We start from the raw sequence: 245,289 nt of genomic DNA on the forward strand, positions 1-245,289 counted from the left end.
ACAGCAATGAACAGAGCATCTAATCAAAAAATCAATAAAAAAACAATGGCTTTGAGTGACACACTGGACCAGATGGACTTAACAGATATATTCAGAACATTTCATCCTAAAGCAGCAGAATATACATTCTTCTACAGTGCGCATGGAACATCCTCCAGAATAGACCACATACTGGGACACAAATCAGCCCTCAACAAGTACAAAAAGATCGAGATCATACCGTGCATATTTTCAGACCACAACACTATGAAACTCAAAATCAACCACAAGAAAAAATTTGGAAAGATAACAAATACTTGGAGAATAAAGAACATCCTACTAAAGAATGAATGGGCTAACAAAGAAGTTAAAGAGGAAATAAAAAGTCCATGGAAGCCAGTGAAAATGATAACACCACAACCCAAAACCTCTGGGATGCAGGAAAGGCGGTCATACTAGGAAAGTATATAGCAATCCAGGCCTTCCTAAAGAAGGAAGAAAGATCTCAGATACACAACCTAACCTTACACCTTAAAGAACTTGAAAAAGAACAGCAAATAAAACCCAAAACCAGCAGAAGACAGAAAATGATAAAGATTAGAAGAGAAATTAATGCTATCAAAACCAAACAAACAGTAGAACAGATCAATGAAACCAGAAGCTGGTTCTCTGAAAGAATTAACAAAATTGATAAACCACTAGCCAGTTTGATCAAAAAGGAAAAGAAAAGAACCCAAACAAATAAAATCAAGAATGAAAGAAAAGAGATCACAACCAACACAGCAGAAATAAAAACAATAAGAGAATATTACGAGCAATTATATGCCAATAAAATGGGCAATCTGGAAGAAATGGACAAATTCCTAGAGACATATACACTACTAAAACTGAAACAGGAAGAAATAGAAAATTTGAACAGACCCATAACCAGTAAAGAAATTGAATTAGTAATCAAAAATCTCCCAAAATACAAGAGTCCAGGGCCAGATGGCTTCCCAGGGGAATTCTACCAAACATTTAAGGAAGGGTTAACACCTATTCTCTTGAAGCTGTTCCAAAAAATAGAAATGGAAGGAAAACTTCCAAACTCTTTCTATGAGGCCAGCATTACCTTGATTCCAAAACCAGACTGAGGCCCCACTAAAAAGGAGAACTACAGACCAATTGCCCTGATGAACATGGATGCAAAAATCCTCAACAAGATATTAGCCAACCAGATCCAACAATACATTAAAAAAATTATTCACCATGACCAACTGGGATTTATATGTGGGATGCAGGGCTGGTTCAGTATCTGCAAAAACAATCAATGTGATTCATCACATCAATAAAAGAAAGGACAAGAACCATATGATCCTCTCAATAGATGCAGAGAAAGCATTTGACAAAATACAACATCCTTTCTTGATAAAAACCCTCAAGAAAGCAGGGATAGAAGCATCATACCTTGAGATCATAAAAGCCACATATGAACGACCCAAAGCTAATATCATCCTCAATGGGGAAAAACTGAGAACTTTCCCCCTAAGGTCAGGAACAAGACAGGGATGTCCACTCTTGCCACTGTTATTCAACATAGTATTGGAAGTCTTAGCCTCTGTAATCAGACAACACAAAGAAATAAAAGGCATCCAAATCAGCCAGGACGAGGTCAAACTTTCACTCTTTGCAGATGACATGATACTCTATATGGAAAACCCAAAAGATTCCACCAAAAAACTTCTAGAACTAATTCATGAATTCAGCAAAGTTTCAGGATATATAAAATCAATGCACAGAAATTGGTTGCATTCCTATTCACCAACAATGAAGCAGCAGAAAGAGAAATCAAGGAATCTATCCCATTTACAATTGCACCAAAATCCATAAAATACCTAGGAATAAGTCTAACCAAAGAGGTGAAAAATCTATACACTGAAAACTATAGAAATCTTATGAAAGAAACTGAAGAATATTCCATGCTCCTGGATAGGAAGAACAAATATTGTTAAAATGTTGGTACTACCCAAAGCAATCTACATATTCAATGCAATCCCTATCAAAATAACACCAGCATTCTTCACAGAGCTAGAACAAATAATCCTAAAATTTGTATGGAAGCAGAAAAGACCCCGCATAGCCAAAGCAATCTTGAAAAAGAAAACCAAAGCAGGAGGCATCACAGTCCTGGACTTCAAGCTACACTACAAAGCTGTAATCATCAAGACAGTATGGTACTGGCACAAGAACAGACACTCGGATCAATGGAACAGAATAGAGAACCCTGCAATTGACCCACAAACCTATGGCTAACTAATCTTTGACAAAGGAGGAAAGAACATCCAATGGAATAAAAAGACACCCTCTTCAGCAAGTGGTGTTGGGAAAACTGGACAGCGACATGCAGAAGAATGAACCTGGACCACTTTCTTACACCATACACAAAAATAAACTCAAAATGGATGAAAGACCTCAATGTAAGACAGGAAGCCATCAAAATCCTCAAGGAGAAAGCAGGCAAAAACCTCTTTGACCTTGGCCGCAGCAACTTCTTACTCAACATGTCTCCAGAGATAAGGAAAACAAAAGCAAAAATGAACTACTGGGACCTCATCAAAATAAAAAGGTTCTGCACAGTGAAGGAAACCATCAGCAAAACTAAAAGGCAACTGACCGAATGGGAGAAGATATTTGCAAATGACATATCAGATAAAGGGTTAGTATCCAAAATCTATAAAGAACTTATCAAACTCAACACCCAAAAAACAAATAATCCAGTGAAGAAATGGGCAAAAGACATGAACAGACACTTCTCCAAAGAAGACATCCAGATGGCCAACCGACACATGAAAAAATACTCAACATCACTCATCATCAGGGAAATACAAATCAAAACCACAATGAGATACCACCTCACACCTGTCAGAATGGCTAACATTAACAACTCAGGCATTGGTAAGGATGTGGAGAAAGAGCATCTCTTTTGCATTGCTGGTGGGAATGCAAACTGGTTCAGCCACTCTGGAAAACAGTATGGAGTTTTCTCAAAAATTTAAAAATAGAAGTACCCTACGACCCAGCAATTGCACTACTAGGTATTTATCCAAGGGATACAGGTATGCTGTTTCAAAGGGACACATGCACCCCCATGTTTATAGCAGCACTACCAACAATAGCCAAGGTATGGAAAGAGCCCAAATGTCCATCGGTGGATGAATGGATAAAGAAGATGTGATATAGATATACAATGGAGTATTACTCGGCAATCAAAAAGAATGAAATCTTGCCATTTGCAACTACGTGGATGGAACTATAGAGTATTATGCTAAGCAAAATTAGTCAGTCAGAGAAAGACAAATATCATATGACTTCACTCGTATGAAGACTTCAAGATACAAAACAAATGAACATAAGGGAAGGGAAGCAAAAATAATATAAAAACAGGGAGGGGGACAAAACATAAGAGATTCTTAAATATGGAGAACAAACTGAGGGTTGTTGGAGGGGTTGTGGGGGGGGGGCTAAATGGGTAAGAGGCGTTAAGGAATTTACTCCTGATATCATTGTTGCACTGTAATTCAGATGTAAATTAAAAAAATAAAATTAAAAAATATATATAAAAAAGAAAGGAAGGAAGGAAAGAAAGAAAAATAGAAAAAGAAAAAGAAACAAGAAAAGAAAACACAGACCTGGTCTCTAGAGGGTCAGCGCCTTGAGGCGTGAATCCCAGAGCCGACACTGCTTCTCCAGGGGGACCCACATTTTCACCCATTTCATCTTCCATCAAGTGACACGGCAGGACCTCTACCACATGGCAGCTCTGGAACTGTTTCAGGTCACCTGTGTCTGTCTGTTTTTAAAAGGAGAGGAAGAGGAGCAGCTGAGTGGCTCAGTCAGTTAACGACTGACTTTGGCTCCAGTCATGATCTCTCAGTTAGTGAGTTCAAGCCCCGCATCAGGCTCTGTGCTGACAGCTCAGAGCCTGGAGCGTGCTTCAGATTCCGTGACTCCCTCTCTCTCTGCCCCCTGCCCCGCTCATGCGCGCTCTCTCTCTCTCTCTCTCTCTCTCTCTCAAGAATAAATAAACATTTAAAACAATTTTAATTTAAAAAAAGGAGAAGAAGAGCTGTCTTTCCTGGGGACTCTTACTGAGACCAGGGCAAGGTGTTGTAGAAAGAATGTAACTTTGGCAACGCACAGGGGTTGGGTTCAACCTCTTCCACCACCACCTCACTGGGTGACCTCAAGCAGGTTTCAGAACCTCTCAGATTTTGATTTCTTTTTTTTTAAGTTTATTTATTTATTTTTGAAAGAAAGAGCGAAAGTGGGAGAGGGGCAGAGAGAGGGAGAGAGAGGGAGACAGAATCCGAAGCAGACTCCAAGCTCTGAGCTGTCAGCACAGAACCCAACGTGGGGCTCGAACTCACGAACCATGAGGTCATGACCTGAGCCAATGTTGGGTGTCTAACCAACTGAGCTACCCAGATGCCCCGTGATTTCCTAATCTTTAAATTGGGGATGATAGCATCTGCTTCGTCCAGTGTGTTGTGAGGATTAAAGACAATGTATATAAAACACTTAGTATCCAATAGGAGTGTAGTACATGGAAGGGGAGGAGAAAACTAATGGTCACCCACTGAGTAAGAAAACAATCTACTTGTGGTCTTTCCTCTGCTGCAGGGTAACCTTCACCAGGACCCTCCAGGAAGCAGAGATCAGACCAGTGTGCTTCTCTAAAGGATCATAGCCTTGGGATTGACCATGGAAAGGAAGAGTCAGGGTCATATGAAGTGGGAGCAGGTGATAAAGTTGTGTGGGGTAAGAATCAGAGGCCTGGGTTGAGGGAAAAAGGAGGAAAGCCGTATGCTAAGCATGCCCATCACACACCCCCAGCTAGAAAAGAGAGGAATTGATGGTGACCACCACGACAGATGGTATTGAGGCACCCAGGAGACTCAGAGGACAGAGCCCTCACCGGCAGGTCTCCATCCCTCAATCTTCACATGGTGGGCTTTCAGCAGCAGAAGTCACCAAGAGGGTGGGGACCAGCCCACACATACGCCCAGTCACCAAGAGGGTGGGAACCAGCCCTTTGCAAGTCTCCAGCAAGCTCCCCCTAAAGAACAAGTTCTTTAGACTTCTATAAGTATTTGTAGTATCTTCTATAAGTATCTTCTAAGACTACTATAAAACCAAAGGGGACCCCTGGACACCTAAGTATGGTCATAGGGAGGAGTCCCAACCCTGAGTGGGGACAAGCTTAGAAGACATTGGTGTCCCAAGGTGGAACATTCACATAGGCAGTTGGAAATGTTGACTATCATTATCAATCGTTCTGGTTCAGGAGGTCGGATTGAACGCACAATGGGGAAGTTGCCAGTAAGATTTCCAGAGCGGAAAAGAGAATTGAAAGTGACCTCTGGAAGCCACTTCAGGAATCTACATGATGTGATGGGAATATAGGACAAGAGGGAAATTTTTCACTTCAGATTTCCTCCTGGAGAAAAATTGTATCTATGTAAAGGAAATACTTGATAAGCTGCCTGTGGTTTGAGGGTAAAACTCCAGGAGCATTCTCAAGTAATAAAAATGGCAAGCAAACTGCCTATTAAGAGTATCTTGTTACCTGGAGGATGCTTTGTGTCATTGGATTTGGGTTAGGGACTTTGAGGGTAGCACTGAGAAAAGACCTGAGCAGTTTGGCATAGAGAGGAGGGAAATTTTGCATCCTGGCGCTATGAAGAGCCAGGTGGCTGGGCACTGCATAAAGGGAAGTTGCAAATGACCAGTAGTGGTCATTGGTAAGCAGAAATTCCTACTGAGGATGCTAGAAGGTCTTTGTGTTATGATCCTCTCTGCCATCCCAATGCTTATGCGTGCCTTCATGGGTGAAGATTTTGGAGTGTAAAGGCAATGCCTAAGTTGACTTGTAAGCAAAACGCATACAGCACGCCTAGACACAGGAGCCAGCGGATGAAGGCAGAGCTGATATCTGGGCTGGAGAAAGAGCACAGAGCAGGAGACAGAAGTTTGGGTGCAGGACAAGCTCTGCAACCAATGATTTTTGAGACCATGGAAAAACTCCCCACAGTGGGCTTCATTTACTCAATCTTAAAATGGGCTCATAGCCTTCCAACCCTAACATTCTACGACTCTGATTTTAGTTCCACACTTTCCACAACACAACGTGGGATAGTGGTGGTTATTAGCAGAGCATTTGTGCATTCATATGGAATGTGTTTGCTGCCACAACAGCATAATGAATTTTCTCACAAACTACATGTGCAAAGAACTGCTTAGATTGAACTGTAAGATCACTGCAGACGCACTATTGATTTTCATTATTTTCGTTTTCTCCATCCCTGAGTTCCCTGCAACCATCCCCCAACTTGATTTTACCCAGCAGAACAATGCGCCTCTTCTTCCTAGCACTCAGTTCATAAAATCTCAGAACTTTGGAGTCTGAGGAAGTAGACTGGTTTGGATAGAATTTTTTTTTCCTTCCAGAGAGATGATGGTTTCTGACCTCCAGGAGCCAATAGAAGTTTCTCCAGCTAGAGCATTAGGTGTCCAATGGCAATGTAAAGAACCAATCATGCATGAGTACTCACTGCTCTTACATACTAAGGAAAGTAACTTCTTTATGAAAAATTATCTTGCTAAAGCACGAATGCTTTTTGCCTCTACCATGGCTGCCCACTGGGGAGTGCTGAGCAGCCCTTCTCCATGGAGACTCTTCCAGTACCCACTATCTCACCAATTTTGCCCTTTTGACCATGTTTCTTTGCAGTAACTGGGATGTGCAATTTCTAGGTGGTACCAGTTCTCCAGAAGGGCAGACAAGGTGGTTTTCCAACAAAGGAGGCTTCTCTTGACTTTGCCAGGGCTGTCCAGGTGACCGAGATCCCTTTTCAGCATTTTGCTTCTGATTCATTATCATCCCTGGGCACATTAGCTCGAAATACAAACACTAGGAAATTAACATTGGGCACCACTCTGACTCTGACATTGGGGAACTGTTGCTGTGGCTTTGCATGGAATGACTTCCATGACAGAGCAAACAGGTGTACAACTCCAAGGCTGTTTTTTTATAGGAATGAAAAGTAAAACTGGAAGGACAGGCTCATCTAAAAACTTTCAAGAGAGCAAGAAATAAGTCCAGGAACCATAGTGGGGGTCCCTTGTTGGGGGGACACAAAGAAGATTCAACAGCTTGATATATTGGCATAGTGGTTTGGGATGACTCATTCATTGGTGGCACAAAGGCCTGGGAGCTGTCCTAGGTGCTGAATCCCCACATAACGGAGAAAGACCAACAAGGTCCCTGCTCCTCTGGCACTTTCTGGTAAGGGGAGACCAACAATTAAGGTGTCAACATATCACAGACATGACGACTCAGAAAACTGTAAGTACTATGAAGAAAATAAAACAGGATTGAGAGACATCAGTAGGGTTGGAAAGGCCTCTAGAATAGTCTGGGTGGTCAGAGAAGGCCTCAGGAGACTTATAAATGGAGATGTGCAGGCTTAGACAAAGCCAGCCATGCAAAGATCAAGGAAAGAGCATTCCAAGTATCCATCACAGCCCGTGCAAAGGCCCATCGGTGACTTCAAGTGCAGAAAAAATGTCCGTGTGGATAAAGCACAGGGGAGAAGGATACCAGATGAGATTAGTAAGAGGTAGGAGACTTGGCAAAAAGTTTGGATTTTATTCTAAGGGCATCAGGAAGCCCTGAGGTGTTTCAAGCACAACAGTGACATGATCTGACTTTATGCTTTTTAAAGATGGTTCTGGCCACTGTCTGAAGAGTGTTTGCAGGGGGCAGGTATGGCACCAGAGACACCAGGGAGGAGGTTCTCATGGGTGCTAGGTAACTGATGATGCTGGCCTGGGATGATGGCGGTGAATGTGGAAAGAAGTAACTGGACTTGGGTTTGTTTGCTTTTTGTTTTTGTTTTTTGTTTTTTGTTTTTTGTTTTTTGTTTTTTGTTTTTTGTTTTTAGATGGGAGCCAACATGTCCTGTTAATGGGTGAAGTGGGATGTCAAGAAAGAAATTCAGGGTGACTCCTGGAGTTTTTTTGCTTGACCAATTCTTTGATGGAATTTGAGTTATTAGTATGTCAGGATTAATGATAAACCCTTTCCCATATCCTTGGGAGGGAGACTGGGGGTTTGTTAGTTTGTTTGTTTTTGTTGTTTTAGGAAGTTAGGCGCTAACTCATAAGAAATATAAGTGTGGTTACATTCAGCTCTGCAACATGAGAAATGTTTTAGCTTTTGTTTGCATATGATGATTTTTCCCCTACTTCTTCAGAAAAACAAATGCTGAGCAGAGGTTAGGAACAAATCTTGGCATAAATGTAAACATCCACTCTGTGAAGACTCCACCAAAGGCAGGTCCTTTCTCTGCCAGAAAAGTGTTTGTTTCTAATCTGTAAAGTGCAGGAGAGGCCTCAAGTCAAGTCTTTGGGGGAGGGGAGAATTCAGACTTTACCCTTATCCTAGTGGGTCTGGAAGCCAACTTAATGGAGGATTTTAGTGTGTTCGGGGGAGGTAAGTGGGCAAAATCAAACTGAGGATGCAGGGGAGGGATGAGATTTTAGAAGAGGCAGAATATCAAAGAAGAGAAACTGCAAACAGATCCAAGAGGATCGATTGGCTGCCCAGCAGCAAATATCACTTCTGTGCTTCCTGTGACAGAATCACATGACTATTTCCAAGTGCATTTGCTTGCTGCGTGGATGGCCTCTAATGAGACACAGTTTCTAGCTAGTTGGATTTCACATTGCTCAGTGCCAGCGTGGCGATTTGTTTTGCATTAAGCACTGCAGCCTGTTAACCTGGTGAGTTATGGTTCTGGGTGGACAGCCAGAATCCCTTACAACACTTCAAACACTTTTTGCCTAAAATTAAAAGAAGGTGAAGGTGATGGTGATGGTGATGATGATGGTAGTGAAGATGATAAAGAAAGTGAGTTCGATCAGGTTACCGTCTTGAAATCTTGAACTCATCGAACTAAAATGACCCAGATAATAGGCCTTTTTTTAATCTTTTCTGGATCATTCCAGGCAAGAGCTCAATCTATTTTTCAACCTTTCTCTGCTCTCTGTTCTTGTTGGGAGAAGTAGACCTCTTCATTTCTTTCTTTTCGGGCTCAAGATCATTTAGAGCCCGAGAGTGAGGAGGACATGTGGGAGTCTGGCTTGGGGCACACTGAGCCAGAGACGGTGGTGTAGAGAGTAACGAGTAAAAATTCAGGAACAAAGACATCAGACTGCATTAATCCTGATTATAGAAGAAAAGTCATCCTGTGACTAGTGAAAGCACTAGGAAAGTAGGAATTTTCTTGTGTAGGAGACAGAGAAAGCGCCATCCCCAGCAGTAGTCTGCTCACAGACTCTCTCATGTTGGTCCGAACGAACTTAAAACCAAGCCAAGAGTGAGCCTGAGCGTGCTCCCTGAAGCTCCATCAGAGCATGCCACTTACCTTAAAAGGTCTGTGGTTTTCCTCCCCACATTCCTCCTACCCCTTTCCAAAAAAGGGAAAAGCGCACATTAGCTTTGATATCAACAAGTGCTCAGTAATGGGCGTCCCCACTCCTTTTGCAATGGGAAACTTAATGCATAAAATAGCTCACCTTCGAACCTCCTCGCCACAAGGTCAGGGCAAGGAAACGGGTGATCACAGTCTCTATGAAAGATGAATCTTGGTGTTCTGAGTGTCAGCTGCAATGCTACTTCAGTGAGAACTGCATAGAGCTAATCAGAACCACTGGGCTGCTCAGAGGAGATGATAAAAGCAACACTCCATCCATGGGTGAAATTCAGTGCCCATAATAAAAGGTTTGGGTGGCAATAACAAGTGTTTCTGGCTTATAATGCAAACTAAAGGCCTTCTTAGCTTGGAGAAGACAGGAAAAACGTGTGTGCACCCATAGACACATGTGTTTGAAAGGGTTATATGCGTAAGTGTACATGGGTGTGTGTGTGTGACACCCTCAAAGTATCAGAGGTCAAACCATCCGTTGATTTTCTGACAAGATGCATGGTCCCTTTCAACTACCAAAAACAGAAAGATGACCACGAGCTAGAAGATGTTGGCAGGAAGCTCAGGAAGTACACACCGGGCCCCCCCCCCCCAAGTGCCTGATTAAACTCACATTGGCAATTGATCACAGTGAAATTTCTGATCCCAGGACAGCAAGACAATCCTCCCAATCGCTGTGGCCCCTTAGGCCGAGCCCAGAAGTTGCAGAGCTCATTGGTTTTACACCAACATGTGCATATGGAAAAATTGTGCCCTGGAGAGCCGTGAATTGTTTTTACCTGTTTTGTGATCTAATATCTGTGGTCTAATATTTCAGGCAAACAAAGTCACTTTCCAAAAGACAATATTTCCCTTTTTCCCCTCTCAAAGAACCCAGTATTAGCAAGCCATTTGGGACTTATCTTTTGTTTGGTGATGTGTTTGTGAGATGGTTCCATAACATATAAAATAAACTTTATCAGGTCAATATGTGGCTTTGTGAAAATTGACAGACAAGGGCTGCCCTGGAGTCCAATACAAATAGGACTGGGTTATGGCCAGACTCCCAGCTCCCAGAGCATCCAGGGGGCAGGTCAATCCTGAAATTTATAAATACATACCACTGTCACTGCAATTCAAAGAACTTGTCTTGTTAGACCATTTCACACAAATATTTTCCAACATCTTCAATCAGCCCCCTCAAATTGATGCTGTCACCAAAATTAAATCGATACTTCTTGTGAAAGATGAATAAGTATCTTATCTAATAATCAACTTATTTGAGATTCACGATGCTGGTTGCCATTACCAAAAGGCATTTCTCAATTATTTACATTAACTATACATTACTTTGATCTTTGTCTCAGCTGCATTTGGATAAAATTTGAGCTTCTAATTTAATTTTGGTTTGGATTTCCTCTGACATATCTATTTATGCCAACTGCCCAAGAGGAAAAGACCATCAGTAATAACAATAGTTATGGAAAACACTTATTGAGCACTTGTAACATGCCAGACTCTGGGCTTGAGCCATCGCTAGGATTGTCCACTTTAATTTTCAGACAAGTCTACACGGAAGCCCTGATTGGTATCCCCATTGTAGGGATGATGAACTGGGTCCGAGACATTAAGTGACTTATCCCCAGGATTTGACCCAGCCAGTCTGACTTGCGAGCCCTGTTTCTAACCACTACTTGGCTCCACTTGTAAGCGACACGAGTAATTCCGAGCAGAGAGGTCTCTAAGCTTCCATTCCGCTCTGAGTTAGCCAATAACCAGAGGGTCATGCTAGAACGGACCTAACAGATGACCCAGTCCCCAGATAAGGCCAAAGTGACTCCTGTTTACTGTTCTCAGTGCTTCAGTTTCCCTCTGTCTAGGATTTGCCTCTTCTCTAGGAGTGCTGTATAATAAATGAGGCAGCCGTCCATCATATTCTTTAGACAAAGGGCATTTTCTGAGCAAGAATATAAGGGAAGGAACGTGCGCATGTGTATGGCACGTGGATGAGGAGTGCCTGTGTATAACCCCCAGCTCATCATTTATGCACTGTGTGTCCCTGATAAGGTTCAATCCTCTGTACCTCAGTTTTTTTCACCTGTAATATGAGGATGGTCATAATTCCTCTGCAACATGGGTAAGGGAGGGGGTTCTAAGAAATAACACATGTAAAGCACTCACCAAGCACCAGATATAGAGTACGTGCTCAGTTCTGTTGTATGAGCCATGATCACCCACTGAGACCCCCATCACCACACCCTGCATGACACCTGCTATGAGGCTTTGTTTATACACTTCGCTCCTCTACCCTCACAGCCTGGGTTGTGTCTCCTTCATCTCATGATCCACATCCCCCAACAATTCCCAACCCACCACTGGCACTCATGAGTGTCTGTTGAGCGAATGAATAGTTGCATATACGCGCTTATTCCAATGCCTGCTCACGATACAAACGAAGTAACTGAAGTTCAGAGAGGCCAAGCTACTAACTAAGGCTATGAAACAGGATGGTGCAGAGCTGGAAGGGGGAATCCAAGCCTCTGGACTTCCAGCCCAGGGTCTGCCCACTGCAGCAGAAGACCTCAACTTTGCCTTTGCTTAAAAAAAGGTTTAATCAAAGACCAAGACCAACATCATTAATGTTATCAACTAGGAACACATTCAGATGTTTCCAACTTCCTATAACTTATATGTCAGTAACCCATGGCATAAAATGCAAAACAAAAAGGAGGGGGGGAGAGAAAGAAAGAAAGAAAGAAAAAGAAGAAGTTGCAAAAACATAGGTCTAAACATTCTTAGTGCCTTGCATCTTCAGCAATTACACAGTAATACTATGATAATCTAATAGCAATTGACAAGACAAAAATGCATAGCAATCATGTATTGTACCTGATATAAGCAATAGTACATCACCTAATATCCTGCCTTTTACACAACTATTTCATTACTGGGAAGCTCCCTGGTAATGAATATGCTATTAAGCAGCTTTTTTTAATTTGCATGTTTCTCTTATAGTGATTCTTCAATAAATTTTTCCGACTTCCTTCATAAATAAGTTTCATTATTCCTCATTATTTAAAAAAACAACCACATTCTCCTCTCCTGAAAGGATACCATATATTAGATGACCTTCCTATATAAAATCATAAATGAAAAAGGGCCAGACAACCTGCAGGAAAATAAGTATTCAGACAATAGGGCACTAAATACAGCTGGGAAGACATAAGGCATCACGGTATAGTAAAAGCCTGAAAAAGAATATTTTACAATTCAAGGAATCAAGAGAGAATTTAGTTTACCAGAACAGGAGACAAATTCCAGCTTTTGCAGAATTTATCACCGATTTCTTCATTTTGTTGTTTTAAACATGCTTTTAAGACATACTGGATGACTAGTAAAAATTGTATACAATGCAAATGACATTTCAGATAAGTTTTATTGACTTAATGCTCCGATAATAAAATTATAACAATCAGTATTATTCTGATTTATTGCCATTTTTACTTTCACTTTGTAATGGACTTGGTGCATCACAGAATGGAATGGAATGTTGCTGCCACCTCAAGGTCACTCACTGAAAACGAGGTGGCTCGCTTCGTCTAATGCACTAATGCAAGTAAGTAACTGAGGGCTTTATGGAGGAAAATATCACATTGTGGTCACGTCACAGTAAATCTAAACTTTTATTTGCAATGAAACAATGGGTTTTATATGCAATTTGCAACGGAAACATCCTCCAGCCATGGGAGGATGGCATTGTGAGTACCAGGTCTGCGAGAGGGAAGGCTCTTCTATCACAGTCCAGGGGAAGAAATGTCAATTCATCAAACTGAAGAGCCATCTGTGCATAACTGGCATATTGACAGGGCATAATCTAGACACAGTGGTTTCTTTAGAAAAAAGAAACCGTCCTTGAGTTTATTTTTCTTCCATAAAGCTCACGTGGCTCTTTTCCGCTCCTTCTTAAATCTTTCCCAGTTGGTGACCTCTGTGAACCTGAGTCTCTTCCAAGTGGATTTATCAAAACTACCCTTAACATGAACAAACAGTTTACAGAGAAGGAAATGCCAATGAGCCGACTCACTCAGAGAGATACATGTTTTGCCTAACAGATTGTCAAAGATCAACTTTTGATCACACTGGTTTGGCAAGGTGGTATGTAAATTAGGAGAGGGAAATGTGGTGACATTTCCCAAATTTTAAAATGCATATACCCTCTGACCAGCAATCCCCTTTCTACAAATTTATTTTTCGTATATATACATACACGGACACAAAGATGTCTGTACGAGGGAATTTATTACAGCAGAAGATTGGAAACAAACTAAATGTCCATCAACAGAAGACTTGTAAAGTAAATTATAGTAAATCCATAAAATAGAATGCTGTGCAGTCTTTGAGATCAACAAGGCGCTCTATACATACCAATATGGCATGATTTCCAACATCATATGGTTGAGTAGGGGGAAAAAACCATGTGCAAAATTGTATGTACCGTATGCTTTGTGTGTGTGTGTGTATTTGCCTAGAATCTCTTTGTAAAAAATACAATAAACCATTAACAATGGTTCCCTCGTGGGAGAATTGGGGGGGGGGTGGCTAATAACAGGAGCAGGGGAGACAATTCTCACTTTGTACCCATTTTTGTCTTGTATTTTATACTGTATCCATGTATCAACTACTTGAAATGTGTAAATAGAAATAAAATGTTTTAAAAACTGCTTTAGACTGCACTTCAAAAGGAAAGCCAAAACTAGGAGGAAAAGACAAAGGAGGCCCCCAGGGCAAGGAGAGAGGGAGAAAGGGAACCAGAAGGAAAGGGCAGTTAAGGGAAGGTGCACTGGGGCCAGGGGCTTGCTGGAGGCACTGCTTCCCCCTTATTGATCCCTGCTCTGATCCAGCCCAAACCTGCCATCTTCCCTGGTCTCCTCATTCCTTTCATTCTCCTCTGACTCTTCTAGACAATTCTCATTTCAATTGCTCTGTGATTCCTGTCTCTTTCTAGGGATCCTCTCCCCCCCTTGGTCCCCCATGGTCCCCAACATGAGGAGGATGAGAGCCAGCCCTCTCCTTCCCGGTGCCAGTACATGACTGGGCTTGCCAGCTCCACGCTGTGTGCACTCAAGGTACACAGGGTGAAGAAGCAGCATCGCGGTGAATGGCTCCAGAGGCCATCTGCCCTCTACTGGAACTCAAAGTTCAGCAGAGAATTGTGGGCATTTAGCTCCTTCCCTACGCCCAGGTACCACAACAATGAACACTCTATCAGCCCATTAAACAGCCCTGGCCAGGATGCAGAGGAAACACATTTGGGACAGAGTCTGGAAACCTGGAGCTATTTCACAGCTTGGGAGAAGGCAATGGGGTGGGGCGTCCACCTGCTATCTCGCGGATACGGACTGGGGTTGCCCTGTGCTAATTGGCTGGCCGTGTCGATACCTCGGTTGATTGAGTGTGAAGCCCTCAGCTTAGAGAAAAGAGAGGCAAAGAAAGGAAGTGGGTGCCTCCAACGTTGAGCTTCATGGGTTTATTGGATTTAATTTGCCTTCCCTTTTCCTTCTTTTATGAAAACAAACCTCTTGCTATTTTTACAACTCCTTTCAATGACACATCATTAACAGGGAAGCCAGAATTCTATTTGACATTGTTTAATCACTCAAATTTCATCAAACATCCATCAAAACACTAAGCCACGAGTGGCAGCATTTTAAAAGCATGCACATTTCCCATCCAGAGCCACTTGTGGGCGGGTTAGCTTTCTTTTGGTAATAATTCGAAATGTTCAGGAGATTAGGGGTGTTCCTGCACGAACGCAGCAAGTCTTGCAAACATCACCCATTTTTAAAAGACACCATCGTTTTTATTATATTCGGAGGTTATGGAAAAGCTATAGGCCAAATGATAAGCAGGGGGTATATAAAAAGGGATGCCATATGGAAGTCCCTCTCCCTTGTCCTCACAGAGAGACACGGAGAGAGGGTGAACACGCTGAGCCTGCCGTGTGAGAGGGAGCCCCCCAGGAAGGAAGGCGGGGCAGGACCTGTGCAGAGCCTCACATCTGCTCTGTGAGCCCCCACGGCGGCCCCACCTCCCTGCCCTTCAGGTCTCTGAGGCCCTTCAGCTCTAAAAGTCTCTAGCATTCACTCTGAGATAAAATAGTGAAGGCAGGGGAAGAAGCAAACGTGGAAAGAAATGGAAACAAGAGTTTGGAAAGCTTAAGTCAAGCCTTGGGCCCAGCCAGAGTCAGGAAAGAAGGTTCCATTGTTTTCTCCCCCCCTTCCCCCGGGGGATTTTACACAGATATAAATGAAGCGAGACCCTTCTACGGAGTGTTTCTGTTTCCAGATCCCTTCTTGCATCTTCTATGTAATTACCTGCAATCAACTCAAATATATAAATAGGCACATTTAAAAATACCCCCACCGCATCAGGTGCTCCCAACTTGGTTTTGAGATGGCATTCTAGAAAGCCAAGATCTCCTGAGGACATGAGGTGTGTCACGAGTTGAGGAGGAAAAGGAGCAGATCTGGTTTCTGAAGTAACAGCTGGAGTCTCAGGAATCCGAGCCCTTAACCAATGAGCCAGCCTGGTGGCTGCAGAATAACAGCCCATGGGAGAAGTCAAAGGCTCCTGAAGACAGAACTTGGAGTTGGGGGAAAGAATGCTCTAGAAGGGAAGAAGTGAAGTCAAGGACTCCATGGTGAAGCACTGACCTCGTCAGCCAGGGAATCTGAGGTGAGGCCTGCCACAAATAACACCAGTGATCACAGATCTGACGTGTGGTCCCCCTGCTGACTACATCCCGTCATTGTACAGAAGTGGATTGGACAGGATTAATTACTACAACTGTTGACGGTATGGGGCTTCGAAGACTTTTATTCAGCATTTAAGAGATTTACAGGAAATCTCCAGGCAGTTAAGGCGAGGGGCTGAGCTTGTCTTTCAGCTGGCTCAAAGCCAATCATTTGGAGGGTAACTTTAATTCCTGGGATATGGAGTCATACAGTCAGGAAGCAGGCCTGACCCCAGTAAGGTCAGTGTCGTGGCCAACTACCCTGGGCTCAATTTAGAGACATAACTATGGCAACGACTGTGCCCAATCGGTTATTAGAGGAGATTTATTGACGGATATGCTTGAATAGCAGAACCATTAATTGCAATTACCAGACAAGACACTTTGTTCATCTTGGGGAACTGGATGCCAAAACGCCCTAACAACTTTAAAATCCCATTTGCTCCTGGGCTCTCGGCTGGCGTCACCGCACCTGCTTCAGCCTCCCACTACTGAGAGGGAGAAGAGCAGGGGTTTAGCTTGACATGGCACCGGCTGCAGAAAATGGCACGTGCCAGGGCATGAGCAGTAGACACCTTATGCAGTCCCCACCACGCCCTGCACGAAAGGGAGGGTGCACTCAATAAGCAGACCTGCTCCACCTGAAGGCCCCTCCTCTGGGTCCCACCCAGAGGGGAGTGAACGCCTTCCTCCTTCGCTCTGCCAGTCCATGCCCTTCATTTTCTCCCAGACTCTCTGGGTTGCCTCTCGGCCTTCCTGAGCTGGATGTAGCTCGGCCTGGGCTCTTTCACCTTGTGGTCCCCCAATTCCTGGATTTTATCCTTCTCGCCCTCCGCCAGGCAGCCTCTCCTAAATACCCCATTTCTCTAAAGCAGTGACTGACTCCCACCCTCCATACCTTCTGCCCACCGCCCCGCCCCCCTCACCGCTCTGGTTCCTTCCTAGCACGGCCATGCTACCTACCGGTCTGCCTGATTACCTGTCTGCTTCCGTCTCCCTCACTCAGTTCTGAGGTCCACAGGGCCAGAGACCTGGTCTACCCTTCCCACCGCCATATTCCTGGTGCCTAGCAGAGCAGGTGCCCAAGAAGTATTCGCTGAATGAATGAATCAAGTCGGTACATTCTGCAGTTGTGGTTAGAGGGCCCTCCTCTCCTCAACTAGATCATAACATCCCCAAATGCAGGGATGCTTCCCATGGCATCTTATTCAGCACTGAGTACACCTTAGGTGCTTTAGAACTTGCACAAGTGGATGAGAGAGGTTGCAAGCCACAAATCCAATCCCTGCCTTGGAAAAGGCAAAAGCACATCTCCTACCACTTTTCAAGGAATAATCATAGCTAGCATTGAAATAGTGCTTTCTGCAGGGGCACTATTCAAACGACCCTCCAGGGTATTCATCCATAAAACCCACACGACTGGCCTGTGGGTCTGGAACGTTATTCTTTGCCTGTTAGCGACCAAGAATTAGGACACAGAGAGGTAAAGTGATAAGCCCAAGGTCACACAGCTAAGTAAGTGAGGGAGCCAGGAAAGAGACACAGAGAGTCCAGCCCAGAATCTGTGCTCCATGTTCTGCTATTTCTCTTGACTTTGGAATCTAGGATAAGTACAAAAAATAATTCGAAAAATACCTCCAGAGAGGTCTCTGGGCACTAATGCTAGGTCTCCTTGAGTTGATTCCTATTTTTCATTCAAACTAGATTACAAATGACAAACCTCTGCTCCAGATCAAGATGTCACTTGATAATCTTTCCCTTATAGATTAAACATCAAGACTATACTTTACCTGAGGATAGTGAGGCAAATGATTCAGAAAATTCCTTCTGTGGGAGCGTGGAATACAGTTCCTGCCTAGAGGTGAGAAGGGCAACCCCATTCTAGGGCTCTGCCTGGGTTTGGATTATAAGAGCATACAGCTAACACAGACGAACTCCTCCATCAGTGCCAAATGGGCCCCACCAGGGGCCCTTTCATTCTACATCATTTCATTGTTAATGTGCAGGAGGACCTTTGGCTAATGAGACTACTCAAAGAACTGGAACTTTCTATACTCAACACTAGGGCCCAGTAATGTAACTGGAAGTATTCGTCTAAATCAAAATCTCCTCAGTAGGTCCTAGAACCCACAGAAATGTAACCCATGTTGTCTGTCATCTACACAGATGACACAGACACAATGCTACAAACCGAACGTCATGTTACCCCCCAAATTCATATGCTGAAACTTAGCCTCGAGATGATGGTATTAAGAGGTGGGATTTGGGGGAGGTCATGAGGTCATCAGGGTGGAGCCCTCGTGAATGAGATTAGTGCCCTTACAGAAGAGACGCCAGGGAGCTCCCTCGCCCCTTCTACCATGCGAAGACACAGCAAGAAGACAACTGTCTATGAACCAGGAAGCAGGCCCTCACCAGACACTGAATCCGCCAACGCCTTATCTGGAACGTCCCAGCCTCCAGACACGTGAGAAATAAACGTCTGATGCTTATAAGCCTCCTAGTCTATGGTTTCTGTTACAGCAGCCTGAACCACTAAGTCACAGAGTGATTTGATCTCAGTCACCTAAGACAAACCCCACTATATTCATCACTCACTCTCTCACTCATTCATCCATCCACTGTCTGTTTCCTCATCGGCATCTACCAGCACCAGGCACCTCGCTGACCCCACGCATCAGCTGACCTCACAGAATGTGCCATTCATGGAAGGGGGTTGGCGTTGATGCAATAACCACGCAGATACCCTGTAGCCATGGTAGGAGCTGTAGCCAGAGGGCACAAGTCAGCAAAGGGAGGGCAAAGGCATTTCACTTGGTCATGGAGGTCAGGGAAGGCTTGCCTGAGAAAATGGATCTCTGCAGAGACTAAGAGAGGCCTGGGAAGAGGGAGGAGGACACCAGGCTTGGTGCAACTGGGAAACCGAAAAGCACCCCCAGGAATGGGGGGGGAGGGGCTGAGGCTGGGGCTGCGACCAGGAATGCAGGAATGTCAGGCTGGACCACAGAGGCCGGTGATCTTTGCTAGAAGACATTGGAGACTTTGGACACCACCAGAAAGGGAAAGATCCAAGAACTGTTCAGAAGGTGACACTGACAGCCTGGCGACACATTATTTCTGTTCAGTCTGCTGGCTAAGGCAGGAAACTGGGCAGACATGCTAAGGAGAGAAAAGGAAAGGACAACAGCAGGGGTGGAAACTAAAAGGATATCCTGGCCCATCTTAAGATGATCAGAAAGTTAAATGGTGGGGCGTTTGTCCCCAGAGGGGTACAGTTAGGTCTCACTACCCTCAGGCCACTCTGTACAATCCTGCAAACCAGAAATGACCCTTACAGCTTGGTAACATTGAGGGTCAACTCGTACCCATGCAAGGAATGGGTTCTATTTGCATTACTTTCAGTCGAACATAAAAAAAAGAAAAAAAAAACTATAATTCTTGTGCTGACACCAACATTATTATGCATCAGTATAACAGGGTACTAATTTTGATCTGCACAAAAATCACAGAAATTTCATGCTGAAAGGAACTTTAAATATCATCTGAATATTTGTGAATTTTTCCAGTATGTTCATAGATGTTTTCATGTATAATTTATTTCCTATTAACATGTATGTTTGGTGTCCTCTAAATAAATTGCTTTTCATGGGCTTAAACCTATGTATATTGCCTTACAGTTCCCTCTCATTCCCACCTGAACCCCAGTGGGGCGCGCGCACACACACACACACGCGCGCGCACGTGCACACAAGACCGTACCCAGAAGGTGCTCAATCAACAGCATTAGTTTACTGACTGACTGACTGACTGGCTGACAACAGACAAAAGGCTGCCTCTGAATCTAACAGTCAAAGCCATAGTCAAGAGAATGATGTAGCCCTCATTTAAAAGAATCTGATAAAAACATAAGGTAGAGATGAGGTGAACTGTCAAAAATTCCTTCCACTGGCTCATCAACGAAAGGAAATGGAAAAAACTGGAAGGAGCTAGAACCTGAGACCCCAGCCCCTCTCCATGCAAGGAAGGCAATTCTGTCATCCACAGAAAGAGTGGAATATGGCATATTTCTGGTGAAAAGGTCGGGGGGGGGGAGGGTGGGGAGGGAAATGAATATATAGATGAGTATATTAAGCAAAATGAGAGGTTTTGCAATTTTAGAAGGAAAGTAGCTTTCTTAGATGACAGCAGAAACCACTTCCAGATTTTTCTTTTCTCTGATCCATCAATGTTGCCCTAGCCCTCAACCAAGTTCACACAGTCCAGACATTTTGGATTGAATCAACATGTTAGCACCCTTATTTTTTCAAAATGCAGAGGATAGATATCTAAGATTAAACCTGTAGAAACCAACCCCTAGATGTCATTGTTGCTGCTAAAATATCAAATCTTTGAGTCTTTGAAATTTTAAATCTGAAGAGATAGCAGTGTTAATCTGAATAAGCCATTTAAATAATGCAAATTCAATTCACTTTCAATTTTTCAAAGCCAAGTCCAAAGTCTTCTGGACTTCTTAACCAAAATGTAACTAAAACTTAGGGTGTTAGCACGCATTCAGTTGCCAAGAAAATCCGCGTTTAGGAAAAATAGGCTTAAAACCCACGTAGTCATATGTGACATGACTAACTGGGCTCACATCAACTTCCACAACTGATGAGCTGATTTTAGAGTAGCTGGATGATTCTGGCCTCATCTTTTCCGTGTGTCCCCTGACTTCTGTGCTTGCCTCTGTCATTGGTATTGGAGCCAAGAGCTGTCTGTGCCTCCCATCGAGGGCACACTGAATGAACAGAGATGCTCGCAGGCCCTCCACTTCGCACCCTGTTTCCAATTAGCCTCACAAGCTACATGTTCTTAGCTCAGTGTCCCTGTCTCCCTCTCTCCCTTCCATTTTGTACCATTCCAATCTGAACCTTTCCGATAATAATATTTCTCGCTGGGCGCCTGGATGGCTCAGTCGGTTGAGCATCCAACGTTGGCTCAGGTCATGATCTCACAGTTCGTGCGTTCGAGCCCCACATCAGGCTCTGTGCTGACAGCTCAGAGCCTGCAGCCTGCTTCAGATTCTGCGTGTGTTCTGATTGTGTGTGTATGTGTGTGTGTCTCAAAAGTAAATAAACATAAATAAATAAAAATAAAAATAAACTTAAAAAAATAATAAGTAAGCAAATAAGTAAATAATATGTATCGTCTGTTAATCATTTACTATGGGTCAAGTGTATCAGTGCTTCATATACATCATGCCCCTTAAACTTTTCAACAGCCCTAGGAGATCGGTGTCATTACCCCCATTTTACAGATGAAGTCACAGAGGCACAGAGAGGCTAAGTAACTTGCCTTAACACACACAGCTAGTGAACACTAACGGGTTTTGAAGCTTGGGGTGAAACCCAGGCTACAGCCTGGATTCCTAGGGCTTCTCTGAGGCCAGCTCTCAGGTCCTTAACTGGATGCCATCTTTCTTCTATCTCCTAGCCCTCAGTTCTCAATCTGATGTTGGATCTTCCCAAAAGACTGCTTTCAAGTAGCTCCTTAAATAAAGTCCACGCCTAGAAGTGTGTCTGCTGAGTGAAATCGCTTTTTCATCCCATCAAGGAATACTTATTCAGTGTACCTATATTCCCAGCCCTATTCTAGGCCAGGGGGGAATATCAGTGAACAAGACTCACAAGATCCCTGGGCTCTTGGAACTCATTCTCCACCAGCCTAGACAGATGGTGAGGCAGGGATTACATATGTAATTAATGACCAGAGAGCTAAGTCCACAAAGATGTGCGAAATAAGACAAGCAGAGTCCATAACACAGGGCCCTGCACCAGGAGGGCCCTCCATAGATGCCGGATGCCTGTCTCTGCCTGGGCAAGCCCTAGCCCGGCTCACACCACAGTCCCGGTCCAAACCCCACCCCCCAGTCCCACCCCCGCCCCACCCCCAGCCCCACCCCAGCCTCACCTCCACCATAGCCCCACCCCACCCCAGCCCCACCTCCACCCTAGCCCCAGCCCCACCCCCGACGCCAGCCCCAGTTCCAGCCCCACCCCCCCAGTCCCACCCCCGCCCCACCCCCAGCCCCACCCCAGCCTCACCTCCACCATAGCCCCAGCCCCACCCCAGCCCCACCTCCACCCTAGCCCCAGCCCCTACCCCAGCCCCAGTTCCAGCCCCACCCCCCCCAGCCCCACCCCAGCCCCACCTCCACCATAGCCGCAGCCCCACCCCCAGCCCCACCCCAGCCCCACCTCCACCCTAGCCCAGCCCCACCCCTACCCCAGCCCCAGTCCCAGCCCCACCCCCACCCCAGTCCCACCCTAGCCCCACCCCCACCCCAGCCCAGCCCAGTCCCACCCCAGCCCTAGCCCCAGCCCCAGCCCCAGCCCCAGCCCCAGCCCCAGCCCCAGCCTGCCTTTCTGGCCAAAGCTCTCCCTGCCCCTCAATGGCCAGGCCTCCATGCCAGGCAGGGTTGTCTCCATGACCCAGACAGACGCTTAGTGCCCACTCTCACTCCACACGTCCATCCATGTCGGTCCATCTCCTTCCACATACCAAGCTGATCCATTCATATAGACTTAGCTCAAGCTTCCACCCCACCCACCCCCCACCCCATTCAGGCAGTCGTTGGGATCTCCGTCCTTGTGTGGCCCAGACATGTGAGCTGAGGGAGAGGTGCCTGTGAGAGAGGGACGGAGCTGGCACGTGCACTGAAGCCCCACTCGTGCCTGATTCTGGATGTGTCGCTTCGAACTCACAACAGATTTCCACCGGGCCCTCCCAACCTTACGACTTGCTGGAGGTTCGTGGCCAGAAAGGGCATGAGAACTTCAGCGTAGACCATCCCCGGGTGCCACGTGCATCTTCGGTTTCCCGCTCATGTCGCTTCATCCATGAAAGAAACATCGCAGGAGATCAAAAACTAAACAATGTTTTTTATGCTTGGTTTTCCCCAGCACGTGAGGAGCTCAGAGCTGGAAGGGCCTAGAAGGTAGACTACTCGCTATCTATGGGCGTCCATGTACTGATGACTTAAGGAAGCAAGACGCGGAGCTCCCAGCCAGCTAATGACGATGCCAGTGGCCTCCCCCAGTCTATCACCTCAAGAGGAGCTGTCAAAGTAACAAACGACACATTTTTAGGTCACAGGATTACCCCTTAGCCAGGCCCTCTCGGTTTGATTAGCAGTTGCTTTTCCTCTTAGTGTCTTTCTTCATCTTCTTCCCCTTCTTTTCATTTTCTTCCTCTGCCCCTCTCATCAATAAAGGTCACCGCGTCAAGGAAACCGCTTCTCTGGGAAGAATTTAACAGTATCCTATTATAATCACATCGTCTTGTTCAGAAGCAGGTGGTATTACCTGTCAACAGGGTTTTGGACTTAGCAAATAACTGCCACCCACCTCAGCTGAGGCTCCCGGGCAGATAAAGTGACCAAAGGAGACAGCCCTCTGGAGGCCTCAAAATCTCATTTTCATTCCCCTTGTGGAAAAGAGACTGACTTTATTGACAAAGACGACTGAAAATTGCTTGAGCGTTCCAATACCCAGTCTGCGCTGAAGTAGAGAGACAGTGTGGCGGAGGCAAGCTCCCTGCTCCGCGGCAGCTCCATCGAGCCCCGCCGGGCCGCCTCACCAGCCTGTGCATATGCGGACCAGACTGGAAGGAGCCTCCAGCCGTCCTCAAACGCAGGCCCATCTCCACCTCCACTCCCAGCCGGCTGGGGCCTTTCCTGGATCCCAACCATAAATCAACATGAATTCAGGCAATCTCTGCCAGAAACCAAACTCACAGACCGATTCAGGGGCCTGGAGGTGGGACCTGGGCTAGCTCGACATTCCCACTGGAGTGCTCTGTGGCTTGACTGCACATTCCAGGTAAGCCACTAGATGTCACCACCGGTGATTCTTGTCCTTCTTCCCAGGTCCTGCATATAAGGCAGTCCCAGGGGCTAAGGGAAGTCTATACAGAATTCCACCACCACCACTGGGACCTCAGGGCTGCCTTAGATGCCGGGGCAGTCTGAAGCTCCTTCAGCGGGCCTCTCCGAAACCAGTTTGCGGCTCAGACCCCAAACAGCCGAGCCGAAAGCAAAGTGTGGACAACGTTAGCCAGAGCCACTCCTCAATCTCATGACAGATGCCCCCCCCCCCCCCCCCGCTCTACCTCCAATCCTTCCTAGCCACCATCGGTCACTGGGTACCCATCTGGCTTATTCAGGTCCTCAGGAAGAAATAAATTAATATGTGTGCCTCGTAGCACCAGAGATTTTAGATGTCAATGTGCTGCAGAAATAATGTAGGTCTGTTGGCTTTTAGCAGAGAATGAATGACAGATAGATAATTTATGATGATTCTTGAGATCTGAACTATAATTATGAAGTATTTCTAGGTGTATATTCAGGATGCAAAGTGTAAGGAACCTAGAGCTAATGTTAATTTATTACTGACAGCTGTATATATAATACTCTATCATGTCTTTTAATCTTACATTCCTTCTGACTTACATCAAGCAATCCTTTCATTCATTAATAAAATCAAGCCTTGCCATTATTCTTAATGATGAAGTCCCATTTTGAATCCAGAGGACTCCTATAATTAAACTCCATACTTCCATATACCAGACATCTGAAGCTCAAAAAAAAAAAAAAAAAAAAAGATAAATTGAACTTGTTTTACGGGCAGGATGAACACATCAGAAACATGGAGCCCACCTGCCCACGGTCCCAGTGGAGCTAAACAGAAAGTCAGGGGAAATGTTTGTGTTTATCTCAGTTCACGCCACCACTCTGATTTTTCCTCCTCTCAGCCCCCCCGCCACACCTCCACAATCTTTCCTTGTTTGAGGCAGTATATTCAAAGAATTTTTTTTAAGGTCATGATAAAAATTACAACTAAAAGAAATACAGGCTAACACGTCTCCTCCAATTTTCTATGCTGTGCCAAAGACTTACACGATTAATCCTGTCAAAAGGAATCTAATCTAATCTTATTACACCAAAGACAAGGTGTCCTTTGTAAATATCCTGGCTGGGAACAAGTTGGTCTTCTCAAGATTCTTTTTTTTTTTTTTTAAGTTTATTTATTTATTGTTGACAGAGACAGAGACAACGCGAGCAGGGGAGGAACGGAAAGAGAAGGGGAGAGAGAGAATCCCAAGCAGGCCCCGCACTGTCAGCACAGAGCCCAACGCGGGGCTCAAACTCACAAAACCGTGAGATCCTGACCTGAGCTGAAACCAAGAGTCAGATGCTTACCCGACTGAGCCACGCAGATGCCCCTGTCTCCTCAAGTTTCAACGGGTTCCGTGTCTCACTCAGTTTACAACCAGTCATCACCTCGGCAACTCACTACTGCGCTGCCCTTAGCTCTCCCAAAGTTTAAATGGTGCTCCAGTGTAAGTTGTCAAGCAGACTCCCTGGTCACTTCCCAGGCTACTTGTTAGAAGCGAAACCTTTAACCTCATCCACTAATTAACAATCGCAAAGTGGAATAATGAGATATGTAGAGATAAGATCCAGTTATCCGGGTCATCTCTCACCTGGAGACAGAATCCGATTCCAGTGAGTAGGCGCTGGAGAACTGAGTGAGCAAATTTCCTATCTGCAACACCAAATCTTACTAGGACTGGTTAATTAAATCATGATAAATAACATTCCGTGGCAAGTGGAAGGTGCTCAAAAGAGTTGGGTGGGATGACCACAAGTTCAATGGAACCACCTCTGAATGTCTTTGCAGTCCTCTGACTTAAAAACGTCCCCTGTAATTTTCTGGAGAGCTCTCGTACAGGAAAGAAAACTACTGAGGTTTTGCTCCACTGGCTTTTTGAAGTTGCCCACGTTTTCCTATTGGATTCTGCGTCTCATACCTTCTCTGTCTTCAGGAATGAAGGTTCTAATTCTTTCATCAGCATTGCCGTCTGACTGTAATGGTGTCTTTCTATTGGTTCTGCCTCTTCCTGCTACTTCGGTGTAGGGAGGAAGAATGCCAGTCAGCAGCGTGGCTACATCATGCTGCAGTAACAAACAGCTCCAAACCTCAGTGACCTCCTCACCCTACATATCCATTGCGGGGCGGCTGGGGGCTCAGCTCGTCATTGCTACTCTAGAATGTACAGTGATAGGGTGGCCACCATTGTGAACATTGCCAGTCATCAAGGCAGCAGGAACATGGTGCCCTGGATGTGAGTGCACTGGCAACTAAATGCTCCAGGATGGGGGTGACACATCCACCACACGCAATTCATTAGACGGCACCAGTCACTGGCCACACCTCTGAGCCAGGAAGTTCTATCGAACCTTGCTCTGCACGAGGGACATTGGGAAACAACTGGCGTATACTGGAAAAGAATACCACAGAAACTTCAGACAAACCAATTTATCTTCTTCCCCTTCTTTAGAAGTTCCTTATTTTCCCTAGATTACAATTCCTCCGCTTTGTGTTTAAACTCTTCCCCGATCAAATAATTCCCTGACTTGTGTCCACTTTCAGATTCATGGACATTACAGTTATTGCTGAAGAAAACGTCCTCTTCAGATGGTTATAAACTAAGATTATATGTATAGCTCAAGGAAAGGAAAGAAATTTGCACATTAATTGCTTGTTCTCGCTTTCCCCTTTTCATGTATTTCTGGTTTTCCTTGTTTTTTTTTTTTTCTTTCACCCTTCCATGGTAGTCTCCTATTCAATCTCTTTTATTGAAAAAAACAATTGCTCAACACTTTATTTTTTCTTCTCCTTAGCTCTTTGGCCCAATCAGCAAAGGAGTCTGTAGAATAGCAGAATGCTAACTTTGCTGGTTTCCCAACCCCCCAATTCAGGTGAATTTGAATCCTGAGACACAGTAAGGAGAATTACTGACCTGTCTCAACAGTAACTAAGTTTTGTTAGATATTTCTCCCACTTGATAAGTGAAAGCCCAGCCTGCTGCAAAAGCCTCTAAATGTATCTGGAAGTCCCCAAGGGCTATCTCAATGAACAATGAAGGGCTATCTCCATTGGGCTTGCTCCCTACCTACTGCTCCTGGACCACCTAGTGAGTCCAGACCCAAACTCCCTGCTGTGTAGTTCTTAATGTACCAAACAGTCCAGTGTTCTCTGTGAAGCTGGAGGAAATGCTTCCCTCCCTTTGTATTTTTTTCTGTTCACAGTGGAACTCAAACAAGGCTGCTTATAACCCTGGTGTGTATGCCACCCATAAAAACAAGAGCCAAACAACCAACACGATGTGCCCTCAGAAAGACTGAGCTTGTGTCAGGCCACAACCCCTAGGATGCGTCCTTTCCCTGAAAATCTTCTCGCTCTCAAGTAAACAGATGACCCAAGGCTAGCCCTGCCCCTCACCAGTCACACCTGAAGTCCAGTCACAAACCTAGCTAGGACCGCTACATTTTAGCCAAGAACACCACAAAAAACATACCCAACAAGCACAGTAACATATTCCTGAACATAAGGCTGAAAGAATGCCAGTGCTCTAGGTGAAAAGCCAGTTAGGGAGGGGATGGGGTAAAGAAGCTAGCCCACAGAAGATTTGGGCGACGTGGGGAGAGACACTGACTTCTAGGCCCAGGTGACCATTGAGAGGGCAACGCAGAGAGGCCTTGGGAGGTCGTCTACCCAGACCCGTACCCGCCCAAGACTGGCATAGCCCAGGCCGCTGGGGTACCTTCGTGCCCGCCCAGCCCGAGAGCCCCGGGATGCCCATGGGCGGGGCCTGAGCATCGCCCCGCCCCGCCGCCCGCCACTCGGGTCACCTGACCTGCCCGCGGCTCACGTGATCCGTTCCCAGCGCCGCCATTTTGGAGCTCCGGATGAGGAGGGGAAAAGCGGGGGAAAAGAGGGAAAAGAGCCGGGAGAGAGGTGGGAGAGGACGAGGGCGAGGGCACGGCCGGGCTCCTAGCCGGCCAAAGGAGGCTCGCGGAAGCAGCAGCCGCCGCCCGACCGCAGGTACAGCGCCCCGGGGCCGCCCCTCCGCCCGCAGGTAGCGCCGCCGCCGGCCATGTGCGTCCTCCCCTCAGGCCTCTACCGGCGCCTGCTTCCTCTTCAGCGGGCCGACACCGCCCGGGGCTCGCCACTTGCCCCAAGTTCCGCGTCCCTTTCCAGTGCTCTGCGCAGCCCACGCAGCCCACGGCGAGGCCTGCGGAGACCCCTGGCTTGCCCTGCCGCGGGGGGTGGGGGGAACCTGCCGCTCTCCGCATACTGTCACCAGCCTGGTCTGCAGGCGGGCCTGCCGAGGCGTTGCTTCCTTCTCCTCTGCAGTTGTGAAAGCGCTTAGGCCAACCGCTTAGGTCCTCACCGCATCTGTTGGTTACTTTTCTCAACCCCGATCGCCCCAGCCCTTTAACCAATTCTTGGTGTAGGAAAAGCTAGTACAGAAAATCCTAGCCTTCTGACCCTATTACGAACCTTTTCGATGAACCGGTCTCTCGATCACTGAGATCAGTGGGAAAATCTCCCACTCTTCAGACCTACGGGCATCCGGAGGGAATGGTTTGTGTGGAAGGCTTGGGTGATTAATTAGGCGGAGGCCGTCATCCCAACCCGTAGGCGATCTTTTTAGTTACTGTGGTGGGCTGTAATTTACTGTCAGTCTGCATCTCTTTTATCAGGCAGTTACTGGATTTATCACCTGCTTGAGCTTGTACTTTCTTCAGTACTCCGCTTTGACTCAGTGTTTGGATTGCGTTATTGATTAAAAGAGAGAGCCTGGCCCTTCATTCCTTTACCTTACCAACTCGTTTGAAATTAACTCGAAGGGGAGGACCGAAGACGTGCTTTCTGCCCTGGCAACGAACTGTTTACTTAACCGTAATCGATAAGATAGCTGCGTTCTAGGTGAAAGGAATAGGCTTTATTTGATCTTTTAGATTCATCCTAGCTAGTATAGGAAACTGCAAAGAAATGTAAGACCAGAGCAGGAAACTGCGTTGGAAGATATATAGGTCAAGCTACTGTGTCCTATTTTTTCATGCCCACTGTGCTTGCAAAATCATCCTTTAGATGGCATTTTGGGTTAAGATTAAAATGGCGATATGCAGTTTATTGTTCCTTATTCATTAGAAAGTGTTATCAGTAAACAGTAGTATTTTGAGTCAATTAAATTCTGAGCTAAAACAAAACACAATTATTGAGAGAAGTTTCCAGAGCAGTTTTTTTTTCTAACTTGTACAAAGTGGTAAAGTCTGCTTGCTAGATAAATTATGTAAAATTGCAACACATGATTGGGTTGCATGAACATTCCTCTGAATGTCTTTTTGACATAGAATATTGGGGAATTTTTCACTGCCAAAAGAAATCATTACTTTGTTTCACCAAGAAAGAGAAATGTTTGATACTATGTACTTTCATTCTTGGCCACAGCTGAATTCTGAAGATTGGTCCAAGGGACTGTGTTAATTTCAGGAATTGATTTGAAAGACATTGGCTCTGCCTCTTAACAGCCATGTAACCTTGGGTAAGTCACTGAAACCACACTGAGTGTTTCCTTATTTGTAAAATTGTGTAACACCCACCTGGCCTGTTCCAAAGAGTTATGAAGATCAAACAGGCTAATACGTTTGATATAGCCGGGCTGTAAGGGGCCAGTTCTTTTCAGTATTGATTTTATGTATTTGTCCTCATTGAGATATAAGAAAGAAATTGGTGTATTAAGAAAGGGGATTTAGAATCGGATAGTCCTGGATTCCAGTTCTTAAACCAGTTATTGCTTTACATCCGTGATCCTCAGGTTCCTTACCTGCAAAAAAGAGGCTAGTATTACCAGAAATTCATGAATAATACACACAGTCTACATAGGCACTGCCCCCTGGATGGTGAGCACTTCAAGGACAAGGATTCCTTCTTACTTGTGTAGTCTCCAGCACTGTGCTTGGCACATTATAGGTGCTCAATAAATGTTAAATCTTAATATTGGTTAATGTTAGTTAGACCTTATGTCTTCGTGGTCTGCCAAATTAGCTGCCAAATTAGAATATTCTCCCAGGCTAGATGCCAGCTAAGAAATTTTAGATTATAAAATTCATGTTCTTGCGATATTTACACTATATTTTTCTTAGTGGCAGTTAATCACATTAAGCTAAGGAGATTTTAATTCAAATGAATCATAGCTGACATTAATAAGATAAATCTATAAATAATGTGTAAGCAATCTCAAGGTGATTTTTTGTAGGCAGTTTACAATTCAGGGACATAACAGTTCATATCTTTGCCTAGTTGGGAAAGAACAAATTTTTAGTCTGAAAGAAAAGGTTTTTTATAACACTGAACTGCCTTTGCACATGCACAGAAAATTACAGCCTTTCTCCAGCCCTACTCAGGCTCACATGAATTGTTCAACTTGATTTTACTTATGATAACCATACTCTATAACTGAAAGGAACTAATTAGATATACAAAGAAACCTAGTAGTAATTATCAGGAAATAAAGACAACTGAAATAATTTGGTTCTTTTCTTGGGAAAGACATTAATTATAAGCTTTTGCCTTTGGAATACAGGTCTCCCCCACTTTTTACAGTTTGCCTTCTGCCACTTTGTGCTTTTTTGGGGCGGTGGGGGAGAGAGAGCACAAGAGGGGAAGTGGGGAAGAGAGAGAGAGAATCCATGCTGAACATGGAGCCTGACACAGGACCCAATCTCACAACCCTGGGATCATGACCTGAACCAAAATCAAGAGTCAGACGCTCAACCAACTGAGCCACCCAGGTAGCCCCTGCCACTTTGCTTTTATGAAAGACATACGTTAGAACCTGATTTCTCTAACTGAAAGAAATCTAAAGATTTCAGTCTTACACCAAAGGCAAAAATAGTTTCCAATGTTTGTTTTGCAGCGAGCCATTAATAGAGGCAGCACGTAACCCAAGCAGCAAGCGTGGCCCCACCAAGCTCCTTTCCTGCCCAGGAACTGTACTCGGAATCTCTGCACCAAGGCGCCAGAGCTTTGAACTGTGTCTGTGAGCATCTGTGCTTTATCTCATTTTATCGTGTGCGCTCATTATTAGCAAGATGTGTTCTAAAATATCAGAAAAGCCTAAGAAAGGTTATTTTGGGTTTTTTTTTTCCGTATAAATAAATGGTAATTCCTTTTTCACTTTATATCATTTCAGCTTCTGAAAGGTTCCATAGGAAGGTTCTACTTTCAGATGGCCAGAGAAACCTGTCCTGTTGTCTAGGAAAGAGTTAAGACTCAGTGGGAAAGATTCTAGAACTTTTCTGGTTTGGGATACAACTTATATTTATTTATTTGTAATAGTTTGATATATTTTGTGTAATGTGGTTATGTCTAAAGATTCCAAATAAGAAGCTTCCTACTTTGGTAATGCCTCTAGGCTTTACTCTTTCTGTAAACCTTCTTGTTCAGCCATGTTGATCTTTTCACTAACTGCTAGATGGAAGGTTTATTCTCACTTTTGGAAACGTGATAATGTTGTGGCTCTTTTCCTTGTCAGTCTTACCCTTGTGTTGACAGAATTCCAAAAGAGAAAACGATGCATTCTAATTAAGATAAGTCAAGGAGGACGTATTTACAAAAATACTCATAATAAAGGCGTTGGACTTGTATAGACAAACCACAAGGATAATGCAGTTATCTGGAGGTAGCAGCATCAGAAGGAAGAGAGGTATCAGAACCAGGAGAGTTTTGTAGGGCCCCCTGCCTGAAGAGAATGGTCTTCCATTGAGAAACATGGCCAGTCCAAGCTGACCTAGAGGGAGGGAATTAGGGGAATGAATATCCTGATTTCACTATGCTGCCTCCTTCTGATCTCCTCTCATGGCTCCCCATTGGCATAACGCAACCAGAAACCAGAGGGCATAGGAGCCTACTGATGTAATATACCTCCTGGGGCAGAGAGCAGAGTGGAGGAAAGGAGGCAGTGAGCCCAGAGGGACAAATGGTTGACATCTGGCGCGGCCGTCTTTTAGAATACAGTATACGTCTTACCTCTTCAAAAACCTTTTGCTTACTTTCCTAGACCAAAACTAGCTTTTCGGTTTGTTAGGATTTGGTCATTGACTGTTGCCTTCTGACTGTTTTACTTTGTGTACTGTTGTTACAGTATATAAAAGCTGTTACTTCTTTTTAACTTCTAAACGTGTTTGTCCTATCCATTCAACTCTGTTTTAAACCATTAGTACTGTGATTTTAAATTTTTTTCCATACTGTTTTTTTTAAAAATGTTTATTTTTGAGAGAGAGACAAAGCACAAGCAGGGGAAGGGCAGAGAGAGAGGGAGACACAGAATCCGAAGCAGACTCCAGGCTCTAAGCTGTCAGCACAGAGCCCGACTCAGGACTTGAACTCATGAGCTGTGAGATCACATCCTGAACCAAAGTCAGACAGTTAACTGGCTGAGCCACCCACGCACCCTGACACATAACCATTTTTTCTGTAACTTTTTAGTATGAAAAGTTGTAAATATTTACACAAGTAGAAGGAATAGTGTAAGGAACTCCTAGATACTTATTACTAAACTTTAATTACAAAATTTGCTATTCTTGCTTTATTCCTACCCTCTCCACCCACCCTGACCATGTACTTGTATTGATCACGTGAAGGCCATCGATAGTATGCCGATGATCATAATCTGTGTTGTCGTCATTATTGAGCCACTGGGATTGTGTTTGTACCCTTATTTTCATCTCTCTGTCTTTTTTTTTTTCCAAATAAATTTTACTTCACTTGACATAGGATCCCATATATATGCACATTGGTGGCCTAAGAGAAATTTTTGTGAAAATTTAAAGAGTTGGCCTTAAGGTCACAGGCCTTCCTCCCTGTGTATACTTTATTATGAACTGTTCATCTAACCCTTTCTAAGAGAGACTTTTGTTTTAATGAGATTTAACTCATATATCGATTCTGCCATGTGGACCCAAACTGGTTTTTCAGGTGTTTCTTGATGTATTTTATGTTGTCATATCTGTTTTATAGCTGCCATTTCTGTACTTATCCCCAAATGTATGCAGCCCCTAAAATGAGATACTTACATAAATGTTCAGGGAAAATTGGAGCATCTGCTGCAAATTTCCATTAGCTCTTAATGCCTGAGCAGACACAGCTTTTCAAATCTGAATGTTTTGTCAGTTTCTTTTGTATTAGTTTTTTTCTTGAGATGACTTGAACTCCTCCTCCTCTTCATTCCACACTCTTTTTAAGGTGCGCACTGGAATATCCACAGGGAGCAGTTGCACTGCTCTCTTTCCTGTTCTGTCATTAGGTAAAAGAGGGACCACGTGAGTCACTTTGTAACCCTGTGGGTACGTAAAGTCTGTTGAGCAAATCTTCACTCGTTAACCTGCGGACTATCAATCAGCCTATATGGATGTCATATTTCATGGAAGAGGAGACCTTAGATCTACAGTAGACCACCAAATCTTGGGCAAGAAATTGAATGTCAAGGATTTCTGTTATTAACAATGATTTAACTAATTCCCATTTAACAATTGAACTGAAAGAAATAAAGCCTTAAGTGAATGGTCCTAAAGTGAAATCATTAGTCACAGAAACAGCTACAGCTCCCCTTGGCCGAAAAATTGTGGAATTCTCAGGCAATAAGGTGACTTAAGACGTCACAAAGGATTTTCCTAAAGAAACAAGTTGTTCCCACACTGGTCCCTCTTTAGTGATTTAAGATTGAGTATAGAGATTTAAAAATACTGTTTTTTCTGCTTGAGAAAGATGGAGAGGAACTACATAATCTTTTGAGAGGTAATGACCTCAGGTTGTTTAGAGAAGAGAGCGGCTAAAGGGCCGCAGTCACCCAGACTTCTAGGTCTGTGGGAGCTGGGGTAGTGGCCATCGTTGTAATGGCTGTTGGGTGCGTTCCCTGCCACGAGCGCAGTTGGACATGGAAAAGAAACGAAAGCTGATCCCATTGGACAGAGTATCAAGAAGGAGGGAAGAAGCAGTACTAAAGCCGAGAGTAAAATGTTTGCATTTTTGCCTGATGTGGCCCTAGATATAGAAAGTTTGTGTGCCAGAAAGAGCAGAAAATAAGAGGAAAAGCTCTAACTGCTGCCAAGAGTAGATACGGGAGGGCTGGCACTGCAGCTGGTCAGAGTGCTGGTAGGTCCAGCAGGAGTTCGGTGTGATCTTGGCAGGGGCTCAAGGGCCCTTCCGTGTTGATTCAGCCACCTGGGGGGAGGGAAGCCATGATTCACCTCCTAAAATAAGAATTCAGAGCCTGTGATTGAGGTTTAAGAATAGTATGGTCTTTGGTCTATAGCTGGTGCCACTAAAAATTTTGCTGGCATTTATTGAATGTTGTGAGTAAGACTCCAGAATGCACCTAAAATGTGGAAAAACAAAACTTGTTGCTGGAAAAAAGCCTAAACTGAAAAATGTGATCCAAGTCAACAAATTAATCTCACTTTGAGCCAAAGGAAATGTTTGAAATGAAAGTACTGCCAGGAAATAGAGGATTCAAGATTTAGGGAGAAAGATATTGTGAGGATTTTTTGTTTTGTGACTTCCTTGGCTGTAATGCATTGCTGGAACTTACAGAGAACCCCTTTTAAGGACTCTTGAATATTTAGACCTGAAACACAACTAGAATGTCAGGTCTTTTTCCTTCTCTGATGCCCCTTTCCCTTTCAGGAAAATGAAATTACATATATTCGTGCATGAGTAATAGTTGACCACTAATATGGCCTCTAGGAAAAAACCACAGCGTTGTTTGTGGTTTATCTTCAGGGAAATCAATCGAAGGAAGTAAAAGAAGGAACTGGATCATTGCTTTTATGTAGTTTCGTTTGCATCATACTTCTCAAAATTCACTCTGCCATTTACAAGAGGTTACCAGACTATCTTTTCATAACTCCAAAGATTTGGAGTGAAAAAAACAAATTTATGATTTTAATAATAAGACTATAATTATTTTTTTTTAATTTTTTTTTTCAACGGTTTTTTATTTATTTTTGGGACAGAGAGAGACAGAGCATGAATGGGGGAGGGGCAGAGAGAGAGGGAGACACAGAATCGGAAACAGGCTCCAGGCTCCGAGCCATCAGCCCAGAGCCTGACGCAGGGCTCGAACTCACGGACCGCGAGATCGTGACCTGGCTGAAGTCGGACGCTTAACCGACTGCGCCACCCAGGCGCCCCAAATTATTTTTGATATAAGTAGTTGTCTCCCAAGAATTGTGTCAGTCATGTGTTAGTTTTGTTTGTTGGTTTTGTGGTAACTTGAGGTGGTTCCACATACCCTGGGAATGCTTGTGTCCCTTCAGTCAAGGAATAGCAGTCCTGTTTTTTTGTTTTTTGTGTTTTTTTGGCATTGCACAAAAGAGAGGGCATACTAATTGGGTCCAGCTAGATGTCTGGGGGAAAGAAAGTGAAGAAAAAAGGATATGCATATTGTTAAAGTCATTTCCAAAGAAAGAAATAGATGGAAAGATCATCCTCAGTCTTGATAGGGGATGACATTCTCTAGAGAAGTTCCAAGCAGTTTAAGTCTCTGCTGGGGATACAGGTATGCTGATAATGGAGCTCCCAGGTTAGAAAATAACTGAGATTAGCTTAAACTCTAGGAGTAGCTCAGGTTTCCTATAATTGCATTCTTATAATACCTCTAACCCGATATTTCTTCCTGTTGTATATTATCCTCTCTAGATATGGAAGAAAGCAGCAGTGTTGCCATGTTGGTGCCAGATATTGGGGAACAGGAAGCTATATTGACTGCTGAAACTGTCATCAGTTCATCACTGGAAATTGATGAACAAAGAAAAGTTAAAACAGATCCATTGATCCATGTTATCCAGAAGTTAAGCAAGATAGTAGAACATGAAAAGTCACAAAAATGTCTTTTGATCGGGAAAAAACGCTCACGTTCAAGTGCTGCAACACACTCTCTTGAAACCCAAGAACTTTGTGAGATTCCAGCTAAAGTAACCCAGTCCCCTGCTGGGATCAGAAGGGCTGAGATGTCTCAGATACATTTTACCCCTGGCTCTCTTGCCCAGAACGATGGGAAGACTATGTCTTACCAGTGTAGCCTTTGCAAGTTTCTGTCATCATCGTTTTCTGTGTTAAAAGATCATATCAAGCAGCATGGTCAGCAAAATGAAGTGATATTAATGTGCTCAGAGTGCCACATTACATCTAAAAGCCAAGAGGAACTTGAAGCTCACGTGGTAAACGACCACGAAAACGATGCCAACAGTCACACTCAATCCAAAGCCCAGCAGTGTGTAAGCCCTTCCAACTCTTTGTGTCAGAGGCCCACAGAAAGAAACCATGAAACCATTTCTGATGTCCAAGTGAGTGTGGACAGTGCACAAACGCACGCTGCCCAAAACGCACCCATGGCAGAAATGGGTAAGAGGAAATGGTATGCGTATGAACAGTATGGCATGTACCGATGCTTGTTTTGTAGTTACACCTGTGGCCAGCAGAGAATGTTGAAAACACATGCTTGGAAACATGCTGGGGAGGTTGACTGCTCCTATCCGATCTTTGAAAATGAAAATGAGCCCCTAGGCCTGCTGGATTCTTCAGTGGCTGCTGAACCTGGTGGGGTGGATGCAGTCGTAATTGCTATTGGAGACAACGAACTGAGTATCCACAATGGGCCTTCAGTACAAGTACAGATTTGCAGCTCAGAACCGTTATCCTCTTCGTCTCCTTTAGGACAGAGTGCAGAAGGTGGAGTTCATCTGACTCAGTCAGTTACCCTTGACCCCAGTGAGGAAGAGATGCTAGAGGTGATATCTGATGTGGAGGAGAACCTGATCGCTGATAGTCTGCTTTCATCCGCACAGAAAATCATTAGTAGTAGTCCAAATAAAAAAGGTCACGTTAACGTGATAGTAGAACGTTTGCCAAGTGCTGAAGAAACTCTTTCACAGAAACATTTCCTCATGAATGCTGAAATCGAAGAGGGAAAAAACCTGAGCCCGACAGAATCCCAGATTGGGGGTGAAGGAAGAGATGAAGTTTATCATGCTGATAAATGTACTGTTGATATTGGGGGGCTGATCATAGGCTGGAGCAATCCAGAGAAGAAAGACAGTGAGTTAATAACCAAAGGACTGGCTACTGATGAGAATGCCCCACCAGGCCGAAGAAGGACAAATTCTGAGTCTCTCCGACTACACTCGTTAGCTGCAGAAGCCCTCGTCACAATGCCCATAAGAGCCGCAGAACTGACAAGGGCCAACCTTGGGCACTACGGGAATATAAACCTTTTAGATCCAGATACCGGACAAAGGCAAGTGGACAGTACGTTGGCGGCTTATTCTAAAATGATGTCGCCACTTAAAAACTCTTCAGATGGATTAACTGGTTTTGACCAAAGCAACTCTACGTTGGTAGCACTCCCAGAGGGTAGGCAGGAGTTGTCAGATGGGCAAGTGAAGACGGGTATCAGCATGTCCTTACTGACTGTGATCGAAAAGTTGAGGGAAAGGACAGACCAAAATGCTTCCGACGATGACATTTTGAAAGAGCTGCAGGACAACGCCCAGTGCCAACCCAACAGTGACGCAGGTTTATCGGGAAGCAACGTGGTGGAATACATCCCTAATGCTGATCGACCCTACCGCTGCCGCCTGTGTCACTACGCAAGTGGTAACAAGGGCTACATCAAGCAGCACTTGCGGGTCCATCGACAGAGACAGCCCTATCAGTGTCCTATCTGTGAGCACATAGCTGACGACAGCAAAGATTTGGAGAACCACATGATCAACCACTGCAAAACAAGAATATACCAGTGCAAGCAGTGTGAAGAGTCGTTTCATTATAAGGTAAGCATCGGTTCGTGAAATCATTCGGAGAACCTTAGGCTTTTTAGAGCAAAGAGGGAACTTGGCAGAGAGTCCAGCCATCTCATTTTATAGATAAGGAAACTGAGGTGAGGCCTAGGAAAGTTTGGCAATTTGCCCAGGGGATCCCAACTAATTAGTATTAAAATTGGGACTGAAATCTAGGTCATCAGGATTGGTGTAGGATTGTTTTCCCGTCTGCTTCCTCCTTAACAGTGTCTGTGTTTATCGCTTTTAGTGTTTTAGCGTGTATATCTTTTTTTAAACGTGTTGATTTTAAATTGCAAGGTAATTTCAAGAGAATGTACAGGGGAAGGACTTAACAGTTGATTTACCCAGATGTAATCCTACATCGATGCAAACAAACTCCATCTTCCATGTCCCCAAAATGCAGGTTGCTCGCTTCAGCCACACAACCAGCCAACAGTAATCTGTGTCCTTGCGAGAGGGAAAGTGTGCTATGTTGGACTTCATGACAGACAGTAAAGTGGAAATAGAGCCACATGTGTTTAATGGGCAGTTTAAGGGACTGTAAGGATTTTGACCGTGATTTTCATCCTATGTACTACCTTAAAACCAACAACCAGCATGAGATGCTGTTTTCCTAAAGGAAACAGGATTCATTGAATCATTAGTTTAGAACTTTTCTTCTCCAGTGTTGCCAGTTGACTGTCTGGAGGGCAAAAAAAAAAAAAAAAGAAAAAAGTGTCCTAAAAGGCTAACTGGGATGTAGACTTCTCTCAGCCTTTGAGTCTGAGATTCACTGCCTCCTTGGATTGCCCTCATGGTGTTCTGAAGTGGCCTCAGGCTGCTAGACAACCAGCACATCCAAATGGGCTGTAAAAGCAAGTTCCAGAAGGTTCTTTTTTTCCTGCACTCTTGATTTGTGGGGGTGGTGGTGAAGGAAGAAGATATCCATCAACATGTTAGCTGGTGTTGAAAGGCAAGAATTAGCAGGAGTCCAGCAGTTACTGGTTGGATTTATTTTTGTGAAAGCATTGGGTTATTCCAAATGCTCTGCTCTTCCCTCCTCCGGGCCTGCCAGTGGTTCAGTAAGCACGCACGTGCCGTGCAGAAACCCCTCTGAAGATAGCGGGGGCTTGCTTTTGGAGAATGCAAAAAGAGCTGCCTTTTTGATGAGATTGTGATTTCTCCAGTGTATTTCTTTCCGTAAACTGTCAAATAAATCAGATAATCTTTTAGCACATTTGGTTTTAAAATATTGGTAATGTGTTCTAGGTACCACGCCATGAAAGCAATTAACTGCTTCAGCAGTCTCTTAGTAACAGTGCAAGTATATTTATTGAAAGTTACGTGGGACTATTTCTCAATTTTTTAGAGTCAACTGAGGAACCATGAGAGAGAGCAACACAGCCTTCCAGATACCTTGTCAGTAGCAGCTTCTAATGAGTCAAGAATTTCCAGTGATACAGCTGATGGAAAAGGTGTTCAAGAAGGTATCTGCATTTTTTTGACTAGCGTATTAGGTTTTTTAAAAAGCCCTTAGTTGTCATGTGGGTTATTTTCAGGACTAAAGCCGCATATGTTCTCTATTTTCATACTGTGGATGTGAATGAATCTTACCTGTGTTCCTGAGGTGATTCTGAGCACTAAATGAAATGCTATATTAGTAAGTAGTCAACTGTGTAGGTAGATAACACGTTGAAATTTATGCTGCCCTATAAGAGCCGAGTACATCACGAACCCTTGGGTGACACCCCAGCAAGCCAGGGAAGCTGCAGTGTGGAAAGCAAGCCCTCCCCTCTCTCAGTACCAGTTGACCCACTGAGAATATAGCAGCTTTTGCAGATGGCAGGGCCCCCACCTCAAACTGTAAGTGAGGCTTCCTGCTGTGATCTTAGTCTTATCCAAGTATGACTGCCAGATTTCATCTGCATTATTTAAGAAAAAAAAAAAAAAGCCAAAAAAACAGAAGATCTTTTGGTGTACTAGTTAGGTACCAGTCGGCTGAGTTTCTGCTAATAGGAATATTAGAATCAAAAGATTTAATTAGAGTTCCATGAAAAAGCGGATGCCACATCCGGAGAATGAGGGATAAAGTGTAATAAGCTGTGCTTCCTTGCATCAGCTCTCTTAAATTGATATACTCTAAATGTCTCAAGTGCGGTACATAGTGTTTATGGGAAATAAAACATATTGGGGTGACTTTCCTTTGTAGATTTCCTAAGAATTAAAGTTAGAAACAACTGCAGAGTAAAATGTTTTACCATAATGGTTCATTAAATTATACCCCAGAAAGCATAACTGATTCAAGAATGTTTCTGAAAGAACTGATTTTGACACCACTGTAGCACCAAAATTCCCTTGTCAGACAGATGTCATCCCTGTAAAACTATCCAAAACAAAAGGAGTTTATGACATAGCATCTGTTTCTGGAAGAGATGGCTGAGCTAAAACCGTTTTGTTTCCTTTTTACAAAATAGCCCTAAATGCCTCCTTTTATTTTAATTCATTATGTTTCCATATCCCCTTAAAGGAGACATTAAAACATTTGATGTCATTGGACCATAAATCCCTAATGAAGGAATAAAGTAAATACTACTCAGCGGCACCACCTGCGTGCGGTTAACACTAGCGGCGGAATGTGTCTTTTCTAGCACCGTCTTCAAAAGCGGTAATTTATAAAACTGTCCAAATGGGTTAACAAATCAGAACTCACAATTTTAATAAAAAAGATTAAAATGTCAGCTCAAAATTAAAGTAACCAGTTTGAGCTTTACCGCGACGGCATCTGTCCACCATATTCCATTTTACGGCATCTTTTCTTTGTGCATCCTGCTGTTTCTTGTGGTTGAATGTATGGGTTTTAAATTGCTGCCATGTCCGTTTTTCTCTCACTTCACTGCATTTGCTTTTCTCTGTCATAGTGGTCCAACAATTCAGGTGACTGATTACCGCCTGCACACTTATACCGATACTTGATGAATTCAGTATTAGCACTTTTGAAATCTGGTTGTTGAGCCAAAAAACAAGTGTTTAGCTCACAAAGAAGGTCAGAATAATTCGTGTTTTACTCTAGATTTTTTAGCCTTGTAGTAAACTTACTGGACAAGTTGGGGGAAGTGTGCCTCAGTGGTCCCCAGCCACTGCCCATTATGATGGCACAGATAACTTGGGACAGGTTTTTGACTCAGAGACCCAGTGTAACAGTACTTCAGACATTGTTCTGCCAGAAGGCATGGCGCACCCATTCCGAGCTGGATACCAAGCTAGGTGCAGGGAGTACGGTGAAGGCCTCACTGCCTGTAAGAAACCCAGCCGCGGAGGAAGACAGAACCGTATGACGGCTATGTCGGCAGAGAGCACACGTGCTGTGTTAGAGCCACGGGCAAAGCATTCTCATATATGTTCCTTCGCAGACATCATTAATGAAATCATTCGTTATTGCAAACATACGATTCATGAACCCCGGGGGATGCAATGTAGACAAAACGCACAGATCCCTGTCTTCAGGGAGTCTACAGCAAGGGACAGGTCAGAGGCCTGACACAGACCTGCATGTGACGTACAGACTGCAGCGAAGGAAGAATAGAGTTCTCCTAAAGCTTACTCAATAAACCATGCTGGGAGATTCTAGAATTTCCATCCTGTAGATGAGAAAACCGAGTCTTCAGGAGGTGAAATGCTTTGCCCACAATCATCCTGGTACTAGGTAGAAGAGCAAGGATGAAGCCCAAATCGTTGAACTTTAAATCGTGTATTCTTTCCATTGGAAACAGTTGCTTGAAGTAGCACAGGCTCTCGTTCTGTGCTATATTAAGTTTTTCCATCTGTCATTTTTATTAGTTGTCATTGATCTGTAATATTTCTCACACAAAACCATTATCCAATATTTCACACCTCATTTTTTTCAGGGTTTTAAAAAAAACTGTATTTGGAACAATGCCACTTATAATCAAGTCCAAGTTTTTAACCTAGCAATTAAGAGCGATACTTACATTATAATTATGATTAGAGTGTATATTAATGTTGTAGACGTATACCAGGAAATTAGGACATTTTGTTCTGCCTGACAAAAGTAGTTACAGGCGAAAGAGAATTTCAATTTTAGAAAGCTTAATTTTAACTTAAGAATTTTCTTTGTTAAAATTTCAGCGTGGGATTCTCTTCTGCCACCAATTTTACGTTTATGCACTGTGCGCTAATATTCTACCTAAGCTTCCTTGCGGCTCTGCCTTATTCTTCAGGTTTCCATGCTTGCTTTGTTTCTGAATGTAAAGCCATCGGCCTGTGAATGGCCCACAGACTTTGTGCTTACAGAAGAGTAAAGAAGGTGTTGAATATCTTCAGGAACAGTTTTACATGATCAAATCATTCAGCTTGTGTTGTCTCAGGCTTACCCTGATTTAAATTACCCAGCCTTGTTGGTGCAGAGTAAGTGTGGTGACATGGCCTATTTCCAATCGGATCCATATATTCTGAATTTCAGAGGGCTGCAGATTCATGTTAGTGATAACATTTGTCCTTGTAATGTGTCAGTTTGCCAGGCATATGCTACATTATATAGCACTTAATAATTTGCAGTTGTTTTTCCTTCCATTGTTGCAGTGGTACCTGACATTTTTATAAACAAAGGAAACCCATAGGGTGGAAAAGCTTTAGGCTTTTTTATTTATTTATTTTGAGAGAGAGAGTGTAAGCGGGGCAGGGGCAGAGAGAGAGAGGGAGAATCCCAAGCAGGCTCCAAACTCCATGCTGAGCCCAACACCGGTCTCGATCCCACAGACCATGAGATCATGACCTGAGCCGAAATCAAGAGTTGGTGGCTTAACCAATTGAGCTACCCAGGTGCCCCAAGCTTTAGGCTTTTTATGTTGAGTTTGTTATATATGCTATGTAGCCGTACTGTGTAATATTGTCTTATAGTGTTAGATCACAGCTTGTTGGCAAATCAGTGTTTCCTTAAGACAGTTTATCCAATATCAATTAGACTAACACTTTTCAAATTAACAGTATATCTCTGGTTAATTCAGCTGCTGCACAGTCAACAGGGCATCTGGCATCAGCTTATTTTATTGTAGCATTTTGTACAAGGTCATGCAGAAACCAAGCCAATGTATCTATATTTGCAGGTGAGATGATGTTCACTTTGTATCTGCTGATAGTCCAGTTGCAGGAGAAACTGGAAAACCATGTTCAAACTTGTTAACTTTATTAAAAGAGAAAGCCTTGTTGGAAATGTTGGTACAATGCGCTGTAAATATTCATTTACAGTGGAGATGCTGTCATTTCTATCTAAGTATGTCACTAAAGCTCTCCAATCCCTTGTCTAGGGAGTAAGTCTTCAGTACAGAAACAGTATAGATGTGACGTGTGCGATTATACAAGTACAACCTACGTTGGTGTCAGAAACCACCGGCGAATCCATAACTCTGACAAGCCATACAGGTAAGTGTGACGGTCATAGAGCTTTAATGCTTGTGTTAGAATATCTTATAGTAAAGGAAACAAGTAGAAATAAAGATTCATAACACTTATTTAAACACAGATTGTGTGCAAAGAAACTCACTACTGGTTTCATGAGTGTTTGTTAAGGAACATGAACTTTAAGCTTGGGTCTTAGGACAATAGGCATTTTGTCTAGTTAAAATGTAGGAAAATGTCTACTTCTGTCAGATATGTTTTCAGTTTCAGTTGGGTATAAATTATCATAGCAGATTTTCAGTGCTTGGACTACAGTTCAGTAATTTGGTGGGTTAAGTAGTCAATATTTCAGAAAAGATGCTTAAAACTAAAATTCCCTATGAAAAACTCTGTTTGAAAATTAAGCTGTCATTTAATAGAATTTTGTTTCGTGATTTTTCACAAAAGCCAATTCTAACACATATTTTCAGGAAGTACAGGCCTTGTCAGGTGATCGAATAGAAAAGTAGAAATCATTTCTTAAGTAAACTTTGCCTCTTGAGAATGCACTGTGTGTTGTTTATGTCTGGTAAAGGTTCAAACGTTTCTGCGGAAGCGTGTCCAGCTGCCACAGAGCAATCTGTTGCGCTTGCAGCCATGATGGAATGTCAGGTTCCTACTCAAAACTGACATAGTCACCATGACTAACCGTGCTAGGCCACGGGCATGAACTGTTTCAGCTGCTTATCAAAATCTGCTTCACATTTTAACTTGTGTCCCCAGCCATGGTATGGGTATGACACAAGTAGGTGTGGGGGAGTCACAGTATTAGCAGCTAAATGACGACTTGACGGACTGTGCCTGAAAATGCCATTGTTTGACGCTCTAAGTGTGTGTCTCTCTTTCTATATGGCTTTTAATATATAACATGTGCTTAATTTCCTAAGCAGCAGACTTGTGTATAACCACTCTTCTTCAGACAGTATGTCCATTTGCAAAGACTCGTAATTCTGTGGAAGGTGTTTGGCCTTGCCTCAGTGTGTCTGTGTTTATTTCAAACACTTTTAAAACTAGGATCCCTAGTTTCCCCAGAGTACAATGAAGGCCATTAACCATTATTAACAGTAACTCAGTGCCAGAAAATACATATGAGAGTGATAGGTGGTATTTGCATGTATCATTTTTGATTTGCACTAGAAAGTATTTAGGAGAACATTATGAAAACAGGGGACGCTAGTTCATCTGATAGGAGAAAGCTTTGCCTTTATATTTTGGGTATCTTTATTTTTAAATTCAATGACATACCATGCCAATTCATGTGATCCAGGCAAGAATAAAATTAGATATAGACTCTTCATTCAAATTCATTGAGAAAAATTTATTGAGCAGATAATTGTGTTCCAGGAGCTGTGCTAGGCTCTTAGACTGTAGTCATGATAAAAGGGATATTGTCCCTCTGTCATGAACCCTGTAGACAAACAATAAACAAGTAAACTCTCAAGAATACAATTAGGATAAAAGAGGTTAATGATTGATTCCAAGTCTGTAGAGGAAAGTCTCACATCTACTTGAGTAGATTAGTCTTATAGCTTAAAGATTTATCTTGACAGTTTTTGGTGTCCTGGGGTTTGTGTTTTCTTATGTTCTTAAAATATTCACAGACTCCTAGGATTGGTTGTAATTGTCCTAAAGTCTTCCTGCCAGTGGGCAGTGCACTCTGAGAACCCTTTTCGTCTTAAAGCAGAGAAGTCTCAGCGTGTTATTTTCCAAGTTTATACACACTACACTTTGTCACTGGGTTTGGCTGAGTGTTTATGTCTCAGAAGAAATGTCATACATCCCCTTCCCTGTAAATATAACCAGCTTTTTCTCATAAGTCTTATTTTCCAACTGTCAAATCTTGTGACTCCTTTTTTAAATACTTTAAATCCACATAGGATTTGCAGTCTACAGAGCACTGTGAATTAACACACTGTATTCCAGTATGCTTCTAGGATTTTCTGTTCCTGGTCATAAACTTCGTTTTAAGCTAAGCTAGTAAGCATAGCCTTCTTGAGATCTAATTTGATCTAAGTTATCACAGTAGTTTTTCTGGCTTATTGCACATAGGCTTCATTCAGTTTTGCTGCCTGGTACACTTACTGGTCAGAGTTTGGGCTTATTTTTCTCAGAATCCATACCCTACACATTTCTGATTACCTACTTTTTTGTTAGGGAACATACTCACCGGGAGCAATGGTGAACTCCTCGGAGTTAGAGTGCCTTATGCACAACTTGTAGTCTTTGCACAAAGGCAGAACAGGTGTGGTGTGTGTTTGAATGTGCCTGCTTTGTAATAGATTTTCTGCAATATTTATAACTGTTTTTTGCTCATGCCTTTACTTTTTATGTTGCCATTCCAATCCTTCACGGAACCTATTGTGTGATCTGGGCAGTACATTTTCATGTATAAGAACCCTGGTTCTGGGGACAGATAGTCTCAGGATTGAATCTGAGCTCTCTGACTTATGGCATTTGTTACCTTGAGCAAACAATTTCACCCTGCTATGCTTGGTCTTGTCTTTTCTAAAATGAGGATAATTAAGACACCTGCTTTACAGGGTAGATGTGAGGACTAAACTAAACAGCATACGTGATGTACTGGCACAAACTAAGCACCCAGTAAGTGGTGGCCATCTAATACTCATTGGCCTGGCTTCTGTCCTCGTCCCCTCCCACTGATTCATTGTCTAACACCACCCCCCCCACCAACCCCCTAAAAATGCTGTTTACCTCTCATTTTGGAAAACAAAGCATAATCCTGTTCCTGGACAGACAGACATAGCTTATTTATTTTACAAAAGGGATGCTATCCCCAGGTAGAAGTATTGTCACAGCTGAGGTCCCCGTGCCGTGTTGCCTGCCTTGAAGGCAACCTAGTGTCCTGTGTAGCACTTCTGCTTTATAGTCTCAGGCCTGGGCCACGGACCTCCTTTGCCCAACTGGGTGACCTTGTGGAGGTTATTCCAAGCTAAGCCTCCTTTCCCGTACAAAACGGGAGAATACTGCCTAGCTCATGAAGCTCTGTGAGGATTGGATGAGGTTATGTGTATTAAGCACCCAGCATATTTCCCGGTGCATCAAAGGGGCTGGTTTTCCCCTGCTGCTCATGCAGTTGTACAGGCATCTCAGAAACTCTGTCCTCATTACAGAAGGAGAGCTATTTTCCGTTCTTGTGTGAGGACAGGGAAAGATGAAAAAGGCATCATCCCGCCTCAGTCCTACCAAGTCAGCAAACTTTGTTTTTCAGTGCTTTAGTAAGGAACGTTCTATGTAAAGCACATACCCATTATAGTTATACCTGATGTTTAGGACGTTGGCCCCACAGTTACTAAAAGGTTCCTTTCAGGATTTGCAAACATTAGATCATCCTCAGTTTAGTGTTAATATTGCAGTTCTAGAATTCCCCCTGGTTTACATCCCCCAGTATCACTTTTGTGACTGGCTGGAGATGGAAGATGGGATGACAAAATACTTTCCTCAAGTTACCGAGTTTCCTTCTAGCTATATGACATTGAACCATTTTCCCTTAGAAACACAGTTGTGTTGGTACTTCGTTCTGAAACTCCACCATGGCACAGTGAGGGGTAGGTGCGACAACATGACGAAGAAGGAAATGGGCTTTGGCGTAAAGCACTTGGTATATGACCTGGCATGTATTAGGTGCTCAGGAAATGGTCACTGATAGTTATCTGTATACCTCAGTTTGCCTTATCTAGGAAATAGCTCTGGTTCTGTAAGTTTTTTGTACTTTGAAAAAAAAATGTATAATGGTGTTACTATACTTTTTCTTCTTTAAGTAGAAAAGCTACCCACATAAGTATGTTGAATTTTTTAAGAGTCCTGTTTTAATACCTAGGCCAAAAATACCCAACGTTTCCCTGAATGTTTCAAAAATGTACTTTTAGGGGCACCTGGGTGGCTCAGTGCGTTAGGCGTCCAACTTTGCTTTGGATCATGATCTCGTGGTTCCTGGGTTCGAGCCCCACATTGGGCTCTGCACTGACAGCTCAGAGCCTGGAGCCTGCTTTGGATTCTGTGTCTCCCTCTTTCTGCCCCTCCCTTGCTCGTGCTCTGTCTCTCTTTCTCTCTCAAAAATAAATAAAAACATTAAAAAACATTTTTTTTAATTTTTTTTTAACTTTTTTTTTTTTTTTTTTTTTTGAGACAGAGAGAGACAGCATGAACGGGGGAGGGTCAGAGAGAGGGAGACACAGAATCCGAAACAGGCTCCAGGCTCTGAGCTGTCAGCACAGAGCCCAACGCAGGGCTCGAACTCACGGACCGCGAGATCATGACCTGAGCCGAAGTCGGCCACTTAACTGACTGAGCCACCCAGGCACCCCTAAAAAACATTTTTAATATACTTTCAGAGTTAGTTTGTTCATATCAGAAGCTAAACAAGGTCCAAATGTTGCATTTGATTGAAAACTCTCTTAAGCCTTTCTCTCTCTTTAAAATTTTTAATACTTTATAATTTAAGGTGGTATATGTCCTGAAAATTGCATAAATTATAAGTGTGCAGCTTGGCCAATGGGTCACATTCACTCCTCCTCTTAACTACTCAGACCATGAAATAAGCCATTGCCAATCCCTCTGCAGCACTTTTCTTGGGGCCCCCAGGCACCAGCTCCCTTTCTCCTCTGCCCCTCCAACCATCTTGACTTCTAACATCATGATTTTGCCTTTTTTTTGACTTAACAGAAATGATATCATGCAGTACATAGTCTTTTTTTTTTTTAAGTTTATTCATTTAAGTAAGCTGTATACCCAGCACAGGGCTGGAACTCACAACCCTGAGACTGAGTCACATGTTCACATGTTCTTCCAACTGAGCCAGCCTGGCGCCCTGGTGCATATTCTTTTATATCAGGCTCATCATCATTGTGTGTAATGTAATGTAGAACTAACACTGTCCTTTTCATTGCCATATAGTATTCCATTGTGAGACTGGCAATTTATTCATTCACTCTACTAGTGATAGGTATTGGGATTATTGCCAGATTTTCCCGCTATTGTGAATAATGCCTTTTGAACATTCTTTTGCGTGTTTTTGGTGGGTATATGAAATTGAGTCCATTTTCATTGGGTTTATATCTAGGAGTGAAATATCTGTGTAATAGGGCCTGCGTATATATTCAGCTTTGGTAGATCTCAACAATTATCCAAAATGGCTATACCAGTTTACAGTGACTATACCAGCTCATAGTCTGACCAACACTTCATATTGTCAGTCTTTAATTTTGATCGTTCTGGTAGGTGTGTAGAGGTATGTTGTGGTTCTGATTTGCATTTTCCTGATGATTTATGAGGTTGAGTATCTTTTTTGCCTGTTTGTATACTATTGCCCATTCCCTTATTGGTTGTCTGCCTTTTTCTTACTGACTTGCAACAGTCTGTTCTGAATACAAGTTCCTTGTCTATTATGTATATTGCACGTATCTGCTAAACTATGGTTTGTCTTTCTACTCTCTCAGTTATGTTTCTGACAAACAGAAATTCTAATATTTAATGTAGTCAGATTTATGAATCTTTTTCTTGTGATTACGGCTTTTGTGTCTTTATACCCTGAAACTGATGTTGATGTCTTTGAAATACCCTTGTAAGATACATGATTCGGAGTAAAAATGTGTACTTATAAAGTAAGGATTCGGATTTTAGGGATGCACATCAGCTGGGTCAAAAATATTGTGTGCTTATATGTTAATGAGCCTATATTTTGTTCTAATATAGCACAAACACTAAGAGAAAAATTTTAAAAATCCAGAAAAGTTTTAAGCAGCGCGAATCACATTTTGGAATGACAGGGGTTGCCACTCAGTGTGGTCAGTCATTAAATAAAGTCTAGTCTTTGTTTAATATAAAAAATATTACGAGTAATAATAACCGTTAACATTTTTTAGACATTCTGCATGGACCAGACAGTGTGCTAAGCACTTGATTTGTATCAGCTTACTTAACCGTTACTTAGGAATGTTGCTATCCCAATTTCATAGATGTGGAAAGAGAGACTGGGTAGATGAAACTACTTTCCCCAGGTCTCCCAAATGGCAGAGCCAGGGTTTGAACCTTTGCTTCTACCGGCTGTGTGTCTCTGTTATGCCAGAAAGAACTCTTTGTGAGGCCTACTGCCACTGCATGCCATACTATCCCCAATTTAGTGGTATATTATAATGCAGCAGAAGTTTTATTAAGCTCAGGGTTTCTGTGGATCGGGAATTGAGGAAGGCTACTGTAGGGATGGCTTGTCTCTATTCCATAAGGTCTGGGCCTTTACAGGGAAGACTTGAAGGCTGAAGGCTCCCTCACCAGCCTGACTGGTGGTTGATGCTGGCTGTTGGCCGGACCCTCAGCTGGGGATCTCAGCTGGAGCACATACACCATTTCTCCACGAGGTCCTTCCAGCTATGTTAGTGCCCCAAAGTGAATGCTTGGATTAGAAGTAGGCAAGCACTGGGGTGCCTGGGTGGCTCAGTCGGTTAGGCGTACAACTTTGTCTCAGGTCATGATCTCATGGTTCATGAGTTCAAGCCCCACAGCGGGCTCTGTGCTGACAGTGTAGAGCTTGCTTGGATCTTCTGTCTCCCTCTCTCTCTGCCCCTCCCCCGAGCGGGCGTGTGTGTGCACTCACTGTCTCAGAAAAATAAATAAACATTAAAAATTTAAAAAAAAAAAGTAGTCAAGAATGTTAAAAAAAAAAAAATTAAGTAGGCAAGCACTGTATCACCTCTTATGACCTGTTCTGGGAAGCCACATACCATCACTTCCACCATAGTTATAGATTTCTTAAGTCTCTCTTAATCTGGAGGCATGTTGAATTTCAGTTATTTTTCTTGGCTTGGGGGAAAACTCAAGTCTTTGAAAAACTTGAATTTATTTTAAGGAAACAGTTTAGCAGATAGTTTAATTTGGAGGAAGACAATATGTGTTGTTTCTAAGGGATGAACCAAAGGAGTTTGTTTTTCACAGTGGCACAAAGATTTCTTGGGTTCTTCACAAAATCTGAAGTGGCCATTTCTCTGGACCTTAGTTATTTACTCCTTTGAAAGCACAGAAAACAAATTAAATGTGGTAAGACAAACCCTACTGCAGAATTTTTATTGAAATCTTTTTATGCACGTTCAGATCCTTCTCAGGTCACTTCAGATCTTACATAACATCCAGGTTCTGCTTTCTTTTACCTAATCCCCCAAGGCAGTCATTCCCAGTTGAAGAGACCTGGAGTAAGGTCCAAGTAAGGTCCCAGGTCAGGGGAATAGGGTGTTTGAGCCACATTCCTATTTTTCTGGGGTTCTGGAACTATAAAGTAACTGACCCATGAGCAGTAGGAGAAAGCCTATAGAAAAATTCAGTCTTAGGGGTTTTTTTTAGCCAAGAAAAGCATTGGGTTTTCTTGTTGTTTGTTGGTTTGTTTGTTTCTTTGTTTGAGAAGCACTGGGTTTTCTGATGTTTTTTCTCTACCATCAAGCAGTTGACTCAGTCATCAGCAGACACTAACTGGGGGTCCTGCAAATTTAATCCTATTCTAACACTACCAGGAGATAGCATTGGATCCCACTGGTTAAGGGCTCAGTTCCTCAAGACTGTCCCCACTTCTAGGTTGTCACCTGTGCTCCTAACCAACTGACCATAAAGCAGAGGTTTGCTAGACCTGCTCACAAAACTCAGGAAACCAGTGTACTAATATTTACCAGTTTGTCATGAAGGATGTTGTAAGGGATACAGATGAGCAGCCAGATGAGAGGTTCAAAGGGCAAGGCCCTGGAGGAGCAGAACGCCCATGCCCACTCTGGGTCACCACCCTCTCAGCACCTTCACCTGGTCACCAACCCAGAAGCTCTCTGAACATCCTTTGGGTTTTTATGGAGGCTTCATTATGTAGCCTTGATTAATTACATCTCCAGCCCCTCACCTCCCCTAGAGGGTGAGACAGAAAGTTCCAACCCTCTGATCCTGTGATTGGTTCCTCTAGCAACCAGCCCCCATCCTTAGGTTACCCAGAGGGGTTCGAAAGGTCACCTCATTAACATGACAAAAACACATTGTTTGCTCTCCTCACTTATGGCAATTCCAAGGGATTTTGGAGTTTAGTGCCAGGAATGGGGGCAAAAACCAAATATATATTTCTTGTTAGAAATCATAATATCCCAGGTTTCTCCATCGGCTTTCTTTTGGTTGCCAAAACAGTTTTCTTGCATTGGGAAGAAATCTCATTTTTCATACAGATATGGATAGGACTTTATTGGTTGACAGAGGCAGTGTTCATTCTGGCATTCCAAAGCTTCCGTCCAACCTTCTGTAGAGATTACACCAGGAAACCAGCACTTGGTCTGTTAGGATGCTCATGTGTTTCCTCACGTCACATATACTTTGCCTTGACAGATTTGAATAATTGAAGTACCAAATGGGATTGTCATGGGAAGATGCCAGATGGGGCAGTTCCATTAAAAAAGCAAAACAGGGGCGCCTGGGTGGCTCAGTCGTGGGGTGTCCGACTTCAGCTCAGGTCATGATCTCACAGTTCGTGGGTTCAAGCCCTGCATCAGGCTCTGTGCTGATGGCTCAGAGCCTGGAGTCTGCTTCAAATTCTGTGTCTCCCTCTCTCTCTCTCTGCCCCTTCCCTGCTTGCGCACTCGTTCTCTCTTTCTCTCTCTCTCTCTCTTAGAAAATGAAAAACAAAACAAAATTGTGACGGGTGATGTCCTGTAAATGTGCTGCTGTTATTCTTATGTCACTAGGGTTTGTTTTTGTTTGCTTTTGGGTTTTTATTATCTTTTTTTTGCCCAGTGTGCAGGGTATTTGGAAATAGGGATGTTGACGGTCTGCTGGTAACATGGTTAGAAATGATCTGTTAGACATAATCCTCTGTTTCGAAACATTTTTTATGTTTCTTCTAGGTACTACATTACATGTATTTTGGTCAGGTCGGTGTTACCTGTTCATTTTCTGACTCATGACATATACGCTCTGAAGATTAATAAAGGGAATCCTCATTAGAATGCATTTGGAGGTTCAGCAAGGGGAGCTCTCCTGCCCTGCCACTCCTTGTCAGTTGCACACCCCAGCAGGAAGAGGAGGACCTTGCAGGTGGATACTACTTTCCGATCCGGGCAGGAGAAAGAAAGGCTTACAGGCCTCCAACAGCTCAGCCAGTCAGAGACTGTTTATAACAGCCCTCCTAACCTCCTGCTTTCCTCTGTAAAAGAACATTCCTATCTTTGTTTGGAACTCTTGCCAGTGGTTTTCCCAAACTTCTTGTCCCAGATTGCAATAAACCCATTTTTTTTTTTTGATGATAAAATAACTGGCAGCTTTATTTTTTTTATTTAGGTTAACAATACCTTCATGAAAGAAGATAGACAAACAACAATTTCAGAAAATAAGTGTATAGTAAGGTGAATAAAACAAGATGACGGTACAATATTAGTTCACTCTCATGTTTTAAACTAAGAGAATTTGGTTTGCTCCATGGAATTGTAAAGGGAGAATGCAGAGGGAATGGAAAGTGAGAGAATAATGCTTCAGCTAAAGGAAGCTTACTCCGAAAAAGGAAGTAGAAATACATATAAGCCGCCTTTACGTAACTCTGAAGTTGAGGTTCTTTTATAGTATCTCTTGTCCTCTACTCAGTTGAAAATCACTTTAATAAGTGCTTAATCTTGTCAATTTTTTTCCACACTCTTCACACTTAGATCTTTTAATGAATAATTTGCATTGCAAGTGTCTCTTCAGAATAGCCTTTCTACCAAGCTAAGTTTGATGCTCCTAGAATTAGGGCTCAGTTGTTCCATATACTGCTCTTGCTTTCTTTATCTTCCTCTGTCAGGAAAGATTTTAAGAAGTTCTTCATATTAAAAGATATTGAGTAACCAAATCAGCAGAATTTATAGAAGTAAGGTCTTGTCCAATAGGATGGGAGAGAGCAATTTTAAAAGGCTAGATAGAGCAGGAAAGCAAAAAGGCTTCATCTGTGTGTGTTGTTTGCATAGGAGAACTAATGAAAGTGATAGACTCTAGGTGAGCTTCTAGATCACTCTATTAGGAAAGAGCATTTCTGGGACACCTGAGTGGCTCAGCTGGTTAAGCTCCGACTTCAGCTCGGGTCATGATCTCTTGGTTTGTGAGTTTGAGCCCTGTGTCAGGCTCTGCGCTGACAGCTCGGAGCCTGGAGCCTGCTTTGAAATCTGTGTCTCCCTCTCTGTCTGCCCCAACTCCACTCACGCTCTCTCTGTCTCCCCAAAATAAATAGACATTAAAAAAAAAAAAAAAAGGAAAGAGCATTTCTGATAGTGAATAATATTTCACTATAAATTTTAGCTATTCTCAAAGTCTTCAAAGTGGCCTTGTCCTCTGTAAACTATTCTAAAAGTAATTTTAGCATTTACTTCTGGAATATGTGATTTACTGCTTACATAAATATACATTATTAATTTAAATGTACTTTATCATTCCTCATTTCTACCTCGAGTAGTAAATGATGACAGTTCAAAAGCCTTAAAAATGGCTGTATCCCACAGTTCAGGAATGTTCTTACCTCTGGGAAAGGAAGAAGAGGCAATCGAGAGGCACACAGGGAGTTTTAAAGATGTATTGGTTATATTCTATGTCTTAACTGTGAGTGTTTATTTTTTCTTCTCTCTTAAAAGATTCTGATGGAGGAAAATATACTGTATCCTACAGAATAATCAGTGATGCATGTAGATTGTTTAAAATGTTAAAAAGATACAAAAACGTTCTACTTTATTTTTGAATATTCTAATTCTTAATAATAATAGTACAGTGATTAACTTATGATACTTGCATAGGATGGAACATCATGCCCCATTGAAAATACATAACTTTTAACTTGAGAAAATACTTATGGAGCACTGTCAAAAATACGATGAAAAATCTTTCATAAGATTCCACTTTTGCTTCAGATCTACATACGTACATTAAAAAGAGTGGGAATTTTCTAGATAATTTTTTAGAATTTGTATTTGTACTTACCTGTAAATTCCATCTTTGTATAAGGAATATAGATTATTATAGGGGTGCCTGGGTGGTTCAGTCAGTTAAGTGTCCAACCCTTGATCTCGGCTCAGGTCATGATCTCATGGTTTTTGAGACTGAACCCCAAATTGGGCTCCGTGCCCAGCCTGGAGCTTGCTTGGGATTCTCTTTCTCTCCCTTTCTCTCTGCCCCTCCCCCACTCATTCCTTCCCTCCTTTTCTCTCTCTCAAAGTAAGCAAACATTTTAAAAAAGAGAGAAATAAAGATTATAGGGGCACCTAGGTGACTCAGTCAGTTGAGCATCCAACTCTTGATTTCAGCTTGGGTCATGATCCCAGAGTCGTGGGATCGAGCCCTGTGTTGGGTTCTGCACTAAGTATGGGGCCTGCTTGAAATTCTCTCTCCCCCTCCTCTGCTCATGCTCTCTTTTTCTATAAAATAAAATAAAATTAAAAAAATATATATATATATAGTTTATATAATCAGGAAAATTTTTAAAATAAAAACAGCATTTGCTCACCAGTTGAGTAAGACAGAAATTGGCGTAGCAGTTTAAACATCTTTAAGCAGGGGGCCCCCATTTCAGACAGCACAGCGAACTAGATAGCCTGAACAAGTCTCCCAGTGAAGTTAACTAACATGCTGGGTCAGTGTTTAAATGTATAGCTCATCTAGCAGGGAAATCAAGAAACTTTACAGGTAACAATAAATCAGGTACTCTGTGAGGTAATTGAGCTGTACCTGTCAGCATGGATGAATCTCAGAAACACTGAACTAAGGTACGGTAAGTCACACAAGAACACCTAAAGTATGATTCTATTTATATGCTCAAAATCATGCAGATAAACAATTATTTAGGAGTACACTACAAAATTCAGAAACATGATGCTTCTTTTGGGGAGGAAGATGAGATCTTGTAGGAACACACGAAGAGCTCTTAAGATAGAGGGAACGTTCTCAAGCAAGTATGATGTATACATTATTTTTTTAATTCCGTGTAGACACCTTATTCTCCTTTTATACGATGAGTTTCATACACACACACAAAAACATTTTTTCAATTGAATGTCCAAATTAAACCACATTCTATGAGAGAAGTGATAGTAAGGAAATGAAGTTAAGTGTGTGGATTTTGTAGGTACTTCATTTTTTTATTTGTTGTTTTAATTGGGTAACACATATGAACTTCAGAATCAGCTTATCTAGTTTCCTCTAAAAATAATTCTCTTGGGGCACGTGGGTGGCTCAGTGGGTTAAGTGTCTGACTCTTAATTTCAGCTCAGGTCATGATCTCACAGTTTGTGAGATGAAGCCCTACATCAGGCTCTGCCCTGACCGTGTGGAGCCTGCTTGGGATTCCCTCTCCCTCTCCCTCTCCCTCTCCCTCTCCCTCTCCCTCTCCCTCTCCCTCTCCCTCTCCCTCTCCCTCTCTCTTTCTCTCTCTCTCTCTTTTTCTATCCCCCCCCCATTTCTCTCTACCCCTCTCTCACTTACACATGCACACTCTCAAACTTTAAAAGTAATAATAATTCTCTTATTTGTGTTGGGATCATGTTAAGCTTCTAGATTAATTTAGAAAGAATTCACAACTTTCTACAAACAAGGTATGGACTTTACTCATTTGTTCAAATCATCTAATGTGTTCCTCAGTAGCATTTAAGTTTTGTCCCTGTATATTGTGTACATTTCGTTTTCATATGTGTGTAAATCCACACACACATTTGTGTATATAGAAGTACGCAGGTAGTCAATCACAGTTATTCTGTGATCCTTAATTTTTTTTCTTAAAGCATTTAAAAACTCTCACTGTTATAAATGTATAGGGAAATGAAAAATACTATAAGATATACAGCACACTGTAACTTAATGCTTAAAAACATTAAGAATTAAAGTGTTTTACTTCTTTTGTGGGAAACTTACCCAGAATAGTCTGCTCAGTGCTCGCTTCTCCTTACAGTATTATAGGTGAGCGTGTTTTCAGTGCCTTGGCCATTTGTCATACTCCTTTCTGGGTATGGATCAGCTTTCACCATTTTATCCTTTGCTCTTTCAATTCAGTTTGATTACAGAGAGTTTCTGTACTGATATTTTTCACAGGAATAACTTCTTCCGGGAACCCACTTTCTTCATGCATGCCATCAAGTTCACCTTCATGTAGATCCTCTGGCTGCATATGCAGAGTTTCTTCAGTGGTGGCCGTGTCAGCATTCCTGTGGTCCCCTATTTGTTCTATAAATGCATTTACATTTGAGCCTGATTTCACTTACAGGGTTACAGGTTTCTCCTGTGTTTCCATTTTGTTGGCCAATTCCTTCTGTTGGAGTCTACATTTTTGTAAAAAGGCACACGGGACATTTTATCAGTGGGAGATTAGGAGGCACCACAACTTAATGCTTTGCTGTCTGTGAGTGACCAGTTACTGACTGAAAGAAATGACATGATTGGTCACTGATCCCGAAGCATGTCTTTGCCTAGTGGACTCAAAAGCTACCAGTGAAGTCTGTACTCTACAATTACACAGTTAATATATTTTGATAACTGAAATTTGAACAGTTGTTAGGGGGGGAGTGGTGACATTTAACTAAACCATAGTAACCAGGATCCGTGCATGGCAGAACCATACAAAGCAAGGACTGCCTGCTCACCCCCCCCCCACACACACACTGGTTGTGAGGCATATGCTTATGTATTTCATTTTTTCTGTTGCTGCTATAACGTGGGTCTTTTCCTTCCTTTCCTAGTTTTCAATTCAATATTGTTTTTATATAGGAAAGCTGTTGATCTATACAGAACGTTCACTTTATGCCCTTATTGAATTTCTTTTTTTTTCTCTTACTGAACTTCTTATTACTTTTAACAGTTTTTAATTGGTGTTTGTGTAGATATATAATTATATTATCTGCAAATAATTTTCTCAACCTTTCCTATATGATATTTACACCTCTTATTTCTGTCTCTTACCTAACTGTACTGGCTAGTGTTTCTGCCGCATACTAAATAATAGTGGGGACAGTGAAAATCCTTATTTTGCTCTTGGGCTGAATGGATATGCTTCTAGTGTTTTCTCATAAAGCTTTAGACTAGTTTTGGGGTTAAGATAGATACGTTTTTTCATGAAGAATTATTCACCTACCCTATTCTGTGGAGAAATTTTATTAAGAATGTATATCAGGTATAGGTATTGTCAGCCTGATATAAGTGCCTCCTAAAATATGGTGGTAGGGAATACACAGCTGTCCCTAGGAAGTATATTTGCAAAAAAGAAAAAGTGGGGAAAAAAATTTGATCCTGAATCTAATGAAACCTTTATGTCAGTAGTTCTTAACCAGGGAGAAGGCTTTTCTCCCTCATCCCCCCACAAAGGACATCTCACGGTGTCTAGAGACATTATTGGTTGTCATAAGGGGGAGAGAAGGTGCTACTAAGACTTAGTGGGTAGGGGCACCTGGGTGGCTCAGTCAGTTGGGCGTCCGACTTCGGCTCAGGTCGTGATCTCGCAGTCCGTGAGTTCGAGCCCTGCGTTGGGCTCTGTGCTGACAGCTCAGAGCCTGGAGCCTGTTTCGGATTCTGTGTCTCCCTTTCTCTGACCCTCCCCCGTTCATGCTGTGTCTCTCTCTGTCTCAAAAATAAACGTTAAAAAAAAAAAAAAAAGACTTAGTGGGTAGAGGCCAGTGATACAGATAAACATCCTACAGTGCCCAGAACAGGCTCCCACAATGAAGAATTATCTAGCCCAAAATGTCAGGAGTGCTGAGGTTGAGAAAGCCTTTTCTAGGTCTCACTGTGAGATTATAAGAAATGTGAGGGATACAGGAACATATACTGTAACATCAGAAAGTAATCAGTGCAGCACATGATATGAAAAATTCTACAAGGCAGATGACCTGGTTTCTTTAGCACATAAACACATGAAGGAGATTGGGAAAGAAAGAACTGTTACAGATTAAGAGACTTAAGATATATACCAACCAAATGCAATATATAGATCTTGTTTTGATCCTCATTTGAACAAAACATTCCTGCAGAAATTAGGGAAATTTTAAGTGGGGGTTACATGAAACAAGACTGGTAAAGTGTCAGTCATAATTGAAGCTGGGTGATGGAATTTCATTATAATTTCCTACTTTGGTCTTTGTTTAAAGATTTCCATAGTAGGGGTGCCTGGGTGCTCAGTCGTTTAAGCATCCAACTCTTGATCTTAGCTCAGGTCATGATCTCACAATCTGTGAGTTCAAGCCCCGGGTCAGGCTCTGTGTGGATGGCACGGAGACTGCTTTGGATTCTGTCTCTCTTTCTCCCTGCCCCTCCCCAACTTCTGCACATGCACACTCTCTCTCTTAAAAAAAAAAAAAAGATTGCCATAGTAAAAAGTTTTGTTTAAATGGATATTGAATTTTAGATTAAGTTTCAGCAATAACAGTGAAAATATGACTTCTCTGATCCTTTCAAATGGTGAATCATCATGATAAATTTCCTAACACTGAGTTCTCTGTATTCCTAGAATAAGCTTCCTTTCGTCATGGTATATTATTCTTTAATATACTTGGGAATCTCTTTGCCAGCATTTTATTCAGGATAATCTACATTGATATCCGTAACTGAGATTTGGTGTTTAGTTTTCTTTTTTCTGTTGCCTTTGCCAAGTTTCAGTATCAGTGTAATTCTAACTTCATAAAAAGACTCAGAAGACTTTTTTTCCTTTAAACTCCCTGGAACTGGAAGATACAAGCTAATTTGAATACAAAGAAACTGGCTATTTTCTGTTCACTTTAAATATTCCACTGATAGTTCTTTGAAAACATTGATAACTCGTTTCCTTTCCTAATTTCTACTCTAAGTGTCTTCCAAAAGAATGAACATATACTGTTGCAAACGTTAGAGCTTATGGGCAGTATTCTCAATGACTCTTTTGTATCAAAAGCTTTAAGTGCCTAAAATTCTTATTATATAAGATGACTCAACTTTTAATAGTCTTTGTTTTTTTTAGAGCAGTTTGGGTTCACTGCAGCATTGGGCAGAAGTACAAAGACTTCCCATATACTCCCTACCCCACTCACTTATGGCCTCTTCCGTTATCAGCATTCTCCACCAGAGTGGCATACTCATTACAGTTGATGAACCCGCACTGACGAATCATTATCACCCAAAGTCCATAGTTTACATGAGGGTTCACCCTGGGTACCGTACGTTCTGTGGGTTTGGACAAATTTATAATGGCATGTATCGACCATTGTAGTAATATGATATCATGCAGAGTAGTTTCACAGCCCTCAAAACCCCCTGTGCTCTACCTGTTCATCCCTCCCATACACACATCCAGACTCCCGGTGACCACTCATCTTTTTACTGATTCCATAGCTGTGTATTGTCACTTCTTCAGCTTTGTTCTTCTCCTTCAGTATTGTGTTGGCTATTCTAGATCTTTTGCCTATCCATATAAACTTGAGAGGCAAAAACAACAAAATAACTTGCTGGGATTTTTAATGGGATCACATTGAATATATAGATCAAGTTAGAAAGAACTGACAACAATATTGAGTCTTCTTAATATAGAATATCTCCATTTATTTAGTTCTTCTTTGACTTCTTTTGTCACAGTTTTGTAGTTTTCCTCATACAGATTTTATATATATATTGTTAAAATTAGGTATTATATTTGGAGAGTGGTAATGTAAATGGGATTGTGTTTTTAATTTCAAATACCACCTGTTAATTACAGGAATATGGAAAAGTGATTGACTTTTATTTATATTAACCGTGTGTCCTGCAATCTTGCTTTAATTGTTTATTAGTTCCAGGAGTTTTTTTGTCAGTTCTTTTGGATTTTCTATATAGACAATAATGTCGTCTGCCAAGACAGTTTGTTTTTTTCTTTCCCAATCTGTGTATCTTTTATTTCTTTTTTTTACTACATTAACTAGGACTTCAAGTACAGTGTTGGAAAGGAGTGGTGAGAGGGGATATTCATCTCTTATTCCTAAACTTAGTAGGAAAGCTTCCAGTTTCTCATTAAGTATGATGTTAGCTGTATATTTACTGTGGATATTCTTTATTCATTTGAAGAAGTTCCTAGTTTGCTGAAAATTTTTAACATGAATGAGTATTGGATTTTGTCCAATGCTTTTTCAGCATCTATTGATACAATCATAAGATTTTTCTTTACTTGTTAATACGGTAGATTACATTGATTTTCAGATGCTGAATCAGGCTGGCATGGCTGGGATAAGTCTCACTTGGTTGTGGTCTAGAATATTTTTTTTACACATTGTTGAATTCAGTTTGCTAATATTTTGTTGAGGATTGTTGCATCTGTGTTCATGAGAGATACCGGGCTATTGCTTTGTTTGCTTTTTCTTATAATATCTTTGTCTGGTTTGGGTATTAAGAGTAATGCCGACCTCATAGAATGAGGTAGGAAGTATTTGCTCAGCTTCTATCTTCTGAAAGAAATTGTAAAGAATTGGTATAATTTCAGGGCTCCTGGGTGGCTCAGTCAGTTGGGCATCCAACTTCGGCTCAGTCATCTCGCAATTCATGAGTTTGAGCCTCGCGTCAGGCTCTGTGCTGACAGCTCAGAGCCTGGAGCCTGCTTTGGATTCTGTGTCTCCCTCTCTCTCTGCCCTTCTCCCACTCATGCTGTCTTTCTCAAAAATAAATAAACATTAAAAACCTGTTTTAGGGGCGCCTGGGTGGCTCAGTCGGTTGAGCATCCGACTTCAGCTCCGGTCATGATCTCACAGTTCGTGAGTTCAAGCCCCGCGTCGGGCTCTGTGCTGACAGCTCGGAGCCTGAAACCTGCTTCAGATTCTGTGTCTCCCTCTCTCTGTCCTTTCCGTGCTCATGCTCTGTCTCTCTCTGTCTCTCAAAAATGAATAAACGTTAAAAAAATTTTTTTAAATAAATAAATAAATAAATAACCTGTTTTAAAAGAAAAAAAGTTGGTATAATTTCTTCCTAAATGTTTGATAGAATTCACCAGTGATCCCGTCTGTACATGGTGCTTTCTGTTTTGGAAGAGTTATTATTAATTATTGATTTAATTTCTTTTTTTTTTTTTTTATTATTTATTTTTAAGTAGGCTCCATGCCCAGTGCAGGGCTCGAACTCATGACCCTGAGATTAAGAGTCATGTGCTTGGGGCGCCTGGGTGGTGCAGTCGGTTAAGCATCTGACTTCAGCCAGGTCACGATCTCGCGGTCCGTGAGTTCGAGCCCCGCATCGGGCTCTGGGCTGATGGCTCGGAGCCTGGAGCCTGTTTCCGATTCTGTGTCTCCCTCTCTCTCTGCCCCTCCCCCGTTCATGCTCTGTCTCTGTCCCAAAAAATAAATAAAAAACGTTGAAAAAAAAATTAAAAAAAAAAAAAGAGTCATGTGCTCTACTAACTGAGCCAGCCAGGTGCTCCAAATTATTGATTTAATTTTTTAATAGATACAGAACCTCTTCAGATTGTTCTTGTGTGAGTTTTAACAGATTGTGTCTTTCAAAGAATTGGTCTGTTTTACCTGGGTTATCAAATTTATGGGCATAGCACGGTTCACTTATTCCTTGATTACCCTTCTAATGTCTGTGAGATCTGTAGTGGTGTCCTCTCTTCCTTGTGAAGTAGCCTAGTTACTTACTGGCTTATTGATATCATCCATCTTTTCAAAGAATCAGCTTTTGGTTTTCTTGATATTCTCAATTGATTTCTTGACTTCCTGATTTCAGTTTCATTGATTTCTGCTCTTTTTATTATTTCTTTTTTTTCCTACTTATTTGGCTTTAATATGCTCTTTTTTCCCCCTAGTTTCTTTCCTCAGGTGAAAACTTAGTGACTGATTTTAGGTATTCCTTCTTTTCTAATATATGCATTCAGTTCTATAAACTTCCCTTCAAGTACTGCTTTTGCTGCATTCCATACATTTTGATGGGTTGTTTTTTCATTAGTTCAAAATACAGTAAAATTTTTCTTCATATTTCTCCTTTGACCCATGTGTTATTTGTAAGTATTTGTTTAATCTCCAAGTATTTTGAGATTTTCTACTATCTGTGTTGTTCTACCTTAATTTCATTGTGATTTGAGAACAGACATTGCATGGTTTTTCTTCTGTTAAATTTGTTCAGCTGTGTTACAGCCCAAAATATGGTATTTCTTCGTGAACATTCCATGTGTATTCTGTTGTTGGGTGAAGTAGTCTACAGTTGTCAGTTATATCCAGCTAATTGATGGTGGTGTTGAGTTCAGTTATGTCTGCTGGATCTGTCTATTTAACACCAGAGGTGTTTAAGTCTCCAACTACAATAATGGATTCATCTGTTTCTCCTTGCAGTCTGTCAGTTTATTTATGCCTCATATAGTTTTATCCTTTGTTGTTTGACACATTCATGTTAAGTATCATCTGTCTTGGAGAATTGACCCATTTGTCATTATGTAATGGCCCTCTTTTTCCTTGATCACTTTCCATACTCTGAAGTCTGCCTAGTCTAAAATTAATATAGCTACTCTTGCTTTCTTTTGATTAATATTAGTGTGGTATATGTATCTCCATCCATCTACTTTTCATCTCTATGTGTATTTATATTTAAAATGAGTTTCTTATAGATAGCATGTAGTTCTTGTTTTTAATCCACTTCAACTTCTGTCTTTTAATTGGCGTTGTAAGACTACTGACATTCAGAATTATTATTGATACAGTTGAATTTGTATCTACCATATTTGATACTATTTTGTTTCTTTCCCTCATTCTTTGTTCCTGTTTTTCTCTTCTGCTCTTTTTCTGCTTTTGTGGTTTTAATTGAGCATGTTATATGATTTCATTTTCTTTCCTTTCTCAGCGGATCAGTTACACTTCTTTTCTTGGTGGTTTCCCTAGAGTTTTACAACTAGTTTTACAACTAGTTTTACAACTAGTTCAGATCCACATTCAAATAACATTATACCAGCTTCATGGGTAGTACAAGTACCTTATATTAAAATAATCCTAATTTTTCTCTACCATCCCTTGTATCATTTCTGCCATTAATTTCATTTAAACATAAGTGTGTGTGTGTGTACACATACATGAGCATACGTAATCAGTAATCAGATACATTGTTGCTGTTATTTTAAACAAACTTGTATTTCTTAGATCAGTTAAGAATAAGAAGAAAGTTTTTCTTTTTTAATCTTCTCATGCCTTCTCTGATGCTCTTTATGTATATCCAGGTTTCTGACCTATATCATTTTTTCTTTCTAAAGTACTTCTAACATTTTTTGCAAGACAGGTCTACTGGCAATAAATTGTTTCAGGTTGTTTGTTTGTCTGAAAAAGTCTTTATTTCTGCTTTACTTTAGAAGAATAGTTTTACTGGCTGCAGATTCTAGGTTGGTTGTTTTTTTCCCTTCATACTTGAGATATTTTACTGTTTCTTGCTTGCCTGGTTTCTGAGAAGTCAGATGTAATTCTTTCTGCTCCATTATCTAAAGTATTTTCCCCCTCTGGCTTCTTTCAGGATTTTTTTCTTTTTCTTCTATTTTTTGTAGTTCAAAAATGATATGTCTAGGTGTAGTTTTTCTGCCATTTATTCTGCTTGGTGTTTTCTGGGCTTCACGGGACCTGTAGTTTGGTATCTGACACTAATTTGGGGAAATTTCCAGTAATTGTTCTTTCAAATATTTCTTCTGTTCCTTCTCTTTTCTTCTTCCTGTTACACGTATGTTATGCCCCTTTGGGTTGTAAATTTTGTATTCCAGTCTTTTTTCTGTTTGCTTTCCAATTTTGGAGATTTCTATGGAGATACCGTCAAGCTCAGAAATTCTTTCTTCAGTCAAGTCCAGTCTACTAATAAGACCATTAAAGGGGCGCCTGGGTGGCGCAGTCGGTTAAGCGTCCGACTTCAGCCAGGTCACGATCTCGCGGTCCGTGGGTTCGAGCCCCGCGTCGGGCTCTGGGCTGATGGCTCGGAGCCTGGAGCCTGTTTCCAATTCTGTGTCTCCCTCTCTCTCTGCCCCTCCCCCATTCATGCTCTATCTCTCTCTGTCCAAAAAAAAAAAAAAAAAAAACGTTGAAAAACAAAATTAAAAAAAAAAATGGTTAAGATGAGAAGTTTAAAAAAAAAAAAAAAGACCATTAAAGGCACTCTTCATTTCTGTTACATATTTTTTTATCTGTAGCATTTTTTTTTGGTTCTTTGTTAGACTTTCCATCTCTGTTTTCATTACCCATCTGTTGCACACTGTGTGTTTTATTCATTAGCACTCTTTGCATATTAATCTTAGTTGTTTTATATCACCAATCTGATCATTCCAATATCCTACCATATGTGAGTCTTGTTCTGATGCTTGCTGTCTCTCTTTAAAGTTTGGTTTTTACCTTTTAATGTATCTTGTAATTTTTTCTTGATAGCCAGGCATGATGTATTAGGTAAAAGGCACTGCTGTGAATAACACTTTAGTAGTGGGTAACCTGTGAGGGGAGAGCAAGTAGTCTACTGTCCTGTGATTAGTAGGTCTCAGCATTGTCGTGAGTCTGTGCCTCTAGACTGACCTTTACTTGTGCTACTGAGTCCCCCATCCCTTTGGTGAGACAAGACAGCTGGAATGGGCTGGAATTGGGCATTTCCTTTTCTTCAGGTCGGTGAGGCTCCAATAAACTCCAGCAGGTTAGGCTCTGGTTAAATGTTTTTCCTAGGGGTAGACCTTGTTAAAGACAGAATGCTGTAGCATATTTCAAAGTGGTTGTTTTATCCCTCCACCTGGATTTTTCTCCAACATTCAGTAAGAATTTGGTAGAACTATAGGAGATAAACTCAGAGAAGTGTGGAGGATCCTCTATGATTGCATCCCTTCACATTTTTTAATTTTTATTTTTTTAATTTAGAGCAGGGGAGAGTGGCAGAGGGGGAGGGAGAGGGAGGGAGAAAGAGAGAGAATGAGAGGGAGAATGAGATTCTAAGGCAGGTTCCATGCTCAGCGTGGAGCCCAACACAGGGCTCGATCTCACAATCCTGGGATCGTGACCTGAGCCAAAATCAAGAGTTGGATGCTCAACCAGCTGAGCCAGCACCCAGGTGCTCCTCCCTTCACATGTTTACTTCCCCTAATTGTCTACACTTAGCTGCCAGCAAATCATCAATTACTGTTCAGGTCGCCCTGTTCCGGCCCTACTTCCTTTAGGAGTAAAAGGTCTTTCCAGTTTGGGGTGCAGGGGTGTGTCCTGTAACCTCGGTTTTCTTACAGATCTAAGATGGGTTGTTGACTTTTCAGTGTGTTCAGTGTTTTACTTGTTAGGACTGAGTGGCAATTTCCAGTCTTATATGCTAAACCAGAAACCAGAAGTTCCTGATTGTCATGTTTAGAATTATATTTTTTTTTTGCATAAAATTATAGGGAATTGTGGATTGAATGTCACCAATTGCTTCCAGGAATAGAATTGTGGGCAGCTGTAAAATATTTTATCATAGAAAATTTAAGTTACATCGGGGAATATTAACAAAATAGTCAACTTGCATGATCACAGTTTTATAAATATATGCATTTTAAGACTGGGAAAGGGGCACCTGGTTGGCTCAGTCAGTTAAATGTCCAACTTCTGATTTCGGCTCAGGCCATGATCTTACAGTTCCTGAGATCGAGAACCGTGTCAGGCTCTATGTCGGTAGATAGCATGGAACCTGCTTGGGATTCTCTCCCTTTTCTCTCTGCCCCTCCCCTATGCGTGTGTCCTTCCTCTCTCTCTCTCCCCCTCTCTCACTCTCCCTCTCTCTCCCTCTCTCTCAAAATAAATAAGTAAACATTAAAAAAAAAAAGACTGGGAAATAAACATCAAAATGATAATATTGGTTACATCTTGTGGTTAGGTTATAGGTGATTTTTGTTTTCTTTGTAGATTTCTAATTTCCTACAGTGAATTTTTGAAATCCGGAAACTAAATTATTTATAGAAATAAAGCAATTCATTCAGCACCTAAATCTTGGTTTCTAATACTAATAAAAGTAACAAGAGAAATGGCTTAGAGAAATGATTGATCTCTAGTAAATAAGTGAACCTGGAACATCTTACGGTGCCAGAAAGTAAGGAAAGTGCTCGACAAACAAAAGATGGGAGTATGTCAGCAGGACATGGGACCTGGAGGAGCCCTCAGTAACCTCCGCAATAAGATAAATAATGTAGTATTAAATTATATCCGAAAGTGTAAAATACATATCCAGGAGTCCATACTGACATTAATGATTGAATAATAAATGGGTGAGAATAGAGGAAATCCCTGTGCAGAATTCCCAGTGATTTATGTAGATAACTCTACTGTCAGTAGGTGGTAACTTTCTTCCAAAGTATATACAGTGTGGAAAGAGGGGATAAGAAAGTGTAACTTCCCTGTGGAGAAACTCGATCTCAAGATCAGCATCAATAGCGCTAAGTCATGTTGCGACGGTATTCTGTGCCGAGGCTCGAGGATGGCACTGTACCTCTGGGGTGTTCCTCCCAGGAGCCCATTACCCTAGTCTAAACTGAGAAAAACCTCAGACATACCCAAATTGAGGGACATTCTACAAATTACCTGGCCAGTGTTCTTCAAATCTGTCAAGTCATTAAAAACAAAGAGAGAAACGTTAAAGTCTAGAAGATCCTAAGGATATGTGATGACTAGAATTGAAGGACAAAACGAAGGATACCTGAATAAAGTATGGACTTTAGTTAATAATAACGTATCAACTTTGGCTCCTTGTTTATGATAGATATACCTTAGCAATAAAAGATTTTAATAATAGGAGAAGCCCAACTTTTTTATAAAACTCTAAAACTATTCTGAAGTTAGTTTGCTTTAAAAAAAAAATTATTATTTAATTGAACAATTTACTCTTACTTTGAAAAGTTTTGAGTAATAATGGAGATGTTCCTTGGGATAAATTTGCAATTTCTGACATTTGTTTTTTGACCCATTTTTCTCAGAAGTATGAAATTCTCATTGCATAAGCCTGACTTTCCATTCAGAGGACGCTTTGATGTGCAGCATTGTGTGGTTCATTCCGGGTACAGAGTTTTCCAGTGAGGTTTCAGGGCAGATACTGAATCCAAAGTAATCTGAAGAGTCAAGAGTTTACATTTCTTCTTTCTTTAATATAAACATAAAGGTGTTTGTATTATCAGTTACCACGTAGGTGTTTGACATGTATGAAGGTATTGTACTTGGTGAAAGTCCTGAGGGGGAAGGAACGAATGGACATCTGTTGGCCTTGACTATTCACTCCTACTTGCTCAGTGTAGACCTGAGTGCCAGGCCACTGTGGTGCAGGGCAGTCTCTACTTTCTTTAAAAAAAAAAAAAATTTTTTTTTTAACGTTTATTTATTTTTGACAGAGAGAGACAGAGCATGAGTGGGGGAGGGGCAAGAGAGAGAGAGGGAGACAAGGAATCTGAAGCAGGCTCCAGGCTCTGAGCTGTCAGCACAGAGCCCAACGTGGGGCTCGAACTCACCGCGAGATCGTGACCTGAGCCAAAGTCGGACACTCAACCGACTGAGCCACCCAGGCGCCCCGAAGGGCAGTCTCTGCTTTCAAAGGACCAGTGCAGAAACGCTTGAGCCAGGGACTCAGCACATTCATCACATGGTGTAACTAGTGCAGTCGCATAGGGACACTGAGCTGAATGGCACGGAGGGGGGTGTGATCACCAACTGCTGGCCCTTTTCTAGATGTTAGTGAAACAGATTTATTGAGATGGATGGGTCCAAAGATATATATAAATGGGCAAAATAAAATGAATTAAAATTAGTTTTCTGTGTGTGGCCAGTAATAAAATTATTATGCAAGCTATAAAGTCTTTCTTTTTAATGATTTTTTCATGTTTATTTATTTGTTATTTCTGGGAGCGAGAGAGAGAGAGAGAAAGTATGTGCACGAATGGGGGAGGGGCAGAGAGAGAGAGAGGGAGACAACAGAATCCGAAGCAGGCTCCAGGCTCTGAGCTGTCAGCACAGAGCCCGACGTGGGGCTTGGACTCAAAAACCACGAGATCATGACCTGAGCCGAAGTCAGACACTCAACCGACTGAGCCACCCAGGCGCCCCAGGCTACAAAGTCTTGAAGAGAATGGGATAACGGTCTTAAAAATATTTCCAATAATAAAACATTTCAAACATTTTACCACATTTTGAAGAAATAAAACAGGGACAGCTAAAACTTGTTCTGCCCTTCCTTCCTGTTGTGCTGATGCTAATATATATCATTTCCTACCGTTTTTTAAAACTTTATTATGTGTGTGTGTGTTTACACATGTATGTATGTATTAATAATATATACTGGTTTGATGTTTTAACAGTTTATTTAAATGATACACTAAAGAAATCTTTTTTTTTAACTTTTTCTTCTCACTGACCATTATTAAAACTTTTTTTTTTCAACGTTTATTTATTTTTGGGACAGAGAGAGACAGAGCATGAATGGGGGAGGGTCAGAGAGAGGGAGACACAGAATCGGAAACAGGCTCCAGGCTCTGAGCCATCAGCCCAGAGCCTGACGCGGGGCTCGAACTCGTGGACCGCGAGATCGTGACCTGGCTAAGGTCGGTCGCTTAACCGACTGCGCCACCCAGGCGCCCCTCACTGACCATTATTGACATCAGTTCATGGTAATAAGTGTACATCCAGTTCTTTTATTTTAAGCAGAGCATAATGTTCCATTATATGAAAATAAACCATTTTATTTCCACTGTGCTGTGGCAAAACAGTGGTTGTGAGTTGCATCCTTTTTTGTCTTTTTTTTTTTTTTAATGTTCATGGCTACAGTGAGGCTTCTTGTATATGTGTCCTTGTGAACACGTAGCCGCCTAGAACTAAAATCCAGGGTCACAGGTGTGTGCCTCTTCAGCTTTAACAGATGCTACCAGGTTGCTCTCCAGAGTTTGTACTCTGCACGCCGTCTGTGCGTTTCCCCTTCTTCACACCTGTACAGAAATGGCATTATCAGACTTACTCATCTTGCAGGCTTATGGGTGTGATGCATTTGTCTGTGTATTAATGAAAATCGTATATCTTCTTTATGTTTGAATTTATGGAAATTCTTCTAAGAAATGCACATTTATTGCCCTTAAGTAGCTTGGTGTTTGCTGAGGTAAAAGGCCCTTCCCTGGCCTTGGATCTGATGTCTCAGGACCTGTATTAAAAGATAACACTGCTGAACCCACCATAAAGCGGAAGGTGGGTTAGAGGAAGAATTTAGTCCTTGCCGTATTTAGTTGTCTTATTTATTCCCTATTGTGCTTTTTATTTTCTTTGTGCTTCATTATCAGTCACTGTGTCTCTTACTGTGAAGGGTTCAAGTAAGCTACCTGATTTGTTAGGCTTCTACTTAAGTATTTACAGGGCACCCGGCTCGGTCATTCATTAGAGCTTGAGACTCTTGATCTCAGAGTCGTGAGTTCGAGCCCTGAGTTGGGTGTAGAGATTACTTAAAAATAAAATCTTTAAAAACATTTGCAGTTGTCTAAAAAGATAAATATAATTTTATCATACAATTCAGCAGTTCTGCTCCTAGGTATTTACCCAAAAGATGAAAACTCCTATCCATACAAAAACCTGCATGTATATATTTATAGCAACTTTATTCGTAATTGCCAAAATGGGGAAGCAGCCAAGATATCCTTCAGTAGGTGAATGGGTAAACAAATTGTGGTACATCTGGACAGTGGGGTATTATTTGGCGATAAGAAAAGAGCTATTGGGCCATGAAAAGAGATGAGGAACTTTAAATGTGTATGGTTAAATGAGAGAAACCGGTCTAGAAAAACTACATACTGTATGATTCCATCTATGGGACATTCTGGAAGAGGCAAAGGATCAGTGGTTGCCAGGGATTCAGGCATTGGGAGGGGTGAACACGCAGAGCGCCGAGGATATTTCAAGCAGAGAAATTACTCTTCATGATTTATCATGGTGGAAACGTGACATTATGCACTTGTCAGAACACAGAGAACCGTGTAACACAAACCGTGAACCCTAGTGTAAACTGTAGACTTGTTAAAGATGGATGATGTTCCCATATTGGTTCACCATTTGTATCAAATACTCCACGCTGATGTAAGACGTTACTAAGATGGGGAACTGGGTGCTGGAGAAAGGGGGCATAAACCTACAAGCGTTCTGGAAGAGTCTATTCAAAAAGAGAGTCTGTTCCTTTTTTTACTTGTTTTTAAATGTTTCATTCAGTTCAGATTTTACCAAGTGTAGCCAATTATGTGAGAACAAAATGTTATTTTGAATAGAAAACGTTTTTAAGATGATTAATTATCCATTTGATTTATGAAACTTAAATTGTTGATGCTTTTCAGGACTACGACTTCCATTTTGTGTGGATCTGTAAACAAGCAGAGTTCTTGTTAAAATTATCTAATTCCTTTTTGCTTTCTTGAGAAATAGAGTGGTATAGAGAGTATCGATTTTGTGTATTTTTCTTTCTGTGTGTGGTTAAATAATTTAGAGCAAAGATTTTGTATGTTAGTATGTTAGAAATCTTTCCAAATACTGTAATAGCCAAAGTAATCTGGGATGTTTGTCATGATTCTAATAATTTTTTTACAATATAAAATCCCTAATTTTATTGATTGTAGGATATCTGTTCTAGGACACGTTAGCCTCTGAAATCAATATGTCACTTACAATCAGTAACATCTTAGGTTTAGTGAAATACCATGTCTCATAAGGCTTCAGGGAAGGAATTCCTTAATTGTCTTTAACTGATGCTGGGGATGGTTCTGACTCACTCGTGTCTTTCAGATGTTCTCTGTGTGGGTACGTGTGCAGCCATCCTCCTTCTTTGAAGTCTCACATGTGGAAGCATGCAAGTGACCAGAATTACAACTACGAACAAGTAAACAAGGCTATCAATGATGCCATTTCACAGAGCGGCAGGTATTTATCCTGTCCCTTTCCTTGTTGCTGTATGTAAACCAAAGTGAGGGTTGAATCTGCCAGGCTTACATGATAACCAACTCAAGGTGTGGTGTGTTCTGTTTTTGTTTTTAAGAGTTCTGGGGAGATCCCCTGGAAAGATGCTCTTAAACAGCAGTGAGGACAGAGCCGATCGAGCCGATCCTGTCACTGGAAGTTCTGAAAACTTGGTGTCAGCCTCAGAGCTGATTTCCCAGGCCCCTGGCGAAGTTGTAGGTTCCAACGACAACGAGAAACTGAGCCCTACGAGTAATACCTCATACAGTTTAGAAAAAAACTCCAGTTTGGCCCCTCCTGGCATGGAGTATTGTGTTTTACTCTTCTGTTGTTGTATTTGCGGTTTTGAATCTACCAGCAAAGAAAATCTCTTGGATCATATGAAAGAGCATGAGGGTGAGATCGTAAACATCATCCTAAGTAAGGACCACAACACAACTCTAAACACAAATTAGATTGAATAACTCCTTGAAGAGGGACACGGTAGAAGAGAAACCCTTTAAACCACAGGTTCACCTTTGCGCTATCAAATAACTTACTAGACACAGAAGAAATAGTTGGTGTGGGGTTTTTGTTTGCTTGTTTGTTTGTTTTGAGGAAAAGACAGATGTGACTTTGGAATCAAATTTGCAGTGTAATAAAAAGAATTCCAAATGGATAAGTGGGAATGCTATTCAAGTATCGTGAGTGAGGGAAGGTAGGTTGAGGAGGAAGCAAAAATGTAACCCTGTGTTTGCCCTGTCACCTCTGCTTAGTGGTGGGTGTATTTATTATTCAAAGCTTAATGTAGTGTAGAAATGCAAACAAAAGAGTTAAACAGCTTTTCCGGAACTTCTAAAACTTCTTGTTCCAAAGGTGTCACATCTTAAGCAGAGCTTAGTTCTCTTTGTTGTGAACTCGGACACGCCAGCTTTGGAGGGCCGGGCCTCTCATGAGGGGCGGGAGGCAGCTCTCTGAGGGCTTTTCACTGTGACCAGCAGAGTCAACAAGGAAAAGATCACCAGAGGGCTGTGAAATGATCTACCCAAATCTTTTCCCAAATCGATAGGAATGAATCATATACTCAATCTAGGATATATTTCTCCCTAAAACAGAAAGAGACCTCTGAATCCAAATCTAGATTGTAAATAGGCATTTAAGAAGTAAATTGTTGTCTTAAATTTACAGTGAATGTCTTGTGGGCAAAGGAGAAAATAGGTGAATTCCCACCAGCCTCAAACCAAATTGCAAGGTGTGTGAAAACGGGGACTCATTTAGCACAGCGCCCTTCCCAGAGGCCCTTTCCAGGTTTGACGGAACACCGCACTTTTCTCCGTAGTTACACAGGCTGACCCTCTCTTGTGAACTAGACCAAGTGTCTCATCTCAAAGGTCTGTTCAAGCAGCCAAGTGTGAAGATTGGCATTTGATCATCAGACCTCGGAAATCTTTGGAACTCTTAAATAAAAATCATTTGAGGGACAAGAGGTGAAATTCAGAGGCCCCTTAAAATGAGTACTGCTATTGAAGATTTTACTGCCTGGAGTTTATTAATCTAGTTATACTTAGCATAAGAGGTATAATCAAATGTGGCTAAACTATAGTAAAAATTCAGGTTGTTTATAAAACTTTTAATAACAGGCAATTTGGCGCAAGTCTACAGGGTTTCTCCTATCTAGGATGTTCCATTTTGTTAGTGTGCAATAGGACATATGGACAACCAACTACAAGTGCTTTTGCATTAAAACTCGCCATCAAATACATGTAATCTTCTCATTAATTACACATTTTGTATTATAATGTATTTCAAAGTGAAGAGAACAGGGGTGGTTTTGGTTTTGCTTCTGTAGTACTGATCATTTATTTTTGTGTTGTTTTGTTGAAGTAAATTCTGCATACAAGTCAAAGGCTGGTGCACCGAGCAGTGCACTATCTTCATGGTGCTCTTTCTGAACTTGATCTCTAACATGTTCTAGAGCTGAGGCTGTGAGTCTGATAAGTTTAGAAGACATTGATTACTTTGTAGACACATTTTAGGAAAGAATTCCCTTCCCCAAGTCCAGGTATGGACTGAATGAATTAATATTTTTAAGATAGCATCAGGAACTATTACTTGGGGCCAGGCCATCTTGAAACATTGTTCAGTTTTTTTCTACATCTTATTTTGATGATGATATTTAAGCAAACAGAATCGATTGTAATTGCCAGCTGTTTGATTTAGGTAGCTTTATTTATGAGAGTTAATCCGTTTCTGATAGGTGGTTTTTAAAAACATAAAATGAATTTATATATACCAATTATATATATTATCCAAATTCACTGCATGTGGATTTATGTTCATTTTCTCCTGTTTTCAGAATTAAAAGACAATTCTATTTCATTTCATGTTTAAGTAAATATTTTAAATGGTTCCATTCTTACCGCTCATTCTGAAAATTAACAACCCTTATTAGCAGAATTTTGTTTTATAAAGGTTCCTTGGTTTTAATTTCATGTAATCGTTTGGAAAATACTAATAACCAAAAAAAAAAAACAAACCCAAAAGCATTCATAGTGAGTTTTTAAATAACCTTCAGTTCCCTAACCCATTTCTGTTGATTGTTACTTAAATTTTCCATTTGGAATCATGAATTTAAAATTTCCCTAGCTCGTGGGGAAAAAATTCACCCAGAAGTTCCAAACCTTTCAACGCTCATCTGACTCTGGCCTAAAATGCCCTCAAAAGCTTTCTGTGGGGCTTTGGAAAGAACCGTATGCCATGGGTGTTCTGTACCTTCCTGTGACCATTTTGTGGCGAGCTTGAAGTTAACCGTGTCTCCACCAAGAACAATTGAGTGTTTCTAAAAGTAATAATGAAGGCTGAGTATGCAATGTTAATTGTAAAAGAGATAGGTATTGGAATAATCATCAGGAACTCCCTTCATAGGAATAACTATTTAGTGGTACTAGGTCTTTTGCCATATAAAGATCATAGTATTTGTTTCCCACTCTGAACACCTACCAGTTGTAAGATTTGATAGTAAAACTAGTTTTTAAAAGAAACTGACTGGATAAGGCAAAGGCGGGGAGGGCGGAAGACGGTGCATTGCGTTCTGATCATCGCAAGTAATACTTTCCAAGGGTCAACATTTTCTCTCACTCACTACTAGTCCAGAATGTGGTTGGTGTCCCCAGCGTTCTAACAGTCCCATGCCTGTACTCCAGTGGATCCCTAGACATTAGTTCTGTGTGCAGCCAGTGCGTTGCAACGACACTGGCAGAAGCTTTTGTTCTAGATCCTCTCATCCTATTCGAGGTAGCTGTTGGTGGCTTCATTATTATTTTCTCTGTCTTTTCTCACAAAGCAGATGGTGGGCACCCATGTTTACATTGTATCTTCCCACAATGTACTTGGCTTGACAAAGACAAGCAGGCTTCTCTATTGAGACTTATTATATTTTTAGTTTTCATAGACACTTATTTAATCTTTTTTTATTGTACAGCAAGGTGCTCTAAGTAATATTCTATAAAATATATTTAATAGAAATTTGAGTTTGATATTCATGGACATGAATACATGTATTTTTTTAAGAAATAAGTATTGTGTAACACTATGGCATTGCTTCTATAGCCAAAGTCTAAAAATTTCTGGAACACTGACATGTAAAGACTACAGTTAATTCTGACACTGTATCTTATTAAAATAGGATGATTTGCATTTTGTAAAATTATCCTGCACATCGAGCTGCATGCCTTAAAGCCTAAAACTCTAGGATCGTGTTCATGGTAGAACAGTTCATCTGTTCAACAAACAGTGAAGCAAGGTCTATAGTGCTTCTTTAACTACCTTTGGAAATACTGTACAATGTTAGAATAATTTATTTTGCTTTACAGGAGTTTGTCATGTATTGACTTTAATATTGTATTTTGGTAATAAATTTTTTGTTAAAAACACTCGCCTCTGAAGTTTTATCACCAAAGGTTTTTATCATTTTTATCTTGGAAATGTTGATTTGGTCACTTGGAAAGTGGGGTTTAAATACTGAAGAGCTTCCCAAGGGTTGAACTTATGATTATGGCTTCTGATTACCCTTTGGTGACTTCTTCAGCTATTGCTGGCTAGCATGCAACTCTGTTACACAGAGATGACTGAAAAAGTGTTTAGATTGTTTTAATCACTGTAAACATTCACTCTGGTTTTGAAGCTTTTTGCCCTTACTACTCGGTTCTTCATTTTCTCTCCCGAATCGCATTTTTCTGTGCTCTCAGTTCTACAGTGACAGTGCTGGAGACTAGCTGTATTCATGACAATTAGCATTCTTTACGGAAGGCCCGAAACGACAATTATGTGTTCACACCTGATCGTTTTGTGGTCTACATCAGATACGTTCTCCAGTTAGCTTTGTTGGCTGCATTGAGAGGTAAAGCTGACATCGTCTCACTGTGTCATTGGTCTGGTTATCCTGGGCCACCTCAGCTTAGAGTCGAGAGGCCAAGTGTTTCTTCCCAACAGCTATAATCCACTGTCCTGTCTTCCTAGAGGCAACGTAATTATACCCCCTATCTTTTAAGACCCAAATGCCAACACTTTGTCACTAAACTCCAGGTTAGTTATAGAAATCCCATCATGGAACTTCTAGAACATCGGCTGCAGTTGGTTAGCCGCTGTTTCCAGTGAGCACTTGAAATACGACTGGCATGCGGTGAGTATACAATGCACGACCGTTTTGAAGGCTTAGAACAAAAAGTGAAGTATCTTATTAATAGTTTTATATTAATTACATGTTGAAATGATATTTGGGGTTAAATAAAACGTACTATTAAAATTCACTTTTTTCCCAATGTAGCTACTAGAAGAATTTTAATTACGCAGGTGGCTAATGTAATGTTTCTGCTGGACGGTGCTAGTCTAGAAGAGGGATTAGTAAACTACATCCCTTGCTTCAGTTCAAGCCTGCCACTGGTAAAAACCAGTAAATAAAGTTTTATTGGGGGGCACCTGGGTGGCTCCGTCGGTTAAGTGTCTGACTTCGGCTCAGGTCATGATCTCACGGTCCGTGAGTTCGAGCCCCGCGTCAGGCTCTGCGCTGACAGCTCAGAGCCTGGAGCCTGCTTTGGATTCTGTCTCCCTGTCTCTCCGCCCCTCCCCTGCTCACACACTCTCACTCTCTTGCTCTCAAAAATAAACATTAATGATAATAATAAAGTTTTCTTGGAATATAGCTGTATTTATTGGTTTACATGTTGCATGTGGTTATCTTCAAGGTACAACAGCAGCATTGAGCAGTGGTGACAGAGACCGGATGGCCCACAAAGCCCAGATTACTTACTGTTTGTTTGATAGTAAATAGTTCCATAGAAAATTTCTGTCTGCTGACCTCTGACCTGGAGGAATAATGGTGTGATCCATGCTTTAAAGCTACCAGAAAGAAAAAAGCTTCTTATAAAGAAAGCTTTTTTTTTTAATTTTTTTTTCAATGTTTTTTATTTATTTTTGGGACAGAGAGAGACAGAGCATGAATGGGGGAGGGTCAGAGAGAGGGAGACACAGAATCGGAAACAGGCTCCAGGCTCCGAGCCATCAGCCCAGAGCCCGACGCGGGGCTCGAACTCACGGACCACGAGATCGTGACCTGGCTGAAGTCGGACACTTAACCGACTGCGCCACCCAGGCGCCCCAAGAAAGCTTTTTATAGCACTGTTTTCTAGCTAAGTTGTATTATTTCTCCCCCCATAATTTTTATAAAGTCTTCCTGTTTTTCCACAGCCCTTATCCATAATTTATGACTTTAACCTGTTTCATCGTCTCTGCTCTTTAAAGCCAAACACAATTTGTTTAAAATAACAGTGCACGATTAAATAATGCTGCTATAAAAAGTACTGTCTTGTTTTCCTCCTGCCAACCTTGCGGTGTTGCTGGTGCCCTCCCTGCCTCGCCCTTTCGGTGCCGTGGGCACCACCGCTGACAGTGTGGCAGTTCCAGGGACATGTCTCACTGAGGTGCACGGCAACCATGGCAGCTAATCCACTCAACTGGGGTGACAACTGACTTCAGTAATCCCGGACACACATAAAAGAGTCTTTGATGCACCGCTTTGTAACGGATAAAAGCCAGATTCACGGAGGTGGTAGTTGGCTTTCGTGTAGATCTATTGACTAAACCGGCCAAGTGAAGAAACAGTCAACAGTACTTTTTGACCTACATGTCCTCCAGATCTGTCAGCAAAGACATAAAATGAACATTTTCGGCCCCGTAAATTCTTTGAAAAGTTTTTAACTGGGGCCATATGACAGGCTTACTCAGGTCATGTGTTTTGGTTTATATCTCAGGATCCAAATGACTGTAAGGTAGCTTGAGCCATTGCCAGAGTCCTACCTGTGCAGCAGAATCCACTTCTTTGTATATTGTGTTGGGGGACTCGACCCCACTTTTGTGATGGCACATTAATGTGCTGTGTCTCGTTTTCTCATCGAACCATGAAGTGTTTGTGAGATGATGACCTACTTGATTTTCTCATTTACTGAGTTATTTCTTCCAGTAATGGGTAATCATGTTCACTTGTTTGCCTTACAAAAGTAGATCATAGTAGATCTTCTCTGGAATTAGAGTTTAATTTTAGGCATCTCCTATAAATTCTTAGATGTATATGACAAAATTAGCAAATGCTGGTGTCTTTTTGCTTCCTAACCCAGCCACGTTTATGCCAAGTGTCGCTGAATGCAGATAGTAAAGGCACCATCCTGTAAAAGTTGGCAAAACTGGATGTATGACAGAAGCTTCTAGGGTAATACTGAGGTACGTGGGGCCTTTGTTTGGGAAGGACATTACATAGGTAGCTGGAGTTTGAGATACACAAATCCGAAAATAATGAATCCTTGACCATAAGCTCAGACTCAACCATTCCATCTTTCCTATTCCTCGGCTTTATCCTTTGTTCAGAAAATAAAAAGGAGGCGTGCCTGGGTGGCTCAGTCGGTTGAGCGTCTGACTTTGGTTCACGTCATGATCTCACGGTACGTGGGTTTGAGCCCCGTGTCGGTCTCTGTGCTGTCAGCTCAGAACCTGGAGCCTGCTTCAGATTCTGTGTCTATCTGCCTCTCCCGCTTGTTCTCTTTTTCTCTCTCTCTCAGAAGTAAATAAACATAAAAAAAATTTTGGGGGGGCACCTGGGTGGCTCAGTCGGTTAAGTGTCCGACTTCGGCTCAGGTCACGATCTCGCGGTATGTGAATTTGAGCCCCGCGTCGGGCTCTGTGCTGACTGCTCAGAGCCTGGAGCCTGTTTCAGATTCTGTGTCTCCCTCTCTCTCTGACCCTCCCCCGTTCATGCTCTGTCTCAAAAATAAATGTTAAAAAAAAATTTTTTTTTAATTTTTTAAAGAAAAAGGATACTTGCCCATGTCATCACCATTGGTATCAAATAATAATGAAATGGCTTTTTAAATTATTAATCTTAAAAATTGTGACCTGAAGAGACCCTCAGCAAAATAAAGTTGTTCATTTTTCAGGTCTTTTATTAGTACTGAATCACGTTATTTAAAGGCTCATTGTCACTACAGTGCACATCTCCAGATTTCTGTATTTTCTACTTGTCATTTTATCAATTCTGGTATCTGTATTTCAGAAACAACGTGGCTGCCTTTTACTGAAATAGGCACATCGATCCACATCTTGCTTTCTGTTTATATCTCCAGCCCTATTTAAATTCAGTATTTCCAACCACAAAAGGTGTTAGAAAATTCTATTTCAGGCTTATGAGAAAAAGTACAGCAGGACGTGGCTCAAACCTTAAGCTGTGTTTATTTCTGATCTTCTGCAGCTAATGTACAAAAAAAGTTATGCTGGAATAATTAAATAAACCAGTGGTTTCAAGGTTACCTTCATGTTTTTAAGCCCTTCTCCACTGGGAAGCATGAGAACACGGTGAGGTAGTGTCTGTCTACAGTGGTGGTACTGGGGTCCGTGCGGAGAATCACCGTAGAGGTCAAGAAATCTAGGGCTTTTCGGAATCTGTGCCCACCCTGTGCTCAGTGTGCAACTGCTGATTCAGAGGCTCCAGCGTACTGCCTGGCAATTTTTAAAATGGAACTTTGTAGCAGCGGGAAGAAAACACAAGTAGGAATCTTCCTAATGGGAAAGCAGTCACCACATCCATCTGCGACAAGCAGAGGAATGTCTAGGAGACAGCGCCCCAGGGCTGCCCACGAAGTGGGTACTGCTACCTCGGGTGGTTTGGAATACAGTCTGGCTTTACCCTTTTGAGTGTCTTTTAAGTTCAGTTATTCCTTTTTTTTCTGACCTGTAAAGCTGACAGTAATACCTACCTCATAGAGTTGCGGGGATTAAATGAGATGGTCTACAAAACACTTCGTCAAGTCCTGGCAGTTGTGGACCATGTTTGGTTCCAAGCCACGTGATCCTGAATAAGGCATTCAAGCATTTTTGAGACTCCGTTTCTTCTTCGGTAGAACAGATGGTAATATGTAAGCCCTGTGGGGTTGCCGTGAAAGTTCATAACCATGTGTATATAGGGCCTGGCCGTCTAGGGGCTCAGCAGCGGTTGCTTCAGTTGATGCGTTCTGTGACAACCTTGTTCTTGTTACAACCTTGGAAGGAACCGAAGAACCATGCTGGCTTGTGTCTTGAGGAAGAGCACTCAAAACAAAACATCCTATCCCTCCAAAGACGCCAAAAAAGTCAAAACCTATTTCCCAGTCCCTAGAATATCGTAGACAGGTCACGTCACATCTAAAAGATAGTCCAGCGTTCAAGATGTCAAAACGCGGATGTGGTGGGTGGTCTGGTGGGAAATTCCGAGCTTCCCCGGGTCTTCCAGTAGGAGGCGATATCAACTGTGCTGACAGCACAGGAGCCAAAAATCTGTGTGTCATCTCTGTGATGGGGGATCAAGGGGCGACTGAACAGACTTCCTGCTGCTGCTGTGGGGGACACGGTGATGGCCACAGCGAAGAAAGGCAAGCCAGAGCTCAGGAAGAAGGTACATCCGGTGGTGGTAATTCGACGAGAGTCATACCGGAGAAAAGATGGCATGTTTCTCTAAGGATATCACAGAGATCATAGTAAACAACAAAGACAAAATGAAGGGTTCTGCTGTCACAGGACCAGCTGCAAAGGACCGTGAAGACTTGTGGGCCAGGATTGCATCCAATGCTGGCAGCATTGCACGATTTTTTGGTGTATCAAAACAAATTTTTTTTAATGGGGCGCATGGGTGGCTCGGTCGGTGAAGCGTCCAACTTCATGTTAGGTCATGACCTCACGAGCCTGCTTCAGGTTCTGTGTCTCCCTCTCCCTCTGCCCCTTCCCTGCTCGTGCTCTGTTTCTGTCTGTCTCTCAAAAACAAAAAAAAATTTTTTTAATTTGATAAAAATTTTAAATTATTTGCTCCCTTCCCCCCCTCCCCCCCCCCCCCCCCCCCCGCCCCGGCCGCGCCAAAAAAAAAAAAAAAAAAAAAAATCCATTAAAGGGAAAAGCACAGCGGGGCTCCTGGGTGGCTCAGTCAGTTGAGCATCTAACTTTGGTTTCAGCTCAGTCCTGATCCCAGTGTCATGGGACAGAGCCCCGCATCAGACTCTGAGCAGACAAGGAGCCTGCTTGGGATTCTCTCTACCCCCTCTCTCCCCCTTCCTCGCTCTCTCTCAAAACAAATAAAGAGGGGGAAAGTGTATCTCCAGGGTGTGGGTAGCGCTCCAGCCACCAAAACTTAATCCATACCAGTGTTTCAACCTTTTTTTTTTCATTGTTACCACCCTAAGGAGCCCTTTTTATGGTTTTCCTAATCAGCCCCCCAACCCCTGAAATTTGAATACCTTAGATATACTGTATATCTGTGCTTGATACATAAAAAGAGTAGGATTTTTTTTTCAACCCCTCCCCAGACCAATTGCCTCCCCATTGGGGGTGGGGGTGGGGGGGGTTGGATATTACCACAGAGAATGCATGCTCTTATGTAAATGACCTGGTTGATGATAGTTGTGGGGAGAGTAAGATACTACGACCAACTCAGCTTTCTGGTTTCTGGTCCAGACTAAAAATTAAAAAGGTCGTCAAGAGATTTTGATTAAAAATCCTCTCCAAGATGGCTTTATCTGCTCTTCCATCATGTGGGGATCACAAAAGCACTGAATCCACCCAGTTACAGTCTACACAGCTGCTGAGGGTCCAGTGAGTCCTGGCTGACAGGCACACCTGTGAATTCTTATGCATAAGGAGTCCTTCGAGCTGACTTACCAATATTCATGGGGGGACCCAGGAGGGTCGCAGAAGAACACTTCATGAAAATCCAACCCAGTGCTAGATTAGCCACAATTTAAAGCAGGATAAAATATCTTAGTTTGAGAGTGTTAGAAACATATACATTTCTGGCTCAAACTCCTACTTCTTCCTACAGAAAAAAACAGAACTCCCAAGCCAGACAATACGCTTTGGCATCTGTTGGTAGGAAATGTGTACTTCTAGGAGTTTTAGACACCTGTTGTGTTATGCCTGTTGCAGGGGATGACATTAGAGCAGTCCAAAGGAACAAACTGGGAAGACCAGCCAAGGCCACTGGACTAGAACAGCCAACATCTAGGAATCATCACATTTGGCAAGAAGCTTATGTGATAAAGCATCACCATCTGCTTTAATTGAATAACTTGACTATTCATGTCCTCATCTGAAATATACAAGTACGACATTATTCTAACCATGGAAATTAGAAAAGGTGTAAGGGGATGGGGACCCTGGGCGGCTCAGTCGGTTAAGCGTCCGACTCTTGATTTCGGCTCAGATCATGATCTCACGGTTCGTGGGATTGAGCCCCAGGTCGGGCTATGCACTGACAGCTAGAAGCCTGCTTGGAATTCTCTCTCCCTCTCTCCGCCTTTCCCCTGCTTATAAATGCTCTTTCTCTCTCTCTTTCAAAAGAAACTTAAAAAAAAAAGGGGGGGTGTAGGTAGGAATAACAGAAAAGTAGAGCTAAGAGTATCGGGTATTAAGGCAAATGAAACCAAATCGGTAATGCTTAAACACTGTTAAGTTTAGGGACGCCTGGGTGGCTCAGTCGGTTAAACGTCCAACTTCGGCTCAGGTCATGATCTTACAGCTCGTGCATTTGACCCCTGCGTTGGCCTCTGCTGCTGACAGCTCAGAGCCTGAAGCCTGCTTCAGATTCTGTGTCTCCCTCCCTCTCTCTGCTCCCTCCCCTGCTCATGCTCTCTCTCTCAAAAATCAACATAAAAAAAAAATACCGTTAACTTTAAAAGTCAGATAATTGTGCACCTAGCTAATCTGCCTATGAATTTCACCATTTTTAATTTGATCTAATTTAATTTTAAGTAGGCTCCACACCCAATGCAGGGCTTGAACTCATGACCCTGAGATCAAGTGATATATTTTACCAACTGAGCCAGCCAAGCACCCCTGAATTCCACTATGTAAACCACTACAAACCTAATACAAAGTTGATCAAAGGAAGAAAAAAAAATCAACACTAACAATATTTCATAATGCCTTTTTTAAAGAATCTCACAGGGAAGGACTCCAGTGTAACGTCAATGCCTGTGCAACTCTGTAATGATCTGTGTGCACTGAGGAAGTGGACCCTTGACTCGGCACAGGTTCCCTAAGACGAAGCACACGGAGCCAGGCTCCAAAGGATGCTGCAGGCACAGCCTGTCTGCAGCCTCTGGTGTGGGTTGTACATAAGGGGTGTATAGAATAATCCAGTGGAATGCAGGCAGAACATATTAGGACTTCCCTTTGTATTTACCTCAAATATATGTATGTGTATACACTGACACAGAGAGGACAAACTTTTTTATCTGATAAAGGTATGCGAGCAAAAGTCTGCTCCTTTATCAAGACACGTGAAAAGCCAACCCTTGTGGACAAGAGGGAAAAACACGAAGTGCATGAGAGCACTGTTAGAAAAACATATGTGGTTGGCCAAACTGTCTCCAAATGAATAGGTGTTCCTATAATAGCATACCCAGTGTTAAAAAGATCTCACTTCGCCCAAACGTTCCTATCAATTTTATACAATTCTAGTAAAAACCTCCATAGGTTCTTTGTTGGAAACTGATAAATGGCTGGAGTTCATCTGAGCCAACAGATATGTAAAACTTGCCAAAACGTGACTTTTTAAGAAGCGTTTATTTTTGAGAGAGAAAGAGCAGAGGAGAGGCAGAGAAAGAGAGGGAGAGATTGAATCCCCAGCAGGCTCTGGGCTGACAAGCACAGAACCCGATGCAGGGCTCGAACCCATGAACCGTGAGATCATGACCTGCGTCAAAATCAAGAGTCGGATGCTTACCTAACTGAGCCACCCAGATGCCCTGACATGTGTTTAAAAGAAATATACTGGGGGCACCTGGGTGACTCAGTCGGTTGAGCGTCCGGCTTTGGCTCAGGTCATGATCTCACAGCTCGTGAGTTCAAGCCCCGCATCAGGCTCTGTGCTGACAGCTCAGAGCCTGGAGCCTGCTTCGGATTCTGGGTCTCCCTCTCTCTCTGCTCCTCCCCTGCTCACACTCTGTCTCTCTCTCAAAAATAAATAAAGATTTTTAAAAAAATTTTTTTTAAAAAGAAAAGAAATATAATAAAGGGGGCACTTGTTCTCGCAAGTATGAAAGGCTTTCTATAAAGAAACAGTAGTTACAAATATGTGGAACTGTTGCACAGAGTTCCTTTTTAAAGTCACTTAAACATAATAGTTAACAAACAGGCCGTATACATACAGGAATTAGTATGTGATACAGGTAATTCGAAGAATAATGGGGAAATAGCTGACCAACCAGCCAGAAAGAAATTATATCAGACTGCCATCTCACCCCATATTAAAAAGATGCCATATTTTTAAAAACTGGAAGAAAGTAGTTTTAAAATTTTACAATCTTGCAGTGAGAAAGGTTTTCCTAAGCATGATGGAAAAACCCAGAAGCTATAAAGGGAAGGGTGATAGATTTGACAATATAAAAATGGAAAAATTGTTACATAACAAAAGACACCTGACGAGGCGTACAGTAAGGAGGAAACCTCGGCAGGGTATGTGACCAAAAGCTCATTTCTATAATCTGTAAATACTCCCTTCACATCAAGATTAAATCCATGACCGGTCAAAGAACACAAAAAGACAAATCATAGAAAAAGAAACACAAACAGCCAATAAACCCCTGATACAACTGTCCCACCTCACAAATAGCATTTAAGTGATACCTCGGGGCACCTGCTAGGATACGGGGTGGCTCAGTCGATTAAGAGTTCAACTCGACCTCAGCTCAGGTCTTGATCTCAGAGTCGTGAGTTTGAGCCCCATGTTGGGCTCTGAGATGGGGGTGAAGCCTACTTACTAATAATAATAACAAAAGTGAGACCTCACTTGTCACAGAAGATCGGCAATGACTAAAAATATCCGTTGCTGGATTGTTGGCAAAGGCACAAAGAGATAAGCAGTGGAACACGCATTGGTGGACGTGTAGAATCGTTAACCTTTTTGGAAAGTAGTTTGCCAATGTTTATCATAGTATTTTCAAATGTTTATTTTTGAGAGAGAGTGAACACAAGCAGGGGAGGGGAAGAGAGAGGGGGAACAGAGGATCTGAAGCGGGCTCTGCACTGACAGCAACAAGCCCGGCTTGGGGCCCGAACTCACAAACCACGAGATCATGACCTGAGCCAAAGTCGGATGCTCAACCGACTAAGCTACCCAGGTGCCCTATCATAATTTAAAATAGGAATTCTAGCAATTCTACTTCCAGAAATATGTCCTAAAGAATTACATAAATATAAGGATATTCTTGACAGCATTGCTTGTAATAGGATAAAACTAAAAAATAACCTATATGTCCAATCAGAGGGGAATAGTTAAATAAAATTATGATATATCCATGCAGAGCAATTGTTTTTAGGTTTATTTATTCACTTAGAGAGAGAGAGAGAGAGTGCACAAACGGGAGGGACAGAGAGAGAGAGAGAGAGAGAGAGAGAGAGAGAGAGAGAGAATCCCAAGCAGGTTCCACACTGTCAGCACGGAGCCTAACTCAGGGCTTGATCCTACGCCCGTGAGATCATGACCTGAGCCAAAATCGAGGTGGACACTTTAGCGACTGAGCGACCCAGGCGCCTCCCCCCAACCCCGACAGAAGAATATTACGGGATTGATCACCTATCATTGTGTAACAAAATTACCCCAAAACCGAATGGCTTAAAACAGTAAACATTTCTTTTCCTGTTATTTCCATGTCAGATATTTGGGAGTGGCAGATGGGCATTTCTGGCTCAGGACCTCTCATGAGGCTGCAGTGTCTGAAGGTTGCCCTGGAGCTGGCAGACCCTTCCTCTAAGGTGGCTCACTCACATGGCTGGCAAAGGGGTGCTGGTTGTTGGCCGGAGGTCGGTTGCTGCCCAAGTGGCCTTCTCCACTGGCTGAATGTCCTCACAACGTGGTGACTGGGGGCTCCTAAGTGACCGATCCAAGAGGGGCTACGGCTGAAACGGAGAAATTTGAAGACTGACTGGCATGTTGGTCAGGTCAGAGAGACACTTGCAAAACCTCCAAAAGAAATTTATGAATGGGAAGTGAGATGAGGCTGGAGAGATAAATGGAGGCCGATTCATGGCAGTAATTCCAAGCTGTGTTAAGGAGCTTGATTTTTATATGAAGCCGGTAAGATCGCTCTGGTTATTACACGGAGGGTGAAATGAATAGACAAGGACAGGGGGCAGGGATGGAGGTCAGGCCATCAGTTAGGAGGCCATTAAAGTGATCCTGACAAGGAATGGTAACTTGGATTAGGGGGGATGGCAATAGAGGGGGAGAAAAATCAGGGAGCTTCTGAGATATTAGGAAAAAGTCCAATAGGACTCCATGTTTAGATACGTGGATTACACAACAGGAAGGAACCACGTTTGGCTCCTGGGGTTGTGACTTGAGCAATTAGGTGAATGGGGCACACGGGATGAAGAGCAGGTTGGGGATTAGAAAAAGTTTTTAATGAGTTTGAGATGCTTACACACATGGAAACGTTGAATAGTCAGTGGCCACATGGGACCTGGAGGTCAGGGAATATATGCCTGGACATAAAAACGTATGAGCCATCAGGACATTAGTGGACAATAGAGCCATGAACCAGAGAACCGTTGCTTTGAAAAGGAAGAGTTTACAAGAGACTGAAAAGGAATGCCAGAAAGGTTAATAGGAACACCAGGAGTCTACTGTCACAGAGGATACCGCCGTGATCAACAGTGGTCACACCACTAAGCCAAGCAATTTAAAACAGAACATTGTATATCAGATAGGAAAAAGAGCGCTCTCCCTCGGTCCCAAGGTGGAGTACTTTTATAGGAAGGACGTCAATAGCATCGATGACTTCTGGTGTGGTGCTTCTCCAAGTGTGATGTACAAATAACCTGGGGACTATAGTAAAATGCAAATTCTGGCTCAGTAGGTCTCAGTAGGGGAGGGCCTGAGAGCCTGTGTTTCTAAGAAAGTCCCCGGCGATACTGATACCCCTGGCCCACAAACATTTTGAATAGCGAGGTTCTGCTGTGGCTTTCAAACTTTACTCAGCACAGACTCACACGGAGAACATTTTAAAACAGATTATTGGACCCCATCCCTACAGATTATGATTCAGTGGGTCTGGGGCAGGATCTGATAATCTGCATTTCCAACAACCTCCCTGGAGATGGTGACAATTATGCCACAGGTCCCCAAGACCACAGTTTGAATTGCACACTTCTACAAGACCACAGCTTAACTACTGCGGGCCACAACAGGGAGAAATCCATATGGATTTCAAGACATAATGCAAACAAGAAGTATTCTTGAACACCACTGGAGTCAGTCCATGACCAGAGCTCATTGAGGGCAGGGCCTGCTAGTTACCCATCACCCCCATGGTTACTGTATCAAAGCTAAGTACTCATCCATTTTTTTTTTTAATATTTTTTAATGTTTATTTTTGACAGCGCAGACGCGTGCACAAGCAGGGGAGGGGCAGAGAGAGGAAGACAGAGGATCCAAAGCAGGCTCTATGCCGTCAATAGAGAGCCCAATGCGGGACTCCAAGTCATAAAGTTCGAGATCATGACCTGAGCTGAAGTTGGACGCTTACCTGACTAAGCCACTCAGGCACCCCAGGACTCATTCTTAACTGATTTATTAATTCTGAAGACTTAACCCTCAGCAGTAGATACTTTTTAAAAGTAAGTCTCAAAGCTTTATCTTCCTGGAAAAACCATTTCATTAATACTAAAACAAAGAGCTGTTATTGAGGACTGTTTCCTTTACTCAAGGGACATACACTGCACCACAGACACATTCTTCCCCAGAGCACACAATTTTAGAAATACACAATCTTGGAAAAAACCCTATATACAGTAAGAGGGGGGAAAATTCTATTTAAGGAGGAATCAGGTCACACATGTATTTTTTAAGCACCCAAAAGTATTTTATGGAAGGCATCTAAACGCGAAAAAGATGGATTACAAATACAAGCTCTGCTCTCAAGTCTGGAACATCAAAGACACCAGCAATCAAGTTAAAACGTGACAAATGCCATCTGAAAAAACAGCTGACACTTATTTTTCTTAAAGCCACCCAGCAGATACCTCAATCCATTCGCACAGAATGTGTGTTTGGTATTAATAGCACCAGACGCACCGAGGAGGAGAAAATACCCAACAGGGGTGACTGACTTCCTGGATAAAATAATTTCGTGTTGGAATTAGACAGATGGACAGTCTTTTCACAGGTGGAGGACCCAGACGACCATTCCTTAACAAAAATCAATTAAACATGTGGCCTGGGCATCTGCTGACAGAAGGCTTCATCTACCCTTCTATGCAGTGTGATTAAGAAACGTAGCCAGGTAGGGGCGCGTGGGTGGCTCAGTCTGTGAAAGGTCCCACTTCCGCTCAGGTCAAGGTCTCATGCTTCGTGAGTTCGAGCCCAGCATCAGGCTCTAAGCCGACACTACAGGGCCTGCTTGGGATTCTCTCTCTCTTTCTCTGCCCCTCCCCTGCTCATGCTCTCTCTCAAAATAAATAAATAACCAAAGTTAAAAAAAAAAAAAAATAAAAAAATAAAAAGAAAAGATACCCAGGTAAAAGCACAGTACCTGCCCTCAAAAAAGGCTTCACTCTAGTCCTGGAGACCAAGAGAAGCATATCCTTGAAGGCAAGATTAAGGAAGGGGCGCGCCGCCCCCACCCCAACGGTAGGGGTGGGGGGAGTCTCCGGAGAGGCCAAAGTGTCTCTGCGGGTGCTCTCTACCGCAGTGGAAGCGCCTTCCAAGCACACACCGGCGGCCACTGGGTGCTGGGGGTCTGCCAAGACCTGCAAACAGGGCGCCACAGGCCTGAGACGCGGGAGGCGGGAGAGGCCCGAGCGGTCAACTGCTTCAGTCCGCCAGACCCTTCACCGAGGCCCCCACATCCACCAGCACCCGGGAGCAGGAAGCTACGGGAACAAGCAAAAGGTTTCGCGGTCTCTTGCAAGCACACCTGAGGCGACCCTTCCTCGGAGACGGGCCCCTCCTCCCCCGGGTGGCCACCTCTCGCTCTGCCCTGGGGCTGGCGGGCGTCCCCGCGGCTGAGGAGGGCAGCCGCGTACGCTCGCGGCAGCGCCGCGCGGGTCAGGGGTCTGTGTGCTCGGGGCACGCAGAGGCGGCACGCGGGGCGGGCGGGGCGGACTGGGCGAGCGGAAGTGTGCCGCTTCCTTCCGGCCGGCGCCGCACGAGACTGGGCGGGGCGCCCCTGGAGAGGGCGGGGACTTGAGCTGACGGACGGCTCCCGGGACCTATGGGCGCGCCCGCGGCGGCCCGGCCTCCCTGGCGCGCCCCTTCCTCGGGGCCGCGGACGCCCCCCAGTCCCCCATTTCTCTGGTGTCGCGCAAAGCTCCGTCGCTGCACGGTGGCCGCTGCTTGGTCCTCCCTGTCCTCACGGTGCGTCGCGGGCGGTTGCGCGGCCCTTGGCACCCCTGGCCGGCCGGCCTCTTTCCCCGCCCGGAGCTGCGCGCCAGGACGGCTGAGGCCGCAGGTCTGTGACTGCGTGTCGGGCCGCGGGCGGAGCGAGGGGACGCGCGGGTGCGAGGCTTCGGCGGCTGGTCGGGCTGCGCCCTGCGTTGCGATGTTTCGCCGAATCAGCCGCAACGACCGGGAGCCTGCCGGTCGCCCCGCCGCGTCGTGCAGTCGGGGGGCGCGGCCCGGGCCCCGCGGCGCCCTGGGGCGCCAGGGCGGGGGACGCGGCGCTCGCGGGTCCGCTCGAACTGCGGGGCGGGGGGCGGCAGGTCGGGAGTGAGGAAGTTTGCCGAGGGCGGAGCGGGGCGGCGCTCGCGGGCCACTTCGGGCTCCTGCCGCGCGGGCGGAGGGAGGGCCTGGTTGGTGCTGGCCTCCGCGGCCGCGCGGCTCTGCCGAGCTGGAGCAAGTGTCTGAACTTGGGCGGCCGCTGCCGGCCCCTCGGTGTCCGGTGGGGACACTAGGCGCTGTGAGGCTGCGGTGCGGCGGGAAGCTGAGTGTCGTGCCCTGCAGTGCCCGGTCGCTCTGTGCGTGCTGGTCCTTCCGAGTAGAGGACGAGCATCGCTCTCACTTCCCTTTTCCAACGTCGAAGATGGCATTCCCTTTCATTATGGGGAAACTTTTGTTTCCCCAGTTGGTGCGATTATCACATTGCCCGACACAGAGTTGGCGCGGAAATGTTTGTTGCCCTTCTGTCCTGACTTGTTAGAGTGTATCCGATGTGGGATATTTACAGCTCCTTCCCGAGCCCTTAGGAGGACGTGATTCTTGGCTAAGAATCCAAGTTATCCAGTTGGGGGATAAGTCCATCTAATGAATGCAGTACGGCTTTGCCTAACACTCCTTTTTCCTTCCTCGCTGCTCCAGATTCATTTTCGGTGCTTGTACTTAACTGTTTTTGTGTCTCACATTTTTTTTTTTTTATGAATGAATGAATTGTATAATGTTGGTTGGTTGGATTGTTCTTTCTCTAGAGCAAGTTAGTTATTAATAAACTGCCCAAACAATCGTGTCCGGTAACTGGTCATATTTAATAGTAATTAGTAAAACGCTGTTCATTATTCAGAGGAGTGAAGCAAGATGTTCCTGGGGACCGTCGCCAGCTTACTCACTGCCACCACTCCCTCGCCTCCCACTCACTGCTTCCAAACCAGGCTCCTGCACCCTGCCTTTACTCCCACTGTTGCTCCCTGGGATAGCAGCTGCCCTGATTGGCACACCCCCGCTGCCGTCACCACTCAGGCATATTCGTAAAGTTTCCAGTGTGAATTGTTTTAAAGAACGTCGGTATTAAAATTCAGATACCTAAGACGAAACAGTATTTCACTTCTTCAGAATCAGGCTATCAACAGATTTACTACCAAATAGTATGGAACTGTGGAACATAATATAAAACTGCATAATTATGTGACCAATTGCGTGGTAACTGCAGTGGCTCAGGATGGAGAAAGATCAGCAGTGGCTGGCACAACCGAGAGAGGAAGGTTTCTTGGAGGAACGGCAGGGGCTTGTCTGGGATGCTTACCTGTATTCTTAACTCTTAATAATAGGTTTTAAGTAAATATTTGCGTTGTGCCTTGACTGTAGCTTTGAAGGCTGGTAAAGATTTGATGGGAAAGTGGGGAGGGCATGCTAAGCCAGGGACAAGGCTCCAAGTCACAGAGGAGCAAAGCGTGTGTTGGGGAGACGGTACTGGCGTATGGATGGGCGGTTTACTTTTATGTTGTTTGTAGGAGTGGTTGGAAGAACAATGCACGTAAGTCTTTGACACCATGATATCCATCAGGCAAAGAAAAGGAGTAAAACCCACGGAAGTTCCTGAGGATTATGCAGCGCAAGAAGCAAATGTGAAGTTGGAAAATAAATTGCCATCTGGTAGGTGACTTAATTAAAGCAGCATTTTGGATTGCTATTATTTCTTCAATATTAAAATATCACTCTCCAATAGGGTACAGATTTGGTGAGCCCTAACATTTGAGGAAACTTGTTCTAATACCCTGATGTTTTAGTTTGACAGATGATTTGACTGCAGTTTGATGATCCTGGTTTCGCAGTTGTGACCAGATAAAGGGTCACAGAGCTCTGATTGGAACCCCTTGTTTGTCAGCTGTCTGTGCAGTGGGTTCTGGTTTTGCCAATCTTTGACTTTCTAAAGTAATGCTTTCCCCCATGCTTCAGATTTTAGTATGTTTCTAATTTTTCTGGTTTGTGTATGCTGTTCACTCTAGACGGCATTAGCTTGGGTGACTTTCTCATTTCGTTAAGGTATTGAAAGATGAATCAAACATTTTTTTATTCCTTGTTTGAATTCCTGACATTTTCTCCTTTGGTTTGTGAGGGAGCGGTGGTCAGAACTTGGTTAAGTTGTTTACGTAATGCTGAAGATTCTTGCTAAGTGTACATCAAATGACCTTAATTATGAACTTCCCCAGTCCAGAGTTGCTTTCTTAACTAAGCATGGTCAAGGATTTTTAAAAATAAGCATGAAAAATTCCTTGTCTCTTCACCATTTTGGATATCTGACAGAATTCATATTAACTCAGCCATGTTAATTCTTATCAGCCAGAGCTAGTAATTTGGGGGGAACAGTTATAAAATAAATCTGTACTGAGAAGTCAAACCATTCAGCCATCCAATAAATAAGCAGTTTTGGACAAGATAGAGTACTTTCTGAAGACTTACACAATGTAACTTCACGTTTGCCTTTTTATTTTTATACGCTTATTTATTTTGAAAGAGAGAATCTCAAGCATTCTCTGCACTGTCAGCGTAGAGCCTGACATGGGCCTCGGTCCCATGAACCGTGAGATCATGACCTGAGCCGAAATCAAGAGTCAGACACTTAACCAACTGTGCCACCCAGGTGCTCCCAAGTTTGCTTTTTTTTAAATTAAAACATAACTTTGAGGATTCTTCATTTTACTGAGGCAATATTTATTCATGTCAGAAAAAAAAAACCCTGAAAACTAAAGAAAAGCAAAAAAAAAAAAAAAAAAAAAAAAGGAAAGAAAGAAAGTATTCCCACAAACAAACCCATCCTGAGACTGTCATCCATGAAACTTGATGTTGCTGTGGAAATGGTGTTCTTGCCTAGGCACACCTTCAAGCAGTCGTGGTTTTACAACCTTGGGATCCTGGCTGTTTTGTAATTTGCTACATTTCTTTTATTATGTTCCAATCATGTCACAAGTCAGTCAATGTGTTTTAAAAATGTTACTGGTGTAGTGGCTGTGTGGCTATAGCATAACTGATTTAAGAATTCCTGGTTGAATGAGTGGTTTTAAACCTTTCATTTATACGAACAGAACTAGAGTACATGTTCTTGTGGCCAAATGTTTGTTTAAACTTTATTTGGGGTTATATGCCAAGATTTGGAATTGCTGGTCAAATGGTATGCTCGTTTTGGTAGCTTTTCCAACTTCCTGCCCTCTCGTGTTCCAGAGAGCTGCCACGTTATTCTCCTACTAGCAAGCAGTGTTTGAAAACTACTCATTTTGTACCCTTGTTAAAACAGCGTTAACATTTTTAAGCTGTCAAATTGACCAGCATCTAAAAAATTGTAGCCCATTGTTTTGATTTGCATTTCTTTAATACTAATGAATGTGAATATTTTTTGTCTGTCGGTTGGCCCTTTTTTTTTTTCTGTGCATTGCCTGTTTGTCTCTGTAATCTCTTTCCAACTGAAATATTTAGTTTTTTAATCCTGAAGGTGTTCATCCCATATTGAGGATACTTAAGCTTTCTTATACGTGCCATGAATATTTTTTTCCTAGTTTGTGTCCTTTAACTTGGATGTTTTTCTCCCGATGGGTTGTTGAATTTTAAGTAGTCAAGCTTTTTGGTAGCTTTTAATGAATACATCACAAATTATACATAGATCATCTGAAAGATTTTCTATATCCTAGACCTGCACCCCACTTAACTCCTCCATTTGACAAACTTCACAGTTGAACTACAGTTACTAAACTATTCCAAACACAGACCGTAGGTACTAAGATAACTAAGGTAATGAATAAGCTCACGATTTCTGCCAAAATGGACAAGTGAGCAATTAGATACCGTCGGGTAAAAACCGTAATGAAGTATGAAAACAGGTCTCCGGAGTCACAGAAAGGAGTTCCTAACTGTGTCCTGGGAATAGAAGCTTTGCCAGTGACAGGCAGTTGGAACTTAGCATACTTGATAGTCTGAAGTGGCACTATTAAATTCTACGTTGTTTATTGACTTATTTATTTTTTCTAAAAGGTGGTACCAGTAGAAGATTATGGAAGCTTCTGTCATTTATGGTTGGTGGAACCATTGCCCTTTGCATTGGACTTCTTACATCTGTCTACCTGGCCACTTTACATGAAAACGACTTATGGTTTTCTAATATTAAGGTATGGCATCCTATTACTGTTGTATGACTTACTCGTCAGTATCTCCAGTAGTTAAGTGTGTAGATGAAGGACCAAGATAATGCTGCTTTGCTGTAAAGAATCTAACCTCTTAAAAGGTTTGCCTATAGCGTAGACTTTGTTATTTAAAATAACATCAGAATGTTTGTCATCAGTGAGTTTTCTCATTTCATGAACTTGCTCTAGTTATGGGACAGTAACTCTAAACCAGTATTTTCCCACTGTACGTTGTGAAATTGGTGCAGTAAATCATGAGTAATGTTCGTAATTAAAATAAGATGCAAGAGGATATTATCATATACACTAGGGTTGAGAATTGTTTGTGTAACTGTTAATTATATGTATGTATGTACAAGCTGGGTCACAGTATATATATATTTTTTTCTGTTGGGCACAGTAAAAAAATCAAAAGCCAGTCCTCTAAACCATGGAGTGTTAATCTGGCTCCATAGATGACCTCAGTGTGTTCCTACCTTTCTAATTGTACATGCAGTGGTTAGAGGGTCGGGGAACCATTATTTTCATCACATTCTCAGGAGGGTCTGTGACTTCTTAAACACCAATTTCCTTGTTCTCTTTTTTTCTCTTTTCAAACATTTCTAGATGTCTTTTAATTTGCCATTGTTTTCAAAACAAGCATATCACTTAAGCAAGGAAACTTTTATATCACCAGGGGTTTTCAATCCAAATATACTTTGTTTTTTTATCCCAAGCGTCATCATCTTTGACCCTGTTTACTATTGTGGCTTCTAATGACTAGTTGTTATAAAGGTAAAATTCACTATCAAAGGTCAAATATTTATAGGTGAATATTCAAAAGAATCAATGCAGAATCTAAAACAGTTCTCGGGGTACCTGGGTGGCTCAGTCAGTTAAGCATCTGACTCTCGATTTCGGCTCAGGTCATGATCTCATAGTTCATGAAATCGTTTTCTGTCTCAGGCTTTGCACTGACAGCATAGAGTCTACTTGGGATTCTCTCTCTCTCTCTGCCCCTCCCCTGCTCATACACATGAGCACACGCGCTCTCTCTCTCTCTCTCAAAATAAATAAACGTTACAAAAAATTTTAATAAAAAAAGTAAAACGGTTCTCAAAGAGAGTTTTCCAAAATATTTTGAACTTTGGTTCCATTACTGAAATGAGTCTCCAAAGGGGACTACTTTAGGGGCGCCTGGGTGGCTCAGTCACTTGAGCATCTGACTTCGGCTCAGGTCATGATCTCACTCATGGGTTCGGGCCCCATGTCAGGCTCTGTGCTGATGGCTTGGATCCTGGAACCTGCTTCGGATTCTGTGTCTCCCTCTCTCTCTGCCCCTCCCCTGCTCATGCTCTGTCTCTCTCTCGCTCAAAATAAATACTAAAAAATTAAAAAAAAAGAACAAAAACAAAGAGAACTACTTTGAATGACAAATTTAATTTATACAGATAACTTATAGTATGTTTATTTTAAAAACCTGTCCTCCTTACTCTATAGGTGTAGCATGTATCTATGTATGTATTTTTATACAAAAATATCATGGTACAAAGAATAATCCTTATCTTTCAGGAACAGTGGGTAGTTTTTCTTGTCAAGAAAAATTTCACTCACCTATATCTCTTTATTTTTTTTATTTGTTTTTTTTAATGTTTATTTATTTATTTTAAGAGAGAGAGCATGCGCTAGCCAGGGAGAGGCGGGGGGGGGGGGGCGGAGAGAGAGAGAGAGAGAGAGAGAGAGAGAGAGAGGGAGAATCCGAAGCACATTCGATGCTCAAAGCTTAAGCCGAAATCAAGAGTTAGACTCTTAACCAACTGAGCCACCCAGGCGTCCCTCGCCTATATCTCTTTAATAGAGTGCTTATAAACAGATTCCCTATAACTAAACAATCTTATACTTATTTATCAACACCAACATTTTGAATAAAGACTGAAATATCCCTGTGTGGGCATATAGCTAAAATTAAATGTTAGTAACTGTGTAGTAAGTAAGGAGAAGATGCTAAAAGAGGTCACATGGCTTAATTTCAAATTGTAATTTTAGCTCTTTAAAGTTTTTAGGTGGCCTTGCTAGTAACCTTAAATAAATACACCCCATCATCAAGAAACCTGAGCACCCTTGATTTTCCTTTTTATTCTCACCAGGTTAAAGAAGTCATTATACTTTTACCTAGTGTTTATGGAGCACCCCTTCTGTGGGTAGAATTTATTGAAACACTATGGGGAACATGGAAAGAATAACAGAGACTAATGAATTTGCCAGCAGATTTTCCAGTGTAATAAATTGATCCAGTAAATACATATTAAGCACCTATAGTATACCTGCAGGGACTGCGTTCAGTTGTAGCGATACCTCCAACTGCAACAAGGCCCCTGCCTGCAGGGAGTTCACACCCTTGAGGGTACAGGCAAGTTGGCAGACATTACAGCCCATCCCAAATCAATACCTTGCTGGGGAAAGACATTGCGGGAGCACAGAGGAGGGGTAGCCTAACCCAATTTTGGACGCTCAGGGAAGGTTTTCTGGAAGAAGTGATGGTTAAGGAGACCTGAAGGACGAGAAAGGTTAACCAGTCGAATTGGGGAGGAGAAGTCAATGTCATAGGGAAGGGACATGTGCAGGAACTTTGAGAGGCAAGAACGTTGAGAGCGTTGAAGGTGTTGGCAGTAGTCAGCCTGACTGGAGAACAGATGGGAAGAGAGAATGTACAGGGATGATAAACAGAGGTCATGAAGGTACAGCAGTGTCATTGTCTTGGCGTGCTAGAAAGATGGCTCAGGCTGCAGCGTGGAGAGTGGACCTGAGGAGGACAGCACTGCGGGAAGAGGCAACCACCAAGAAAATCCAATTCAGTGGATTCGGTAATACCTGGATGTCAGTAAACGCACGTCATCTGTGCACCAGACACAGATCTAGGCCCTGAGAAAACAGCCTTTGAATTCTGTTCAGAGGAGGGAAGAAACAGGAACCACCAAGAAATAAGTCCTATGGTAGAAACCAAACAGGGTGGTGACATAGTTATGGGGAGGGAAAGCAGACCATTTTGAAGACCAGACATACATCAACACTTAAATCCTAAGAAGAACAGCCAAGCTAAGATCTGTGAAAACGTCCTAAGCAGAGGGAACAACAACCGGAAAAGCCGCAAGGTAGGACAGAACTCGTCCAGCCCGAGTATCAGAGAGAAGGCACGTGTGGCCAGAACTCTAGGAGCACAAGGAGAACAGGACCAGAGAGGAAAAGACCAGATCATGCTGGAGAGAAGTGGATGAACTCAGAGTTTATTAGAAGGTGGATTTAGAAGGATCTATCGATTCATCATTTGTGTGGATGGTGATTGGGAGGAAGGAATCATCAGTGGTGATCTACTTTCTCCCATTAGCAGCTGAATAGTTGGATGGACATACCATTCACTGTGATGCTGAACCCTGTTGGGAGGAACAGGTCTGGGCAGTGGAGTAACTTCTGACACCAGCTACCCAGAGTTAAGCCAGACTTGACAGGCTAAGGGCACAGCCCACTACAACACCGCCCTCACTTCAGATACCAGTCACAAGTTTGGGGATCCTCAGGCCACCTGACTTCTGACCATAAGCAGGCTATAAATTTTGGGATACCCACTATCCCCTCAGGTTCAGTAATTCACTAGAATGACTCACAGAACTCAGGAAAGCGTTACACGTATGATGATAGCTTTAATACAACAATGGGATACAAATCAGAATCAGTGAAAGGCAGAGACTCATTGAAAGTCGGCAGTGGGGGGAGGTCCCCAAATTCAGACTTTCCATTGTCCTTTCCTTGTGGAGTCAGGACATGTTGTTCTCCTGGCACGTCAGTACCAGTATGACAGTGTGTTGACTATTGTCAACCAAGAAAGCTCACCTGGGCTCTGGTGTCCAGAGTTTTTACTGGAGTTTTATTATGTAGGTGTGATTGATTGAACCATTTGGCCACAATGTTGAATTCAATCTCCAGCTCCCTCTCCTCCCCAGAGGTTGGGTCGGTGTCAGCTGGCTCCAAGCCCCAACCCTCTGATCACACATTTCTGGTCTTTCTGGCTTGGCCAGCCCCCATCCTGAGTCATCTCCTTAGAACACGCTATCAGAGGTGGTCCTGAGGAACCAACTGTGAATGACAAAGATGCTGTTATCACTTGGGAAATTCAAGGATTTATTGGCTACCTCCCAAGAACCAGGGACAAAGGCCAGCCAAATTCTTTAGAGGGGACGGTGAGACAGCAAATGATAATCCATGTTTGGATACGTTATGAGTCACTTTCGAAACAGTCCAAGGAGGGAGATATGGAGTAAAGGGAGCTGGATCCACGGATGTGGAGGCAGGAGTTCCATCTGTGTTGGAAATGGACATTTTCATATTACCAGCTTATAGACGTGTGGGCAAGATTGTTGGAGGAGTGTGCAGAGTGAGAAAGAGACCCTAGGCTAGTTTCTTGTCTCTGCCTCAGATACCATCTGGAAGAAGCTATAAAACAGGAACGTACTCGAATCTAACAGGTTTCTTCCCACCGACACCTCCATCCCCTGAAATGTACAGTTGAGCTCAGTCTTATTGCATCTTCTTCTCTTTATTCAAGCAATGGCTTATAGCACAGACTTGTTTTCTCTGCATCACAAGAGGAATCCTCAGATGTTTCGACTGTTTCGCAACCCTGATGGTACCTCTGCGTGGGCATTTGGCTTGTTTTTCATCTTCGATCACGTAGACCCAGTGCTGTCCAGTGGAACTCTGTGCAGTGAAGGAAATGATCTTTTTCCACACTGTTCAGTACAGTGGCCACGAGCCAAATGGAGCTGTTAAACACTTGATCTGTGGCTGTTGCAACTGAGGAGCTGAATTTTACATTTTACTGAATTTTAAAATGTGTAAACATTTTCTGTGAGTAAACCATGAAGCTGGTAGCCATTAATGATCAAAGACATTGCTCAGTCAGAGGAAAAGCTCATTTTCTGAGTTTATATATGCCTTCATAAATTTTACTCCTGTAACTTACACCATTTTCATATTGGGGGATTATGGGAATACTTGAGAAGTGTAAATCTGTTTTCCTTTTGTACTTGTGGGTTAAAACTTAAAATTGCTAGGCTACTTTTTTTTTTTAAGTTTATTTATTTGTTTTGAGAGATCATCCCAAGCAGGCTCCGCACTGTCAGTGCAGAGCCTAACGTGGGACTCGAACCCAGTGAACCACCCGCGAGATCATGACCTGAGCTGAAATCAAAAGTCGAATGCCTGACTGACTGGGCCACCCAAGTGCCCTGGGTAGGCTAATTTTCATGAAAATACTTTGATCTCTGAATACTTTGAATTCATTGTAATTATTCAGAGAGTAAAAACATTGCTTATAATATAGACAGGGGCACCTGGGTGGCTTAGTCAGTTAAGCATCCGGCTCTTGATTTAGGCTGAGGTCATGATCTCACAGTTGTGAGATCGAGCCCCTACGTCAGGCTTTGCACTGAGCAAGCATGAACCAGCTGTGTCCCCAAAATAAATAAATAAATATTAAAAAACATATTGAAACAGGCAAATCATAGAGTTTATTTATGTGTTCAGAATGATTTTTTTTAAGTTTATTTATTTTGAGAGAGAGAGAAAGTGTGATGGGAGAGGGGCAGAGAGAGGGAGAGAATGAGAATCCCAAGCAGGCTTTCCATTGTCGGCACCAAGCCTGACGCAGGGCTCGAACCCAAGAATCACGAGATCATGACCTGAGCCAAAGTCAGATGCCTAACTGGCTCAGCCACCCAGGCACCCCCAGAATGATATTTTAAATGTTAGTTGCTGATCATAACAGCATTAGTATTTGAATGAAGGAGAAGATGTTGGTTTTAAGTGGTCATGGGAAATGTATATATACTATTCTTTCTTGGCATATTTTTAAATTTTATTTTTAGTTTTTATTTAAATTCCAGTTAGTTAACATACAGTGTAATATTAGTTTCAGGTGTATGGTATAGTGATTCATCACTTTCATACCAACACCCAGTGCTCATCACAACAAATGTGCTCCTTAATCCCCATCACCTATTTCATTCATCCCCTCCCCTCCCCTCTGGTAACCATCAGTTTCTTCTCCATAGTTAAGAGTCTGTTTCTTGGTTTGCTTCTCTCTTTTTTAACCCCTATGATCATTTGTTTTGTTTCTTAAATTCCACATAGGACTGAAATTATAGGGTATTTATCTTTCTCTGACTTACTTCACTTAGCGTAATACCCTCCACCTCCATTCATGTCATTGTAAATGGCAAGACTTCGGTCTCGTTTATGGTTGAGTGATGATATTCTGTGGTATGTACGCACCACCTCTTCTTATCCATTCCTCAGTCAGTGGACATTTGGGCTCTTTCCATAATCTGGCCATTGTCAGTAGTGCTGCTGTAAACACCGGAGTGCATGTGTCCCTTTGAGTTCGTAGTTTTGTATTATTTGGGGAAACCCTAATAGTGCATTTGCTAGATCATAGGGTAGTTCTGTTCTTAATTTTTTGAGGAATGTCCATACTGTTTTCCAGAGTGGCTGCACCAGTTTGCACTCCCACCAGCAGTGCACCGGGGTTCTCCTTTCTCCACATCCTCGCCAGAGCATGTTGTTTCTTGTGTTACTGATTTTAGCCATTCTGACAGGTGTGAGGTGACAGCTCATTGTAGTTTTGGTTTTCTTAGCATATTTTTTAAATTAAAAGTTCTTCTCCTACTGTGTTAACAACTGTGTTCTATTTTCCTTGCTGGGAAATTGAAAGTATAAAGTTTTTAAAAATAGCTTTTATTGAATGTCTGCTATGTGCTTAGCACTGTTTTAGGTGCATTTTGAGCATATTTAATCTGGCTGTGTCCAAGGACCAAACATTCTAACTCTAAATTGTCCTTTATTTAAAAAAAAATTTTTTTTGTTAATGTCTATTTATTTTTGAGAGAGAGAGAGACAGAGAGAGACAGAGCATGAGTGGGGGAGGGGCAGACAGAGAGGGAGACACAGAGTCTGAAACAGGCTCCAGGCCCCAAGCTGTCAGCACAGAGCCCGATGCGGGGCTCGAACTCATGAACCATGAGATCATGACCTGAGCCGAAGCCGGACACTTAACTGACTGAGCCACCCAGGTGCCCTTCTAAATTGTCCCTTAAATGCAACCTGCTTTTTTGTTGCCCTTTATTATAAACAAAACAAACTAAAAGGGTTCAACGCCCATGCTTTACTTGCTGTGCTACTCTATGGTGCCTGGCACATCATCAGTGCTGAGTGATAGTGGTCAGTTTGGAGTAGTTCACCTCTACAGGTGAGGGAAGTGGTCTAGGCAGGGGGAGGGGGGATGGGGACAACGGCTGCTGTAAAAGATCTGGGCCAGCACTAGAGCGAGCAGGGGGATGCAGCTTTGGGAGCTGCCTTCAGGCAGAGGACACAGAAGTGCTGGCAAGGGGGGAGCCCATCAATGTGTTTGTCATGATTTGTGTTTAGTAGACGCTGGAGTGAAAATACACATAACACCGATTCCTTTTAGTTTTTGAACATGTATTGTGTTACTTATTACACAAACTGTATTGTGACAACAACAAAAAACTTTTAAGTAAAAGACATTACTCAGTTTTCATTATCTCATCAAACACCAGTTTTCAGTTTTCCCTTCCATTCTGCATCCTACATGTATATATATTTTACTTATTTATGACTCCAACATAGTTTTCAAAATCAGACTTCTCTGATGTTACATCATATGCTTTTTCCATATGTACATAGGTATACCAACTTCCACAATTATTATGGACATGATTGTTTATATAACTCAAAATTAAAAAAAAAATTATACTCTTAGTTATTTCACTGTTTCTAAGCTCCCCAATTTTGGGGTAGTTAGATTGTTCCTAACTGTGTGGGTAAAACCCCTAAAATTGCTTGTTAATCAACTTCTTGTTTTAAAGTAGCCATGTAAAGATGTCAGTTCCTTCTTTCTTTAGAATTACCTCAAAGCAATAAGGAAAATGAAAAAGAGATGGTTATTTTCCAGCCTTGACAGAACTAAGAGTGGTCTCTGATCTGGAACCATAGTGTATGAGGAAGGGCCGCCTAACCACGTGAAACTCAGAGGAGCATGGAAAGGTAGGGAGAGAGGATTTTGGAGGAAGCCTCCAAAGCCGAGTTCTCCAAGGTTACTGGCATATCCTGAGGGGTGAGACCGAGGTCCGCTGTGGAGAACCACGGGGCCAGATGTGAGCAGTAATGACGGAAGCTTTCCTGGAGATGCCCTGGTATGAAAGAGAAGTAACCTAGGCAGGCTGAAAGGAGTAATCACAGAGACAAGCCATTTTTATACAAGTGGAATTTCAGAAGGCCAGGATAAAGAGAGAACTTGCGTGTTGCACAGCTCTGAGGCTGCCAATCTTGGTTGGCTAAAATGAGGAAAAGACTAAAGAGCTCACTGTTGTAAACCACGCTGAATCACAAGGAAGATTCTCGCTGGCCTGACTTGTGGCCCTGGCCTGTCCCCCACATGAACTTCCTGCAAGAAGTTGGTTTGGTAAGAACTTGTCACATACAGAAGGGAACTAGCACAGGATCTGTACAATGAAACTGGAAGAAAAAAAGGAAGAGAAGAACCAAGAACAAGTGTTGGTGAAGAACAGTCACCAGAAAAAATTTATAGCAGGGACATGAAAATTGTGACCAAACAGGTCCCATTAAAAACCAGACACAGTAGGGGCGCCTGGGTGGCTCAGTCAGTTGAGCGTCCGACTTCGGCTCAGGTCATGATCTCACAGCTCGTGAGTTCGAGCCCCACGTCGGCCTCTGTGCTGACAGCTTGGAGCCTGGAGCCTGCTTCAGATTCTGTGTCTCCCTCTCTCTCTGCCCCAACCCACTCGCATTCTGTCTCTGTCTCTCTCAAAAATAAATAAACATTAAAAAAAAAAAAAACCAGACACAATAAAAAACAAACAAACAAAAAAACAGACACAATAGGGGGCACCTGGGTAGTTCTGTCAGTCAAGCTCCTGATTCTTGATTTTAGTTCAGGACATGATCTCACCTTCGTGAGATGGAGCCCGTCTGTCAGTGCAGAGCCTGCTTGGGATTCAGTCTCTCTTCCTCTCTCCCTGCCTCTCCCCTGCTGATGCTGTCTCTCTGTCTCTGTCTCTCTCTCTCAAAAATAAACAAATAAAAAATAATAATAAGCATTTGCCACCGTAGAAGATGGATTCAAAGCACAGATGTAAGAAAGTCTATACCGTCTAGGAAGACAACAGAAAGAACTGAAACGTGAACTGGCAGAACTTAGGCAAGAAGTAGAATCAAAAGATAAAACCGTAACAATGGCGATGGTGTTGGAAGCAACACACAGAAGACTAGACTCTGCAGAAGGCACAGAAAGAGAAATGTTGGACTGATAAAAGTAAACAACATGAAATGGAATTCGTACAGTTACAGTAGTAGGGAGAAGCTGACAGCCGAGGAAGACAGCGGCAAACACACATAATTTGTGTCCCGAAACAAAAGAACCAAAACAATGAAACAAGGGAGAATCATGTTTAAAGATATAATTCAAGAAAACTTGAAAAATGAAAGATGAATTGAATCTACAGGTTGAGGGGCGTCAGGAAAACTTGGCCTCGACAGATCATCAGCAGGGTATAGTTCTGTGAAATTGATGGCCTTCAACAGTAAGAAATCCCCAGACATCCAAACAAAAGGGAGACAAGTCAATCTGGCTTCCAACTTTTCCATGGTGACATTTAATGCTTAAAAGATCTTGAATGATGTCTGCAGAAGACAAGAGAATGTGATTTATATGTTTTAATGCAGTCATTCCATCCTGCATAAAGCACCCAACAAACTGTTTTGATTCTGAGAAATCTATTTTTTTTTTAACACCTGAAGAAATTGTTAGAGGGAAAACTTTATCCGGCCAAGAGAGAAAAGGCAAAACAATGGCAGAAGGCCTATCGGTGAAGTACAAACGTATTTAACTGTAGGACTAGCACCAAATATTGATAGACAAAATATATATGATGTAACAATGTAGTAATACTCAGCGATGTTATAACTATGAAATAGTAGCAATAACAATGTAGTGAAAAGAAGAGGAAGGAAAAGAGAAGGTAGAAGATGGTGGAGGTATCCATTTCCTTATTTTTTATAGCTAGAAGTCAAGTTTCATTTAAAAATGATAAGAAACAGATGTATATAAAAGAAAATGCCAAGAAAATATCAAGTAAAATTGGGCAGGGGGGAAATACAAATTTCATGAGATTGTAATCACTCGTTATAGGAACTCAGTAGATACTATCCATAGAAATAAAGAATTAAGTCATCCTTGAAAGTTACAGTTCTAGAGGTAACTCCTACAATAAAAACATAAACCTTCGAAATTAAAAGACACACACAAGCAATATAGTAGAGGATTTGTTCTAAAAACTGCAACAGAAAACGTGTTAACACAAAAATGTCAAAATATTTTTGTATAAATAAATATACGTCTGCTTTACTCACCTGATGAAAACTCTGTGTCACAGAGCAAAATCAGATCACTTTCTATATGCATAAGATTCTCCCAGAACAGTTTCTTGGATTAGATCTAAGGTGTAGATAAGAACTTATTGAAATACTGCAAAAAAAGGGAAAGAAAGTCTCAGAAAAATGAGGCAAAGAAAGGCAATTTTTCAGTGATAAAGATGCTGACCACAGATAGGACTATCTATGTGTCAATAACTTAACAAAATTTATAAAGCAAAAACTACAGGAAATACAAGAAGTAATAGAGAAACCCATTACTATTGAGTTTTAATTCTTAGTCCATAAAAAAAGCAGGTGGTCAAAAATGAGAATATAGAAGACCTAGAGAAAATAGTAAGATCTAATTTATAAATATCTAATGACAGAATGTATGTTCTTTTTAAATTATCCACAGAACATTAACTAAAATATTCATATGTTCAGCCCTAGAGAAAAATCTCAGACCCAGAAATAGTATTTCCTTATCACATTGTGGTAGTGCATAGAGTTGTCTTGTTCTCGGCTTTGGGGATAATGGTCATAGACTCACAGTATGCTCTTTTAATTTATTCATTCATTTAAATGAAAACTGGAGATAACTAATTAAGAAGAAAAAGCTCACTTTCTGGAAATGGAAAAATAACTTCATAAATAATTTTTCGTTCACATTAAAACTGAACTTATAGGGGCGCCTGGGTGGCTCAGTCGGTTGGGCGTCCGACTTCAGCTCAGGTCACGATCTCATGGTCCGTGAGTTCGAGCCCCGCGTCGGGCTCTGGGCTGATGGCCCAGAGCCTGGAGCCTGCTTCCGATTCTGTGTCTCCCTCTCTCTCTGCTCCTCCCTTGTTCATGCTCTGTCTCTCTTCTCAAAAATAAATAAGCGTTAAAAAAAAAAATTAAAGAAAAAAAAAACAACTTATAGAAATTATAAACAAAATCTAGAAAATGATGAAAACCATGTTTCTGGATTATGGAATACAGCTAAAGCAGTATTCAGAAGAATTTATAGCTTTAAATATTGTATTATGAAATAAGAATGAATAAATAAATGAATTCATTATTCCACTTATGTAGTTGGAAAGTAAACAAAATCTAGCAACAGAAGGAAGGATTAAAATAAGAAATTGATGAGTTAGAAAGTAAGAAAATAATAAATGAGTGATTATTTGGGGAGTAAAAAATAAGAAGGATGAAGATAGGGTAGGGAGTACAAATACCCAAGATAAATACCAGAAATAATTGCAGAGATGATGAAATGTGGGAGCAGAGAAATAACTATAGAGACTGTGAAATAGGAAGGAGCCACATGGTCTGTTCTGTTTGATTCCGTGCAAATTAGATGAATGGGTGAAATGGATGCTTTTCTAGGATATAAATTGGCAAAACTAGCCCCAGAAAATATAATTATTTCTGCAGATGTGATAGAGAAGACTTAATAAAGAACTACCCATCCTGCACTCCCCAAAACAGCGGACCCTGTTGATTTTATGGAGGAATTTTACCAAACTCTTACTGAAGAACCAAAATATTCCAGTACTATTTCAGCCATTCTAGAACATCAAAGAGAAAGAAAACTTCTAGATTATTTTTATGAGTCAGGTATAACACACCAAAACTGAGGATCAGAATATAACTACAGTCAATTTTTCTTATTCCCAGCAGTTATATTCTAAAAGTCACCGAGAACACTGAATTAGAGAATACTAGTCATTGCTCCTGGGGAAATCGCGTGTGTGAGTGTGTGTATGTGTGTGTGTGTGTGCATGCGTGTACGCGTGCGTGTGTGTCACACATAGGTCTTAAGTTCTAAGAACTCCTGGTAGATTCTGTTTTCTTCATTTTATAAAAGAGAAAATGAGGTTCAGAATTGTTAAGTGACTTGCCTAAGGCCGTCCCACTAACAGGTACCAGAGTTGGATAGAAACCCCATTCACCTGGGCGCAGAGCTTCTGGCACTGTGCTGCACTGCCCCTTCGTGCAGTCACCTTCGGATCACTTCTGTATGACAGCTGGAGCAAGAGGCAGAGCACAGTCGGAACCGTGCGCATGAGGCAACTCAGAATGTCACTGCTCTGCACATGACTGCAAAAGCACAGCGAGTACTTTTTGTCAATCTTGTTGTTACAGATTTTAGTTAGTAGGCAGGTTTGCAAATCAGAAATCTGTGAATGATGAGAATCAACTGTATGTAATGTAGGTAATATAAAAAAACAAAGCTCAGAGACTAATCCCACTTACATATATGTTGAACCAAAAATTCTAATTAATACTAATAAAGAGAATCTGGTTGCACGTTCAAAGTGAAACGCTCCATGAAAAAGTCATTTTTCTACCAGGAAACTAAAGGCAATTGCTGAGAAATCTAGTAATACACTTGTTTGTTCTGTTAGTACTTCAAAAGATGCAAGAAATGGTATTTGGAAAAAATATAGTATCATTTTCTTGTAACACACGTAACAAAATAAGAATTGGCCAGATGAGCCCACGACATCAATGGAATAAAACACAAAAACCATGTGATTATCTTAAAAGACATTAAAAACGTATTTAACAGAATTCAACAACTCTTCATTTTTTTTTTTAAGTTTATTTTTGAAAGAGACAGAGAGTGAGAGGGGGAGGGACAGACAGAGAGGGTGATAGAGAATCCGAAGCAGGCTCCACACTGTGAGCTCAAAGCCCAGTGCAGGGCTTGAACCCACGAACCGCAAGATCATGACCTGAGCCACAGTCAGATGCTCAACCAACTAAGCCGCCCAGGAACCCCTCACCAACTCTTCATAATAAAAAACACTCAACAGACTAGAAATAGAAGGGATCTTTAGCTTCAGAAAGGGCGTCTGCCAAAAATCCAACAGCTAACATCATATTTAATGGTGATAAATCAAAAGTTTTCCCCCTAAGATTAGGAACAAGACAAGAATGTCTGCTCTAGCCGTTTCTATTCAGCACTATACTAGAGGCCCTAATCAGGGAAATCGGGCAAGAAAATGAAACAAAAGACCTCCAAATTGGAAAGGAAGAAGTAAAACTGGCTCCGTAGAAAACATGATCTTCTATATAGAACCCACTAAAAAAAACTATTAGAACTAATAAATGAGTTTATCCAGGTTGCAGGATACAAGATCAATACACAAAAGCTAATTGTATTTTTATACAGTAGCAATGCGCGAACCAAAATTAAATTAACAAGAGTTTCTTTTAGCAACAAGATAATAAGATACTTAGGAATAAATTGAACAAAAGAAGTATAAAATTTAAACCATGTTCATGAATTGGAAGACAAGATTGTTAAGATAGCAATACGCCCCAAGTTGGTGTACAGATTTGACAGATCCCTCTCAAAATGGGATCTTTTTGCAGAAATTGACAAGCTGACCCTAACATTTATATGGAAACTGAAAGGACCCAGAATAGCCAAAGCAGTTTTGAAAAAAAAAAAAAAAGTTAGAAGACTCACAACAATAATCAAGACAGTGTGGGACTGGCATTAGGGTAGACGAAATAGCATTGAGAGTCCAGAAATAAACCATTACATTTATGACCAATTGATTTTCAACAAAGATGCCAAGACAATTAAATGAAGAAAGAATAGTCTTTGCAACAAGTGATCTGAGGACAAATGGATATTCATGTGTAAAATAAGGAAATTGGACCCCTTCCTCGTACACACACACAGATTAACTCAAAGTGGGTCAGAGACCTAAATGTAACTCTGAAGCTTCTAAGAGCACACTGTACACCCTGTATGTTGGCCAATTTGATGGTAAATTATATTTAAAAAAGTAAAATGCAAAGAAAACATGAATAAGTCATCATGGCTTTGGGTTAGGCTCGGCCATCCTAGATACACCAAAAGCACAAGTGACTAAAGGAAAGGAAAAATAGTTACATTGGACTTCTTCAGCATTAGAAAGTTTTGTGCCCCAAAGCATACAATCAAAACGAAAAGACACCACTCAGGGAGAAAATATTTACAGATCATATGCCTGATAAGGGATCTGAATCTGGAATATAGAGAGAACTATAACAATTCAATAATAAAAACACAGCCCAATTTTTTTTTTTATGAAAAAAGGACTTGAATAGACATTTTTCAAAAGATGATATACAAATGGCTAAAAAAGCACATGCAAAAAAGATGCTCAACATCATTAGCCTGTCAGGAAGTTCTACTCAAACCCACAATGAGATAACACTTCACATCCACTGGCAGGGCCGTAATAAGAAGACATGTAATAACAAGTGTTGACAAGGATGTGGAGAAATTGGAATGTTTTACAGTGCTGATTGGAATGTAAAATGATGCAACCACTTTGGTAAGCAGTCTAGCAACCCTCAAACAGTGAAACAGTTCTCAAATAATCTTAGCCGTCCCATTCCTAAGGAAATACCCAAGAAAAAGGAAAACATACCCACACAAAAACTTGTACATGAATACTCATAGCAGCGTTTTTCATAATGGCCCAAAGAGGAAACAACCTCAGTGTCCACTAAGGGAGGAATGGGTAAGTAAAATGTGCTACATCCATACAATGGAATATTATTTGGCGATTTTGCAATGAGTGATACATGCCGCAGCATTAGAGGAGCCTTGAAAACATGCCGAACGAATGAAATCAGGCCCAGAGGACCACATATTGTATCATTTCATTTTACGGACTGTCCCGGAGAAGCCAACCTAAAGAGATAGAAAGTAGATTAGTGTTGCCCAGTGCTACAAAGCATGGGGGATTTGTAGGGTGATGACTCCGAGTGGTGATTCTTTTTAGGGGTAATGAAATGGTCTAAAATTGATTGTAGTGATGCACGTATAACTTTGTGAGTACAGTAAAAGCCATTGAATTGTACACTTTAAATGGGTGAATTGTATGGTGTGTGAATTCTGTCTTGGTAAAACTTAAAAAAATAGATGCATCCTTTTTTTTTAATATAGCATGAATACATTTCAGACCAGATGCTAAGACCTTCCCCATTAGGGAAACACTAGAACAGTGCTATCTATCTAGCAGAACTTTCTGTGATGATGAAAAGTTCTTCATGCTGTATTACTAACACTCTAGCCGTTAGCCATTTGTGTTCAAAAACTGAGAAACTGAATTTTTAGTTTTAATTAAATTTAAGTAGGCGCATGTGGCTAGAGGCATATCCCAAGCCAAAGCTGTCTGTTAGTACTATTGTTTAACATTGCTTTGGAGGTACCAGCAATATAAACAGGAGAAGTAAAAAGTATAAAAATTGGAAAGGAGGAGGTAAAATTACTTGTAGGTCATGTCATTATATACCTGGAAACCACAAGAGAATCTGAAAAATTATTACAAGCAATAAGAAAACTCAGTAGCAGGGACTAAATACACATTTAAATATACAGAAACCAAAATATTTTATTTTAAAACTTGTCAGATTAAAAAAAAAATTTAATGCTTTTATTTATTCTTGAGACAGAGACAGAGCATGAGCAGGGAAGGGGCAGAGAGAGAGGGAGACAGAATCCAAAGCAGGCTGTGGGCTCTGAGCTGTCCACATAGAGCCCGACGTGGGGCTTGAACTCGTGGACCGCAAGATCATGACCTGAGCTGAAGTCGGATGCTCAACCGACTGAGCCACCCAGGCGCCCCCAAATTTGTCAGTTTTTAAAAGTGCTGCCTGGCAGTCCTGTTACACTTCCTTTGTCCATTAACCCCCCAGCTCTCCTAGACGACCGTTCTAACCTGTTGTTCCCTCCTTTTCCCCCCAGACCTTCCCCAGGGTTACATTGCTTCCTGTTTCACTGTGGAGGGGAACCCACTGCCCTCCTGCGTCCTCTGGCTGGGGTTCTGTCAGGTGAACTGACAAAAGACAGATTAACAAGAGAAAAGCGTACAAATTTACTTAAGACAAGTTTTACGTGACACTAGAACCTTCATAAGGAAATGAAGATGTGAGGAAATGGTTAAACCTGAGCGTTTTAATACTAGATTTGACAAAGAGTAGAACGTGGAAAATATCATAGGAAGAAAAGGGGCTGAACTTAGTTAGCAAAGCCTGTTTGTTCAGATTCCTCTCCATGCCCCTCCACCTTCGGAGATAAGGATTTCTTTTCCTCCGGGTAGAGGGAGTGCACCTTTCACAAGACAGTCTTAGGACCTGCTTCAGGGGACCAGGGAGAGGCAGAGAGCCTTCCTGCACCTGCCATTTCTCACATTCCTTCAGCTTAAGATACTCAGTAAGTCAAGGTGCATTGGAGGTAGCATTTCGGGAACCCTGTCGACTGAGGAAGGAGGAGCAAGCTGAAGAGACCTCCCACGTGCTTCAGCCCCACATCTGCCTGGATCTGTGCCCGTGTGCACCGACTTGTCACCCTGTGGGTGGCATCTGCTCCCCTGCCTTCGGCCAAGTTACATCCCTCTGGCAGTTGAGTCTCCCCTGCCTTCTCCCGTCCTGGGGTCGGGAAGGCTCTTCTGTCCCCATCTTCTCTTTCAGCTACTACTGTCTGTTGTTCTGCTCACCTTAACACCCAAACACACCCAGAAAGTGTGCAGTCCCACAGTCTCTCTTCCTCTCTTCTTAATCTCTATCTTGAGCCCACCCCAGGCAGGCTTCAGCCATGGCACTGCTCTCTAAAAGTTCCTGGTGTTCAGTTTAGTGGTCATGTCTCAGTCCTCATTTTTCCTGGACTCCAGGACGCAGGTTCTCCTGGATTTACTCCTCCCTCTCTGGGTGGTTCTTTGGCTCCTTCACAGGCTACCCCTCAGCCTTCTGACCTCTTGTTGGCAGAGAATCCAGGGCTCATCTCTGTACTTTTCTGTCCATTTGTCATTTCTAAGAACAATCTTACCTATAGCTTTAAATACCATCTCTACGCTCATGGCCCCCGAATGTCTGTCCCCTGCTCATACCTTCCCCTGAACTCCAGACTTGTATATACAGCCGCCTGCTTGACCACCTGAGTTGGGATGTCCAACAGGCATTTCGAACTTAACAAGTCCACATCAAACGCCTGACTGTACCTGCCCTCAGGTGTTTCTCCTGACACCTCCATCTCTGTACATTGCAGCTTCGTCCTCCGGTGGCTCGGGGCTCCTGCCCTTGAACAGTCCTGGTTCTCTCAAGTGAAGCCCTGTCCGTTTCCCTTTAACAATGTGTAGAATGTGATCACCTCTCACAACCCATATCCCCACCGGGATTATTACAGCAGCTCAGAGCCCTTCACAGTCCAGCTCATCAGGTCTGAAACCACACTCCTGACCTCCTTCACCTCCCCACGCACACACCTAGCTCAGAGTACAAGCCTGGAGTCCTAATTAGCTAGCAGGACTGGGTGTCCAGCCCCATGTTATTTCACACCACTCTGCCTTACCGCCCCCGACCTTCCTTGGTCCCTCCACCTCAAACCACACTGCCTTCCTCATTGTTCTTCAAGGTGTACATGAGCTGTCCTGTGCGACCCACAGGCTCTCCTCCACATGGCTCACTGCCCCACCTCTTCAGATCTCTGTTCAGTAGTCACTTCATCGGTGCAGCCTTCCCCACCCAACTGCAAGATCACAACACCCGACCCCTCGCCATCCCCCTCTTCTGCTTTTTATATTTTACACGTTTATTTGTTCTCCCTCTGTTCTAGATCATAAATTCCATGAAGACAAAGATTTGCGTCTCCTTTGTTCCCTGCTGAATCTCAGCAAGAGAACGCTTGTCACTTTTTGGTCAGTAGCTGTTTGTTGAATGAATGAATGAATGAATGAATGAATGAATGAGGAAGATAGAGGAAAAAGAGACCAATTAGAAATCCAGAATCCAGTGGGAGCTGGTTTAATAGTTCAGGCAGGGGCACCTGGGTGGCCCTGTCAGTTGGGCGTTCTACTCTTGATTTCAGCTCAGGTCATGATCTCATTGTTTGTGGGAAGGAACCCCACATCAGGCTCTGCAATGACAGCACGGAGCCTGCTTGGGATTCTCTCCCTCTTTCTCTGACTCTCTCCCTCGTGTGTGTGCTCGCTCTTTCTCTCTTAAACATTTAAAAAAAATAGTGCAGGCAAAAGGCTCTTCATCCCTTCTAATTGATACCTTTCCTTCAATAGTCATTTTCCTTACAAAAATGCATTATTCTTTCTCATTGAAACCTAAACCCCTTGGGGTCGAGGACTAAAGTTTTGTACCTTTGTTTCCCCAGCAAAGAAATGTTCAGTGATAAGGAAAAATAATTCTCATTTAGCTAAAAAACCCCTCATGTCACTCAATTTTTACCAGTTTTTTTCAGTCTTTTCTTATGCTAATATTTTCCACTGTTATTCTCATATTCATTTGATGTTACAGAATTTGCATATCTTCCCACTGAATACTCTCACTCAGCAAGGACTCTCTAGAATATGTAGAGTTAACTAGCCAAGTGGTAAGTCCAGTGGTACCAAGAGTGGTGGATGCTTCTGTGTGAGCCCGGTGGGTGCCGGGGGTGCAGGGGGGTGTGCTGTCAGCAGTAGCCCAGCCTGTCCCCAGCCTGCCCCCACACGAAGCTCTCAGCCCTAGGGCAAGATCATTCCACTCTGACAGATGGACAGGGGGCTCACCAGACAATGAACAGAGTACATGCCTTAAGAATGTCTGCTAAGGGCTTGGTTCCCATACGAGACTTCAAGAACAGCTGTCTTATCGTGAGCTACTGTTTCTTGGTGAGATGATTTGTTACCTGCTCCTGAAACAGACTGCATTCGTAAAGTTAGTCTTTCCGTGGCTTCCCCACCACCAGCAGCCTACTCAGTTTGGACACAGTTTTTGTAAACAAAAGTTATTTACATGAAGAGTCTTAAAAACTAACGGGAGGTTTCCTTTGGCAGATGTGGTGTCATTTGCCTAAAAGGCGCTGTTACATTTTGTGTGTTTCTAGGGGACCCAGATCACTCACTGTGAGCAGTCATTGTTTTAATGCTTTTTCCTTTTAGTATTTTTGTCAAATTACTATATAAACTACTATTAAATGGTTTTCGTTGTACAGCTCCTTAAAAATAACACCGCTTTTGTCTGTTTCTTTCTGTCATTATCTCCAGAAGAAATGTTTTCATTCTCCCGACATCACTTTCCCTGTGGAACTGATGGAAATGAAAATATGAAGTATTTGTTCATGTTGCATTCTTTAGAGGGTAACTTCTATTGGTGTACATTTTCATTGGCACAGTCCACCAGGCAAAGTGTAAATTGCTGTAAAACTGGAAAAGTGTTTGAATGAGTAAAGCAGATGTTCTCTTAGCATGAAGCAGATGTAAAGCTTGCAAGTATCTGTCTCATGAAGTATAGCATTTGGTTCCATACAGCTGGTGCCAAGATTGCCAATTAATCATGTGTGAATGCTTTTTTACTAATTAGGACCCCCTCTGTTCCTTACGCTTTCTGGGTGTATTAAAGAGAGGGGTGGGGCACAAAAGCTTTCTACCTTTGTACCTGGAGTGGTGGGTTTTTTCTGTTTTTCCATCTTTATGAAGTCACTCTTCCTGTATTCTTGAGCCATGTTGCATATAAAGCCCCCTCCACGTGAGTGATTGATCTGCTCTCCAGTTTGATTTGGGGATGTAGGTTTGACGTTAAGAGTATTCCATTGAAGACAGCCGTGCTTTGAACACTGAAAGGCAGCTGGAGAGAAGAAACTGAATGTAGTTAAACTTTGTGGGTTTTTTCCCTGATATGCATGAACAAAAGCTAACATTTGCTCAGTTAACATCAATTCACAGCCTCTATGGCTACTTGACCTAGTAGGAGTGTGAACATTGTAGAAACAGGCGATACCAGTTTAGTTTTGTGTTATGAAAAGCAATAGAGCAGTTTTTCTCAAGAATTAAAGATGAACAGATTAACATGACTGCTAAGAATCGCCTTTACTGCTATGAAAGATAACAACACAAATCAGTAGCAAATGCAGAAGCTAAAAGAGCTCCATCACATATTGTCCTTTTTATAAAGCGAGGGTGCCAATGAAAGTGAATTTCAGAACCCGCCTGGTCCTTGTTTTCCATGTTTGATTTCCCCAAGATAAATTTGTTTTCTACAGAAGGAAGCCCAGTAAATAAGGTTTGCTACTCCACCCTCCTCTTGTTTTTTATTTTTTTATTTTTTTAATGTTTATTTATTTTTGAGAGAGAGAGAGAGAGACAGCATGAGTGGGGGGAGGGGTGGGAAGAGAGGGAGACACAGAATTCGAAGCAGGCTCCAGGCTCTGAGCTGTCAGCACACAGCCTGACGTGGGGCTCGAACTACCGCGACATCATGACCTGAGCCGAAGTCGGACGCTCAACCGACTGAGCCACCCAGGCGCCCCTCCTCTTGTTTTTTTAAAGAAGGGTTAACAATGATAAAACATAAGTTTGTTTCTGAAGGTCAATAATTGGACATTTATACTCGGATAACTGAGTACTTATTCAATGCTTTATTCATGAATCAATTTATATATTTTTTAAGGATAGGAGAAATATTTAAAGGGTAGAAGGAGTACATTAAATAATTTCAGGTCTGAAGATAAATAGCTTGGGTGGCTCTTTTCATGAGATGTTTATTATGATTTGAAAAATAGTTAGAGATAGGGGAAAACAAAGATGTATTAGAAGCAGCTTATCCTCTAGAACATACCATGTTTCGTGTTTATCATCTTCCCCCAATAAAATTGGGTTTGTGGAATAGGGATCTGTTGCAGTAGGAAGCACATAGATGGAAATACATTTCAGACAGTGTGTGCCAGATTGCAGGACCTGGCTCTTTGAACGTTGGTGTAAGAGAATCTATAATGACATAAGTTGTAATTTTCATTCACTTACACTGTTTTTTACATATATGAACTACAGTATCTAAGAATAGTAATATGACTAGTCCAGAATGTCTTCCCCATCCTCCTTACCAGTTGCCTCCGTATTTTGTTAATTTAAATTTTAAATTTCTTGATGGCACCTTACAACCAAATTGACTAATAGGTATCACTTTAAATTTTCAGTTTTACAAAACTGAATATTTCTTGTATCTGTTTCCCTACAAGAGTGTCTTTCCACCAAGGTTATATTTGTCAAACTGAAATTCACATGTAAAAGGTCTGTCTCATTTTACTAAGAGTACCTTATGTTCTTAGAATAAAAAGAAAATTATTAATCTTACATAATACTGTTAGCTTTTAGGTAGGTGTCTAACGCAATTATAGTTCTTTTCACTTGGGAGATTTTTTTATACTGTCCCTATTTTGATTCTAATATTAAATAAGAATTGGTGGTATGGTTTTGTTTTGTTTTGTTTTAAGTTTTAATTTGTGTGAAATAAAAGAAAAACCTTAACTCTGAAACATCAGTGCAGATGGAATCAGTTGTCTCCATGTTTTAAAATGGTTTGTTATGGGGGTACCTGGGTGGCTCCGTCGGTTAAGCATCTGACTTCAGCTCAGGTCGTGGTCTCACGGTTTGTGAGTTCAAGCCCCGCGTGGGGCTCTGTGCTAACAGCTCAGAGCCTGGAGCCTGCTTCAGATTCTGAGTCTCCCTCTCTCTGCCCCTCCGCCACTTGTGCTCTGTCTCTGAAAAATAAATAAATGTTAAAAAAAATTTTTAATGGTTTGTTATGGAAAATTTAAACATCCACAAAGGCAGAGAGAATTGTATAATAAACTCCTGTAATACATGCCCAGCTTCAACAATCATCAGCCTTCTATTGTTCTTGTTTGCCAAAATTTCTTAAGATTATATTTTGAGAGGTTTTGTATGTTTGTTTGTTTGTTTTCCTTTTAAGTTGTAGTACTGGATCCCGTTTCTACAGTGACGATAGATTTAAAAAAACAAACTAGGTCATGTAAACCCAGTAGACCTCACTTTATTTCAGGAAGTGGAGCGAGAGATCTCATTCAGAACAGAATGTGGACTGTATTACTCCTACTACAAGCAAATGCTGCAGGCTCCGACCCTCATGCAAGGTAATTACAGCTGATGACTTTAGTGGGATCTGCTTCACCCCTTCCGCTATTTCCGCCAAACATACTTTTGCACTAAAGCATTTAGAATGCTTTATAGAACTTGTGTAGCTTTTCTGTGAACTTGAGTAGTTTTTCCCTGCCAACATCATCAGTGTTTGGCTCTGGAAGCAGTTATATGCCTACTTAACGTAACTCTCCTCTCCTCAGCTCTACTCCATCTCTGAATTCATCTGTTTCTGATTTCCTGGTTTTGCTGCTGGTTTTTCTCCCGATCATTTTGGAAAAAGTCTTCGCAGGTGAAGGAGTAGTGTCTAAAAACAGGAAGCGTTTTGGTAATGCAGACAAAAATTACAGTTGTCCTTGTCTCCAGTGTTCCCATTCAGTCCCTTACCTTGCAGTTGCCTTTTCCCACATTTTCACTGTTTGCAAGTGGTTTAGAGCCCATACCCGTTACCTATACTCCATCTAATAGAACCCCAAAAAGGATCTCTCCTACTTAATCTGTGTTTGGTATGCTCCACCTGACAGATGTGCTCCAAATGCATATTTGGACATTTGCTAGGTTTTACTTGGATTCAGATAGATTTTTGGCAAGAATTCTTCACAGGTGATGTTTTGTACTTCTCCTAATTTTATTACAGTGGGAGACATGAAATGTTATCTTTCTTTTTGTGCCATAAATATAACCAGTTGGTTCCTATGCAATAAAGCTAATTACCCATCAGCCTTTCACTGAGTGGTGTTAGCAGCCACTGATGCTCACTGCCTATACCCACTATTTCAGGAGTTAACAAAAGTGACATTCTGCATTCCTCTTGTATTTGTTAGCTGGAACTCTGTTACTTAAGAAACCTCTTCCTCATCAACTATTTGGTGACCCTGAGGTACGGTTTATACAAAAAGGCAGGCTAAGTGCTGATTTTCTTTCCCCATACAGTTGATCTTCGTTATTCATAGAGTCCATATTTCCAAACTCACGCACTAACACGTATTTGTGACCCCAGAATCAGTATTTGTGGTGCTTTTGCAGTCATTTGCAGGCTTGTGCAGAGCAGCGAAAAATTTTCATCACCTGATGGGCACGTTCCCAGCTGAGGTCCAACAAGGTGGAGCCCTGCTGTTGTGTTCAGCTCTCATACTACAGCGTCCTGTTCACAGTCCACCTGGGGCCATGTTTTTTGCATTTTTGTGCTTTTTGTTGGTGATTTTGTGGTTTAAAATGGCCCCCAGCGTAGTGCTAAATCACTGTCTGGAGTTCCTGAGTGCAAGCAGGCTGTGAAGAAGGCACACTGAGAAAACACGTTTGTCAGATAAGCTTTGTTCAGTTATGAGTTAGATACTGTTGGCCATGTGTTCAATGTTAATGAATTGCTAGTATACGTTAAAGAACACGTCTTTAAACAGAAACACGTAAATCAAGGTGATATGTCGATCACTTGATGACCAGAGGCTCATAAGAACATAACCCTGTATTTCCTACAGGGCTCAGTATTGCTAATTCAGTTTTCACTGCAACTTAATAGAATGTGACTACTGAGAAAAATGAGTCAGTGAGTTCTCAAAGTTGTGATTTGCTTTCTCTAGCATCCTCTAAAGTGGTGGTTCTTATGGAGGGTCAGTTGTGTCCCTAGGAGACATCTGAAACATGCAGATACATTTTTGGTTGTGACAGCTGGGGTAGATTGGGAAGATCGTGCTACTGGAATGGACGGAACTGCGACAGATATTGCTAAACATCCTACAATGTCCCTAGAACAAAGAATTATCAGTCCCCAACTGTCAAAATACCAATAGTGTTAAAGTTCAGAGTTGCTCTTAAAGGTAAATATGAGTATTTTCTATCACCACAAACTCATTGGTTCCTCTGTTTCGTTTCGTCTAAGTCATTTGTTAAGATCTTCCTTCTAGAAAATTCCAAACATATAAAAGGGTAGAGAGACTCCTCTGATGGATTTCCACCTGTCTGTCACCAGCTACCACAGTTACCAACTCATGACCAATCTTGTCTCCTCTCTACCCGCCATCTTCAGGCTGGATTATTTTGGAAAAACCCCAAGACGTCATATTCCGCATTTGTAAATATATCAGTGTATTTCTTTAAAGGGTGGCAACCCCTTTCATAAGTATTACCATGTTACCATTATCACACTTGTGATATCCCAATTGTTATTGGGAAATTTCTTACTATCAAATACCCAGTCAGTGTTCTCATTTTCCTGATTGTCTTGCAGATTTTTAATACAGTTTTTGAGATCCAAATAAAGTCCACACATTGCAGTCATTTGCTCTGTCTCCTTGTTTCCTTTAATCTGTAGGTTTCTTTCCATCTTTTTTTCTTGTAATTTTTTGTTGAAACCCCAGGTTCATTTGTCTGATAGTTTTTCACTTTCTGGATATTGCAGGAGCCCCGTGGTGTCATTTCATGATTCTCTGTTGCCTGTGTCTCTTATGAATTGGTAGTTGGGTCTGGAGGCGTGCTCAGGTCTAGGTTCTGTCAAACACGTGGTGCCCACTTCCACAGTGGGGCACATAATGTGCACCATCTCTTTTAGGGTTTAGACTGATCCAATACTTACTAAGTTCTCATTTAGCCTTTCCTCTGATGGGTTAGCACCATTGGTGACCATTACCTAAAGCCGTTAACTTCATAAGGACAGTAATATTTGAATTCTATAATTCCTTCCGTCATTATCAGAGGGAATTCATCTCTAGAGAACAATGATTTCTCATCAACTGTTTGGTAACTCAGAATTTCAGTTCCTAAAGAAAAGGTTGGATTGCTCCTTTCCTGTGTTTTAGCATGAGTTGCCCTCTTGCATCCGCTAAAGGTTTTGCCTTTTATATATCATCAGAAAGCATGGGTTTTTAACATCTTTGATGTGTTTCGATCTTTTGCATTATTCTTCTTACTTAAATTGTCCAATCTTTGGTCAGCGGGATGCCCTTCAGATTGGCTGCTGTCTTTTTGACATGATTCCAGGAGTCGTTGAAAACTCCCTCGCTTTTTGGCATGACAAGATATTTCTTATCCACTTTGTGTATCTCCACCCTGACCTAGGATCCACCATTTCTCCAAGGAACCCGGTTCTCTTTAGTGGCTATTTAGAGCCCACAGTTTGGATGGATGGTAGGGATACTTTTTACTACTAGATTGGTCCTTGTTTCCAGTCCTTTTTAGTGAGAAGAGGCAGGAGATGTGAATTTTTTTTCCTAGAAGAAAATAGGAATATAGTTATTTTCAGTTCAAAGTTAGTATAACAGGGTTTTTACTTTTTTTGATTTTATATTTGTATCTCTTCTTAAGTTGAAAATTTTGGTTTCTTACAATATTAACATTATCATTTAGCTGTTGTGTACAACTGTGCATATACACACAGTGTGTATACACACACACACACACACACACACACACACACACACAACAATACTTTCAGTGCAGTAGTAATTATGTTGCTTCTAATATGATTACCTGAAAACAATTCAGGCTGTCTTCATAGTTCTTTTTGTCCTTAAGATAAAACCAACTACGTGTGTATGTCTGTGTGTGTATATATATACAATTTTTTTTCACGTTCCTCTGTCATTGGAAAGAGTTCTTTCTGTGTGACCAAGCCACCAACTTAATAGGTTTGTTTTATATTTCTTTTGTTTTTTCCAGGAATGTTTTGTAAAAAAATTTTAGTTTGGTTTTTTATACTTCTAAAAAAAGTTTATTTTACATGGTTCCAAAGTCAAACAGTAAAACAGGGAGCATTCAGGGAGGTGTCCTTTCCCCCTCCCCCGCCCCTTCCATCTTATTTCCTTCTACACTCTTTAAGTAACCATTTTTTTTAGATTTTGTTTTATTCTTCTACTATCAGTATTTTTCCCCTAGTCTCAGTATTTTTAATATAAACAAATACTTTATATATTCATATATCTCCTTTATTACTGTATATACTGTTCTCCTTTTTTTGCTTTTTTATTTGTCAAAAATCTTGATCACGCTATAATACAACATGAAGATACTCCTAATTCTTTTTGTAATTGCATAGTACTCCGTTTGTGTGGATAACCATAGTTTATTCAGGTAGCTTTCTTGTCTTCATCTGCTCAGGCTGCCATAACAAAATACCATGGACTGGGTGGCTTAAAAAAACTAATTTAGCTTCCTAGAGTTCTGGAAGCAGGAAGTCTGAGGTTAGAGTTCCAATCCTGGTTCTGGTGAAGAGTCTCTTCTTGGCTTGCGGTTAGCCACCTCTCGCTGCACCCTCACGTGGAAGACAGAGACAGAGAGCCAGCTCTGGTGTCTCTTCCCACAAGGTCACTAGTCCCGTCACGAGGGCCCCACTGTCATGACCTTGTCTAACCCTAATTACCTCCCAAAGGCCACACCTCCAAATACCATCACGTTAGGGGTTAGGGCTTCAGCTTATGAGTTCTGGTGGGACACAGACAGTCTGTAGCACGCCTCTGTTAGTCTGGCAAGACTGCCATGACAGACCAGGTGGCTTAAACAACACAAATTGATTTTCTCTCAGGTCTGAAGGCTGAAGTCCAAGATCAAGGTACTGCCAGGGTTGGTTTCTGGTAAAGCCTCTCTTCCTGGCTTGTAGATGGCCACCTTCTTGCCGTGTCCTCACTTGGCCTTTCCCCTGTATGTGTGCACAGAGAAAGCAAAAGAGCTCTCTCTTGTCTGTTCCTCTTCTGAGGACACCAGTCCTATCATATTATGGCCCTATCTTTATGACGTCTCTTAACCTTCATTACCTCCTTATAGACCCTATCCAAATACGCATTGGGATTGGGCCTTAATACAGAAATTTGGAGGGATACAGTTCAGTTCAGAACACCTCCTGCTGATGGACATCTGGTTGCTTCTGATCTTTTGCTTTTAAAGAGGGCACTGCAGGAATGATCTGAGGCCTGTGTTCTTTTGTGTTTTTGCCAGTCTGTCTTTAGGACTGATTTCTAGGCCAGATCAAAAGGTAAACGCACACGTAATTTTGCTTGGTGGTGCTAAAATTGTTTTCCCGACTGTAGCGTATGAGAGACCTTACTTCCTTAGAACCACACTGAGTATGTCGTCAGACTTCTTTTTTTAAGTTTTTTTTTTGAGAAAGAGCGTGCCGGGGAGGGGGAGAGAGAGCCGGAGAGAGAGAATCCCAAACAGGACCCAGTGCAGGGCTCCATCTCTCGAATCATGAGATCAGGACCTGAGCCGAGATCAAGAGTCAGACGCTTAAAACGACTGAGCCACCCAGGTTCCCCTGTTGTCAGACTGAATTTTTTTTCCAAGCTGATAGGTGAGAAATGGTATCTCAGTGTAGTGTTAATTTGCACTTACAGTAGGAGCAAGGTTGAGCATCTTTTCATATGTGTAAGGACTATATGCATATTTTCTTCTATGAACGATCTCTTCATGCCTTCTATTACTTACTCAGCTTGGTTGCAGTGGTATATGACCTCGATATAGCCATAGAATTCTGCAACAACAGGTTTATCTCTTGCTTTTATTATCCAGCCCCCGTTTGGAACCTGCTGTTGTCATGACAGAGGGAAATAGCCACACTGCTGGTGGAAACATGCATCATCTTTTATTAAAAGATGTCACATCCTCTCACATATGCCATTGGTCAGAGCAAGTCAAATGGCCAAACCTATCCCGGGGAAGCGGGGGAGGCTACTTACACCCCCAAAAGAGGTATTGTAGGCCTCATGGCAGGAGGACAGAGCAGGGATATAAAATCCTCTTGCCTACATTATTATAACAGAACATAGGAGCTTTTCTTTTTCATTGTATGCACGAGAATTATAATTTACCTATGTTTGTGTAAACATGTAAATGTCCATCTAATATACAGTAAGCTCTTTGAGGGTGGGACTGTGTTTTTGGCTTACTATTATATCCCCAATGCCTAGCACATTCTCTGGCACACACTAAAGAATCTATGGATGGTTTTAAATGAATGGATAATTTATAATTATTTTTTCCTGATCTTTCAAATATCAACCTTAGGTTTTCATGGCTTAATATATGATAACAAAACTGAGTCTATGAGGACAATTAACCTTCTCCAACGAATGAATATTTACCAAGAAGTTTTTCTCAGTATTTTATATAGAGTTCTACCCATACAGGTATGTTATGTTCTGTGACACTGAATTGTTAATATCACATGAAAGTCAAAATCTGCTATCTTAAGTTGAAACTTTCACATATGTTATTCTGATATTCAGCTGGCTTGGTAAAAAAACAACAGTATCCCAGTGTTCTCCAGATATGTTGTGAACTTTGCTTTTTACTTGTTTTTATAAGGTATTTTTTACATAGATACTTCCTGGCTTATCATATATGTGTGCAGTCTAGAGATTGGTACATATTTTCATTTAGAAACGTGTAGTCACTCCTCAGTTATCCTTGAAATTTAAAAACTGGAAATTAGCAAATCACAATGACCACTTCGTGTGAATAAGGCAATCCTGGGCAAAGGTAAACGTACAGTTTGTCTAAAGAATGAAGCCAGAGCCCTCGAGGGCTCCTTTCCCTCTTCTACTCTGCTGGGGAGAAGAAAGGCTGCCTGCCCACACACTTTTGCACAAAAAGGACTAATGATGTATGTTTATTGCTTGTAATTAACACCAAGATTCCAAATATTACATTTCCAGTGTCATGTATTTTTTCAATTTTTTTTTTTTAAGTAGGCTCCACGTCCAATTTAGGGGTTAAACTTGTGACCCTGAGATTAAGAGTCAACGTGCTCTGGGGCATCTGGGCGGCTCAGTCGGTTAAGTGGCCAGTTCTTGCTTTTGGCTCAGGTCATGATCTCACGGTTCATGTGATTGAGCCCCACGTCAGGCTCCAATGCTGACATCACAGAGCCTGCTTGGGATATTCTCTCTCTCTCTCTTTCTCTCTCTCTCAAATAATAAACATCAAAAAAATAAATTTAAAAAAAAAGTCACATTGCTCTGTTGACCGAGCCAGCCAGGCACCCCTCTACTATCATATTTTTTAAGTGACAGTGAAAAGGATTAGGGCTTCCGTAACAAATATTTTTTCTTGTTCCTTTCTTCAGAAATATTTAGAGCCAGTTTATTTTTATATTTACACCTTGTTTGGACTGCAGGCGATCTATGTCACAGCCCTTTACATAACCAGCTGGCTCCTTAGTGGCACGTGGCTGTCAGGACTGCTGGCAGCTTTCTGGTATGTCACGAATAGGTGAGTTGGAATCCGTTTTCCCATCTCCCTTTTGAAGACGTAAGTTAAAACACAGTTACCTCATTTCCAGTTCAAAGGAAGTTGTTCTGCCACGTTTGTTTACGTAGGAGTATTTTCTCTTTGGTTTACGTAGTGCTGTGTACTTGTCTTCTTTAGCAAGGTAGAAAGTTCTTCTTATGTATATTTCCAGCTGAGGAACAGAACATTGAATTATAGGTCAGGAGAATCACCATGATAATTCCAGTCGTACTACAGTTTGATGTGTGATCAATATTTCTCCGGCCACATATCTCATCTCTTAAAGACGTATAATGATATCTTTACTATTAACCTTAATAGGGCTGTGTGTCGCTCATAATTAACAAAGCATAAAGGACTGTTCAGATGCAGGGAAGTTCTTATGTTACTTAGTTAATATCTATCATTCTAAATACAAGAGCACTAAATAGCACTTTTTAAAAAACATAGTCAAGATGTATTGATTAATTTCCTGATCTACAGTAGCAACACCAATGTTCAGTACGAGTCTTAAAACTTGAGCACAAGTTCTAATATTGATTTTACTTTATAATCCTAAGCAAATTACTTTTTAATATAACCTTATTGAGTGCTTACTGTATGCCAACCACTTTACAAAATGCTTTATTTATATTTTTTTAACAACCCTATAGGGTAGATACTATTAACATTTTAGAGATGAGAAAATTAAAGCTTAAAAGGTTAAGCTTACACACACACACACACACACACACACACACATATTACTTAAAAATTGTGTCTTTATATACTGATAAAGTCATAGACACATACACCCAGCTAAGTCTCGGTCAGAATTCAAATGCAGGGTATGAAAACACCCAAGAGTATACTGCCTCTTAACATTTTAACATATTATTCCTGCTACGAGTAAATGAAAGGCAAATTTGTTGTTCTATTAAAGTAAATAAAAGACATGTATTGAGTGCCCAGTATGTGTGGGGATGCTTTTGGTACTGGCTAGCCAAAGGTGAAAGCTCAACTGTACTTGCCCTCTGGCGGTTTCCCTTCCAGAGAGACAAGAGGCTCCTTCAAAAATTATTACCAGTGACAAATTTAAGATTCAGATTTAAGCACTAGAGAAACACGGAGAGGGAGAATGCAAAACAATGCCAGTTTGCACTCATGAAGTTGGAAGGAAATAAACGTGCGAGGCAGTTAGGCATGGGGTTTGGAATCACCACCGTGGATTAGACCCCAGTTCCACCACTTAGCTAGCTGCATACCTGGGGACAGGTTCCTTACATTTTCCCAGTGCAACTTGGTATTACAGGGATGATAATGATGACATATCATGACTGTCGAGAACTGACAACCAGAATCTAAGTATAGTTAATGTCCTATATCTTTCCCTTTAGGAAAGCTTTCAGCTAATTATAGTAAAAATGATTCCTTTGGCCATTTGTGTTTTCTCTGTGCAGGATAGATACTACGAGAGTTGAGTTTACCATCCCCTTGAGAGAGAATTGGGCTCTGCCATTCTTTGCGATTCAGATAGCGGCAATTACATATTTCCTGAGACCAAACTTACAGCCTCTTTCTGAGGTAAGTTTTTATAATACTTTATATATATTTTTAATTCTCCAGTTTTGTCTCAGAAACTTCGAAAGATGTGACATGCACAGTGTCGCACTGCACGGGAATAGTTCTTATTCCGTGACCAGTTTTTAACTTGAGTTAAACGAAGTTTCCTCTTCCTGAGCCCTCTCCTACTTTGCAAAGAAAATGTTTTCCTTTCTGATGTTAAAAATGTACTCTACATAATCTGCCCTTAAATAGCTGCAGCAAACCCACACACAATGTCTGCAAAACTGTCAAGAGTCCTGAAGCTGTTGCTCTCGAGATGTGAGTTGGAGCATTAGCGCCTCCATAAGACTGTGGGGTACACGTTCCCTATGTGGATGTTTCTATGCACAATGTACACATTCCTTATGTGGATGTTTCTATGCACAGTGTACACGTTCCTTACGTGGATGTTTCTGTGCACGGTGTACACGTTCCTTATGTAACTATTTCCGTGCACAGTGTACACGTTCCTTGCATGGATGTTTCTATGCACAGTGTACATATTCTTTACGTGGATATTTCCGTGCACAGTGTACACGTTCCTTATGTGAATGTTTCCATGCACAGTGTCACTTTAGGACAGTTAGAGCTCAAATAACAAGTGCGAGGGTTTTCAGAGCAACAGTTTATGGTTTTTCTATTTGGTTTATATAGACATTGGCTGCTTTTGAGAAAACTTATCTGCAAGGCTTTTTCTTCCTAGAGACATGTAAATTATACTCAGGTTTTCTTTTTACAGAGGCTGACACTTCTTGCCATTTTCGTATCAACTTTTCTCTTTAGTCTGACATGGCAATTTAATCAGTTTATGATGCTGATGCAAGCATTAGTGCTGTTCACACTGGACTCCCTGGACATGCTGCCGGCAGCGAAGGTGAGCCGCGCTTTCTCCTCTCGGTGGGGACAGTCGTCATTTAGCGCCGTAGGTCATAGCGTGAGCTCCAGAGGTGCACATGCTTAGCCGTGAAGTTGAAGCTGCTTCTTAGCTACAGTATAAATCTGCTGTGGCCAACTGAAGTTGGGTAATCTGTGCAGCCTTGTTTGACCAGCTTAACTTTTATTCTGTCTCGATCAATTGTCCTTTATAGAGATGACTTAAATTTTAAAATAGAAGCTAGCTCTTGTAAAATGTCTTATGATATACTGCCTTTTCCCCCCAAGGAAATCAGTGGGTAGGCGACACCTTTCTGTGGTACTTCGTAAAATTCTCATAGTAACGTTTAACAAGCGTGGGAATCCCTGCTGCCTGGCCAGAGGTCACATAGGAAACGGCAATTTTAAGGAAGCCGTTGTTTGTCTCACCATGTGTGACGGCGGTATGCGCCGCTATTATTTAATTGCAAGGTGTTTTTCACCTGCAGAAATTTGTTTTAATGTATCGTGTATGTTTTAAAATTTGTTCATCATTAGTAAAGTAACAGCAACTAAGTATTCTCTCAGTGTAATAAAATATTCTCTCCAAGTCTAAGGCAGCAATAGAGTTGAATACAGAAGAGTCGTGTTCATTTATTCCATGTCCAGAGAGACCAACGGTCTTTAGAGACTGACTGAATCTGAATTAGGAAACATTAAAGCCAGCCAGCAAGTGGACGTTGTCCTAGGCAGCTAGGACAGGATAGGCACGTCAGGGCGTCACCACCCACGTAAGACATTGTCCGATCCGCAAGGGTGTTGCTACAGCCTGGGAGATATAGAGACAGCTAGAACAACTAGATGTCTGTATGTCTGTAATGTTGATTTGTAGTAATAGGGAGTGCTGAAGTCTAGAAGAAGGTTCTTTTCAGGCCAGAAAGCTTCCACAGAAATGGGAGGCTAGGGCCAGGCCACAAATGAGAAGAGTAGAATTTGGATGGAGTGTGAGGGGGCAGGTTATGAAGGTAAAATACAGGAGGGAAAGCAAGTCGGTGGAGCAAAGGTAAAGCGGTGTTTCTGTGTGGAAAGTATGTATACGTGATACTAAATCATGGTTATAGAGCTCCACGTGCCTCAAAAGCCTCGTGTACAAGTGAAGTGAGTCTGTTTATATTTGCTTTTCCTGTTTTGTAACCTGTGTACTTTGGTCATGGTGACCTGTAGGCTCCAGGGAAGGGGTGCCTGGTGCCTCTGTTCCTCCTGGGCCGCATTCCTAGGCCAGCTGGTCTGCCTTTCTCTCTTTGTATGTAATACCACGTTTCCTCCCTTTCCAGCAAGTACTTTTCAAAAGAACTCTGTACATTTTCATATAAAAAATAAATACGTTGAGCTATTTTGAAAACAAATACATAAAATTTTTCTGTAGTGTAATTTCACAGAAAAGCCTAAAAATGTGCTTTCCCTTTCCCTGACACTTTCACTTCTAGAGATTTATCCTTAGGAAATAACAACCATGTCCATTTAAGTTGTGCCGTAATAAGAAAACCCTAGCTGGAAACAGTCTAAGTCAATGGCAATAGAATATTGTTAAATAAATATGGTATATTAGTGCAACAGAGTATTACATAACCTTTATTTTCCCTATCTGGTTTTTAAAAGTAAAACACATATAGGGAAAGTGAGAAAAGTTTCTGGAAAGATATACATCCAAGCATTAGCAATCAGCTGTGTGATTGATGTTCTTAAATTCCTTTTGTCCTTTAAATCTTTTTAATTTTTCTGTAAAGAACACGTGTTTCTTTTTCTGTTTTCTTTTAAACTAGAAAACAGAATAAAAGATACAGTTTTCACACAGTTTTGACGTGTGCGCATGCACACACACACAAAACCAAAGAATAACAGTTAATTTATGTCTTACTTGGTTCTAAACTTTGCTAAACTTTTATCATTGAAATTGTGTCAATGTTAGTGGTGGTCATTGTAAGTATGAAAATTTAAGGAGGGGCAGCTTAGTAAGGAAAGAATCCTGAGTTGCAAAACCAAGCTGCTTTTATCAAGTATGAAAATAACTAGCTCTTTAAATTTCGGCAAGTGGTTTAACTTCTTGCAGCCTCAGTGTCTTTATAAATTGGAATCACTGATCTCTAATCATGCCAAATGGGAGAGTCAGAATAGTTGGGAGAGAAAAAGGTAATGCAGATTCAGAGCCTGATGTGGTGACAAGAAAGAGTAGCCTCTTCAGTGTGTGTCATCTTTTCATGGTCGATGGAAAGAAAGAAACTCTCTAACCATCAAAAGCTCAAGTTTCACTTAGAAATGTGTATAGGCTTTGAAACTATAGAGCAGAACAGTAGATGGTATTATAAAGCATATACTTTTTTATATTAAAGCCCAAGAATATGGAGGCTGATAAAGTTTTATTAACCCATTGTGAAAACAACAAGACGCATTAATGATCACTACCTAAGAAGAAATTTTAAAGTACTCCATGTGGTTCCAGACAAGATAGAGTAAATGCACTCCCCTCTATTCCTCCCACTAAGTACAACTAAAAGCCCTGGACAATATATATAAAAGAAACATGAGAAGATTTTAAGGGGCGAAGAAAAGAAAGCAGGCTGCTTAGAGCCCCGGCGACTGGAAGAAGAACGTGGCAGTGGGTTTCTTGGATTTTCCTTTTGCCTCATGTATCCCAGAGTAGGTGCTGGAAAAGTCGGCAACCAGGAAACCCCAGTGGACTCAATCAGAAGTCCCAAGATAAGCCAAAGGACCAGAAAAGGGGAGGCGGGATATCTTTAGCAAGATAGAAAACCTTTAGACATTGATTGTGTACTTAGCCAAACACCACGGAAAAAGCTTCACTCCCACCTCCATTGGCAGAGGTTCAGTGGGGAAGCTGGACTTCTGCCCTCACCCAGCTGTAACAAGATAGTCCTCACTTCCTGCTGGGGCTATGTCAGAAGAAATCTATTGGGGAGGCAGCGCTTTCACTGTCTCCCAGAAGCGTCAGTGAGGGCCACATCCAGTGGTTAGTGAGATATCCCTTCCCTTCATCCAGTAGTAGTGACATATCCCTTCCTCTCCCTGACAGGATGGTGTCGGAAAAGACCAACAGGGAAGCCAGAGTTTTAACCACCATAAGCCTTGGGGCACCTGGGTGGCTCGGTCGGTTGGACGTCTGACTCTTGATTTCTGTTCAGGTCATGATCTCACCGTTTGTGAGTTTAAGCTCCACATCAAGCTCTGTGCTGACAGTGCAGAGACTGCTTGGGATTCTCTCTCTCTCCTTCTATCTCTGTTCCTCCCCAACTTGTGCTCCCTCTCTCTCTCTCTCTCTCTCAAATATATAAACGTGAAAAAAACATTTTTTTTAAAAGTAATAAACCTCCTTCGCTCCCTTCACCCTCCCCCCGACCCCCAACAGTGTCAGTGAAGGGCCATGTGAGAAGCAGTATGGAGGCGTCCCTTCCCTTCCCAGCCAGGATGGTATCAGCAGAAGCCTTGTAGGGAGCCTAAAGTTTCATTATCTCCCAGCCATGAGACACCCCTCTCCCCTGTCTCCCAAAAGTCAACAGAGGCCAAGTGGAAAACCTAGATCTAACCCCATCTGGAAATAATGAGACTGCATCCTTCTTCCCCCACTGGCATGGCACAGAGGACGCCTCCTGATACAGAAACTTAAATAAGATCCAGAGTCCAGTAACATAATACAGTGCAAGTGAAGATCACTTCTTATACTAAGAACTGGGAAAATCTCTCTTGAGTGAAAAGAAACAATCACCAGATCTCAACACCAACACACAGAAGTTGGATTATCTCACGAGAAATTTAAAGCAGCCATTATAAAAAATTTTCATTGAGCACATACAAACACTTGAAACAAATTAAAAATATAAACTCGCAACATACAGAAGATACAAATAAGGAGCATATAAGAAATTTTTTTGCTGAAAAACTCCAGTAATGAAAATTTAAAAACTCAGTAGATGGGCCCAACAGCAAAATGGAGTGGTCAGAAGAAAGAACCAATGAGGGGCACTTGGGTGGCTCAGTTGGTTAAGCGCCCGACTTCGGCTTAGTTCATGATCTCATAGCTCGTGGATTCGAGCCCCACATCAGGTTCTGTGCTGACAGCTCAGAGCCTAAAGCCTACTTCAGATTCTGTGTGTGTCTCTCTCTCTGCCCCTCCCCTGCTCATGCTCTGTCTATCTCTGTCTCTTAAAAATAAATAAACATTTAAAAAAAAATTTTTTAAGAAGAAAGAACCAGTGAACTTGAAGATAGAACAGGTTAGAAATTACCTAATTTGAACAAGAGAAAATAGAGTGGGAAAAAAAAAAAAAGAGCAGCCTCAGGTTCCTGTGGGACTGTAACAAAAACTCTAGTATTCTTCTAATCAAAATCCCCAAAGGAGAGATCGAGTGTAAGACTGAAAAAAAGTATTTGAAAAGTACTTTTTGAAGGTGTTTGAGAATTTCCCAAATTTCATAAAAGATGGAAACTTACAGAATCAAGAAGCTGAGCTAATGTCAAATAGGCTAAACCCAAACAAATACATGCCAAGACACATAACAATCAAACTTCTGAAGACTAAAGATAAAGAGGGGTGCCTGAGTGGCAGAGTCAGTTAAGCATCCAACTCTTGGTCTCAGCTCAGGTCTTGATCTGAGTCATTAGTTCAAGCCTAGCATTGGGTTCCACACTAGGCATGAAGCTTACTTTAAAAAAATAAAAATAAATAAATAAATAAAATAAGATAAAATAACATTAAATAAATAAATAAATAAATAAATAAATAAATAAATAAATAAGAAATCTTAAAAGCAGAGAAAAACAATACTTATCCAAAGGGGAAAACTAAGTTGAGTGACAGCAGGTTTCTCATCAGAAGCAATGGTGCTGAAAGAAAAGAATGGTTAACCCAGAATCCTATGCCCAGCAAAAATATCCTTCACAGAAGGAGGAGAAATGAAAACATTCTCAGATGAAGGAAAAGAGTTTGTTGCTCATGGAACTACCCTAAAAAATGGCTAAAAGAAGTTCTTGAAACAGGAAATGATAAAGAAGAAATGTTGGGACATCAGGAACAAAGAAAAGGCAAAAGAGTAAAACTATTAATAAATAAAACAGACTTGCCATCTCCTCTTGAGTTTTCTAATGTATGTTTGATGGCTGAAGCAAAAATTATAATGTTGAATGTGGTTCTCATTGTATATAGAGGAAATATCTAAGATAATTGTGTTATAAATGGGAAGAAAAAAGGGATTTAAGTAAAGTTTCTATACTTGATTCAAACTGGTAAAATAGCCACACCAGTAGACTGTGGTAAGTTATGAATGTATAATGTAATAACCCAGAACGACCATTAAAAAATTTGTACAAAAAGATAAATCCAAAAATACTATAAATAAATAAAAATGGAATTCTAAGAATGTTCAAGTAACCAACAGGAAGGTAAGAAAAAGAAAACCAGATGAAAAACAGTGAGCAAACAGAAAACAAAATGACAGGTATGACCTAACAAATCAATAATTACATTAAAGATGAATGATCTAACTACAACTACTTAAAGACAGAGATCGGTAGAGTGGGTTAAAGAAGCACAAGAACTTATTTCAAACACAACATTAAGAAGATTGAAAGTAAAAGAAACTGGGAAAGATAACACTATGCAAACATTAATCAAAAGAAAGTAGTAGTAGCTATATTAATATGAGATAAAGTAGGTGTCAGAGCAGAGAAAATTACCAGGACAAAAGGGTTATTATAACAAAAGGGTTAATCTACCAAGAAGACATAGCAATACTAAATATGTGTGCACTGAACAGTAGAGCTACAAAATATGTGAAGCAAAAACTGGCAGCCAAAAGGAGAACTAGACAAATCCACAAATAAGTTGAGGACCTCAACACCCCTCTTTCAACAATTGATAAAACAGAAAATCATTAAGGATATAGTACTTAACACCAGGAACAGGATGTAATCAACATTTATAGAACACCACACCCAATAACAGCAGAAGAGCCAATGGATTGAATCAATAGAGTCAAACTAGAAATCAGTACAGAAAGATTAAAAAAAAAATTCTAATACTTAGAAACTAAACAACACACTTCTAAATAACCTGTGGGTCAAAGAACATCAATATCTATGGTCTCAAAGCCTTGAGATGACACTGAACTCAGTGACAAAAGGCAACCTTGTCATATCAAACCTTGTAGGATACAGCTAAAGCAACAATAAAGAGAAATGTATCACATTAGAAAAGAGGAAACATCTGAAATCAGTAATCTAAGCTCCCACCTTAAGAAATTAGAAAAAGAAGAGCAAAATAAACCCGAGACAAGCAAAAGGAAGAAAATAATAAAAGCAGAAATCCGTGAAATTGAAACATAAAAGCAATAGAGAAAATCCGTGAAATAAAAAGCTAGTTCTTGGGGTGCCTGGCTGGCTCAGTTGGTGTAGTATGCAACTCTTAATCTTGGGGTTGTGGGTTCAAGCCCCACGCTAGGTGTAGAGATTATTTAAAAAAAAAAATCTTAAAAGCTAGTTCTTTCAAAAGCAAAATTACAAACCTCTAGCCAGACCTCATAATGGCCTTGGAGCGTTAGAAACTCAATCTCAACTCATTTTGATACCAAAGTTTGAGTCTCTGTTCTAGCCTGTATTATAGCATAGTTAATTAAGAGCACAGATTCTGGAACCAGACCACCTAGGTTTGAGTGAGTTGATATATTTGAGTCATTTAGAACAAAACTGCCTGGTATTTTATGAATGTTACACAAATGTTAACCATGGCTAATTCAAAATGATTATGGAGAGGGGCACCTGGGTGGCTCAGTCAGTTAAGTGTCTGACTTCAACTCAGGTCACGATCTCGCAGTTCGTGAGTTCTAGTCCTGCGTCGGGCTCTGTGCTGACAGCTCAGAGCCTGGAGCCTGCTTCGGATTCTGTGTGTGTCTCTCTCTCTGCCTCTCCCCCACTCATGCTCTGTCTCTCTGTCTCAAAGATAAACATTAAAAAAAATTTTTTTTAAATGATTATAGAGAGCAGGAGCAAGACCCACTGAAGAAAATTCCAGTTACTCTACATAGAAAGAATATATTAATGCTACCTCGTTTCTAAACTCTACTGGACTAATAAAATCTGAGAACAAACATCAGATCTACCACTGATAATTTAGGACTTTCTAATATGCAATACTACTCAACGTTATATTCCGGCGGCTCACTAGCAATGTTTCTTATGAACCTTGAATATCGTTACATTTATAAAACCATACAACCTTGTTGTAACACAAACTGTTCTTTTTTCTAGAAGTATGCCTATTTGACCCAAAAACTGGCAACACCAGAAAACACCATAACTCAAAAAGGCAAACAAAAAATTGTTTTATTTTTTTTTAATGTATTCGTGAGTGATTTGTTATCCTTAAAGAGGATAATGAGGAAAATATTTGCACTCCAGTAGGAAAGAGAGCAAAAAATACAAATACTTCCTAGAAGGAAAAGTAGCAAAAAGAATAAAATACTTTGATATAACTTGAACAAAAGAATTGCAAATTTTCTTCTACACTGCAAGCTACAAAACATTGAAAGTTTTAAAGACCAACATAAGTTAGAAGGATACTCATGTTTATGGATTGGAAGGCTTACTATTTTTAAAATGACAGTACTCCTAAATTGATGTACAGATTCAACACGATTTCTCTCAGAATCCCAGGTGATTTTTTTTTTTTTGTTTGCAGAAATTGACAAGCCAATCTTAAAATTCATGGGAAAACCCAAGGGACCCAGAATAGTTGAAGCAGCCATGAAAAAGAGGAATAAAGTTGGGAGACTCACACTTTCCAATTTCAGAACTTATTTCCAAGCTACAGTAACTGGGACAGTGTGATACTGGTAGGAGGACAGACATAAATTAGTGGAATAAAATTGAAAGACCAGAAATAAGTCTTCACCAAAAATAAACAATTGATTTTCAACAAGGGAGCCAAGATAATTATGGAGAAAAAGTAATCTTTTCAGCAAATGGTGCTGGAATAACTGGATATCCACATGTGAAAGAATTAAGTCAGATCCCTCCCTCCCAACCCCCCCCCACACATACAATAATTAACTCAAAGTACAGCAAAGACCTACTTTAAGAGCTAAAGCTATAAAATATGGAGAAGACAGGAAAAATTCTTCATGACTTTGGAGTAGGCCAAGCCTTCTTACAAGGATCAGCACCAAAAGCATGAGTGACTAAAGAAAAACATGGGTGAATTGGACTTCATCAAACTTAAAAACTTTTGTGTTTCAAAACAAATCATCGAAGTGAAAAGACAGCTCACAAAATGGGAGAGAATATTTGCAAATCCTCTATCTGATAATGCACTTCCAGGATATATAAAGAACTCTTTCAGCTCTTTCAATAATAAATACGGGCAAAAGATTGGATAGACAATTCGAGAAGATATGTAAATGTCCAGTAAGCACATGAAAAGATGCTCAGCATCATTAGTCACTAGGGAAATAAGTCAAAACCAAAATAAGATACACTTTCACCCCCACTCAGATGTCTAAAATCTAAAAACAACAACAAAGACAGATGATAAGCATTGGCAAGGATGTGAAGATGTTAGAACTCTCATTGCTGGAGGGATACATAGAAGGGTGCAGCCTCTTTGGAAAACAATTTAGCACTGGCTCACGTGTTAAACATAGAGTTGCCATGCGATCAGCAATTCCACTGCTAAGTAACATACCCAAGAGCAATGAAAACCTATATCTGCATAAAAATTTGTACATGAATGTTCATAGCAGCGTGATTCAGAATGGCCAGAAAGTGGAAACTACCAAAATGCCCATCACTTGATGAATGGGGTAAACAAAATGTGGTACAACGGAATATTATTCACCTGTCAAAATTTAGAATGAAGCACTGATACATGCTACAACATGAAGGAACCTTGAAAAAACACTGTGTTACCAAGCCAGTCACACAAAAACAAATATTGTGTGGTTCCACTTGTATGGAATGTCAAAATATGCCAATCCTTAGAGGCAGAAAGTAGATTGGTGTTGGATAGGAATGATGGGAAGGAAATAAGGAGTGAGGACCTACAAAAAAAAAAAAGGAGTTACAGCTAATGGCTATGGAATTTGGGGGGACTGGGGAGATGATGAGGATATCTTAAAATTAGATTTTGGTGATGTTTGCACAACTGTTAATACTAAAAGTCAGGAATTGTTCCCTTTAAAAAGGTGAATTTTATGGCATGTGAATTCTATCTCAATAAAGCTATTAAAAAAGAATAACTATTCCTTCGCTATCTAGTAATTGTACTTTTAGGAATCTGTCCTAAGGAAATGCATTCATTCATTTGTCCCTCCAATATTTATTGAGTGTCACTGTCCTAGTGGGTGTTGTTTTAGGTGCTAGCTATACAACAATGAACAAATTAAGGAGCTACGGAAGCCTCCCCACCCCCACACCTTATCCATGTTTTCAGTTATGTGAGGTCAGCCACGGTGAGAAGCAGATAATCCACCTCTGACCTATAGCCAGAATGACAGTAGTAGCCTGATTCAATGTCACATGCCTGCATCACTCACCTTATTTCATTCATCTCATCACGTAGGCATTTTAGCAGATCACAAGAAAAAGGGTGAGTGCAGTATAAGAAGATATTTCGAGAGAGACTACATTCCCATAAATCTTGTACAGTATATTGTTACAATGGGTCTATTTTATTATTGGTTACTGTTGTTAATCTCTTACTGTGCCTAAATTGTAAGTTAAACTTTGTCATCATGTACAGGAGAAAACATACTATCCATCCATTCGGTGCATTCATGGTTTCAGGCACGACTAGGCAGGAGCCCACTGGGATCTTGGAACAGATCCCTCGCAGATAAGGGTGGAGGAGTGTAATCAGATACAATGATTTGAGGACTTTTTCAAAAGGATGTTCGTAATAACATTAACTTCAACAATAATAAAAAGCTGGGAACAAATGATCCACTGGCAGACAAATTACGGCATATGGTAGAATGTTATGTAACCATTTAAAATTAAGTTTTCACAGAACAGTCATTGATGTGAGAAAATGATACAATATAATGTGAAATAAGGAAAATGCCACATGAAATATCCTACCACCACTATGAAATCAATATTATTTCTGTAGGTAATGATGTTGGATTTTGATTTTAGAGCCCACTTTTCTATCCATTATTGTTCCTTTTTTTATGTTTTCCTAAATCTCCTATAATGAAATATTGTGCCATTATAATCCTAAAATCCACATTTCTGTGAACAACCAAGCAAAAGCACTGAACCGTTGCAGGTGTTGCCTTCTAAATGCTTGTTATAGGTTTGTTTCCTTTGAAGTTAAGAAAACAAAGCTATGAGGGAAATCTGGTTTGCTGCTGAATGAAAGTGGGATTTTTCATATGCCGATATGAATATGGAATTGTCCAATCTCAAAGAGGAGAGAGTATCAACTCAGTATCAACTCGTTATTAGAGGCTGTCAGTTTTTCTTTGTGGCATATTTTCTGTGTTCAAGTTGGTGGAGTTTTGCTTCTTTCATATCCACCTGTCAACAATTCTTATACACCGAGAGCTGTCGTTAGCGAGTGCTCATTATGTGCTAGGCATTTTAAAACAGTACCACATCCGGTCCTTCCGCCAAGGCCTCACGGCAACTCTGAGGAAGGTGTAAACATCCCTCTTTTGCACATGAACCAGTTCCAGCACATGAAGGTCACACAGCTGGTTTATGTCAGAATCCGCAAGCTAGCACAGGTGCTATTGACCCCAGTTGTGGGTTTGTTTTTTTTTTAATGTTTATTTATTTTTGAGAGAGAGAGCATGAGCGAGAGGGAGAGACCCAGAATCCAAAGCAGGCTCCAGGCTCTGAGCTGTCAGGACAGAGCCCCACGTGGGGCTTGAACCTGCCGACCGCGAAATCACAACCTGAGTGCAAGTCAGACGCTTAACTCACTGAGCCACCCAGGCGCCCCGACCCCAGTCGTGTTCTTGACTGCTGCACTGTGCCACCTTCTAGAGAGCCCCCGAAGTGGAAAGTCGAAGGCCTTGCTCCAGGAGGGCTTTTCAGCCTGATGGAATCAGGTGCACACACAGAGAAAAGGAAGCAATAGGATAGTCTGGAGTGTGGAAAATTCGGAAATAACAGAACACCAGAAGATTCTATACATAGTAACTGTAAGAGAATTTAGAAGGAAATTGCGGACTGCATTTGCCCATTTCCAGAATATGTTTATGCCATTGTCTGCTTCCTCTACTTCATATTATCTGTTTCCTCTTTAACTAATGTTACAAGGTTTAAAATGCAGTATATCATGGGGCGCCTGGGTGGCTCAGTCGGTTAAGCGTCCGACTTCAGCTCAGGTCACGATCTCACAGTCCGTGAGTTCAAGCCCCGCGTCGGGCTCTGGGCTGACGGCTTGGAGCCTGGAGCCTGCTTCTGATTCTGTGTCTCCCTCTCTCTCTGCCCCTCCCCTGTTTATGCTCTGTCTCAAAAATAAATAAACGTTAAAAAAATTTAAAAAAATAAATAAATAAAATGCAGTATATTAAAAGGTAAATAAGCAGTATGTGTATGATTTTGGATTTTAGATGGAATTGCTTGAAGCTAGGTGTGCTTTCTGCTTTATTTGTAACTTGAAATGTATCCAGCCGGCTAGTTGCCCACGTGCCAGCATGCGGTAGGCTTCTGATAAAGTCTTTAACCACCTAATCTTTGCTTGTTGCAGGCGACATGGCTGTATGGCATACAAATGACAGGCTTGCTCTTGGTGTGCATTCTTCAGTTTTTTAATTCTATGATTCTTGGATCATTGCTGATCAGTTTTAATCTTTCAGTATTAATTGCAAGAAAACTTCAGGTAGGACATTATTTTTGTCCTTTAAGCAAACTCTTTTTTAAATTGTGTGGTTGCTTGGGCCTTATTTTTATACAGCACACAAAGGAAAATTTATGACCAGATTCCCACTGAAAAGCACCGGACCCATTATTTAGGGGTTTTTTGTTTTGTTTTGGGTTTTGGTTTTGTTTGTTTGTTTGTTTTTATGTGCACGGTGTAGCATCTCTGTTTTCAAGCTTTCTGATGTGCCACCCCTTGTTTTGACATTTACTTTTGTCTTAGAGAATTGGAATCTCAGTTCAGGGATTAGCCAGAGATGCTAATTTTGAATGCATGCCATTGATTTAAACCTGAAACGAAGAAGAAAAACTTTTTTACTTCTGGTGTGTGTGAATTCAAGTGTAAGAAGAACCTGTTGCTTGGGGACATATGTTCATCCCAGTGTCTTTCGAGTTGCTGGATACCTTATTATTGGCGACACAGTAGCACTGCTCCCTACCGCAGCGTTCCATATCGTGGTATTGATTTTTAAGTGAATTTAGATTAACTCTGAGAATTTTGAGAATCCAGATACATACATTCAGAAATAAGGGCACATTCCTAGAGTGTCACAGTTGAAAACACTGACCTGATATTTTGGTTTTATTAAAGAATTCAAATCTCTTAAAGTTACATGAGATTTAATTTGTTTTTCTTCACATAACGTCACAAGGCCTGAGAAACATTTCTCATAAGTACTTTTATATCAAGAAGCTGTTTTACCTTCTGCTTTAGGAAGAAAATATCCTGTCATGGACAAGCTGTCACAAAGATTTTTTTAAAAAAGGCCTCAGTTGATGATCTAAAACAATAGTTCTCATTCATCCTTCTAACTTTAGTTATAAATAAACATCATGCCTATTTAATTCTTCAAAATTATTAGATATTATTATATTTGATGATCTGTAAAGTTAATCTGACAGTTATAAGAAGACTATTATAAAGAGCACAATTCATCTTTTATTATACTGGTAGGTCTTTAATTTGCTGTGTCGTCTGTGATACATGAATTAATGGTTAAATGACCACAAGATTTGTTCAGTCAATGTATCCTGAGTACCTCCTGGCAGACTCCATACTCTAGTTGCAAAGGTCTGAAAAAAACGACTAGGACAGTTTTCTGACATTATGAAGCTTATTAAGGGATTCATTTACATTTATATTAGACATTTACAAACATTAAGACAGTATATAACCTCGTGAAAAGTAGGTGATATTTTCCACATATTTTCCCAGTATGTTGCATGATCTCATGTTTTAAATCCTTAAGTAATCTCATCTTAAATGTCTCTGAAGTAATTTAAGAATTAAGACTCAGCTGTTTTCATTTCTAGAAAAATCTGAAAACTGGAAGCTTCCTTAATAGGCTGGGGAAACTATTATTACATTTATTTGCAGTTTTATGCTTGACACTTTTTCTCAACAACATTATTAAGGTAGGTTAATAAAATGACATTTAATTTATGAATTAAAGTTACCTAAAGAATGACCAGTTCTCCTTTTAACAAGCTCAGTTTTCACTTTGTTTCTGAAACAGTTATTCTCTCAGTCATTGATTTCTGCTCATTTTTTAAATATGTTCTAACCTGAACTCCCTTTTTGAGTTACTACACTTTTTAAAAGCTCAACTTTAAAGGCATTAAACAAGTGTCGCTCTAATTTTAAAAAATTCTACTTTTTAGAGAGCATTTTCTTGCACTGTGGTACAAAGAAAAAGATGACATGGTTTTCACTGGGTTAAGTTGATAGATGAACAGGCAGGGCGCCTGGCTGTCTCAGCTGGTGAAGCGTGCAACTCTTGGTCTCGGGGTCGTCAGTTCGAGCCCCACGGTAGGTATAGAAGATTACTTAAAACAAAAGAAAAGAAGAGAGAGAAACTAGCTTTACTGTTGGAACCGCAGTGGTTTATTGAAACGATTTTGCCCCTCCTGGCAGGCTGGTGTCAGGGCAGGAGACATCCGCATGTACGTTGGCAGTCCCTCTTCCTGTCTGTTGACTCTCAGAGACTCTCACTCATCCGGCCACATTAAACAGTTCCACTCCAGGTCCTTGTCGCTAGTTCTTAAACCCCACACAGTTCAGTACTTTTCAGAAGCTTACTTGAGCTGAGCAATCAGCGTTTCCGACAGATTGGCTGAAAGATACGCGGTTCACCCATTCCCCCACTCTAGACATTTAGTCATCCGTGCCTGAGTGAAGCCAGTAGAGCGCTGCATGCCTGGACCATTGATTCTTGACTTCCCAAAGAATACCATCTATTGAGTCATACTTGATGTCTTGCCAGCTACATACAATGAGAGGAATTAGAAAAAATTCGTCTTTGAGACTCCTGCTGTTTTTTCCGTACCCATGGGGAAAATTTCTCTTGAGTCTCAGTCTTAGGAGTGTTAGGATCTGTTTTGAGCAACTAGTTTGTTTTAATCTTATGACCTGTGCTTTTATCTCCCTCTGCATTTGCTAGTAGAATGTGTAAGCCCAGATTTGCAGCTCATCTGTAGCAAACGTATTTTATGTACTAACCTCACTTCTGGATTCATCTTACTTTCTTTTCTATCTTCATTTTCCTTTTGATAGAATTTCTTGACCGATTTATGTTATATGGATTTTTGTAAAGCGTATGTTAAAAATAAAATGATGTGAATTAAAATCCTAATCACTAATGATATGCGCTGGCATTTGTTCACTCTGGGGGCCACCACTGAGCCTTCAGTTGTCATTGTGTGAATGAGTCTTCTATCAATTGTGTCTCCAGACAGAGACCCCAAAGCCAGAGAGGCCCTGTGGGCTCTATACCTGTTTGAGGTCTCAGATCATCAAATTATTGGTTTTCTGATAAAAAAAAAAATTGTACTCACCTGGCTTCAGCCATCTCCTCCCTGAGACCAAAGAAGCTCATCTTTTATCTATTTTACGTGTTGAACTTCTTTATAAGGTTGGAAAAAGTGATTCTGCTTATAAAAAGGGGGGGTGGGATGAAGGAGTGTAAAAGTCACTGTGTTAGAATTCCTCATTTCTGACAACTATTGAGAACATTTGCTATAAACACACACACGCACACACGCAGTCCTGTGAAACTGGACACCAGATGTATGTATTCATTGGGAAATTATCAGGAAATCATGCATAAGGCGTTAATAGTAATTTTCATTTTCTCCCTCCCTGATAGAAAATTCTTAATCTGAAGTCAGACGAACACATATTTAAATTTCTGAAGGCAAAATTTGGGTTTGGAGCAACAAGGTATGGCTGAATTTAAAATTTATGTTTGCTTTTTATATTAAATCAGCAGGGACTTTCAAACTTCATAGTGCCTTGAACTATTAATTCCAGGCTCATTTTGAGGAAAAATGTGTGGTTTACTTATCTTGTTTTGAATTTAATATTTTGCCTTTTCATTTGTTCCCTAGAGATTTTGATGCAAATCTGTATCTGTGTGAAGAAGCATTTGGCCTCTTACCTTTTAATACATTTGGAAGGCTCTCAGATACTCTACTTTTTTATGCTTACATATTTGTTCTGTCCATCACAGTGATGGCAGCGTTAGCAGTCGCCTTCCATAATCTCAGGTATGGCGTGTTTCGGAAGCCTATGCTGTGCTTTAACGAACTTGCTCTCTGTTGCCGAAAAAGTGCTCAGTTGAAAATCAATCTATCAGACACAGATGCGGTATTGTGCAGCTGAAAGGGGGGACGTAGCCAGTTTAGATTGGACTCCACTCAGTCATTAACGATGGACCAGCTAAGAGATAGCAAAAAGCAGGCAACACCGAACAGGCTGTCCCCTTTGAGCCCTTCCCGTATGCCCCTTTCTATAGACACAGGATACTCAGAGGACTTACTCTACAGGGTTTGTGGGAAGTTAAAATGACATACAGTGCTTAGAATGGTGCCTCACGCCTGGAACATTCTGTACATTTTATATGTCATTAGCTCGTTTTACTATTAGTGACTCATAGTCTCTCTTTGGTTCTCATTGTTAGTTTTCCTGTTGTTTTTCTGCCTTTGTCTAGCTGCCTTTTTTATTTCTCATGAAGTATCAAGAGTTAACTGTGTTTTGTTGCATGTTGTTAAAGGGCTTGTAAAGTTGGAGTCCACCAAAGTCTTCAGCAATAATTGGCTGTTTCTAAAAACTTAACATGTCTACTAATCTGCTAAAAGAAAGAGCCAGGGAGTATAAAGACTTTTTAAAAACGTGTGGAATACCTACCTACAAGGCTGATGGAGGGCTTCTGCATTTACTGTCCGTGTTAAATTGAAAGAAAATTAAGTGTAAGAAATTGAAGCTGCTGTCATTTGTGAAAACTTAATGAAGCTCAGAAGGAAGCCCTTTTTCTCCATAGTTATCTTGCCAATTAAGGTGCTGGTGGGCTGTGATTCGCAGCCACTGGAGAGCTGTGCTGGAGAAGGGCATTAAAATGAGTCCAGATCAGTTGAGATGTTTTATGATTATTAAGAGAGTGAAGCAACATTGAACCATGAAAATACTTCATTGACTATAAACTATTTTAGTATCTTTCAGAAGTGTTCTTAGCCTGATCTCTAGCCCAAGATAAAATCCAGCCCTGTGAAAATAGATGGAAATTATTCTAGACAGTGTAATTTAATATTATTCCAGACACGCCAAGTGTCGGCAGGACTCTAGACTGCATGCAAAGCAGGAAGTTGAGTTGGCCTGCAGTATTTTGTGAAAATGTCTGCCATGCTCAGTGTGAATCTAGGAGCCGTCTCTGCAGGCTGACTTGGTGTATGATTGTGGGTGAGGTTTTAGAACATCCTCATCTACCACGTAGGGGTATTAGAACCTTATTAGAGGAAAAGTACTACATTAATTAAAGTAGTTTAAGAATAATGGTATCTTAAGATGAACTTCTAAGTAATTTGAAGGATATTTTATCAATGCCAAGTATTTAAAATATTTCCACCATCTTAATACTAGGAAGGATGATACTGTTCTGTTCACGCAACACATCTGTGTTGGTGTAAAGGCTACGACTGAAAAGGAATTAACTCATGGGCTCTATATTCATGGGATTAATACGAGCTTTCCAGCTTGGCCAGGGAGATGGGGGAGAGGTGTTGCAGAATTCTCTCAGGTATCAGGGGAAAATGAGAACATATGTTCTTGTCTGGAGCAACCTTTTAGTAGCAACAGAGAAGCCAGGGTTTGGGTTGTAATATATGACACCTAAGTAAAGATTACTACCAGTGGTGAAAATTACCTTAGAATACCAGTTTAATTTTCATATGTATCTAGGGTGGTTGAAAAGATTTCCAGGGAAGAATAGTTTTCTAGTTACATGGAAGCCTCCTACGTATCCAGGTGTGTTGGATTTTATGAAGGCTAAGTGGGGCCTTTGCAAGGCATTGCTTTTATCTGAAACTGATGGCACTTCCTGTTGTTTCCTTATGCCCTTGACAACACACTGGACGACATCTGAACCCACTCGTCCATCTCAGCATCTCTAAAGTGGGGACTACCAGAGATGACAGTATGTGCCTCCCCGGTGTGACCAAGTTTAGAGTACAGGAGGTCCCCCATGGAGTATTCTTGCCAAAATAAATGAACCTGACACTAATAATTAACCTCTAGATCTAATTATAAGTTTATAAGCAGGGTGGGCATAGAGAAACGTATTAAACACCACCACAAGGAGAAAATCAGCCAAATCCAGAAGGTGGAAGTAGTTACAGGACAAATGACATTTCTTTCAGCCAATAAACAGCTTCAAAGCAGAGGATACTTGTTTTGACTGAGAGATAACTTAAAGAGACGTTGATGAAATGCAGTGTGAAAGCTTAGGGTCCTAATTCAAAGAAACCACCTGAAAAAAGCAATGGCGGCACATGAGAAATAGAATACAAAGTGGGTGTTACGTGATAAGGAATTATTGTTAATATTATGGGTGTAATTACTTTAACATAGCCATATTTGATTTAAAAAAATCACATCAGACATCTGTAATGAGGCATTGATAGGTTAAAATGTGATCATTTGTTCATAAAGGAACTGAATTCCAAGTTTATGGACACATTTTTATTTTTTCTTATTTATGAAAACTTACAAAATACTAGCAACTCATGAAATATCTTTAAAGATATCTTTATCTTTTTGACTCCAGAAGACTATTATTTCTATTTTCTTATAAAGGGTTGAAGTACTCTAAATTTTTACTTACAATGAAATTTGTTAAATTTTAGTTAGTGATGCATTTTAGCACTTTTAGCTTCACAAATTCAAAATTGATTAATGCTGACTCATTTTGTCTTAGAGCAATAATACATTTCTAAATATATGAAGGGATGAGTTTCTAAATACATTTGTATATATATGAAGGCATAAATCTTTTAAAAAGATTCACCTAACTTACAGTTATGTATCCAGTTTCAATTTTGTATGTGTGCTGTTTTATTCAGTGATTCTGCAAATCAACAATCCATGGGTCAAATGGGAAAGTGCACGATCATCCTGAAACCAGAAACTGCCTACAACTTAATACATACCATTCTGTTTGGATTCTTGGCATTGAGTACGATGAGGTATTTTGTCTTATCTGTTTGCTTGATTAATGTTTTTATCTGACCATTCTTTACCTGACATATTTTAGCAATGTAACTTGGAAACTGACGGGCATCTTCATTGATAATTATGGTTGCCATAAAATTTTTCTTGTTTGCTACCTTTTCCAGTACAAAATATTATTAATAACCCCTTTTTTCCTAATTACCCAGATTTGTCTATTTTTACCTATATGATGGTTCTCAAAAGGCAGTGAAACTCGTAACTGATCCTTTGGCAGACGGTTCCTGCACAGCCTCAGTTAGATTTTCCTGTCCCAGACGGTACAACTGTCTCACACCGCGGGTCTCTCCACGGCTGGCTGGCACTTGCTGACCTTTGCCTGTTTCTTTTCCTACAGAATGAAGTACCTCTGGACGTCACACATGTGTGTGTTTGCATCGTTTGGCTTATGCAGCCCTGAAATATGGGAGTTACTCCTGAAGTTGATCCATCTTTATAACCCAAAGAGGGTCAGTGCTATTATCCCTTTTAGTTTGATGACTTTCAGGATTTCTTTCCTACCAGTGATTGTTGTTTTCGGTAGTTGCCCCTACATCGGTCCAATGAAACAGATACTAAAATTTGAGGCAGAAAATAGATAACTGGCACCTTATGGTTTTCTCCCGTCTAAGTACTAACCAGGCCCAACCCTGCTTAGCTTCCAAGATCAGACGAGATCGGGCGCATTCAGGCTGGTGTGGCCGTAGACCTTAGGATTTTCTAAGGAGTTATTTCTACAATAATTTTATTCTTAATTTTATTTTTTAAATTATTTATTTTTTCCCAAACCATTGGCTAGATTTGCTTATTATACTGAATTTGGAAATACTGTAAAGCACACAAGGAAAAATTACAAATCCTCAAGAACTCCATTATCCAGTTATCACTATTATTATAATAAATTATCCTTATAACAAATATTAATAACGGGGGATAGGAAAACAAAAATATGAATAAGCATATGGTTATGGTTAATAGCCTATAACTGCAGTTTTGAATTGTTCTCCCGTGTGAACTCACAAGGTAGCAATAGAGTAGAAGCTACAAGTATCTCATGAGTGATTGGGACCCTTACGTTGACCCAGTTGTCTGGCATATTGGAGACTCATGCTCCGTGAAATCACATTTTTGTTGCTTTAAAAAGAATGTGTCCTATGTTTACAAAACAAAACTGTAAGGCCAAAGTGTTCAAAATACCTGTGATCTAAATAATGTCTTTCTTATATAGATATGTATAATGCGATATTCAGTACCGATATTAATACTGCTGTATCTGTGCTATAAGGTAAGACTGATTTTCCTCATTGTTGCCATTGATCAGTTTAGCAGAATAATTGCTTTGACTCTGTACTCTGTATGTTACTGGCAAATAGAATGGTTTGTGGAGGTTACAGACCTCTCCTTGGCTTCTTATGAAGCCACCTGGCATTGATAGGAAAACCCATCTATTTCCAAAATAGTATTTAACAAGTAAAAACATTGTAGCAAAAACGACTACAGGTTAATTTTTCTGATTAACTTTGGTTTTGACTTACTATTCCGCTGATGCAAATTCCGAAAGATGTTTTCAGACCTATGTTGAGGTAAATTAAGAAGAAAAATAATTCCCTGTTACCTGCTTTAGAGAGAGTAAGAGATCCTAAAATGCATCTTACTTTAACCTACATATTTTATTAGATGCTTAAAATCACTTTGTAAGAGGCTGGGCATATGTAAGTAAGTACAGTCCCAGGCTAGCCTCGTTATCTGTCCTTCAGTTTCAATAGGAAATAAGGAAATTCCTCATATTCTCAGTTGACTAACTCCTGAAATAGCTTTAACTGTGCTTCAGTTCTGAGAATCCTTCGTAAGAGACAGGGAGTCGCCAGTCAGACGGACGATTTGGTGACTCTTGACACATCTTTGAGATTTAGAGGCTTGAATTGGTACCCGGGCAGGGAGCCCAGACTACACCATCCAACCGAGCTTTTACCCTCTCTTTTTAAACAATCTTACACATATTCTTAAGTTTAGAATTTTTCCTTCAAATTTGGTTTTATGTCAGAACGAAGAGTAGATCTCATCCTCTACTGTGTATCGCCCCTCATTTGGGAGGGAGTCTCAAGGGAGGAGGGGGCTCAGCCACGGGGAGGATTAGCGATTGCAGCTCAGCTTTGGGTTTGGCTTATCCTTTCATGTAAGATTTTACTCAAAGCCAGAGGTTTTAGGCTAAAAATAATATGTGATAATCACACTCTTGGATGATTCTGCTGTAAATATTTTAAAAAATCATGCTCTATCATGTTCCTATCCATCAAGACATTTATTGTCATAGGCAGAGCACTGTGCTAACTCAGATATTAGAAAACCTAGAAATAGGTTATTTCTACCACCCTGCCCCTGGGAATTTTCTTGCTCTGATGTAAATAAATGAAACTTCTTTAAAACATCTGGAAAGCAAAAACGGAAGATTAAGTAGAATTTACGTTTAATAAGGAATGAGGTAACTTCCCCTCTGCACGTTGGTTCTGGGTGATAAACCCCCTCCTCCCAGAGAAGACAGAGCTCACCACGTTTCTGGTCTCACGCTAAAGATGTATGCACACGGTAGCGGTCTTTTTTCCACAGCCTCTCTGTGTGTAGGCTGAGTTCTTCCATGTCTCAGCTGTGTATTTGGAATTGTGTTCATTTTTTACAGCTGTTTGAGGACTTCAGTCTCTTGTTCTTGGCAAAACTGAGAAAGGGCATTCTAGAAGAAATAAACTACGCTATATGGCATTGGGTCTCAAAGTGTGGTCCCCAGACAAGCAACATCAGCATCACCTGGGAACTTGTTAGAAATACAGATGTTTGGGTCCCGCTCCAGACCACACCTACCGAATCAGAACCTCTGGAGTGGAGTCCAGAAATGTATTTCCCCGGCCCTCCAGGTGGCACTTACGCACAGAACAGGGCTTCCCTGCACTATTGACATTTTGGCTAGGTAATTCCTTGTCATAGGGGGCTGTCCTGTGTGTTGTAGGATGTTTAGCAACATCCCTAATTTCGACCCCCTAGATGCCAATAAGCACTTCTCTCCTGTTGGGACAATCAAAAACCTCCAGACATTGCAAAACATCCCTCTGGGGGTGGGGCAAAATCCCTCTCCCCACCTCTCTTGAAAACCATTACTATAGAAAAACCAGTGAGAGCACCAAAAAAGCCATCATTTCCAGGAAGTCTGTGTTGATATTCTTTGAGTGAGAGAGTTAGTAACTCGGAAGAATCCTTCCGAAGACTCGCCTAGGATCAGCGTAGCCCTTCTCAGTATCAGACTTCAGGAGAAATCTTCATGCGTCCAGCTTCCACGGTACAAAACCGTTGAGATATTCCAACCTCTCCACATTTAAAATCACAAAGAAAATAAAGGTGTTATGTATATTAAGAATTACCCCGAAACTGAATCTGTTTTCCAACTATTGAACAGATTTACTGATAAGTAAAATGAACTCCTCTACTTCAAAGCCTCATTTGAGTTTCACAGAACAATTGTAATGAGGATTTCAGATTTTCTTGTCCATAGTAGCAATTTTGCTATATGTCTCTTTAGGACAATCCTATTTAAAAGGGAAAAGCATGCACTTCACTCTAAAATCAGGAGTTATTATTACGCTCACATTGATTAATTTATTTGCATCGCTGCATTCTCACAGTATTGCTAGTCATTTAGAAACAGCATTTAGTTAATTCGACACTTTCACACTGTTTAAGAAGTCTGCCACAAGACAGTGTTACTAGATTTTAACATTTTCAGAATTAACAACAGCAACTTTCAAGCTAGAAAAATATCTACTATCCATTGAATTGATAGATTTTAAAATATGTTTTATACCCACATAATTTGGACCTATCATTAAAAAGTTGGTATTCTACTGATTATCCAAATTAATAGGGATAATTGAAATATTACAAAGGTATCATTGAATCACTATGATTACATCTCTTCTAAAACTTTGAGACAGTAGTGCTGTCTTGGTTTTCCATCACCAACAGTTTTCCAGATTCACCCACCCACAACACTAGATGAGAATGAGCAGTAAAAATGGCCAAAGATGAGATGATAAGAAAGTGACAGGGCTGAAAACACAGCCTCCAAGCAGTCAGGTTTCACTCGGGTTCTAGTTAGTGGTCCCTAAATAAAATTCCTGTATTTTCAAAATTAATGAAGCACGGGCACTTTGTCATTGGCCTTCTTCCAACATGGGAGTTCTGCTGTTCACCTTAGGACGTATGTAGATTATCGAGGCTTCTTAGCCGATTATCATTCGATACAGCAGTGAACATTTAATTAATTGTTGGATTAAATAGGGAATTGTGGTAGAAAAGCAGTAAGCTCAGAGTGTGATGTTCGCACTCTGCTTCCCCTTCACCACCTTGAGTTGAGTAGGAGGCACCAGTGGCATAAAATGTTCCTGATTTCCTGGAGAGTCCTACTTTCAAATATTCTTCTCTCCCACTGTACCTGTAATTACATTAAAATATGCCAGGCTATCCTGGATTTGGATTTGGAGTCAGGTTTCAGGCCATAGCTCTGCCAGTCCGTGAGCTGGTCAAGTCAGGCTACCTCTCCAGCCAGCGTCTCCACACCAACAAAATGAACCATGAACAGCAATAGGGATGGTGCCCTCTTGCGTCCACTTCCTCCCTGGGTAACTGTGGGGATGAGAGGAGATTCTGTCCCAGAGCGTTTCTGCAGCTCTAACGTCTTGTAAGGGCACATTCCGCATCGAAGGGTAGATTGCATGATGGAAGATCTATTTTTCTAACATACTGGGAACCTTCTCGCGGTTGCCATTTCCTGTCCTATCGAAATGAATGTTTCACTAGATACTAACACCACATACAACAGGTTTTTTATTAGAGTAAAATAAAAGCTCATTGTAAAAAGTTGCCAACCTCTCTAGCCCTGATTAGCTTTGGCTCAGAATAACTCGGGGAACCTTTTTCGGACTCTGGCTGGCTTCTGCTAGGAAGGTCCACTGCCGCGGTGAAGTCGTTCAGATGCTGCGGTTGCGTGTTTATTTAGTTCACAGGCTATATGCCGTTTGTCCCCTTTCGTTTTAATCTTAGTGACAGTTGTGGGTGTGGGGGTGGATTTTGTTTTTGTTTTGTTTTGTTTTTAATTTCAGTTCTGGCCAGGAATGATGGATGAACTCTCCGAGTTGAGAGAATTCTATGATCCAGATACAGTGGAGCTGATGAACTGGATTAAGTAAGAGGATTTTTTTTTAACCTTTAAAATTTAAAGTGCCTTTTAAGCGTCACCATAGACCTCATTTGGTGTTTTCTTTTTTTCTGAAATCTAACTGTGAAGATACATTCATTTCTGAGTTTTTCTTTAAAGCTCTATATTTGGAAATAATTTCTCCCCATTCAAGAAATATTCTCTCTAACCACAAACTCCGGAAGAAGGGAAAATACCTGTAAGGAGAGGAAGTCAGAGCTGGAGGATGCTCCCCAGGCCACTGGCAGCAGTGGAAAGGAAGCTTCGTAGTCTAGGCCAATTTTACCTTTAGCGTGTCTTCCATTTTGGTACCGTTCAGATTTTCTGTTACTGCTGACACATGAAAGTATTCTTTCCTTGTTAATCATTGAAAAGTTATACCGTAAATGACAGAGTCCTACTAGCTGCATGCACATTTGATTTCAACGAAGCACACTGCCCGAGCCCAGGCCTAAAGAAAACTAAAAATCCAGACTCTTTCTCTCTTGAACATCGTCCCATTTAGCATCCTCTCGGTGCCTACTGTTGCCTGCGTTCTGTTGCTTTGCCCCAGCACTCAGTGTCAGCGTGAAAGTCATGTGTTCGAAAGCTTTGTTAATGGAACCTGCCTCCCACCAGAAATAAACTTTGTTACCCACAGCAGCATTCCTGTGCCCTGTAGTACTGCATTTCCCTACTTTGTAACCAAAAAGCAGCAGTGTGATTATTCACATGTAAATGGACGTCGCAAATCTTGTGTGACATATTCTGAAGGCATCGGCGGTATCGTCTCCATCACTTAGGGTTTTAGTAGCCATATTGGCACTTGCTCATGACTAATGTTTACTAACCAGTACAGTTTAGCACCGCTTGTGTATTAAGAGATGGTAAACGTTTGATAGCTTTGGCCTCTTGAGTGCAATACATGGATTTTATAGAGATTTATGTCTAAAATATATATGTGGCTTTGGTCCCAATGTCGGACTGGCTTTGACTAGATGCAGTGAGTATAATTTTTCATGTACTTCCAGTGCTGAGATTACTAAGCAGTGCTTTGTCTTTATTTATTTATTTAACTTTAAATCACGGCAGACGATTATAGAGTAAATAATTCCTTCCGTATTTATTGTGTATGGGAAAAGAGGGTTATTCGTGTAAAGAAAAGCTAATTACTTTTGCATTAACTATAGTCACCCGGAAATTTATGGCACGTACCTGTGAAGGTGAGGCTGGTGGTGTTCTGGTTTCAAAGTCACACTATTGATCGGAAGAGCGCAGGGCGCCCCCTCCTGGTAGAGCCCTGAAGCTGGCGGGCCTGCCTCGGTCATTCCTGTGAGCAGCCCGCCTGGGCTCCCCGGTCCCTGGGGAATGAATGGAGCCTCGGTAAGAACGTGTCCTGGCGGAGGCCAGGCGGTCCGTGGCAGTGTCAGGCTACTGCGCTTACTACAGTGCCTGTGTCTCCGTGCTTGTCCTCAGGCAAGATTACTTACAGTGACATTCCTGGTTCTGAGAGATGGCAGATGAGAGGTTATATTCCGAGTGCAAAGAAGACAGTCTGTTAGTCTGTTACTTCTCTCCTTTGCGAAAGCGATCTTTGTTCCTTACTTTATCATCCTCTTACTAACATGGTCCTCTCCCTGTATGGAAACACGTTCTTTCTACTTTTTAAAAAATCCTCAGCAACTGGAAAGCTTTGTATTGTTCCAAAATATTGGCCCCATTGTGATCTAATCTTGCTCGTTTTCCCTTAAAATTCTTCAAATCTTAATTACTGTTTTTGTAAAAATAGCTGCTGGGCATGTTTGTGAAATAAGCTTAAGTGATGATGAATATATGCCAAAATTGGGTCTAGTTAGACGCAAAATGTATTTGTTTAAATCAACATTGAAATCAGCTCTGGTCTGTAGCCTTCGGTTCCAAACACAAGGGAAAACACACTTCATATTCTTTGAACTCGCCTTGATTTCTTCTGTTTCTGAAACGTAACATATGACCTTCCGCTTCCATTTTACTACTCTGATGAGTCACCTGTGCCCGGGATACTAGCAGGTCTGAGCTGTGCTGGAAGCAGGCTGTGGCCGAAGGATGGCATGGACTGTACCTGGGAGTCGGTCTGAAGTTGTCCGAGGGCAGCCGGCAGAGCTCTGGCAGGGACTCGGCCCCCTTCTTCCCACGTCGTCTGCTGCTGTTCTCGGACAGCCGGCACAGTGGCGCCATGTCTGTCTTTCGTCAGGGAGGTCATGGCAGCGTGTACGGGGCGGGACGTAGCTTCCGTCACAGGACGGCTGTGGGACGAGTCGGGATGAGAAGCCGTGACCTACAGGAACCCTCGGGGACACCTCAAGTGACCCTCCGTGATGGCACAGGGCCCCTCCTCTGTGACGTGTTGAGAAGAAGCCTACCCAGCACGTCCCGGTCTCTGTTCTGTATACTTGATGCTGGGGCAAACCACACGCCTGCCTTACGCATCACCGTTGTGCTCTGGGACACTGGGCCTCTGTTTGGAGATCAGGGCTGGCCGAGTATTCACTTGGGCTTCTCGGGCTTGGAGGATGAATCGAAGGATTCCATCACCTCAGCAGGAGTTAGTTATTTCCTCCTCTTCTGGAGGGCTCGGTTATGACCCTTTATTGGCCAACCAGACAGCCTCCGGGGAAGATAAAGGGCATGGCTTTAGGACACCACATATTAATAGGAGAGGGGCCGTTCTGAAGGGATTCGGTGTCTGAGAGACTGTTTAACACCTTAATGCGTAAAGTTATATCTGAACTTGTACTTACTGATAGGATTTAACAGATACTTATTGAGCACCAACGACACATAGGACATCACGTGGCCGCCCACTCTCACCACCTCTCCGCTAGAGTTGAGTCTCTTCTCAGCACTGCTGTCTTCATGCCTTTTTTCCATATTCTTACTGTTGACTCCAGTTTTAAGGTTTTTAGAGCCTTATCAGGTTTCAACTGAAAACTTTTTTAGTAATAGAAATGTCCTATCTTTAGTTCCTTCGAGATTTCAATGTAAGTAGAAAACTAATAGAACTTTGAGAGTCGATCCCTCGTTAATCAGCAAGGACATTGTGTTGAAATCAGCCCCAGAATCTTCCCTGGGAGAACCAGGAGGCCGCTTACCCCGATCCTTCCTCGGGGCCGGCCTGTGTGCTCCCCTGGCCGCCTGCCCTCCACACGGCGCTCACTGCCGCATGCTCGCTTCCCAGCAGATTGAGGGTCTCCCAAACGCAGAGATTAAAAACACGATTGATTGATTGATTGATTGATTGATTTTAGTTTCTGGCAGCTCTTTCAGCAAGACCCAGGTGGTACTTGCTGTGCCGTGTGTGTGACTAGGAAGCACTTTTACTTCCACGAGGCCAAATGCCACGGCAGTGGTGCTTCAGACCTCGTTCCTTTGTGACCCGTAAGTGTTTCATTCTTGTTCCTGAAATTCTTCTTTGACGTTGTGCAATGAAGACACTCCCGCAGATTTGAATATTCTGAGATGTGACATTTTAACCACGGGGCTTTAGAAGATTTTTCACTAACGGTAGTCCCTTTTCAGTGATGAAGCCTGCATGTGCAATATATTCTCAATGGGACTGAGAAAATGGACCATACTTCCTTAGCATTTTATCAAAGCAGAAAGAATTACTGTGTATCTTAAGTATGATGAAGGTTAAGTTGAGACCTTAAATGCCTATAAGCCTCTTTTATATTTAATGAATCATTTTGTGGTATTTGCATAATTCTATAAATTTTTGAGGGGTAGATAAAGCAAATGTTCGCACATTATATTATAATGCTCAGTTTACCCATTAGTTCAACAGTAATTAACTTGTTGAAGCTTAGAGCTTCAAAAGTAAATGAGATTATTTGTTCAAAATGCCATCAGGTCTTCCTGGAATGACATTTAAATTATGTAATGTAAATCCGTTTGACCTGTGAGTCCTTGTCATTATTTAGTGACATTTCTTGCAGAATAAATTGTTTGCAGGTTGGGCAGCCCGCTATAGAGCTTGGCAGAGGGCTATAAAAACAAATTATCCTTTCATTTTATACATCATTTGTTCAAACATTGGTAAAAATTGCTTTGTTTTTCTATAATAGAGAAGTGTCATTCAATGGTTAAAAGCACATTAGCTGTTTTAGACACAGACCACAGACTTCACAGAAGTATCTGTGAAGGCAGAATACCCAGCATTACACCTGTCATACTGCATATTTTAAGTTAAGGACAAAAAAATGCCTTTTCCCTTTGCCTGCTGAGTTCACCACAGAAAATATAAACCACAGCGAAGCTAGCTAGGTTTTTAAAGTTCAGAAAACATGTGATTGTTTTTCCTTTTGTTCCACTTTGCTTGTTTGTTTTGCTTTGCATTGGCTTTATGGGTAAACTTGAATCTTTAAAATGTGAAATATCCCAGGTTGCAATGGGGCTAGCTTATGAAACCAAGTCACTAGAAGAAAGCGAATAAACATCGTCTCTGCTATGCTCGGAAGTTCCTGGTTTTCAAGGAAGTATTACTTCTAGTTCATTTTATAGGCGTTGGGGTACTTGTATTTACTGCTTTAAAGTAAAACCAAGGGAGTGCCTGGGTGGCTCAGTCGGTTGAGCGTCCGACTTTGGTTCAGGTCGTGATCTTGCAGTTTGTGAGTTCGAGCCCCGCGTCGGGGTCTGTGCTGACGGCTCAGAGCCTAGAGCTTGCTTCAGATTCTGTCTCCCCTTCTCTTTGCCCCTCCCATGCTCATGCTCTGTCTCTCTCTGTTTCTCAATAATAAACAAATTTTTAAAGTTTTAAAAAAAATAAAGTAAAACCAAGGAAAGACTGCTAACAGGCCACAGGATTGTTGTGCCAGCAGCTGAGACAGATTCCTTTACTTTTAAACTTTCCGACTCTTTGCTAATGAGGCCAAACATTAAAACACATCACAGAAGGGGCGCCTGGGTGGCTCGGTCAGTTAAGCGTCCGACTTCAGCTCAGGTCATGATCTCGTGGTTCGTGAGTTCGAGCCCCGCGTCGGGCTCTGTGCTGACAGCTCGGAGCCTGGAGCCTGTTTCCGATTCTGTGTTTCCCTCTCTCTCTCCAACCCTCCCCCGTTCATGCTCTGTCTCTCTCTGTCTCAAAAATAAACGTTTAAAAACACACACACACACATCACAGAAGAATGTGGTTTAGTTCATTTTTCTCTCCGTGCCTCTGAGCAGTCCTGCGGCACGTGGCTGCACCGCTGTGGGGGCGGGGCGCTCCAGTGCTCCCTGAGCACCCAGTGGGGAGAGGCGGGATTTGCCAGGGTGAGCCAAGTCTGATGGGTTTCGTTCCCAGGATCGCTCAAGGCCCACAGAAAGCACTAGTAAATATGTGCTAGACTAATGACTGGTTTATATGGAAGTGTCTGCCTATAGTGGGAGCTGAGTCTGGCTCTATTAGCTTATTAGCTAGAAGGCTTCTTGAAGCCAGGTTACCATCATACCACGTTTGCCAGCCCAGCACACAGTAGGCCCTCAGCAATAGATTTTGACTGAATAAAGAATAGCTTTGTAGCTTCCCAGCAAGCAGTTCAGGACTTTGGACATTTTAAACCTTTGAGAACTATGTAATTCATCCAAGTAGTATGATTATAGTCTAGGAAGGGAGATGAAACCTGGGTCATTAGCCATGAATAGTTAAGAGATCAGTCCTAGATCAGTCATCTGTGACTGCCACAGTTATAAAATATATACTAGAAACAGCTCTGTGCATCTCCCTGACGCTGGCTCCTGTTCTAATTCGAAACGGGGATGTTAAGACAGTCTTGAGATCTGGATGGATGTTATCAGCTCAGCTGCCGGATTTGCCATCTGTGTACAAAGACCGGTTGGGCACTCTTTAGGCAGTAAGACTGTAAGCCAGGACAGCTCACCCACAGCCAGCCCTCGCCTCTACCCTGTGCTCTGCCAGACGTGGAGACCAGACTTCGTATCTTCAGTTCAGAGGCCCCACAGACAGCCACTTTGGGGCATTATTTAATATGGGATATGATTATATTATTTATTGCGGTGGAATGGTTTAAGCCAGTTAAGAGTATACAAAAGAAAAGAAGACTGGCTTGGGAAAATGATGACACTTTTCTTTAATTAATATTTGTCCATACTTATTCTTTACAATTCTTTTTTTTTTAAGCTTTCCATTTTTTTCTTTTTCTTTTTTTTTCTTGTTTTTTTTTAAGTTTGTTTATTTATTTTGAGGGAGAGAAAGAGAGAGAGAGAATCCCAAGCAGGCTTTGTGCTGTTAGCACAGAGCCTGATGTGGGGCTTGAACTCCCAAACTGAGAGCATGGCCTGAGCCGAAACCAAGAGTTGGACATTTAACCCACTGAGCCATCCAGATGCCCTTTTTCTTTTTAAATTTTCATTTAAATCCGTATCAGTATTGGTTTCAGTATTGCTATTGGTTTCAGGAGTAGAATTCAGTGATTCATCACTCACAACACCCAGTGCTCACCACAAGTGCCCTCCTTGATGTCCATCACCCATCTAGCCCGTCCCCCAGCCACCTCCCTCGGTTTGTTCTCGAGCACCCCTCGGTTTGTTCCCCATTGTTAGGAGTCTCTTATGGTTTGTTTCCATTAGGGACTCTTTTGCAAGTCTGGCGCGCGGTGATGAGGGTGGCTCAGGGTAGGCGGCCCAGACTAAGTGCTTAGTAAGTGTCAGTTGAATTAAACTAAATATTTGTAGAATCTCCTGCTAAGGAATGCTACACCTTCACAAGTTGTCATTGAAACCCGCCTGTCCCACCCACCACATGGGACAGAAGTCAAGAGTTCCCTGTAAATTGCCAGCTCAAGGGGACGGGGCAAACATCCGTTTGTTCTTGCACTCTTGGGTCTGCTTGTTGGAACGATGACCACCCACCCAGCAGTCAGGCTCACTGAAAACCTGGTCTGTGCTAGTCCACACTCTAGCCTCTGGCGTCCATAAGGGAGGACGCAGGTCACATGTCGTTCCTGTTGCCCATCGTCCTTCTGTCCACGTCTTGTCACTTGAGAAAGCCCATTGAAATCCAAGTGAGAGGGTCATTGGTAGAAAATCTGAGTTCTTCAAGTAAGTTGTGAGCGTTACAACTTGAACTGTAGGATGTACCATAAGGCCTTTGTCAGATGGCGTTCACACTCTGGTCTTAGCATTGCACTGAAGGAAATAGAACATCCGCATGTGATGCGGGAATATGATGGTGGCTTCTCTTAGAAACTTAGCACCAGGGTAAGTTTCTGCCCTGATCTCCCAAAACGCAAGGAGAACAGCCTGCTCTTTCGCTAGAGTATTTCGAGTTTTAATATTCAGTGAGACTTCTTCTCGAAATTATCTGTGTCCTTTACCTCCCCCTGGCAAGCCCAGACTGCTCTTTTCTTAGCACAGGCAGGGCTCGCGGTGCCCCCAGTGGCCCCCGCAGGAAGCAGTGTGCTGAGCAGTCTGCACAAAGGCGCTCGGGGTCGTCCCGGGGAACTGACACCTCGTGGATTTGCAAGGCACTCCAAAAAATGGAAGGGAATTAAAGTCAACCACTAAGATTCTTTTCTTTCAGGGGGAAAAGGAAAAATGAGTTCACTGGAATCAGGGACTCTTTCCTTGATCCTCCGTCAGTGTCCGTCACACCCCACAGGGAGGCAGGGAATCGCAGCTTGGTGGCACTTAGCAGGGTCATGATTTAATGATGCGAGAGTGCCCGTATTCCTCCAGATTCCTCAGACTTTCATAATCAGGGCCAAGGAGAGGAGTATGGGAAATGCTTGTGTTTCCACATCAGAAACAGTGTACGTCCCCATACTGAGTAATAAATTATTTGCCTTTTCAAAATCTTCTGTGTTCTTTTGTTTCTACTGATTCTGGTTTCTTTTTTTTTTTTCTGGAAAGCTATTTATCCTAACATCTGTGATCTTTTTTCTTGTTTCAAATGAAAACCGTTGGAATTGACTCGTGATTAGCTGCAGTTTCTGGCTTTATAATTTGCTTTACTCTAGGCAGCCCTTTAGTTAAGTTTAATACAGAACAGGATGACAGTCTTGTAAGTTCTTTTTTGTCAGAATCTGACCCCCTGGAGCAAGAGAGGGAGAGGATTATGGGATTTAGCCCAGAAGGCTTAGAGCCAGGAGATGCCCACATCCTAAGCCCATTCATTATAAGGGTAAACCCATCAAAACAGTAAATTAGAAGTTTCCCAACCATTGTCAAAAACAGACAGGAGAAGTTTCATGAAACGGTTTGAAGGCAAATGTCAAGCAGCCTCCTGTGTTTTTCCCAAAGTCTCAGCCCTTCCTGACGCAGCTGGGTGATTCTGGGAACATGATGTTGTTTTCTTGTTGTCTTTGAGGAAATCTTAGCGGTGGAGTTAATTCAGACTCTGAATCTTCTAGCTCCAACACCCCAAGAAAGGCCGTGTTTGCCGGGAGCATGCAGTTGCTGGCCGGAGTTAAGCTGTGCACAGGAAGGACCTTAACCAACCACCCGCACTACGAAGACAACAGCCTGAGAGAGCGGACCAAAGCGGTGAGGGCTCATGGCTTCTGGTGGGCCAACAGTGGCTTGCTGTCGTGTGTATGTTGTCAGGGGCAGTCGGACCTGAAGGTCACAGGCCTTTGTCTCCTGAGTCTGCCCTGCCCCCCACATCCATTAAAGGCAACATATATATTCCTCTGGATTAAAATAACAAGAGAAACGGCTTGAGATGTACAGAAAAGAGCATTTAAGAACAAAACCCTCAGAGCTTTTGAATTAGGGAAAGAAAAGGAGTAGAGACACGCTAGTAACTTATTTTATGGACCATTGTGTGTGTGTGTGTGTGTGTGTGTGTGTGTGTGTGTGTGTATTAGTTGGTAATATAGCTACATAGTTCAAATTTCAAAATAAAGGGGAACTTAGTGAAAAGTCTACATCTCACCCTCTCCCAGCTACTGTCTCCCCTCACAGGAGACAAATGCTTCATTGTGTATCTTTCCACAGGCATTTTGTGCATATACAAATGTACACACACTGTATTCACTTTCTTTCCCCCTCTTTTACAAAAGAACATACTAAATCTTGGTTTCTTTGGCATTTCATATACTTCGCAGCTCGTTCCATATCAGTTATTTTTTTTAACTAGTCACTTCCTTTTTTTTAAATTTTATATTTTAGAGAGTGAGCGTGAGTGGGAGAGAGGGGCAGAGGGAGAGACAGAATCTTAAGTGCAGAACCCAGCACAGAGCTTGATCTCACGACCACGAGATCATAACCTGAGCCGAAATTGAGAGTTGGATGCTCAACTGACTGAGCCACCAGGCACCCCCCCCCATATCTGTTATTGACAGCATTGTATTTTTGAATCTACAAAAATTTTGTTATGCAGACATAGCATATTTTATTTAACCATTTAGGTTGTTTCCCTGTCTTTTGTAATGATGTAAACAATGTTCCAAATGGTAAACTTGTATGCGTATCACTGTGCACAAATACAAGTGTTTGTCTGTACATCAGATTCTTAGAGATGAACTTGTGGGACAGAAAGTACGGGCATTTGTAATTGAGCTAGACAGATAGTCCTAAGTTGCCCTCTGTACAGATTATACCACATACATTCCAGTCAGCAGTGCAGAGAGGTACCCCTTTCCCCCAGTCCTCTCCAGCAGTGGGCTCAAACTTTTTAATGTTTTATGTCAGTCACTTCATAATCTTAGCGGCTGAAAAGTTGCTGAAAAGTCTTGTTTTGGCAGGAGATTTAACTAGCCTAAAAGCAAATGATTTTTTACTAAGTCCCCTGTTTTTTATGAGAATCATCTGAACCTAGATTCCTACTAAAATGGGGATTTTTCAGTTGGTGCAAGTACCTGAGATCGCCCCAGGTTAGCTGGAGGAAGCAGGGAGGGCACCGGCTCCACAGTACTGGAGTCCAGGCGGGAGGTGGCTGGTGCGGCTCAGACTTGGCAGAAGGTGCAGAAGGGACACGTCAGGCACACGGGGGCTCCTCCTCGCACCACCCTGTCCGATATCCAGCCCTTGTCTAGGGACTGAGTTTTGTGCTCTAACCAAACACATCCTTAAGGTCCTGGTGCCCTTCTTCAGTCATGACCTTCAAATCCTGGGAATGGCTTTGGTGTGAGGCCGCTGCTAAACTACAGCGAGGATGGCCTCTGGCTTCAAGTCACAGAAGGAGACCACCTCCTGGCATTTCACCTATCAGTACGGGCACGCTGGCCCTCAGGGCCCAGTCTCTTTGGTCAGAAAGGCATCATGAGACATCAGTGTGCAGGGAAGGAGTCGGCACCCCTGTCCATCCCCCCGCCCACGTGCACACACATGCACACACACACACACACACTCTGCAGTCACTTAAGGTATGTGACGCTGGTGATGAACAGGGAGGAGGCGCCTCCCACTGAACTGCCACTGGTGCTGCAGGTTGTTCGTGCTCCAGGAAGCGTGAGAGCGAAGCACGGGGTCTCCTGGTCAAGCCGGGGGCAGCCTAGCACCCAGGACCCTATGGCGGTGCTTTTCTCCAACCGCCATTGTCAGAAGCTGAGGATCCTTACAAGCAGAGGTGCCCCCAAGCTGTACCGTCATGCCTGATGGACCTTTTCGTGCAAAGAACCCCTTTTTAAACGTAGAGATTGTGTCTTCTTTACTCCACTGTTTATATACCTCAGGGAAGCATCCTTAGAACGGGCATCTACGGATACGTAGCTCCCAACAATACATTCTAAATCCGTATCTATTTGGTGTCTAAAGCCCAATGTATTCAGCATGACTCACTCTCTTCTTCCCAAAGCTGAGTGATTGTGACTTGCATTCTTTTGGAAATTTCCCCCACACACCCCAGGACTGCAGATGAGTGAGTGGCCTGCACAGGAAGGGGTCGGGGAGCTGGGTGTCGGATCTTAGCCATAACCCCTGTGGGACATTACCTTATTAGATACTCGTCCACTAACTTCCTGGCAGTTGAGTGGTATTTTTCGCTATTCCACTTTCATCTCGTTTTGCAGGTTTATCAGATCTACGCAAAGAGGTCTCCAGAGGACGTGCACACCCTCCTGAGGTCCTTTGGCGCTGACTATGTCATCCTGGAAGACAGCATCTGCTACGAGCGAAGACACCAGCGGGGCTGCCGGCTGCGGGACCTGCTGGACATCGCCAATGGGCACGTAAGCGTGTCCCCTCGCCCCGTGCGGGGCTCCTGGAGTGTTGGGGGGGGTCCAGTCTCACTCTCTGTACGTTAGAGAATGATGTTGGCCATCAGTTCACCATCTTCACAGCATCCCACACAATTCCCGGCTCTGGCACATCAGTGACAGCCGTGCGGGCCGGGCAAGGGGACAGATAGGGGGGTTCAGACCCCAACTTCACATTAAATAGAACAACTCTGTCTTTAGCTGATTTGTATCATGAGGCTATGTATAAAACTCATTTTTAAAGGTTTTGCCGTTAAAAGCAGAACCTCAGCCTCTTAACACCACTGCCCCAGAGCATTGTTTTGGCTGGCATGTGAGTATGACCGTGACAGCAGGGCCCCCATCTCCCCTTCCAGGCACCACTCCCGCCAGCGTCCCCTTTGCCCACTGGCACCATGCCACCAAGATGGCTTTCTGCGGCCAAGTCTTCCAGAGCAGAAGAACAAGCTATTGCTCCCTCCAGCCTTCTGAGAAAAATGTTCTCGGACCTATGCCAGGCCTCAGATTAGCACAAGCAGAAGCTTTTCACCCTGTAGAGGTGCTGTAATTATTTGGTATAAAAGCTGATAGATATTTAAGAAACAAGTGGGGGGAGAAAAACTTGACTGTGCAGATTTTGAGATTCAGGACACTTAAGTCTCCTCTCAGCAAATCTCAAGTCTGTGGTATTATTGACTGTTCTCCCCATGCTGTACAGTCGGGCCTCAGAACTCATTCACCTTGTAACTGCAGGTTTGTTCCTTTAAGGAACATGGATTTTTTTTTTTAATTTTTTTTTTTAAACGTTTATTTATTTTTGAGACAGAGAGAGACAGAGCATGAACGGGGGAGGGTCAGAGAGAGAGGGAGACACAGAATCTGAAACAGGCTCCAGGCTCTGAGCTGTCAGCCCAGAGCCCGACGCGGGGCTCGAACTCACGGACCGTGAGATCATGCCCTGAGCCGAAGTCGGACGCTTAACCGACTGAGCCACCCAGGCGCCCCGGAACATGGATGTTTTAATTAACTTGATGGTGGTGATCATTTGACCATGTCCATGTGTATCAGATCATCATAAATATATACAGTTTTGTCTGTCAGCTATGCCTCGGTAAAGCTTGGCGGGGGGTGGCGGGGACAAACATGAGCTTCAGTTTTTGCTGGAGGAAAGTAACTGTCCCTAACCATCTTGAATTCACAGGAGGTAAAGACCAAAGACGCGCATTTAAATCTTGATTTGTGTGTAACTTTTTCTAACGAGGCCACCTACTGAGTTGGAGGATTTCCTCTGGTCATAGTCATTCTTCTCAGTATTTTATTCTTGTGAGAGCCACAGCGTGTTACATTCCTAAGAACAAGGGGACCCAAGTTCTGCTTCTGGCTTGTGCCATTAGAGGGGATGATCGAGTGGCAGAACTCCCCTCTCCAGCCGTGGTTTACACCTCTGCAGGGGAAAGAGGTGGGCCAGATCGTCTTTAAGCAGCCACTGACATTGAAATTGGACGATTTACGCTCACCTAACGTACCAGTCTCAGAGGAGCCCGTCACCTGTTCCTTCTTCTCTTGTATATGTAATTATTTTTTTCCCAAATTGTATTCGGTTTTGTTTTGGCTTTAGATGATGGATGGCCCAGGAGAGAACGATCCTGATTTGAAACTCGCAGGCCACCCTCGCTTCTGCGAAGAGATAAAGAGAAACCTGCCGCCCTACACGGCATACTTCACCAGAGTGTTCCAGAACAAAACGTTCCATGTTTACAAGCTCTCTAGAAACAAGTAGCCGAGCTCTTCGGTCAATCTCTATTTTTGATACGTGAAACTCCATCCTAATGAAACACAACAGGTAACATTTCATCTGTCGTTAGGTAGCCTGTACCACAAAGCTGTGATATAAGTAAGTTGTAGGGATGTTTACACAAGCGTTACCGTCCTGGGAAGTATCTCACACAAGCTTCAGTCTTTTTTACCTTGTTTCATTAATGTTCTGTAGCCTAAACATTCTCCACTTTCTAAGAGTGGTCTGGAAGTTTTGCTGGTGGGGGAGAACAGGAAGTGTTCCACGGGAGCCTGGACAGACACCCCTCTTGTTGGAAATCAAGAGGCTCTTCAGGATTTGACTGAGCTGATTGACTTCAGACAGCTACAGTTGAATTGAATCAAGGGGATGCATAACGCAATTCTTTAATGTTGTTTCCCTAGCAAAGAACACCTGGTGGTTTTTTAAAAGCCCTTGATCGCCCTGTTTCACCTAAAAACTTTTATAATGTTTTCCGACTGTCATGCTTTTAATATTTTTTTTTTTAATCACGTTAGGTCTTTGTATATATACCTAAAACCTTGTGTTGTGCCGTGTCTGAAATGTAATGTTTCGCACTTCAGCGTATGCATCCTGTCTGTGTGTGTCTGTCTGTGTCTGTATGCGCATGTGGGTGCATGTTTTAATGCCGGATACAGAAAAGTGTGGCAAATTCCTTATTGTAAGTCCTTAAAGGAGCAAAAATGTTACGTAGCCAAGCAGAATTTGTTACTGTTTAGTGTTATTTTAAAACCTATTGATACTACTTAACCTATCCTGCAAGTAAGAAAATTTTTCTTCATTTCTTACTCATTTAAATTTACTGGGTTTGCAAAATTTTGTAAACTTTTTGTTTTTAGCCTTTGTATTTTTTACAGCCTAGAACCTTGCAAAGTCTGAATATTTTTAAAAGGTTATATCTTAACTAATTCACTAATACAATATTTTTGGCAGAGAGCATTTTCATACCAAATTTGATTTGTGGTCTCCAATCTTGCTGTGAGGGCCCAGGTAGTGTGATTCTTTTTCTTACTCAAAGGTAACCAAGTGCCTCTAAGTCATGCTTATTTGTAAACAACAAAGAGATTATGTATACCTGTTCAAAAATTTTTTGATAATTGCTTTTATAATTAATTTCTAATGATGGGGACATGTAAAAGTTGCTGATAAAAGCATATTGCGTGTTTAATTAAATCAAGATGGCTAATGAAATTAACGTTCTCCCCTGTACTTGCCAGTTGGAAATGATTTAAAGGTTTCTCCTTGCAGTTGTATTGAAGTAAATTACCCTCGGCATCAAGATAGATCTATCGCATGTTTAAATGATGTTCTATTCAGTTACTATTATTAAACAGTATTCAAAAAGAAATTTTACACTGTCATGTTGGACTCAAGGATACTCAGCTTTTTTAATCAAAACTTATTTAAATAAAAAAAATGACACTGGCTGGGTTACTAAATTATGCAGCTGAAACTCCTGAATTATGTCTTTCCTGTATCCCTTAATAAGGTTGGAGACCACTGCAGTTTAGGATAATACAATAATAAAACACTTTAATCAGTACTAAAACTTTAATTAAGCCAGTAATGATGCATGCCCGGTGTGGCTGACAGCATGGGTCAGTACATCCTTCAGCGAGTGCCTTACTCTTAATTGAAACGAAGCACATGTAAGGTACATGTTAGACTATGTAGTTTTGTTTTTAAAGTCCTCTGTTACCTTCCAGATATGTTTCAGTTTTATTTTAAATGTTTCTATATGCGTTCATCTAAGCATTTGGGTATGTGCAGTTTCAGTATAAGAAACATGTACTTCAATTTTTATGCTTCTCCTCACCGCCTTGATGGCACACAGTAATCTTTTTCTCACAGTCTACGTGCCATTGTTGCCAAAACATAGCGTTCAGTCTTCTGTGAAAAAAATAAAGTGCCAAAAAAAAAAAAAAAGGTCTTGCAAGACAGAATCCATACATATGCTCTTTCCAAGACACTGTGACCTTGTAGAGTTGACATTTTTATGTCCTGATGACCAAATCTGCCAACAAATCATGTTAAATCTTCTTAGTGCTCATCAGTTGTCTCTTTTATGACCTTCTCGTTGGAGTCCACGGGAGGAAAGAGGAAAAGTGACTGACTCCTGGCTCTCCACCAGGCCAAAGCACGTCACCTGGGGCCGTCCTCGCTCCCCGCCATGCAGATCTCAGTGGCTCTGTTAATATTTGGTAATAGCCTCATACTGTGGCTGGTTTTCATGGGTAGAATAACCGCTTGATCTTGCTTCGGAGTTAGCATTCGAAAGAACGTCTACGTACAATAAGTGCTCTTAATCATCCTCTACTTAACGTGACTCACCGGACTCCCCGACGGACTCCATCCCTCCTGTAAGCTGACTGCCCAGGCTGCTGCCCAGTGTCCGCCCACGGCATGTGCTCCGTCCCGTGAGCTCTGTGCCCGTACGCAGCTTCTCTGCAAGTTCTACTTCCTACTGTGAGTACACAGTTCAACACAAACCTAGGAGATACGGGTGTGGAAAAGAAAGGGTTATTTCTGTGCAATTTAACTTGAATGCTTTGGTAAGATTTGATAAAGGTTGAGTTGCTAGTCAAAATTGCTTTTAAATACATTAGGCATGGTTGGAAAAATTATAAAATATTGGGAAAACGTAAAATTCAGGGACATTTCTAAGCTTAGATTCCTTTATCGATTTAAGTACTTATTCCACCTTTAAAAATATCTAGACTGATCAGAAGGTGTTAAAATGTACCCAAATCATATTATTGGTGTGATTTAGTCAAGAATAGAACTGCAGTCACTGAACCCCTATTGCAAAGGAAAGGCCTTGGCTTCCCAGCAGAAGGTTAGTAAATGAGTGGACAGTTACACATTTAAAATGATGACTCCCTGCATAAATCTACTTACTTCGTTAAATGACTGATCCTGATCACAGTGGCTAACAGAGATTCTACTATAGTTGAAAGGTTACAGTCACTTTTATTATAGACTTAAAAAATAGGGATTAATTCCAGATATATTAGCCAGAAGCATAATTAGGTGTTTATCTAGGCCATTTGTTGTCCACTTAAAGATGATTTTCTTGAACTTTGTGAGGTCAACCAGATGTGCGTGTGTGCGTGTGTGTGTGTGTTTGGGGCAGGTGCCGCCAGATGGCAAAGACATGCGTAATATTTCATCCAGTCTGCATCTTTACTTCATGATTAACTAAAAATGTTTATTCTGATTCCATATGAACTTAGTTTAAGATGTACCAGTTTTAGCTCATCTTTGGCCAAAACCTCCCTGAGTTAACATAGAAATATTCCATTTTTTTAAATTTCATTCAAATCTTGGGATTGTTAGGAAGATATTAAAATGTTCTCAGATCACGTATGTTGGTTAGTATTCTCCCAAAGGCTTTATATATGACAACCTTTTGGCCTAGAAGAGAGTGCTTATCTGCTGATGGAAAAAAGCTTTTAAGATGAGAGTGGCTTGCTGTGTTGTGGCAATTGATTTTCTGTATTTAACATCCTAAGGGTAAAATCTTACAAAGAGCCTTTATAATTTGTTGTACTGAGTTGTACGGAGATTATATACTAAATAAAGCTCTTTTAAAATACACAAGATGAGTGTTTTTCCTTTCTTTGAAGGTCAGAAACCAAGGAACCAGCTTATTGAAGTGTATTAAATATATGCTAAATGGAGTCTAGTCACTGGAGGGATGTGGCAAGGTCTCGACTGGACTTGCTAATGTGGAAGGAGTTTATTTTTTCATGGAATTTGGTTTCATAGCTGCTTACTTGTTTTACTTGAACCTCAGGGTTATAGTTTAGATTTCTAAAGAGAAGGCTGCTGTCAGCAGAATTTATCCTCAAAGAGATAAATGCTGTTTTCATTTTTGAATCACGTGTACTTCTTGATTAAATTGTCAATCTTTAGTAATTCGGGAAGATTGGTGGTAGTCCATTTTGGTCAGAGTTTATAGATAACAAATGTGCTTGACTGTTACATTGTCCAGAGCAGATACTGAAATTCCAAACAGAAATAGGCCAGTACACTTCCGAATAGAAGAAACTGTCAGTGGGGCCTCAAATACGCTGTGCTGACTCTTAGAAAGCTCTTAAGCTCTTGAGCTATTGAGTACACCCCGTGGGAATGGCCTCTAGCACCGGAAGCGCTACAAACGGGTATAGATAAGTGAGAGATTCAGGATCCGAGTGAACGGAACAAGTGTAATGTTTTGGCACGTGACACCAGGCACGCAGCAGTCGAAATGCTGTTTCTCTTGCCTCTTCTTTCAAAAGCGGTATCTGAAACTCATCTCAAACCTTTTCATCTGATTTAATACTTAGCCATTTGCTTTATAGGATTGTTTTTCAAAGTGCAGATAGTAAACTATAGTGTAATGTGAAATCAGCTTAGTGGGTTGCAACCAGCATCAGAAGATTGACAGAAAGAAAAGAAAGGGAGAGGAGAAGGGGAAGGCACAGTCCATGTGGGAAGTGTAAGGATTGCTTTGTGAAGTAGTTTGTGTTTTTAATTTTCTTAACGTTTATATATTTTTGAGAGAGAGACAAAGTGCGAGCAGGGGGGGAGCAGAGAGAGAGGGAGACACAGACTACAAAGCAGGCTCCAGGCTCTGAGCTGTCAGCACAGAGCCCAATCTGGGGCTTGAACCCATGAACCGCGAGGTCATGACCCGAGCTGAAGTCGGACGCTTAGCCGACTGAGCCACCCAGGAGCCCCAGTAGTTGTTTGTTATACGTGAAAGCATTATTGTACTGAGGTGCCATATAAAATGTATTTCTTACTGATTGAAAGCCACACCCTTACAGCAAAGAGTAATCTGAGAGGATTGCATCTTGAATTTGGCTCTGTCCTTGTTCCCCCAACTCTAGTAAAACCCTTCGAACAGTGATGATATTGAAGAATTATATATTTTTAGGTGTGAAATGGACATTGTTATTTTCTTAAAGTCCTTATCTTTTAGAATATATACAGCCATACCTTGGAGATACTCTGGGTTGGGGTCCAGACCACCACAATAAAGTGAACATTGCAATAAAGCAAGTCAAATAAATTTTTTGGTTTCCTACTGCATATAAATGTTAAGTTTACATCATACTGTAGTCTACTAAATGTGCAACAGTATTATGTCTAAGAAAGCAGTGCGATCTGAACTTTCATCAAGTCCTAATCATTGATCACAGATCATCATAAAAAATACAATGAAAAGTTTTAAATATTGCAAGAATTATCAACGTGACACAGAGACACAAAGTGAGCTAATGCTGTTGGAAAAATGGTGCCAATAGAATTGCCCAAAGCAGGGTTGCCACAAACCTTCAATTTGTTAAAAAAAAAAAAAAAAAAAAAAGTATCTGCAAAGTACAATAAAGCAAGCTCAATAAAACGAGGTGGGCCTATACTCAAATATTCACAGATTGAAAAGACTAATAAACACCGGATAAATCTGATTAAGAAAGATAAAAAATATATGATTTAAGAATGTGAAAGGAGGGGCGCCTGGGTGGCTCAGTTAAGTGACTCTTGGGTTCCAGCTCAGGTCATGATCTCAAGGTTCATACGGTCCATGAGATCGAACCCCACATCAGGCCCTGTGCTGACAGCACAGAGCCTGCTTGAGATTCTCTCCCTCCCTCTCTCTCTGCCCCTCCCCAGCTCTTGCTCTCTCAAAAGTAAATACACATTAAAAAAAAAAAAAATGTGTAAGAAGATACAATCCCAGAATCAGAATTGTAAAAGAATTATATGAAATAATGTCTGCAATTCTGTGGCAAAAAATGAATCGGGAGCAGAATTACCTGAATTACGGTGGTGGCAGGAGGCCAGGAGCTCCTGGAGGCCACTCTTCTTCATTCAGTTTACACATGGCTGGTTTCCTCTGAGGCCTTTCACTTGAGTAAATCACACCCCCCAGGATAATCCCCACTTTTATTAACTCAAAATCAACGGACTTGGGACCTGAATTACATCATCAGCAAACTCCCTTCATTTTTGCCATACAGTGTAACATAATCATGAGAATGACATCCATCATATTCACAGGACCCACTCCTCTTCAAGGGGAGGAGATTATATAGAGCATGTTACCGGGGGGGGGGGGGGGGGGATGTTGGGGGCCATCTTAGGATGCTACCTACCAGAAAGTTAAAAAGAAAACTAGGGTCTAGCCAAAACTGAGCATTTGATAGCACCTAACCCAGGACTACAAACTTCAAGAGAAGGGAGGCACACAGGAGAGTGCCAATCTCACCCTGGCTTTCTTCCTTGGAGTCTTTCAAGCCATGGCACAAGGAAATGGAGCTCAAGCAGAGAGTGGCAAATGGATTGGAGTTCACAGCTAAGATGGCTGGGATTTGGTGGGATTTGGTAGGAGTTGGAGGAGCAAGGCACCAGGGAGGAGGGAGTTGCAGGAAAAAAAAAAATCTGAGAAGTTCCCTTTAGGTCCTCTGGTAATTCCTAACCTTCACATGTGTGGCTTAGCAGAGAAGCTGAACAGAGGTTTCAGAGGTTCCACGGTGCTGAGGAAACATTAGAATTGTGGTCCAACCAGTGTGGAGAGATTATGGTGAACCTCTCTAGCCAGTGAACTGACACACCAGAAAGGCTATACCTTACCCTAGGAATAGAAGCTGTTATCCTGCCTGCCAAAAGCAAATGTAAGACAGCCTTGAAGGGTGATAAGCTAATCACTTCAAGTTATCTCTATGTTTCCAAGTATATAATATATAGCACTCAATCAAAAACAACAAGGAATATGTGCTTTGCAGATACTGTCTGATTTCGGCTCAGGTCATGATCTCATGGTTTATGAATTCAAGCCCCACATCAGGCTCCCTGTTCTAAGCACAGAGACTGCTCCGGTCATCTGTCCCCCTTTCTCTCTGCCCCTCCCCCACTAGCACTCTCTTTCCCAAAAATAAACATTAAAAAACATTATAAAAAAAAACAGGAATAAAAAAACAAGACAAACAGAATTGAAATAGAAACAGCCACAGTCTAATCAGATATTGGAGATTAAAGCACAGACTGTAAAATAACTACGCTTACTATATTTAAGAAATTAAATGACAAGAGAATTGAGGTGAACTGAAAACCATGAAAAAACAAAATGGAAATACTAACACTGAAAAGCATAATAAATTGGGGCATCTGGGTGGCTCAGTTAGTGAAGCATCTGACTTTGGCTCAGGTCATGAGCTGGTTCATGAGTTCAAGCCCCACATGGGACCCTGCACTGACAGAGCTGAGCCTGCTTGGGATTCTCTCTCTCTCCCTCTCTCTCTCTCTCTGCCCCTCCCACACTTTTGCATGTGCACTCTCTCTCAAATAAACTTTGAAAAAAGTAATGTTAATCAGTAATAGCAAATTAGATGCAGCTGAAGAGAGAATTGATCAACTGGACAATAGGTTAGAAGAAAATATGCAGACCAAAGCCTGGGAGGAAAAGATGAAAATGGAAAGAGCATGAGTTGTATTAGAGCATGTCACTTTATCCTGGAAGTGTAACCAAAGTCCCACAAGGGAAGGAAAGAGAATGGATCTATATGACTTTGGGCAAGCTACTTATACTCAGCTCCAGTTTCTTTTTTTTTTTGCAAATGCAAGTGCAATAATAATCTACAGATGGGGTTCAATGAGTGGATTGAATGAGCTAACACTTAAAACACTAGGCCCAATACTTTGCCCGTGGTAAGTACAGTAGTGGGAGCCACAGGATATCATCGTTGTCCTCCTTATCATCAAAATTAGAACGTCAAGGAAAACTGTCTGAAGAGCAAACTTATATGAGTCATACAGATACTAAAGGGCCCTTAGTAATTTTATGTGAACTGTTCTTGCTGTAGAAAAGATATTAAAAAATAAATAAAACCCTTTACAGGCTTAGAAGATTAACAAGAACAGTTTGTCAGGAAACCAACTTCTTAGTAATCTTTCAGGTATGTATTTACATCACAAAGAGAGATGTGTCTGTGTCTCTGTGCGTGTGTATATGGGGGGGTGGGTGGGGGAGCCATGGACAAAGACTAAGGCTGTTGACTGAATGGTTTTGGAAGAGACGTTATCATTGTTGAAGATAAATGTCAAAGCCCTGCCAAGATACACATATAAAGAACGTAGAAGCATCTGATCTGCTTTAGAGAAGAGAAAGAATAAAATAACGTGATTTCAGGGCTGGCACAGTAATTAGAGCAGCAGTGTGCTAATTAGGGCTCATACATTTAATGAAACTATTAGCATTTCCTCCTGTGAGAAAAGGCGGATTTTCTTCCCCAGGAAATGACACCTGTAAACAATTATCTCTCTTATCATTGCTATTAAGATTATTTACATAAGTTGTGCTCATTTAGCATTCACTGCTGTTAATTATTTTTTTTACAACACCTGATCTCACAGTAGATTCCCTCTGGCTAGAGAAGTACTTTGGGATTATTGATAATTAATGGTGTAGGACAAATAGTTAAGACCATTATCAGGGGACCTACCGTCCAATTATTTTGCTCTTTGTGGGCAGCATTTTTGTTTCTTTAATACAATATGTTTCAGAATCTGAGTATCTGTAAGAGCCTGGTGAATGACAAACATCACAAAACAACCCTCCCTGTGTCATTCAGCTCAGCGATTCCTTCCAGGAGAACTTACGGAGCACCTACTCTACAGAAGGGTGAGACCGGAGGATAGGAAAGGCCCTGGCTATAAACACAAATTTTAAAATTTCTGTCATTCTATTGAATACAAATGTTATGGTGACGTGTTTTGACAGAGTTCTAAAAACTCCTCTAACAGAAAAAGAAAGAATGTGCCAATTAGGAATTTTCACGTTGGGAGTTCCAGGATACCTAACTCAAATTGGTTAAAATCATAAAAGGATTTATTAGCATGTTTCACTATTTTTTTAGGCCTTCAGGTAAGACTTAATCTAATGTCCGACTGACTGAATTCATTCACGCGATATTTATTGAGACCTCTAGGCCCTGGGAACACATCAGTGTACAAGACAGATAAGGTCCATAGGCTCATTGAACTCACGTTTTAGTGGAGGATACAGACAACAGACAAACACATAAGAAAATGCCAAATGTTTGAAGGGAATTAAAATAAGGCACTGTGACAGAGTGTAACTCAGTGGTTACTTGGTTCTAAGTGCTCAGAAAGGCTTCCCAGACCTTTGGGCTCTAAGCTGACTGGCAAGAAGGAGGTCGCCATGCTAAAACCCAAGGGGAGAAGGGTTGCAAGTAAGCGGGAGGAGCTTGGTGCAATTAAGGGTCAGAAATAAGAATATGGGGAAGGGAGAGAGGAGTCGAAGTATGCAGAAGTCAGACCACATGTGCCTCAGTAAATAGGTTGAATTTTACTCCAAATGTGATAGAACAACACTGGAGGATTTTGAGCAGAGTAGTGGCATTGTTTATGTTTCATAAAACATGGCGGTGGATGCTGTATTCATTCATTTTCTATTGCTGCCATATCAAATACCAAAAGTTCCTGTGCTAAGACATTACAGATATATTGTCTCTCCATCTTGTAGCCAGAAGTCAGCATGGCCCAGCTGTGTCTCTGCCCGGAGTCTCATGAGGAGGAAAACTAGCCCCGCTCTGAGGACTGGGGGGATGAGTCTACTTCCAGCCTCATTCAGGTCACTGGCAGAACTCAGTTCTAGGTGTTTGTGGAGCCAAGGTTCTCGTTTCTTTGCTCTCAGCTGGGGACCATGCTTAGTTCCTAGAAGCCTTCCCGGGGTCCTGGCACACAGCCCTCGACCTCTCAGACCAGCAACAGGGATCGGGTACCCACCTGCTGCACCTCTTCTTACCCCCCCCCCCCCGCACCCCGCTGTAGCTTTTTAAGTACAGCTGAGAGAAGTTCTCCACTTTTAAGGGCATGTAGCATTAGATTGGACCCACCAACAAAGACGGGGTGATCTCCTCATCTCAAGGTTTGTAACTTTTGTCACATCTGCAAAGACCCTTCTCCCAAGTAACATGACAGAGTCACAGGTTCTGGAGATTCGGAAGTGGAGATTGGGGACGGGGACAGATTCAGCCTACCACAGATGCTGTGTGGAAATTAGACTTGGGTGGGCAGAGGGTAAGATTGCATTAAGGGTCTCTCAGTCATCCAAGTAAAAGGTTATGGTTTGGGGAGCAGAATGGTAGGGGCGAAGAAGGAAGAGAACCAGGGTTGACAGAACTTGCTAGAGGGTTATACACTGGGAATAAGGGAAAGTGAGATCAAAGGTAACACCTCGATTTGTTTTAACTTGGGTAACTGGGTATATGAGGGTAGTGCCTTTTCTTGAGATGGAGAGGATTGGCCTGGGAGTCATTATTGGTGTTCAACAAGTATTTCTGGTTCTCTCTTCCTTCCTCTTTCTGGTTGAATGTGAACTTATGACTAGTTCTGGCCAATGGGATGTGTCACTTCTGGTCAGAATGGCTCAAAATCCTCAAGATTCTTTCTCTCCCAGATGGTGGCTGCTTCTCCATCAGCCTGGGTCCTGGAGGAAGGGTGACGTGGAACATAGAACTTCCTGCTAATTTGCATTCAACATGCAATTTAAACATTAACCTCTGTTTTAAGTAACTGAGATTCAAGACTGTTACTGTACCTCAACCTTGCTTATCCTCACCTAACATATGGAGGAGGAGCAGGCCTTTTTACAGGAACAGGAATCAAGTGTTATGGATTTGCATGCTAAATTTGAGATGTCGGGGTGCTGGGTGGCTCAGTCAGTTGGTTCCATCAAGCACCCCTGTTACCTTTCCAATAAATTGCTTCTTTGACTCTTGATTTTGGCTCACGTCGTGATCCCAGGTTCATGGGATCGAGCCCCACATCGGGCCCTGCACTGAGCGTGGCGTCAGCTTAGGATTCTCTCTCCCTCTCTCTCTCTCTCCCCCTGCCCTTTTTCCCTTCTCTCTCACTCTCTCAAAATTAAAAAAAGAAGAAAGGTGAGATGCTTAATCAATAGTGTGTCCAGGACGTGTGTGTGTCTCTGCCCAGTTCACTGCTCTGCTTCAGTGAGTATTAACATACTCCCTCCATTCTCACAGACTTGTTCCTGTTTCTAGAATAGCTGCCAGCTGCTCTCAAGGTCTATATGCTCCATGGTCCAGGTTCAGAGGGGAGAGAGCGTACTTCCCAGATAACTCAAAGGTCTCAGAGAATCTTTCTGACGTGACCTCCTTCATGTGTCCACCTTACAGCCAATCACTTAGACCAGAGGGATGAGTTATGTTGACAATTTAGGCCAATTTCTCCCTCTGGAGTTGAATGTGAGGCCAACCCCACGTAAATCACATGGCTAGGAAAACCAGAGTATTATTGGGAAGAGAGAAGGTGGGAATTGATGCTGGAAATGCACGTCCATTTTCAAGTTCCTGTTACAGGTCTAGCACCATCCTTGGTACTTTGCATGTATCATTTTATTGGTAATCCCATCCTTCATGGAATCCATATGAACACTGGTAATCTCAGCTAAAATTGACAGAGATGCCATGCATGTAGCCTTTATTCGCCCACAGATTTATCTTGACAAGCTCAAGGTAGAAGCTGTGAAAATAAGTAATTTTTCTCCCACTGTCATGACTGTAACAGCCCTATAGAGACCCTGCAAACCCAGGGCCTGCCCGTCTGTAGCAAGTGTGTGTTGCCTGCATGGCCCATATCTCCTTCCCAAAGAGTTTGTCCCCTCAGCCTCTGCCTAATAGGCAGGAGACCACATTCATGATCCCTGCCCACAGCTGTCTTCCCCAAAGAATCTTACCCAGACTCTTCTTTTGGCCTTTGGCATAAGACTTAAGGACCCTGATCACTCTCTGGTGGCAACGTGCATTACCAAATCACAAGACTGGAGCAGCTGTGTGCATGCCAAAGCAAACAAAGCCAGCCTGCTGAATGCGAGAAGCAGACACAAAGAAGTAGTGAGAAGAAGCCATGTGTCGTTCCCTACCCATCCCCCCCCCCCCCCCAGAGGAAAGAGAACTCCAAAGTTGCACACTCCCAGCACCTACTCACATCCCCTTCTGAGGCTGGCCTCCCTCACTGTTCTTGGGTTCCGTGAAGCACCCGTTACCTTTCCAATACACTATTTCTTTGACTTGACCTAATGTGACTGTCCATTCTTTATAACCAAATGATCCCTGATGAAGACGCTAATGAAGGCCAAGAGGTCTCACGAGTCTGGTTTTCTTGAGGCAGACATCTTTTTTTCATGTTCTTTATTCTCATAACACCCTTTCCACCCGTTTCTCATGGCACTTACCACCCTGAATGCTGGTCAATTACACACGTTTCTACCCTTCTCCCTGTGCTGTCAACTTCCTGAGGACAGGGCTATTTCTTTTTCATCTTCAAGTTCCCAATGGACGCTTAGAATGAGTGTGTCATAAAGGCTTGTTGCATTGGATTCCGCGGTGGAGGTAAGGGTCATCTGATTAAATAATATGCAGTGAGCTATAGTCAGCCGACTCCTCCCAGGGAGAGAAACGGAATGAGAGCATGAGCCATGATGCCTGGCAAGCTAACTTTCCTTTTTCGCTATCACCTCAAGAAACTGATCCACCATACGTTCCAAGAGGATTGTACGACGTGGAAGTTCCACTCAAAAATTATCCAGGCATTCAAGCCAACAGTCGGCAAAAATAACCAAACCTGCTGGTGACAGACTATCTATCCACTTAAATAGGAGATCTATTATGTCATGATTGGGTGCACTGCTCTAATATTTATTAATTAGGCCAAATTTAATTTTTATATTTTATATACTTATATAATTACTTATTTCTTTATTATTTCTTATTTGTGGTCAGTTGTTGAGAAAGGTGTTAGAACCTCCCATTGTGATTATGGATTTGCATATTTCTTGGCTTAGTCCCATTAATTTGCTTTATATGTCTTGAAGCAAAGCATTGGATACATTAAGATTTAGAATTGCTATTACTTAATGGTGGACAAACCCCTTTAACATTGTGAAATGCTCCACTTAATGTCTAAGGAGTGCTTAACTGCCTTAGCTCACTTGGTCTGACATTAGCAGAGCCATACCAGTAGTCTGCATGTAGAAATATATGTATTTCTACCCTTCTTCCTGGAACTCTTCTGTATTCCTATATTTGTGGTATGTCTCATAAACATGTAGCTGGAGGGGATCTCCATTCTGATTATTTTTTTCCCTTTAATAGGAGTGGTAGGTCTGTTTAGATTTTAATGTAATCATGGATCGATACATTGGGGGTACCGACTTTGATCACTTAATTAAGGTTGCCCAATTACTTACTATATAGTTATTAATTACAAGAGGATCAGTAGTTAAGTGGTGCGTGGAGACAGATTTTGAGATCAAAACCCCTGTGCTTCGCCAAGCCCAGCTCCTCCTACTAGATTTACCACCCATCACTGATCTTATTACTGCCATGTTCACATTCTCCCAGATTTGAACAGTGGGAGTCCTTCAAGCTGGCTCTCGTGTCTTTTTTGCATCACTTATCTTAGCCTTTCCTCTCTTTCCGGTACAAGACCTCCCATGCTTATTTCGTATATTCCCTTCTCTAGCCCTGTAATCAACCACTTCTCCAAGAAGCCCTCACCATTTTAGTGGGAAATAGTATTTAGAAATCGAAATCTGAATGCTAGATGGCTCATTGCTATTAAGTGTCCTGGGGTTCTAGGCATCTTGGTGGACGATGTGAGGAAATTGACAGAGACATACATGCAAGCACAAGAACATTTGTACACGCGTATGCATCCACGTGGATACATACATGCATATACACACACATATGCACACACCTAAGTTTGTGTTGATGCAACTCCACAAGATTCTTCCTTGACTTCTCTAAATAAAAAATCTCTATTTATATCTCCCTATTTCCACATCGGGAACCCTGGCTCCCAATACTATCAATTCAAAATCACACAAAATAGGTGCGCCTGGCTGGCTCAGCACAGCAGATGACCCTTGATCTCAGGGTCATGAGTTCGAGCCCCATGTTGGGTGTAGAGACTACTTTAAAAAATTTTTGGTGGTGGGGGGCTCAGTTGGGTGTCTGGCTCTTCATTTTGGCTGAGGTCATAATCCCAGGATCGTGGGATCAAGCCCCGCATCAGGCTCTGTGCTGAGCAGCGTGGAGCCCACTTGAGATTCTCTCTCTTTCCCTCTGCCCCTCTCTCCCACTCGTGCTCTCTCTCTCTAAAATAGAAAAAAATATTTTTTAATGTCTTTCTTAAGTCACAAAATAGTTTCATAATTGCTATCCTTATAAATCATTATGAAAATCACACCTACTAGGGGCACCTGGGTGGCTCAGTCGGTTGAGCGTCCGACTTTGGCTCAGGTCGTGATCTCACAGTTTGTGGGTTCGAGCCCCACATCGGGCTCTGTGCTGACCGCGTGCTAGGAGCCTGGAGCCTGCTTCAGATTCTGTGTCTCCTTCTCTCTCTGCCCCTCCCCCGCTCACGCTTTGTCTCACTCTGTTTCTCGAAAATAAATAAATGTAAAAAAAAAAAAATCACACCTACTCAAAAGAGTTCAATATTTTGCATCTCTCTTTTTTTTTAAGTTTACTTATTTATTTTTCAGAGAGAGAGAGAGAGAACACAGCAGGGGAGGGGCAGAGAGAGAGAGGGAGACACAGAATCGGAAGCAGGCTCCAGGCCCCAAGATGTCAGCACAGAGCCTGCCACGGGCTCAAACTCATGAACCGCGAGATCATGACCTGAGCTGAAGTTGGACACTTAACCGACTGAGCCACCAGGGCACCCCTGCATTTCTTTTATTATTTCTTCTTCTCCTTTTTTTTTTTTTTTTGAAGTGAGGGTATATAGTCAAAGTACTATGTTTAAATGTAACTTGAATTAATTCTACTCCCCCCACTTCATCTAATTATTTAATATTGAGAACATTCAAAGTCAAAAACAATCAAAACAGTATACTCAGAAAAGCGTCAGTCCCTCCATTACCCCTTCCATCCCACTCTGCCCTCCTTGTACACAATCCATTTCACAAATTTCTGGTTTATCCTTTGTTTCTTTTTGCAAAAACAAGTAGATGCATGTGTATTTTCTTATTTTCCATTTTTCTTTCCACAAAGTGAGTATATATTCTTTTGCACTTTGCTTTTTGTGTAACGGTATATCCTAGAAATCATCCCGTATCTTCTCAGATTTTACTCATTCTTTTTAATAGTTGTTTAGTCAAATTAAACTCATTAACATTTACTGATATGTTTTGTCTAATGCTCTCATGTTGTTTTGTTATTACTGTATCGTATTTACTGTGTTTCATTATGTGGTGTGTCAGCTTCTAAAATTATTTTCTATATTTAGGAAAACTTACGTTTGGGTCCACTGGTTACCTTGGTGTTTGTACCTTTGGTGCTGTTTATTAGGCATAAGTGAGAAAAACTCATTGAACTTTTGCTATCCAGTACCTCAGTTTTAAAGATTTGTGTCGGGGCGCCTGGGTGGCTCAGTCAGTTGAGCGTCTGACTCTGGATCTCAGCTCAGGTCACGATCCCAGGGTCATGGGATCGAGCCCCATGTCAGGCTCCGCACAGGGCGTGGAACCTGCCTAGATTCTCCCTCTCTCTGCCCCTCTACCCTGCTCACGTGCGCTCTCTCTCTCCCCCTAAAAAATAAAAAAATAAAGATACATGTTGATTCTCACCCATTATCTACTCACCAATCAGTGATCATATCCTACTTTTCCCTTTCTTCTTTCTCTTCCAATATTTAGCTGTTGGTCTTTCTACTTTGCCATAACATATTCCGTTTACTGCTCTTTCTCCGCCCATGTCTCCACCTGTTGTAAGGTTCTTATAATTCACCTGAAGTGATATAGTATTATTTGAAGGTGTAAAGATGCATAGTGTAAACCTTAGAGCAATTTCTCTCTCCCTCTCGATAGACAGATGATATTGATAGATGATAGATGGATGGATGCAGACGTAGCTATGTACCATACTTTGAGAATCAGTGTCTTCATAAAATTGCATTTGTTATTAACAACCTCTCCAGAGGGTTCTAATCCCACAGTGGCAGCAGGAGGAATCTGCGAACCTGCTGCTCAGTGACACGAGCATAACTGGGAACGTTATTTTTAAAAACCAACCTTTTAAAGTCTTACCTGTATCTTAAGGGGATTATCTTAAGGGCCTACAGAAAACAAAGATTCATTCGAGAAAATCTATTGAAACTTGGCGTTTGAGCCACAGCCGGTTCCCCCTCCTCCCTCCCAGTTCAGAGTGACAGAAGCCGCTCCAGGCAGGTGCCGCCAAGACCGCGGGGCCCCTTGTCCTCCGGCTCCCTTCCTGCCGCGTGTCTTTCCAGGAGGGGCAGCTCACCAGGATTTCTCACCTGCGGCCCCAGTGACAGGTTGCAGAGTTGAAGTTCCAGGCAAGCGTGGCCAAGAGGGTGGAGGCTCAGGACGGCACACAAAACGCCAGGCCCTGTTTATAGGCAGAGGTTCCATACCAGGAAGGGCAGGCTGGGAAGACCAGAAGCTACTCCCCTTACCCGGTGTCCTGCTCCTAACGCAGGGGTGTCACTCCAAAGTGGGCCGCTCTCTCTGCCTCCCAGTCCACACCACCCAGCGCACACGCGCCTCGGTGTTTACCCAGATGTGTCGGCAACTTATGTCCACGCACAAACCTGTGCGTGGAAGTTTCCAGCAGCTATATTCGTAGTTGCCAAAACCCGGAAGCCACCGACATCAAGTGTGGCACATCCAGCCAATGGAAGACTATTCAGCGCTAAGAAGTGAACTGTTGGGGTGCCTGGCTGGCTGCATCAGTAGAGCACATGACTTGTAATCTCAGGGTGGCGATTTCAAGTCCCACGTTGCTCGTGGAGGGAGGCTTCTTAAAAAAGAGGGGCACCTGGGTGGCTCGGTCGGTTCAGCATTTGACTCTTGGTTTTGGCTCACTCAGGTCATGATCTCACAGTTCATGAGTTCGAGCCCCACATCAGGCTCCATGCTGACAGTGGGGAACCTGCTTGAGATTCTCTCTCTTTCTCTCCCTCTCTCTTTGCCCTTCTCCTGCTCGTGCTCTCTCTCTCTCTAAAAATAAAATAAAATTGGGACACCTGGATGGCTCAGTCAGTTAAGCATTCGACTTCGGCTCAGGGCATGATCTCATGGTTCATGGGTTCGAGCCCCACGTTGGGCTCTGTGCTGACAGCTCAGAGCCTGGAGCCTGCTTCGGATCCAGTGTCTCCCTCTCTTTCTGCCCCTCCCCAGATCGTGCTCTGTCTCTCTCTCAAAAATAAATAAGCATTAAAAAATTAAAGAAAATGAAAAAAAAAAAAATGAGTTATCAAGCCATAAAAAACATGGAGGAACTTTAATGCACGTTACTAAGAAAAAGAAGCCAGTCTTAAAAGGTTACATACTGTATGATTCCAACTATATGACATTCTGGAAAAGGCAAAACTACGGAAACAGCAAAAGGGATCCGTGTTTGCCAGAAAGCGGGTGGGGAGGAAGGATGAATAGGAAGAACACAGGGAAGGTTTAGGGCAGTGAGACTCCTGCATGATGCCGTAATGGTGGATACTTGTCATTACACATTTGTCCAAACCCACAAATGCACAACACCAAGACTGAACCCCAATGTAAACTATGGACCCAGGGTGATCCCTGGGTGGTGGTGATGTGTTGGTACAGGTTCACCTTGTGTAACAAGCGCACCTCTCTGGTGGGGGATGTTGATGGCTGAGGAAGCCGGGGGGTGGGGGGAGGGGGACGGTGTTAGGGGGAGGGGGTGCTGGCCAGGGGAGGCGCATATGGGAAATCTGTACTTTCTGTTCACTTTCACCATGAGCCTCAAACGGCTCGAAAAAAGTGAAGTCTATTTTTTTTTTTTAAGTTAAATGAAAATCAGTCATTAACAGACTGAGCTCAAAACTAACCAAGAAAATAAAATGCACGGTACTGGAACCTGATAGGTAACAGCAAAAACTATAAAGCATAAAGAATTACTGCCATCCATGCTCAGTTTGAGTTTTTCCAGATTGGCAGTATTTTAAAGGATTCAGCATATTAGCTGAGATTTCGACATAAATCATTAGCCCATTAATAACCTAATCTTTTAGGGTAATATGGAAACTCAGCGTGTGATATTTTAAGAATTCTAACACAAAACAAGTAGTGAGTCGTCTGGAAAATCTAAGCTGCCTTCTGACTGCCAAGAATCTAACAGTACTTGTTACATTAAGACATTTGAAATTAGGTTTCCCTTCACATATACAATGCACTCCCTCAAAGTTATAATGCACATTATTTGCTAATATTTTCTAATATTATCCCAAGAGATTTGGAGGAAGGCAGCGCAATGGTGAAGGATTCTGCCCCGCGTGGTCTCTTGCCAGCAAGGTCCCGGTGACCTTGGGCACACTATCTGTGTCTCAGTTTCCTGAATTGTAAATAGATTAGATCAATAGTCTCATCCCATAAGGTTTTTGAAAGGATTAAATTAGTTAATAATTTAAAGCTCCTAGAACAGTGCCAGGCACGGACTAAGCACCTAATAAATATTTATTGCTGTTATTAATGCAATTTTGACGCTTCTTAAAAGGCAGCCTGGCTCGTGTGATTATTCTTGTCACACTATGGTATAGAATGTTTACCCCTCATGTGGCTGAACCGTCCATTCATAGACACTTCTGCCCCCCTCTTCCTACTCCACGACCACTCTGAAGCGCCTCGCGCCATTAGCGCAGAGCAAATCTGACTTCCCAGAGCACTGGCCACCACGGGAGCCCTCCGAGCCTGGCCCCAGCCGAGAGCACTTCCACGGGCCAACCCCTCCACCTGTGATTACCTTCCCTCTCACTTGCCGGCTCCTTCCCCCGCTGCACTCACCTCTGCTCAGACACCGCCTTCTGGGAGAGGCCCGCCCTGCTCAGCCCAAGTCGGCTCCCTGCCATGGCTCAGCGCCTACGAGTCCGCTTGGCTTGTTCTATTTTCTGTTTCCTCTTCTAGAATGTAAGTTTCAGCAGGCCAAGGACTTTGTCTTGTTCACTGCTCTTTTGTCTGTTTCCGGATCCCACTGTGGTTTGTCCTGGCCCCCGAGTACACAAGACCGCCCCCCCTCACTTTATCCCTTATTCTCCTTTTCTTTTTAGCATGCATTACCATCTTGCTTCCTGAGCTATTTTCCATGCCCCATGCTAGAATGGTGTCCAGAATGCCTGGCACCGGTTAGACACTCCATAATACTTCTTGATGAATAAAGAGGGTCTGGTACATAATAGGTCCTCAGCGAATGTGCTGAATGAATAGATGTCCCTAAAGAGGTCACGGAAGGACTAAGGGGGCTGTATTTCCCGTGGCCCACCAAGGCATAGCAGAAGTTCCCGTTAGAAAAAAACTTAATAGCAACCCATGATATCCGACATAGCAAGCTGGTTCGACCCGAAAGCCGTGATGGCTAAGCGCATATGGAATCTCCTTACAGCCGAGAAATCCGATTGTGTTACACTTTGTCTCACTTTGCACAACCATTTCAAGTCTCCCCTCTTTTTTTTTAAACTTAATTTTATTTTAAGCGAACCCTACCCCCAACATGGGGCTCAAACTCACGACCCTGAGATCAAGAGCCGCAAGGCCTATCGACTGAGCCAGCCAGGCACACTTCAAGTCTCCCCTCTTTAAACTTCTAGCCACCACCACCGCCCCCCTGCCCCCACTCCATCCTACACTCCCAGGAGATAAAACTGTGTAGCAGTTATCTATTGCTGTGTAACAAATGACCCTAAAACCTAGTGGCTTAACACATAAAAATCACCTTGTTGTCTCATAGTTTCTGTCCTTCACGAGCCCAGGCCTGGATTAGCTGGACGCCCCCGGCCAAGGGCTCACGAGGTTTCAGCCAAGCTGTTGGGGTCCGTGGTCTCCGCCGAAGGTCTCTTCTGGGGTAGGATCCTTTTCCGCGCTCGACCCCATGGTGTTTGGCAGTCTTGCGCTCCTTGCAGACTGCTGGCGAGAAGTCGCCCTCAGTTCCTCACCGTGTGAGCCTTTCCACAGGGCAGCTTACGACACGGTGGCTGGCTTTCCTCAAGCGCACATGCATGTGACAGAGTCGGAGACAGAAGCCCCCCCCTTGTAGACTACCCGCCGTCGGAAGTGGCAGCCATTACCCTCCCACACTGTATTTGGTGGGAGCAAGTCACTAGGTGCAGCCCACACTCCAGGGAGGGATCAGACGGGCCCACAGCACCCGGAGGCCTCACTGGGGGCCTCCCATGCCTCACTTCCTATTTCACAGAGAAGACAGGAGCCTCGGCCCGAGAACGTTCTCCTCTCCTCCTTGCTCCTCTGCACCACCAACCTACTGTGCTTTCCTCCTGTGGCAGGAGCTGCCCTTCCTTCCTTCCACCTGTGGTGTGGTTCCCGTTTGGATCCTTCCTCTCAGGACGCCGGCATAATCGATTATCCCTCTTTTGTTACACAGTCAGCCCCTCAAGTCAGCTGGGATCTTCTCCGTCAGCTTTTCCACGTGCTCATGACTCTTCCCGCAGAAACAAACAAACAAAAACCGCAAACCAATCTAAACCCTCACTTATCCTCTGTCTCCAACATCTATCTCTTTCGAACCTTTATTTAATGGTCCGAATGTCCTCTCTCTCCCCGCAGAGGGCCTGCCTGTTGTCACTTTCAAACCGCTGCAAGATGGCAGCATTACTTGACCAGCAGAGATCTTGCTGGTGTCACCAACGACTTTATGAGATCTAGTGACCATTTTAAATCTTTGTGTTCTCTTTTTTTTTTTTTTTTGAGAGAGAGAGAGAGAGAGAGACAGAGAGAGAGCAAGTGGGGGAGGGGCAGAAAGAGGGAGACACAGAATCCGAAGCAGGCTCCAGGCTCTGAGCTGTCAGCACAGAGCCCGGGCTCGAACCCACCAACGGTGAGATCGTGACCTGAGCCGAAGTCGCACGTGTAACCAACTGGGCCACCCAGGTGCCCCGTGTTCTCTTCATTTCAAACGCTGGCACCACTCCATCCTTTCTGAAACACCCCTTCCCTTCTATTTCCAAGACCATGCTATTCTGAGTCTTCTTACCTCTCTGGCCTCCCCTTCTCCAGCTCTTGTGCAGGTGTATTTTCTACTACTCCTTCACGTGTTGGAGTCCTTCAGGCCGTGGTCCTAGGACCTCCCTTCTCACTCTGCGTTTCCTCTCCCTTGGTGCCCTTCCACATCCTGGCTCACAGACTGGCTGCTCCAGCCCAGACTTGCATCCGTACTGGCCCGTTTGACGTCTCTTCCCTGATGTCTCAACATTTCAAGTTCAACATTTCCAAAACCAAGCTCATTATTTCTTCCACCAACCTGTTTCTTTTTCAGTGTTCTCTAGTGTAGAGTGTATTGTTTCCTGGGGCCGTTGTAACAAAGCCACGAATTTGGTGGCTTAAAACAATAGGAGTTTATTCCCTGATGGCTTCAGAGGACAGAAGTCCGAAATCAAGCCTCCTTCCACAGACTAGATCGGGGTGGGGGCGGGGAAGGAGGGACAATCCTTCCTTGCCTCCTCCCACTGCAGGTGGCTCCAGCGTGCTCTCGGCTTACAGCTGCTCCTTCCATCGTCACATGGCTTTCTCCTCTCCTCCTTACATGTCTCAAATCTCCTTCTGCCTTCCTCGTAGAAGGACCTGGGAAAACCCAGGAGGATCTCATCTTAAGATCCTAACTTGGGGCACCTGTCGGTTGAGTGTGCGACTTCGGCTCAGGTCATGATCTCACGGCTGGTGGGTTCGAGCCCCATGTCAGGCTCTGTGCTGACAGCTCAGAGCCTGGAGCCCGCTTCGGATTCTGTGTCTCCCTCTCTCTCTGCCCCTCTCCCGCTCATGCTCTGTCTCTGTCTCTCTCTCAAAAATAAACATTCAAAAAAAAATTAAGATCCTAACTTAATTACACCTGCAAAGACCTTTTGTCCAAATGAGATCCCATTCACAGGTCACATGCAACCCACCGCATCCAGCTCTGTGAATGGTGCCTTCATCCATCCTTTTGTCCAAGCCAGAAACCGTATGACCATCCTTGTTCCCAGGATCCAATGTACCCATAAGTCACTTTCCTTCCTCTGCATCTCTGGTATCCACCCACTTCTCCCTCTTCACCACAACTTAGAATCCTCTTTACCAGACTAGTATCCCTCTTACCTAGAGTTCTACAGCAGCCTTCTGTCTGTCTGCACCTACTCCTGAGTCCACCATCCAGCCTCCACACTGCAGAGTTGTTTCTAAATGCAAATCTGATCACGCTGCCTCTCCAGCTTCTTCTCCAACCTTTCACTGCTCTTAGGAACATGGTCTTTATTAAAAACCACATGCAGGGGCACCTGGGTGGCTCAGTCAGTTGGGTGTCCAACTTGGGCTCAGGTCATGATCTCCAGGCTCGTGAGTTCCAGGCCCGCGTCAGCCTCTGCTGACAACTCAGAGCCTGGAGCCCACTTCGTATTCTGTGTCTCTTTCTCTCTCTGCCCCTTCCTCGATTGTGCTCTGTCTCTCTCGCTTTCAAAAATAAATAAACATTAAAAAAAAATTTTAAATCACATGCAGTAAGAGCATCGACTTTACAGAGTGAAGCCTTTAAGAAGATGGTGCGTAGCAGGCAAAGAAACATTTTGTAGGGCAGCTGAGAGGAGTCACTACAAAAATTGATGACTTTGAACTTGGCCGGCTCCACACCCAACAATGGACTACACCATGACTTTACTCAGCCCCTTCTGTAGTCTACAAGAAAACCATCCCTGGACACTGATGTGCTAAAAAGCATCTGCCTTCCTTCAACACTCATCATGTAGTAAATGATGGCTGGGGTCCCCTCAGGGTGACGCCAGCAGAATTTAAACTTGTCACATGTGCTTTCTGCCCCCTCCTCCCCATCACTTCTTATAACTCTTCTGCTGTAACATCTGAATGGGAGCTGTCCGAATGGCTTCAAAATGAAGTGCCTCTGAGTTACCAACTTTTATATTCCTTGTCACCGCAAAGCAGCCTATTCCAATTTATGTTCTAATAATAGCTAAGTGGAGACCTTAGAGGTCCAACGGAAGCAAATCTCAAGCATAAAATATATGACATCCACCAATCATACACCAGCTTTTGGGTATCCACAGTGTGTTCACCACTGTGCGAATTCCACTCTGGCGAGGGTTTGGGCCCCAAAACGGGGAAATGGAGAGCAAGGTAATCTTATACAAGTGGAATGCTCCCTTCACAATTTCTATGTCTTCAGGATAGAGTTGATTCTGCTGCAGAAGCAAACAACCCTAAACTCTCAGTGACTTAAAGCGACGAATGGTTATTTCCCATTCTTGCTACATATCCAGCAGGTTGACTACTTTCCATCATGCTGTCCCTCCTCCTAGACCAGTCGATGAAAAGGTCCTGTGGGGATGTGGCTGGTCACTTTGGTAGAGGGAGAGGGGCTTCGGCTGGCGGGCGGGTGGTGCTTACACTAGGAATAAATGCTCTGCCCGTGTTTCTTCTGCTCACAACTCATCGGCCAGAATAGTGCCACGGCCCCATTCAACCACCAGGGGGCCCCAAAGTGCACCTTACAGTGTGCCTGGAAAGGGGGAGATGTAAAAGTTCCATCCAATCAAGTCCAGAACCTACTGCGTGGTGCGCAGGAATTTCTAAATTGGGTCAAAAGAGGCACTGTCTCCATCCAGAGAATTAGGAACTAAACACCAGGTTCTCTATCTCGTCTCCAAAGTTATTCCTTCACTCTCAGTACATAAAGATAGAACAGCCACTGGCTGACGGAAATCAACACACCCTCCGGTGAGGAGAAAAATGGAGGGCACTCAGGCACTAATTCTATTTCCTCTTCTCTGTTGTATTTACTGCATTTAACATTCACATGGCATCATTTATCTGCCAGGGATCCCTCTAAGCACCGTACATATATTAACTGATTTAATCCTCACCACAACTCTATGACAAAGGTGCTATTATAAATCCCATTTTCAGATGAGAAAACTCAACCACTTCATTTGTTCAAGGTCCCGCAGCTAGTCCGGGCTGGGGCTGGGGTTCCCACTCAAGCGGCTTGACTCCAGAGTCCGCCGTTAACCATTACGCTGCATTGCCTTTGCAGGACATCTGCATCTTTCGAGATTCCTTTACGAGTACAAATTCTGAATTAAACTTGCAAACTCTGAGCGGGGAGATGTTTGTTACAAGAAGAACGTCTTAGCCTTGAAGGGAACAGATTTGTCATTGGAACCACCATTCCCTACTACTCCTTCCTGCCGTTGTCTCCACCCAGGACGAGCTGGTTGGACGCTCGGACCTCTCACAGAGGGGTCTCGCTGTCGGCTGGAAGGAACACAGATGGAACATTCCTGCTCTTTGCGGTCGGAGAGCCCCCATGTAGGGAGCACAGGCTGCACTGGTGTGTTGCCAGCAGAGTAAAATGACCGCAAAGGCGCGCGCACTGGCATGAGTAGAAACAGAAATGGAAATTCTGGATCCAAACCAGGAAGTCGGTTTTGAAGACGGACCTCATACATAGCCCTTGGTTGCTGGCTTCGAAGGCACGAGCCCAGTGCTACCTGAGCCCACGCTGTCATCCAAGGGAAGGAAGCCGGGGAGAAGTCAGAGCCAGCATGCAGAGAGGAGGAGGAGTGAGAGAATCCTAGCTGCATTTGTGACCCAGGTTCCAGTCCCCCCTGGGGACCCCCACAGGGTGGTGAACCCTTTCCTTCTAAAGTTCCTTCAAGCTGGAATTCTTCCCCTTGCCATCAAAATGGTAGCTATACCACAATTCAGTTAACCGATCTTTCAATTTTTCTAATGTTTTTGCTCATGCAAATAACGCTTGAAAAACTTTCTTGTTCTTTGAGCATGATTGACTACGTCAAGAGCATGATCCCAAAAGTAGAATTGCTCTCTACTTTAATTTTTTTTAATGTTTGTTTGTTTGTTTGTTTGTTTGGAGAGTGAGCAAGCAGGGAAGGGGCAGAGAGAGAAAGAGAATCCCAAGCAGGCTCCGTACCGTCAGCGGAGAGCCTGATACAGAGCTAGATCTTACAGACCACGAGATCATGATCTGAGCCCATATTAAGTGCTGGACACCTAACTGACTGAGCCGCCCAGGCGCCCCCACCATCATGTACTTTCGGGCACCAAATAACAGCATTGGAATGTATGAAGAAAATCCACAAGGAGACAGTGGAGAGCGATGAGGATAGCAGCAGACAGGGACAACTTATCTCTCTCAAAACCAGTCAGGCCGAGTACATAAATGCATATGAAGATGGAGAAGTGATTTTCTTCTATTATTTCTACATATGTGGACGGAACTTCTTAAAGTTTATGATCGTCTAAAATTAGGGTTTGAGGGGAGCCTGGCTGGCTCAGTCGGTAGAGCCTGTGACTCTTGATCTCGGGGTTGTGAGTTCGAGCCCCACGTTGGGTGCAGAGATTATTTAAAAATAAAATCTTTAAAAAATTTTTGTTTTAATAAAATAAAATTAGGGGTAGGTATGAAAAAGTCAACGCATATTTATTAGCTTTCAAAACCAACTACTAGCTTTGGATTCCCTGCTCTGGCATGAATGTTTGTGTCCTCCCAGATTCCTGTGCTGCAATCCTAGCCCCCCGAGATTAAGGTATTAGTAGATGAGAACTTTGGGAGGTGATTAAGTCATCAGGGTGGAGTCCCCATGAGTGGGATTCAGGTTCTTATCAAAGGGACATCCAAGAGCTCCCCAGCCCCTCCAACCATGTGGGGACACAGGGAGAAGAGAGCCTTCACCCAACCATGCTGGTGCGCTCACCTCAGATTTCCAGCCTCCAGAACTGTGACCAAAAAAATGTCTGTTGTTTATAAACTACCCAGTATGTGGTACTTTGCTATGGCAGCCTAAACAGACAAGACACTCCCCTCCTAGAAAAAGCAAAGAGGCTAAGCTCTTCCCATTCTCTCTCTTTCCACTACTCCTGACGGCACCAGCAGGGAATTCTGTGATCTCTTCTGCTTCTTGAATTAAGTGACAGAATGTAAAACTGGTAACATTTTCATAGGAGACGCCGGTTTATGGCCATGACCGCCAGTCATGTTAACCTAGTCATTTTGTTTATTTCTATTCAAGCCTCACCACAAACTTCATTCTCCAAATTCATAAGTTCTTTATTTTGATTCCTCTTCTAATATGTATTCCATCAACGCAAGCATGTCCTTTAAGGAGCATTTGCGAGTTGCCAGCTCGAAGGCCTTCCCCCGCCGTAGTCTGCAGACGACGGTTCCATCCTCTTCTGGCATCTTGAGTTTCGGAGGGAAGTCTGAAGCCCGCCGGAAACTCCCCACGACGAGCTGACCTTATCCTGCCCTGATGCTTATAGAATTTGCGCTGGGCCCGATGGTTTTATGCTGATTTGTCTCATTACAGGAAGAGAATCCTTGCTAGTGTGCAAACTACATTCCTTCCTTCCGTCTTATCTGTACGTTTGGTTTTGCTACACGTGTCCTGCTCCGTCCAGGAAAACCTAGGGCTGTTAGTCTCATCACATCAGCTTCTAGGCCCGCCATATGCCCATATGCCTGCCCCGCCTTGGCCCCTTGCCCTTCCTGGGTTTCCCCCGCATCCCCGTGGCAGCCGCACAGATGTGATTCCGAGGCGCTCCCGAGGCAGTTTTCACCTCATAAAGCTACCCCCCTCCCAACTCATTCTCCAAGATCGCTTTCCTTCTCTCTCTGCTGTTTGATGCTCTTGTATTGTTCCCTCTCTTGTTTGAACTCCTGCTACACAGACGCGTGTGCCTTGCTTAATTTCTTGGAGGGTTTGGGGAGGTTTCATCTCAGTGTGTCTTCAGTCTTGTGATCTAATTCCTGTTCAAGGGTGCGTCCTCGATCTGCACTCCCCGCCCCCATTTTCGTAACATGCATGCCTACGTCCCACGCGGGGTCCTTTCTGGTCCTCGCCGAACAGGTGGCTTTATCTGCACCTGCCCCAGAACCGCATGACGTCGTCACCCTTCTTTCCCCGATAACCACAGCACTGTTTTCCCTCTTCCGGAAGAAAGAGAGGTGAAGAACTAGCTACGGGCCACTGACAATGAAATAGCTGTTCATTCCTTCCGCTGCCGGAGCACCGGCGCGGGGGACGAGGAGTGGCCTGGAGCGACGGTCAGCGGTGACCTGCGAGTGCTGCCTGCAGATGTTTTCCACTGTTCTCTGATATTTCAGGCATTTCTCTCTTTGGAGGAAGCAGAGCAACTCTGCAGGTGTCCCCAGAACGCGGTAAAGGCTGAGAGCCCTGGCCTGGTTATCTGATGCGGCCTTACAGATCCCCCCAGTACTGAAGTGCAGTGAACAACTATTTATTTCTGTCTCACAGTCTGTGGGCTGACTGAGCTCAGCTGCCTGGTCCTCCAGCCCCCACGCTGCTGCATGAGGTGATGTCTCAGGCTGGCATCTTGTGAGGACTTCTCCACTCGCGTGTCTGGCAAACCTGGGCCAGGATGGCTACGGCAGCGAGGCGCTGGTGGGGGCACTTCTCTCTCCAAGTGGCAGAGAGGCTCCACATGGCTCATGGGCTTTCTGGCCGTTCGGTGGTCTCTGAGTAGTTGGACTAACATGCAAACCTGCTTCCCGCTTGAGCAAGATCTCTAAAAAGCACAGTTGGCTTTTAGACTGATCACCTGAAGGGTTCCTGTCCTTGATGTGCCATTGACCCAAACTGGCGTGACAAGGATTGGAGGGATGTGACAGTTGATGGTTGGACAGGACCCTTCTGCCTCTGTCCTGGGGCTGCAAAAGAGGGGCAGGGCGCTCTGGGGATGTGGGTCATGGTGAACCTGCACTTTTCAAACTTAAAAGTGGACAGAAACCACCTGGTGGTTTTGGATAAATGCAGAGTGTCATATATTGTCCCACTACCATTACAGTGTCACACGGAAGAGTGTCACGCCCTAAAAATCCCCTGTGCTTCACCCGTCCAACCCCCACTCAAACCCCTGGGCGACCACCGATCTGCTCACCATTTCTATAGCTTTGCTTCTTTCAGAACGTCACGCAATTGGGCTCATTCAGTATGTGGCCTTTGCAGACTGTCTTCTCTCAGCGATAAGCCTTTAAGATTCAGCCATAGCTTTGGCCGCTGGATAGTACGTTCCCTTTTACTGGTGAACAGAAAATATTCCAAGTGGGTTGCTTCCAGTTTTGAGTGATTATGATTACAGTGTGCTATAAACATCAGTGTGCCAGCCTCTGTGCGGGCATCCATTCTCGAGTCATTGGGGACACACCTAGCAGCACGATTACTGGATCGTATGGTCTATGTTGCTTTGTTTTTGTTTTTTGTAAATTCTGTAGGATTTTCTTTTTTTTTTTTTTAATGTTTATTTATTTTTGAGACAGAGAGAGACAGAGCATGAACAGGGGAAGGTCAGAGAGAGAGGGAGACACAGAATCTGAAGCAGGCTCCAGGCTCTGAGCTGTCAGCCCAGAGCCTGACGCGGGGCTCGAACTCACGGACTCAGAGATCATGACCTGAGCTGAAGTCGGACGCTTAACCGACTGAACCATCCAGGCACCCCTGTAGGGTTTTCTACATAGACAATCATATCATGTGTGAATAAAGATCATCTCATATCTTCCTTTCCAATCTGTATCGTTTTTTCCATTTGGGTCTTATTGCACTAGCTAGGACTTCCAATATGCTGTAGAATAGGAGTGATGAATGAGGTACCCTTGCCCTGTTCCCCATTTTAAGGGGGTAGGTGTCCAGTTTCTCCAGCGTCATAAGTATCATGTCATCTGTAGGTTTTTTGGTAGATGTCTTTCATCAGGGGGAGGAAGTTATCCTCTACTAATTGGCTGAGAATTTTCATCATGAAAGGGTGTTAGATTTTGTGAAATGCTTTTTCTGCATCTGTGGATATGATCACATGATTTTGTTTTCTTTAGACTCTCGATATGGCAAATACCGTTGATTTACTTTCAAATGTGGAACCAGCCTTGCATACCTGGAGTAAGCCCCCCTTCATTGTGCCATATAATTTTATTTATCACTGAATTTGATTTGCTAATATTTGGTTACGGATTTTTAAGTCCATAAGCATGAGAAATATTGGCCTACAGTTTTCCTGTTTTGTAATGTTTCACCTGGTTTATTTTGTTTTCGAATGAGCTCAAGTGGGGGAGGGGCAGACTGAGAGGGAGAGAGAGAATCTTAAGCAGACTCCATGCCTAGCGCAAAGCCCAACTTGGGGCTCAGTTTCACAACTTTAAGATCATGATCTGAGCCAAAATCAAGAGTCAGACACTTAAGCAACTAAGCCACCCAGGCTCCACAGACCTGGTTTTGATATGAAGTTAATGCTGGCCTCGTAGAATGAATTACAGTGTTTCCACTACTTCTGTACTCTGGAAGAGATTGTTGAAAACTGGTATTATTTCTTCCTTAAATGTTTGGTAGAATTCACTAGTGAAATTTTAGACCAGCTGAAATTAGCGAACACATCAGTGAAGAAAGATACTAACACACAATACTAATACACTAACACACGTAGAGTTAAGTCTCAATTAAATTAATGTTCCCTATGACCTTAACAGGACAGGAAGGAGGAAGTAAAAGCTTCCAAGAGTCATAGCTTGAAAGAGGGAACAATATGGATACTGGTGAATTTAATAATTCTCTTGGATCATGGATCCCAAGGAAGCCCAGATCACCAAGGGAGAGGTTGTCTGCACGGTCTTCTGTTGAATGAGACAGTCATACTGAAAGCCTAAAGCGCTACGGAGACATCGGCCCCTGGCACAAAATCTTCTTAAAGTTAAACCAAGAGTATGCACATGTATGTGCCCAGTCAGGTGAGCTCTGCGGCATTGGGAGTTATTCAGTATGAGCCCCATCTGTCATGCCCTCTGTTTCTAGACCAGGTTCATGCTCTAAATCTTGAACTGAGCACGGGACAGAGCCCAGCCCTGTCCTACCTCAGCCACCTCCCATACTGCACATAGAAATAGCCAATAGCTAAACATAGAATTTCTGGATCTGATGTATCATAAAACCTTAGCACAGCCATAAAGTAGTACAGAAAAGGGTAGTGTGATGGTGAATTTTATCTGTCAACTTTGAATTTCCAGTTTATAAAAGGATTTATAGCTTCACAATCACCAAACAGGTGAAGCACTTTTAAGACAAAAAAAGTTGACCTGGTCAAGATTTTAAAATTAAGTCCTTTTTTTTTGGCCAACATTCCAACATGGAACAATAAATGGAAAAGACCTTGATTGTAAGATTTCTTTTTTTTTTTCTTTCTGGCACAAAATTCTCTTAAGTTCTTAGTCTCTGTATAAGATGGACCTGAATTGGCTCTATAGAGTTTTAGCTGAATAATTAACATAGAATTCAGTTTCCTATTTGTAACAAGATTGAAAAAGATAAGTAAATCAGGCCTGTGACCATTTTACCCCAAAATGCAATTTCTTCATTATAAGGAACCAAACACAAAGGAAGTTAAAGAACTTCTTTAATAAAAGCACTGAACTGCCACCAGTCTAATAGACTATTAGAGTCTAGATGAAGATGGAAAATTGCCTAATAAAAATTGCAATTTGCATAGATTTGCCCCATAATTACAAAACTTATTAAGCTCCATTTTGCAGATACTATAATGGAGTTCACCTTTCATTTAATGCGATTTGTGATCACTGACTACTGCAGGCAGCAAACGTGGGTAAAATCAAATCCATAATTACATTTTTGGTTCATATGTGAAAGACTGAAATATTCATTAGCTGAGATATATACTATTTGTTAAAATTAAGTAGAATGAAAAATTCTGGAAAGGGTTTTACCCAGTCCTTTAAATACCTTTTCCAGGGCTTGTGGTCCATCGAGGGTGCAAGGTAAGGTTCTGGAGGTTAGAAAACAAGAAGAAACACTCGGTTTGGGTCTAAATTCATTCAGTCTGGTTCAGTGCAGTAAAGGTTTATTAAAATCCTCCCATATATGTGGCCCTGACTGAATTAAGCAGTAGCCTAAGTGCCTAATGCCTGGTTCATGCTCAACCCCATAACCACCAACTGGCGAGGATGAGACCCCCGCCCAACCGCGAGAACCGGGTCTTCCTCCCTGGGGCCACGCCCCCTTTCCATGTGACTTCGTGGCTCCTCCCATCAAGCGGTGGGGTCTATTTTTCCACCACTGAGACCTAGGCTGGTTTTGCAAGCTTGGCTGATGGAATGCAGCAGCTGTAGGGGGAGGGGGCGGTGGGGGAGATGCCTTGCAGCTTCCTCTTCAATTCTTGGGACGCTCCTGCTGCCACGTGAGCAAGTCTGCACGAGACTCCCAAGCGACGCGGGACCCAGTGGAGCGAGACCCCCGCTGACAGCCAACACCAAGGCCCCAGCCGCTGAGGAGGCCATCTGGGACCCTCCAGCTTCCAGAGAACTATAGCACGTGGGAAAGCCCCGGTGACACCTGGAGAAGAATCCCCCCTCTGAACGCAGCCGACCCCTGGAACTATGAGAAATAGTAAGTCATAGTGTTGGGGGCTGGTTTGCGAAGCCGCCCGGGTAACTGACACCATCCCATAATGCCCGGTTTCCAGGAGAGAGTCTCTGTGGTAGGAGAAACCACCACACTGGGTGTGACTATCAAGAATAATTTATGGGGGCGCATGGGTGGCTCAGTCCGTTAAACATCTGACTTCGGCTCAGGTCATGATCACATGGTTCCTGAGTCTGAGCCCCATAGTGGGCTCTCTTCTGTCGGCATAGAGCCCACTTCGGATCCTCTGTCCCCCTCTCTGCCCCAACCCCGCTCACTCTGTCTCTCAAAATAAATAAATAAACTTAAAAAAAAAAAAAGAATAGGGGCGCCTGGGTGGCTCAGTGGTTGAGCGCCCCGCTTCGGCTCAGCTCACGATCTCAAGGTTGGTGCCGTGCTGACAGCTTAGCCTGGAGCCTGCTTCAGATTCTGTCTCCCTCTCTCTCTGCCGCTCCCCTGCTCACGCTCTGCCTCTCTGTCTCAAAAATAAACAGTAAAACAAATTTAAAATAAGTAAATAAAATTTTAAAAAGAATAATCTCTGAAAGCACAGATGTGCCTCTTTTTCTTTTTCTTTTTGCCCTAGTAATTATTGCTGCTGGTTCTCATAAAGTATCTCATTCTCTCCCTAAGTTACAATAACCTCTATGATTATAAAGATTTCTAGGACAAAGCAACACACTTTTTTTTCTTTTTTCACGTTTATGAGGTGTCACATGTTTATTGCTGTTCACAGATGGGGTCATACACCGAGCGCGTGCTCCTGGGGCCCCTCTACTGAGGACTCTGTAGAAGAAGCCTCTCTTTGGTTTGGGAACTGGGTGACACAGTTTCTCTTCTAGCTCTAAGGCCACATACTCTTCAGTGTCAGTTTCATTGATGTCCTTACAGCAACCCGGTTCGATCATCTCGTTCTGCCAGGGGATGGAGACAGAGCCTGTAGCAAATTGGCCACAGAAAGTATCATCCGCGGAGTCCAGGTGGACTCCTCTGACCATGGAGGTCTGGTCCATTTCCACAACATCCTTGCCATTCGCTGCCTGCGGATCAGGCGATACGGGCAGAATGAATTTCAGGGTGTTTGTTTACACTGGTGAAGTCCTGCAGAGCCGTCTTAGAGAACTTCCACACGGGTACACAGTTGACCCTTAATGCAGATTTGAACAGCATGGGTCCATCCTACTAGGATTTTTTTCTTTTCTTTCTTTCTTTTTTTTTTTTCCATTCAGTTTTGAGAGACAGCGAAAGACAGAGGACAAGCGGGGGAGGGACAGGGAGAGAGGGAGACACAGAATCCGAAGCGGGCTCCAGGCTCTGAGCTGTCGGCACAGAGCCCGACGCGGGGCTGGAACCCACGAACTGCGAGATCACAACCTGAGCTGAAGTCGGCCACTTAACCGACTGAACCACCCAGGCACCCCCGGATTTTTTTAAATAAATACGGTACAGGCCTGTAAATGCATCTTCTTTCTGTTCTTTATGATTTTCTTAACAACATTTTCTTCAGCTCACCCTATTGTCATCATACAGTATGTAACATACGCAATATGTGTACATGGACTGTTTATGCCTCATCGGTAAGGCTTCCAGTCAACAGCAGGCGATTAGCAGTTACGTGCAGGGGAGCCACAAGTCATACGTGGATTTGCAACCGCATGAGGGTCAGAGCCCCTGCCCCGTGTTGTTCAAGGGCCAACTGCACTTCCAACCTGGCTGTAAACACGAGGCGCATTCTCAAATACACCAGTTGCTTGATACTTTGATGGGTTAATTTATAATGACCTAAAAACCACTGATATTTGTCTGAATGTTCTCTTGGGGCTGGTGCTGGGTCAGCTGGGAATCCCTCTCCCTTCAGAAAGTCTTTCGTGCCTGGCTGCCTTGGCTGCTGGCTCCCCTTCTGTCCCACCAGTCCTGTAGGCTCTGAGCACCCAAAGTCCTCTCAGGTAAGATTAAAGGGGGGATTTATTTTTAAGCACTATGAAAGCTACTCAAAACTTGAAAATAGATGAAAGAGATTTGCTGGATGTCCTTCTATTGCCTTTCTATTGAACTTGACTATTTTACAGCTCTGCTCGGGCAGATGTGAACTCAGAGACTTTTCTCAGTTAGATACGCAAATAATTGCTGACCAGTGGAAACATCATCCCAGGTGATATGGCTATGGCCCAGTAAGAAATTAACCAGATAACTATCTAAACCAGCAATCCTACCTAATTCCGTTATTAAAATCGCCCAGGGGAGCCTGGGTGGCTCAATCAGTTAAGAGTCGGTCCGACTCTTGATCAGCTCAGGTCTCGATTTCAGGGTTGTGAGCTCAAGCCCTATGTTGGGCTCCACACTGGGCATGGAGCCTACCTTAAAAGAAAGAAAAGAAAAGAAAAGAGAGAGAGAGAAAGAAAGAGAAAGAAAGGAAGGAAGGAAGGAAGGAAGGAAGGAAGGAAGGAAGGAAGGAAGGAAGGAAGGAAGGAAGGAAAGAAAGGAAGGAAGGAAAGAAAGAGAAAATGCCTAAAGTACCTGGTTCCTCAAATACACTTTGAGTCACTTTTAGCATCTTCCTGGTCCCTACACTAATTAAGGTGTTAAAGAAAATCTTTGACACTGTTCTTTTTTACTGTTATTCTATTATTTGATGTTTCATAAATGATATGTTAACATATGGTGAAAATGGGTATCAGACAACCCAAGGATGGGAGGAACCACTCTGCCTCCAGAAGCAGCCCCTGTCTGGGTCGCTCTGGGACATCATGTCTGTCTGTCTCTCCCTGTGGTCCCCACACCTGCTGCCGTCTCCCCTGGGAAGAATGGCTCCCTCCACACCCTTATGGAAAATGGCCATCCACGGCTCTCCAGTTTGCATGTTCTCAATTTCCAGGAAGAGCCCAGACTGAGCCACAGAATCTTAAATTCACTTCCAGAAGGGAGGCTGTGTCCTCTCCAGTTCTACTCCAGCCTGTGGTCTGTGACGACTGGAAGATGAGGACACTGCTGTCCCTGCCTGTGCATTATGACATACGGGAGTAGACCTCCCCCCAGAGCAGCGGAGGCACCCCAGAGCTCTCTCTCTCTGCCCATGCCCCAGAGCCAGGCCCGAGTACAGAATGGGGACGGGGACCAAGACTGTGTTGAAATGCCATTCATTCCCCTTTATTGCTGTGGTTCATGCCCCTCCACCAATCACAGTGCTTTCTCTTTCTTTTCCTTGATTAGCATTGCCAAAATTTGAGTCCCTTTTATCTTTTCCAGAGAACCATTCCCTGTATTAAAAATTCTACTCTTGGGCACCTGGCTGGCTCCGTCACTGGAGCATGCGACTCTTGCTTTCGGGGTTGTAGGTTCAAGCCCCATGTTGGGTGTGGAGACTGCTTTTAAAAAAATTAAATCTTAGGGGCGCCTGGGTGGCTCAGTCAGTTCTAAGTGTCCGACTCTTGATTTCAACGCAGGTCATGATCTCACAGTTCGTGTGTTTGAGCCCCACGTCGGGCAGAGCCTGCTTGGGCTTCCCTCTCTCCCTCTCTCTGCCCTTCCCCACTCACGCTGTCTCTGTCTCTCTCAAAGTAAATTTTTAAAAAACTTTAAAATTAAAAAGCAAAGAAAAAATAAAGAAACTCTTAAAAAAAAAAGTCTACTCTAGTTCTTTAATCTCTCCTTCTCTCACTTTGTCTCCAGTAGTTACCTTTGTATTCTTCTTGGCTTTGGTGCTTTCCTAGGCTTTTGCTGAATCATTCATTGATTTTCACCCTTTCTTGCCTAATAATGGAGACCTTTCATTCTCTTACTCAGAGCTAAGTGTTGGCCACACTTCTCCTAGGTCTGGGGGCTCCGTGCTTTCCATGTTCCTAACTTCTCTATAGGAGCCCCTAACTGCTTGTTGGCAGAGGTTAACCCTTGTTTGTTTAACTTCCAGGTCTTGAATTTTTTTAATAAACCTTGTGTAATTGATTGCTAGTTTTATTACATCCTTGTGAGAACATGTGCCCTGTCCTGCTCCCGCTGTGTGGAACTGGGGAGTTTCATGGGTTCTGAGGCAAGAAGGGGATTATGCACAGGGCACAAAGTCTGTGGATCTGTAAGTCAGACTATTATGAAGCCTCGGACTCTGTGTTTTTGTTTTTTGTTTTTGTTTTGTTTTGTTTTGTTTTTGAGAGAGAGAGTGTGAGCGGGGGGGGGGGGGGGGGGGAGGGACAGAGAGAGAGAAAGAGAGAATCTCAAGCAGACTCCACGCTCAGCATGGGATCACAGGATCCTGGGATCATGACCTGAGCCAAAATCAAGTCAGATGCTCAACCGACTGAGCCACTTGGGTGCCCGTCTGACTCTTCTGTCTTCTCTGTTTGACCTGTCAAAGACTGAGAACAGTGTGTTCCAGAGTCTCACTCTGATTTTCCTTATGACAATTTATTCTTGAATTTCCTGCACTTTTGCTTTATGTATTTCAACTTCAGTACTTTGCTACATCTGTGGGAGGGGTATGATCGTCATCATGAATCATACCTTCTGTATCATTCGGACATTGATCCAAATCCATATCACATATTAATAACACAATCCCAATTATTTTTAGTTGCATCTGTCTGAGTGTCATTCATTCAAATATCTGAGCACCTACCATTTGCCAGGCACCAAACCTAGTGCTGGAGACAAAGGGCTGAACGCCACCAACAGGGTCCCTGCTTCTAGTAGAGGAGGGAGACTCGTGAGCAAATTTACCAACGATGTTAGATTCACACTTGCATGCACACACTCACACATTCTCACACACTCCAATCTGTAAGAGGATTCCTGTATTATTAGGAAGGGAATTTGGGAGTTGACAGTCAGGGGCATTTTAAATGGATACAACCTGCCACATTTACCATACCCAAAGATGGGAAATTCTCTAGATTTTGATATTTAAGCTGGCCCAAGAGGTGACAATCATATTTTTGCTAGTTTATTCATATTTGATTCATAAATGTAAGTACCTTTTACCACATATTTGTCTTATCTATATTCAGAAGCCTTTCGGGGGTACCTGGGTGGCTCAGTCGGTCAAGCGTCCAGCTTCAGCTGAGGTCACGATCTCACAGTTCACGAGTTCGAGCCCCACGTTGGGCTCTGTGCCAACAGCTCAAAGCCTGGAGCCTGCTTCGGATTCTGTGTCTCCCTCTCTCTGCCCTTCCCCCGCTCACACTCTTTGTCTCAAAAATAAATAAATATTTTTAAAATTTTTTAATAAAAAAAAAGAAGCCCTTCAGACATTATGGATACTACTACGTTGCCAAGTATCACAAGTATGTTTTCAGTTTTGTTATTTATTAACTTTATAACGTGGTTGTGTACACAAGTTTTAAAATATGGGATTCCCCTCTTTTTTTCTTCTGTTGCTTCTAGATTTCTTTCCAACTCTCAGATTATGAAAACATCCTTCTAGATCTTCTTTGGCTACTTTAGTTATTTTATGTTTAAATGTTTATTTATTTGGGGGGGGGGAGAGGGAGAGAGAATCCCAAGCAGGCTCTGTGCTGTCAGCACAGCACAGATGCAGGGCTCAAACCCACAAACCATGAGATCATGACCTGAGCCCAAACCAACAGTCAGATGCTTAACCGACTGAGCCACCCAGGTGCCCCCAGTTCTTTTATGTTTGGATTTTTAACCCAGACAGACTTTTGTGAATAACATGGAAGCAGAGAAATGACTTCTCCCCAATGGGGAACCAGCTGTCCCAAGAAAATCGCTGAATAACCAATGGACCAGTCCACCAAGAGAAGTGAAATACTATTCCCAGAGAAAGGGGGAGAGGAGAAGGAAGAGAGGAAAAAACAACTGTTTGTCCCAGTGCATTGTATTTTCTTTCCACTCTAAGAGCATATAGTCCAAGGGGAAGTGGTAACGACATAATGAGCCATACCCAGCCAACAGACAGAAAGCTTTATTTAGGGAAGACAGCTCTTGTTTCATGGAAGACACCAGGCTTCTGGCCTGAGTCAAACATGCAAGGAGGTGGCCACCCACTCATGAGCTGAGCCCCCTGATCTTGGGAAAAATATACCCCAGGAGCAAAGGCGGCTGATAAAGCATGCATGCTGTGATGAACACTGCCATGGGGACCAATTTAACACAAAGCCAAGTCCTTCGTTTTGATAAAGCTCAAATGCTTACCTTGAAGAGGGAGGTTGTCATGGTAACTCTTTCAAAGACAATGTCCTCACCATGGACCAGCTGTCTAAACTCTGGAGAATAAGCATTCTCCTCTGTGATGACAATTAAAAACCCAATGGGGAGGCTGAAGCTGGCAGCCCCCGGGGGAACCACAGAGAGCCTCGCTGGTTTTCAAAACACTTCAACAGTGGTACAACGAGAACTTAAAGTTCTATGACACCGTTTGAAAAAGATAGTTGCTTAGATCAACTATTTTACTACACTGATATGAAGTGTTAATAGATAAAATGGCACAATGAATAGTGTGATAATTATAACAATGTTAGAACAACTTTTTTTCTTTTTTAAAACAAGGGGATATTCAATACTAAATTAAAATACACCCAACTAGGGGCACCTGGGTGGCTCAGTCAGCTAAGTGTCCAACTCTGGATTTTGACTCAGGTCATGATCTCACAGTTCATGAGTTCAAGCCCCACATTGGGCTCTGCACTGTTAGTGCAGAGCTTGCTTGAGAGTCTCTCTTTCTCTCTCTCTCTCTGTTTCTCCCTCTCTCTGCCCCTCCCCTGCCCATGCACTCTCTCTCCCCACCTCAATAAATAAACTTTATTTTATTTTAATTTTTTTAATTTTTATTTCTGCACTGTCAGCACAGAGCCCGATGCAGGGCTCGAACTCATGAACTGTGAGATCATGACCTGAGCCAAAGTCGGACACAACAGACTGAGCCACACAGGCTCCCCTAAATAACTAAACTTAAAAAAAAAAATACACCAACCTAAACTTTCTCGATCCTCATCTTCTATGGCTTCTCAACTATTGTCTTCTTATGTCTTTAACCTATTTCTGGGTAACAGGCAGGCAGAGCCTGCCAGAAACAAGCTGAATCCAAGCCCTGGCCCTCCCCAGACGTGACAGCATCAGTCACAATCCCTGCTGGGTGCTCAAAGAGTTTAAGGAAAGCAGTTTAATGAACTCTTTACAGAGGTGTGAGCTGGGTTGTGCGGAGCAAGCAGGGCAGGGGGCTGGGGGGGGGGGGCGGGGGGGGGGGGGAGAAGGGTGGGTGGTGGTGAAAGTATGGGGAACCAGCAACACTAGGAAGCTGTTATTCCGGGGCCTGAAGAGGGCAGGGGAGGGAGTGGTCCTTCTGGAACCCTGTGAGAATCGGGCTGTAGGTGAGAGGTCCTCGGCAGGAGCTGTCGCCTTGAGTAAAAGGTTGCCTTCAAAATGTATGTCCAGGGGCTCAGATCCTGCCTGGATGAGCAACACAGCTCTGTACCATGTGGATAATAATATCACACACTTCACAGGACAAAGGATTAAATCTGATACTCATTAAAACACTTGGAACCGTGGTTAGCACTGTTCCGATCGGAAGTACTCAAATGTGAGCTCCAACGCATGGACCTTATCTGGAAACCAGTTACAAGGGATGAACTAAAAAAAGCACTTGAATCATCTGAGCATGTGCTAATTAGATATTTGATCTTAAGAAATGGCAGAAGGGGATTAATGGAATGATGGTTCTGTGAATTTTTGTTTACAAGCCCTTCTTTTTTAGGATTACATATTGAAATACTTACAGATGAAATTACACGATGTCTGAGATTGCTCCCAAATCATCCAGGGAGAAGAGGGTACAGATGAAACCAAACCGGCTGAAAGCTAATAGTTACTGAAATGTGGGGCTCATCCTATTTTCTTAACTTGTGTGTATGTGTGAAATCTCCCATGTTAAAGACAGACACAGAATAGGCATATGTACACTGAGCATCAGACACATCTTCACATTTTATACTTCTTATTAAAAAATATAGGGGCCCTTGGGTGGCTCAGTCGGTTAAGCGGCCAACTTCGGCTCAGGTCATGATCTCGCGGTTCTTGGGTTCAAGCCCCATGTCGGGCTCTGTGCTGACAGCTCAGAGCCTGGAGCCTGCTTTGGACTCTGTATTCCCTCTCTTGCTCTCTCAAAAATAAATAAACATTAAAAAAATAATAATGCTTGGAGGGGGCACCTCAATGGCTCAGTCAGTTAAGTGTCCTACTCTTGATTTCTGTTCAGGTCATGATCTCACGGTTTGTGGGTTCGAGCCCAAACAGCGGGCAGCTGTCAGTGCAGAGCCTGCTTGGGATTCTCTCTCTTCTTCTCTCTCTGCCCCTTAGCTGCTCATGTTCTGTATCTCCCTCTCTCAAAATAAATTAATAAACATGAAAAAAGTTTTTTAAAATGTAATGCTCAAGGGGCTCCTGGGTGGTTCAGTCAGTTAAGCATCCGAATCTTGATTTCCATTTTGGCTCAGGTCATGATCCCAGGGTCATGGAATTGAGCCCTGTGTTGGGCTCTGCACTGAATGTGGAGCCTGCTTAAGATTCTTTCTCTCTCCCTCTGCCCCCGTCTCTCACTTGCACTATCTCCAAAATTTAAAAAACAATAATAATAATAATAGGGGCACCTGGGTGGCTCAGTTGGTTGAATGTCCAAGTCTTGATTTTGGTCAGATTCTTGGGATCAAGCCCCACGTCAGGCTCTGCACTGTCACACGTCAGGCTCTGCACTGTTAGTGCAGAGCCTGCTTGGGATTCTCTCTCTCCCTCTCTCTCTCTCTCTGCCTCTCCCCTGCTTGCAGGCATGCTCTCTCTCTCTCTTTCTAAATAAATAAATGCTGAGTTTTAAGATAAAGCCCTAATTGGGGCAGATTCTCCCCTTCTGAGGGATTTGCACATAAATTTCTGAACTGAAGGCTTGAAGTGTGGGCTTCACTGGCAGTACTCTGGCTCTTGGATAATGTGGAACAGAGACCAAAGCTCCAAGGAGCCTCCTGAAATAGCCCAAGTCCCCCCACCTCACCCCTACCCCTAGGGTCCAGCTCGATTCACTTGTCTGCCCGGCTGGCTGTGTAGGGCCAGTATGCCTCTCTGGGTGAGGAGAGGAAAAAGAAGAAATAGGAGAGGGTGAGGGGCAAAATTTGGGAGCAAGAACCAGGGTGCAACAGTGCATACAGTAGGCACTTAATAAATGCTTTGCCAGAGGGGATGGGAACCCAAAGCGCAGATACTGAAGAAAGGCAGTAACATTCTCCCAGAGGTGAAAGAAGAGGTCTGTCGAGAAAAGCCATAAAAAAAATCTACATCATTTCTAGCAAAAAGCCAAGGGTTCCCTGACAGGAGTGAGTGTCGATAATCCAAATACACTGTCACTTCTCTGAGTGAATTTTCCTTAAAGGAATTTCTGGGGCTCTTGTCTAAACTCATTTCTCATTGTTTACCTTTCAGATTTTCCATATTATTTTTCTACTGCATTTATTTGTTGACTTGCACGGTGTGGCCACAGCAAACTACCCAATGTCATAAATATGCACAAGGCAGCCACAATCATATTGAAGGAATTTAAGAAACGAAATAAAAAATCAAAAATGTGACTTCTTAGACATCAATGCATCACAGACACGGCACAATTCCGAACGAATTGCTTCAGCTGAATTTAGACACTCAATTGGGCACTCAATTATCCTGAAGCTTTATTGATGCCCTATTAGAAGTGGCCCCACCCCTTAGAATCAAATGGAAGGGAGGCAGGTATCATTCCACCCACCGTGCACGGCCCCTCCCCTCCTGTGTACAAGCACGTTCCCCCTGACAGCCTCCCAAATCTGAATTTTAAATGTGCATTTTCTTCCAGGACTCCAAGCACACAACCACTCTGTGGCCCTGCTCTAAGGATGTCAACCTTCAGCAGCCTTGAACTCTCAGACCTTGCAGGGGTCACCCTTGAGCTGCTCTGTTAAGTGGCTGCAGGTGGGATCCGACTGATGGGAGTCAGGAGGCATCCACGCCCCCTCCTCGTTAATAACTCCAGATCTCAGGCAGCCAGCAGCAGGTCCCTGCCCAGGTACCACATTATATGATAATTATGCTCAGATTAGTTTTTCATACCCTTTGGACAGAGACATGCTAATTTGGATTCTCAGACATTAAAATCTTATAAAGTTCACTAGTGATTTTAAGTCCCATTTCCTAATTCCAGCTCACTGATGGAGAGAAAAAGATGTGGCTATTGGCTTCCTATCAAGAGCTGATCCCTCAAGTGAGTTTAATCAGAAGCTCCTTGGAGGGGTGAGGATGTCGTGTCTCACACCAGATTGAACACCTTATTTTAAAATGTCTGTAACCTACTTACTGTCTGGCCACCTGCTCAACAGGCTTCACCTTCACAGCCCCACGTACAACATAAGCAGCAAGGACAGGAGAGCAATCAGCCGCCTCCGTGAATCATTTTTTTTCCAAACTCATCACCATCAGAAACTGAACAGGACTGTCAAAAGTACCCCTGAATAACCTGCACAACTAGGGAAACATCAGCCACTGCTCTTTGTCCAGAGGAGCTGTAAACATCTCAGCCCCTAGAGGCAATACCAGCTTCTCCTATCGCCAGCTGCTCAGCCTCTCTGGACTACACTTCCTCATCTGTAAAATGGGACTGTGATAGGATTAAGGAAATAAAGGCTCCAGAAGCACACCACACAGAAGGCCCACGGAGCCTTCAATAAACGTTAGGTATCTTCTATGAATATACAAATAGGAAAAAAAATGTGTATTGAATCATTCTAGACTGGTAAAGTATATATATGTATATATATGCGCATATATATATGTACATATACACACATATACATACATATACGTATATATACATATGTATATATACGTATATATGTATATATAAAGTATATATGTATACATATACATGTATACATGTATATGTATACATACATATACACATATATATAAGTACATGCACACATATATAAGTATATATACATACATATATATAATATGTATGAATATATTATGTAATACTATATATTATAAATGTATGGAATATGCTTCTTTTTTTTAAGTTTATTTATGTTTATTTTCAGTTAGAGAGAGAGGGTAAGGGGCAGACAGGAAGAGAGAATTCCAAGCAGGCTCCACACTGTCAGAGCAGAGCCCGATGTGGGGCTCGAACCCACGAACCGTGAGATCATGACCTTAGCCAAAATCAAGAGTCAGATACTCAACCCACTAATCCACCCAGGTGCTCCTCTGAACAGATTTTTTAAAGACACTTGAGGAAAACAAAGAAGTTAGGAATGCAGGAAGGGAGTGGAGAGGGCACAGAGGATGCTGTCAGGGGCGTCCCAACACAGATGCCCAGGACTAAGAAGCTGGAAGGAACAGATCACAGATGGTAGAATCTTCAGGACTTGTTTCGTGATCGGGAAAAAGGAAGGAGGGAAAGGAACCTAGGATACACCGGCCCCCCACATCATGTCTGGGGAAAGGTAGATGTGATACTGTGATTTGTAATAAGGAAAACATACTGGTCTTCTTCCCTTTTCTGCCTCAGAGCTCCTAAAATTCTTAGAATTTCCTAAGTGCTGAGAGAAATAAAGGTGTCTTTTGTTATGCTAATGAGGCAATTTGGGGGAAACGCCTGAGGCTGGAAGCTGGTTGCCAAGGGAACCACTCTGGTGAGAGGGTTGGAACTTTCAGCCCCACCCTCTGACCTTCCAGGAGAGGAAGGGGCGGGGCTGGGTGTTGAATCAATACCCAATGGTCAATGATTTCACCAATCTTGCCTATGTAATGAAGCCTCCATAAAAACCCTAAAAGGATGTGGTTCAGGAAGCTTCTGTGTTGGTGAACAAGTGGAGATTTGGGGAGAGCGGCACACCCATCCCCATACCTTGCCCTATGCGTCTCCTCCATCTGGCTGTTCCTGAGTTCTATCCTTTTATCATAAACTGGTAATCCGTTAAGTAAAATGCTTCTCTGCATTCCGTGAGCCACTCTGGTAAGTTAATCAAACCCAAGGAGGGGGTGCGTGGGACCTCTGATCTACAGCCAGTCAGAAGCACAGGTGACACCCTGAACTCTCGATTGTGTCTGAAGGAGTCAGGAGGCAGTCTTGTGGGACTGAGCCTTTAACCTGTGGGGTCTGATGCTGTGTCCAGGTAGACAGTGTTTGAATGGAGTTGAATTTTAGGACACTCAGCTGGTGTCGAAGAATTGCTTGGTGGTGTGGACAAAAACGCAATCAGAACCAAGAATTGGGGCAGGTAAGGAATGTGGTTTTAGACTTGAAGGCTTTGAGACACCTACAGAAGATCCATGTAGAGAGAAGTCCCACAGGCAAGTGGATCTTCAGCTGGGAACCAGGAGCAAGACAGAGCTACAGGCACGGGTGTGGAAGCCATCAGCATTACAAGTGGTACATCATAGGCGATACCCTGTGTTAGAGATGAGATTTTCCAAGTCTGTTCAGGGAGAGAAGGCAGCTAAGAACAGAGCCAAGGTGGGGGTTTCCACCTGGGCATCCAGGTGAAAGCAGGTCGAGAAGAGCCCACCAAGAGACAGAGAAGAAACAGTGAAGGAAGAGGCCCTAAGGTTGCAGAACAGAAAGCGGAGACAGTGGTCAGCGGACTCACAGATCTCAGGTGTCGGGCAAGGTGAGAAAGGTGGGGACCTCAGCCTGAGCCATTTCTCAAGAACAAACCCAGGAATCATCCTTAGTTCCTCCTTATCCTTCACACCCCACATTGTCACACTGAATCCATCATTGGTTTTATTTCCAAAATGTAACTCAAAGTCATCTATTTCTCCTATTATCCTGATCCTGGACACCCTGGACTTAGCTCCCTAGAAGATACTCTATAGCCAATATCAAATGGGAAATTGATTTGAATTCTGTGAATAGATTTCTGACTATGTGAATTGTTTTCATGTCATTGAACCTAAGGAGAAATTATGATTGTTTCCTAAATGCTCAAAAGATACATTCAATGAATGCCATTCTTAATAAACACTGAAACAAGGGGATATCCATCTACTTCCAAAGTGATTTTTTTTAAATCTCAACCCAAAGCCAACCCAAGTATCAACATAGTGCGGATGCACTGAGAACATTCCCACTAGAATCATGAAGAATATACCATCACTGCTGTCACATAGCATTGTCTTGGCAGTACTAGCCAATGCAGTTAGTTAAGAGAAAGAAATCTGAAGCATAAAAGTTAGAAAGGAAGATGTATACTATTTGTAGATGGTATAATTGGAAATTTCAAGGGAATTCACTGAAAACTGTAAGAATTCAATAAGCACCTACCAGCTATGCGAGAACGAGGTCATCTTAGACCATCCAGCCTCAGTGAAACACCAGATAACTACAACCACTTGAGTGACCCACAGAAGAACCACACAGGGGAGGCCAGCCCAGTTGCTAATCCACAGAATCATGAGCAAATAAAAGGTTGTTGTTCTAAGCCACCACGTTTGGGGGTGGTTCATTATAACTGATTCGCTGAGGAAGCCTGATATGATGGTCTGTTAACTATGCTTCTAGGCAACATTGCTTACGATAAGAATGATCCCTGGTGGGTAAACTGCATCTGGACTAGAAAGAACTATAAATGAACTACAGATTCCCAAGAGAAAGCCAGACCTTTAGACTTTTCAGAGTGGGTCCCACCAAAATTCCTATGCTGAAACTCCATGCCCAGTGTGACGGTATTTGGAGGTGGAGACTTTGCGAGGCTCCACCCTCATGAATAGGATTATGTAAGAAGAGACACCAAGCTCTCCCAGGCTCCCTCTCCCTCCCCCTCCCCTTCCCCTCCCCTTCCTTTTCTCCTTCTCCCTCCTCCTCTCCCTCCTATCCCCCTCCCGCTCTGGTTCTCTGTCCCTTTCTCTCCACCACTTGAGGACACAGCATGAAGGCATCTATAAACCAGGAAGAGGGGCCTCACGAGGCACCAGATCTGCCAGTGCCTTGATCCTGGCCTTCCAGCCTCTAGAATATGGGAAATAAACGTGTGTTGTTTAAGCCACCCCATCTATGAATATTCCATTAGAGCAGCAGGAACTGACTACAATAAGCAGTGAACCTTGTATCTCAGTACTTCAGTTACAGGGCACCAAAGGTGGATTGTGACTCAGAGAGAAGAGGAACGAACATCACCTAAAGATGGGTACATGAGGGATAGTTGCTGGGTGACTGTGGTTCTGTTCCTCTTTGAGACTTAAGTGTAGGGAAAGGAAGTGCGTATGGATGCCAAGATGACAAAGAGGCGGAACGTGCTGGATATTCTCAACTTGAAACCACCAGTCTGGTCCAAGGCTGGGAAACCAGTTTCCTGCATGCCCCAGGGTTAAAGGTGGCCAAGAGAGGTTCGAAAGGACGGAAGTGAAGCAGACGCCATTTCCCTTGAACGGTGTCGTTGGTGAAACACTTGCCGGTTTCGGGCAGCATCAGCCAAAGGCCAGCCCGTTGCAGAGTGCTGGGCTACAGTGCCCGCACAGCCTGGCTCTCTCAGACCTCCTCCTTCACACACCCAGCTCCAAGCACTTTCCCGCAGGCTCTGATCCCCCGGCTGCACCAGCGTTTCTGCCTGTCGCCATTAGAGGCTTTCAACACCTCTGGCCCAGGCCTTTATCTCCCCACACATTTGAGGAAGTTCTAATTCCTCTAATAAACTCCTCGTTCCCATAAAATATAATCAGGTAACAAAGAGGCAAAAGATGCGCGCAAACAGCTCACAGAAAAGGTACTGCAAGTGCTTCTTCCACACAGGACACGATGCTCAACCTTACAGCAAGGCAAATGAACGTTTCCCTGAGATACATTTTTCCTCCATCCAACTGGCCAAACTCCACAGCTTTGGCAGCACATGCTGTTGACAAGGCTGCGGGGAAGGCAATTTTCTGCACTGGGGTGGAACCGTACGTGAAGGAGCGCCGTGTCTCCGTTAGCAATAGCCACCAAAGTTGTAACAGCACATCCTTTGCCAGTTCCCATCTGATTGTTTCCTTCTGCGGATATTCGTGCCAGCAAGTGTGTGTGAAAAGGTGTCCGTGCACCGGTGCTGACTGTAGTATTGTTTGAAATGGCACAAGACAAGAAGCCATCTAGAGTCGGTCAAGGGCGAAACAGATGACGGTATGTTCGTACAGTGGATGCTACGCAGCTACAGTAAAAGATGCAGATGACAAAGCTCTCTATTTACACGGAATGATATCTAAGGTCTAAACAAATTTTTTTTAACGTTTATTTATTTTTGAGAGCGAGAGACAGAGATAGAGCGCAAGTGGGGGAGGGGCAGAGAGAGAGGGAGACACAGAATCCGAAGCAGGCTCCAGGCTCTGAGCTGTCGGCACAGAGCCCCATGTGGGGCTTGAACTCACAAACCCCGTGAGATCACGACCTGAGCCAAAGTCAGATGTTTAACTGACTGAGCCACTCAGGTGACCCAATATCTAAGATACTGTTAGGTGAGGGGTAAGATCCAGAACTATAGGTAGAACGAGCTATCCTGAACAGCAAAGGAAGAAAAGCAAAATTTATGTTTCGTATTTATGTATACCCAATCTCTAAAAGGGTCCATAAGAAACCAAAGGCAGAGGGGCAACTGAGGCAGAAACAGAGGAGTTGGGGGTAAGGATGGAAGGAAATTTCTCTATGTACCTTTTTGTAAATCAGGTGAGCATATTTTTGCCCTAAAATTTAACATGCCTAGAGACGCCTGAGTGGCTCAGTCAGGTAAGCATCCAGCTATGGCTCAGGTCATGATCGCAGGGTTCGTGGGTTTGAGCCCTGTGTTGGGCTCTCTGCTGACAGTGCAGACCCTGCGTCAGATCCTGTCTCCTGCTCTCTCTGCTGCCCTCTCTCTCTCTCTCTCTCAAAAATAAAGTTACAAAAAATTTTTTTTTAATTTAACATGCCTAAAAATTTGTTCATTTAAGAAAAATAAGAATGAATTGCAATCCTATTGACATTAGTTTAAAAATGTGATTGCACCTAAATTCATTCTTTTTTTAAAAAATTTTTTTACATTTATTTATTTTTGAGAGAGCACAAGTGGGGGAGGGGCAGAGAGAGAGAAGGAGACACAGAATCTGAAGCAGCACAGAGCCCGACGCGGGGCTCAAACTCACAAACTGTGAGATCACGACCCGAGCTGAAGTCGGTCGCTTAACCGACTGAGCCACCCAGGCGCCACGAAATTCATTCTTTTTACTTGAAACTCATCTAACATAGAATCCCACTGATTCGGCTCACTTTTCTCCCTCAATCTTTACTTTTAACCATCTTCAAACCTTCAGAAAATTGAAATAATAGTATCATGATCAGCCACATATCCTTTGCTTAGGTTCACCACTTGTTAATGTTGCACATTTGCTTCATCACTCTCTCTGTGTTCGTACACATGTGCACACAAGCACCCACACATTTTTAGGGAGGCTAAAGTATCCAGTATGAGTTGCAGACATCCACGACCCTTTACTCCTAAGGACTTCAGCCTGTGAATCCTAAGAACAAAGGACAGTAGAGTATCTGACTTTTGATTTCGGCTCCGGTCATGATCCCAGGCTCATAGGATCAAGCCCTGCTTCAGGCCTCATGCTTGCTGGCTCTGGCTGTGGAGCCTCCTTGGGATTCTCTCTCTCCCTTTCTCTTTCTCTCTCTCTCTCTCTCTCCCTCTCTAAACTCAGTGGTTTAGCATCCACCAGTAAGTTTTCTATGAATCAATTATGACAAAAACTTGTTGCAAAAGAGTGATTTTCTAGTTTTACCATTTCTTCTACATTTATTCATTGTCATTCATTTTAGGGGCATGAGGATCAGTATTAGTACGACTCAAACTATTTTTCATCCAATGTGTTACAACCCCCAGATCTGCCCAGTGGGGATGTCTCCAAAGCTAGTTCCTGTGTCCTTTTGCCATGTTCCCATCAATCCTGGGGCATGTCCTTGCATTTGGGAACAAGGCATTCCAGGTTTTGTTTGTACCTTTTCTGCTCCGGAACTGGAATCCACTATTTTCCAAGTAGCCTTGTTTCCTTTAGGTAGGGAATGGTATTTAGAGACCACAATCTGGGTGCTAGGGTTTTCACTGCTTCCCGGCCCCTCTTACTTACTCTGGTGAAGAACTGGTCTTTGCTGTTTTACCTCTCTACCCCTTCTCTACCCCACCCTCATTTTCTTTTCCCCTTTCTCTGGCATCAGTTCCTTGACGAAACGTCGGAAGCTCGAAAAACTAGCAGCTGCGAACATAAATGGTACAATATTTGAAGGGAGACAACCTCTTCATTTTTTTTCCCCAGTGTGTCCCCATCAAACTGAGGGGGTTACAGCTGAGCTATTTTAAGGACTATCTGTAAGATAAGCAGCCTCTGGCAGCCGTTTCCCATTCAGATCTTTTTCTGCGTGGGGGGTAAAGAAGTGGAGAAATTTTACCTAATACAAATATGATTTGAATTTTAAAAGTCTATGTCTAATTACTACTTATGACTATAATAAAAATTGATTTTATACACTGTAATTTTGTGGTTTGAATATGTAATCAGAAATGTGAAGCTCGATGCCTTTGATTTTAATTTCCATAACCGATGCCTCTCAGTTCGCATATTTCAATGGTTTCTGGGCTGAAACACCTTTTTCCAATTAGCAATCAAGATGTGCACAGTAGTTCAAGACCTTCTCAGGGTTTGGACCACCCTGCATAATGCATTTTATTCTACATCATGATTATGCTTGGCCCTCTATTGAACTGGCCATTACCTTGACCACAGAAAGACATCCCCCAGGGAATTCATTCTTGAATTCTTAAGCGGCCTAAGATTTGCATCTCTCTGGCAAGTAAACAGGTCAAATTGAACCATCAATGAGCCAACATTTTCAGAAAACAAAAAAACGAATTACAGTGTGCCACAACTGGAGCGGTGCGCCAGTGTTTCCATAAAAGGTTCTTCACTCATGAAGAGTCCGGGGACACCACAGAAATCATGACACAGGACCGAGGACAAGCCATGCAGTCCCTCTCCTGTGAAAACTAAACTCTGGAGAGGTGTACTCGAGCGTCAGCGGTGACTGCGACAATGGTGACCGAGAGAGAAGGCGGTTAGAGGCTCCCGACAGCGGCCCAGGACAGGAGTCAGAATTATTTGGATCCAGCGCCACGGTTCCAATCGTGGATTTGTCTGCATCTACCCCCACTGTTATAGTTCAGACCTCACATGCTTCAGATCATCGGATGGCATCCCCACCATCAGGATGTCCCATGCATGGAGGGAAAATGAAAGGCTGTCCAGTGCAGAGCATGTGACCCATCTTGTGAGAACAAAATGAGCCCTGTGCCTGCTCGCCAGGGCAGGATCGCATGTGTGAGTCCATGGGATGTCCTGTTACGGCCGCTGTGGCCGAGAATAAGGAGCACCTAGATTCTCATCTGATGCCACCACCTGATGGGACGCTGCCCCCCCCCTCCCCCCCCCCCCCCCCCCCCCACCGATCAGCCATTTGCACTGTTTACTGTGAGAGAGGACTCATCCATTCCAAGAGCAGATTCGGAGAATAAGTGGGTTTATCCTTCAGAACAGATGCTCTGGAATGCGATGGTACGGGAAGGGTGCAAATGGAAGGATGAGGATATTAGTCAGAAAGATAGCATAATATCATCAGAATTCACAATCAGAATAACGAGCAAGCCCGGAAGGAAACTCGGAAGTAGGAAGCCATTCATGCCGCCGAACATCCTTCGTGCTCCATCACTCATCCGGTTCGGAGGTAAAGAGAAAGAGTATTCACCAAGGGCAAGAATTCATTCCTGGATGGGGTACAAGTTGCCTTTTGACAGGCACGATTGGATCATCCACCCTTGTGGGCCAGAAGTCAGATAGGTCATCAGCTACTGTGATGGCGGTGAGGTCAAACAGGACTACCAGTTCACCACCCTGGACGCCCGGCCCGCTCTGGACCCTCTCTCGTGAGTGTGGGACAGAATGGAGGCTGCATGGCGGCGCTGGACCTCAGAGCCACCGCCTTGTTGGAGATGGGAAGATAGAAACAACTTTTGTTTCTGAGCAATACATTAAACTATTTTCCCCAAACTTGAATTGCTCTCATGACGTAGTGGGAATGTCAAGTGGGTAATGACACCTTACGCTTCACTTAGTGAGGGTACCGTGCACGGCGCTCTTTGGTTTTTTGCCTTGCAGTTCGTAGCAGATCGTTATAGGTTTTCGTCCCACTCGGCTTACGTGGGAAGCAATCCCTTGGTTTCTCCTGCAGCTGCAGTATTGCCTACGTATTTAATCTAGAAAAGCGAGCAACCTCTGAAAAAGAATTTTTCTTATAATGTGAAGAAATCTAAGAAATAATAATAAGAAAGACTTAGAAATGATTCCTCACTCTTTCTTATGAATACTTGAGATATAGACCTGAAGGCCCATGTGATGCTGAAGAGGTATTATCTGGCCAAATATTTGAACTAATACTATTCATTATAAATAAGTGGTTCTGCTTTTGAAAAAGTCACCAGCATTCCATTGTCCACACAATAGAGTAGCTCACCCTTAAGAATCCCTACTATTCTGGTATGTAACTGTGCTCCCAACAAGGTCTCGTTGCCTGTAGCATTTGCCAAGTTATCCCACCTCTAAGTCCCATTCCTTCTCCTGCCTGAAGCCCTCCCTCCAGTCAACCTAACCCGAACCTTGGCACAAGTCACAGCATAGGATGGTCCCTCTCAAAAGCACAATTTTATTTTGTTGAGTGTTAGAAGTCACAAGAAGAGTATTTTTCCCAGATACAGAATGTTTGCATCAACTCACTGTCTCAATGTGGATTTTTTTAAGGCAGCTCTAAGTTTGACATTGAAATTCTTTCTACCAGTCATTCATGAACTGTTTTTTCTACTTAGAGCAGTATGTTACAAATGACTGTTGGGTCCGTTCCTTCCTTCCTTCCCTCCCTCCCTCCCTCCTTTTCTTTCTTTTCAAAGAGTGTGTGCATGAGCAGGGGGGAAGCAGAGGGAGGGAGACAGAGAATCCCAAGCAGGCTCCTCAATGTCACCATGGAGCCCAATGTGGGGCTCGATCCCATGAACCAGGAGATCATGACCTGGGCTAAAACCAAGAGTCGGATGCCCAACCGAGCCACCCAGCTTATCTCTTTGGAAATAAGCCCTCCTATTACACTGGTTGTGATCACTGTTTTTAAAAAAAAATTTTTTTTAATGTTTATTTTTGAGACAGAGAGAGACAGAGCGCGAGTGGGGGAGGGGCAGAGAGAGAGGGAGACACAGAATCTGACACAGGCTTCAGGCTCTGAGCTGTCAGCACAGAGCCCAACGCGGGGCTCGAACCCACGCACCGTGAGATCATGCCTTGAGCCGAAGTCGGACGCTTAATCGACTAAGCCACCCAGGTGCCCCGGTTGTGATCATTGTTAAGAGTATAAAACACTCGTACCTCCCCTCTACTCTAGAGATCCTCCTCCATCCCCAAATGGAAACCATTTCTTGATTTCTTTTAGCTCCTCCTCACCTACCCGACATAATGCATCCCAAGAGTCCTGTAGGAAAGTGCCAGGATACACTAGACAAGTAGATATAAGATATTTGAAAAATACAAAGTGATAAATCTATCAATTTCCTTATCTCTTCAACAACAACAAAAGACCCACAATCTTTTCAAAAGTCCATGGTAATAGACAAAAAATAACCATAAATGGGGCGCCTGGGTGGCGCAGTCGGTTAAGCGTCCGACTTCAGCCAGGTCACGATCTCGCGGTCCGTGAGTTCGAGCCTCGCGTCAGGCTCTGGGCTGATGGCTCAGAGCCTGGAGCCTGTTTCCGATTCTGTGTCTCCCTCTCTCTCTGCCCCTCCCCCGTTCATGCTCTGTCTCTCTCTGTCCCAAAAATAAATAAACGTTGAAAAAAAAAATAACCATATACTATGCTACCAAAAACAAAAACAAAAACACCTAAATTAATTCCCCCAAATAACAGGGCTCATGCTCTTACCACTATGAAAAAAAAAAAATAGCAAAATGATTAGTTAAACCAACAAAAATACCAGTAACCTGTAAACATACAGTCACTTCCCTGGTCCAACTGGAAATCAACAAAAGTCACCAGCTATAAAGAGAGGACAGTAAGAGCGTTATATGTCAAAATTTGGGAACACAGCTATACTTCGAAAAAAATAGCTGTCCAGACTAAAAGCAAAGCCACAATATTTTATACCTCCTTCCATAAAGAGGTAGTGTTCATTTGCTCAGCTCTTAATACCTGGGCTGTCCTCTAACTTACTTTGGCTAATAGAATGTGTGGGAGGGACATTGTGTGATTCTTGAGCACAGCAATTTCGATATTTGTTCTCCTGGAAGGTAGTTTCAACACTGCCACTTAAGAAAGACAAGCCACTGGATGGGGCCACTGGAAAAGAACCGAGGGGCCAGCACTAACTGCCTGACACCCGCTGGCCATCAGCACACCTGACTCACCAGCTGAATACAGCCCCATAAATGATCTCAAGTGAAATCAGCGAAAGTACCAAGTAGTCAACCTAAAAAATTATAAGACATAATAAACTATTGAAAGTTTAAGCCGTAAGGTTTACAGTAATAGTTAAACAAGTGAGAACTCTGTTTCTATTATAAATTATGGAGATTCCAAGAATTACGGTGGACATCTGCTGCTTTGGCCAATAACCCAAGTTGGTCTAACCAGTGAATCCTGAAACTTTTCTGGACACTTCCTAGCATCTGGCTTTACCTCAGGGCAAGAGGGCTGCAGCAGGTGCAGCCCTCCCAAGTTCAGGAAAGCCTCACCTTTCCTCCTTGGCCCCAGGAGGGTTCCTGTGGCCTGGACACCTGCAGGCTAGCTCAGTCCTAGGCTCTGTGCACTCCTGGAGTTGAGGGTGGAGTTCTTAGCTCACAGCCCATCAAGTAGTTGACCTTAATAGTGAAATAGTCAGGCTAAATAAATAAATAAGAACAGTTATTTTACTAGCAAAAAAAAAAATGGGTTTATTTGGGAATAACAGAATCTGTAAGAGATGCCATGTACGTCTTTCCCTGATGGGACCTGTAATTGATCATTCTTTCCTGTTGAGGATTTTTCTGTAGGGCTCTATAATTGACAATTCTTCCTGTAATTGATGTTGTGGTAAGGCTCCCCCTCCCAGCCTCGCTGCTCCATTTTACTGAGTTTTAGGTCTATACATTTTCACCACGTATTATTATCTATATGATCTTACTACCTGGAAAACACTTTGTTGGTTTTCCAGGCAACAAGGAGGTCCTTTTCAACGCGTCCCTGACTTTTACCTCTCTGGGGGCTGGGACATGGGACTTACATGGTGGATGTCATCACTCCACTTCTGGTAAGACAATTCCTAGACAAATAACTGCTATCTCTAAAATGCGGATGTACCGGGAAAAACACTTTTGTCTTTTTCTTTTCTTTTTCCTTCCGAAAAGGATGTTTATGTAGCTACCAAGCAGCCAAATAATACTGCCTCTCTCTGGGTTTCCTCCCTGTCTGAGTCTCCTTACAGACAAGCCTGTGCCCCATATGGCTGAAGGCTCCTCAAAGAGCAAGAAGATGGTCCCCCTGTGTGCAGCAGGGCTGTCGGAGGGGGGCACCCACTCACCTGCCCAGCCTCTGCTTCCCCGCCCACAGCAGAAGCCTGGAGAAGAAGAAAAACTGGAAGGAGCCATAATTCTGAGGGCAACTCAGAAACAAGAGTTTGGCCAGAGAAGGTTAGCCCCGATGTTAAAGAGAGACCTTTGGGGGCACCAGCGTGGCTCAGTCAGTTAAGCGTCCAACTTCGGCTCAGGTCATGATCTCTTGGTTTCTGGGTTCCAGTCTTGCGTTGGGCTCTGTGCTGACAGCTCAGAGCCTGGAGCCGCTTCGGATTCTGTGTCTCCCTCTTCTTTGCCCCTCCCCAGCTTGTTCTCCCTCTCTCTCTCTCAATAACAAATAAATTTTTAAACGTTATTTAAACAAAGACAGACCTTTGGACATTTCTGTGTGTTAAGGTCTCTAGCCTCTCCTGCCCGTTCCTGCAGAGAACTGCGGATGCTGAGCCCAGGACAGAATCGGGGTGGCACCCACAGAGCCTGCCTCCCCAACTTGGTGAGCTGGGGTTCCCACTGGAGGGAGGGGGCACTGTGCAAAACCTCTGACCCCCACTTGGCGGAGGGAGGGCTGAACATGGAAAACTGAGCACCACCCACATTCTGGAGATTCTGTCCGCAGAGCGTTTGTTAACCCCAGTTCATTTGAGAGGTCTGGATTAACCACTGGACATTTCGGATCTTATGACTTGGGAGAGTAACAGGTGCTACATAAAACTTAATGTGCTTTCTCCCCCCCCCACCCCAACGTTTGTTTGTTTGTTTGTTTGTTTGTAGAACAAGTGGGGGAGGGGCAGAGAGAGAGGGAGAGAGAGAGAATCCCAAGCAGGTTTCACGCTTCAGTGCAGAGCCTGAGGCAGGGCTCAAACCCACGAACCTTGAGATCATGACCTGAGCCGAAATCAAAAGTCAGACACTTCACCGCCTGAGCCACCCAGGTGCCCCCCAATATGCTGTCTACTGTGCCAATGCCTCTGTTACAAAATTAATCCCATAAATGGCTGGTAAAGACAACTGCTGAGCGTGTCTTCCAGGTAAGTGACACCAGCGCTTTATGTCACTGTGCAACTTGGAGGGTGTCTGCTTGTTCCCAGTCCCCTCAGTCCACATCCCACCACTTCCAGCACCTGGCCAAGGGTCCCGGCCCCTTCCCTCTTCCAGGCCTTGCCAGGGTCCTAGACCACACACCTACGTGCCCTGGGCAGAGTCCAGGGAACCGCTAGGCACTGCCCCTGCCCAATACCATGTGACCCCTGGGAGAAAGAGTCCTTACCACAGAGGAAACTAACTCCCAGTGGGGTCTTTGGCCTGGCATGCACTGAGCTCTCCTGTCCAGTAGCCAGAAAGCAGGAGAGCCAAGGATCTGAGACCTTTTGTCCCTCATTCAGCCCTTGCTTCCCTGTCGTCAGTGGGTGGGAGGCGAAGGGAAGACAAGAGGGGGCCTCCAGGCAGAGGTGGACAGTGAGAAAGACTGTGGTGACTCCTCAGGCCCCACCCCTTTGGCCATGTAACCTACCGCTTCCCTTTTCGGGGACCTGAAGACTAGGGCAGGCAGGAGACCCACACCAGACGTCACCTTTCTTGAGCACCTGGGCGTGGTGGATAAATAGGTAGCTTTCCAAACTGATACTCTTTTATTTTTATTATTTTTTATTTTTAGAGAGCGTGGGAGCAGAGCAGAGGGGCAGTGGAGGAGGGAGAGAGGGAGAGGGGGAGAGAGGGAGAGAGGGAGAGAGGGAGAGGGAGGGGGGGGGGAGAGGGAGAGAGAGAGAGAGAGAGAGAGAGAGAGGGAGAGAGGGAGAGAGAGAGAGAAAGGATCTTAAGCAGGCTCCACACTCAGCACAGAACCCTACACGGGGCTCGATCCCATGACCCTGGGATCATGCCCTGAGCCGAAATCAAGAGTTGGATGCTCAACTGACTGAGTCGCCCAGGAGCCCTCTCTGATTTTTAAATAAAAAATACGAAATTTCTGTAGAAACAGAAATAAGTTCATGTCTATTTCCAAACCACACAACTTCTTTGGAGGCTTATTATACCAATTAAAATGTGGATCATAAATAACTCATTTGTTTCCAGCGAAAGGGGCCCCATCTGGCATGATCCCAGATGAGTACAGGCACCGTCCAGCTGGCCTCAGGGGGCTCTGCACCGACAGCTGCATAATGGGAGGCTGCCCCTGCATCAGGCGGATTCCCTCCACGACGGAAGCAACTTACATGTTGCCAGTAATGTGAAGAATTAAGTTCGCTGGCAGCACATTTCTGATGTGTTTCAGTGATATCTTCCCATTGCTTTTGGACTGGTACCTGGGAAGCTTCCTGGGCTATCTCCAACCCCTAATCAAGTTCTTATCCTGGGATGACTCTCCAATGTCTTCAAGATGTTCTGAGAACACCAGCCCAGCATTCCAGGCACACAGAGCACTGACCTCCCTGCATATTGGAAACCATAACAAAGGGTAAACACATCCTGGAGCCTCCACTAAGGCAGACAGAAAGGGTTCCAGGTGATAGATGTGAACTATCGCTCCTGAAAGATTTTATCACATAACGTGTTCAAATGGTAGGATATCCAATGACCTCAGGCAAGGGCCAGAGAAAGCCCTCTGAAAGCTGGCTGTCCTGCTAGGCTGAGTTCCTGGAATAAGACTCGGAGCCTATCAGAAAAACACAGGATAAAGAAAAGTCTGTGCATATTTCCAGTGCTCTGGTTCAACTGAGAATATCCCGGTTTTTCTTTGTAATACTCCATTCACATTCATTTTGCTCAGAAACAGATAAAGGGACAGAAGAACTGGGTCCATCCAAGCATCTCTTGCCTTCAGGAAAGAGGAGAATGAAAAGAGAGAGGATCCACTTTCTTGGAAAGTCACTCTTTATAAGCAGTCTTACCGAACAAAATTCTTGAAATCAGAGAACGCGTCTGACACATGCATACACACAGGAGCAGAATTTAACTCGCTTTACAGACATTATTGCCATCCACTACAGACGCCGTGCTTAATGGAAACCCACAAAGGTGAATATGACTCTCTGTTTTCTTACCGTCACCATGTCCCATTCTAGGACCTAACAACAAATAACTGGGAAACGATATTTTAAAATAGCATCAAAAATAATCTATAGTGACAGAAATCAGATCAAGATAACATAAAATACTTAGGAATGAAATTTGTGCTGGACACCTACATTGAAAACTGCAACATTTAAAGAAGATTGGAATACATGCAGAAATCCCTACCTCTAATGGATGGGGAGACCCGATATTTGTTAAGATGTCCATTCTGCCCAAATTGATTTACAGACTCATGCAATTCAAGTCAAAACCCCAACAGGGCCTTTATGTAGAAATTTATAAGCTGATTCAAAAATTTATGTGGATATTCAAAGGATCTAGAAGAGCCAAAATAATTTTGAAAAAGAACAAAGTTGGAGGATTTATGGAGGCATAAAGATAGATGTATAGATAAATGGAACATAACAGAAATCCAGACATAGACCCACATGATGTTGATAAAATTGGGTATCTGAAGCTCTATCCTTACCTCACATTGTTCATAAAAACTGACTTGAGGGACGCCTGGGTGGCTCAGTCGGTTAAGCGGCCGACTTCGGCTCAGGTCACGATCCCGTGAGTTCGAGCCCCGCGTCGGGCTCTGTGCTGACGGCTCAGAGCCTGGAGCCTGTTTCAGATTCTGTGTCTCCCTCTCTCTGACCCTCCCCCGTTCATGCTCTGTCTCTCTCTGTCTCAAAAATAAATAAATGTTAAAAAAAAAAAAAACTGACTTGAAACGCATCAGAGACCTGCATGTAAAAGCTGAAACTAGAAAGTTTCTAGAAGAAAATACAGGAAGAACCTTTGGGACCATGGAGTAGGCAAAGATTTCTGATACACAGAAATCTCTCTGCCTGGAAACGGGCAAGCTTTACAAATCATGCCTTGATTTAATTTTTAAAATTGTCTAGACCAAACAAAGCGATGGGAAAAATGCTAATCATGCCATTTGAACTTAAAAGTGAGTAGTGTGTATAGCTGTTACATTGTGACTTGCAACACAAAATTGAGAAAGTAGTCTTCCAACATTCAGAACTTATAATCTGATTCGGCAAAGAAGTTGCTTATGTCATTGACAGACAAGCGATTTTTCCAACAAACGTTGTGTTTCCCTTTTGTTTAACTCCTTCTCAAAGTAAATGAAAGTAGCAACTACACCAGTTCCCTGCAACCACTGGTTGGCTAGAGATACAAGACTCTGGCAAAACTCAGTGAGAACAGTTTGTGATAATCAACTGAATACATACAATTTACAATAAAGAATATCATACAGTTTATTACTATTTATCAATTATGTAACAAACATCCTCTACGTCAGTAAAGTTTATACTTTTAGTATGTTCAATTGTTTATGTTAAATAAATAGTTGTTAAAATAAAACATTTTTTCCCAGAGCCTGCTGTTAAATATTTACCAGTATACCACTGGACACAAGGCATATTTTAGGCGATGGAAGTGATCTATATATTGATTAGAGTGATGGTTTCATGGTAGATGCATTTGCCAAAACTCACCAAACCATGTATTTTAAATGTGTGCATTTTCAAACTGGTGCAGCCACTCTGGAAAACAGTATACAGTTTCCTCAAAAAGTTAAAGATGAAACTACCCTACGACCCAGCAATTGCACCTCTAGGTATTTACCCAAAGAATACAAAAACACTAATACGAAGGGATACATGTACCCCAATGTTTATACCAGCAGTGTCTACAATAGCGAAACTATGGAAACAGCTCAAGTGTTCACCGATAGATGAATGGATAAAGATGTGGTGTGTGTACAATGGAATATTATTCAGCCATAAAAGAGAATGAAATCTTGCCATTTGCAACGACATGGATGGAGCTAGACGGTGTAACGGCAAGTGAAATAAGTCACGGAAAGACAAATACCATATGATTTATTTCAGTCATAGGTGGAATTTTTTTTGAGAGAGAGAGCGTGCAACTAAGTGAGGGACAGAGAAAGAGGGAGGGAGAGAGAGGGAAGCAGGGCTCGTGCTCACCCAAAGTGGGGCTCCAGCTCACCCCAAGTGGGGCATGAACTCACCCGATGTGGGACTCGAACTCATGAACCATGAGATCATGACCTGAGCCAAAGTCAGATGCTTAATGACTGAGCCACCCAGGCACCCACTCATATGTGAAATTTAAGAAACAAAACAAACAATCATGGGGAGGGTGGAAGCAAGAGAGAGGCAAACCAAGAAACGGACTCTTAACTATACAGGACTGATGGTTCCAACCAGAGAGGAGGTGGGTGGGGGGATGGGTAAATTAGGTGATGGGGATTAAGGAGTGCACTTCTGTGATGAGCACCGGAGGGAAGTGTTGAATCACTGTATCGTACACCTGAAACTAATATCACACTCTGTTAAATAACTGCAACTTAAATAAAAACTAAAAAAAAAAAAAAGTGTCCATTTTATTGTATGTAAATTGTACCTCAATAAATTTGATTCTTGAAAAGTAACACAAGATGAGGACTACCGACTGATAAACTCATGAACCTCAGCGAATTCCATAGTAGCTGGTCCTTGAGAAACCATTTCAGGGGTCATAACACACTTTATTTCTTAACTTGACGCCTAGAAGAGACAACAGTCAAGGGGCGCCTGGGTGGCTCAGTCGGTTTAGCGTCTGACTGCAGCTCAGGTCACGATCTCCTCGTTTGTGAGTTCGAACCCAGCAGCTGGCTCTCTGCTATCAGCGCAGAGCCTGCTTCGGATCCTCCGTCCCCCTCTTTCTCCGCCTCTCCTCTGCTGGCACTCTCTTTCAAAAATAAACAAACATTTAGAAAAAAAAAAAAAGAAGAGACAAGAGTCGGAAACTGCTCCTCCCACCATCTACTGGTCCCGAGGCCTACACGTTGCTGGGACCCTGGGTTGTTTGGTCCAGCCCAGCACACCTTTGCCTCATCCTCTGGAAATATCCAGGAACTCACTCGTCTATTAAAAGAAGACCGGAATAAAAAATAAAAAATAAAATAACACCTGAGAGGAATGCCTTTGCAGGAGCTGGGAGTAAAGGAAATGTGTGTGTTGCACTTTCCAAAGCCTCTTTTATCTGGGTCTTTATGAATCACCCACAGTGCGGCCCTTTGGTCGCAGCACATGGTGCAGGGGGTGAACAGGCACGAGCCCGTTCACCATGGAGGTGCCGTGGCCACCGCACGGACAGGAAAGCTGAGTCTGAAAGTCAAAGCCACAGATCTGGATGCTCTGTCTTCACGAAGTGAAACGTTCACAGTGTGTTTGTCAAGAGTCGGCTCACTGAAGCTTTCCTTTTTTCAACCAGATATTTCACTGCCCCCAACCCTCTGTCCTACATGTTTGTACATATGTGACCTATACGTCATATACATACGTATGTAAGCATACATATGATCCATATCATACGTGTAAGCATACGTATCAAGATAAATGCTTGTTGGGAAAGAAGACAAATTGGTTTGCCCACGGTCCCTGTGAATTAAAATCCTACACTTGTCCCCAGCAGCCCAAGCTGAGAGGCTTGAGGTTTAGTATCAGTTAATCAATCAGCAGGCATTTATAGAATACAGGCTACATGTTTATGACGCCTTCCTGGAAAGATGGGCATTTATGGCTTTGTGTTTCTTTAATTGACGCAGGTAATCCCAGCCTATTGTTTCCATCATATTTCTTTTCTAGACCCAGCAGAAGTACGGGCCTTGAAATTGTGGCTTTATTGCTATTAATACATACTGGCTAAGACTGGTTTATATATACATATATATACATTTTAATTATGGGCTGCTCTTTGGATTTTCACTGTGACACAATTCTATCACAAAGGAATCTTTATATTTTTAATTAATAGTAATGATTTAATATACAATTATGAATTTGGTGAATTTACAATAGCCAATTTTAGTAAATGCTCTGTTATGTAAGGAATAAGGGATAGATTTATCCTGAATAAAGCATTTTAATGCAAGCCCGGGAAGAAGCAGATGGGTAGACTGCTGGGAGACAAGTCAGTCTGGAAGTGACCCTGCTCTGTGGCATCACACAGGAGAGTGGGAGAGCCCAGCACAGAGCGTTGCTGCTCCTTATGGTTCAAAACCAGTCCTGCACAGTGTCCCATGTGTTCCCTGGGCCCGTAAACTCACACAGGCCCCAGACAAAGCCCAGGCTGTCCTATGGCCACCTGGATAGAGACGTGCACCCGGGGAGTCCACCTAGAACTACGCGGAAAAACGCACCATCAGGGCATGGTGACAGGGCTTAGAGCTGTCTAGGTATCAGGCTGTGGCCATAGGGCTCGTTCAAAACAGCCACTGTTGGGGTGCCTGAGTGGCTCAGTCGGTGAAGCGTCGGACTTAGCTCGGTTCGTCATCTGGTGGTTCGTGAGTTTGAGCCCTTCATCCGGCTCTGTGCTGACAGCTGAGAGCCTGGAGCCTGCTTTGGATTCTGTGTCTCCCTCTCTCTGTCCCTCCCCCACTCGTGCTCTGTCTCTGTCTCTCTTTCTCTCTTACAAAAATAAACATTAAAAAAATAATAATAATAATAAAAAAAAAAAACCAACCCAGCAACTGTTTCATGTCCCTGGCACTGTCTCCTCACTCTGTCCCACTGGAAGCTTCCAGATGGTTCGTTTGTTTATTCACAACGCACAGTCTTACAGACCAGGGTCATTTGCTCACCATGCCCGCCCCTTCTGCTGCATCCACATACCGTTCTATTTCACCCAGAGGGCTGTTCCCCTAGCTGAGTGCTGGACCCAGCCCCTACTGGCTTGGAAGAGTCAACTGTTAAATTTCTGGAAAGTTTACGAGCTGGTTGTTAAACACGGTCATTATTAAAAATTAATACGCTCATATGAGCATACAATTAAACTGTATTAAAATACAAAGGTAAGAAAGACCCCAAACATCATCCCTAGTTACCATGTTTCACAAAGTCCTTTCCTCTTGAGGCCACTTATGACTGTTGTCGCAGCTACTAGACATCTCTTCCCAATTCAGCTCCCCGTTCAGTGACCTCACATTGGCCACGATGGCTGTATTTACACCATGAAAAGTGCCAAAGGAGACAACTTGGGGTTTTATTTTGCTTGGTTTTTTGAAGAGCCTTTGTCACACATCCACCAGCCTGTTGGGCCTTAGGCGTATCTCTCATGGGACAGGCGCTGGCTGAGCAGCTGATAGGCTGGTGAACGGCAGAAGACACTCATAGCAGAGGGGACAGTCTGAACAGACCCTCGGGGCAGCAAGAGGCAGCAAAGGGCAGGAGCCAGCCTGAGAGCTTTACAGGACCCGAGCACTGCCTGGGGGGTCAAGGAAAATGAGAAGTGAAAGCTCCCCCCAGCCTCAGCTGCAGGGGAGGGCAGCCCCCTCCCCTCAAGGAATAACAAAGAGGAAGCTCTAGAGAGAACCATGACTGTCGCCTAGAAAAGGGTACCCAGACCCAACCCAGTATCCTCAGCAAAATCCCCCAGGCACTACTAATCTGTCTGTCTACACCTGCAGGAAGCAGACCGAGAAGGAATGAGGCTGAAGAAGGTGTGGGCAAGGGCACCATGGGGTTGCCTTCCGGCAGAAGCTCTTGCCAGATGGAGGGGGAGCTGGCTGAGCATCGTCCTCCTTCTCTTGAGAAACACCCCAGTGTCTTCTGGGCCTCCGAGTGGGCTGGTGTGTGAGGCAACTCACTGTTGTGAGCACCACAGGCCGAGTGGTTTCAATAACAGAAATTTACTTCTCACGATTCTGAAGTCTACAAATCTAAGATCAACGTGTCCACAGGATGCCTTCCTTCTGAGGTCTCTCTCTTTGGTTTGTAGATGGGTCTGTCCTAATTTCTCCTCCTAAGGACACCACTTCTGTTAGATTAGGGGCCACGTGATGACGTCATTTAACCTTAATTAACTTTTTTTTTTTTAATTTTTTTTTTAACGTTTATTTTTGAGACAGAGAGAGACAGAGCATGAACGGGGGGAGGGCCAGAGAGAGAGGGAGACACAGAATCCGAAGCAGGCTCCGGGCTCTGAGCTGTCAGCACAGAGCCCGACGCGGGGCTAGAACTCTTGGAGCGCAAGATCATGACCTGAGCCGAAGTCGGGAGCTTAACCAACTGAGCCACCCAGGCGCCCCACCATAATTATCTCTTTAAAGGCCCTATTTCCAAATACAGTCACATTCTGAGGTACTGGGAGTTAGGACTCAAACATATGAATTTCTGGAGGATACAAATCAGCCAATAGCTAAGGGTGTCCGAGAAGGCTCTGGAGGCATAGGTGGGATCCTGAGGGCTGACTGAGAGCAGCCAGCTCTGGGAGAGAGGGACTGAGGGACTCTGGGCTCCTCAGGGGAGGCACTATGTCCTATCTGCCTTTGTTTCTTGAATGCCCAGCCCTATAACTAGCACTTGGCAGTTTTTCAATGAAATGTTTCTTGAATGAGTGAGTCAATGAGTGAGTGAGCTTGCTGACAGAGAAAGAAAAGGAATCTCCTTCTCAGTACGTTTTTGTACTCAGGTGAGAGTCCTTCCAGTTTACTGAAGGGCAGGTAAGGGTTTTCTTCATTTCCTCTAAGGTTGGTTCATTCTGGATCAGAGAGGTGAGGACTAGGGCCTCCGACCATTCAGGCCCCACCATCTGCATCAAATCCCCAAGAAGTAGGACCCAGAACCCAGAGCTCTCCAAAGACCCAAGGGGGTATACACAGCCTGGGAGGAATAATGTACTGGGGCAGAACCACAGAGGAAAGAATTCAACGTCAAGATGAAGGCACTTGATGACACATAATATGTCAACTAGTTTCCACACCCATGTATTGTCACCTATTATTCACTCATATATCACCATCTTGCTGTGGGGTGGCAGTGCATTTCTACATTTTTGACATTTTATGTCCCAAAGTAAAAGCCCCTGGGGCCCAGGAGGCTCTTAGATTGGTCCTGTGCCTTTTAGCTTTCCAGCTATGAAGAGCGTCCTAGACAGGGTGACACAGCCGAGGCCTCCAGCACAGAGGTTTCCTGCTAAGAAGGAAGCTGCCATTCAGCAAGTGGTCACCAAAGCCTGAGGGGGACCCACTCCTGCAGGAAAGGGCTCTACAACAGGCTTTAGATGAGAAATGCTTTTCTAAACATTTCCTGTTGCCCACCCCCGCCCCCCGTCCCCACCAGGTATGGCCACAGCTGCTCTGTGGCTCAGGATACAGGAGCTGAGGGTTTTTTTTTTTCCCCCTCCTAAGAGTGCTTTCAGAACTTGGCCCGTCATTCTGGGAAGGAGATGAAGTGGCGGGAGTGTTTCATTAAAAAAGCGAACGTTTTCCTTTGCCCAGGAAGAGCGCAGTGCGAGGAACACCCGCGGTGCGGCTTGGTTACAGCAATAACCCCGAATCCTGATTTCTGACATCAAGCCTAGCTGTAACAGTTCCCCCGAAAGGGGTCTGAAAAAATGCCATTCCACGTACCACATGCAATTGTATGTAAAATAGGCCTGCGCTGAGCAAAGAAGCATCAATATCTATTACTTAGAAACAGATGAGAAGGCAAATCGGCAGCTGCTAGGCAATGAGACGAAACCCCACTCTGTTGTGTTTCGTGCCTTTAGATTTTTTTTAATGGGCCCCACTTTCCTTCTGCCTCTGGCATCTTGTAATTGTCAGTGAGTCTGGTGGTACCGTCCCATGATATAACTAATCAACTGTAGGATCGTGGCTAATACACTGGTATAAAAGAACTTATTAAGACATAACCCTTAAATGTGTGAGTAACAATGTGCAATCCAACATGAGGCATAAACAGCTCTGGAGCCCAAGCTTGCCGTCAAGCTCGCTGTGGCTTTCTCCAAGCGAATCCGGGCATATGGTGCCATAATGGAGCATGAATTTACAGCAACAGAGATGTACGAGGGAGATTAAAGCATCATCTGTAAGGACATACTGCGTGGCAAAAAAACAACAATTATTGTATTTTCTGCTTTGTATTATGATGAGGAACTCAATCCCTTTCCGTAGAGTGTGGGCTCCCTCTGCTGCTGACAGGAGACACCAGGATTCCAGGCACACGGGGAATCCTTGGGGACTGCAGCAGAGCAGGTGGCCTGTCCTGGCAGGAGAAAGGAGGGGGCTGAACGTTGCAGAGGGACAGACTCCATTCAATGGGAGATCAGGACTATCGGTGCAGCTCCCGCAAGGAGGAGCAAGAAGCGGGCACAACAGAAAAACACAAAGGAGCCATCAGCTGTATTGACCACATCACCTGTGACCCTAGTGAAATGTGGCACAGAAGTGATGACATGGTACCCAGCCAGGGTGGCCCCTCTATCCCGTTCTCTCTCTCTCTTCTTGTCTCTCCACATGGCCTTACCAGGAGCCCCTCCGGTTCTGTTTCAGACTGCTGCCGATACCTTTGCTAGTTCCCTGCGTTCTGCTTTGTCCGAGGAGGACTGCCTCACTGCACCAAGGAGACTGCACCACCCAGGTTTATCGCCTTCCACGCAGCAGCAGGGGATGTGTCCCAGAGAGCCTGGCCCGCTCCCTCCCAGCCCCCACCATGGTTCCACTTCAATGGTCGCTTCTCAGCAACACGACTTTTATTTGTTTTAATGTCTTATTTAAACACTAAAGCCCCAACGTGGGGCTCGAACTGATGACCCCGAGATTAAGAGTCGTGTGTTCCTCCGACGGAGCCAGCCAGGCGCCCCTTGGCAACAGGACACTTTAATGCATCAGTAACCCCAGGAGAGCAGAAACGTGTTATTTTTTTTAATTAATTAATTAATTAATTTCAAGTAATCCATCCACCCAACATGGGGCTCCAACTCACCACCCGGGGATCAAGAGTTGCATGCTCCACCGACTAAGCCAGCCAGGCGCCCCTGTGGGTCAGAAACATTTTAATGCCACACCTTTGATGTGTCCGTTTTGGCCAAACCAAAAATAAACGCTTAAACTCCACCTGTTCCTATCAGCACGAGGTAAGTGACAGATCATAAACCCTGACCCCAGGAGATGGACTGGCGTGGGGTAAGTGGATGCGCTCAGGGGTGGGGGCAGACATACCCTTTGAAACAGGACCACGCTCACTCCTCCGAGAACTGTCAACCATCCTAAGCAAAACGGCTACTTCTCTGATAGTTGGTTATTTGCATGGTCGGTATCTGGAATTCTCTGATTTCCCTCTTATAATGGCCATGCTAATTTCCTTTCAGTTAGTCAGTAGAGATTGCCATGTGTGTTTGCAGACTTCCTGGTGATACCAGCACTATTTTACTGGGCATAATTAGATGCTGGGTGACAGGGGAGCAGAGATACTGGCTAGTTCTCTGGGATATATATGCTGACATATATAACCTGTGCATTTATATATATATACATATATATACACAGACACATATACATAAATATACGTATATATACACATACATATTTGCATGTGTGTGTGTATATATATGTATATATATACACACATACATATTTGTGTGTGTGTGTGTATACACATATATATGCTGACACATATGACACCTGTTCTTACCTGTATAGAAAAATGTTCAATTACATTGCTGATGGTGTCCTCAGGAATGTACATTTATATCTTGTATCATTAATTCCAACACCTATAGCATTTATTCATTTGTTTATTTAGCAAGGAAGCCACCACAATCATCCAGAAGAGAGAAGAAGATGGCTTGGCCAAGGCAGGTAATGCAGGAGGAGGTGAGGAGGGGTAGGATTCTGGAGAGATTTTTAAAGAGAGAGAACACAGGATATTCAAGTGAGTTGGATGTGGGGTGAGATGGGAAGAGAGGAGTCAGGTGTGCAATGATGGGGGTGCCTACTTTTTGACCTGGCTGCAAGGTGGTGTCATTTACTGAGAGAGCGAACAATGGACGTGACAGATTCTAAAGAAGTCAAGGGTTTACTTTGGGCATGCTAACTTTTGGATGCCGTTAGACATCCTCATGACAATGTTGAGTGGGCAGGTGGCTGTCCCAGCATTAGGTTCCAAAGGCGGGTGGGGCTGGAGATGGGATTTAAAACTCACCAGGGTACAGCCGGCACTGGGTGAGGTTGCCACAGAGTGAGTGTGCAAAGTCCGAGGCAGAGCCCTGGGGTATCTCACAGACAGAATCAGGAGGAAGAGCCAACCACAACCAACAAGGCAGAAGCAAGAGGAAAATCAAGAAGCCAAGGGGCAAGTATTTCGAGAAACGAGGGATCCAAAAAAATGCTGATGGGTTGGAGTTTCGGCAATGACTCACAACACAGCAGTTTCAGAAAATCCTGACTGGAATGGATTCAAGGAAAAAATGAGAAGTGAAGAAGTAGAGACAGCAAACAAACTACTCCTTCCAGGAGTTTTGCTCTCAAGCAGGGCGGAAGAAGAGTGCCACGGTAGGAGGGGTGTGCCGCATCAAGGGCGGTGTTCTGTTTTAACTGTGGTAAAACATACATAAAATGTACAATCTTAACCATTTTTATTTATTTTTTTTTAATTTTTTTTTAACGTTTATTTATTTTTTTGGGGACAGAGAGAGACAGAGCATGAACGGGGGAGGGGCAGAGAGAGAGGGAGACACAGAATCGGAAACAGGCTCCAGGCTCTGAGCCATCCGCCCAGAGCCTGACACGGGGCTCGAACTCACGGACTGCGAGATCATGACCTGGCTGAAGTCGGACGCTTAACCGACTGTGCCACCCAGGCGCCCCACTTAACCATTTTTAAACGTACAGTTCTATAGTGTTAAGTACATTTGCATGGTTGGGCAATCAATGTCCAGAACTCTTTTCGTCTTGCAAAACTTAAATACCCCCTACACAGCTCCCATTCCTTTCTCCCCTCAGCCCCTGAAAACCAGCATTCTACTTTCTGTCTCTAGAAATTCGACTACTCTAGTGTATGAGTCTGCTCACGTTGCCATAACAAATTACCACAGGCTGGGGGGGGGGAGGGTTGCTTAAACAATAGAAATTCATTATCTAATAGTTCTGAAGGCAACAAGTCCACAATCAAGGTGTTTGCAGTGTTGGGTTCTCCTGAGGTCTCTCCCTTGGCTGCCTTCTCGCTGTGGCCTCACACGGTCTTCCCTCTGTGTGTATGCCTCTTCAGTGTCTCTTCTTATTAGAAGGACGTTCATCATACTGGATTAGGTCCCCACCAATAAGACCTCAGTTAATCTTAATTACCTCTTTATAGAACCTATCTCCACATATGATCATGTTGAGGATTGCACTTCCACATATGAATTCAAGGGGGACACAATTCAGTCCATAACATCTAAGTATCTTTTATAAGCGGCATCATCCTGTATTTGTCTTTTTGTGACTAATTTATTTCACTCCGCATAATGTCCTCAAGGTTCATCCATATTGTAGCATGTGTCAGAATTCCTTTCCTTTTTACAACTAAATATACTCCATTGCATGTACATAGCACATTTTGTTTACCCATTCGTTCATCAATGGACACTTGCATTGCTTCCATTTTTGGCTATTATGACTAATGTTCCTATTAACATGGGGGTACAGATATCTTTTTGAGACCCTGCTGTCAATTCTTTTGGGTATATACGCAAAAGTGAGTTGCCGGATCATATGGTAATCCTGTGTTTAATTTTGTCCATAGCTGCTTTCCATAGCAGCAGCAGCGTTTTACATTCCCACCAACAGTACACAAGGGTTCCAATTTTTCCACATTCTCACAGACACTTGTTATCTTCTGGGTTTTGTTATTTGTTTTCATAGCAGCCATCCCAATGGGTGTGAGATGGTATCTTATTACAGTTTTGATTTGCATTTCCCTAATGATTAGTGATACTGAGCATCTTCCCATGTGTTTGTTGGCTATTTGCATATCTTTGTAGAAATGCCTATTCAAATACTTTGCCCATTTTGGAACTGGGTTGTTTGGTGTTTTTTTGCTGTTGAGTTACAGTTCTTTCTGAAGTCTAGATATCAACCTCTCATCTGACATATGATTTGCAAACATTTTCTCCCATTCTGCAGGCTGTCTTTTCATTCTGTTGATACTGTCCTTTGATGCACAGATTTAAAAAAAAATTTTTTTTAATGTTTATTTATTTTTGAGAGACAGACAGACAGAGCACGAGCAGGGGAGGAGCAGAGAGAGAGGGAGACACAGAATCTGAAACAGGCTCCAGTCTCTGAGCTGTCAGCACAGAGCCCGACGCAGGGCTTGAACCCACAAACCATGAGATCATGACCCGAGCCGAAGCTGGACGCCCAACCAACTGAGCCACCCAGGCGCCCCTTGATGCACAGATTTTAATTTTGATGAAGTCCAGTGTATCTATTTTTACTTTTGTTGGTGTCAGATCTAAGAAGTCATTATCAAATCCAATATCCTGCAGCTTTCCCCCTAAGTTTTCTTCTAAAAGTTCTATAGTTTTAACTCTTATGTTTGGTTCTTGGATGAATTTTGAGTTAGTTTTTGTTATCTGGAGTAAGGTAAAGATAGGTTTTGGTTTGGTGGGGGGGGGAGAGAGAGAAGGGGGGAGGGGCAGAGAGAGAGGGAGACAGAGGATATGAACTGGGCTCTACACTGACAGCCGAAAGCCCAATGCGGGTCTCAAACTCATGAACCGTGAGATCATGACCTGAGCCAAAGTCGGACACTTAACTGACTGAGCCACCCAGGCACCCTTTTGCTTTTTTTTTTTTTTTTTAACTTTTTTAATGTTTATTTTTGAAAGCGGCGGGGAGGGGCGGAGGGGTGGAGGGGCAGAGAGAGACAGGGGGAGACACAGAATCCAAAGCAGGCTCCAGGCTCCAAGCTGTCAGCACAGAGCCCGATGGAGGGCTCAAACTCACGAACTGTGAGATCATGACCTGAGCCGAAGTTGGACACTTAACCAACTGGGCCACCCAGGCGCCTCTGTTTTTGTTTTTTTAAAGAAGGAACGTATTATAGAATGTCTCTGTGCTGACGGAAGTGACCGAGTAGAGAGAAAAACTATATGCAGGAGAAAGGGGAGTGTTTGTAGAAGAAAAGTTCTGGAGTGGGTGAGAGAGGATGCAATGCAGCGTTTAACAAAGACTCTCTCAAAAAAAAAAAAAAAAAAAAAGACTCTCTCCCTGAGCACGTGTTAGTCAGGCTCCTCTGAGCCCTCTTTTTGACTAGGTCTTGAGCTTGGCCCCCTTCCTGTCTTTGACCTGCCCAGCCCCGTCTTAGCAAAGAACCCTGCTAAGTCATCACTTACCTATCTTATCAAATTCCTCATCTCCCATCCTTGCTGGCGAAGCCCTTGACCTGCACTTAGCCAGAATCCTGTCAGGCCAGTTTAGTAAAAACCCCCCACCCTCATTGTTTCCTCTTAAGAATTCCCATCCATTGACCTCCTCACACAGCTCCTTGGCTATAAATCCCCACTGGTCTTTGTTGTATTCAGGGTTGAGCTCGAATTTGCAATAATAAAGTCCTTACCATTTTAACAAGTATCAGAATTATTTCTTCTTTAACACATTCAAGTCAGGGGGAGGAGTTGGTCTAAGTAGGAGTAGCAACAGTTAGTTCATCCATTGCTCTGAAAATTAGCTGCTGCAGAATCCAGAAAAATAATTAAGAAGCAGTTGGAGATGCTAATAGAGTACGGAAGGCACATAGTCAATGGAACAAAAATTTTTTAAGTCCTATTAATTGGGACAAAGAACCGTTATTTAAACAAAATAGAAAATGCACATCTACTATGAACTGTTACAAAGTAAAAAAGGTGTAAAACTATTTATAAAAACAAGGAGAGGGGTGCCTGAGTGGCTCAGTCGCTTAAGTGTCTGTCTGACTTCCGCTCAGGTCATGATATCACCGTCCGTGAGTTCAAGCCCGGCATTGCGCTCTGTGCTGACAGCACAGAGCCTGGAGCCTGCTTCAGATTCTGTGTCTCCCTCTCTCTGCCCCTCCCCCTGCTCACATTGTCTCTCTCTCTTAAAAATAAACATTAAAAAAATTAATAAAAAAAAACAAGGAGAAATCTATAGAAACACAATTCTATCGTAAGAATTTTCAGTACTTCCTACTTCTTTAGTCTTTGATAGATCTAGTAATTAAAAATTAATAGATATATAGAAGATATAAATAGCTTCCTATTTTGTATCAAACCTGTCCACAACCAATAAAAGAATCCTTCTTGTTTTCCAATCCCATAAAACATTCAATCCCATAAAACATTCATCAAAATTAATGATAAATAAGACAGTGGGGAAAAAACACCCTCAGGATTTTATACAAGCTTATATTCTCTGACTCCAATGCCATTTAAAAAAAAACAACCCAAGAGTTGAAAGAATTCAGTCCCTTGAAATCTTCTGGTGGGCCATAGTATTTTTCAACAAACGTTCCCAGCTTTCCATTTTCCAGGCACAGAGTAGGACTGCATGTTACCCCCCTTTCATGGGCACCGTCTAATGATTTGGTCAATGAAACGTGGAGCGAAAAAAATCATGGACATCATTTGGGGCGGAGCCTGAAGGGGACAGTGAGCCGTTCGTTCCCCAGGCTGTCTCCAACCACAGCAACCGGTGTCACCACGATACAGCCGCTCGGTTGGCCAGGGTCTCAGAGTGGGGGGACGTGGAGCAGAGCCCCCAGCCAATGTCGGTGCACAGACAGAATGAGCAAGAAAGAAACTTCTACTGTTTTAAGCCATTCGGATTTTGAGAGTTTTGTCACTACAGCATAGCCAGCCCGTCCCAACTGATAACGGGCCTCCTAAGTGAGCCCTCAGCCAAGTGAGCAAGAGACTAGAAAATTGGTGCTATTTTCAAAACGATGGACTGACCACTCAATTTTTCCCTTCTCCCTCCTCAGACCCTACACAGATGGTGGTAAAGAACTAAAACGGAAATAACATCCGTAATGACAAAGAATAACAGAAAGTTGTCAATCTGTGGAAGGAGCTTAAAAGAAGTTTCTGAGACCACGTCAGGCTGATACAGAAGGGACAACAGATGAAACACCGCTGAGGGGGTTGCTGATCTTCCCTATGGAATTCTGGAGAAGCACAAGACACGGGGTACAAGACACTGGGTCAGAAATATGGGGGTTACTTGAAAGACTGCCTTCAACAGTCCAGTCCCGTCCCCTCCTCCCCTTGTTCAGAATGCAGGGCCACGAAACATCAGAGAGTCCCTCCATGAGGAAATGTAATAACTCAAGAAAAAAGGAGAAGAAAAGGAAAAAAGGAGGAGGAGGGGGAAGAAGGGAGAAGGAAAAAGAGAAAGAGACAAATGTGTATTAGTTTAATAAGGGGTGCCATAAAAAACAGTTCCACTAAAAGCAAAAACAAATTCAACTAAGGAAAGAGAACTTATTCAAGAAATGGCATAATAATACATAAATTAATAAATAAAATAAACATATTTTCCAATTACTATCGTAACTATATTCAATGTTATTGCATTCAAAATCAAGAATAAAACACTCTGGAAATGGTGCAGAGAACAAGAAAGGCTCTTATAAAATAAAAATATGCTGAAATAAATTGACCAGAAGGTTCAGAAGATAAAGCAGCAGAAATCTGCCAGAATGTAGAGACCAAGAGACGGAAGACATGAAAGAAAAGAGACACAGAAGATCTATCCCGGAGGTCCGGTTTGACAAGCGCTCCAGAAAAGCGGAAATCAGAAAGAAGAAGGGGCACCTGAGTGGCTCAGTCAGTTAAGCGTCTGACTTTGTTTGGTTCAGGTCATGATCTCGTGGTTTGAGTTCGAGCCCTGCATCGGGCTCTGTGCTGACAGCCCAGAGCCTGGAGCCTGCTTCTGATTCTGTGTCTCCCTCTCTCTCTGCTCTTCCCCCACTCACGCTCTGTCTCTCTCAAAAATAAATAAACAAAAAAAAAAAAAAAGAAAGAAAGAAAGAAAGAAAGAAAGAAAGAAAGAAAGAAAGAAAGAAAGAAAAGAAAATCATCAGATGAACAATATGACAAAATTCTGCAAAGGTCCAGGTTTTTTTGTTTTTTTTTTTTAACATTTATTTATTTTTGAGACAGAGAGAGACAGAGCATGAACAGCGGAGGAGCAGAGAGAGAGGGAGACACAGAATCTGAAACAGGCTCCAGGCTCTGAGCTGTTAGCACAGAGCCCAACGCAGGGCTCGAACTCACAGACCGTGAGATCATGACCGGAGCTGAAGTCGGGACGCTTAACCGACCAAGCCACCCAGGCGCCCTTGCAAAGGTCCAGGTTTAAAAGACCCACCAAGCAAACAGTCTAAGTACTTGTAGTAGACCCGTATCTTTGTAAAATTTTAGAACATTGGGAAAAAAGGAAAGGATCCTAACAACTCAAGAAAAAAACACCACTTCTGAAGGAACATACATCAGGTTGTCTTTTATCACCAACACCAGCTGTTAGAAAACAGAGGAGCCATACTTTCATTCTTCAGGGGAACTGACTACCGCACACCACTGAGTCATGGATTGACAAGAAAAGAAACACCTCTCGTGAGGGCCACTTGAACAACCGGAGAGATATGAAGGTGGGTTGTACACCAAGTAGAAGATATTGTTTTATCTATATTGATTTACTGGGTACAATAATTGTACTTTAGTTATGTATGAGGTGTCTTTGTTTTTGGGATATGCATACACAGGAGTGACGTGACATGATATCTTCAAGGTAGTGGTTTTTTTTTTTATGTTTATTTATTTTTGAGAGAGACAGAGACAGAGCGTGAACAGGGGAGGGGCAGGGAGAAACGGAGTCACAGAATCTGAAGCAGGCTCCAGGCTCCGAGCTGTCAGCACAGCTGACATGGGGCTGAAACCCATGAACCAATGATATCATGATCTGAGCCAAAGTCAGATGCTCAACCGACTGAGCCACTCAGGTGCTCCAGTTCCTTTTTTTTTTTTTAATTTATTTATTTTGGAGAGAGAAAGAAGGCGGGGGTGGGGTGGGGGGAGAGAGCAGAAAGAGAAAGAAAGAATTTCAAGCAGGCCCCACACTGCCAGTGCAGAGCCCAACATGGGACTTGAACTCACAAACTATGAGATCATGATCTGAGCTAAAATCAAGAGTCAGATGCTTAACCAACTGAGCTACCCAGGCACCCCCTGCTAGATACGTTTAAATGGTGCAGAAAAACTGTGTGTGTGTGTGTGTGTGTGTGTGTGTGTGTGTGTACACGTGCACACAAATGCACTCATGTGTGTGTAGACAGAAAAAGATAAAGAAATTTGGTAAAACCTTAATCTTACAGATTAGTGAATCTATGTGACAGATACATGTGTTCTTTGTTATCACTCCTTCCATTTTTTACAGATTTGATATTTTTCAAACAAAAAAGTAAGGACTTTTATTTTATTTAAGTGTTTATTTTTGAGGAAGAGAGAGACAGGAAAAGTGAGCAAGGAAGGGGCAGAGAGAGAGGGAGACAGAGGATCCAAAGAGGGCTCCGGGCTGTCAGAGAAAGACAGAGAGAGAGAGAGAGAGACAGACAGACAGACAGACAGACAGAGAGAGCAGTAGAGAGCCTGATGCAAGGCTTGAATGCACAAACCATGAGATCATGACCCGAGCCAAAGTCAGACACTTAATCAACTGAGCCATCCAGGCACTTTTTCATTACCCAGAAAAGTAAGGAATTTAAAAAATACTACCAATACATAACAAATATGGAAAGGAAAATATCAAATAACTCATTTTTAATTATTAATTAATTCCCCTCTCTCCCTGCCCCCCCACTTGCTCTGTCTCTCTCAAAATAAATAAACTTAAAAAAAAAATAATAGGCAAAGCTTAAAAAAAGAAAAGGAAAATAGACACAATTAGAAACTCTAGCAAATGCAAAAATTTGAACAAGAAAAATAGTACACTACTTGGCTCTGTGTTGAACAATATTTTAAAATCATAACTGAGGGAAACAAAATGTGTCACTACAAAAAAAATCAACTAAGCACAAAGGAAAGCAGTCATGGAGAAAATAAGAAACAAAAATGTTGTAAAACATACATGAAACAAATAAAATGTAAAAGTAAGTGCTAAATAAAAAGCAGGACTCAACTCTATGCCACCTGTAAGAGAGTCACTTTAGAGCTGAGGACATAAACAGGTTGAAAATGAAATGATGAAAAAATACATCCCATATAAATAGGAACCAAAAAGGAACAGGAGTGGCTATCAGACAAAATAGACTTGAAGTCAAAAACTGTTACAAGAGACAGAGAAGGGCATAATACGATGATAAAAGGGTCAATTCACCAAGAAGAAATAACAATTATAAAAATACATGTGTCAAACCCGAGAGCTCCTGAATATTTGAAGCACACATTGACAGAATTGAAGGGAGATAGCTCTACAAGAATGGTACACTTCAATATCCCATTCTGCATAATGGAAGTAACAGTCAGACAGAAGATCAATAAGAAAATAGAGTACCTGAACAACACTACAGACCAGCTGGACCTAACAGAGAGATACAGAATACTCTAGCCAGTAAGAGCAGAGCACACATTCTTCTCAAGTGCACCCAGGACATTCTCGGGATAGACCATATGTTAGGCCACAAAACAAGTCTTAATACATTCAAAAGACTGACATAATACAAAATATCTTTTCTGATCACAATAGAATGAAACTAGAAATCAACAGCAGAAGGAAAACTGGAAAGTCCACAAATATGTGGAAATTAAACAACACATTTTTTTAGAGAGGGTGCGTGTGCATGAGCAGGGAAGAGGGGCAGAGAAAGAGAATCTTAAGCAGGCTCCACACTCAGTTTGGAGCCCAACACAGCACTCGATCCCAGGACCCTGGGATCATGAACTGAGCCAAAATCAAGAGTTGGATGCTCAACTGACTGAGCCACCCAGGCACCCCAAACAATGCATTCTCTCTTTTGTTTTTTAATGTTTTTATTTATTGAGAGAGAAAAAGAGACAGAGCACAAGTGGGGGGCAGGAGGGGCAGAGAGAGAGGGAGACACAGAATCCAAAGCAGGCTCCAGGCTCTGTGCTGTCAGTACAGAGCCCAATGTGGGGCTCGAACTCACAAACTGTGAGATCATGACCCAAGCCGAAGTCAGACACTTAACCGACTGAGCCACCCAGGCGCCCCTCAAACAGGGCATCGTTAAGCAACCAATAGGGCAAAGAAGAAATCGCAAAGTAGAAAATATCTTCAGAAAAATCAAAATGAAAACCAAAACTTATGGGATGCAAGAAAAGCAGTGCTGAGAAGGAATGAAATCTTGCCATTTGCAACAACATGGACAGAACTGGAGGGTATTATGCTAAGTGAAATAAGTCAGTCAGAGAAAGACAGATATTATATGTTTTCAATCATATGTGGAATTTGAGAAACTTAACAGAGGACCATGGGGGAAGGAAAGGGGAAAAAATAGTCTCAGAGAGGGAGTCAAACCATAAGAGACTCTTAAATACAAAGAACAAACTGAGGGTTGTTGGGGAGGGCGGGGAAGAGGGGGAAATGGGTGATAGGCACTGAGGAGGGCACTCGTTGGGATGAGCACTGGGTGTTGTATGTAAGCGATGAACCACAGGAATCTACTCCCGAAGCCAAGAGCACCCTGTATGTTAGCTAACTTGACAAAAAATTATATTTAACAGGGGCGCCTGGCTGGTTCAGTCTGTTGAGCATTCGACTGGCTTGGGTCATGATCTCACCATTTGTGGGTTCAAGCCCCGCATCGGGCTCTGTGCTGACAGCTCAGAACCTGGAGCCTTCTTCAGATTCTGTGTCTCCCCCTCTCCCTGCCCCTCCCCCACTGGCACGCTGTCTCTCAAAAATAAATAAATGTTAAAAAATGTTTTAATTATATTTAATAAATAAATAAATAAGAAAAAGAAAAGCAGTGCTAAGATGGAAATTTACAGCCATAAACACATGTAAAAATAAGAAACGTCTCAAATCAACACCTCGATGAAGTAGAATAAGAACAAACTAACCCCAAAGCTAGCAACAGTTAGGAGATAATAAAGATTACAGCAAACATAAACAAAATAGAGAACAGAAAAACAGTAGAGAAGATCAACAAAACCAACAGCTTGGTCTTTGAAAAGATCAAAATTTAAAAACCATTAGCTAGATTAACTAACTTAAAGATTCAAATAACTAAAGTCAGAAATGGAAGAGGGGACATATCTAGTGATTTTACAGAAATAAAAAGGATTATAAGAGAGTACTATGAACAACTGTACACGAACAAAATGGATAACTTAGAGGAAATGTTTAAATTCCTAGAAACACACAACCTACCAAATACTGAATCATGAAGAAAGATAAAATCTGAACAGAACAATAACCAGTGGGGAGATTGAATCAGTAATCAAAAAGCTCCCAACAAAGAAAAGTCCAGGACCACATGGTGAATTCTGACAGATGCTTAAAGAAGAATTGTAACAAATCCTTCCCAAACTCTTCCAAAAACACTTTTGGAGAGAACACTTCCTAACTCATTCTATGAGGCCAACATTATCCTGAAACCAAAGTCATTTGTCTGACTTTGCCACACCAAAAGAAAAACAAACAGAAAACTACAAATATCCCTTATGAACACTGATGCAAAAATCACCAACAAAATACTAGCAAACAGAACCCAAAAGCGCATTAAAAGGATTATACACTATAACCAAGAGGGTTTTATTCCTAGAATACAAGGATGTTTCAGCATATGAAAATCAAAGTACCATATACCACAGCAAAAGAATGAAGGGGAAAAACCCACATCATTATCCTAATTGATGCATAAAAAGCGTTTGACAAAATTCAACACCCTTTCATGATAAAAATACTCAACAAATTAGGAACAGAAGGAAACTACCTTCACATAATGAAGGACATATATGAAAAACCCACAGCTAACACACTCAATGGTGAAAGACTGAAAGCTTTTCCTCTAAGATCAGGAATAAGACAAGAATGTTTGCTTTTACTATATCTATTTAACTTAGTATTGGAAGTCCTAGCCAGAGCCATTGTGCAAGAAAAAGAAATAAAAGACATCCAAATTTGAAAAGAAGTAAAATGATCTCCGTCCACAAACAATATAATCTTGTCTGTAGAAAAGCCTAAAGAATCCATTTTTTAAAAAAACTGGTAGAACTAATGGACAAAGTCAGCAAAGTTGCAGGATGCAAAATCAACACAAAAATTAGTTGCATTTCTATTCATTAACAGTGAGCCACCAGAAAAGTAAATTAAGAAAAATAATTCCACTTATGTTAGCATTAAAAAAGAATAAAATACTTAGATATTAATTAAACCAAGGAGGCAAAAGACTTGCACACTGAAACTTTAAAATGTTGCCAAAATAAATGAAAGGAAACACAAATAAATGGAAAGACATCCCATGTTCATGGATTGGAAGACTTAATATAGTCAAGATATCAATACTCCCCAAAGTGACCTACAGATTCAATGTAGTATCACTCAAAATCCCAATGACGTGTTTTTTCAAAAACAGAAAAATTTATTCTAAAAGTCATATAGAATCTAAGGGGACCTTGAGTAGCCAAAACAATCATGAAAAAGAACAAAGTTGAAGGTCTCACACTTGCTGATTACAAAATTCACTACAAAGCTACAGTATTCAAAACGGCGTAGTACTGGCACAAACACAGACAAATAGAGCAGTGGACTAAAACAGAGCACTGAAATAAACTCTCACATACATGAGAGTTTAAATGTACAAATAACTTTATACAAGTATACATATAAATGTATATATTTATATGTATACTTGTATATATAAATATGTATATATTTATACATATAAAAGTATATATATAAATGTATATATTATATAAATGTATAAATAACTTTATACAAGGGTGCCAACACCATTCAATAGGGAAAGGATAGTCTTTTCAACACATGGGGATGGGAAAACTGGATATCCACGTGCAGGAAGGAGGAGGAGGAGGAGGAAGAGGAGGAGGAGGAGGAAGAGGAGGAGGAGGAGAAGTTGGAGCCTTACCTTATACCAGACACAAAAAATAAATCAAAACAGGTCAAAGACCTAAACATAAAAACTAAAATTATAGAACTTCCAGAAGAAAACAAAGCAGGAAAGCTTTATGACTTTGGATTAGCAATGATTTCTTTGGTATGACATCAAAGGCACAGGCAACACAAAGTAGATAAGTGGGATTTCATCAAAATTAAAAACTTGTGTGCATAAAACAACACTATCAACAAGAGGGAAAAGGCAACCCATATATTGGGAGAAAATATTCCCAAATCATATGTTTACATATAAATATATAAAGAACCCCTACAACTCGACAACAAAAAAAGAAACAACCTAGTATATAAAATGGGCAAAAGACTTGAATAAACATTTCTGAAGATATACAAATGGCCAAAAGCGAATGAAAAGATGTTCAGCATCACTAATTTAAATGCCTATCAAAACCACAATGAGATACAACTTCAGTTAGATAGCTCTTATCCAAAAACAAAAAATAACAAGTGTTGGCAAGAATGTGGAGAAATTGGAATGCTTGTGAATTGCTGGTGGAAATGGAAAATAGCACAGCCACTGTGGGAAATTGTACAGTGATTTCTCAGAAAAAAACTAAATATAAAATTACCATATGATTCAGCAATTCCTTTTCTGGATGTATACCCAAAGAAGTGAAAGCAGGGACTCTTAACAGATATTTGTATGCCATATCCGCAGCATTAATCACAATAACCAAAAGATGGATAATAACCAATACAAGTGTCCACTGACAGATGAATGGATAACTCGAATGGAATTTTATTTGGCCTTAAAAAGGAAGGGAATTCTGACATATGCTACAACATGGCATCATGCTAAGTGAAATAAGCCAGTCACAAATGTATGATTCCACCTATAGGAGGTATCTGGAGTAGTCAAATTCATAGAGACAGAAAGCAGAATGGTAGTTGCCAGGGGCTGGGGGAAGGAGGGGATGGAGAGTTAGTGTTTAGTGAGTGTTGGGTTTCAGTCAAGAAAGATGAAAACGTTCTGAAGATGGATGGTGGTGCAAAAATTAAGAAAGGGAAACCTCACTAAAATGTAGTAGGGAGGCTAGATGGAGGGGGTGGGGGTTGGGGGGTGGTACAACGGGAAGTCTTACCACTAAACATCAATTATAGGAAGAACTGTCAGTTAAGGAACCCAGCAGAAGAACCCTCAACAGAAAAGAATCATTAATTGCAGGCATCAACTTGAAAAGATGTACATTGCGTCTCCTGTTAGAAATCAACCCCCTATAATTCAGCCAAAGAGAAACCATCATCACCCTGGACTCATGATCTTTTGTTCAAAACAACACTACACTTTATCCTTCTTCTCTATCAAATAAGATTCCTCTCCTTTGTTTCCTGGACTTGTCTATGGTTTTGCCATAGCTTATTGGTCTCGAATTGAGATTCTGTCAGTCCTGAATAAACCCACTTTTGCTGGTAAAATAACTAACCCCCGTTTATTGTTAAGGTTAACAGTGGTGAAGACTGCACAACAGTCTGAGTGTACTTAATGCCACTGAATTATACACTTACAAATGGTTAAAATGGTAACTTTTATGCTATGTATCTTTTACCGCGATTATAAAAGAGCAAAAGAACTGGAAAAGCTATTTATTTTTAACTTTTAGAATCAACCTACATACAAAGCAAAAAGACTTTATTATCATTGCAAATCAGAATATCAGTAAGATATAGAAATATACGCACAGATAATAGAAGCTGAGAATGTACAAAAAAAGATACGAGCTTACCGTAGGGTAGAGATGCTAATATCTTTATCTTTTCAATCTGAGAGTGAAGAGACATCATCTGTCCTTGATAGAATGAGAAATAGAAAGCGTAAGGATATTGCTTAAAGATACAACAATAACCAACTTTAGAAATAAAAACAGTAATACGTGTATTAAGAAATTAAGAGGAGGGCACCTGGGTGGCTCAGTTGGCTAAGTGTCCCACTTCAGCTCAAGTCATGATCTCAATAGTTCGCGAGTATTGAGCTCTGCATGGGGCTCTGTACTGACAGCTCAGAGACTGAAGCCTGCTCAGATCCTGTGCCTCCCTCTCTCTCTGCCCCTCCCCCACTTGTGCTCTGTCTCTCTCTCTCAAAAATAAACAAACATTAAAAAAAAAAAAAAGAGCCAGATGCTCAACCGACTGAGTCACCCAGGCGCCCCAATGCTTACCCATTTGTATTCCTCTCTGTATATATTGGTGCTTAGAACAGGTGCTTGGCACATAGGAGGCACCCAGGCGCCTCTAGATAGAGAGCCTTTTAACTCGTGTCCTGATTCTGCCTGTGCCGTAGTTATTAAAAGAATAAATCGGGCACCTGGGTAGCTCAGTCAGTTGAGTGTCAGACTCTTGATTTCTGTTCAAGTCATGATCCACCACCCCCACCCTGCCCGGGGTCATGGGATTGAGCCCCATGTTGGGCTCCACATTCAGCATGGAGCCTGCTAAGGTTCTCTCTCTCTCCTTCTGCCCCCTCCCCCATTCACACATACTCCCTCTCTCTCTCTCAAAAAAAAAAAAAAAAAAAAAGGAATAAATGAGGGCAATACTAGAAAGACACCTCAGAAGCCAAGCTAGAGGCAAAAGTTTTCACCTTTGAGGATCTGAGACTGGGTTGTGTAGGAGTGGACCAAGAATAGTTGCCTCTCCCTATATACCACTGACACCAAAAAAAAAAAAAAAAAAAAAAAAAAAATATATATATATATATATATATACACACACACACACACACACACACAGACACAATTTGATCAAGGTTTAAAGAAACTATTATTACTTCAAAACAACAAAAAAATGTTTTAGGACGCTGTGAACAAGAAAAAATAAGAACACTGAATACACTATATTTGGGATGCAACCAAAACTTCGCCCACAAACAAATTCATTCCTTTAACGTTTTTATTAAAAAACAATAAAAATAAACAATAGAGCACTGAAGGAACCAGAGAGAATATAACAATGAAAATATTAAAAAGAGGTAGAAATAAATATAAAAATAGAATGTAATCAATTACAAAAGAATACTGATAAATGTGATTTCTTTTTAAAAAAAATTTTTTTAACATTTATTTATTTTTGAGACAGAGAGAGACACAGCATGAACGGGGGAGGGGGAGAGAGAGGAAGACACAGAATTGGAAGCAAGCTCCAGGCTCTGAGCCATCAGCCCAGAGCCTGACGCGGGGCTCGAACTCGCGGACCGCGAGATCATGACCTGAGCTGAAGTCGGACGCTTAACCGACTGAGCCACCCAGGCGCCCCTATAAATGTGATTTCTTTGTGGAAAAAAAAAGCAGCGAAATATTAAAATGGCTAGAAAGTATAATCGAGAAAAATAATAATGTAAACAAACACATCAACAATCCCTAAAGGGATGGAACCACAGACACAGACGTGACAGCCGTACATTTTTAAAATGTGAAGCCCTGAATGAATGGTTCTCTAGAAATTAAAATTATCTTGAGCAGAAACAGAAAACTTGAGCAGGCTGATGACCCTAGAAGAAAATGAAAAGCTGCCAAAACAATATATTTAAAAGAGGGGCCCGACTCAGATCTTTTTATGGAGAATTGTTTCAGTTCTGCTCTCCAGTTGTCACATAACTACAGAAAGAAGTTATCGTAACTCTGTGATGTGTTTTGTCAAACTTTAAATATCTGATCCATGGGGCATGCATTTAGATTTAAGGAATGAGGTGAGAATCCCTACCAGTTGATTCTGGTTTCCTCATTTCCTCGTGGGTGAGGGCCACTCAGGCACCAGCCCAGCTAGGGCC

At 42.6% G+C, this 245,289-nt stretch overlaps 2 protein-coding genes and 2 pseudogenes across 8 annotated transcripts; all 4 read left to right on the top strand.

Moving 5' to 3' along the window:
• Positions 1–28,029: 28,029 nt before the first annotated feature.
• Positions 28,030–73,828, top strand: ZNF507 (zinc finger protein 507). 4 transcript variants are annotated; one of them, XM_053211341.1, is made up of 9 exons: positions 28,067–28,205; positions 29,619–29,712; positions 30,754–30,961; positions 31,087–31,209; positions 35,868–37,999; positions 39,357–39,474; positions 43,312–43,426; positions 71,143–71,277; positions 71,393–73,828. In XM_053211341.1, exons 5-9 carry the CDS (start codon positions 35,870–35,872, stop codon positions 71,766–71,768), a joined length of 2,874 nt encoding a protein of 957 aa, XP_053067316.1. In that variant the 5' UTR covers positions 28,067–28,205; positions 29,619–29,712; positions 30,754–30,961; positions 31,087–31,209; positions 35,868–35,869; the 3' UTR covers positions 71,769–73,828. The 4 variants fall into 4 exon arrangements, with proteins under 4 accessions (XP_026900761.2, XP_053067316.1, XP_026900762.1 ...); XM_027044961.2 differs by lacking the exon at positions 30,754–30,961; XM_053211342.1 differs by lacking the exons at positions 29,619–29,712; positions 30,754–30,961 and having other exon boundaries at positions 28,074–28,205.
• Positions 73,829–78,665: 4,837 nt separating this feature from the next.
• LOC113595357 (60S ribosomal protein L23-like) lies at positions 78,666–80,611 on the top strand (annotated as a pseudogene).
• Positions 80,612–89,170: 8,559 nt separating this feature from the next.
• Positions 89,171–165,994, top strand: DPY19L3 (dpy-19 like C-mannosyltransferase 3). Of its 4 annotated transcripts, XM_053211121.1 has the most exons (20): positions 89,172–89,309; positions 91,074–91,162; positions 93,533–93,666; positions 115,984–116,074; positions 116,282–116,370; positions 122,073–122,194; positions 123,133–123,278; positions 124,736–124,859; positions 125,620–125,754; positions 137,497–137,628; positions 138,981–139,082; positions 140,813–140,886; positions 141,054–141,212; positions 144,060–144,182; positions 144,563–144,674; positions 145,433–145,489; positions 149,352–149,434; positions 157,813–157,945; positions 160,414–160,572; positions 162,197–165,994. In XM_053211121.1, the coding sequence occupies exons 4-20, from the start codon at positions 116,016–116,018 to the stop codon at positions 162,356–162,358; spliced, it is 1,971 nt and encodes a 656-aa protein (XP_053067096.1). In that variant the 5' UTR covers positions 89,172–89,309; positions 91,074–91,162; positions 93,533–93,666; positions 115,984–116,015; the 3' UTR covers positions 162,359–165,994. The 4 variants fall into 4 exon arrangements, with proteins under 4 accessions (XP_026900693.1, XP_053067096.1, XP_026900696.1 ...); XM_027044892.2 differs by lacking the exon at positions 116,282–116,370 and having other exon boundaries at positions 89,171–89,309; positions 91,021–91,162; XM_027044895.2 differs by lacking the exon at positions 116,282–116,370.
• Positions 165,995–209,015: 43,021 nt separating this feature from the next.
• LOC106975740 (holocytochrome c-type synthase-like) lies at positions 209,016–212,944 on the top strand (annotated as a pseudogene).
• Positions 212,945–245,289: the final 32,345 nt, after the last annotated feature.

Source organism: Acinonyx jubatus, chromosome E2 (genome assembly GCF_027475565.1).
Source record: "Acinonyx jubatus isolate Ajub_Pintada_27869175 chromosome E2, VMU_Ajub_asm_v1.0, whole genome shotgun sequence".
Taxonomy (NCBI): Eukaryota; Metazoa; Chordata; class Mammalia; order Carnivora; family Felidae; genus Acinonyx; species Acinonyx jubatus.

What these genes read in the sequence shown, in the direction of transcription:
- ZNF507 (XM_027044960.2), top strand. Translation starts at nt 28,070, where the DNA reads ATGAGGAGGGGAAAAGCGGGGGAAAAGAGGGAAAAGAGCCGGGAGAGA. An exon ending in AAGAGTCGTTTCATTATAAG is followed by an intron (nt 38,000 to 39,356) that starts GTAAGCATCGGT and finishes TCAATTTTTTAG; the next exon opens with AGTCAACTGAGGAACCATGA. An exon ending in TGGAAAAGGTGTTCAAGAAG is followed by an intron (nt 39,475 to 43,311) that starts GTATCTGCATTT and finishes TCCCTTGTCTAG; the next exon opens with GGAGTAAGTCTTCAGTACAG.
- DPY19L3 (XM_027044892.2), top strand. Translation starts at nt 91,060, where the DNA reads ATGATATCCATCAGGCAAAGAAAAGGAGTAAAACCCACGGAAGTTCCT. An exon ending in ATAGAGTTCTACCCATACAG is followed by an intron (nt 122,195 to 123,132) that starts GTATGTTATGTT and finishes TCCTTTCTTCAG; the next exon opens with AAATATTTAGAGCCAGTTTA. An exon ending in ACTTACAGCCTCTTTCTGAG is followed by an intron (nt 124,860 to 125,619) that starts GTAAGTTTTTAT and finishes TTCTTTTTACAG; the next exon opens with AGGCTGACACTTCTTGCCAT.